At 42.7% G+C, this 223,036-nt stretch overlaps 1 protein-coding gene and 1 long non-coding RNA gene across 7 annotated transcripts; one reads left to right on the top strand and one right to left on the bottom strand.

Moving 5' to 3' along the window:
- Positions 1–4,590: 4,590 nt before the first annotated feature.
- On the bottom strand, positions 4,591–121,200 carry CAST (calpastatin). 5 transcript variants are annotated; one of them, XM_084627971.1, is made up of 32 exons: positions 120,989–121,200; positions 108,473–108,538; positions 96,204–96,275; positions 57,054–57,113; positions 54,106–54,171; positions 50,638–50,688; positions 49,279–49,335; positions 49,035–49,151; positions 45,588–45,686; positions 45,414–45,482; positions 43,883–43,981; positions 42,202–42,282; positions 42,058–42,108; positions 41,069–41,164; positions 40,872–40,967; positions 40,048–40,149; positions 38,942–39,025; positions 37,351–37,398; positions 35,986–36,081; positions 35,417–35,518; positions 33,831–33,932; positions 28,403–28,486; positions 27,592–27,639; positions 27,306–27,398; positions 26,698–26,799; positions 24,194–24,295; positions 15,444–15,536; positions 14,488–14,541; positions 13,662–13,751; positions 10,412–10,501; positions 9,035–9,106; positions 4,591–5,944 (listed from the first exon to the last, which is right to left on the bottom strand). In XM_084627971.1, the coding sequence occupies exons 1-31, from the start codon at positions 121,061–121,063 to the stop codon at positions 9,056–9,058; spliced, it is 2,496 nt and encodes an 831-aa protein (XP_084484097.1). In that variant the 5' UTR covers positions 121,064–121,200; the 3' UTR covers positions 4,591–5,944; positions 9,035–9,055. The 5 variants fall into 5 exon arrangements, with proteins under 5 accessions (XP_084484097.1, XP_084484098.1, XP_084484099.1 ...); XM_084627972.1 differs by lacking the exon at positions 120,989–121,200 and adding an exon at positions 120,360–120,499; XM_084627973.1 differs by lacking the exon at positions 54,106–54,171.
- A 333-nt stretch (positions 121,201–121,533) lies between these two features.
- LOC311520485 lies at positions 121,534–128,636 on the top strand. 2 transcript variants are annotated; one of them, XR_014711612.1, is made up of 4 exons: positions 121,534–122,571; positions 125,364–125,688; positions 126,869–126,995; positions 128,285–128,636. It is a non-coding gene; the product is annotated as an uncharacterized lncRNA (long non-coding RNA). The 2 variants fall into 2 exon arrangements; XR_014711613.1 differs by having other exon boundaries at positions 126,869–127,022.
- The last annotated feature ends 94,400 nt before the right edge of the window (positions 128,637–223,036 follow it).

The raw sequence follows: 223,036 nt of genomic DNA, 5'->3' as shown, positions 1-223,036 counted from the left end.
AGCCCCGACAACAGCACCAAGAACAACCTTGTGTTTAACTCTGCAGTATAAGTACCAGGGAGCAGCTACTCTAGGTCACCTGTTTCCCAGGAGACCAAGCAGATCTAATTCATGGAAGTATAGCATATAGAATCATAGAATATCAGGATTGGAAGGGACCTCAGGAGGTAATCTAATCCAACCCCCTGCTCAAAGCAGGACCAATCTCCCATATCCCTAAATGGCCCCCTCAAGGATTGAACTCACAACCCAGGGTTTAGCAGGCCAATGCTCACATTTAAGTCTACTCTGCTTCTGTACCCACTTCAGTCTGCCAGAGGAAGTGCGGGGCATTGTTACAGAAGTGATCCACTTCTGCTGTTTTGGAACTCCCATGCATTTAGAATCCATACACTGTTACTCCTCCCTACTAAGATAGTGGAGCATCAATGTGTGTGTGGGGTGCACAGCTCAGAGATCTGCAGTTCCTGCACAGGGTGACATTTCCCTCTTTGAGTAGTGTCCCTACGGATGCTCTACATCAGCAGTATCCTTCTAAGGAGCAGTATCCCTTAGTATTCCTTACTTCTGAGCACTGTCCCTCTAAGCAGATGGGGTCCAGCACTGGAGACAGTCCTGCAGAGCCAAGTGCCACGTTAGACCTGATGGCATGGAGCAGGGCATAATGCTTTGAAAACACATGGACAGAAATCCAAGCAGCTGCTCAACATATCTCAGATGCTGCAATATTCTTCAGAAATTTAGTATATGTTGCCTTGGATCTGGTTGAATGTACTCTCACCCCTGTGAGAGGGCTGAGAGCCTGCAGACTCATAAGAGGTAGATTACAAAACCTGATACCCATTTGAAAATCTGTGAGCAGAGATAGGAGCCCCTTTATGGCTTTGGCACACAAGCAGGAGGATCTTGTGCCTCCCTGTTTGTTGATGTGAAACATGCAGAACACGTGGTCTATCATAACCCTATTTACTTTGCCCCTAATGAGAAGCAGGAAATGGTGGCAAGCGTTTCTTACTGCCATGAGCTCCAACAGGTTGATGTGGAGACTGTTTTCATGGGCTGCCCATCTGCCCTGAACTGCGAGGGTGTTAAGAGGGCTTCCCATCCTAACAGAGATGCATCAGTTGTTAGAAGCAAAAAGAAAAGGAAGCTCACGAAAGCTCATGCTCAAATAAATTGGTTAGTCTCTAAGGTGCCACAAGTACTCCTTTTCTTTTTGCGAAGACAGACTAACACGGCTGTTACTCTGAAATCAGTTGTTAGAGTCACTGATGGGGTTGAGCAAAAGAAAGAGATGCCTGGACAGACATTCAGTTGCTTCCTCCACCAGTTTACAGAGTTCTTTACATGCAAGTGGACCATCACCTGCCTGTCCCTGGTTGGAGACAAGGTAGTTCTGATCCAACTCTGGAAGCAACAGCAGAAGTGTAGCCTTGCATAACTTGCCACAGAGATGCAAGCTGCCATACAGCCCAAGAGTTGAAGACCGTTCCTTATAGAGGTCTGAGGGCTTCTCTGAATTGTCCCTACTAGACCTGACAAAGTTGCAAATCTGTCCAAAGGGAGGTATGCTCTGGCTTTCAGTGAGTTCAGGTATGCCCCTATAAACTGTATCCTTTGTATGGGTACCAACATGGATTTCTTTACATTCAGCTGTAGGCCCAACTCTTGGTACAGAGCGAAGTCCTTCTGTGTGGATGATAACCTGCCTTGAAGGAGCGGCCCTTGAGTAGCCAGTCATCTAGGTACAGGAAGACCACGATTACTTCCTACCAAAGATAAGCTGCCACTGCTGCTAGAACCTTCAAACACACCCTTGGGGCTGAGAATAGGCCAAAGGGGAGCACTCAGTACTCAAAATGATCTTGGCCTATGGTGAATTGTAGGTATATCCTGTGTGCTGGATGTACAGTGATATGGAAGTAGGTATCTTGCAAGTCAAGGGATGAAAAACCCATCCCCTTCCTCAAGTGAAGGAATTACAGTTGCCAGAGTCACCATCCTTAACTTTTGAGGCTTCATGAACTTGTTTAACTGCCTTAGATTAAAGATCAGCCTCTGACCTCCATCCTTCCTTGGCACTAGGAAATATTTTGAATAGAACCCCCTACCCCTGTGAGAAGAAGGGACTGGTTCTATTGCCTCAGTAGAAGCTTGTGAGAGGGATCCCTGAAGACGGATGGGGAAAGAGGGTGAAAGGAAGGGAGTGTTAAAAACTGTAACCCGATGTTATGACCTCCAAGACCCATTGATCCATGATTCTCTGCTCCCAAGCCTGGTGGAAATGGACAAGGCAGTCACCAAAGTAAGGGAGGTGGACTAAGGGCTCAGCTGTAAATCCAGAAGAGTGGGAGGATTTGAGTCCTTTACCAATTCCTGTGCCAAGAACGGCCTCTCAAAGACCGAGGTCTTGGCACCAAGAGATACTCAGTGCCCACCCACCACAGAGACACTGGTTCATCCAACACAGGGAGATTCTTCAAGTATCAGAATTCCTGCAGTACCAGAAAAGAATCTGGTACAGACGCTGTAGCCGAGATTGCCGAAGCTGATGATGATAGGCATACTGCAGGTTTGGTAGGTATCAGGCACTGATGTTTGCTTGGTGCTGAAGGTACTGCTTGCACCAGTACCCCCAGCTGAGCTGCTTGCATCAGTACCAATGGCTGGGTTAAGGCATGATGGCACCAATGGCTGAGTGGGATGCTTTGGTGCCAATAGCTGAGTCAAACTCAATGGTACCCTGTGCTCAATGGTACCCTCCTTACTGGCAGAGCGTACAGGTGCCCTATTGGGGCTGTGCTTCCTTTCCTTGAAGCTTCCTGGGCCTGCCGGTACCAAAGGAAGCATCTTTGGCCTTAATGGTACTCTCTGGGACCGAGGACCTCGAGGGGGACCTGGTCTCTTTGTGGAGCTGGCTCCTTAGATATAGTCTGTGTTCCTCTTTCAGGGAGTCTTCCCAGCAGGCTCCCAAGACTTCCCTTTCCCTGAGGGGCAGCATGCCCTGAGGTTGAAGCCCGCTGCATCTGTCTGGGGACAGTTGTATGGGGGCTGGGGGGAAGGGGTCTCCTGACCTGGCTCAGAAGGTGTTTGCTGGGAGCAATCCATTGTTGGATCATATTAAAGAAGTTCTGTATTAAAATCACAAATGAGTTTGATTCCCCAGAGTTTAAATTCCAGGGTATTACTAATTAAGAGTTCTCTTGGTTTTTGGTACTCTTTCTCTCCCTCTATGTGTGAAACTTGCAAGTTGCTAACTGTGTTAGTACATTCTAAGACAGAGTCTGTTCTCAAAGCAGTTCACAGAGAGAGAGACTCAAAACAATACTCTAACAACAGAAACAACACCCAGAGACTCCCCGCCCTTTTGTTGTATTAACAATAGTGATTAAAATAGAGATAGAGGATGTATGTGGATGGATGCTTGGTGTGGATAATAACTGAATGATCAGGGAGGTGCCAGCCTAAGAATCCAGTGTCCATCGGCTGAAGAAGGCGTCAATTGGAAATAACCAGAGGACCCCCTCCGGAGGGCAGACTGGAATCCACCCAACAGCCTCAAGGATGGGAGAACCGAAGAACAAGATAACATCTTGGAGCCGTCAGGAATGTGCTATCTGCTGATTGATTCAGCAACAGCATGATGAAGCAATTCCCATAGACTGGCATAGGAAGAAATTCCTATAAAAATAGACTGTAAAAAGTGAGAACTTTGGGGTCTGATTCTGCAAACCAACTTCCAGGAGCATCAGATGAGCATCTGACAAGGCCCTGCTCCCTCCTCATGTCCAGGCCACCTGGCCAGTGGCTTGGCATGAGCAACTCTAAGGCTGGTAACTATGATAACAACCTTGCAGAACCTGTGTGTGTGTGTGTGTTTGTATGAATGAATGTGTGACTAAATATGAGATTGAATGGAATGTTATAACTATAACTAACTGCTTACTATGATTCTTTCTGTATTCACAATAAATGTGGTATTTTGCCTTTTTCCCTTTAATAAGATCCTGCTGGTTTTTATTTTATTGGTACAACACCATGGCCAACAGTCCGAGATTTATTTTCATTTTTCTTAGCCCTGGACTTATGGGCCAAACAGAAGGAACACTTCTGGTAGACATGGGACTCCCCCAGGCAACAGACACACTTGGAATCCCCTTGCTTATCAGTACAGCCTCCTGGCAAAAGAGGCCTGCCCTGTCAGGAGAAGACAAGTCTCCCATACGGAAGAGAGGGAAAACACACAATCCTTTCACCTAAAACTAACTATACTATACAACTACAAAGTAACTAACTACTTGCAGAAAAGAGAAGACTGAGTATGCTCTAGATGGACATGAAAAAGAAAAAGAATAGTAGCTATATCTCTGAATTGATTTTACGTTCATGGTGTTAATACATTTGGTTTTCATGAAGATCTGATGACAGACATTTAACTGATTTTGCACAAAGCACTGCATTCATTTTTAATACCCCAAAGCCTACTTTTTAAATGATTTCTACCGGACATACTTCTGTTGTCTTTAGTGAGTTGTTCAATAATACACAATTGGAAATAGGATGATAAAACCAATAGGACATACACAGTAATACATTCTAAAAACTTTATTAGTGTGACACAGGCTCTCAATACAGACTGTCAGGTTGTCATAATTCTGATTATCCTCCATATTAGGTCTTTGGAAAATGGTTGTCTGGAACACAAGATAGATAGGACCAGATTTTGAAATCCTGGCTAACATTTCATCCACCATTACCTCTCACTGAGTAGTTCCTTGAAGTCAATTAAACTGTTTATAGTGTTACTCATTGTGAGTAAGGACACCAGAATCTTGCACTTATAGCACTATGCTTCCCTCTGCTGTGAGGCACAAAGAAGAGAAAAACCCACAGAAACTGGGGAAAGTAGCACATCTGCAACAGCTCACAGAATATCCTCATCTTCAGCATTACAATGTGGTTGCCAGGGAACGGCTGCTCTTTGCCAGCTGTTTCCCTGGGGACCATGTAAATATAGTTCATGGAAGTTAATGCCATTCCTTATAGGATTAACTTCTGCTCTGCTCTTGCACCCCATTTTGGGAGTTTCAATAGAGGATGGAGAGGCAGAGACTTGGTATTATTGCAGAAATGCCACACTTTCTGTTGATTTGGAGCTCCCATTCATTTGACTCTTGCTAAGTTCCAGGGCCCCCCTTTCCCTCTCTTGCAGTATGATATGGCCAGGAGTGCAGGTGACTCGCATTAGCATCTGTAGTCAGGAAACTCCTGGCACAAAGAGGATAAGAGTACAGTTGTAGTGATGTAATTTGAGAGAATGGAGACTCTTCTTTACACTGCAACAAAGGCACTGTCCAGACTTTTGACATTTTATTATTAGGAGTCCATGAGATGATACATCTATTAATTTGCCATCCTGTAAATATCTGTGATTGACCTATGATTTCTCACCAATAATTCATCCAAAGAAATACCTTATACAGCCAGCCTAGAAAGGCCAAGGATAACCAAAACTCATTACATTCCTAGAATGCTTAATGCATTCATTGCAATGTTAAAAATGCTAGCACATACCTAGAGAACTCTACTGACATTTACAGGCACTATGTGGAGATTATGTGCAAAAATTTGCAGACTGTTTCTGGAATTGCTATTAAGTTCTTATGAAATAGACTTCTTACAAATATAAAGCATCCTTTCCCTCTCAGAACTGAAGAAATTACAAAAAAAGTTTCAAAATGTATCAATACAATAACATGAGTGATTAGAAAAAAAAACAAAAAACACCCTAATTCATTCCTGGAAATATGATATGAAAAACCTCCAGCAAATACCACTGTACAAAAACCACTCAGAATAACCTCACGCTCTTGCATTAGCTTTTGTTCTTTGGGAATAACTGCCACCAGCAGAATGAAGACTTTTTACACTATGTGCCGATCACCTGGAAGAAAAAAATGGTTCCAGAGAAGAAATTCAGTGAAACATACGACATGTAAAAAGAAATTCAACTTGAAAAAACATAAGCTACTTTATCTGAGGATAATAATACACAACACAGAGAAAGAATCCCAGGAAGAAGTAATACCAAAAGTGATTTAGGTATTATCATATGCAGTGTAATAATCCAAAAGGAGACAAAGATGATATTGGGCTGCATATACAGAGAACTGATAAGTCCTGTCTATGGGTGAAATCTTGGCTCCATTGAAGATAATGACCAAACTCTCTCACATTGGATTTCACCATGTCTCTACACGTAGAAAACTGTGTTTACTTCTGGGGACATCAATGACGCATAGATCAACACGTTAGAAGGGACTCAGAGAGCAACAAACATGATTAAAGGCTCTGGGGACAGTATTAGGAGGAAAGATTAAAAGGTCTAAATACATACCATATAACTAGGGCTCTAGCAAATTCACAGCCTTGAAAAAGACTTCAAGGACCATGAAATCAGACCTTCCCTATGATATCTAGCTACTGGAAGGGAGTGGCAAGACCAGGGCTGGGGGCACCCCACCCAGGGGTTCCTACCATGTACCAGGTTCCAACTGCTAATCCCGGCCAGTCTGTGGAGGGATGGGACTTCCTCTTCCCCGGCATGGCTGCTCTCAGGTGGAGATCAGACACACCTCCAGGTACCTCCCCTGGCTGCAGAAAGCTCTCACTTCTGCACTGCCTTCAGAGCCAGCTCTGAAGGCAGGGTGGTAATCCCGCAACCCCTTGCAACAGCTTTGCAACCCTTCCCCCATGACCTCCTTTTGGGTCAGGACCCCTCAGTTACACCACCATGAAATTTCAGATGTGAACATCTGAAAACATGAAATCAATTAATTAAAAAACCCTCTGGCCATGAAATTGACCAAAATGGATTGTGAATTTGGTAGGGCCTTACATATAACTAATCGGTGACTAACAGTTAATATAATTGCCTGTGCATATTTTAAGGGTGTAAATCTCAAGATAAAGTATCATCGTACTAGAGGGTATATCTAGGAATAAAGACATAAGAGAAAGTTACTTATCTTATAGTAACTGGAGGTTTTACAAGATGTGGTCCCTATCTGTATTCCATTGTGGGTAGGTATGAGCTCCACAGCCAGAGAATTTTGAAAGCATTGTCTGTTGGTCCGCACATGCACCCTTGCTCACCTCATGCCTCTCACCATGGAGATAAAGGGGGAGCAGAGAGATTTCCTCTCCACTTCCTTTTCCACTGTGAACAAAACAGTGATCTGAAGCAGACAGCAAGGAGGGCAGGTAGTGGAATAAAGCACCTTCAGTTACTATAAGGTAAGTATCTTTCTCTTCTTCTGCGAGTGCTGGTCCCTATGTGTATTCTGCTGTGGATGACTGACAAGCTATACTCAAGTAGAAGGGTGCAAAGATGCAGATGGCAGAGCCGAACGAAGGACTGCCATTCCAGAGGATGCATCAGCGGAGAAGTCAAAAGCATAATGCGTGGATGGATGAGAGAGAGTGACCCAATGGAGCAGGAGACACTGGACCTGGGAAAGTGAAGATGTCCTCAGGAGGAGCGTAGGTCTCAGCTCTTCCCAGAGCGTGAGGGGTCCTGTTTGCCTGAACTAGAGGAGTCACAGCAGAGACAGTCTGTGCCATAGCCATGGAATACAGTCAGTACCGCAGATAACTGATGCTCTTAGTGACCGCTCTTCATTGGTGCCAACAGACCCTGGGGTTTGTGTTTGGGTGGTACAAGAGGCACCACAGCTGCCTGGTCACGATCCAGTGCTGACGGAGCCCTAGACTTTTGATCTTTCTTGTCATACCCCTAGGACTTAGGACATACTAAGTTCTCTTGGGCTGAGCTTGGAGACTTGTTCAGTTTAGGCAGGGTTGAATCTGATTTCTTCAAAGTGCATTTGAAGGAGGATTTAGTTTCATGCTTGTGAGAATGCTCCCTGCTCTCTTGACAAGACCCCAGTGAGGCATACATGTGGACTCCCTTGCTCCTGAGTTGGATGTCGTGGTACAAGGCACACTCCTTGCTGAGTCAGGCAGATGTACAGGGTGGCGTGAGAGGGTTCCCTGGCCTGGGCCCGATTGCAGCCTCATGGCTTGTTCATTAGATGCTTCCTAAAGTGAAGTTTCTGCTGTTTCTGTGTATCACTGGGGAACTAATACCAGACAGCGGACCTTGGTGGCGTATTGTGGGTTTCCCTGAGGCAGTGCAAGCAGTGTTGGTGGTTGTCGCTGACCGAGAAGGAGCAGGAAGCACAAATTTTGAAGCCCTGTGTCCTGGGCATAGTCCAGTACCCCACATGAGGAACGGGGGTGGGGGCTTCTCATGATGGGGAGGCTAACTAGCTTTAGTGTCTTATGGTTATCAGATAAAACTATAAACACTAAACACTTCAAAAACTCTTTACCAATAAACAGACGTAGATATGTTCACAGAAAAAGGAGAAAGCTGAAGCTTTGGACACTGGAGGTTCCAACCTGGACCCATGTGGAGCTGAGAAGAAACTGAAGAGGCCGTCAGTCTGCAACTCCTTTTATCTCCTCAGTCTGAGGCATAAGGTGAGCAAGTGTGCATGTGTAGACCAACGGACACGCTTTCAAACTTCTCTGGCCACATGGAGCGCGTGCATGCCCACAGTGGAATACACCGAGGGACCAGCACTCGAAGAAAGACTCTTTAGATAGACTATTAGGAATAACTTTTTGACAGTGAAGGTTATTAGTTGGTGAAATGGTCTCACAAAGGAAGCAGTGGCATCACTTGAAATATTTAAAATTAAACTATCCAAAAGCTCTTGCAAATGAATTGCAGGAACCAATTCTATTCTGGTTTGGTGGAATTTGAGAGGAGCCTGTGCTAGAGGAGATAGCAGGGATTTCCTGTCTAGGATTCTCTACAGCGAAGTCCTGCGTATTTGGTCTAAAAGTGAACTACAACTTGGTTCCAGTTGGGCTTGTCAAATGGTCTCATCTCATTAATGTAATTATGGTTCATTAAAGCAGATCCTCTTAGTTACCATAAAGACAATGGGTTAAAGAGAAATCTTACCCAATACTGTAATATTAAAGTTTAACTTGTTTTTTGGCTCTCGGATTTTGCACTGGAGGACTGCTCCTTTGCCTAAAAAGGAAAAGTAAAACACAGCATGAATGAGCTGTAATTTACTGTTTCAGATTAAGAATCAAAATAACATAACAATTATAGATTAGAAGTGATAATGACAGCATCTAAATGATCTGCATCTGTGAGACATGCTCATCAGCAGTAACAGGGAGAAGAAAAAAAAAGGCCATCATTCTGCAAAATGTATTTGTAACTTCATGTGGGTCCATTTCTCCTTATTTTTCTGTATCCCATATTTTATTTTGGCATGTGTGGCTGATCTCCTCCCTCACTATTATCTTGACATCTACTGGGCCATAGCTATAGGCAATAGCTATCAGCAGCCAGACAACTTTTAACGTTAGAAAATGTCCTCCTAACTGCTAGTATAAAATGCTCCTGATGCAATGCTTTTAAATTACAATTTGCAAATCAGCTCAACTGTTGTTAAACAAAAGCCTTGGAAAGCAAATTTCCTGGTAAAGAAAAATGCCATTCATCACAATCACTGAAAAAATATGATATACATGATGTTATAAGTCTGGCTCATAGGAATAAATGGTAGATCAGTTAATTAACTGGGCTAGGTCTTTTCCATGTCTAATTCCAGTTTCTATGATCCTTTATGGGTTGCTGAAAATCCAAGCAACATTTGGGGTCCTTTCTGCGGTTTTGCTTATATTAAGTATATATCCATCTATAGACATGCACTACATAAAAAATTCACACACTTTCCCTATCCACCAAATTCATTCTGCATACATATTTATATACAGGCACAGATTTTTTTATTTAATGATTAGATAAAACATATGACAAAAGGGGAGAAGACGAGGGACTTGACATATGAGAATAAGGTTACTGGAAGCAGGAGAGGAGAAAGGTTGCTCCAGACAAAGGAGATGAAAGAAGGGGTGGAATCACAAGTGGGAGAAGTAGACAAAGGGAGTGGGGTGAGGAGGGCTGTGACAGACAAGCACAGGACTGTGGGCAGGAAGCTCTGAAGGTGAGAATGAGGAGTTTGAGTGTCTTGAGGAACATATGACTAGATAGAGCCCACATCTACCTGGTATGCTGCATGGGATTTACCCTCCTTTGAAGCAGACACCTTTTTAAGCCAAAGCAGGTCCACAGCATCTCCAGAAATAGTTAAGTGCCACTCCCTTTCATACATACAAAAGTGGGTCAAACAGAACCTATTATTTGAGAACACTTTCCCCAAACGCTAATGTCCAAATAAAATGGTTCCAGATTCAAGTTTCCCATCTCCACACTCATATTGTTCAACAATCCAGTCCTATTCATATTAGGACTTGGTTCTACCTTTTTAGGATCTTCAGGTTTTCCACCATCCTTTGTGGCTGGTTTTGTGGTGGCAGCTTCCTTTCCACTTTTGTCCTCTAATCCTGACACCTGTCATCAGAAACAAATTCACTTTCAAACAAAGAAAAAGAAGAGTTACCATCTTCCAGAATCAAATAGAATCTAGAATATTTGGGCTACATCCCTGTCTAAGTACTGAGAAGCCCTGTGGTCTGGCAGCAGAAAGGGCAGAGATAATGAAGCTGATCGTCTGGTGGCCTATTGTACTGGCTACGTGGCCAGATTCCATCTTCAGTACAAAGCAGGTGCACTGCACCTGAGAATCTGCCCTTCACTCCACAGACAGACAAACTATATTTTTATGGGACTTGAACCATTTATTTAGACATCATATCTTTAGATGCCTTACTGAAGATGTACGGTTCATGTTGTGTGTGCATGCTGAGGAAGAAAGGGTTTTGGAAAGATAAAGAAATAAGTTACTCTCATTTAGTTTTGTTGATTACTCAAGCAAAGAGTTTCTTTCTAGGATTAGGCTAACACTTGAATCAGATACAGTGTGAGAAAGGGTCAGGTTAAGGAAAAGGTTACATGGGTCAGGGTACAGAGTCATAAAAATCGGTGCCAACAACGGCTAAGAGATCTGAGACAAGTCCAGAGAACAGCCCCAAACAACCACTCTTCTTGTCCTAGTGGAAAAAAATAAGTTTATTTGGAGGAGATGAACAGGATGCATTGTCAAGCAGTGAATGAGAACTAATAAATTAGTATTTACAGTTCAGGAATATATTTTATTTAATGTACTTAGCAAAGGTTGAACTCATGTAACAAAGGGAATTTTGTTGTTTATTCTCCTATCAATGCTGGGGAGTCCTGAGAAAAGTTCTCCATCACTGGAAAGAGAGATGTAGTTAAACCTTGTCGCTGTCTCCACCCCGAAGCCAGGAGGCGACCAGGCAGCTTCCTATTGTTCTGCTTTAGTCAGAGGGCCTCTCTGGAAACAGAATCACCTCCCTTTTTGGGAACTGTATCCTGCAGTTTAATAGGGCATTTCTTACTGGCAGCATGGAACAAACAAGAAATCACATGACAGAATCACAGAAAATGTTTGAAATGGGACATTACTGGTATGTGTCTCTCAGTAATTGGGTGTTTTACGTCTTAACCTTGAGAAAACCAGATAACTCACAGGGGTCGCTTGTGAACTGGCTCAGTTTCCAAGGAGGCCAGTAGAAGTTGCTGTGCTGGGCAGGAAAATTCATTTTTGACTGCTGGGAGGCCAGGCTGAGTCCAGACTCTCAGGTGGTCAAAATCCCAACCATATTTGCCTCTTCCCAGTTGAGAGTCCCCATTCCTCTCCCACACTGTGCTCCTAAAGTGACACCCTCCACTGCTGCCAGTTCCCAATTTGACCCCGAGGCTGGAAACAAGCAGGGGAAGTGGATCACATGGTGGCCAGGAGTGAGGCAGGGAAGAACTGGCATGGAGACAGTGCTGTGACTGTGGGAAGCCGGTGGAGAACGAAGGCTCTTCACCCACTCAGGTGATGCGATTTCTTCTGTCTGTGGGTGAGGGAGCTAGGGGTGGTTATTTGCAAATCGGAGCAAAGAAATTGATATAGGGGTTGACTAAATGAAGCCTAATTTAGCCAGCAGTGAGCAGTTCTAGAAAATCTAACAACACAGTTTGTGAAACTTAGCACTTAATATCCCCCAATCACCCCAGTGTGTTCTGGTCACGTCAAATGAGCTATTTAGAATGGATCCATTTTTCCAATGATACAAAAGGCCATGAGAGTGCTGTTTTGCTGGCTCAGCCCAAGTGGATTGAGGGGGACAGCAAGCATGAAGGAAGTTTGACATTCACAGTGCTTTTCTCCAATTCCAGATTTAGTCGCATATCAGCTCCCTCATCTCCCTCTATATTCTCCAGAGCAGCAGCATCCATTCCCAAAGATTTATCTATGGCACCATCTCTATGCTGCTGACTCCCAAACGTACCTCCCTACCACCCGCCTTTCCCATTCTGTGCAGTCTCACATCTCCACCTGCATCTTTGACCTTTCCAAGTGAATGTCCTACCACAGTCTCATACTCAATATGATACAAATTGACCTGTTCATTTTTCATCCCAAATCCTCTTCTTGCTTCTTCATCCCTGCTGTCAACTCCCTTATCCTCCCCAACAAATGGGCTGGCAATGTTGACGTTGTATTTGAATTCTCTCTCTCCCCTGCTCCCTCACACATCCAAGCTCTCTTCAGACTCTGTCAAGTCTGCCCTTCTATTAATACTTCTACAACACCTTCACTTTCCTCTTTGTTCCAACCTACCCCTAAGCCTTGGTCATTCTTGCAGTAATAAAGTCAAGATTTCTTCTCTCTGCCTCCCCGTTTCCTCTTGCCCCGCCCCAGTCTATACAAATGCTGCTACTGAAATCCACCTTCCTCTCTTGTTGCTCTGAAAATTATTTCAATAGGATTTTTGTCTTCATAGAATAGAATCATAGAATATCAGGGCTGCAAGGAACCTCAGGAGGACATCTAGTCCAACCCCCTGCTCAAAGCAGGGCCAATCCCCAATTTTTGCCCCAGATCCCTAAATGGCCCCCTCAAGGATTGAACTCACAACCCTGGGTTTAGCAGGCCAATGCTCAAACCACTGAGCTATCCCTCCCTCCTATCCTTCACTGTCAAGGCCACACCCAACTCCAGCCCTACTTATATATCTACTCTTATTTCCTCCTGATCTTCATCCAAGGAAGAAAACTGAAAAAACTGGGATCCCCTGGATAAGAACATAAGAATGACCATACCCATGGTCTAGCCCAGTATCCTTTCATATGACAATGGCCAGTGCCAGATTCTTCAGAGGGAAGGAACAGCACAAGGCAATTATGAAGTGATTTATTCCCCGTCATCCAGTCCTAGCTTCTGGCAGTCAGAGGTTTAGGGATACCCAGAGCATGGGGTTGCATCCCTGACAATCTTGGCTAATAGCCAATGATTTTATGAATTTATTGAGTTATTTTTTGAACCCAGTTAATTCTCACCCTTCTTCTAAAAGTATGTCAGACCAACAATGAAGCCTTGATAGTGTCCCTTTAAGTTACCCTCTCAAATGCTCTTATACGGGAGAGTGTAAGTCTAAACACAAACAGAGCCAAAACAAAGAAACGTAATGCAAACCTATGCCTGTGGCAGTCCTGCAAATACACTATTTTGCAAATCCTTTGGGAGAAAATGTCCTACCTTTGAGTCTTGTGGTGTGGCAGGAGTTTTTGCACAATTATCAAAGTCCCCTGATAGAGCAGCAATAGCTGCAGAGTTATCTGTAGGCTTCTGCAATAGAAACTATCATCAGTCATAAAGCATAGAATGCAAAAGGAGTCACAGATTGGACTCTAAAATGATCAACTAAAGCAAAAGACCAACCAACCAAAAAAAAAAAAATCCTTAGCACTTACGCCCAATCCATAAAGCTGTTCAGACAGCATAGTTCTGTTCCCAGTGTAGATACAGCTCCTTGAAATCACACGGCTGAAATTTTTAAAAATTGACTCCCAAATCCATATTTAAGGACCTAACCCAGTTTCTTCATTTTCAAAAAATGCTACTATTTTGAAATCAATAAGAGCTATTAATGCTCAGCACTTTTTGAAAGTGAGGCTACTTATTTAGGTTCTTAAATACTCTTTTAAGAACTCATTTTTGAAAATCTTGGTCCCCATGTTCTTATTACAGGTGAAGCTGGTAGGTCTGCCTACTTTTGATTGCCAGACTGCACATGCAGCCTTAATACTGGCATTTCTGAACTTTTCAGTACTTGACTTTACAAACTTAACATTCTTTTAATGTAGTTTTGTATGTGTAATATCTACATTATAAGAGTTGCCCATTTGAAAGTATTTACTCTCACTTAAATAAGCACAATATTTCGACATCTATTCAACAGCATTTTTGAGAATTTGCAATATACAGTGCTATTGAATCAAAGACAACATTGCTTAGAACACCATTCGATTCAAAGCACAGTCAGGAAGGGATCAGTGCAGAATAAACCTGTAATGACTTTTACCTTTGGTTCTTTGGGTTTCACATCCTCCTTTGCTGTTGGCTTTACTGGTTTACCCTTAAAAAGCAGATAGGATGAAATGGTTGCATTTATTATATAACCCTTAGTTTGAGCTGATGAATCAAACTGAAAGTAAAATAGGCTCTTACATTCTTCACTTGACAGTATTAGTTACTAGTCACAGTAATTTTATTTATGATGCTTTACTGTCCTATCTACTTCATAATCCATTTATTATACCTACACGGCCTCCTTCAACAGATTCTTGTGATCTCATGTTTTTCCCCTGCTTTAATGTCCCCCTGAAGACACTGCATCTCCCCTGTATCCTTCCAGTTGAAGAGAATTGGTTGGGATACACTTTGTCTGGCTCCAATTTGTTGAGCAAGATCTTTCACTCCCTTGGCATGGCAGTGATTCAGTAAAATGAGTGACAGCTTCACAAGACTTTATTCTTACAGGTTCCACAAAAACAACAGTATTTATGTAATGTTTTTCGTCCACGGATCTTACAATACTTTACTAAGATGAGAAGGGAATAATAGTCACAATGATTTTAAGGCCTAAGTTTTCAAGAGTGTCCACTACTTTTGTGTGCCTTGTTTTTGGGTGCTCAACTTGAGACACCTTGGGCCTGATTTTCAGCCAGGTGGATCCCAGTACTTCCTGGCTGCATTGATCACTGATGGCTAGTTGAAGTGGCTTAACCATTCTGATTTTGATCAATGTAAAAGGAACAGTCCATTTTCTTTGTATCAGACACATAATGGTTTGGGGATTTATTCTCCCATCTTTGTTGTGGGGATTTATATAGGTAATGCCAATAGATATGAGTCACTCATGTAACTCCAATGGTTGCTCACACAACTCTACTGATGGGAAAACTGACTTGTTGCACTGTGTTAAGATGACTGAACTTAAATTCAGAATGCAGCCACTGAGGTACTTGGTCTGTTTACCTGCTCATCTGAATCCAGAATATGCCTGTAATCAGGAGGGATTGTATCATCTCTGTCCCCAAGTTTTTCGTGGTGTTCAGATTTAGCACGTTCCTAAGAATATGAAATAAACAACACTTACTGATCTCCTCCATTGGAATGATGGGGTCTAGTAAGAGTAATCTGTAATTTATTGCTTCTGTAATTGCATATCATACAATAGGTGACCCAAACTAACAGATATGCTAGGATGACTTTATTAAACAGAGAATTATTTGAGTGGGATGTCTTATAAAAGTACTTTTTTAGATAAACATTCTAGGAGAACAAACAACATTTTTATACACTAGAGTTGAGGCATCAGTGGAAATGTGTATACATTTGTTTAACCATGAACCCTGCATTGTGGGTATAAAGCTTGAAAAATTGTTGCCTCTCAACAGATATACCATTTTAATATGTTAAAAATCCCAAAATGACAACAGATACTATTTTCTTCAAATACATTTTCAGTTCTGCTTCTCAGCAAGATAACAACTCAACTGCTTACTAAGTGTTCAACACAGTATGCCACCACATTAGAACTCATCCACCTACTGCACTGGTTCAAACACAAGGTTAACATTCTTATAATGCCATTGCTTTGTGTTGCAGCTCCTCAGCCATGCTCAGAATGTAAAATGCAAGGTTCTTGTCAGCCAAATATCACAATTAAATGTCAGTGGTCTGTGTCTCTTATTAGTTAGGAAACAGTCAGTCAGAATTAGCTGCAGCCAGAGATGGTTTTAAACATAAATATGATTAAGATGAAGATGATTAAGATCACTATTTCTGAATGCAATATGAAAGAGGGAAGCATTCATTCTGCAATCAAATCTGTATGTTTTTGTTTAGGCTGCTTTATGTGGTATTTGATTAGATATATGTATATTCTTCAGCACATATTAAAAAATAACTAGCCATTTACAGTCAAAAAAAGGCAGTTACCTTTTTCCGTAACTGGTGTTCTTCGAGAGGTGTTGCTCACGTCCATTCAGCTTAGGTGTGTGTGTGTACTTGCCACATGCACCAGTGCTGGAAGTTTTTCCCCTCCACAGTATCCGTAAGGGACGGACTCTGGTGACCCCTGGAGTGGTGCGCACATTCCACAGTATAAGGGGAGCCAACGGCTCCACTTACCCTCTGTTCCTTCTTGCTGGAAATGCCAACAGCGGGGAAGGAGGGCAGGTTGTGGAATGGACATGAGCAACACGTCTCGAAGAACACCATTTATGGAAAAGGTAACTGTATTTTCTTCTTCGAGTGCTTGTTCATGTCCATTTCAACGTAGGTGACTCCCAACGTGACTCCCAAGCGGTACCCCAGGAGGTGGGTAGGAGTTCACAGATGTATAGATTGCAACATAGCTCCACTGAACCCAGCATCATCCTTGGCCTGCTGAGGGATGGCAAAGTGGGCTGTGAACGTGTGTACCAAGGACCACATCGTGGCTCGACAGATGTCCTGGGTTGGGAAATGTGCCAGGAAGGCCACCAAAGATGTCCGCGCTCTGGTCGAGTAGGTTCTGACGATCGGCGGCAGAGGGACTCCCACTAACTCATAGCAGGTCCGAATGCAAGAGGTGATCCAGTTAGAAATACAGATCCTATCAGCTGTAGAGATGAAAAGCTGAGTCGACTTACAGAAAGGCTTTGTCTGATCTAGGTAGAAAGCCAGGGCCCTTCTTACGTCCAAAGCGTGAACGCGCCTCTCTTCACTACTCTCCTGGGGCTTAGGGCAAAAGACTGGAAGGAAGATGTCCTGGCTCATGTGAAAAGTAGACACCACCTTGGGAAGGAAAGCTGGGTGGGGCCAGAGCTGGACCTTGTCCTTATAGAAGGCCATGTATAGACTTACAGAAAGGCTTTGAGCAGGGAGTTGGACTAGATGACCTTCTGGGGTCCCTTCCAACCCTGATATTCTATGATTCTATGTACTGTGATTCTGAGGTCAGGGCTCGCAGCTTGGAGACTCACCTTGCTGATGTCACCACCACCAGGAAAGCTACCTTCCATGATAGGTGAGACAGTGAGCACGAGGCCAAAGGCTCAAAAGGCAGACCCATGAGCCTGCACAGAACCAAGCTGAGACCCCACTGAGGGGCCGGGGATCGAACTTCAGGAAAAAGCCTTCGAGGCCTCTGAGGAACCTGCCAGTCATGTCATGGGAGAACACAGTCTGCCCCTTGATTGGTGATGAAAGGCAGAAATGGCTGCCAAATGCACCCTGATAGAGGAGTGCGCCAGTCCTTGGTTCCTCAAATGAAGCAGGTAGTCTAAGATCGACTGCACTGAAGAATGCGAAGGGGAGATGCCCTGTTTGACCGCCCAGCAAGAGAATCTCATCTACTTTGCCAGTCGAGGGCTTTCTACTCTTGAGGAGGATCTTCTGGACTCCTTCCGAACAGGCCCATTCCTCAGTGTTTAGCCACGCAACATCCACGCCATGAGATGGAGTGACGTGAGGTTGGGGTGCAAGAGTTGACCGTGATCCTGTGACAGCAGATCTGGTCGGTTTGGCAGGGACCAGGGAGGGATCATTGACAAGCTTGATAGCATCCTGAACCAGTGCTGGCGAGGCCATGCCAGGGCGATTATGATAACCTGTGCCTTGTCCCTCTTGATTTTGGCTACGACCTTACTGATGAGCGGAATCAGAGAGAACACGTACATCAAGCTTCCTGTCCAGAGCAGGAGGAAGGCGTTGGAGAGGGAGCCCTTGCCCAGACCCCATCTGGAGCAAAACCTGTGGCACCCCTTGTTCTTCCTGGTGGCAAACAAATCCACTTGGGGAGTTCCCCACCTCTGGAAGATCATGCCGGCTACGACTGAGTGGAGCATCCACTCATGGTGAGAGGAGAAGTCCCTGCTTAGGTGATTTGCTAGCGTGTTCTTGGCACCTGGTAGGTGACACACTTCTAGATGGATTCTGTGGTCGATGCAGAAGTCCCAGAGACGGAGTGCTTCTTGGCAAAGGGCCGAGGATTGTGCACCCACTTGTCTGTTGATGTAGAACATCGAGGCTGTCTTGTCCGTGAGAACTCTGACCACTCTGCCTGACAGGTGAGGGAGGAAGACTGCGCATGCTCTGCACGCCGCCCTGAGCTCTTTGACGTTTATGTTTAGCATCGACTCCTCTGGGGACGACATACCTTGGGTCTGGAGGGTGCCGAGGTGCGCCCCCCATCCGACGTTTCTGAAACCAACTCGACTTCGTGAGGGGTGCTGTCGATGGGGACTCCTACCAGGACTTTTCCGGGGTCGGTCCACGATTGCAGCGAGGTAAGTACAGTAAAGACCTTTTCCAGGTGGTCCCTGGACTGGGAGTAGACCGTAGCCAGCCATAGCTGCAGGGGTCGCATCCAGAGCCTGGTGTGGCACACCACATATGCACACACTGCCATGTGACCTAGTATGCAGAGGGAAACGTGGAGACTTCCGCAATGAGGTCCACCAGTGCCCTGAATCTCTCCAGCAGCAGGAACGCCCTGGTGCAGGTCAAGTTGAGCACTGCTCCAATGGACTCTATCCTCTGTGCCGGAACTAACGTGGATTTTTTGTTGTTTACAAACAGGCTGAGGCAAAGGCAGGTGGCTAACAGCATTGTAACATGCCCTTTGGACCTGGAGCTGCCCTTGACTAGCCAGTCATTGAGGTATGGGTAGATCTGGATACCCCCATGTCGCAGGTAAGCAGCCACCACCGACATGTACTTGGTAAATACCTTCAGTGCTGTTGCTAGGCCAAATGGGAGGACCACAAACTGACAGTGGTTGGGACCTACCATAAACCGGAGGAAGCATCTGTGTCCCTCGAAGATGGTGATGTGGAAGTACGCAACTTTCAGATCGAGGGTGGTGTACCAGTCTCCCAGATCCAAGGAGGGGATGATGGAGGCCGGGAGACCATGCAGAACTTCAGCTTCACTAGGAAGTGGTTCAAGTTCCGCAGGTCCAGTATAGGTCGCAGACTGCCCTTGGCCTTTGGGATTAAAAAGTAACAGGAATAGAACCCCTTGTTCCTGCACTCTGGAGGCACAGCATCCACCACACCTAGCTGCAGTAACCCCTGTACCTCCTGCACGAGGAGACTCTTGTGAGAAGGGTCCCTGAAGAGGGACGGGGAGGGAGCGTGGGATGGTGGGGTAGAAAGCAACTGAAGGGTGTAACCCCATGCCACCATATTGAGGACCCATAGGTCTGATGTTCTAGATGCCCACACAGGAAGGAAAGGAGAAAGACGGTGGGCAAAAAATAGGGGAGGGAGGATCCTGGGAACAGTCCAGTAGGTCGCCGTTGGGAGTACCCTCAAAATGAGCACTTGCCCGCCTGCTTATTGCGGGTCAAGCTCGACTGAGAAGCCTGCGAAGGCTGTTTGCTAGGACGCTGCTTATAGCCTCTGGATTTCTTATGGGGAGGCTCCTGGTGAGGGTGGCTCCCCTGGCCCTGAGCCTGCTGCAGCTTATACTGCTTGCGGGCAGGGCTAGGAACATACAGGCCCAGTGTTTTAAGGGTTGTGTGGGAGACCTTTAGGCTGTAGAGCTTATGGTCCATCTGTTCCACAAACAGGGCTTGCTCATCGAAGAGAAGGTCTTGCATCGACTGCTGAGCCTCTGTGGACAAGCTTTCAGCGCTTTATAGCTTGTCACTTTATTACAAGCACTACAAATAGCTGTTCAGCGCATGGTGACGGCCGAGGCTATGGTTCAGCCGGCAGTGTCCGCCGCATCTGACGATGCCTGGAGTGTCGCCCTGACCACAGTCATGCCCTCCTCCAAGGAGGTCCTTCTTAGAAGCCTTAGGAAGAGAGCCCTCGAACTTGGCCATGGCATGACACATGTTAAAATCATAGCGTCCCAGGAGGGCTTGATGGTTGACCACCCTTGACTGGAGACTAGAAGATGAATAAACCTTATGCCCAAATTAGTCTAGTCTCTTGGAGTCTTTGTTCCTAGGGGTAGCCCCAAGTTGACCTTGTTGCTCCCTGTGGTTAACAGCTTCTACCACTAGGGAGTTGGGAGCAGGGTGGATGTACAGGTACTCGTGGCCTTTGGATGGCACAAAGTACTTGCACTCAGTCCTCTTGGAGATGGGTGGCAGGGAGGAGGGATTAATGACCACAGAGCATTAATGAACTTAGAGACCCCAGCATGAAAGGGCAGCGCCACCCTGGTCAGTGCTGTGGAGCAGAGCACATCAAAGAGAGAGTCCAAAGGTGCCTCTAGCTCCTCTGCCTGAAGACCCAGGTTGGCAGCAACCCTCTTCAGTAGTTCTTGGTGCACTTTAGCGTCATCCGGAGAAACTGGGGGAGGGGGGTCTCGCTATACACTTGTCTGGTGATAACGAGGAAGATGCTGGTGCTGTAGGGTCCTCCACAACCATTGGTGGTCCAGTGGCTTGTTCCCTCTTTGACCTGCGGGGTCCTCGCACCCGAAGCTGGTCTCTCTGACACTCCAGAAACCGAGCGGGCAGCCTGGGAAGGCTGGGTGAACCCACATGGGTTCCAGGGGTACTATGGCACTAGCCACTGTGCCTGACGCCGTGGGGCCAGTTTCAGTGCTGACAGCATACCCGGTACTGGAGCTTGACCCACCGTCAGGGAACCTCGCTCTGAACCGAGGCTGGATCCTGAGCAGTCACTCCCAGGTGACCAGGACAGAGCAAACCGGTAGCTCTGTCCCAACCGGTGCCGGTCACTCCGCCTAGAGTCCGATCTGGAACGGGGTCTTAGGACGCTCAACGGATCCATGACGGCTTGGAGCCAGTGATCTATGTCTCACACTTGATGAGCGGTACCGGAATGAGGAGAGGGACCAGGAGTCGGAACGGGCCTGATGCTGGGAAGCGCCCACACGCAGCGATGCCCTCCCAGGGGATTGCTGACGGTCTGAGGAATGGTAACGTCGATCCCTCAACGGGTCCATGGAGAGGTACCGCAGTCTTGGAAATACTGGGTGCCGGGACCAGAACTCCTGCCGGGGGGTGCATGCCTCCAAAGGTCTGTGCCCAGTAGCCGGCGAGCTGCACCTAGAGCCTCTCTGCCAGTGCCCAAATGGGGCTGCGCTGCATCTGCCTATCTCGGACAGATGCGTGGTGGCTACGGGAGGGCAAGCGCTGGCAGGATGTCCCCTGCAACAGTGCCACTGAGGTGGAGACCAAAGCAGTCTGAACGCAGGTTTACCCCGTGACTGGGGAACTGCAGGAGCCGTGTAGGCGGCACTGGGAGGGACATGATCCCTTGTGCCATCTGCAGGGCCTCTTCACATTGGTGAAGAGTTGCCTGGCACGGGACCTTGCTCACACCCAGTTTTATCCTTTCCCTTGCAGGAGGTTGGAGACCAGCCTCGCCCCACCTTCTTCAGCTTCTTGGTCGGAACCACGAATGGGGACCAGTGCCGGCCAGCGGAGGGTCCCCATGGGGCCGGGGTGAGGGCCAACTCCACAAGGAGTGCTCTTAAATGAATATAGTGCTCCTTCTTAGTCCTTGGCTTGAAGGACTTGCAAATTTTGCACTTCTCACTAATGTGCCCTTCGTCCAAGCAACACAGACAACTGCTGTGTGAATCACTAACAGGCATGGGACTCTTGCAGTGACTGCAGGGCTTAAAGCCTGGGGACCAGGGCATGCCCCATCCGAGGCAAAGTCCCATTCGGGGCCTATGAAGTCTCGAACTATAGCTAAGCGATTTATAAACACTAACAGAAAATTATATGCACTACAATACAAGAAATAACTAGTTTGTACGAACGAGCAGCAACAGCACTAGCTGAAGCAGCAACAGTTCCAGCATTGTCACTAAGGGTGGGGGGCACCAGCGGTGCCCTATATACTGCAGCACATGTGCGCCACTCCAGGGGGCACCGGAGCTGATCCCCTATAGATACTGCTGAGGGAAAAAGCTTCTGGCACCAGTGCATGTGGTGAACACACACACCTAAGCTGAATGGACATGAGCAAGCACTCGAAGAAGAATTTAGAGAATTCTCTTTTTTACTGGAAAACAAAGCATCATAATTTGTTATAAACATTTTCTGTGTTAAAAAAAAAAAAAAAAGGTATAGCAGTTAACATGTGTGTACTGTACTGTGATGCAGAGATACCAAGTTTTGGGCTTGATGATTAACACATGCAATTTATCTCCAGCCCAGGGCTCATGCTGTCACTTGCCAACATTCAAAATATAATTAATCTATTACATCAATTCTTAGTTTGTTGGACACCCTTTGGGGCAATTTATTGCAGGATATTTAATATCACTGTATACAGTACTTTCTTTACAAAATTATTTAAAAATTAGAGACCAAATTCTGAACTTATTTTTAACCTGTACAATCTTACTGGTGTCAGTGGCATTCCAGTGAGTGTATAATTTGGTCTTGTCTAATGTGTCAAAAACACTAATTGTTTTGAGCTGCTAAGAGGGAAAGCTAAGACTTTAAGCCAGGGCTCCTTCAAAATGTTGACATTCTGAATTAAAGGCTACAGGAGGTAGAGAACAGAACTGAAGATACCAGAGAGGAACTGATTAACATACAACCTAATTGGCCAAGAATATCAGGAACTGCAACATCCTGAAAAATCTGGGAGTTTAGGCTGATAGCTGCAGAGCAGCAGTTTTCAAACTTTTTGAGCTGAGCCCCCGCTTTGAGTTGCATCACCCCAAACCAGACAAAAAGAGGTGAGTTAGGGGGTGGAAGGGGCACTCCCTCCCCAAGTCCCGCTGACCTGAAGCCCAAGCCATCTGGTGTCATCACTAACTCCCCTGAGTGTTCCTGTGCACCCCACTATGGGGGTGCGCCCCACTAAGGGGGCATGCCCCACAGTTTTAAAACCTCTGCTGTAGAGTGTGCAAACATATGGACAAAGTCAGTTTGGCAACTTCTTAGGCTGCTAAAGGTTATAAACTTTGCAGCAAAAAAATAAAATAAAAAAAAACTGTACCATGGGCCTACTTCTTCCCCAGTGAAATCAATGGCAAATCTTTCATTGACTTCAGTGTTTCAGGTTTGGGCCTTTAATCCCTGCAGTTGGGAGCAGAATTTTCCACTATTTTCTACTAATAACCTTTAGCCAACCAAAGAAATGGCAGGAAGAGCATTGTAGAATACAACACTCTATATCTAAAGAGTTGGTACAATGTAAAGTCTCAACAAGTGTATGTGCGGGTAGGCTTGAGCACACACATCTGAAAAGAAACCCCAGTAGAACATGAATTTCAAGAATATTATTAACACTCTATTAGTTTACTCTGTGATGTGTAATGTGATAAAACTCAATTTAACAACAGGTGATCTAAGTCATTTAAGAAATGAAGATTAGAGAAGAATCTGAAATTTAATCACAGAAATGATTGCACAGGTACTGGGATTAAAAACTTTTGATTTTTTTCTACAACATACTTCAGTTTCTAATTGTTTTCAATTGTCTGGGATGGCATCAAGTAATTATGTATTCATCACAGAACTTAAAAAGAATCTGAACATGACTACCCTGGTATTTAAATCTTTTAGATTGAAAATATGAAATGAACTGGTTAATTAAGCATGTAACTTCTTCAATAAAAACTGCATAAATTAAGCATAGCATACAGGCATGCTTTATCTTCACTAAAATTATTCTTGTGCTTGAAAATGATGTACCATGTTCTATTCTATGTAAAATAAATACATTAAAAATAGACAAGGCAGATGTTCCCTTTCTTTTTGGTGGTACAAGTTGAGAATATTTTACTACCTTTACTTTATCCACAACTGGTTTGTTTTCATCAGGATCAGGTTCTCTTTGTCCCAGTGAAGCAGACAGAAGGTCTAGGGCATTGTCTTGCTCTTTCCCACCCTAGCAAAATGTAAATATATTCAAGAAAACATATGTCACAAAAAAAATCTTCATTTAAACAAGGTATAATAAACACTAACTAACTTTATCCAACACAAAGTCTACTCTGCCTTTGAAATACCATAAATAAAACTAATTGCAATGTAGTGACAACAATTGGAAAATTATTGGCTGTTCAGAGTGAAGGGAAAAGATCACTTAGAATAGGCAAGCGGAGTAGAGATTTCTTTGGCATTCTTCTGCTACAAGCAAACCAATTCTAATTTAGGAAAATGTCTACACTAGAAACAGTTTTAAAATGGATCATCTTAACAAACATGCTACCTCATTCTGCCAATGGTACGACTACACACCAATAAAAAACCTGCAGCACCGAGGCTCAGGCTCAGGCTGCGGGGCTAAAGGTGTAGTGCAGTGTAGGTATTCAGGTCACAAGGAGTGGGGGAGGGAGGGTCTCAGACTCTGGCTGGAGCCCAACCCCAAACGTTTACACTGCATTTTTCAGCCCAAGACCTACGAGCCCAAGTCAGGGGACCCAGGCCATCCACATTTGTGCTCCAGGTCTTTCACTGCTGTGTAGTCGTACCATTGGCAGAATGAGGTAGTAAATGTTTGTTAAGATGATCCATTTTAAAACTGTTTCTAGTGTAGATGTTTTCCTACATTGGAATTGGTTTGCTTGTAGCAGAAGAATGCCAAAAGCAGGGCTGGCTCCAGGATTTTGGCCACCTCAAGCAAAAACATTTTTGGCCACCCACGCTTTTTTTTCGTGCCTCCTCACCCCGTCCCTTCCCAACCCTTTCCCCAAATCCCCAGCCCCGCCCCCTCCCCCTTGCTTCCTGCGGCTGTCCCCACCCCGCAACCCCTCGCCTTAGCTCAGCTCCGCTCCGCCTGCTCCCCTGAACACGCCGCCGCTCCGCTTCTCTCCCCTCCCTCTCAGGCGAGGGAGAGGCAGTGAGTTCAGGGGAGCAGGCAGAGCGGAGGTGAGCGAGGATGTGGGGGGGAGCGCAGGAAGTAACGGGGGGGGGGAGGAACCACTCCCCACCCCAGCTCACCTCCGCTCCACCACCACCGCTTCCCCTGAGTGCGCCGCCGCTCGGCTTCTCCTCCCTCCCTCCCAGGCTTGCCACGTGAAACCTGGGGCGGGGGGGGAGAAGCGGAGTGGCGGTGGCGCGCTCAGGGGAGCATGTGGAGGGGAGGCGAGCTGGGGCAGCGGGGGCACATTTCTAGGGGCGGCATTCCGGCGCTGGCCATGCCGCCCCTAGAAATGTGCCACCCCAAGCACCTGCTTGTTTTGCTGGTGCCTAGAGCCGGCCCTGGCCAAAAGGTAGCTGCTAAGCAAGTGCCAGTTGCCCAAGTTAAAATTCCCTGGCTGTATAATGTTTCCATTAACATTTGAAAGGTTTTTTCCTTCCAGAAAGTGCTGTCTTTTGCTTATACGCTTAGGTTTTACCTACTGAAAACTTTAGCTTCTCCAGTTAAATTTCTTTTCTTAACAAAATGTGAGCCACAGGAGTTTCTCCAATGAACAGAAGTGGGAGCTTTCACTACATCAGCCAAGGAAGGAGTTGGGGATATGTAAGAGCACTGCTTACCTTAGCCAAGGAAAGCCAAGCAGCACACTTCCCCCATTAACCCTTACTTTTCCTGCTGTTCCTGTAGAAGTGCTTGGTCACGATGACACTATACTATTCTACTTTTACTTGCATTTTTTGCCTCAACCCGGCCTGCAGAGGTCTCACAAAAATCACAGAACCACATGGCCCTGCAAAGGTACACCATGGGGATCTAGCCTGTATTTTTATTTAGCTGACCAAACACAGGGTTAAATTCTGGCAGACATAAGAGGGGAAAAAAGTGTAACAGGCGCCAAAATTGCACACATACACACTGCAAAAAACTAATATGAATGTATGCTTCTATTCTGGCCAAGACCAGTCCCCCTCACAGATCAATTATAAAAATTTATTCCAACTCAGAGCTGAAAGGGGGCTATTCATACAGACTGTTGCTGGGTCTTGCGTGAACATGTCCACATACAAAATCACAGCCCACAACTCCTAGGCCACATCTTGTTATGCCTTCCATGTTTCTGGAGGAACCAGAAAAGGGATGGACAACTTACAGCCTTCATTCCTGGTGCTAGCCAGGAGGTTTCTGGAATGGGCATATATGTAACATAAGCAAAAATCTGGGCCACAGTGCAAAACTGTATACAAAATGCAGAAGCCTAGAATTCTTTTCCAGAGAAAAATCTATCTTCTTAATAGCCAGTTTCAATAGTAAAGGATTCAACTTTACAACAAGCTCCACCATTAAGAACTACTCTAAAGAGATCTCCTGCTTCCTTCCTCTAACAGGTTTTAGTATGAACATCATCATCAACAATGCATGCTGCTTACTGGGGTAGCAGCTGGAGGAGCTGCTGAGTGCACTGCAGAAGCTGTAGTGGAGGCAACAACTTCTTCAGAGGCAGCTGGAGAAGATTTAACAGCTGTGGATTTCTAAAATAAAAAACATTGTTACCAGTGTATATAATACTATGAACATACATAGGAAATCCCCAGTTTATGGGACGCACAACTGTTTTATTTTCATCCTGTACCGTGCTCATCTGGGATTTGACTCTTCTAACATACTGTATCTATTTCAGACTAATTTAATCCCCAGCCCCCACCCACATTAGAGGGTATAACAGTTCTCGAGAAGTCATTTAAACTTGTTTCTTCTACATTCCATACCTCAGAGATTTCAATGGGTCTAGGAATTCACCCCATGTGTCTAAATCCCCTAGATTGCTTTGAAAAGTCTCAATGATTGCGTGTTACCTATGCAATCAACTGTTAAATTAGACACAACAATAAAACACACCCGATTTTTCATCATTTAAGACAGCCTGGGCCTGTTTTTTTCCTTCTACTTTACTATAAAAATAATGGAAAATCTAGTTGTTTAAATAACTTGAATATAAAACAGAATAATACAGATTAAGTAAATTCCGAGATCTTACGTTAGGTGTAGCTAGTGGTGCAGACTGTAATGTTGCTGGGGAACTGGCAAATCCCTCTGACAAAGCATCCAAGAGCTCACTTTCACTCATGGGCTACAATTAAAAAGAAGTGACACCAGGTTTTTTATCCTTTTTGTTTGAAATCTGTTGATTGCTCTGATTATACTGCATAATTTAGAGAGTCAGAATACGGCTAAAAGCTTAGAGAATAGGAAATCTTTTCCTTCTCTGTTTAATGAACAACAAACGGAAAACTGAAAGACTTTCTGAATATTTACTCACTGACCTGGGGTTTTTCTTTAGATTTTGGCAAGAGTGGTTTTCCATCTTTATCCTACAGAGAAAACACGATTTAACAAAGTAGTTCTCTATGACCACGAAACACAAGTCTTTTGGTAAAAGTGGTTAAAAATACACAAAATGTTATTACACTGCCTCTCTTCCCTTCCCTCCCCCCCATTTTTTTTTTTTTTTTAAATAAAAACAGCCATTGGTTAGGCTTTTGGCATAAATAGAGTTTCAGGAATTTAAAATATAGTTCTGCTCTGAAAGAGACTCCAAAAATGTCACTGTGAGCTTCCATGCTTGCTGTCTCTCCACTGCCATATCAAATATGCTCAGTTTGCAAATGAAAGCCTAACTTGTAGCCCTGCATAATCACTCCAGAATTTAGGGTCAAGAGGGGAATTTCCTTCTAACACATCAGTATCAGCAACAAAGGGTTCTGCAGGCCTCAGTTATGCCTGTACAACCCTACTACCATCCGATTATGCCCTTGGTGACATTTGCAAAAATCCCATCAGCTTCACTGGGTAACAGCGACTAACTGGAATTTAATAATTATTCTTTAGAAGCACAAATAGTAAATAATCCAATTCACCCCTCTCAGCCTGAATTATTCACATTTGGGTGCATAAAGCTAAACCACCTCTACCCGTATTTAGATATCTAAATAAAAGTTGCCTAGTATTCAGATATGTTGATGAACCACAAATTACAATGAAGTCAATCATTATGTATTACTGTAGTGCCTGAAGCAACATCCAAGCATGAGGAAAGGAGTGCAAAGAATACAGGAACATATTAAAAGGAATTACCTTTGCCTCTATTAATCTGTACTCAGGAGGGATTGTTTCTTCATCTTCACCCAGTTTTTCTCGTTCTTCTTGTTTGGCTTTATCCTAAGGGGAAAAACAAAGGTGGAACATCTCTCACCAGAAATGTCACGAGGCCTTAGGTACTGCATGTGAGCAAGTTTTTGACTCTCTTTCAGTACAGCACCATTGGAGGCAGATGTTCCCTTGCAAATGCAGTTTAATTATCAGGCAAAATCTCATGCTTTCTTCTGATGAGCCTTAAATCTGACTCGCCACTCACTACTTCAATATAAAATGAGGAGTAATTCCATTCATTTTAATAGCATTATATTTGGTATAAAACTGATAAAAGTAAATATGAGAGTAAGTAAGTATAAACCAACAACAATAAAAACACCCATGGGCCTGGATTCTGTTCTCTGTATGAAACACACTGACAGCTCCCCGATCCAGGGCTGCAAGGTAAGGCTGCACAGGGGCAGGATTAGGCCTAGGGAAGCAGGGATTGGGAAGGTAGCTGGGGCAGAAGGCAGCAGAGCCAACTTTCTGCTGCCCGAGGCTTCCCATGAGCCAGGGTAATTCTCCACCAGCTATCTTTGGCTGCTTTAAGTAACACCTGACCCAGAGGTCATAAGATTTTACAGGTTTTTAAGGTTGACAGAAAAATTGTGAAGATGTCCAACATTTCATAAAACAGAGTGAAAGATCCTTCTAATAATATATTGAACCCTGTTGTTTCAATCATAGCACACCTTTACAAACAAATGTAGCTATACATTTCATTTCTTCCTTTGTCTTTATGTTCAAAAGAAGGAGGAAAAATGTATTTAAATAATAAACCAGCACAATAACTAAAGTTTGGTTCCTTTTAAGGGACTAATTGATTTTTTTGTTGTTGCTATTTTTAATACACACTTTACTTCTACTTTAGCTTAGTTTTTAAGACACTAAACAATGCATTTTCCAGGAACTGCGTGAACGTAGAAAGGATACTGTGTTACCAAATACTTCATTCTTAAGGTATGTATGCATGCTAAAATGAATAAAAAAAAAATCACTTATAAATCACTCTGCACTAATTTATTATAATAATTTTGTGAAACTACCTCCAAGTAGCACCCTGGAACCAGCATATTCACCATTATGATATGTTTTGTACAAGTATGCCTTGTGAGGTATCATTTTAAAAGTCTTAATCTGTTAAACATTTATATCATGTTGAATTGTATGTACTATCATTGTATGTGAAGTTAGGAAGTATTGCTCTATGTGCTACTGAAATATGTTTCAGAGTAGCAGCCGTGTTGGTCTGTATTCACAAAAAGAAAAGGAGTACTTGTGGCACCTTAGAGACTAACCAATTTATTTGAGCATAAGCTTTTGTGAGCTACAGCTCACGGCATCCGATGAAGTGAGCTGTAGCTCACGAAAGCTTATGTGCAAATAAATTGGTTAGTCTCTAAGGTGCCACAAGTACTCCTTTTCTTTTTGAAATATGTTGTGAGGTTGGGAAATGCCCACAGCCAGCCTTTCAGTTGCAACAAAGGAGGTCAGACAGGTGTTGATGGCCCATCAAAAAGAATCCACTCTCCCGGGGACTCTTCAGAGAAGGCAAGTACACATGGCGGACTAACCCACATCACAGCAAGGATCTTTCTAGCAGCTGAAAGAAAGTATAAAAGAGGGGCAGTGACATCATCATAATGAAAGAAATACCAAACCATGATCTTGTCCTGGTTATGGGAGATTTTAATTCCCAGATCAGAAATGAAAGAAGAGGTTGGAAAACCATCATCGGCCCACATACAACTGGAACGACAACAGACAATGGCACAAGACTTCTTGAATTTTGTGCCGAAAACAATCTTAGCATCTGCAATTCTTTCTTCCAACATAAAAACATACCCAAAAAGACATGGATTTCACCAAATGGCCATACACAAAACGAGATTGACTGTATCTGTGTTAGTCAGAGGTGGAAAACTTCAGTGTTAGACACAAGTAGAAGAGCAGATATAGGGAGTGATCACTATTTGCTGAAAGCAAACATCAAATTGAAGTTTAAAGCGCTTAAAAAGAAAGAACACAGACCCAGATTATTTAATACACAGAAACTAAATGATTGCAGGATACGAAAAGAGTACCAGATAGAGGTCAAAAATAGGTTTGAGGCCCTTAAAGATCTTGAAGAAAACAAAGTGGAAAAATACTGGGGACTTTTCAAAACAGCTATACTAGAAGCAGCTGAAAAGATAATTGGTAGAAAGAGAGGAAGCAATAAAGAAAAGTGGATCTCAGAAGAAACATGGAAAATTATAGACAAAAGAAGAAAATAAAAGGCTCTAGTACTACAACAGGTGACTGAAGAAACAAAACAAAACCACAGGAATCTTGACAAAGCAGTAAAGAAACAATGCAAAAAAGATAAGCGAAATTGGATAGAAAATAAGGCTAGTGAAGCTGAAGAAGCAGGGGAAAGAAATGATACAAGAACAGACTACACGATCCTGAAACAGCGAACACAATATGGATCAAAATTCAGAAGTGTCCCAGTGAAAGGGAAACAAGGAGAAATTTTGAAACACAGGAGCAACAAGAAAATAGATGGATGGAACACTTCGAAGAAGTGCTAAACTAACCAGAACAAATTACAAAACTGGAATTTAACCATGATAAACCATTAGACCTAGATATAGATGTATCTGAGGTAAATATCCAAGTAGTAAAAAAAAAAAAAAAAAAAAAATTGCAGAAGCTGAAAAACAACAAAGCACCTGGGTTTAGACAGTATTCATCCTGAGATGCTTAAAAATGGAGGTGAAGACATGGAATCAGTCATCTGTTCACTGTGCAACAAAATATGGAGGGAGGAGAAGGTGCCGGACGAATGGACCGTCAGTATCATAATCAAGTTACCAAAGAAAGGTGATCTAAACAATTGCTTAGATTGGAGGGGAGTAACACTTCTATCTGTCAAAGGTAAAGTATTAGCAGCAGTCCTTCTGAACAGAATGAAAGGAAAGATGGATACCATCCTACGTGAACAACAATCTGGATTTAGACAAGGGAGATCGTGCACAGACACTATTTTCACCATGAGACGGATTATTGAGAACACAATTGCAGTCTTGTCATCAATTTTGTGGACTTTCAAGACATTTGATAGTGTAAACCAGGGATCGGCAACTTTTGGCGAGCGGCCTGCCAGGGAAAGCCCGAGGCGGGCCGGGCCGGTTTGTTTACCTGCTGTGTCCGCAGGTTCAGCCGATCGCAGCTCCCACTGGCCGTGGTTTACCGCTCCATGGCAATGGGGGCTGCGGGCAGCGGCACAGGCCGAGGGCTGTGCTGGCTGCCCTTCCTGCAGCCCCCTTTGGTCTGAGATGGCAAACCACGGCCAGTGAGAGCTGCGATCAGCTGAACCTGCGAACATGGTAGGTAAACAAACCACCCCAGCCCACCAGGAGCTTTCTCTGGCGTGCCAAAGGTTGCCGATGCCTGCTGTAAACAGAGAAACAACATGGAAAATTGTGGAACAATATGGAATTCTAACAAAATTAACTAACATTATGAAGGCATTCTATGCCAACTCAAAATGCTGCATTAAAATGGAAGATGGATTGAGCAAGCCATTCGGCATCAAGACAGCCAAAAGGCAGGGGCGAATCCTGTCTTTTTTTATGTTTATGCTAGTCATCAACTATGGATTAAAACTCTGCAATAGTGATACATATGGCCTAAAATGGAACAATTCAAGGCTATTTGATCTAGACTTTGCTGACGACATCGCTCTTATCAATGAGGATGCCAACAGTGAAATGACGTGAAACCTGACTTCATGTGTTCAATGCACAAACCAAGTAAACGAAGTAATGGAGAAGATAGGTTTGAGATACAATGCAAAGAAATGTAAAGGCATGTTAATGGGGAATATAGAGACTGAACTCAGAACTGAAGAAGAGAAACGGGAGAAAGCGGTATCTTGTAAGTACCATCAGCCAAGATGGTACTAGTTCCAAGGAAATAAGAAGAAGAATCGGGAAGGCAAACACTGCATTTGGAAGACTCAAAAACATCTGGCAACTCAAAAACATCTCTCTCAAGACAAAACTGAACAAGTACAAAGCAATTGTTATGGTCAGCAGTGAGACATGGCAACTTACCAAGAAAGAGAGACAAAAGCTGGATGCATTTCATCACCAATGTCTGAGAAGAATATTGGGAATAACATACAGAGATAGGAAGACGAATGAAGAAGTCAGAAAAACGACTGGACAAGGCACCCTCTCACAAATAATCTACAAAAGAAGACATCAGTGGTTGGGACATGTGCTGAGAATGGAAAAAGAATGCTTACCAAATACCGCCCTTGAATGGAAGCCAGAAAATGCAAGAAGAAAGAGAGGAAGACCACAAATAACATGGAAACGAACAGTTCTGAACGACATCAAGCACCTCAACATGAAATGGGAAGATTTGCAGAGAAGGGCAGTTGACAGGCAAGGATGGAAAATGTGTTAGCCCAATATGCAGCAAAGCACAGGATGGACTAAGGTAAGGACATCATCACTTGGCCTCTTTCACCCCACATCTCAACACCTGAAAGTTCATCTGGAAGACACTGACTTTGAACTAGGGAGACTGGACCCTCTTTCAGCCTGGGACCAGTCTGTGTACTGAGGAACTGTAAGCTGCTTGTGCTATCTAGGGTCGGAGATGGATTCAGACCTTGCTTAGTCTGTTTAAATTAGAATTAAGACTGAAAATTTAGTTTTATTTCTTAGGTAACCAACTTTGATCTCTATGCCTGCTACTTATAATCACTTAATATCTATCTTTCTGTAGTTAATATATCTGTTTTATATTTTACCTAAAACTGTGGTTTTGGTTCAAATACTTGGGGAATCTCAGCTCAGGTTACAAAGGCTGGTGCTTGTCCACTTTCCTATGAAGATGTGGTGAACTTAATGAGTTTGCACTGTCCAAGGGACCCTTGAGCAGTGCAAGACAGTATACTTTTGGGGTGTAAGGCTCCAAAACTGGAGGGAATTGGCTGAAGCCTCTCTATTGATGGTTCATTAGTGGCTGGGAGATCATTCATGTAACACAGTTGGGCATGTCTCTGCCTGTGGATGGCTGTGTAAGTGCAGTGGCTGTCAGAGACTTGTTGCTGAACATCAGCACCACAGTGTGACAGACAGCCCTTGATGGGTTTGGAAGTCTCAGCAGTCCCACAGTCCAGGTTGCACCCCAAGGATCTCTTCACAAGTTTCTAAACTGAATTCCCTCTATTGGTTTAAACGGGAAGTTCCGCTTAAAAATAGATGGCAAAATATGGCCCACTGTACATGGTTTAGTCTAAGCTAATACAACATAACTCAGGATAACTACTTTTACAAAGTGTTTTTTGAAGGCCTGGCTATTTTAATACCTTCACTTTATCCACCGCAGACTTGTTTTCTTCTGGGTCAGGCTCTCTCTTTCCTAGACTACCACACAAGGCATCCACTGCCTCATCTGATGCATGTCCAGCCTGCAAAAGCATTAGATGTTATTAGACACATCTGCAGTTTTATTGATGTCAAGCTGTTTTTGAAGAAACATATTCAGAATTTCTAACCGCAGATTATAAACATAATTTTATTTCGAAAGCAACATATATGCAAAACTCAAGAAGATACAACTATCCATACTAATAAACTCAGTAATTATAAATAGGGCCCTACCAAATTCATGGCCATGAAAAAACGCATCATGGACCGTGAAATCTGGTCTCCCTGTGAAATCTGGCTATTATAGGAGGGTCCCGGGATTGCCACTCTTACTTCTGTGCTGCCTTCAGAGCTGGGCAGGCAGAGAGCAGCAGCTTCTGGCCAGGTGCCAGCTCTGATGGCAGCACCACCACCAGCAGCAGCGCAAAAGCAAGGATGGCATGGTATGGGGGGAGGTCATCACTTCTGGGCTGGCCTTACGGGTGGGTGATCGTCCAGGGCACCATGGTCGAGGGGGGCGGGGGGGGCACTGTGCTTACAAATCCCACCACATACAGACAGCCCAAGGCCCCTTTAGCCCCCAAGCACTGGTTCCAGAGCCGGGGACGGGTTGAGGCACCCCAGTTGGGGAGACTGCTATTGTGTGCTGGGCTCTAGTTACTAGTCCCGACCCAGCTGGGACTTCCTCTTCCTCTGCACAGGCCGCTCCCAGGGCCGGGTCAGACCCACCTCTGGGAACCTCCCCCAGTTGCAGGAAGCTCCACGGCTGGCCAGAAGCAGCGCAGAAGTAAGGATGGCAATACTGCAACCCCCTACAGTAGTCTTGCAACCCCCATCCCCGATTTGGGTTGGGACCCCTATGGTTACAATACCGTGAAATTTCAAATTTAAATATCTGAAACCATGAAATTTAACAGTTTAAAAATCCTATGAACGTGAAATTTACCAAAATGGACCATGAATTTGGTATGGCTCTAATAATAAATTGCCTTTCCCCCTAAAGTGTGCCACTGCAGCACAGATCCTCTAGGACTTTGGCAGAGTGTTCTCCAGGTAGACATGATTAACAGCTAGACAATTCCACAAGTTTAGATTTATATACGCCATGACCGCAGAGGGAGGGAGGTCTGCCAGTAATACAGTCTTCCCAAATACATAGGAGGGCAGTTGGTTTGTTCATAAAATGTTTTATTAAAGTTTATGTTTACTGCCAATAAAAAGATCATAAACAGAATCATCTTAAAAAGAATTTAGGAAAGCATTTGAAGCACATACCCTCACGCATAGTAAAATTATTGTCTGTTTCAAGAAAAAATGCCAGAGGGCATCACAAGAGTTCAAATCATAGATGTCTCTTAGGAAATTCAATCTGTATCATACAGTTAAGCCATGAAGAGATTATTCTGAAGTGCTTGGCTGTAAAGTCTGCAATAGTATCCCACAAAGCCATACTTTTCTAACTTTTCACAAACCAGCTTCGAGCTTTTACTTTAGCACCAATTCCGACTCTCTACAGGTTACTCACTGAAGAAGTAGCTGATGAAGCCAACGATTGCACAGTAGATACTGCAGCAGAAGAGACAACTTCCTCTGCAGGAGCCTTTGCAGATGCAGTAACTGCAGGTTTCTGAAAGAAACAAATGCAGTGAACTTTATTAATCCACTGAAGCACAAAGCAATGAAAATCAGAAAAAGAACATGGAGATATAAACCTTTTAACAGAATGCAACAGAAAACAGCTCTTGCAAGGCTGTTTGAATAAAAGTGAGTGTAAAATACTAAAATAAATAAATGAATATTTTTTTAAAAGCATAAACTTACGCTAAAACCAGTCACAGCACTAACAGGAGTAGGCAGAATTATTTTACACAGGCAGTAGTTGAACAAGTGCTACCACGGACAACAGAAAAAATAATAGAGAAAAGAAAAATGAGGAGATATTTCTGAGAAGAGAATATTACGGGATATACAAACCAAGAACCATGGACTTATTTTAAGTGTTCCTCTAGCCTAAAATTGTCCAGTGACAGTGAAATTCAACACTGAATATTAAAAAGATTTTTTTTTACATAAGATCAAAGGAGACTTACTTACTTTAGATGTGTCAGTGGGTTTAGATTGGGCTGCAGGTGGTGCAGGACAGACAAAGTCTTTTGAAAATTCATCAATAAGATCAGATTCACTTACAGGCTGCAATACAAAACGGACACAAATGTGGTACAAAGTGACTGATACAATTATTTTTATTTTACAAAAATTCTAGATTAACTTGTTTGGTCAGCACCTTATAAGTTTTAAAATATACCTCATATCTATAGTTAATGAATATTTCTTGAGAAAATTCTCTCCAGAATTTGTCCAGTTTTGTAATTAAAAATGATTTTTACTGGAATAACATTCCATTTAAAAATTGTTTACAGTGTTACTGAAAAGCAAAGTATAACTTATTTCATGAGAGGACTTTAAGTTTTTAAGGGCAACAGCATAAATGACTTAGCCTATGTCTACTCTGGGGGGTCTACACTGATGTAGCTACGCTAGCATAACCCCGTAGCATAGGTGCAGTTTATGGTGAGGGAAGGCATTTTTCCATTGCTGTGGAAACAGCATCTCCCTGAGTGATTGTAGCTGGGTCAACAGAAGCATTCTTCCATTGCCCTAGCTGCGTTTACACTGGGAGTTAGGTCAACATAGCTATGGTGCTCAGGGCTGTGAATTTGTCACGCACGTGATGCCGTACCTACATTGACTTAAGTTTTAAATGTAGATTAGACATAACATTTAGTAGGACAGCATATTATTACAATGTTTCAAGTACAGATCATATATAGGTAATGGGAGGCATATGGTATCAGCATTTATTAGCATGCATGTAGGTTCTTTTATTTTTTGTAAGTTTTGTCTGCATTTCTTTTATCTTAAGAATAAATGTGCTTACTCAGAAAGAGCTGTGTGGTAACTTATACGTCTGGCAATTACATTGTGTACCATGATTTGCTTAAACTGTGGATATCACAGTATAGTCGGGGACTCTGCCGCCTGAAAATACCCCAGCCTGGTCAGGAGGGAGAGAGACGTATGTCTCAACCCGAGAGAGACATGACACCTGAGGCACCTCTGTGGAGCCTAGAATGGGTGTCGTTGGAGGACCACAATAAAGGGGGAATACAGATGTAGTTGCCCAGAACTGCGAAGCATTTCAGTATTATTCAAATATCCACATGATCCACCTACAGAATAATAATATTCAACTTCAGTATCAATTAGAGACAGATGGCTAGAAAGTAAAAATCGGCTACATTTATACAGTGTGTAAACAAGTGCATCTATAAATAGGGACCAAGATTGTGTAGTTATACTAGGAACATAGGAAAATAGAGGACAAAAGTGGAAAACAAAACCAAACAGGAAACCACCAGAATATCTAGTGACAATCCCATAATACTGTTACTTTTTAACCTTAGGCTTTTCTTCAGGTTTTGGCAATAATGGTTTTCCATCTTTATCCTGCAGGAAAAAACAAATATTATTGTTAGTTTTTGTCTATTGTTACAAAATATGGCTTCCATGCTAGCAAACAATTGCAAGGTTAGGTTATTTGCAATGGGAAAGGTATCTAAACATGTATACACCCAGGAATTAAAGAAAACAAATGAAAATACCCATTCAGCAAAATCTTTGCCATATCACATTTGATGACATGCACTAACAATACAGAATTCCACGGACACAGCATTTTATCTTCATGGTACAGGGTAGGAGCAGCGGGTCTCCTCAACCCCTTCCATGGGGCCTGCCAACAGAGGGAGGCCACAGAAACTGTGACTAGGCACAAAGTGAGCCACAATATATTTCAATACTACTCTGGCAGGCCGTTCCTACTACAGCATTTAAGTTTCATTTACAGAAAACATTTAGTCCCAGATTCTCTGCTGCACCAACTTTTCACTCAGTGCAGCAGAAAGGAGACCATCTGGGAGCCTGTTATGGCTTCCTGAGTCTCAGGGCTGGCCACGTTTGGTTAGGTTTGCTCTAACCTACAAACAGCTGGCAATGGCCTTCAAGTAACTGTATGCCAAGTGGGGAAAGTAGGAACACATCTCATTTTGGCCACACCACTTAGATATTACTCCGCCTTCAAACACAGATACCTAGGCCAGGGAAGGGGTGACATAGGAACCCGTGTACACTGGCTCCGGATCATCTGAGAGAACCCCCATATCAGGAGAATTCTCAGCTGGTCAGATACTGCTGCAATACCTGAGTGGCACAAAGGAGCCAGAGCACTACTGAGAATCGAGCACTGAGGCCAGTCACCACTGCATTACTCCAGTTTTATGTTGGATTAACTCATTTTAAAACAGGAGATAACTCAGTAGTAAAATAGGCCCTAACTTTGTAGTCTTTATGGTTCTGAAGAAAATCTTCTGAATGTCAACTTATTTAGGTCAGCTTCACAGGTCTGCAATCAGACACACTCAAAGTCTCAGAGGTAAAAACTGCCCCATTCAAAATGGGATGTGCCACTACTGAAACCTAATGAAGACAGCTGAAACGTCTACATTGTTAACTGCATCAGTATTGATAATTTTGAACAAGTCTCCTTCTCTGTGTGTGCCCATCGGTAAAATACGGATAATACTTCTCTACTGTGTTTGAAAGGACTTCATACTACACGAATGAACCCTACAGACATATTTATTTATTTATAGATATAAGTGACACGTCCAGTTATAAAATGGTGCTTCTGGCACTTTCCATGAGAAACTATTCCAAATAAATGCCAATTGTTTGCAAGTCTATATGTTCCTTTCCTCAACATCAACCACATTACGCTGAGGGACAGCGGAGAGTTCTAAGTGAACCCTCAGGGAAGGGAAAAGGGATGGGGGGATACAGGAGCCACCCAGGCAGGGTGCATTCATAGTTTGTCATTAATAGAGTTCCACCACTTTTTACTTTCCCCAGCTTCACTGCCTGCCTATGACACAACCACAGAGCTAGTCAGACACCTATAATTTATATGAGGAAAGTAGAGATGAAAAATTACCATTGCTGGTTTCAATCTGTATTCTGGAGGGATTGTATCATCATGTTCACCAGCTTTGTTTATTTTTTTCTCTTTAGCTTTTTCCTGAAAAAAAGGAGACAAATATAGATGAACAGAAATTCCAGGGAAAACCACCAACAGTCCCTCTTCACTAAAGAGGATCATTCCAATCTAAATTTTCTAAAGGCACTAAAATCAGATTAAGCCATTCTATGCTTTGAGGGCCTCTATGGTCTATTCATGCCAAATTTAGGTTAAAAAAACCCACTGTTTTGAAATTAACACTAGTGTAGAACATGGCCGTGATGTGTTACTCTTCAAACACAACCCAAAGACACAGAGCAGAGACATAAACTTCACTGGCCACTGCCTCGACAGGCCTTCAGGGGGCGCAATACAAAGATCCCAATTCTCCTGGCAGCCTCCACCACCCTGGCCACATCAGTAGCAGAAAGAGATAAAGGGTGAGTAGGATTGTATCCCTTCTCCACTGGGCAACCACCTGGGGACATGGAGTCCCAGCACTGCACCTCTTAATGCCTCCAGAGTCCTTCAGAACTAGGACCAGCACTCCAGGCCCCTTCAACAGCAACTAATTTTCCATTGCCATCCTGTCACTCCCCTTTGTGCGATTACTTAATGTGGATAAGGGATAAAATAATGTAATGCTAATAAGGCGAGTGGTGTTAGATGTAAAGATAGAACTCAAAACATGCAAGGATTAAATACCAAATGAGCACTAAAGTTTAAAAAAAAAAAGGGAGAGAGACATTGAAGAGATTCAGGCTAAATACAAAAACAACATTAAAAAAGGCAGACAAGAACCATTTACAAAAGAAAATGCTATTAATTGTAATTCCCCCATCCCACCCCAAACCCAACAACTAGAGTTAAAGGGAAAAACAGAGAGTGTAACCAACAAGAAGCACACCAGTCATTACTCTGTCCCCTTTTCTGGTAGGCTGTATCCCATTTCTACTCCCTTTGTCTGTTTTTTGTCACTTAAGTAAGTTCTCTGGGGTATGGATTGTTCACCTCTTATGCATTTGTACAACACCTAAAAAAATGGAGTTTTGGGAGCCGATACAATACACATTTAATTATACCTCTGAGACTTCTACAATGGAACCAAGGTCTTCTTTGGGTTCAGGTTCTGGTACACCAAGAGTATCAGCAAGGGCATCTAGTGCATCATCACTCATTGCTGTCTGGGTTTAAGAAAATGTGCAAATCATATTGTGATTATTCATAAAAAGGCATGGGTTTACCTTACATGTGTCTTCCTCTACACTCTGTATGGAGCGAAGCAATGTGTTTGTGTGTCTGTGCTCAAAAAGAGAGAAAACGGTATTTTTAATTTCTGTTCTGCTTCACATTTCCTTAACACAAGAGGGCAGCAGATGGCAAACTCTGATCACACCAGCAGCTTTTAATCAACTAAGAACTTCCTCAAAGAGAGGAACACAGAGACCCCATCACTACAGACAGTGACTACTTCACTGCATGGTCTTAGCTGAAGCCAGACATTACATGTTATCTTTCCAGATATGGGAAGGTAAGGTCAGTTTTACGAGTACAAGAAAATGAAATTATCCTGATATTAAAAGCATCCCACACAACTAAAAATACCAAGCTCATTTTTGTAACCAGCTCTCATACTACATTTTTCGGGCCTATGGGAGCCCTGCAGATGACTCCAAAACAGAATTATTTGACCCACGCAGGCCCAATCCCGTAACATGCAGAGAACACCTCCTGAGAGGCTCTCAGCACCTGCAATTCCTGTTGTACTTAATATGTTCAACAGAATTTCAACTGAAACCAAGAATGTTCAATGTCTTGCAGGATCAGGCCCACATTTTGGCATAAAGTATGTTAAATGCAGATGTATCATTATAGTTAAATTAGTCAAAAAAGGAAATATGTATACCTCTTCCAGTTTTGGTTTCTTCTCCTTAGGAGGAGCTGAACTCCTGACTGAACTTGTTGATTGTGCTTGTACAATTTCTCCTTCCTCTGTTGGCTTCTGTTATGTAAGGAGAAAATGAAATATTTGGTTATCGGCAAAATTTGCAAAAAGTGTAAAAAAGGTAAAGTTAAAAAATCCTCAGTTGGCAAAATTAATACCTCTTTAAAAATTGTCTTCTCCTCTCCAGGAGCAGAAGTACTGCAGGTAAAATCAGATGACAAAGCATCTGCAATATCATCATCCGTCATTGGTTTCTAAACAGAAATTGCATACATAATAGGTTATGGTTAACATTCAAAGGTCAATGGCTGTCAAAACCTAGTTTATAATTCATGTGTGCTGTGTGCTTGCTGAAGTAGCAATTTGTATTTAAGGGGTCATTATTATACTTTTGTCTCAGAGCAGTCACAGAAAGAAACACCCCTATACTTCTTCATACACTTTACATCAAAATGCAGCCTTTTGTTTTCTTTTAGTTGTAAACGTATAGTGAAATCAAACTCTAGTCTAAAGGAATGACAGTCAATCTGTGGAACTCTTTGCCAGCAGATTTTGTGAAGGCCAAGACTATAACAGGGTTTTAAAAAGAACTAGATAAATTAATGGGGGATAGGTCCATAAATGGCTCTTCGGTGGGATGGTGTCCCTACCCTCTGTTTTCCAGAAGCTGGGAATGGGCAACAGGGGATGGATCACTTGCTGATTACTTGTTCTGTTCACTGCTTCTGAACCACCTGGCATTGGCCACTGTCGAAAGACAGGATACTGGGCTAGATGGTCTGCGCCAGTATGGCTGTTTTTATGACCTTGCTAAGCACACAGATTTAAGCATTCTTTGTCACACAAAGTACTCAAAGATTCCTGCATCCATAACTGTCAATAGCTAGTCTAACATTATCAGGTTCAATTTCTCAGAAGTATTTGGTTTAGTTGTTTCAATTTCTTTCAGTTTTCCAAGACCGTCTATGTTAGTTACAAATTCTGTGCTAAAACTCCAGAGGCTTCCCACTGACTTCAACGGGAACTGCATGTGGTCAGCACCTCCTAGAATTTGGCATTTTCTAATGTCGCAAGAAGTTAATTAGAACTTTCCCAAGAACCTGATGAGGACTTATTTTTACCTTTTGAGATGTAAATCTAACTTTACCTGAGGTGGTTCTTTTTTTTCTGGGGGAACAGCTTGGTCATCTCCTTTACCCTGAAAGAAGAGTTATTTCTGTGGTGAATGGACGATAATCCCACTATACAAGCAGAACTCTATTGCACGTCTTGTTTTGCTCACTTTACTTACCTCCAATAATTTTCTGTACCCTGGAGGTATAGCACCCTCCCGTTTACCCAGTTCTTCAATATATGCAGAAGAACATGAATCCTACAACAAAACCAACAAATTAATATTGTTGTATTAATGTTTGTTGAAACCAAGTTACTAATTTACAAATATAACTATATAAAATGACATTCTACCCTCTAATAAACTGGCCTTCTTCCTAACTCACAAAGAACCCACTGCCACACCCAGAGTCTCTTTTCAGGCAGTTTTATTCTTCCAAAACAGACAAAATTAACAAAACCAGTTCCTCAGTCCAGCCCAGGCTTCAACTCCCAGTGCACAGTCCCCTTTGCCTCTTTGTCCTTCCTTCAGGAATCTTCTATGCTCTGGTCGCTAAGCACCACATCACCCAGAGCTTTTTCCCCAGTAGGTTCCCACTTCCTCCACTCCTTGCGGGATGGCTTGCTGCTCCTGCTTCTTAGAGCTTTCTGGCTATGACTCATCAAGTGTCTCCCCCTTGCCCAGGTACCTCTTTTAAATCTCACTGAGGTCACCTGACCAGTCACAGGTATAGTGGCCCTGCTCCCTCTTCAAGGGGCCAGCCACCCTGTGACATACTCACTAATGATGCTTCTGAGAAAAGAGAGAGGGGAGAATCAAGTACAATAAATGGCCAATCTCAATCTTTTAATGTAGATACCAATGTGAATTTGAGATATTTAGTGTCTACTCCACTCTCTTACTTCTCCGTTACTAGTAACAACTCCCTTATCCTCCCCATCAACTGGGATTGCCATCTCGCTTCTTTCCCCACATCCACATTTAGAAATGAACATCATTGTCTCAGATTCCTAATGCTCCACTATGTGACAAGTAAAAAAGTAAGTAGAAAGAATTCCCTTCACCTATCCAAGCTTTTTTCTCTCCCCTGTCAGCAACTTCGATAAAAACATGTTCTTTTGTAAATCTGTCAGACAAGCCCATATCTGGTGACTGTGACAGGGCAGGGGTAAAACCCCCTTTAAAGCCCTGCCAAAATGCTGGCTGCAGAGGGCTCTCTGGTCAAAAGGCCAGGTAGAGAGACATGGGTATGCAGCAGAGAGCCCAACTGTAAGCCCAAATGAGGGCTAGCTCAAAGCAACAAGCTGGGCCAAGTGGGAACAGCTGGGCTAAAGACTGGGAGGGCTATAAAAGCCCTGGGAAAACCTCAGTGAGGGGGCCGGCCTGGGAGGAGACAGGAGGGCTGTTTCTCTATCTCCTTACCTACTAGAAGGAGCCTCAAGGGCCAGAAGACCCTGGGAAGGGTCTGTGGTGGGACTGTTGTTGGGGGAATTGGGACTGCACAAGAACACTGTAAATCAAGACACAAAGGTGAAACCACTGAAGAAGGTGGTGGGACTCTTTCTTATACCAGCCTAAACCCAGGGTGCAGGCACAAAAGTGGGCGTGCCAGCCTAGACCCTGTGACAGTGACCAATTCAAATAGCAACTTTTTTCCAGTTTGCTGACACTTCGCCATTGTGTTCTACTGTAGATCTATAGTTGCAATATTTCTTAACAGCTAAAAACAACATGAGTATCATGTGGGAGGCATTCCTTATGTTTTACAGAGAAATTGTGAATCTATTTCAAATGTTATAAGATCACAGGGATAATTACTCAGCCTGTATGATAACAAGTAATGTAAGAAACTCAATACCGTAATTTCTGGGCCCGTGTAGACTGGACTAGGAAGGACATGTTCTTCAGGTCCTCCTAGTGTATCTATCAGGTCATCTAAGGCCTTATCTACATCAGACTAGAAAAATAAGCAGACAGTTATATAAGTTAATGCACTGCACAGCACGTAAAGATGTATCACAATGTGTAGCATTAATGTAAGACTGCAAAGAAACAGGAAAAAAAGACAAAAAGAATCTCTCTTTAAATCTAACAAAAAAAGGTCTACATTTAGGTTATTATGCAAATACAGGAATATACAAAACTTTACTGTTGTGCCTGTCAGCTCCATACATGCATACAAGGGAGTTCACTGAAATTTACAAGAATCTTCTCCCCTGTCTTCAGTCAGCTCTCAACAAAGGGAAGTACTCACATCACATGAGCCTGGGATCATAGAAGAAAATCTGTCCATTATATAAAGTCAAATCCAGTAGGCAATAGCTTAATCAAATAAATCGGTGATCTAGTTCCTCTTTATTTAAATCAACCATTAAAGGTGACACCATTGTGATTAGATTATAGTAGCTTTTACGGAAAGTTTTTTGTGTGTTATTAACCAGGATAGCGACCAGTTAAGATTGGCCTACAGTGGGGCAGAGCTGTGCAGCCTGGCCAGCTTCCAAACCACAGGGAAGCCAAGGCCAGGATTTGGCCCAGTAGGAAAAGCTAACATGCAATACAGAACTGAACTCGCTCTAGACTTTTCAAGTGCCCCCTCTCCGATAGATGCAGTATTAGCTAAGCTTCTTGTTCTACTGGTTTAAAAGTCTGTGTGTCGGGGGGGGGGGGGGGGAGCGAGGTGTGAAATTCTACTGAATTTCTCTTTTCTCTTAATCTTATAAAATAAATAAAGATCAGATAAGACATTGATATGGTGCAACAGAGTGTCAAAAAGACACAATCATAAACAGACTGATTATTTCTGCTAAAAAGGAGAGTATGTAAATCTATGGCGGACACCCGAAATTTAACAGAGCTGCTGCAAACATGATCTTAAAGACCCATCTTGCACTACCCATAAACAAAATAATACTGAGGGCAGCTACCACACGTGGAATGAACTTAATTTTGGTGTGGGTTTGTTTTTCCCCCTGAAGAAGGCATCTAGCCTCTCTGGTTCAATGCAGATCATTGCAATTTAGGACCTTGATGGAAGGGTGTATAAATGCGACTTTTTAGGGGGAGAGGGAGTAGGGGGAAGGAAACAAGATCCTTTGCAGAGAACTCCTGGAAACCAAAACTAGAAACCTGCTTTGAATCAGTACAAGTTCAACAGACATTAAAAACATTTTCAAAGATAATTGTTTACCAGTTACCTCTCAGTTTCAGTAACAAGATTTTTTGTAGTCAGATGATTGATTAAAAATAAATCTTTACAAAACATTACCTAAAGATGAAACATACTGAAGTATTATTGATAGCAATGTTAGATTTGGGAAAGGCTATTAAGAATTGGGAAAGTTGGGTTTTATACAAGAGAGCTTATATGTCAGTATATTGTTACCTACTTTTTCAGGTGGCTTAGTAGGTGCAGCCTCAGCAGCTGAAGATGGAGCCACTGATTTATTTTCTTTAGTCTGAAAAAAGAAAAGAAAAAAAAGGTGAAAATAGTGCTGAAAGCCAGTGTAAAGGAGGTAGGTTTATACATAGCAGCTGACTTGTGTTAGACTGTAGTTACCTACCTCAGCAGTTGGCTTATCCGCTGTCGCAACCAAACCAGCAGCAGTGACTGCACCAACCGTAGCGGCACCACTAGCTAGTGATTTATTTTCAGTTTTAGGCTAAGGAAAAAAATAGAGTGTATGCTTATATGACTTTGTGTTAACAATTTTAAAAAGAGAAACAGTCAAACTATAATGGAAATGTTCTATCCTCGTATATATCCTACATTACTCCAATTGTCAATACAACTTTTGTGCAAAGTTCAAGGATAGAACAAGAAAAAGATTATTAATGCTGCTAAGCAACAGTCTGTGCTGAAGGAAAGGTGCAGTTCTAGTGGGATTCTCTCTTTCGTTCCTCTGATAACACTGAGATAGTATAGCTTTAGGACAAACAACACACTGATTTCTGGTGCAGAAGGAGAAAGTTCATTAAAAAGCAAATGGTACTGAAGTTTAGTAAGTATTTTACTGGATTGTAAAGCCCCACATCTTTCATGTTTTACTTATAGGGGAATGAGTTAGAAAATTGTGGGTAAAAATCTCTCATGATTTGTGGTAGATTTTGAGATCTGAGATTTTATAAATTTATTTTACCTCCTGTATTTTTGTTTTACCTCCTTAAATTCCTAGCCTCTCATGCCGCCTTCATGGCTTCCCTTTCTCGACAGGTCTTACTTTAGGGAGATGAATCTGCATCTGGAGTGGGCTATGCCAGATTGTGCTGCTCCTTGTAGCTCCCAGGCAGTGGAAGGCTTTGAGGGGAGAGTTCCTAAACTCCTCCCTCTCGCCACCTCCAAAGAATCAAAAATGAAGGCTGGGGAATATACCATGTTTGTCTCAGTTACTAGGCTCTTCTTTACACCCAGGGTGTCTTCAGCTTTAGAATGTGTCTGGGCCGGGGGCAGGGGGTGTTTGTGGAGAGTCATGGAATCTGTACAAACTAGCAGCTGCCAGACTTACTGCTTATTAAAAAAAAATAGCATGACCAATTTTGGTTTAATCAATTTAATCTGAGTGTCAAATATTTTATTAGATAATAAACTGTTTGATTAGAGAGATAAGTTGTTTGGGATAATATCTTTTATTGGACCAACATCTATTGGTGAAAAAGACAAGCTTTCAAGTTTACACAGAGCTCTTCTTCAGGCTCTGTGTAAACTCAAAAGTTTGTCTCTCTCACCAACAGAAGCTGGTCCAATGAAAGATATTACCTCAGATACCTTCTCTGTAATATCCTGGGACCAACACATCTACAGCAACACTGCATACAAACTGTTTTATTGTATGTTATAGACTTGAGACTGCATAATGTAAAATACAATCTTTTTTTCCCCCATCACCGGCTACTATTATTGGAATTCAGGCATCTACCGAGTCTCAAGTCAGTTCAGTGAATTAGCATTTTTTTCAGAGGAAGCTGCAGTAAATGAGAATTTCAGAGATTCAGAACTCAGCTTCCCATCTTGGTGTTTTATACTTGTAGTGAACACTGCATATGAAGAAATATAAACTAGCAGAGTAAAATTACCTATTTCAGTGCATTGTGGGTAGAGTTTTATAATCTTTTGAAGTCTTCATGCTTCAGGTGTACAGGGAATTATTTTGGCCTCACAGTCCATGTTATCTAGTCTGAGTCACCAAGTCCCAGGATACCTCTATACTGCAATCAAAGGTGTGACTGCAGCTCAGGTAGGAATGCCCACACTAGCTTTAATCTAGCTAGCATGACTCCATATAGCAGTGTAGATGCATCAGCACAGACTAGCAACGCCAGTACATACCTCAAGTTCCAGACGTGCTTGTACAGCCCAGGCTGGGGTCCATGCCACTGCCTCTACACTTATTTTTAGCTATGGGAGCTACATTAAAGCTAGCATGCGTATGCCAGCAGGTGCTGCAATTATACTTCCCACTGCAGTGTAGACATACCCTAAGTCCTAGACAGACATCTGAGGGAGATTTACCTAATGACAGAGTAATCTGAATGTTTATTCTCCCACTTTGCTTTCTGCCCTCTTCTTCCCCTTGACCCCTCTGAATTTACCCCTTCTGTTCTTCTTTCCCCTCTCCTTAGGCTCCCATGAGTCCTGCAGGCTATGAGGGCGTGCTGCACATCTGCATACTGCCAGCTTACTCCTCTTCCACATTTGGGCCAGTCGTTGGCAATCAAAAATCTGCCTGAAACACTCAGCAGAGAAGGGAGCCAAACATCAAGTAGGGCAGCGCTCATGTGTTAAACAGAGCGAGGCACACACCCTTGATTGACCCTAGGCTCCCCTATCTGCTCACTTGTTTTACTAAGGAAGGAAAGAGAGGAACAAATTGACAAAGGGTATGTTTACACTGCAGTGTAACCCAAGGGTTCAGATTCAGACTCAAGCCTAATCCCTCTTCTGTCAGCATGATTTGTGTGCAAACCCAGGGTTCAGACCCAGGATCCCAATATCCCATGGAGGTGGAGGGTCAGAGCCTGAGTCAAGCCAGGACCCAGGGTTCAAGCCCTATTGCTTTACAGTGCAGATGCAGCCTCACTGGACTCGTGCTCAGAGTCTCCCAAAAGTATTCCACAATCAGACAGCAACTTTCCTTGTCCTCTGAACAGTCAAGTTTGGTGGTCAGTCAAGTTTTCCCACAAGAGCACCATGAACAAAGGGCTACAGCAGTCACATTTTGGGAGGATGCCAGGAAGTCTGAGACACGGGTGATTGGACTTGGGTCCACATAATGCACTGGAGACACTGGGTTTGTGACCCAGGTTTCAACAATTCCTAACCTGGGTTACAACTGAGTGTAGATGCTCAAGCCCTAGGTTAAACTCAGGGTCTGCTAACTTGAGTTCTACTAACCCTGAGCTTACATTGCAGTGCAGACATACCCAAAGAAGGGCCTGAGCCTGAGCAGTGCGGAGTTTGCAGGGGAATGTGACAACAGTCTCGAATGTGCAGTACTTCTGGCTTAGGCAGACCTGCAACTGCCAGTGATTTTATATGGTTCACCTTCAAAAACATCCACAAAACCTTACAAAGCTAAGAATGGTTTAAGAGAGGATATGAAGCTTGGCGGAACACCCTTATTGCAGAACACTTATTAAAAGAGGCTGTTTCTAATCAGATGTTCAGTCATGTATATTCTGTAGACAATGCTTGCACACTATTCTCATCAATACTTTTGAATCAGTACATTCAAGATATTATTAAAGTTAAATAAGCAAAATGCAAAGGCCTCATTAAATGCCAAACAGTAAAGTTTTATACATGCTTAATGTAGCTTAGACTGTAGTTTAATGCAGCACAAAAAGCTGTCACACATACCTTCAAAAAGACAGCCTGTCTTTGGGATTGGAACTGTCTTTTTGTTCAGTGTTTGCACATGCCTAGCAGCACAATGGGGTCCATGACTAGGGCTAGTAGGTGCTCCCTCAATACAAACAAACAAGTAATAAAGGGATCGCCACTTCCGCTTTACCTTTGGTTCTTCTATTGAAGATACTTGCGTTGATTTTTCAGTCTGACCGGTGGCCGCTTTTCCTGGACTAGCTTTTTTGGAACTTTTTGCTACAGAAGATTTGGATGGGCTTTTTGCCTGTACAACCATAAATATGCTATTAATGTATAGGACAGATTTTAGTATTCTTGTGTTTTTGTTTTGAGAAAACAAACAAACAAACAAACCAAACAAACAAAAGCAGAAGAAAATATAAATAACTCACCCCACCAGGTTCCTTTTGCTTCTCTTCAGATTGATGTTTAGTTTGAGAATCAGCTGGCTGTCAATAATATACAGATATATTAGAATATATTAGAAAATATTTAACTGTTAAAAGTATTCAACTCAATAGATTTTTAGTCTAATTTACTTAACATACATGTAACTTTCACCTATTCTGACAGACAATTTAGAGACACAGGAAATTATTATTTTCTGCTTGTCAGGCTGCACAAACAAAGGAAGATACAATTCCTGCTCCAATCACATTATACACATCCTAAGGGCACAATCACGTGAACACTTATCTGTATGGGACTTAATATACTAGAAAGGGGAAAGCCACATCTGGGAGTAGGTGTAGCCAGGCTTTAAACACAAAGGGATCTTTCAAAGGGTTGTAAAAATACTTCTCTCAAGTTATTTATAGCCCTTTTGTTAGCTATACATTCCCGTTTGTTTACTTCATAGTGACAGTTTTTCCTGTAGCCTCTCAAGTAATCTCAAGGGAAGGCACAGTTTATATTCAGCTAGCTCAGCTGGCGAGTACACACTCGCCCAGGTGTCATATGAGAAAAAGCATAGTCAAGGTTTGTGGAAATTAATTTTTCTTCACTCATTCACTGTTCAAAGTTTGAAGAAAAGATCTTGGAAGAACCTATAAGTATGGGTTATCTTTCCCTGTAAATGTGTCTTTTCATCTTGGGCAAAAATTAAAACGGGCTGGAACTCTGCATATGTCCTTGCAAAAAAAACAAAAACAAAAAACCATATTGGAATGATTCTGCTTTGTTTGCAGGTTCCTTCCCCTCCCTACTGAAGGGGCGGGGGAAGAGAGAGAGAGAGAAAAAAGAAATAACTTTAAAAAACCTGATATTTACTAGGCAGATAGGGCACCTATTCCTCTCCCTAGGAAAACTCTACAGAAGAGAAAGCAGTACACAGGAGAAGCCTAGAATATATCCTTGTGAATTCTGAGGCAGCCATGCAGCAATGCAGACTCTCCATCAAGTTCTATGAGCACCACCCTTCCCTGAGAATCAGAGATGTCAGCTTTCTCTGTTCTTTCCCGCCCACACATGCCTTAAAAGGGTAAAAGGTGCATGGTGGATTGAATGCCGGTTTCTGCTTAGAAATCTGTTGGTAGAGGGGAAGCACAACAGAGTGTCTACTCCCCAGAAATGTGCTATGTCAACTCCTAACAGGGCGGCGCTCCTGCTCCTACCTCATCTGCAGGCAGGTTTGTTTCCTTTCACCCATATGAGAAGATGGGAGCATCTGGTAGTGGCAGGATTTAGTTTATCATTACAAACTTCTCTGAAGAAAAACAACGCACAATGATTCAATAAAAGTAGTAGCTTACCTTTAGTGACTGTGCTACTTTTCCAGGTTCTGTTTTTGCGGTTTGTGTGCTCTAAAATATATAAGAAATTATACTCAGAACAAAAGATCAAAAAAGCAGGTTAGTTCTTTTTAACGATGATATTACTTCTTATGTTTGAAAACATATGGCATATTTTATACACACATGAACACTCAAATAGATGTGTTTATAAATAAATAATGCCCTCATCCTCCAATTTACAACATATGGTCCCGCACAGGACCCTGTTCATGCATTATAAGTTACTGGAGCATGGCCAAAACACAGCGCACGCACACACACACACCATTTACGTACTCATTTTACTTGGGCCATGAAAAAAGAGAACTGAGTAAAGGTAACCAATAATTCCAGTTTCCCAAACTGAAAAGTTGTTTCAGCCACATTCAGAATAATATTACTATGATTCATCTCAACTCAAAGTACAGAAAGTATAATCAATATCTTGTAGATACACGATTATGAATTACCACAACAAATAAAATAGTGTGGTTACTTCCAGAAAAGTTACTGAATATAGCAGCTTCTAAGTCAGGGTGGGCAAATTACGGCCTGGGGGCTGCATCCGGCCCTTCAGACCTTTTAATCCGGCCCTCAAGCTTCGGCAGAGGAGTGAGGTCGGTGGCTTGCCCCACTCCGTACGTGCCGTGGCTCCCAGAAGCAGTGGCATTACCCGTTCTGGTTCCTAAGTGGAGGGGCAGCCAGGGGACTCCGTACGCTGCCCCACCCCAAGTGCCGGCTCTGCATCTCCCATTGGCCAGGAACTGCAGCCTATGGAAGCTGCAGGGGCAGCACCTGCCGACGGGGCAGAGAGCAGAGCCACCTGGCGGCACCTCCGGGTAGGAGCCCGCACCCTGAATTCCTCATTTTGGCCCCACTCCAGAGCCCACACCCCCAGCTGAAGCCCTCACCCCCTCACACACCTCAATCCCCAATCTTGTGAGCATTCATAGCCTGCCATACAATTTCCATACCCAGATGTGGCCCTCAGGCCAAAAAGTTTGCCCACTCCTGTTCTAAGTCATATCTGCTTACTTTATTGAGACCATGTTAGTATAGTTATACTGGTATACTATCCTGGCAAAGCACTCCCAGTGTGGACATAGCTATACTAACATAGCTGTGCGTTTGCTGGCATAGCTTATTCTTCTCCCCAAGCAAAATAAGGCTATGTCTACACTTGAACCACTAAAACACAGAAACTTACTACAGTGATGGGAGAAAATCCAGCTCCCCGAGAGGCAGTAGCTACGTCAACGGATAAATTCTTCCATCAATCTACTATCATCTCCGCAGGGACTTAGGTCATCATACTATGTTGTGCAGTGGTGTGTATTTTTCACGCCCCAGAGCAACGAAGCTAGGTGGATCTAATTTTCTAGCATAGACCAGCCTGAGCTATATCGGTAAAAGTGCAGTTTTGCCAGTGTAACAGCATTTACCCTTGGGGCTTCTGCCAGCACAGCTATGTCCGTAACATATCATGCCCCTGAGCAATACAGCGATGTGGCAAAACATTGCAGTGTAGACATGGCCTGACTTTTTAATTATTATTAATTTTAGGTTTTTTACTGTACTCCATAGTTAACATAGCTATTGGAGAGTTAGCTGGAGATTTCAGTGGCTCATGTATCATCAACAGCATTCTTTGTAAGTTTTAGCTGCATGATCATTAAGTGAAAGCCAGGCTCCAGTTACCATACGGAAAGTTGACTTTTAGATCCTAAGTTGAACTTCAGGCCATCAGTTAGAAAACGCATTTTTACTTGGAAGGTAGGCACATTTAGAGTCAGAAACAAACTAATAAGGACCCATATTTTTATAGTCACCTGCAATAGAATCACATTTACAATAAAATAATGGATATAACCACTAGACTATTATTGAAGCATGCAATTTGTCTACTGTAATTTTGCAAGCATTTTTCTTTCATTTGAGAGGCAGTCTAAACTACTATTTAGATGTGTTTAGCTTTTACACGGATTAGTTGACCCCACCGTGAAGTTTACTGAACAGTTCATTACTCAATATGCAACAATTAAGAAAAAACATCTATACTAAACCCATGCACAGATCCACAATAAATTTACGTGTGAAATTCTGAGGTTGTGTGTGCATGTGCACATGCATGCACGGGTGCAAGCGACACAAAGATGTTGAAGCCGCAGATTAAGGTATATAGCGCCACACCATAATGTATTCCGTAAATAATAATACAAATCCCAGAAACAGGGAATACTCTGGAGGTAGGAGTGAAATTTCCTGTACTCCACACTGAAAATAAATCACTTCCCCTCATAGACCATATATTTTAAACATATTGATACTTTCTAGAACAGTGGTTCTCAAACTAGGACGCCACTTGTTCAGGGAAAGCCCCTGGTGGGCTGGGCCAGTTTGTTTACCTGCTGCATCTGCAGGTTCGGCTGATTGCGGCTCCCACTGGCTGCGGTTCGCCGCTCCAGGCCAATGGGGGCTGCAGGAAGGGCGGCCAGCACATCCCTCGGCCTATGCTGCTTCCCACAGCCCCCATTGGCCTGGAATGGCGAACCGCAGCCAGTGGGAGCCACAATTGGCTGAACCTGTGGATGTGGCAGATAAACAAACCAGCCCGGCCCGCCAAGGGCTTTCCCTGAACAAGTGGCGGCCCTAGTCTGAGAACCACTGTTCTAGACTTTCCATGTACTTTAAAACGGATCAAGAAGTTTTGTTTCTCAAATACATTCACAGTCTGTATGCATGCATTTACACACTACAGTATATCCTCGCTATAACGAACCCCCTGGGGATCCAAGCCATTTGTTTGTTATAGCCCGGGGTTCAAGAGCCCTGCCACTGGGCCAGGGCTGACACCTTGAACAGCTGCCATGGCCGGAGGAGCTGTCAGCCCCCATCATGGCCCTGGGCTGGGATCCAGGGACCAGGTTCATTATAGCCAAAGGTTCACTATTATGAAGGGCATTATGGAGAGGGTACACTGTATGTACCTACCATATGTATGTATGCATGCGTGCAAACACATATACATATTCTAATACACACACACACTTAACACCATCAGTCAAGTAAATCAGTTATCGAAGCAAGTATCCTAATCTTCCAGGTCTTCTGGTTCAAGAAAATTATGTGTGTTTGTGAAGAGATGAAGCTAGAAATTTTGTTCTAACATTATTACATTATCAATCAAACAGATTTTTGCCGTTAGCTGCCTTTAGTTGACAGTTGGAGCAATAAGGAAATGCAACAGATGTGAAGGTTTGAGGAACTAGAATTTGTTTTTGATGATTGATCTCCAAGGTGTGTTGGGCCCATAAATGGGAATAAGCATGACAAATGAAAGACTGAATTTTAAGATTATTAGCTCATGCCTCATGGTGCAAGTGATTAAGTGGTGAAAACATGCTGCTGCTGTGACTGCAGACAGAGACATAGTCATTTGTGCATCACCTGAACTTTGTGTCTCTTCCTGCTGTGAGACTGCTGTCCACTGGTCTGGCTATGGCTTGAAGTAGCCTAGTATTAAAGTACAAATTCAGGTTTTTTTAAAACGCATTTCCCAAGAAACGTAGAGAGATTTACAGGAAAAATGAGATAAAGTATTTCACTACCATTTATGTTTGTACATGAAAACAGCTGTACTGAAACTGCAAGACATATCTGTTACTGAGAGTTAAATTCAAACCTCTGTGCTGCTCACTTTACCAATATTGTTATTAGTAACCATAGGTGACAATTTTCTTATAGCGCAAGTAGTCCTTTATTGGAATTTGATTGTACACTTACTGGATGGTTTATGTTTTAAAATCTAGGGGGGAGGGTTAATATATTTTTTAAAATTAACATTAAACAGAATTGTTCACAGTACAAATGGCATCAGATGTATAATAGTTTGATTTAGGAAATAAAATCTACAGCCAGATGTATTTTTGTTTACAAATGCTACTTCAGCTCTTTCACCCTGTTTAGACCTTATGAGCAGGTAATAAAGAAACATATCAGGATCCTGCTTTCAGAGTTCATCAGAGAGGTGGACAGGCAAAGTGAAGGAACAGGGAGATGTACACAATCTGGGAGGAAGGGGGAGACGAATCATAATTGGAGACTAGCTTTGTTTGTCATTCAACACAGAAGTTACATTTCAAAACAGCTACACTTGAAGACGTAGAAAGGCTTTTCAGGATCTGGAGGACAGGTCTTCTTATCTGTTTGTGTTTATCTAACAGTTTATACCCCTTCATAGTGTCCCCTCTTCAGGCTTATACTATTGGCAGCTGGGTTTCTACTGATCAAAGGTATAAAGATTCATGTTGGGTCCCCAAATGTGAATTCCAAGTAGGACCCGAGATTAAAACGGTCCCCCTTCCTAAGCTCTGCCCATCCCCCTAGCAGCACATGCACCACCCACCATGCTCACCTCATCCCTCCACAATACCCACACTGCTCTCTTTCTCCCCACTCCATTTCAATGAACCAACCAGCCACCTCCACACAAGGCCTTGAACTTCACACATCATGGTAACCCCATGAAGCACAAATCCTTATCCCTGCCACAGCTACAGTGGCTCCCACTTGCACAGGGAAAAGCTGATTATACTTTTTGGGGAAGGGGGACTGACATTCATTCTTGACGGCAAAAAGGGAGCAGGAATGGGTCTTTACTGATTGGGGGCAAGGGAAGAGGTAGAACGGAATCGAAATGGGAAATAGGTCTCTGAGGAGCAGAGGCAAGGGCACAGGGAACGAATGAGAAGTGGGTCACTGGGAATGGGGTCCGCACAAGAAGAGGAAATGACATTTGACACTCAAGGCGCCCTACTCCCTAGCAACTCTGTTTCCTTCCAAGGAAGTTCCTCTGGGTGCCCCAATTCCCCTTCAAGGAGGAAATATGAATTATACATGAGCTATTAAAGGGCAAGGTAAGGTAGTTCCACTTCTCCCTTTGTAAAGATAGGCCAGTAAATTCCTGCAGGACTCTATGCTCAAGAGTCCCCAAATGTTGCAGGGCAGGGATTTACACCCTGCTACTGTAGCTGTTTTTTCCTGCAGGCATGCTTATTCTGAGTCTATTAATAGAGAAGCGACTACTTTGTCTATTAATAGATGGCCAGATGGTTGCCATCATGTAGATAATGCCACACGGAAAGAGCATGTTAGGCGTGAATTTGCTCTTTGATGCAGGTTCATAATTAATCTATCATCATCAGGAAACATCTTAAATTAGTGACTGACAAACAACGAATCTCTAAATTTATGAGCAGCAATGATCATGCAGGATTCGACAATGGTTTAATAACTGTCCGGTTTATTGTCAGGAGTTTAGTAGCTAGGTCTTGTGGACTGTGTGTGGAGATTAAGATTTATAAATTAGATATTTTGGCATCCATTGTAGCTACGACTGTTAAAAGAGCTGACTGACAAACACCCTTGAGGAATTACAGCATAGCACTGTTTGAATTGGCAGAAGTGGTACAAAGGAAAAGAAGGAGAAAGTTGCTTTTTTACCAAGAAATATTTTGACATTCAAGTGGTTGGTGATTGTAAAGGTGCTACAGCTTTGAAAATTTTAACTTTTACTGTTTTTTGTAGAAGTTTGGTAAATGAGCTTCACTTGCTAAATCAGACTGCAGACTAAATTAGACTGTTGAAATGCATTCTCCTATAATGCTAACAAACATAAACAGGCTGACAGTGGACTTCAACCTCAAAGTGACATGATCAAACTTAGACCTACCAGTCTGGCATTAGGTTCACCATATGTATAACATTAGAAAAATCCATATCTTGTACTACTGCATTGTTCCCTACCTGATCTGGTTCAGAAAGCTGACACGGTATTGAAATGAGCAAGATCCCTATTCTGGAGTGCAGGATTTTTGTCAGTTTCAATATTTTTATCCTGAGCAAGAATGTACAGATAGGCAGAGAGGAGGGAAAACATCATATAATATTTTTTATATTACGATAGTGACCAAAAACTCCGAATCAGGATCAGGAAGGAAGGTAGCAGAGAGGAACGAGGGTATCATTATTGAGAACATGTGATTTCACACTGACTAACTAAGGCCCAAATTCTTCTTTGGGACTATTCACATGGAACTAGTCACATAAATAAAGTTACACCTGTAATTAAGGGTTTGCAGGATCAGGGCCTATGTGCCTAACTCAGAGGTTATGAATAAGCTAAAATGTTGTATTAGTATCAATTTAATCCACAGTTCTCAAAGTGTTTTGCATAAGAGGACAAGTGTCTTTATCCCTATTTTGCAGATGTGGAAACTAAGGTACAGAAAAGTGACTTCGTCAAGATCATATAATGAGTCAGTGACAGAGTCTGAAGTAAAATCCAGGTCTTCTGACTCACAAATCGCAAAGATTCATTCCTTAGGACTTCATACCTTTGTTTCAGTGGGCTTCATATCCGATGCTTTTGTTGCAACAGTAGAAGGGGGCTGTGTCTGGAAAAAAAAAATCAAAACATTACTTCAAAACGATTTCACCTTCACTTAAAATGTTAAGACAATTATTAATACAGATGTTTGTATCATGCAAGTATATAGGTTTGTTAGAATTCAAGTTACAATTCAGGTTGAGGATTGGAGATTAGGCCGATCACTTTTATTCTGATTCTCTGCCACACTGGAAAACATACTCCTACTCTGCTTCTCTGTGAGTAGGTAGCGTTCCAAAGGTATACTGTAGAAACAGCCTCTTCTCTTAAGTATGCTGAAAGCAGATTTCTAATTGAATATTGGAATATATAAGATGCCTGCTCTCCAATACTGAAACATCTATGGATATTTAAATGTATATACTAAGAACAGGATTCTTACATATTTTAATGTGCTTGCTCAAAGACATTCATCCTCTTGGATTTATTAGGTTGCCAAAAATAACATTTAATATATACTCTAAGCTTCATACATTTTTAAGGCCAGAAGGGATCATTATGATTTTCTAGCCTAACCTCCAATGTAACACATGCCACAGAATTTCATGAACTGGTTCCTAAATCAAGCCCATATCTTGTAGTTGAGCTACAGCATATTTTGCATATTTTTTTCAGAAAGATATCCAGTCTTGATTTGAAGACTTCAAGTCATGTAGAAGGCACCAATCCCTTCATAAGTTGTTCCAATGGTTAAATCAACCTCATTGTTTAAAAACTGTGCCTTATTTTTAGCCTGAATTTATCTACCTTCAGCTTCTGTAAATGGAATTAGTATTTCAGTAATTGTCTCAAAAATGTTGCATATGGAGGTAATACCACCTCCCTATTCCTATTTAATATTCCTCTGTTTATACAAACAACAATTACATTCGCCATCTTAGCCACAGCATTGTCCTAGGAGCTCATGTTCAGTTGGTTATCCACCAAGACTCTAAACTTTATCGTGAACTGCTTTACAGAGTACAGTCCCCAACTGGGGAATGTGATCTAAACTCTTTGTTCCTAAATGTAGGACCTTGCACTTCACCATATAGTTCACATAAACACAGTGGCAATGTCACTTTCCTCATTTACCTCTTTTCTCCTAAGAGGCTTTCAAAAAAGGAAGAAAAAATTTAAGGTTAGTCAATGCGTCCCATTAAGCACTTCCAAAATCTCCCAGAGCCCAAATTTTCCATCACAGAAAAAGACAGGACAAAACTAAAGGAATTTGAAAGGACATACACAATTTTAAAAATTGCTTTTAAAAAAAGAGCGACCAAAAGTTTCAGTTCAGATCCCTCCTGCCAATTTGGGTGTGTCACTGGGTGATTGACCTCTTTAAGCCACACCCAAGCTGTGATTAATTCCCTGCTTCCTAGCTTGAGGTGGCAGGACTAAGGAGGGTCAGGTGATAGTTTAATGGACACCTGGACCTTATATAAAATGGCTGAGAGATATCAGTCTGGGAGCGGAACTGCAAGCAGGAGGCCAGGTACTCCAGGTGAACTAGCCTGGGAGCTCAGTGCTGTATACTAAAGCAGGGAAAGATACACGGAACAGAACCCCAGCAGCGGCAGAGAATGGTACTCCAGGGAAACCGGCTTGGGAGGCCGTGTACTCTATCCCAGAGCTAGAAAGACTAATCAAAGGTAGCCCAAAGGGTGGCCTGAAGAGAAATCCCTGAAAGGCTGAAGAACCTTCCTCTTTTGGGGGATTTTTACTTTGACTTTTGCTATCCTGAAAGGAGTTATGTTTGTGGGTCAGCTGGAGGGCTAAATCACATCTCCAGCACAAACTAGTGTATGAAGAGATAAGGAGACAGGAAAGGAAACTGAGGGCTGGTAGTGCCCCACTCAACCAGCAGAGTGCACTATGTGGCAGCCATGCCCTATCACACTGGATTTAGTCATATTTTTCTATTTTTAAAAGACATTTTTATCTCCCTGGTCTGCTGTATAAAAGACCCACACTGAAAGAGGAAAAACTGTACAAGATAAACAGTGAAACTGTTTAAAACACAAAGTGTCATCACAGTGCACAAAGTAAACAAACTGAATAAGTATAGGATTCTTAGATATTACGTGTAAACTTTGCAGGTAAATACATTTCCAGCAGAAATAAAACAAATGAATAGTGTCACTTTAATTAAGGCAATAATGTCACTTTAATTAAGGCAATACTTTCTCCAAAGGTACTTGGGATACAACATATAACTGACCCTCTAACTACAGAAGTGTTCTGCATACTGTATGTAAACAAGTCCATTTTTCTCTCCAGAGTGGATGCAATACAAAAATGAAAAAGTAAAAGCACATTCTGAAAACAAAATGCACCATAATCTATAAAGACGTCTACATGAAGGGTTGAAACAAATATTCTTTTTGACAACCTCTTTTATCTACCTCAGGTAACAGATAAACTCCAGTGGATGAGGTCTCTATATCTTGTTCTACAACACAATACCCTTAGGCAGAAACAGATTACACATATAAAGTCACCTAAATTCTTGCTACATGACTAACAAGTATCTGTGCCACCCCTTCTCAGAGTAGTCGCCCTCACTGTGATGTAGTAAAGACTCATGCTAACACAGATGAGCACACCACCCCCAAACACATAATGCTACATACATATCATCATCACACTTCTTCTGAGTCACCTTTTTCTCACTTACAATACACTGACAGAGTAGCTGAAATACAGTATATGCAATAAGCACTATGTGTGCACACAACATTGTAATTTGTGTTAACAGCAGACAATGTATTCATCAAGTGCTTTTACCGAAGGCAGTCTATTTAATGTGACTATGCCAAACAACAGTTATTGTCTCCATCTCTTGTCAAAACACCTCATAGAACAGTTTCACTTAGTGTTGTGAATGTCTGTTATTAAATAATGACAGATGAAGGGGTTAATTCTTCAAGGAGAAAAGTCTGAGAAAGGATTGGCTTTGGTCTTGGTGGGTCAACAATTATGTGGAACCACTAGCTATCCACTCCCTTGGTGGCCTTAAGAACAGGTTGTTCCCCTGGTGCAGCTGACTTGCTCTACGGGACAGCAGGGAGGGGGTAGGACAGTGCTATCACTGTCTTCCTACTCCTTCTGGGCCATAGTGTACCCTGAGATGCACTGAAGGAGAGTCCCACCTGTGGTCCCCAGAGTTCAAGGACTTCAGCTGCCTCAGGCACTTTCCTTGAATGGGTATTACAAGGCAGTGGAGGGAGATTTTTTGTCCTCCCAATCCTTGTATCACACAAGGACCTGGCACAATCTGGCCCCCTTATCAGTGAGCAAAAAAAAAGCATGTTAATAAATAAATATGTAGAAGTGTCATGCTTGTTTGGTATCTGCTAGACCACCTACAAAACAAGTTGGCTGTTTAATGTGAGGCAATTTTGGATGGTTTCATTTTACTGTTCTTGATGGTGGTGTGTATGTCCATGTCTACTACCCAACACCATGTTGCTATAAAAAAAACTGTATTCTCCATTTACCACAGTATAAACGTACAGAACAGATCAAGTTTTGTCCTCTGATGCGACACAGGAATGCATGTCAGGATTGGAGATAAACATTAAAATGTTGCCTAGTAACTAGTACAATAGCTGACTGATTCATGGCTTAAATAGAACTTGGAGAGGCTTTAACATGTTTGGAGGCACACCCAGTTATAGTATGAGAATAATGAGCTCTTGTTGTCCTGTATCAAACATTAAAAAATATTACATAGTCAAACATATATGGTCAACACAAAACTGAGATTGTATTTGCTTCAGAACAATATTGTTATTTCAGTATTACCACAACTAAAAGATAAATGTTCAGAAGCAGGCAAAACAAACTGTGCTCCAAGGGCTTATTATAGAGTGTAGTTTGCCTTCACGTACATCCAGGCAATCCCACTGATTTTAGGGATTTCAGTTATGGTTGTATTATGAGGGCAAAATTGGCCTGGTAGTACTTCTGGTAAAGATGTTGCTACTTCTTCCTACCTGGGGCTCTGTCATAGGCTCACTGTGTGGCCTCAGGCATGTTATTTAACCTCATCTGTCTGTAATATGGGGACAACAAACCCACTTCCAAGGCTATTGTGAAGGTTAATTGGTTGATCAGTTAGTTAATATCTGAATTATGTTTTGAAGGTACAAAATGCTATGAGCTAAATTTTTCATTCCACCTGAATGGATGGAGGAGATGAAAACCTGGGTGATCACCCCAGCCAGCTCCATCTCGCCTTCCCTGGACTCGAGGAAACCTTTCAGTGGGTGAGAAGGGCCAAGAATCGGACCCAGAGACAGCTGCCCCACACAGCATTATCCCCTCCATAATCCTATGGGGATTCCACAAAAAAGTTAATGCTTACTTAACACTATGCGCTTTTATACACACACACACACAATTCCAACTGACTTCAGTTATGTCAATGGGGAGCTGCACATACGTAACCACGACACAAATTTGGCCCCAAATTTGTTCAAAAGCTGTAAAAAATGTGGCACACTGGCAATGTAGATATGCAGGGGCTGAAATCTGAATGAAGTGCCATGAACCTGGAGCACTCGCTCATCGGGTTCTCTTAATTGCTAGTGTGGTTCCCTCCCCAAAATCAGCCACAAAGCAGATGTAGCCCTATGTAATCATATGGATTACAAATATAACAAATTTTGATTTATTAGTCTTGGAAACAATTCAGGATTAATCCAGTCTCACACTGTCACTGCGGTTCTTGTATATTAACAACTAACATGTCATTCCAATACATTTTAAAAACAGTGTAGGAAAATTATGCCTCTCTTAAAACTAAGACAAATTAGTTAATGAGTGAATACATACAAGTTCAGAGAACACTAGGCAAGTGATCTTGCCACTGTGTACACAGCATTGGTAAGACCACTACCAGAATACAGTGTCCAGCTCTGGTATGCACACTTCAAGAAGGATGTGGAAATAGCAGAGAGAGTTAAAAGGAGGACCACAATAATAATCCACAGGCTAGAAAAGAAGTCTTTTGATGTGAGGTTTTAAGGAGCTCAACTTATTCAGTTAAACATTGAGAAGTTGGAGGTGTTTTGATCACTGTGTATAGGTACTTACAGACGGATATCTGAATGTGTGTTTTGGTAGGGATGGTTGGGGAGAGGGGTAGGATGGGGCAGTGTCCAGCCTTGCTGACAAAGTTATAACAAGATCCAATAACTAAAAGCTGAACTTAGATAAATTCAACCTTCAAATAAGATGCAATTTCCTAGCAGTGAGGATAATTAAACATTGGGACAGCTTAAGTGGGGAGGTGGTGGACTAGCCATTGCTTGGAGTCTTTAAAATGAGATTAGATCTCTTTCTAAAAGATATGCTTCAATCCATCTTCAGGGAGAAAGTCTGTGGCTTGTGTGTGGTGGGGGTTGGGCTGGATAGTTGTGATGGTTCCTTCCGGCTTTAGAATCCATGAATCTGAATCCCCAGTTCATTCCCTTCCTTCATGAGCCATGGGGAGACCACGATAGACTGTACTGCCCTCAACATACTTCTAAAACCTGCAGCTCTTCATTAAAACAGTGACTATAAATCTTATTTCATGCTTCAGGTCTTCAGCCAATCACCCGCAGGGGTCAGGAAGAATTCTTCCCCCTGCAGTGCACAATGGGCGGGATATATTCTGTGGGGGTGAGTGGCTGTTTTCTTCTTCACCTTTCTCTGAAGCACCAGATGTTGGTCACAGCTGGAGACAGGACACTGGATAGGGTGGACCAGTGTTCTGAGTTGGTCCAGAGAATCCTCTTTCTAGATATATGGCTGGTGTGTCTCTCTTATATGTCCAGCGTCCTGCTCACCAAACTAGGGATCTGGAAGGAATTTTCCTCCAGGTTAGACTGACAGGGAACTTGGGTTTGTTTGGGGTTGTTTTTTTTAAAACATTTCTCTGGAGCATTGGGTGTAGCTTATAGGTTGGGATCATGTGAACATATCTTCCATCCCTGTAACAAACTCCTAAGAATTGAAATACTTTAGTCTAACTAAAATCATTTGGCTTAAGATAGGGGTATCTGGGTGAAATGTGATATACAGGAGGTCATACTAGATGCTCTAATAGTCCCTTCTGGCCTTAAACTGTACGAAACTAAGTTTTCTGAAGTACATGCCCATCTATTTCACAATTAAATTACTGAACTATGGGGAAGTCTGTACATGGTTAAATACTCAAAAACAGAAAGTGATAGCATAGAAGATTCAGAAATTTCAGACTAAGTACCTGAAGATTATGTAAATGAAAAAAAAAAAGTAACTATAATATACTTCTGGCTTAAAGACTGCTTACCATTGTGGGGGGTGGGGGCGGTTTCAGTCAGGTACTATGTCGGAATCATCAACATGATTTTTTTTCCTAACAGTTCCATTTGAATTAAAGTTACAGTCAAGCGTGTATCACTAAAAGAACCAACCAAACAAAACAAAAACAAAAAAGCCTGCAAGAGCATAAGGCCAGCATCTATTATCTCTGTTTGACTTTACAAACCTTGTATGTTAAAAACAAATCTTTTTATTTGTCCTGCTGATTACTGGGGAGATAATCCTAGAAAACTGTAAAAATCACTGGAGGCAAAAGTTAGTCTCTTTATTACTAACTGCTGGTTTTCTGCAGAAACCTTAGTGGACTTCTGCTAAAATCATACCATGAAACGAATTCTGGCCCCAATTTAGCAAAGCACTTAAGTATGTGCTTATGTCCCATTAAAATCAATGGGACTTAAGCATGTGTTTAAAGTTAAGCAAGTACTTAAATTGCTTTGTGGAACAGGCTAAGTTTGCTAAATCATGACCTTTCTGGGAAAATTCCTTAATAGAAATTAGATTTTGAATCTTCATATAAAAATGTATCCTAGACATATTTCCTGTGTTTATAATTCTACATAAACATTCATTATTAGCTCAACTAATAAACAGAAGACCTCCTTGTGAGAAAATCATCAATGTACCCATATAATTATTCATAAAGAATTCCTTAAACCTTCCACAACTTGGAAGAGTTCACAAGAAAAATATTTTTTAAATAAACTGAATCCCCTGCAGGCACTAAGAAAATCAGAAACTTGTTTGTTTTTTTGAGACCAGAGCTTACAATCAAGAATGTGAAGAATGAACTAAATATGGTGATGGTTTATTGCAGGAGTGGATGGGTGAGATTCTGTGGCCCGCATTGTGCAAGAGGTCAGACTAAATGATCATAATGGTCCCTTTTGACCTTAATATCTATGAATCTATGAATATGGTAGTTATAGTTCAATCTGCAGTGGGCTGTGGTTTATTATAGTAAACAACTCCAATATGTAATTCAACTAAGTCCAGAATTGAAGTTGCATTGAGACTACAGTATTCTCTTGTAACAAGAGAGGATGAAAAATCCAAAGGAGTAGTATGCACTAAGAACACCAGGTGGAGCCCAACAGGAGGATAAAACCGAAAGGACAAAAATGTCTAATCAGCAAATTCCACTCCTAGTTGTGAGCACTAGTTAGGAGTAGATATTCCATCTGGCTAACTAACCCATACTATACTACATGTATTACATGCATGATATTATAAACAAATGCAAATACGGTGTTGTGCACATATTAGGTTCATGCTCTTACTCTGTTCTGAGCATCAAAAATTCAAATATTGAGGTTATCTGTAGTGAATCATGCCAAGCAGATAAAGACCACTATGGTTACTAGTCCTGCATGATCAAGAATCTGTGCAGGACTGAGCTTGAAGAAGAATCTGTGGGCATTGCCACGACAAGGCCAAGATTAAAAACTTCCCTTTCCTGCAATATTCACATCACAAAGAACGGTTTTTGCAATAGGTATCCTTTCAATATGGTAATGTTTCGCTAAGTGAGATCTAGCATATTCTTTTTCTTATTCTAGCCTTTTTATTGGCGAATAAAAACAGATAAGGCCTAATTCTGACATGCTCTCTCATATACTGTACACACACACACACACATACACACAGAACTTCCACTGAGTCTAGATCTCTCATGTAATTCAAAGAGTTTTTGGCCAACACAGTAAATTAAGTCTGATTTTGTGGGTGCACAGATTTAGGTCTGAGCCCGAGAACAAACTTTAAGGCCCATCCTGCAAAGATTTACACTTGTGTTCATCTTTACACACTATGAATAACCCCACTGAAGTTAATGGAACTACGGTGCATAAAGTAAAGCACACACAGTAATCTTTCCAGCACTGGAGTCTAAGGTTGTACTTGTTAATAAATGTTACTATTTCCTGTCAATGCAAATCTAGGTTATTCTTTTAGAAAAGTGGTTAAACAAGAATTTAAAATGATCTGAATTACAGTATTTCACATGTAAATACTGCTAAATAAACAAATAATAATTTAGACATATAATAAGGTGAGATCTGTAAGAACAGCTGCATTATGAAAGCTTTTACTCTGAAATGACAACATTAAATTATTTGGTCTCTGTTCCACAAATGGGAACTCTGAATTGAAAAGTGTTTTGCATCAGGCACTGGAGTTTGAACAAATATGAACATTAAAACAGATGTTTGTAAAGAATTAGCTTTTTTTTAGGATATTACATCTTTACAATAGTTTGAACTCTTCTTTTTGTATGTTGTTCTTATTTTTTAGCATGTAAAGTATTTTGGATGAGTTGTATATTTATGCAGTAGGTTATAATAACCAGTATATTCCTTCTTTTATAAAAGCTTTTCTGTAAGACATACTGCTTTTTCCCCAAAAACACATTATTTTATTCAAAAACCACCTTAAAAATAACAGATGGAAAAACCTGCTTCTAAAAATATTCAATTCTAAGGAAAACTGAAATCAAAGTACATTTCATCAGGTATTTTAAATAAGTTTGTGTGTCTGTCAGAAATCACAAATGGATACCAGTAGCAAAAGTAAAAACAGGATATATTTGCATAATACTTTCTAAGTGGGTTTCAAAATACAAGAATGAATCTAGAACTATAGAGAAAGAGGAATGATCTTTGTGCAGTAACTGAGCAGACAGAGTGCATTTGGGGGGGGGAGGGATAGCTCAGTGGTTTGAGCATTGGCCTGCTAAACCCAGGGTTGTGAGTTCAATCCTTGAGGGGGCCATTTAGGGATCCGGGGCAAAAATTGGGGATTGGTCCTGCTTTGAGCAGGGGGTTGAGCTAGATGACCTCCTGAGGTCCCTTCCAACCCTGATATTCTATAATTCTATAATGAGTAAGAGCTATATTACGGAAAAACAGACCATGAAATACACTTCAGTAGAAGAGCCACAGGAATAAGCTGGCTATTCAAGAAGGTCCCAATTTTTCAATCATATGATATGGACCTATAAAAGCAACAGTGATTCAAGTCAGGCAGCTGTAGGGGATGACAAAAGAGACAGAGAAATACTAACTGATGTCTATGGGCAGTGTGAATGCGACAACTAACTGACATCAGTCTACATTCCAAGATACTAAAAATTATAAAGGAAGTAAACAAGGCAAGTAAACATTTCTACGTGAACAAGAGATTGATAAAGATATTTAAGGGTGTAAAATAGGTATGTCATTATCTGTTGATAAAGAGTACTAGGAATTTCTTGAGTAACTTGAGTACCTCACTTAGTATTATTTGATTTTAAATGATTTAACGATGTTAAGGCTGCTCGAGATAAAACATAATTTATTTGGAAGCAGTAGTTTGAGATTGATTTTTTTTCTCCTTTCTGACCTCTGTCCAGGATCAAGGCTTGGAAAAGATCACTGGTCCATAAAGCATTTTTAAGGTACTGCTAAAGTTCTTCCAACCCTGTTATGCGATAACATATCAGACCATAGCAATCAGAATTATATCATTTCTCTCTCTTGATTTCTTACATTTGGACTATAATTTTAATAAAATATTACATTTCATTATTTTAGCAGCCAATAGAAGTTCTGCAATAGTTAAAGATTAACACTGTATCACATGAAAGCAGAGACGCTCAGCATTAAGATGGTACAAAACAATAATTTTTATTCATCTGTGGTTTGTGAGGTATCACTTGATAAAACGTGACTGATTTCAAGTGGGGAAAAACAAGCAAGCTGATTAATAGAATGATGGGATTTTAAACATCTCTCTCATGTCCTACCAAGGCTAGGTTTTGTGCCACTGGTGAAGTAGTGTTCCTGACATTTCATTTGAAGATTTTAGATCTTAAAACGGTCACAAAGGTTGCATTTATTTTGTTTTATTTTAAAATCCTGATTTTGAACCAATTACATAAAGCCCCAGAGCTTAAATCAGTATAATTTACCTCCTTTAAAATTCTGACCATTTGGATTTTGAAACAAGGTTTTTTGGTATGTTTATAGTAAACAATATTCAGTCAAATATAGAGATAATATGGAATGAGGTACAATTTCAACATAAAATAGGTAGGTATAAGGTAGAGTAACCAGGCATAATTTAGAAACCAAGGCTTCAAATGCAGTTTTATATTAAAATAGAGGAAACCTATTTTAACATCTTTTTACTTACTCCTTTTTGTATTTTGGATTACTCCTTTATGCTCCCTTGGATTCAGGGGACAAAATTCAAAAGATAATGTATAAATGCACCGTGTGCCTAACCTGGTATACATTTGTATCCCCAGGATGTTGGAAGGAAGTTACACCAACTAACCTGTGAATTTAGCTTATTGCACTTAAATGACTTTCTAATCTTTTTGCTAAACAATCACAGGAGATACAAGGTACATAAATATGAAAAGCCTTACTGATCTGTATTAGTGTGATCTTCCTTAGAGCAACCACATTTCCACAGCTAGGGTTACCAGGCGTCCGGTTTGCGACTGGAATACCCAGTCGAAGAGGGACTCTGGACTCTCTGGTCAGCACCACTGACCAGGCTGTTAGAAGTCTGTCGGCAGTGCAGCGGGGCTAAGGCAGGCTCCCTGCCTGCCCTGGCTTCGCGCAGCTCCTGGAAGCGGCCGGCATGTCCTGCGGCCCCTGGGTGCAGGGGCGATCAGAGAAGCTCTGTGAGCTGCTCCCGCCCCGAGCACCGGCTCTGCAGCTCCCTTTGGCCAGAAACCACAGCCAATAGGAGCTGCGGGGGTGGCGCCTGTGGGTGTGGGCAACGCACATCACGCTGAGCCACCTGGCCACCCCTGCACTAGGAGTTGGACATGCCAGCCACTTCTGGGAGCTGCGCAGAGCTAGGGCAGACAGGGAACCTGCCTTAGCCCTGCTGCACCACCAACTGGGAGCCATCTGAGATAAGCACTGCCCAGCTGGAGCCTGCACCCTGAACCCCCTGGCCCAGGTCAGAGACTCCTCCTGCACCCTAACTCCCTCCTTGAGCCCGCACACCAATCCCCTGCCCCAGCCCTGAGTCTACACTCCAATCCCCTGCCTCAGTGCTGAGCCACTTCCCACACCGCAAACCCCTCATCCCCAGCCCCACCCCAGAGCCCACACCCAACCCCTCTGCCCGCACTCTGAACCTCTCATTTCTGGCTCTACCCTGGAGCCCACACCCCCAGCCGGAGCCCTCAACCCCTCCCGCACCCTAACCCCCTGACCTAGTCCAGTGAAAGTGAGGGAGGGTGGGGGAAAGCAAGCCACAGAGGGACGGGGGATGGAGTGAGTGAGGGGGCGGTATCTCGGGAAGGGGTGGGGCAGGGATGTTCAGTTTTGTGCAATCAGAAAGTTGGCACCCTATCCACAGTCCTGGTTTAAATTAAAAACAGAGGAAAGGGTTTTTTTGTTTGTTTGTTTCTTTGAAATATGTTCAACTCAGACCTAAACCAAAACATCAGTCGTATAGAAAGATTTAGTACCGCTCACCCTACACCTCTTCTGTATGAAGACAGCTCCTGCTTAAAACTGCATTGTGATTACTGAAAGTACTCTGGAAGTGGTCTGGAAAGCAAGCCAGCATGTGCCTGATGTGAACTTCATCCTCTACTCTCAGTTTATGAATACATGCCTGTAAACCACTTCATTTCCACTAAGTGCTTGAAGTAGAGTTAAAAATAAAATTGCATCATAGATCCAATTCTCCAAGAGACCATTTTTCAGTACCAAATTCCATTTGCATTGTTTAATTGCAAAAGGTTTCTTTTGTCCTGTTGAAAGTTTACAACATATTTCATTTTCAAATTTAATTCTTTGTGCATTTCATTCAAATTATTACTTAGATTTCCTTTTTTCTTGTCATTTTCATGAACAGTGATGTAAAAAAGTCTCAAGTTGTGTGTGGCCACAAAGCATGCTGATCAATGTGTTACTTCTTAGGCTCAATCCACAGGAAGTACTCAGAGTCAAAGCACATTTTAAAAGTGTTGAGTCATCCCTCTATAATTCCCTTGACTTCAATGGAGTTATCACATAGATCATTTCTTTTTATGCTCTCCCCTAAGAGCCTAAGTCTGAACATCTTCAGGATACAATGCAAGACATTTATTTGGACAAGCTATTGGGTAACAGTTCTGTTATGTCTTGCTTTGTGTTTTATTCTTTGTAATAATTGTAATAGCTACGCTAGCTGCCACAGCAAAAACAGCTGTAGAAATCTGTAACAATAATAATAGTTACGGAATACCTGCAAATAACCCTCAATATCAAAGCAACTCTAAACATACACAGTCATATTTTCAACTTTTTTTCAACTGAAGTCCAGCTTCAATTAACATCTTACACCTGCAAGTATTGGAAATATCTGGTTTATCTACAGTAAAGCAATTCTAATTCATGCAATAGCAAAAAAGTCAGAGATTACCCTGGAACATCACTGTGTGCTGCTTAAGAAGCAGGATGAATAAAAATCAATGATCTTCTTTAAAAAAATTAAAAAATCGGATTTTTTTAATTTAAATCGGATTTTTGAGGGAAAAAACTATCTAAAGATAGTTTTAATTAAGATACATTATAGCTCAAGATATCTTATCATGGAATAGGGATTATAAATTCTAATTCTATAATATGAGACAATATATTCATGTAATGTTTAAGAAAAGTTTTGTAAATGAGTTCCAATAGTTCTGGGATTAGGGACCCAATCTTATGAGGTTCCAGGGGCCTCTGTATAGATTATTTAGGTTAATCTTTCTATCTACCCAATGGGACTCAGTGCTCAGTCTAGAAGATACCATCAGAGATGCCTAGTTTTGCAGTTCTCAAACTGTGGATTTACGTCTCCAGAGGTAACACGCTTGTTAACAGCAAAAATGTTTTTAAATAATATATAGAGGTGAAAAATAAACAGACCTCAACCCTACTGTCCCTCCGCAAATTTGTGTACAGACTCAACCCCCTACCTCTCTCTAAAAGTGCAAAGTTTCAAAAAGTTCAACGAATAAAAAATTGTTGGGGGTGGAATAGATCTGGACAAGGAGAAGAAGTCTGGAGATAAATGTGAGAAGCACGAGACATATGCTTGTTTTGTTAAAATGTTATATGTTTGCTGTTGAAGAAAAAAATCCAGAATACTTAATGTTGTTTTTTCAGTTAAGTAAAAAATGTCGGTCTGGTGATGTTCTCCTCCTAATACAGCATGGCAAATATTAATGATTAACCTGTTGAATTGGAGATAGTTCACCTCCCAATGACTTCATAAATATCTGCTTCAATTAACTTTGGTAAATGAAATAACTAAACAATCATTCATTTTCTGATGTAGCTGTAAAACTAATCTGAAAAGTTTTCAAAACAAATCACTGTTTAAAAATGTATAGTGTGTACTTTCTAAAAATGAAACCTACATCTATCTCCGAGTTGCGAAGAATACGTATTAAGATTATAACAACCAACAAGAATGCACTTTTATGTAGAAAACCATGATTAAATCAAGTCTTCCTGACTGATGATTTAAATCAAATCCACCCTGATAAGAAGTAGCTAAATAGTTACTTTATTTATAAAAAATATTACAGAAATGATAGTTAACAACATCAAAATATTTCAAAGTGCTTTCTGCATCAATGAATTGCAAACGGGAAAAAGAATTTACTTTCAGGAAATAAGTGTGGGTGGCCATCATGCATCATCTTAAAATGCCACAATCAGTTGGGTTTGTGTCACTTAATCTGGAACACTGCTAAGGATTAGTACAAAAAGTCTGTAACATTTCTCAAGGAGACATGGAACAAAAATACTGTATTACAGAAAGATTTGGGCAGTCTGTAAAAGCCACAAGAAAGCCCAACAGAATAAAACTGCACACATAACTAGACACCTTAAGATTTAGGTTCTAAGAGAAGTAATTTCCAACATTTCTAGCAAATCTGGCAAAATTCAGAACGGTCAGTTGGTGTTCACAAGAATCAGCAGAGATACTCTGACTCAAAGTGGGGCAGGAGGATGTTACCACTGAGGTAACAGGAACTGCTCATGTGCTATGTGACAAAGACATCTGCTACCAAAGAAGAAAAATCAGCAAGGCTTCAGAAGCCATGGTTATCTGCACAGAATTTAAAGAGAAAAATAGCCAACAAAATAAAGCGAGAAAAGGAAGCTACTTTTGCCACTTCTACAGTAACTGTATTAGCAACAACTGTGATTAGACATGGTATCATTAGCACAGTCCTAACATCATTCATTATTATTAGAAGTGCTTCTTTGGAGTCGTGCTTTAAAACTTTACAAATGATGTCCTGGAACACAGGAATTGCCATACCTGATCAGACCAACTGTTTATCTAATTCAGTAACTAGTCTCAGCAGCGGCCAGCACTAGAAGCTTCTGAGGAATGGGTACAAAACCCAGCAGTAGACAAGAGTTCTGTTTTTTGATGCTTTTGTCAGTTCAAAATTAAGTCTTACATTTAATGTTTTATTTAAATTATGCTATAAAATATTTAATGTGTGCATTAACACTGTACATATGTACACAAGTACATTATTTGTCTCATGTAAACACATAAGTCAAATATAATCACTACTACTGACCGACTAAGAATTATGCACATTATATTGTTATCCTGTTTGTCTCAACCCAACCTACCCTGCTTGTTCTCTCATCCATCTATTACATCTTGTATTGTAGATTGTAAGCTCTTTGGGGCAGAGAAACTGTATTTTTTATGCTTGTACATCACCTAACACAATGGAATCGAACCTGGTTGTGGACTTTAATATTTATATTGCAAAAGTACCTAAAGAAGGAGAAGAAATAATGACTAGCACTTCCAAAAAAACTGACTATGAATTACTGTTAGCAAGAGACATTTTTAAAATCACAGAATAGCTCATATGTTTCTATGTATGTTTTTATAAGATGACGGGGTCAAGAATATCAGTTCAAAGCATTTCCAATAGAAAATTATTAAAAAATAATCACCTTCGTTCTAATGATACACAGCCAATTTATATAGCACTCCACATGCTCAACACACTTTAATATGATCCAACATGTTTATAAAGAAGTTCTGTATTAAAATCACAAATGAGTTTAATTCCCCATAGTTTAAATTCCAGGGTATTACTAATTAAGAGATCTCTTGGTTTTTGGTCTCTTAGTTTTACTGTTTCTCTCCCTCTCTGTGTGAAACTTACAAGCTGCTAATTGTGTTAGTACATCCTAAGGCAGAGTCTGTTCTCAAAGCAATACTCTGTAACAACAGAAACAGCACGCAGAGACTTCCCACCCTTTTGTTGTATTTATCTCGCTTTGTTAACAATTGTGGTTAAAATAGAGATAGAGGATGTATGTGGATGGATGCTTGGTGTGGACAATAACTGAATGATCAGGGAGATACCAGCCTAAGAATCCAGTGTCCATCGGCCGAAGAAGGCGTCAAGTAGAAACAACCAGAGGACCCCCAGAGGACCCTCAGAGGGCAGACTGGAATCCACCCAACAGCCTCAAGGATGGGAGAACCGAAGAACAACATAGAGCCGTCAGGAATGTGCCATCTACTGATTGATTCAGCAACAGCATGATGAAGCAATTCCCATAGACTGAGAACTTTGGGGTCTGATTCTGCAAACCAACTTCCAGGAGCATCAGATGAGCATCTGACAAGGCCCTGCTCCTTCCTCGTGACAGGCCACCTGGCCAGTGGCTTGGCACGAGCAACTCTAAGGCTGGTAACTATGATAACAACCTTGCAGAACCTGTGTGTGTGTGTATGAATGAATGTGTGAATAAATATGAAATTGAATGGAATGTTATAGCTATAACTAACTGCTTACTACGATTCTTTCTGTATTCACAATAAATGTGGCATTTTGCCTTTTCCCCTTTAATAAGATCCTGCTGGTTTTTATTTTATTGGTATAACAAACATTCATTACATTAATCCTCACAACACTCTGCAAAGTCTGTTATTATCCTCAAATAAAGTCACACAGCAAGTCAGTAGCAGAGCTCAGGATCTCCTGACTGCCAAACCCATGTTCATTCCTCCAGAGCACACAATCTACCAGTCTACACCACCTTTGGAATCCAATACAACACTGACATTTAAGATCTGTATATTCTTAGGACCCTATCATGCCTGATACAGCCTTCTTCCTACCAGGGATTTGAAATTGCAGGGTTTCCACTAGCCGTATTTTTAAGGCATTCATCCACCAGGGGAGGGAGGGAGAAACATGCAGTATCCCCTGCAGAAGCAGCAGGGAGTTGCCTCAAACTCAGATCTTCAGGGATTTGCAGAGGCACAGGATTATGTGTACATTTACATCACATTTACTCTTTGCTCCTCCTAGCAATACATGTCCCGCAAAAACATCACTGTCAGAGGCCCCCTTGTGGCCACTTTCCTCCAGCTCAGGAATAGTTTCTGAGCACAGGTAGGGTATCATGGACAGGGTCAGATTCAACACTAATTTACATGAAAAAAATCCCATGCTTTTTGAGAAAGGTGAAGTAAGGACACTGTGGATCATTTATTCCCCCAAACTCCATCCCTTTTTCTATCTTCCCAGCAACAAAGCCCACCTGAAAGAGGTGGTATACATTAAGATGATGCCATGGAATTAGCACTCTTGCTTTCTGTGTCCCCCTCTCCACTCTGGGACCTTGTCCCCGATATCATTTTTTCAAAAATAGCGAATTTGTTTATGAAGAAAATTTTCAAAGTAAAATTGGCCAAATACTTGGAGTTCATTTCAACTGACCTTTAGAGTTCTGCAATAGCTTCTCCACAATGAAGATCTAGTTATGGAGAAATCTCACGGCGAGATGGTTCATCCTTAAGGCCATCTGCACTGGGGCTAGAGATAAAGGATTTCTAACTCCAGGTCATATCTAACATGGAGAATGATGCTTCTTCACAGCTAAGTGTTTGTGACTAAATGGTGATTGTGACATTGCACTCTATATGATTTTATAAAAATATGCTAATGTGTGTGAATATAATGTAACTGGAATATGCTTCATGCAAAAGGTTTCTTGTAAGGAATCATTAAAAAGTTTATAATCTACTGAGTGTGGTCATCCTATTTGTATAAATGTATCACTCTTGTATCTGAAAGTAAAAATATGAAAAATAACTCTGAGGGCCTATTGTAATTATGCAAAGTGTGAGTCATTAATGGTGGTTGGGAATCTTGATGGCTCCCATCAGCCAGGACAATTGACTGTGGATGGCTCTGTTTGCAGGCAGGCCTTCCAGTGAGTCAGGCTGGGAGGAATGAAGGCTTGGAGTCTCACAGGAAATGTGACCATGTCACCTAGAGCTCACGAAAGCTTATGCTCTAATAAATTGGTTAGTCTCTAAGGTGCCACAAGTCCTCCTTTTCTTTTTGCGAATACAGACTAACACGGCTGTTACTCTGAAACCTATCTTAAACCTGGTGCTTTTCCATGGCGGTGGGGGAAATGGACACGAGACAAAGGATTCCCACCTTGTGCCAAAACCACATAAGGGGGTGGAACAGAACAAAGGGAGCGGCCATCATGAGAAATCCCCTAGCTACCACCTGAGCTGGAACAAGGGCTGTACCAGGGGAAGGACTGTGCCCAGGCTAGGAAGGCGTCCAGTCTGTGAAAGAAACTTACTGAAACATCTCTGAGGGTAAGATTTTATCTGTATTCAGTTTCATACTGTATTAGACATAGACTTGCATGTTCTATTTTATTTTACTTGGTAATTCACTTTGTTCTGTCTGCTGTTACTTGGATCCACTTAAGTCCTACTTTCTGTATGGAATAAAATCACTTTTTACTTATTAATTAACCCAGAGTATGTATTAATACCGGGGGGGGGGGGGGGCAGCTGAACATAGCTCTCTATCAGTGTTATAGAGAGTGAACAATTTATGAGTTTTGCTTGTATAAGCTTTATACAGGGTAAAACAGATTTATTTGGGGTGTGGACCCCATTGGGAGTTGGGCATCTGAGTGTTAAAGACAGGAACACTTCCTAAGTTGCTTTCAGTTAAGTCTGCAGCTTTGGAGCACATGGTTCAGACCCTGGGTCTCATAGAATCATAGAATATCAGGGTTGGAAGGGACCCCAGAAGGTCATCTAGTCCAACCCCCTGCTCGAAGCAGGACCAATTCCCAGTTAAATCATCCCAGCCAGGGCTTTGTCAAGCCTGACCTTAAAAACCTCTAAGGAAGGAGATTCTACCACCTCCTTAGGTAACGCATTCCAGTGTTTCACCACCTTCTTAGTCTGTGTTGGAGCAGACTGGCATGTCTGGCTCAACAAGACAGAGTGCTGGAGTCCCAAGCTGGCACGGAAAGCAGGGGCAGAAGTAGTCTTGGCACATCGGTTGGCATCTCCAAGGGGGTTTCTTTGATCCAACCCGTCACAGTGATGTTTTGTATCAACTGGCTACAGGACAACTGATACCACCTTAGATACACCTCAGTTTGCATATTACTGAAGAAAAGAGAAACCATCTACTTTAGGAATAAAGAAAACACTCTTCTGCCTGAAAATGTTTTAGCTGGGATATTTATGAGTAACCCCTAACACTGCTAGAGAAAAATATTTCTCTATATTTTTCAACTTATTTGTGCATTAGACAGCACCTTTGTGTAAAGTCATTTCACTCTTCTCCACATAGTCAGTTAAGCCCCAGTCCTGCAATTAACTTTGTGTGGGTGGACTGGTGAGCCCATGCTGAGCCCCACAGGATTGGGGAGGGGGTGCCCAGGCAGGAGTGAGGCATGTTACCCAGCTTCCTGTGTTATTTGTGTACGTCTTTAACACAGCAAGAGGAAAGAGAAAACCCATTTACACAAAGAGGAAAATGTGATCTCAAGACCATACAAATTGACATGGGGAGTAAGGGGCAGGTGTGGTACCTGAAGCTATTTTTACAACTTTGACTAGATTTCAAGTTGACAGTATCCTTTCATATGCAGAGCTACAGTACAAGCCAATATGATCTAATGGTGAAATTTAACCTGATACAGATGGCCAGCATATGCACTTAAGTCGCACAGCAGTGCAATAGGCCTTCAACTGGTCCTCTGCACAGGGATTAACTTCATCTTTAAAATATCAAATATCTATGTTATGGATAGATGGCATGAAATATTTCAGTTTAGAAAGCAAATCCTAATTTTATCTAGAAGAAAGGCTGAGAAGCCAGTAATTTTTATAACAAAGAAGTTTCCTCCCCTACCCACAAAAATATGATGAAAAAGTAGAGTTCTTAAGCAATAACACCGTAGAACAAAGCTGATTAAATTCACCCTCAAGCACCTCTGTGCTAGGTAAACTTGTTTTCACTCTTTCAAAGTAGATAAAGGAGAAGTGGGTATAACACAGCCACTGGAAAACCTCACATGGGGCAGGAGCCTGTTTTCTCAATTAATCCTTTTTATTTTGAGTTTTAAACCAAGTAAAAGAATTTATGGTAATGAATCAGTGGTTTTATTTACAATGAATATAATGAAAAATTCCTAAGAAATATTAGGTATAACCCATACAAATTCTACACAATAAATCTCATCTGTATTACTATGGAAACAATAATAAACAATTTAATGACTGTGCTTCTGTTTCTTCTGCATGTGTCAAGCATGGACTTATTCTGAATACTTGTGTGTTGTTATGGATATCAATACCTAAACATCCTTCAAACAAAAACATACTTTTGTACAGATCACCATGCCCTGACTATGCAATATTTGGTACATTTAACAACTACATTAAACTTTGCATTCATGCGTCAAAAAATATGGGCTTCTGACACAAAGGCACTTTAAGTTCCTAGCATGGGCGTAGTTTGGAGAGGGTAGGGAGAGGTGTGCCTCCCTAAACTGAAAGCCTCAGGCAGGCACAAAATTCCCCCTCTACCCCCCCGGCCCATTGGCCTGATTGGAGTTGCCTCCACCAAATAAAGAAGTCAAACTATGTCTGTGGTTACTAGGAACATAGAAGCTGAACCTAAAGCAACTTGGACGTTGATGAAATCCCCTGCCCTTCCCTGCCTCCTTTACGATTTAGCTTATGTCTCATAAACCGTATATTTTGCAACTCTGTCCCCAAAACAAATACTCAGAAACACATATAGAGTAAAAACAGCCTTGCTATCCGGAAAGTCTCTGTCCCCCTGTTAGCTCTGAGCACTGTGGACACAGTAGACAGTTTTAGAACTGAGTCACTGTGCACTCAGCCTGTTTGGGAATGCTCCAGCGCAGATAAAAGGAACATCTCATAAGCCTAAGAGGTCAGCAGCTCGTTCAGAGCACTGCTAGGAGAAAAGAAGAAACCAGATCATGTAATTAGCCTAAAGCAGAGAAAAGAAGATAGAAAAGCAAGTCAGAAAACAGTACTCACTTTGTACAGTTGGTTTATAGTCTAACTTCTAGTTAATTGTAGCACAAGATCCTTATGACAGAACTGTTTTTGTTTCAGCATACAGTCCTGCCCTTGGTTTCAGTTGTAATGAAGTCCTGGCCAACCCCCTTTTTCACTTGAGGATGACACAGCCAGTTCTAAACACGGCATAGGAGGCTCCTCCACCCACCAGACTCAGTTGCTCCACCTCTCTACTAGTTTGTTGTTGGGTGTGGGGTTTTTAGCGTGTAAAAGGCAGCTCTCTCTGTAAAGATTTCTCACAGCTAAAATAACTAATCCAAAGTGAAAAAAGAAAATACTGCCTGTAGAAATATGAATGTTTGTGTCTCATTGGTTTACCATAAACAATGACAGTAGGTAAAACTCATCCCTGATTTCTATGCAACTCTATTGAAGTCAGTCAAGTTGCATCAGGAATGATTTGAGCCCACTGTACTTTATACTTTAAAGGTACTTTAATACTAAGTACCCCTTTTTCTTTCTTAAATCAATGTCTGCATCTCTGCACAGCTCCTAGTCCTATCTACTGCTATGGTTTCTACAGCTCCTAGTCCTATCTACTGCTATGGTTTCCAGTGTTGACTGGAGGAATCCAATACAGTCCAATTCACCTTAATTAATAAATAGCAACTACTGTTATTGTGGACAGCTGAGGTGAGGAGGGAGGTACTTAGGAGGCAAGACTTTTAAATAATTCCAACTGAGAGACAGGAGGTGGTTAAATTAGAGCACAGGACAGGACTGAACTGAACTGAGTTGTCTTAATCAGGTAGAAGTGAAAGTAGGAAAAGAGAGAACTGGGGGCAGTAAGGGAGAGGAAAAGCTGAGAAGATGATGGGGCCATGTGTACTTTGGGCATATGGACTAGCAGTCAGCAGCAAATCAGAGACATAATGACTGTATAATAATTCTGAAACAAGCCATGCATCAGTTATGCAAAATTCCAAATCTGACTGGCTACTCCTGTTCCTCAGCCACACAGCAGTTATCTGAAATACTATTTGATTATAACCACACATTGTCACTGTATAATATCCCTGTGCTCTGATTTTGTTGTGACCATAAATGTAAGTATAATAAATCCATCTGCTGTATACCCATTTGGTAGTCTAAAAAGGTATTATCACAGAAAGATATCAGGATACAAGGATAAAAACAGTAACTTACTTTTTAATTTCGTATCAGTTTATAAAATCAAATTCTTGAAAGTTGTGTTTTTTGTTTATTTATTTGAAAGTAAAGAGTTTCAATGCTCCTTTCATATCAGCTTCTGGTTCATCACATGTCTGATAAACATGGAAACCACCACATCCACTCCACCCTCAAGGTGGAGATCAATCAGAGAGGAGAAACAAGGAGGCAGTAACTGGATGGCCTTCCCCTTTAGGCACGTCTAAACTGCAATTAGACACTCACAGCTGGCCTGGCACAGTTTTTTAATTGCAGTGTAGACATACCGTCAAAGGCCAGAGGCCTGGAGCTGGCCAGTCCCATACAATTAGGAATACATTGCATATGTGGCATGGGGTTTAATTAGTAGAACCAGCTGGGCACAGAGGAATTCATTCCCCTATAAGGGACAGCAGGAACCTAGAGAGAGTCAACCCACAGAGACTGCTAGGAGTGAGGAAACTCCAGCAGGAAACCTTAAGTTGTCAGGAAAAAGACTCCAGGTAGGAAAGGCCCAGAAGTACTGACTTGCTGGGGATTTAAGTACTTTCATTTTGAATATTGTATGCTAATAAATCTAGCTCCAGGGAAAAGAGTTGCTGAATTAGAAAAGAGTTTACTTTGGTAATTTAATCAAGAGAGCCCCAAAAAGTGGAGAAGCTGAGGCAGTGTGCCTTCAGACATAAAGAGGTACTGGGAAACGTTCAGCCCATTCACATGGGCAAAACTTCCAAAGATAAGCCAAAGACAGTGCTGTCCTTTGCAGTAAGGTACAGAGTTCATGTGTTAGCAACAATATTGTTTATGTAAACACTGCATAAAAATGCAGTGAGAACCTATTATTGTGCTCCACATAGTCCATAGCCCCTTCTTCCACAATGGAAGATGACCATCTCTGGTATTTGCAACCACATCTTATGTTTTTATGCAACAAGGATAGCTGCTACACGCAGGAAGGAGGTTTCCACTACTCTATTATTCCCACAGCTTTGATGTTTGTTAGTGTTGTGCTCCCTGAATAGTCTACTCTGCTGCTGGAAAGCTGTGTCCAGCTCTGATGTCCACAGTTCAACAAAGGGTGTTGGTACATTGGTGAAGATTCAAAGAAGAGCCACAAGAATGAGTAAAGGACTGGAAAACATGCCTTACAGGGATACGCTGAGGACACACAATCTATTTAGATTACCAAAGAGAAGGGAAAGGGGTTACTTGATTGAAGTATCTATCTAGGGAACTAACATTTGATAATGGGTTGTTCTATCTAGCAGAGAAAGGTATATCAAGATCCAGCGGTTGAAAGCTGAAATTAGACTAATTCAGAATAGAAATAAGGTGTAAATTTTTAACTGAGGGTCATTAACCATTGGATCAATTTACCAAGGATCATGGTGCATTCTCCATCATGGGCAATTTTTAAATCAAGGTTGAATTTTTTTTTTTTTTAAAGATATGGTCTAATTCAAACGGAATTATTTTGGAGAAGTTCTGTGCCCTGGGTCATACAGGAGGTAAAATTAGATGATCATAGTGGTCCCTTCTGGCCTTGGAATCTATAAAACAGTGCTCCAGGAGGCAATATGAAATTGACAGGTCCCTGTATTTCACAGCACCACTATCTGCTAAAGAATTTATCCCTTGCTACAGAACAGTGCTCTTTATTTGTATTTATATTTATTTATTGTATAAGCACTCTTTATTTGTAGTTATTTTAAACAGTACCAGATTTACCATGACGCTCCAGGGAGGAGGCGGAGAAGAGGCGGGAGCGGGGCTTTGGGGAAGGGGCTGGAATCTGGGCATACCACCTCCAGGCCCCTGCTGTGAGCATCACTGCACCCCTCTCTCGCACCTTCTGCCTGCCCTGACTCCTGAACCCACCCCTATCCTGAGCACAAAATAGGAGCTCCTGCCCCTTGCCCCCATTCCCACCTGCACCCCTAGCACCAAACAGAAGCTGCCCCAGGTAAGCACTCCACGACCCAGCACCCCAACGTGTTGTTTTTTTTATACACTATTTGGAAAGATCATTAAGTGGTCTGTCAAGCCCCTCCGTGATTTTAAAGTGGTCTGTAGAAAAATAAGTTTGACTACAAGAATAATCAAGGTACCTCACTTTTTCATTTATTTGCTATTACTTATAGGAGGAGGATGAAGGAAAAAAAGAACTTGTTCTTTTTCTTGGCTGAGTCCCAAGGAGGGGCCCCAAAAATGAAGCTGAGCACAGGGCCAAGGGGGCCCCACTAACTGTAAATCCACCACTGGCTGTCATGTCACCTGGGCTGGGGATACTGTGTCAGCTGATCCGCACAGTCTCCAACCTACCTGGGCAGTACAACAGACATGGCCCTGCCCACTAGCTCCTCTCCACTCCCCTGCCCACCCACCACTTGCTCTCTTCCCTCCCCCCCCCTTTAAGGCTTAGCTCTCTCACTTTTAAAAATGATTGCTTGCCCCTCCCCTTCCCCCAGGCTTTTCCGGCAGCCCTGTTGCCAGGTATTCAATTTTAGACTTGAAACTCCAGTAGAAAATGGGACTTGAGTGTCCGGTTAGCAGTGCTGACTGGAAACTAAAAGTCTGGTTATAGGAATAACCACATTTGCCTCCCTTCTTCCCACTCCCAACACCCACCCCAGAGGGCTGGAAGAGAACCTGTCTTCCTGCTGCTGTGGGAGGAGGGGCAGCTCACTGCAGAGAGAAACAAAGAGAATGGGCTAGACCAGGTAGGTACCCACTCTATGTGGGTGGGAGGGCGGCAGGATTCTGCTTACTCCCTCCCTTGCTCCAGGGACCAAGCCTAGCTCCTGTCCCACTGTGCTTTTTCCCCCAGCCCCCTTTACAATCATTCCCCAGAGGGGCCCACAAAAAGTTAATCAGGTCCTGATTTTAAATGTTTCTAGCCCTTATGGTTGCAAAGAAAGCCTTCAAATAAATTGGTTAGTCTCTAAGGTGCCACAAGTACTCCTTTTCTTTTTGTGAATACAGACTAACACGGCTGTTACTCTGAAACCTTCAAAATGAGAACTGAAGCAGTGATGTTCTCTTCAGTCTACAGACAGCTTGAATCAACAAGGTGAATATGAGAGGTGCTAATTGCCCCCATTCACATAATCTGGTGCATTAGGTCTGACATCTAAAGATAACAATTTACATTAGCATTGCTAACTTTTATTGCTAATAAAATTAGCAGTAACAGCTAAGTAATGTCAGGTTTCAGAGATCCAAGATCCATAAACCTGGAAATCCTGGGCGCCCCATCATCTCAGGCATTGGCACCCTGACAGCAGGATTGTCTGGCTATGTAGACTCCCTCCTCAGGCCCTACGCTACCAGCACTCCCAGCTACCTTCGAGACACCACTGACTTCCTGAGGAAACTACAATCCATCGGTGATCTTCCTGATAACACCATCCTGGCCACTATGGATGTAGAAGCCCTCTACACCAACATTCCACACAAAGATGGACTACAAGCCGTCAAGAACACTATCCCCGATAATGTCACGGCTAACCTGGTGGCTGAACTTTGTGACTTTGTCCTTACCCATAACTACTTCACATTTGGGGACAATGTATACCTTCAGATCAGCGGCACTGCTATGGGTACCCGCATGGCCCCACAGTATGCCAACATTTTTATGGCTGATTTAGAACAACGCTTCCTCAGCTCTCGTCCCCTAAAGCCCCTACTCTACTTGCGCTATATTGATGACATCTTCATCATCTGGACCCATGGAAAAGAAGCCCTTGAGGAATTCCACCATGATTTCAACAATTTCCATCCCACCACCAACCTCAGCCTGGTCCAGTCCACACAAGAGATCCACTTCCTGGACACTACAGTGCTAATAAACAATGGTCACATAAACACCACCCTATACCGGAAACCTACTGACCGCTATTCCTACCTGCATGCCTCCAGCTTTCACCCTGACCACACCACACGATCCATCGTCTACAGCCAAGCTCTGCGATACAACCGCATTTGCTCCAACCCCTCAGACAGAGACAAACACCTACAAGATCTCTGTCAAGCTTTCTTACAACTACAATACTCACCTGCAGAAGTAAAGAAACAGATTGATAGAGCCAGAAGAGTTCCCAGAAGTTACCTACTACAGGACAGGCCCAACAAAGAAAATAACAGAACGCCACTAGCCGTCACCTTCAGCCCCCAACTAAAACCCCTCCAACGCATTATTAAGGATCTACAACCTATCCTAAAGGATGACCCAACACTCTCACAAATCTTGGGAGACAGGCCAGTCCTTGCCTACAGACAGCCCCGCAACCTGAAGCAAATACTCACCAACAACCACATACCACACAACAGAACCACTAACCCAGGAACTTATCCTTGCAACAAAGCCCGTTGCCAATTGTGCCCACATATCTATTCAGGGGACACCATCACAGGGCCTAATAACATCAGCCACACTATCAGAGGCTCGTTCACCTGCACATCCACCAATGTGATATATGCCATCATGTGCCAGCAATGCCCCTCTGCCATGTACATTGGTCAAACTGGACAGTCTCTACGTAAAAGAATAAATGGACACAAATCAGATGTCAAGAATTATAACATTCATAAACCAGTCGGAGAACACTTCAATCTCTCTGGTCACGCGATCACAGACATGAAGGTCGCTATCTTAAAACAAAAAAACTTCAAATCCAGATTCCAGCGAGAAACTGCTGAATTGGAATTCATTTGCAAATTGGATACTATTAATTTAGGCTTAAATAGAGACTTGGAGTGGCTAAGTCATTATGCAAGGTAGCCTGTTTCCTCTTGTTTTTTCCTACCCCCCCCCCCCCCAGATGTTCTGGTTTAACTTGGATTTTAACTTGAAGAGTGGTCAGTTTGGATGAGCTATTACCAGCAGGAGAGTGAGTTTGTGTGTGTATGGGGGTGGGGGGGATGTGAGAACCTGGATTTGTGCAGGAAATGGCCCAACTTGATTATCATGCACATTGTGTAGAGAGTTGTCACTTTGGATGGGCTATCACCAGCAGGAGAGTGAATTTGTGTGGGGGGGTGGAGGGTGAGAAAACCTGGATTTGTCCTGGAAATCACTTTAGATAAGCTATTACCAGCAGGACAGTGGGGTGGGAATAGGTATTGTTTCATATTCTCTGTGTATATATAAAGCCTGCTGCAGTTTCCACGATATGCATCTGAGGAAGTGAGCTGTAGCTCACGAAAGCTTATGCTCTAATAAATTGGTTAGTCTCTAAGGTGCCACAAGTCCTCCTTTTCTTTTAGCTAAGTAATGTATTAACACTGCAATTCCAATCCACTTCACACAATTATTCAGAGTCCAAGAGCCCAAGTTATTTTCTATCCAGTTATTTCTTCTTTCCTGACAGCTTTTGCCTATACAAAAATGTATTGAAAATTATTACCTCAAAATGTAATAGCCAAGTGAAATAGTGAATTTAATATTAAAAAACAAACCAAGGGACACTATGCTGATTGTATGTATTATTTTTAGGAACCCCCCTTTTTTTTAAAAAATGTATTTGAACCTGCCACAGAACTTCCAGTCTGCTACACAAAAACTAAGGAGCCTGCCAAATTATTTTGGTTCAGCTGACCACAGCAACTGCTAACAAAATTCTAAATAACGCTGTCCAGAATCTTCTCAATTTCACAGGTAGATGCTCAGAAAGTTAGCAGCAGCAACATCGAAGCTTGCATTTGGACTCAAGAAAACGCTGGGCTTGCTCATTAGGAAGGTTACAGTACTGCCAACCCTAACTGCTCAAAAATCTTAAGTCAGACCCCCTGTCATAAATATAAAGGGAAGGGTAAACCCCTTTGAAATCCCTCCTGGCCAGGGGAAAGCTCCTCTCACCTGTAAAGGGTTAAGAAGCTAAAGCTAACCTCGCTGGCACCTGACCAAAATGACCAATGAGGAGACAAGATACTTTCAAAACCTGGGAGGAGGGAGAGAAACAAAGGGTCTGTGTGTCTGTCTATAGTCTGTCTATATGCTGGTTTCTGCCGGGGATAGACCAGGAATGGAGTCTTAAAACTTTTAGTAAGTAATCTAGCTAGGTATGTGTTAGATTATGATTTCTTTAAATGGCTGAGAAAAGAATTGTGCTGAATAGAATAACTATTTCTGTCTATCTTTTTTGTAACTTAAGGTTTTGCCTAGAGGGGTTCTCTGTTTTTGAATCTAATTACCCTGTAAGATATCTACCATCCTGATTTTACAGGGGGGATTTCTTCATTTCTATTTACTTCTATTTTTATTAAAAGTCGTCTTGTAAGAAACTGAATGCTTTTTCATTGTTCTCAGATCCAAGGGTTTGGGTCTGTGGTCACCTATGCAAATTGGTGAGGCTTTTTATCCAACATTTCCCAGGAAAGGGGGGGGTGCAAGTGTTGGGAGGATTGTTCATTGTTCTTAAGATCCAAGGGTCTGGGTCTGTAGTCACCTAGGCAAATTGGTGAGGCTTTTTACCAAACCTTGTCCAGGAAGTGGGGTGCAAGGTTTTGGGAAGTATTTTGGGGGGAAGGACGCGTCCAAACAGCTCTTCCCCAGTAACCAGTATTAGTTTGGTGGTAGCAGCCAGCCCAAGGACAACGGGTGGAATATTTTGTACCTTGGGGAAGTTTTGACCTAAGCTGGTAAAGATAAGCTTAGGAGGTTTTTCATGCAGGTCCCCACATCTGTACCCTAGAGTTCAGAGTGGGGGAGGAACCTTGACACCCCCATGACACAGGCTTTATTTAAAAAACAAACTAATAATTGAGGGAGTAGGGTTATTTGCCTTCTGGTTTTTATTAGTGTTTGGTATACAATTTGATTGTATTTTCAGCCTTTTCTCCTCAACCATGAGGGGTAGAAGATTCTCCTCTATTCACATGAATTCAGGAGCTGGGGTTTTAGGGAAAATTATGCTAACACTAATAATTGCAGAAGTTGGTAGCAATGAGGTTTTCTTCACAATCAAGAGTCTGTGTTTCTATGCAGTGATAGAAACTTAATTTTGGTAAAAGAAAGCTCAACTCATGCAGAAACTGGTGGTTTAGGCCTTACACCGTTCACCAAGGAGTATTTCTTACCCACCACTGACGAATACATTTTTTTCAAAGCTTGCTTAAGGGGGTTTAAAAGCACTTCTATAAAATACAGAATAGCTTACATAGCACAGAAATATATATGACCTCTTTGTTGTGTTGTAGTAATATAAAATATGCCCTGCTCTCCTGCCATTGTTTGTTTTTACTCAGTACAATTTTAAAAGGTGTGTGTATAGTTGGAAGACTATGGTGTTCTTTTCTTCCTTGCAAAACCCATATTTATAAATTTATTACATATCCCAGCAACCACTTGTTGTTAGTCTAATTATTGAAATACAAAATATAAATTATATGGATTAAGAGGAAAAGCTCTAAAATATTATGGAAAAATCATTTTAATACAATGTGTTTTATTAAGATTACTCAAATTAAAAGTTTGAGGTAAAAGTTCTTGAAATTTAGCTACACAGACACACACATTCAGAAGGGTAATGTAAAAAATCATCCCCATCTATTGTTTAAAATCCTCACCTACTTTTATTAACTGTATGCAGGTGAGAATTAATTTGTACTTGACATTTTCTTTACTATTAATCAAAACATTGACAATCATATGTTTTATTTTTAGCAAAAGGAAATTGTTTACTGGTGTAAGCTCCAGGTTTGAACTAGAAACCTTCATCTCTTCCTGTAGATAGTTTGGGTACTTTAAGGTTTTCATAGAAGGACCTATACATAGTAACATTTAATTGTTTGCTCTTCGTGAATATTGAGAAGGGTTTGTGATCCACATTCTTTCCTGCCACTTTTGTATGGCTGGCTACCAACTTGTAAACTGTAGGTGACTGCATTTTAGCAGTGTACAAATATATATATTTTGGAAGTGCTACAGGATGTGATTGTAATAGAGTGGCAGTTTCTAGGACCCTGCATAAAAATGCAAGGTTCCTCTGCTGAGCCACACTGAGTTTATGTACTAGAATTTTACATGATGATACTGATTCTTGTTGGCAGCTGGGTCTTTTTAGCTCCGGCCACTATATAAAAGGGGTTGGAGTGTCCCTCTGGGGCAGAGAGAAAACTAGGACCTGGGACAAAGGAGGTTCTTCCGGAGAGTTCTAGAAACCATCTAGGGGAGAAGCCGAAGGCTAAGGTTTAAAGCTTTCTTACTGTTATCCGAGGTACCACTAAGTAAAGTCCTAAAAAGGTAGTAAGATTTGCATACAGGGTGTGTGCATGCATATACTTTCTTGGGAACAGAGTGGGAGTGCAACTTACACTATATCCAAATGTTTCTAAAAGGCATAGAATTCTTTTCTAAACACATAATACAGTATAAAACCTATAGTGGATTTCTGCTTAAAGTTTATTTGGTATAAGAAAATAAGATTACTTAGAGCAGGTACCCTACGAAAATTCCTGCATTTCATCTGATTATTATGAACATTTGGTTTACTCTGGATCAAAATAATCCAAATTTGTTTAATTTTGCTACAAACTAATTACTTTCAAAACTGTTACCTAGTCTGCTGCCCTTGTACAAAATCAAGTAAAGTTCTACTAACTGAAAGAATTATAGAGGGGTAAGTAGCATCTCAGGGCAGCATTTGTCTCCTGAATAACTTTTTGTTGAAAAGTGTTACTCTGCCAAAATTGTGTTGTTGTAAATTGCATTCGTCACATCCTTTAAACTTGAATTAAATTAGGAAAAAAGTGAGGGGAAAAGAGTTTAGATTTCTCATTTTACTACTGGAAGCAGCTTTTAAGAACGAGGTGTAAACTTGGGTTCAAATTTTAATAATTTGGGTTCAAAAGCAGGAGCCTAAAGTTAGGGTCTTAAAATATATTTAAGCAGGTGCTTGTTTTTTTTTTTTTCAGAAGTCCTAAGTACCCCATAGTTCCAACTGACCTCAAAGGGAGCAAATGAGTACCCAGTACTTCTAGGTATCTGCCTGATTTTGCAAATTAAGATTTTTAATCTGTTTTTAGGCTCCTCTGTTTGAATAGCTTAGCCCCAATCAATCATTTTACTTTCCTACATCATCACTTTTACTTTGGGGGACTCTCTAAGCATCATCCTTCTCCCATCCCCTACATATCAAGAATGTCATGACCGCTGGAGAGTGTGGGGTGGAGGCAGTCACCAGGGGAAAAAAAAAATCTTGGAGTATCCCTCAAACTGTAAGTGGCTCTTCTGGGAAACAAGCTCCATTCAAGACATCAGTCCAAAAAGCAACAAAAGGGGGCAAAGATTAACTCAGGGATCGGCAACCTTTGGCACGCGGCCCATCAGGGAAATCCGCTGGCGGGCTGGGAGGGTTTGTTTACCTGCAGCGTCCGCAGGTTCGGCCAACAGCAGCTCCCACTGGCCGTGGTTTGCCGTTCCAGGCCAATGGGGGCTGGGGGAAGCGGTGGCCAGCACATCCCTCGGCCTGGAACAGTGAACTGCGGCCAGTGGGAGCTGCGATCATCCAAACCTGCGGATGCTGCAGGTAAACAAACCGTCCCGCCAGCAGATTTCCCTAACAGGCCATGTCCCAAAGGTTGCCAATTTCTGGATTAACTGTATCCTACATAAAATGACAATGGGGGGCTCAAAGGAGGGAGAGAGAGAGACACATACCCCTCATCCTTAACAGTGATGGGAGTCCCTCCTTGGTGAATAGAATAGGTGTAAAAGGACCCCTCTGTATTCTTTTAATCCAAGCTAGAAGTCTTCATTGTCCCTGATGTAGCTACTCCAATACCTACTCAAAGGGCTGGAGTGACTTCCACAGGCTGCTTGAAGTGAGATAGAGAAAACGGTCTTAAGAATGTGAAGTAGTAAAGCATAGCTAGAGAAAGTTAATTTGCATGAGCTTTCCTTCTCCTGAGTTCTTCCACCACTTGCTGTTATACAGCTTTTATGACATAACTAGGGCCCTACCAACTACACAGCTGTGAAAAACTCACAAGACAGTGAAATATGGTCTGTTGTAAGAGGTAAAAGCACACTATGCAGATTTCATGGAGATCAGAGTTTCTCAGATTGGGGGTCCTGACCCAAAAGGGAGTTGCAGGGGAAGCACAAAGGTTATTTTAGGGGAGGTTGCAGTATTGCCACCTTTACTTCTGTGCTGCCTTCAGAGCTGGGCTGCTGGAGAGCAGCAGCTATTACAGTGCCCCACCAGCAGTAGTACTGAAGTAAAGGTGGCAATACCATACCAGGCCATCCTTACTTCTGCGCTGCTGCGGGTGGCGGCTCTGCCTTCAGAGCTGGGCTCCTGGCCAGCAGCCACCGCCCTTAACAAAAAGGTTGTCCTTTTGTGGAGAGGTCAGTCAGGCAACAGCCTCCTTATCCATTAGGATGCAAATGGCCATTAAAAACAGTATGCTAGATAGTGTGCTGGATTGAATAGGGTTTCACATGACTGACATGCTAAAAATATCTGAGTTTCTGCCATTTTAAAAACGGGAAGAATATAATTGTAATAGTTAGTTTTACTACATCTAGCAGAATTGAAGATCTTGCTCTGCATAAATAAAGGCTAAGGATAGTTTGATTCTCCAGTACAGTTTCAGGTTTTAATAACTACTAATAAGCTTGTTCCATGAAAGAAGCATAGACAGATTCTTTAAACAATGTGCAGTAGCCATCAATGGAAGTTAACTCGTGTCCAGTGCAAATTAAGAGTACTAGTGCCAAATTAATCACATACAAAATTGGTGAAACTCTGTTCTACACAAACACAATTACTACATCTGACAAAATTTAACAATCCTAGAAAGTTCGTTGGATTGAACTGTCTCTCAACAAAACAGTTGTTACATTTTATTCTGAATAATCACTGAGCTTGAAATTCTGGTTTCTCACTGGATAGTGGACTGGCACATTTATACCTCTAAAGAGAACACAACATCCATGGTACTATGTAGCCCAACTTTTTACTTAACATATAGAAGAGGAAATTACTTTAGTTTTTCCTTATACTTTGTATAGTTTCTAATGGCGATAATGACCTCCTAATGCACGGCTGAGTTATAGGCCCAAGGCAAACTTGTTCAGCCACTCATTAGTTGTCAGGAAATGCTCTCCATAATGGTAACTGCAAATTGAATAGACTATTGAGAGATTTAAATGATCAAAATGGGTGCTGTAGAGAGCATTAGTTCTCTGGTTTCAGAGTAGAAGCCGTGTTAGTCTGTATCTGTAAAAAGAAAAGGAGGACTTGTAGCACCTTAGAGACTAACACATTTATTAGAGCATAAGCTTTCGTGAGCTACAGCTCATTTAGTCTCTAAGGTGCCACAAGTACTCCTTTTCTTTTTTCATTAGTTCTGTACCTGAAGCACCAATACCCTACAACCTTGTCCCAGAAACAACAAAAAGCATTTATATAAAAATGCAAGCAACATGTGCAACAAAGAAAATCTATTTGTAATGGAAATATTAAAATCTTTGTTTAGAGTGCAGTCTTCTGCAAATTGCACAACAAAGTGAATTTGCCCAAAACTCTGGGCACCTTTAACATACATTTAGAAAACATAGGAACAAAATAAAATTGGGCAAAGCAGCAACACTTTATAGCCAAATGCAACTTTCATAAGGACAGGAAAAAAGCAGAAGAGATGGATAAACACCATTTGCTATCCCAATAAGCTATAGTATGGCAATGAAGAACAGGGTGATGAATTTCTTTGAGTTAAGATACAAAGGATGAAAAACAAAAAAGGAAGCGAGAACATGTACTGGCTGCAGACTAATAAGACTGGAGAGCAAAATATTCCTGAACCAACGCTTGGGATGTTCTACGTCATAGGATACATAATCTTTGGGGATTTTTAACTACCCAGATATCAGTTGGACATAAAGCACAGGCAAACAGACATCTCAACCAGAAGAAAAGATATCTGAATCTACTGTTTATCAATAAGGCTACAGTTAGGTCATGGAATCCGTGACATTCATTGACCTCCATGACATTTTCTGCCTTGGCTGGGCAGCTGTGGGGAGTCCCCGTTGCCTGTGCAGGGGGTCGCCCTGTGGCCCACCATGGCTCAACAGCTGTAGGGAGTCACCAGTGCCTGCTGCGGCTGGGAGCTGGCGGACCCTGCAGTCCCCTGCCCGCAGCTGCCCGGTGAGGGTGGGGAACCCTGTAGCAGCCCAGCCTCTTGGGCAGGGGGACCCCAGAGCTCCCATGCACTGCAGCAGTGTGGGACCCGGGAGCCACAGCAGCAGGGTGCTGAACCCACCTACCCCTTTTGTCAGAGATATTTTTTGTGAAGGTCAGGGGCTTCTGTGAATTTTTGTTTAGTACCTGTGACTTTTACTAAAAATATCTAACAAAAACTTAGCCTTATTTATCAACCAAAGTGAATTGACTGCAAACACTGGAATAAAAGCATTAAATTACTTTATTTCACTCTGCTAAGGAATGAGTTCACAAATGTAGCAAAACTTGGGTAGAAAATTTTAGAAAAACACATTTGGCGGGTATTCAGAAATCTATTGGGGAAGGTGCATTGAAAGGAATTATTAACATTCACCATTGTAAAGTAAGCCTGTGGAATCAAAAGAGATTCATTAACTCAGGCACCACACAGTTCCTCTGACTGGAAGGAACAGAGAGGTGTCATATGGTTGAATTAAAAATAACTGGTAGAAGTTAATAAAACCTATATTGTAAATGGAAAAGATGAAAGGACACCAAACAAAATACATAAAGTCATTTAAGGACTCCAGGGAGAGGAAAAGGCAGGAAAATAGAATGAGTTATTGTTAGCCAAAGGAGTCAAAAAGAGGAGAGGGGAGGGGAAAGAAGGATATCTATACCTGTACTACAATATGAGAGAGAGAGAAAGAAAGAAGGCCCATTAATAACGTCCAAGTAATCTAGCTTTAACAGAGGAAGGCACTGAAGTTAATGGCTCAAAGTTTGCTGACTTAATGAACTGGAACAATAAATACAGAAGGGAAATCTGACCTATTAGGAAGTAATGAAAGTTTATTTTTAAAATAGTTATTGAGGAAAAGCAGGTAAGATGTGAAAATGTGAATATATAGAATTCAATCAGGTTAAGTTGCATGGAAACACAATCAGGCTAGCTAGCAGTAAGAAAGGTTACCCGTGAACACACAACAAATGTTGAAGATGTGCTGGGAGTATGGAAGAAGCATTTTGACAAAGCGCTGAACCCTGTAGTTCATCCAGATGCAAGCATTTTAGACAAGCTAGATCAGAGGTGAGCAAACTACGGCCCCCAGGACCATCCTGCCTGGCCCTTGAGCTCCCGGACGGGGAGGCTAGCCTCCTCCCCCGCTGCCTAACCGCCAGTGCTCTGGGAGGCAGGGTTGCGAGCTCTTGCCGGGCAGCACGGCAGCATGGCTGGCTCCAGCTGGGCAGCGCGGCTGCCAGTCCTGGTGCTCTGAGCAGCATGGTAAGGGGGTGGGGAGTAGTCAGGGGGCAGTAAGTGGGAGGGGGCAGATAGGGGGCAGGGGCCAGGCTGTTTGGGGAGGCACAGCCTTCCTTACCCGGCCCTCCATACAGTTTCAGAACCCCAATGTGGCCCTCAGGCCAAAAAGTTTGCCAACCCCTGTGCTGGATAAACAGGGCAACTTGCAAGGCAGAATGGATATCAGCACTGAGCTGCCATCAGAGGAAACAGAAAGAGCAGTGAAGCAGTTAAAAAACGGGACAGCTGCAGGAATAGACAATATAACAGGTGCGCTGCTAAAAGCCAGTGGGACGAGGGCTATCAAAGCATTAGGAAGAATACATTAAAAGGTGTGGGAGCAAAAGGAGTTACTAGACAACTCGCTAAAGGCAATGGTTGTACCAGTCCTGAAGAAAGGAGATTCTACAGATCAGAATAATTAGACAGAGATAAGCTTACTATCAGGGAAAAATCATGATGAAAATAATTGTAACACAATTAAGGCCAACTCTAGAGGAAGGCAATGAACAGTGATGCTTCTGACTAGGCCGAAGTTGCACGGGTCAGACATTCACATGGCAATTACCATCCTGTACACTTGATTTCTATCCTTAGTAAAAGGATTGAAAAATACTGAGACCCCTCTTCCCTCCCCAAAATCACTAACCATTAAGAGTTTAAGAGAAACAAAAGTAATAAGCAGCAAGATTGGCTTTATGGATAAAAATACAAAATTAGATAAAGTACCAAAAGTGGTAGGTACATTTGGATATCAGTAAAGCATGTGATATAGTAGCCCATGTAATTCGACTATAAAATTAGTTTCTCTACAAGCTGTTTGAGCACTAACCTATGAATTGAATACTGGCTGATAAACAAAGTTCCTAGGGCTAGTCTACACTAGAAGTGCTACATCGATGCAGCTGCACCGTGTAATGTGTCTGGAGAAGATGCTCTATGCTGACAGGAGACAGCTCTCCCATCAGCGTAATATATCCACCTCCGCGAGATGCAGTAGATATGTCAATGAGACAAGCTCTCCTGCCGACATAGCGATATCCACACTGGTGCTTAGGTTGGTGTAACTTATGTCACACAGGTGGGTGGCTTACTCACACCCCTGAGTGACGTAAGTTATACCGAAGTAAAGGGTAGCATAGACCTGGTAATAGATAATCAATATGGCCAGTTTGTGAGGAGGGGGAGAAATGTCTTGTGTGGTACCACAGGTATCACGTTAGATTCATGTTATATGGTGTCTAAAAAATAAATTAGTGTGAACAATGGAGCTTTCAGCTCATGCCCACAGCATCCACATGGGAGAGTTACAGCACAGCACTTTGATACTCACTGACATTTGCAAACTGCATAGCAGTGTCGACACGCCCTTAGAAATGAGTTTGCAACACGATACACAGCATGAGATAAATGCAATCTGAGGATCCATATGCAGAAGCATTATATTGTGTGTGTAACCACACATGGAATACTGCATTCAGTTTTAGCCTACATCAGAAAGATGTAGAAAAAGTGGAAGGAAGTTAGAGGAAGAACCCAAAAATGATTAGAGATTCATGAGGGAATACACTAATGAGAAAAACTGAAGGAGCTAAATATGTATATTCTAAGTTTGCCACAATTAGGAGGCGGACAAAGAAAGAGTTTACAAATACCCCGAATGGATGTAAAACACCCGGGAAGAAAAATAATTTAGGATAATAAAAATGTAACCTGAGAGCAGAAACACTTCCTGTCAGTCAGATCAATCAGGCACAGAAATCTCTCTGGGAAAGTGGGATAGAAGCCCAACATTTGAGACAGTTGAAACTAAACTGAACAAAGAACTAATACAACAGGAAATAATGCTGCCTGAGCAGGGAGAAGGTCTCGATGACCTAACAGAAGTCAGAAGTGAAAAGATCTCAGAGATTCTATGAAACTAGTGATCCATAAAAAATATATATATATATATATATATATATATATAAATAAATAATGCACATCCCATATGGTTTCGTTTCTATTCAAAACACAAATGATGAACTCAATGCGGGGAATTCTTGGGAATTAATGGTAGGTTTCAGAGTAGCAAAGTATGCATCCGATGAAGTGAGCTATAGCTCATGAGAGCTTATGCTCTAATAAATTTGTTAGTCTCTAAGGTGCCACAAGTCCTCCTTTTCGGGGGGAATTAATGGCTTTCAGTTGTATGTTGGGTTGCAGACTCTTCCCAGCCAATTATTAGGCCACAAAAAGTATCCTGGACCTGCCAAGCTTCCTGAAATCAGTAGTCCCTAATTCTGTTTATGAAGGTGCCATGAACAGAAATGAAAGGGGAGTTTAAAGGTGATTTTCCATGTATTGCTTTGCTTTTATTTCATGCTGTAAACCACTAATTCTTTTCTCTTGCACTCATTATTGCTTTTCTTAGCACTACACATCCTTATAGTTTACACTCCAATTTGTAAATCATTTGTTAACATTGACCTCTATTTTGGCACTTAGCCATCAGATCATTACAATTATCAGTGCTATGATCTTGTCAGATCTCACAGGATCAGACCACATACTTGGTGTGCAATCCTGGGCCCACTGAAGTTAATGTAAGTGTTGCCATTGACTTCAGTGGGGCCAGGATTTAACCCATAGATGGGAGACCTCCAAAGAACATAGGTGCTGAACAAAATGGTACTGGTGGCATTTCTCGACTCAGTACTGGACTAAAGTCCTGGCATACTATTAGTAGGCACTGGCATTCTGCCTCAATGCGCCTGCAATTCCAGCTCAATAAGAGTATTCTTCACTTCTTATCCTAAACTGAAATGTTATTGAGTACTGTTTAATAGCAGTTGCTTTCCACCCCAGAGTAGTGGGTGCAATTGCATTATACATCCTTTGTCTACCTAACAGTGGTGCAGTGAGGTCTAATTCAGTGCTTGCACAATGCTCTGAGGTCCTCAGAAACAAAAAAACTGAAGTGGTGTTGTAGTGAAAAACAAGTATAAGTTAGCTACCACATCTACTTGCTCTGGAATTGGAACTTTTATTTCACTTAATACAAAGTATAATTAACTCATACAGTGTTTTTTTTCTGAGATACTTGAACATTTATCACTTCATAGCTTTAAGAAATTTTGACTTATCTTCATCTTTATTTTTTTAAATAGATCACTCAGTTCACTTAGGGACTCCCTTTGACATCAATGGGCTTTGGTTCAAAGACCTCAATGTTTGAGTTGATTTTTGTTAATGAAGTTAAGAAAACTGTACCTAAATATACTTTGGAAATTATATTTATCTATTCAAGCAAATGATTGCATTTCAGTCGACAAAACAGACAGATCAGTTATGTCAGAGTTTGTTTCTGAAAATATGACTATTCTGCTTTGGATAACATATATTATATCTGCATTATGCTAAGATCCAGATTCTCAAAACGTCAAAAGGTATTTAAGCACCTATTTCACACTGAAATCATTGTGAGTTAGACACCTAAATGCCCTTGAGGATTTGGGCCTAAACCACAAAGAATACATTTTAAAAAACCCAGAAAACATTAGGATAAACAACTTAATTCTACAGATTCCAAAATTTGGATTAACTATTTTTAAAACTAAACCAAAAATGCATTTTTATAAAGGCATATTGTTAAATCTCCAGTCTACACTGAGGTTTATTATAACTCTCATTGATGCAATTATTGTTAATCCCTATCGCAAGTTTATCATCTCTGAAAAATGCAAGTTACCTTACTGGCAGAAGTTGCTCCACTTGTATGTGTTTTAGGAGGCTGACTGGCACTAGTGCTTGCAGGTTTCATCTGTGAAATAAAAGCATAAATACAAAAGAAGGGGGGGGGAACAATATGTCAGAATATACTGGTAAAGCGGAGCAAAATACTTCATTTATAAAAAGATTCTCTGAGGGTTCTGTTTCTTAGACTATTTTATTCAAAATACTAACAAGTTCATTTATATTCAGTGTCTGCTTTACAAGTCATCTGAAGCAGTTTTCAGAGTTATAATTCAGATCACCAGAGGATCATTTGAGATGGTTTTCTTGTGAGCAGAGCAGTTATTGCAGACTGAATTATTTTTCATACTTCATATATAATCATATATAAATCTATGCTATTTCCTAAAATTGAGGTGCTCGTTTTGGTTAACAGTGAAGCCATATGTAATCATCTGTATCTCATGATACTTCAAGAGTAACTGCTGTAAACTGAAGTCAGATAGCTTGATTTTTTTAAATTAAAAACAAAACACAATCAGTGCAAGCTTGAAAAAAAATATTTTTTTTTTAAACCTGCATTAGCAACATGCCCTGGTTCCTTCATGTCACATTTAGATTATTGAACAGAAATTATACAGGAGAAAATTATCTTCAAAACAGAAAAGCCTATAAAAGCATCTGTGTAAAAAGTACTGTGGATGCAGCAATAGTTTCCCTTCTTGATGACATGTGAACAACGTGGTGCAACGTGCAGAGAGGGAGAAATGAGGCAAAGAGGTGCTTACACATACAAATACTGATAGGTAGAATTGAGGGCTTTCAAATTAAACAAATGTGTGTGCAGATGGAACAAAAACACAGCAAATAATTAATTTCTGCATGACTGCAGTTTCATGTCAGTGTAACGCCAATGATACTAATGGACTTACATTGGTATACAACTGGAATGAAATTGTGATAAAAATCAGAAGTGGCTAGAAAAATCAACCTTGAGCAATGGATGCAAAGAACTATTGTCTTTCAGAAGAAACAGATAGAGAAAACCTACTTAGAGACAGAAGACCTCTCTCAGGTATATGAACTCCTGAGATTTTACAGCAGAGTATTTTGAACGATCCCCTAAACACAGAAAAGCCTGCAGGCTGCTGGTTCCTTACCAGGCTCCTGCAGCGGCCTGGTAAGGAAATTACTATACAAAATGAAGAAACACCAATATTCAGCCCATCAGACATAAGGGACTGTGATAGATTAGTAGCCTCAAACACAAACAAAAGATATCATTCATAAAGATAAACGCCACATCATGTTCTTTCCTTCTGACTTTAGCTCCAGAACACAATATGAACGGAGAGAATTTCTCCTGCACAAACAAAATTTTTAAATTACAAAGACTAAAGCGGCCCTTCTGAAGCTGAACTTCAGCTAGTGAACCAGTGCAAAGGGCAATACTCTGTTCACAGATATATACATACTACATCATTGAAGTGTGGCCCACAAGTACATTTTCCAAAATGTACGTGCAGGAGGAAATTGATGGTATTTTCTTCAAATATTTCAGGCTTGGATTTAGCATTATGAAAAAAATGAAAACCAAATGAGCACAGTATCATGTGCCAAAACCAATAATACTGTTAGTGTGATGATGCTTGTACATTTGGGACAACTCACATTCATAAAGCTAACTACATGCTTAAGTGTTTAGAGGATCGGTGCCTTGCTGGACACCTAAAAAATTGCATCCAGTCACAGTATGGCTGCACAGATTTGGTTGCTAGGACACACAGTAAATTTGATGTTCATTTTGGAAAAGAAATTTAGTGCTGTATTACTGTTAAATACCATCAAGGAAATCCTGAAGTTTAGATTTTCATCAAAACAACTTCAAAAGTAAATTACTTTTTAATCCCAATTAACCTTAGTGTCCTTTCAAAACAAAGACCATTTCCAGTTGCTCTCTTTAAACTAAATTAATTAGCTAATTAGAATTAGCAGCAGCTCTTCTTCTTCTTTTTTCCTTTATGCCACTTTTCCTGGTGAAGGTCACGGCAGCAGCACGGACAGCAGAAAGGACCAGACCTCCTTTTCCTCCACAACAGGCAAACTGGGAGATTTAATCCCTCCAGCATGTCCTGGATCGGCCTTGGGGCCTTCGCCCAGTGGGACATGCCCGGTAGAGTTCCAACGGAAGCCTCCCAGGGAGCTCCTCTTGATCCAGAGGACAGAGCTGAGGCCCTCCTGAATAGCCGAGCTCCTCCTTAGCAGCTCCTTATTAGCAGCAGGTATTTCATTTAAACTTCTTGAAAACCTAGCACTAGACTGTAGACTTTACAGGGCAGGAACTACCTCTTGCTATATGTGGTGTCTAGCACAACAGGACTGCCATATCCGTTGTGGCCTCTGTTTGCTGCTGTAATACAATCGTGCTCACTTTAATATGTTTGTTAGATGCTCAGATGCCATGGTGATGGTCAGATTCGATCTTTGGATTACAGCAGAAGTTTGCGTGATATTTTACTCTATATAATAAAATAGATTAGTCTTTTCCAAAAAAATTTGTAGTTAAATATACAAAACAAGGTAAATCAAATCATGTGAATCAACTCCATACACAGCCGGAGCACCTGAAAAAAAATTACCCAGATGTTAACCATGCAATAATACAGGAGATGATATAATCTGTTTGCATCAACATAATGAATTACACAATGTGATTATGTACTAAAATGTACGTCAGTCTGAAATGGTGCAGTGTCTGATTTACATATTTTTTATACATCCGGACACCAATTTTCTTATTACTGTCCTAGGATAAGAAATGTTGCTGAATGCTCTCAACATCCACTGACTTCAGTAGGTACTGAGCACTTCTACAGCATCAGGGACATTTTAAAGGGACACTGTCAGCTTCAATCTCTTAAAATTCACTATACAGTATAACAGTTTAACTAGTTTAAAAAGCATTAATCTTTTCATTCTTTTAAAAAGAAATGCATCAGGGATTTTCAATGGAGTTACTCGCAATTGGCAACTGGGTACGCAAGATCGGAATCAGCATTCTGATGATTGTGATTAGAGGCTGGAAAATCAACAGACACATCAGACGTATCACCTCTATTCTTGAGTTCCTACCACAATAGAAAGCCACTAATTTCCTTCCCCAGGTGCAACTTTCTAAGTATACTTCTAATCTTGACAGATTTTTTTTAAGAGAATTCCCTGATGAATTCAGTTGGAGGATCTCAAAAGACTTGCATGATATGACGCTCTATTACTGTATATTTGGAACTTACTTCTGAAATATTAGACTAGCTGCATTTTATCCTAAATTTGAAGTCAATGTATTGATTTAAAAACATTTTTTAAAACAAAAACATAACCTTTCAAAAACATCAACAGGGTAACCCATTTTGACAAAGGTACAACATTCTTGGAAATGCTTTGGTATTTTGAGCTACTGCAAAAGTTCACCTAACATGGGGTATCCAGAGGTAGAGGATATTTCTAACATTGTATATTCAGCCAAACGGCAACACTATATTTCTTGCACACAAAATTTTACATGAGCCGCTATAATATGACCCTAAGTATTTGATCGTGCAAGGTGATGGATGCCCACCTCCATTGTAAGTCAACAGGAGTTCGTTCATTTTACTCAGCACTAGAGTTGGTCAAATTTTTTTCAATTTTCAGTGAAAAATTGTTAACTTTTTTTGTGACTTTTTTGTCCCATTTTTTCCACCATCTGACTCTATTCAGCACCTTGCTGGATTACAATCTAAAAATTTAAAATGAATGGAGAACACTCTAAACCCTTTAAAAATCTAACATACAGCTAGACTAACCAGTAAAGTGCATATACCTGACTTGCATATTCACCTTTTGATGCACTCCATTTAGCACTAACAGAAGTTACACATACTGGCCAGCCATGTAAGGGCGCATATACAAAGAGGAATAGAGTGGCACACTCCCTCTGTGCCCCACAGAGCTCCTGGAGGCCCACTGGTTGCAGCAGGGACCAAGCAAAAGTTCCAGGCACTGCAGGTTTCCAACTCCCCTCCCCTTCAGAAAGAGCCGCAGGAGAGAGGAAACTACAGTGAGTGCAGGTTCTGCCCAGAGGGAAGGAAGTAAAGGAGCAAGATAGGCAGAAAGAGTGTAGATGCGAGTGGGGAAGGGGTTGGTGAGACAGAGAGAGAGAGAAGGTCTGGGCTGGTGGGGAGGCGAGAGAGAAATAAGGCTGCTCTGCACCATTTTCTTCAAGGACAAGAACACAGCAGAGCAGAATGGATATCCCTGGATCCTGATACTGGCCTCATCTGCTTGTTGTTCCTGCTTTAGTTGCCTGCGGTACTATACTTAGCTCAGTTGCCTCAACCTGGTAACATACATTGGAAGAAAAATGTTCGTTAATGAAGAAAAGTCACACACTTGAGCTGCTGTCTACACTACAGGCATAGCACAACACAGTAAAGAGTTCAGGGGTGAAATCCTGGCCTCACTGAAGTCAATGCCAAAACTCCAGTTGACTTCAATGGAGTCAGAATTTCATCCTTGAATTTTTAAGCTCCAAAGACACTGGGTTCTTCCACTTAAAGAACTGTTTGGATTTTTAAGTTATTCAATGTGGTCTTAAAACATTTATGATGCAATCACACAGATACATCCTACTGTTTTAAAAAACTTGTAAAATCTGGGACCCAAACAAACTCTGGCAGAGACCTGATAAAATTAGCAGCAAAGAGACCTACGCTCTCTTCCTCCTTATGCTATAGGCGTATATTTCAGCTGGTGTCTATATATATGCAGTCATGGACTAATTACAGAAGCACTACTATGATTATATATATATCTCATACCTGAAATATCATTAAAAGAATTATCCTCAAACTGCAGGCTCTTAACGCCCACCATTAACACCAAAAGATCATGGAATAAAATGCTAAAAATGGAAGTCTTACGGAGTCATCTAGTGTACCTCCTCACCTACGTGGGATTATGCCTTACCAATTGCTCTCTACAGTACATTTGCTATGTTTTTTCCAGTCTAATTTTCAGTGTCCCAAGAAAGGGCTTCCACTTATTTCCTTGGGAGATTATTTTATACCTTAATAGAGTTCATAGTTAGATCTTCCTGATATTCAGGCTAAACTGTCCCTTTCTTAATTTTATCTCATAATTACTAGTAAACCCTCTACTACTCTAAATAATTCCTCTCTCTCTCTCTTTGGCATTTACGTTTCCAGAAATTTTCAAGCAGTATCACATCCCCTTACAGCTACTGCTTAGCTAAATTACACATATGTGATTTTTTAAATTCTTCTTTCAACATAAACCAATTCCTCAGGACTCCCAATCATTTTCATTGTGCCTCTCTGTATTCTGCCAGTGTCTTTCTGATAACGAGGTAGCCAGAACCAAACACAATATTCTGCATGTGTTTAACTAACATTCTGCTCCATGATATGAAACCTCTGCATGTGCAACCCACAAACTGCACTGGCCTTTTTTACTGTAATATAACATTGAAAGCTAGTTTTCAGTCTATAATTGCCCACAAGAAACCTGGAAAGTAGGTCATATAATTTGGATTATTACTTAGTTCCAATTTTATTTTTTAATTTGCAGAAGTTCAGAGGTTATTGATTATTGGTTATTGATACTAGAACTAAAGTTGTTTAGCAGGTTAAATAAAATAGTATGCAGTCCTTGACATTTTAGGTATTTATCCACAGTGGAACAGTCACTGACGAGAAAGAGAGAGTAAATACGAATGATTCTGTATTCCAATGGTAAGGGCACCAATCCGGGAGGAGGGTCCAGTCCCCCTGCTCCAATCATTCTTTCATTATTCATCCAAAGTGCAACAGCTTCAACAGGAGAGACTGAAGGAGTCCCACACCACAATATCCCATAGCTTAGTGGATAGAGCACTCTCCTGAGATATGGAAGACTCTTGTTCAAATCCTCTCTCCTCCTCAGGCAGAAAGGAGGGAATTGAGCTTGGGTCTCCCACATCTCAGGTGAATGCTCTAACCATTGGGCTAAGAGCTATAAGGTAGGCAACAGTCCTACCACCACCAGGACTAAGTGAGACAGGCAGCCAACTCACTCCTTCAAAAAGCAGTTTAGGTGCCTATACTGCCCAATTCCAGGCAGCTGGTTCCATTCTGTGGATCTCTAGGCACCTCCCTGAAGCACAGACATAGATGCCCATCTCTGAGACAGGGGTGGGGCTTAGCATACACTCCCTTCTGGTCAGTATCTCCTATTGGCTACCTTAGGCTGCTTCCCCCAAGTGTCCTGGTTTTTATGGATCACATTCCAAAATGCCTATCTGTCCCCATTCATTGTATAAAGTGCCTAACTTCGCTTTGTGGATTCTGGTGCTGTTCATGTAATTTTCATGTAATTAAAGCCCCAAAGTTAGGTGCTGTGCCACTCACTGTTGCAACACATAATTCCACCCTGAAGTCTCAGAAGAAGATACACACCGACCAGGGTTACGGTCCAAAACCTGCACAATGTTTTCTCAGAATAAAAAGTTTAATAATAGCCTTCTACAGAGTCTTAGGGTATGTCTACACTACGGAATAAGGTCAAATTTACAGAAGTCGGTTTTTTAGAAATCGGTTTTATATATTCAAGTGTGTGTGCCCCACAGAAAATGCTCTAAGTGCATTAAGTGCATTAACTCGGCGGAGTGCTTCCACCGTACCGAGGCTAGAGTCGACTTCCGGAGCGTTGCACTGTGGGTAGCTATCCCACAGTTCCCGCAGTCTCCGCTGCCCATTGGAATTCTGGGTTGAGATCCCAATGCCTGATGGAGCTAAAACATTGTCGCAGGTGGTTCTGGGTACATATCGTCAGGCCCCGTTCCCTCCCTCCCTCCGTGAAAGCAAGGGCAAACAATCGTTTTGCGCCTTTTTTCCTGAGTTATCTGTGCAGACACCATACCACGGCAAGCATGGAGCGCACTCAGCTCACTGTCACCATATGTCTCCTGGGTGCCGGCAGACGTGGTACTGCATTGCTACACAGCAGCAGCAACCCATTGCCTTGTGGCAGCAGACGGTGCAATAGGACTGGTAGCCATCATCGTCATGTCCTGAGGTGTGAGGTCGATCAGGAGCGCCTGGGCAGACATGGGTGCAGGGACTAAATCTGGAGTGACTTGACCAGGTCATTCTCTTTAGTCCTGCAGTCAGTCCTATTGAACCATCTTATGGTGAGCAGGCAGGCAATACAGATTGCTAGCAGTCCTATTGCATCATCTTCTGCCGGGCAGGCAAGAGATGAGGATGGCTAGCAGTCGTACTGCACCGTCTGCTGCCAGCCAAAGATGTAAAAGATAGATGGAGTGGATCAAAACAAGAAATAGACCAGATTTGTTTGGTACTCATTTGCCTCCTCCCCCGTCTAGGGGACTCATTCCTCTAGGTCACACTGCAGTCACTCACAGAGAAGGTGCAGCGAGGTAAATCTAGCCATGTATCAATCAGAGGCCAGACTAACCTCCTTGTTCCAATAAGAACAATAACTTAGGTGCACCATTTCTTATTGGAACCCTCCGTGAAGTCCTGCCTGAAATACTCCTTGATGTAAAGCCACCCCCTTTGTTGATTTTAGCTCCCTGAAGCCAACCCTGTAAGCCATGTCGTCAGTCGCCCCTCCCTCCGTCAGAGCAACGGCAGACAATCGTTCCGCGCCTTTTTTCTGTGCGGACGCCATACCAAGGCAAGCATTGAGGCCGCTCAGCTCACGTTGGCAATTAGGAGCACATTAAACACCACATGCATTATCCAGCAGGATATGCAGCACCAGAACCTGGCAAAGTGATACTGGGCGAGGAGGCGACATCAGCGCGGTAACGTGAGTGATCAGGACATGGACACAGATTTCTCTGAAAGCATGGGCCCTGCCAATCATGCATCATGGTGCTAATGGGGCAGGTTCATGCTGTGGAACGCCAGTTCTGGGCTCAGGAAACAAGCACAGACTGGTGGGACTGCATAGTGTTGCAGGTCTGGGACGATTCCCAGTAGCTGCAAAACTTTTGCATGCGTAAGGACACTTTCATGAAACTTTGTGACTTGCTTTCCCCTGCCCTGAAGCGCATGAATACCAAGATGAGAGCAGCCCTCACAGTTGAGAAGCGAGTGGCGATAGATAGCCCTGTGGAAGCTTGCAATGCCAGACAGTTACCGGTCAGTTGGGAATCAATTTGGAGTGGGCAAATCTACTGTGGGGGTTGCTGTGATGCAAGTAGCCCACACAATCAAAGATCTGCTGATATCAAGGGTAGTGACCCTGGGAAATGTGCAGGTCATAGTGGATGGCTTTGCTGCAATGGGATTCCCTAACGGTGGTGGGGCTATAGACGGAACCCATATCCCTATCTTGGCACCGGAGCACCAAGCCGCCGAGTACATAAACCGCAAGGGGTACTTTTCGATAGTGCTGCAAGCTCTGGTGGATCACAAGGGACGTTTCACCAACATCAACGTGGGATGGCCGGGAAAGGTACATGACGCTTGCATCTTCAGGAACTCTGGTCTGTTTCAAAAGCTGCAGGAAGGGACTTTATTCCCAGACCAGAAAATAACTGTTGGGGATGTTGAAATGCCTATATGTATCCTTGGGGACCCAGCCTACCCCTTAATGGCATGGCTCATGAAGCCGTACACAGGCAGCCTGGACAGTGGTCAGGAGCTGTTCAACTACAGGCTGAGCAAGTGCAGAATGGTGGTAGAATGTGCATTTGGACGTTTAAAGGCGCGCTGGCGCAGTTTACTGACTCGCTTAGACCTCAGCGAAACCAATATTCCCACTGTTATTACTGCTTGCTGTGTGCTCCACAATATCTGTGAGAGTAAGGGGGAGACGTTTATGGCGGGGTGGGAGGTTGAGGCAAATCGCCTGGCTGGTTACGCGCAGCCAGACACCAGGGCGGTTAGAAGAGCACAGGAGGGCGCGGTACATATCAGAGAAGCTTTGAAAACCAGTTTCATGACTGGCCAGGCTACGGTGTGAAAGTTCTGTTTGTTTCTCCTTGATGAAATCCCCCGCCCCTTGGTTCACTCTATTTCCCTGTAAGCTAACCACCCTCCCCTCCTCCCTTCGATCACCGCTTGCAGAGGCAATAAAGTCATTGTTGCTTCACATTCATGCATTCTTTATTCATTCATCACACAAATAGGGGGATGACTACCAAGGTAGCCCAGGAGGGGTGGTGGAGGAGGGAAGGAAAATGCCACACAGCACTTTAAAAGTTTACAACTTTAACATTTATTGAATGCCAGCCTTCTGTTTTTTGGGCAATCCTCTGTGGCGGAGTGGCTGGTTAGCCGGTGGCACTCCCACCGCGTTCTTGGGCGTCTGGGTGTGGAGGCTATGGAACTTGGGGAGGAGGGCGGTTGGTTACACAGGGGCTGTAGCGGCAGTCTGTGCTCCAGCTGCCTTTGCTGCAGATCAACCATACACTGGAGCATACTGGTTTGGTCCTCCAGCAGCCTCAGCTTTGAATCCTGCCTCCTCTCATCATGCTGCCGCATGATTTAGAAAATCATTTTTTCTAAATTAAGAGTAACAGCTCAGTGGGGGAATTTGAAATCAAGCTGAAAAGATGGGCTCAGCTCACTGAGGAGGTGGAAGGATACTGTATAGGAAAAACCTAAACTATCCTGTAAAGCAGGGATCGGCAACCTTTGGCATGCGGCCCACCGGGGTAAGCCCCCACATCCCTCAGCCTGCGCCACTTCCCGCAGCCCCTATTGGCCTGGAATGGCGAACCGCAGCCAGTGAGAGCTACAATTGGCCAAACCCGCAGATGTACCGGGTAAACAAACAGGCTTACCCTGGCGTGCCATGTGCCAAAGGTTGCCGATCCCTGCTGTAAAGCCTAGAGGAAAGGGACAGCTGGGTTCCCAGGCTGCACAATTCCTTCCTGAAACCAAGCAAGAAAGGAAGAGGACTTGCCTAAGTCACCCATGGAGGCACAGTAGGGAAGGACTTTAGAGGATCCAAGAGTCCATCCAAATTATACTGTATATAATTCAGTTGTAAACAAGAGCTAACATATGTTTCACAATGAGTTATTTTTCAGTAGCTTTTTCAGTAGCTTTTCCTGTATAAAAAGTATTACATGTACCTGTTCCTTCTGTTGTTTCTTGTCTCTCTTGATGTTTTTTTTATTTAACAGTAGTTTTAAGTGTCAAACACTGTAATAAACTTATCTATGAATCTCTCTACTCTTGTGGCTGATACTTACTAGCTATAAAGGAATCAAGAACCAGAAAGAGGAATGATCCTAACACTAATTAGCATTGGACAACATGCTAGTCTGATACACTTAATGCAGAGGATCAGGGAGACAACACTTTGCCATAGGTAATTTTACCAAGTAGGCGTTTGATAACAGCATAAACAAGTTTAAATTAGCCTCCAAAGAAAACCCCATAAACTGATTTTGACCTGTTTTGCCTTGGATGTGATAAGCACATCCTCTTTTCCCCAGACCTGAGGTTCATTGCTCTAACTAAAATAAGCACCTTGATGCTGCTGAAGCAAGAACTTACAAATGGGAATGGAGAAGTAGCTGTACTATAGTCTGGAGAGTGGCAGTTATAAGTTTACGGTCAGGCATATCTGCTTGCTGACAATCAGCTGTTGTACATTCTTAAAGTAGATGAGTTCATGCAAGAGGTTAGCTAGAGATTCTGATGGAGACAATGCCCATGTACACTTCAGTTTCTTGGCCAAAGGACCTCTCTAACAATATGGCACTCATTCAAAATTAGCATGTCCTTTATACAGTTAATTTCATTATGCTGCATTTATTTCTTTAGTAAGTTATTATGGAATGTATATACCACCTCCCTTCTGTAGGGGGAGCACTGACACTAGAACAGAGCACCCTCTTCTTACAAATCAGACTGTTTTAATTTTATAATTAAAATTTTTCCTCTTTTAGGGTAACTCTTGTGTTGGAGAAACCTGGTGTCACTTTTGATCACTTCCTTGCATAGACAAATGTTCATGGTCAAACTGTTATGAGTTGTAAACTAAAGCACTCTTACAAGTTAAAAAAAGACAAAAGTAATTTGAGATAACCCACATCACACCAAACTGTCTAGGTTTGGCAACACAGCATTGGCTATAAACAATGATTCAGGCATTATAAGTTGCGAGCATAACAACCTTTACCTTTATTCAAGGTAGGCTGGAAAAACTTGGGCACAAAAAGGAGCGTGCAGACAGAATCAGAGAGGGCGTATTATAGTAACCATTGTTCCTTCAGGCAGCATCATATTTACTTAAACTGGTTTTAGCCAGATGATTAAGAGAGAAGACCTCATGTTACAGGCAAATTACCATTCATCTGGGAAGTGTCAAAGGCACTACTGAGATTTAACCAACACAATCACTAGTATGACTGAAATTTCATAGTTTTCAGATCTTTTGAATTAATAGAGAGGTACAGTACGTGTATTACAATATGTTTGGTATTACATGAATTTCATTAGAAGTATTTGATGTGACCCAGAAGGCTAGTTAGATATAAGTTTAAAAATCTGTCTTTTAAAAAGCACCCTACGAGCATTTCCCGATTTATCAGCATTCAGAATACTGTTAAAAACACACTTATTCAAATCCACAGGCAGTCTGCCCAGCATGCGTAGTGTCCTCCACACACAAGCCTGGCTTGGTTGCTGTGCTGCCCTTAGCTCCTCCACAGCCGCCTCTGGCATTAACAATAGCAGACACAAAGTGCCTAGTGATAGTTAATGCTGCTCCCAGCAGCATTAGCTTCCATGGATTTTTCTAAGTGAAATAGAACAAAATATGCCACACAGTGGCACAGCCAGGATTAGGCAACAGGAGTTCTTGGCTCCTGGCCCTAAACTCAATCTTAGAGCCCTGTCTGGACTGCTGAATTACAAATACCAATTCCAGATAAAGTAGCATTTATAGAGGTTGGGTGCCCTTCTGAAATAAATACTTGGACCCAGATTCTCCACTCCTGCCAACATGCAGATTTGAAGTGACAGGGGAATCAGAGCAGAGCTCTTTTCACACAAAATTGAACAGCACAAGATAGATTTATAATTTTTTTGGAAAATAAATGCTATTAGTAAACACCACCAGTCAGTTGTCTTCAAGCTACTACTTTGCTGTTCAAAAACAACCATAAAATTTACCACAGAATGAGTAGATATTCTTTGCTATATAATTGTACATGCTGAAGTTCATTTTAATATAATACAGTGCTTTGCATTTATTTACCTCTGTGGCTTCTGATCCTTTTTTATCTCCAGGTTTAGAAGATGCTCCACTTTTCTTGTCACCATGCTGTAAGAATAAAAAAAGTCATTAATCAGATTAATAACTAAATCTTATACCCCATCTTCTATATAAAGAGAATCTCAAATGCCTTACAGATAGTACATGTCGGGACCACATCATTCACTGTAATCAAGATTTCCACAGAGTGAAGCATGACAATTATTCTTCATCACCAGTAGACAACAGATAAAGTTTTTAGGAGACATGAAGCGTAACTCCAAATGAAATCATAGGCAGAATTCAGGCAGACAGAATAATTATTTTCAGTGGTTGAATCTGGCCATAACAGTAGGCTTAACACTAGGGCTCTTGTGAAAAGTGCTACAAGACATTCAGATACCTGTTTTATAGCTCCTCGTCCAGCAACTCAATGCTCCTTAACTCTATTTTGCTCTTTGATTCAGTATTGCTTTAAGTCCTCATCTAACTCCCACTGACTTCAGTAGACGTCGGACAGGGTGCTTAGAGAGAGCAGCACTACTCACTGAATCATGAACACTACTTCCAACACCTAAGTTTTCCTGGGGGCATTCCATACAAGTTTTCACCAGGCCCAGCAGTTATACTGCTGGTATATGACCAACAATCCCTGTCACAGTTTAAAGCTGTGTGTTTGTACAGTACTTTGTACAACAGGGCCATCTCTACACTGCAGGGCCTATATCTTCATAGCTATGGTGCCAGCGGTACACCAACATAACCTCACAGTTTAGACATAGCCTACGCCGACAGGAGTTTTGTTCCTGTCACTGTAGGAACACATCCTCCCCGGACAACGCTACCTAGGTCAATGGAAGCATTCTGCCATTGATCTAGCTGCATCTACACTGGAGGTTAGAGAGGCATACCTACATCGCTCAGGGGGGTGGATTTTTCACACCCTGGAGCAATATAACCATTTTGACCCAAACTTTAAGTTCAGACCAGGCCTAAGACTCTGATCTTGGTTGGGATCTCCAGAGGGTTCTGGGATACTAATAATGACTGGTTTCCAATTGAGCAGAAGTATGAGTGTTTTTTCTGTCCCAAAACACATGCTCGGTTTGTATTACATTGTTTCCAGAACCTGTTGTTCTTTATACTTTAATGAAAGACCTTCACTGCATCAAGCTAGTACTGCCACAAACTTGGTGCAATACTTACAGCTGTAATGTCCAACCCTCAGGTGCCTGACAGTACAACTAACAATTCCATGGAACTCACATTTCTAATTATGTGTAGAAAGACCATTCGTCAACTCTGAATAATGGATTTAAGTTTTGACTTAGAACAGTGACTGAAGTTGTATGATTAAATTATTTATGTTTCAGCAAACTTTCTACAGAGCAGATCTGATGTAAATCAGGATCAGCAATGTCATGGATTTCTCATATTCATGTATAAATTTAGCAATTTAATTGATTCAGAGAACTGAATTTTTGGTGAGACAAAGTCACCTTATATAAAGTATATTTTGATGTTGTAAACCGGTGGCATACAAATACTATAATCATAACCTATGTACTTTATCATTTTATGATTTCACTGTAACACATAAAGTCAAACTGCTTCCCTATATGACTAACACATTATGTGGAAAGACCAGACTTGCTAAAAAACATGCACATAAACGTTAGCTAAAACTAATCTTTGGTACCTCAAGTATAGCTAAACTGCCAAGTTCCATCAAAGAACCATGGTTTACTTAGGGAGGTTCAAACTGTTGGATCATATTAAAGAAGTTCTGTATTAAATCACAAATGAGTTTGATTCCCCATAGTTTCAATTCCAGGGTATTACTAATGAAGAGGTCTCTTGGTTTTTGATACTGTTTCTCTCCCTCTATGTGTGAAACTTGCAAGCTGCTAATTGCGTTAGTACATTCTAAGACAGAGTCTGTTCTCAAAGCAATTCACAGAGAGAGAGACTCAAAGCAATACTCTAACAACAGAAACAGCACCCAGAGACTCCCCGCCTTTTTGTTGTATTAACAATTGTTATTAAAATAGAGATAGCGGATGTATGTGGATGGATGCTTGGTGTGGATAATAAATGAATGATCAGGGAGGTGCCAGCCTGCTGGCCTCCGGGAAGGTAGCAGGGGACCTGCTGGCCTCCGGGAAGGTAGCAGGGGACCTGCTGGCCTCCGGGAAGGTAGCAGGGGACCTGCTGGCCTCCGGGAAGGTAGCAGGGGACCTGCTGGCCTCCGGGAAGGTAGCAGGGGACCTGCTGGCCTCCGGGAAGGTAGCAGGGGACCTGCTGGCCTCCGGGAAGGTAGCAGGGGACCTGCTGGCCTCCGGGAAGGTAGCAGGGGACCTGCTGGCCTCCGGGAAGGTAGCAGGGGACCTGCTGGCCTCCGGGAAGGTAGCAGGGGACCTGCTGGCCTCCGGGAAGGTAGCAGGGGACCTGCTGGCCTCCGGGAAGGTAGCAGGGGACCTGCTGGCCTCCGGGAAGGTAGCAGGGGACCTGCTGGCCTCCGGGAAGGTAGCAGGGGACCTGCTGGCCTCCGGGAAGGTAGCAGGGGACCTGCTGGCCTCCGGGAAGGTAGCAGGGGACCTGCTGGCCTCCGGGAAGGTAGCAGGGGACCTGCTGGCCTCCGGGAAGGTAGCAGGGGACCTGCTGGCCTCCGGGAAGGTAGCAGGGGACCTGCTGGCCTCCGGGAAGGTAGCAGGGGACCTGCTGGCCTCCGGGAAGGTAGCAGGGGACCTGCTGGCCTCCGGGAAGGTAGCAGGGGACCTGCTGGCCTCCGGGAAGGTAGCAGGGGACCTGCTGGCCTCCGGGAAGGTAGCAGGGGACCTGCTGGCCTCCGGGAAGGTAGCAGGGGACCTGCTGGCCTCCGGGAAGGTAGCAGGGGACCTGCTGGCCTCCGGGAAGGTAGCAGGGGACCTGCTGGCCTCCGGGAAGGTAGCAGGGGACCTGCTGGCCTCCGGGAAGGTAGCAGGGGACCTGCTGGCCTCCGGGAAGGTAGCAGGGGACCTGCTGGCCTCCGGGAAGGTAGCAGGGGACCTGCTGGCCTCCGGGAAGGTAGCAGGGGACCTGCTGGCCTCCGGGAAGGTAGCAGGGGACCTGCTGGCCTCCGGGAAGGTAGCAGGGGACCTGCTGGCCTCCGGGAAGGTAGCAGGGGACCTGCTGGCCTCCGGGAAGGTAGCAGGGGACCTGCTGGCCTCCGGGAAGGTAGCAGGGGACCTGCTGGCCTCCGGGAAGGTAGCAGGGGACCTGCTGGCCTCCGGGAAGGTAGCAGGGGACCTGCTGGCCTCCGGGAAGGTAGCAGGGGACCTGCTGGCCTCCGGGAAGGTAGCAGGGGACCTGCTGGCCTCCGGGAAGGTAGCAGGGGACCTGCTGGCCTCCGGGAAGGTAGCAGGGGACCTGCTGGCCTCCGGGAAGGTAGCAGGGGACCTGCTGGCCTCCGGGAAGGTAGCAGGGGACCTGCTGGCCTCCGGGAAGGTAGCAGGGGACCTGCTGGCCTCCGGGAAGGTAGCAGGGGACCTGCTGGCCTCCGGGAAGGTAGCAGGGGACCTGCTGGCCTCCGGGAAGGTAGCAGGGGACCTGCTGGCCTCCGGGAAGGTAGCAGGGGACCTGCTGGCCTCCGGGAAGGTAGCAGGGGACCTGCTGGCCTCCGGGAAGGTAGCAGGGGACCTGCTGGCCTCCGGGAAGGTAGCAGGGGACCTGCTGGCCTCCGGGAAGGTAGCAGGGGACCTGCTGGCCTCCGGGAAGGTAGCAGGGGACCTGCTGGCCTCCGGGAAGGTAGCAGGGGACCTGCTGGCCTCCGGGAAGGTAGCAGGGGACCTGCTGGCCTCCGGGAAGGTAGCAGGGGACCTGCTGGCCTCCGGGAAGGTAGCAGGGGACCTGCTGGCCTCCGGGAAGGTAGCAGGGGACCTGCTGGCCTCCGGGAAGGTAGCAGGGGACCTGCTGGCCTCCGGGAAGGTAGCAGGGGACCTGCTGGCCTCCGGGAAGGTAGCAGGGGACCTGCTGGCCTCCGGGAAGGTAGCAGGGGACCTGCTGGCCTCCGGGAAGGTAGCAGGGGACCTGCTGGCCTCCGGGAAGGTAGCAGGGGACCTGCTGGCCTCCGGGAAGGTAGCAGGGGACCTGCTGGCCTCCGGGAAGGTAGCAGGGGACCTGCTGGCCTCCGGGAAGGTAGCAGGGGACCTGCTGGCCTCCGGGAAGGTAGCAGGGGACCTGCTGGCCTCCGGGAAGGTAGCAGGGGACCTGCTGGCCTCCGGGAAGGTAGCAGGGGACCTGCTGGCCTCCGGGAAGGTAGCAGGGGACCTGCTGGCCTCCGGGAAGGTAGCAGGGGACCTGCTGGCCTCCGGGAAGGTAGCAGGGGACCTGCTGGCCTCCGGGAAGGTAGCAGGGGACCTGCTGGCCTCCGGGAAGGTAGCAGGGGACCTGCTGGCCTCCGGGAAGGTAGCAGGGGACCTGCTGGCCTCCGGGAAGGTAGCAGGGGACCTGCTGGCCTCCGGGAAGGTAGCAGGGGACCTGCTGGCCTCCGGGAAGGTAGCAGGGGACCTGCTGGCCTCCGGGAAGGTAGCAGGGGACCTGCTGGCCTCCGGGAAGGTAGCAGGGGACCTGCTGGCCTCCGGGAAGGTAGCAGGGGACCTGCTGGCCTCCGGGAAGGTAGCAGGGGACCTGCTGGCCTCCGGGAAGGTAGCAGGGGACCTGCTGGCCTCCGGGAAGGTAGCAGGGGACCTGCTGGCCTCCGGGAAGGTAGCAGGGGACCTGCTGGCCTCCGGGAAGGTAGCAGGGGACCTGCTGGCCTCCGGGAAGGTAGCAGGGGACCTGCTGGCCTCCGGGAAGGTAGCAGGGGACCTGCTGGCCTCCGGGAAGGTAGCAGGGGACCTGCTGGCCTCCGGGAAGGTAGCAGGGGAAAAACGCATAGATTAAGCTATGATTTCAGAATCTAGGCTGTGTCACTTGCTAAGTAATACCAGCAGTGAGAAAGAGATTGAAATATCCATGTTAAGATGTTTAAAAGAAAACAGGGTAAGCCAGTACCAGAGGGAGGAATGGAGTCAGAAGGAACTCCAACCTCACCTTTTGTTAAAGAAATTACACCTTTTAAACAAATCCTTCAAAAATTTGGGCACAGTCCTTGGACTAAACAAGCCCTAGCCGATGTCTGCACTATTTCGGACCTAGAGGATAGATTGGCTCAGTATATCCTCATATACAAACCTTCTAGTGCTGCCAAAAGAGATGCAGCAGCAATTTGGTTGTTGTGGGAGGCATGTAGGGAGTCTTCCCTCCGTTTGTCTTCATGTAAAGAAGAAAAGGCACAAACGGAAAAGGGAGCAGACAATTGGAAGGTGCTGGCTACAGATACCCAAAGCCAGCTGAAAATAGTGAAAGAGGCACTCCAGGAATACAAAAAGAGTGAAAAAGTTAACTCTGCAGAGGCTGGAGGGAGGCAGGTAAATGGGGAGAAGGTCCTATGTACGGCACCCCCAGGCATAATTACAAAGAGAAAAGAGAGTAAAAGAAAGTTAACTCTGCAGAGGCTGGAGGGAATTAAGCAGCTAAACTTTGTGAAAATGTTAAAAAGGAAAAGTGTTAGAGAAAGAGCATTCTTGGTTGCAGCCATTCTGAAAGAAAAATGGGCCCTTTTCCAAAGGAATGTCAGTTTATTTTTGCCTGGCTAATTTACAATCTGATTCAAATAATTTGACTGGACAATTTAGTCAAATTTGCTAAAAGAACATAAGGGGGTTCTATTGGAACTTAGCTGCCTCAAATGTATAAAGGAAATGTAAGATGTAAAAAAAAAAAAATAAACAAGCAGAGCAGTGTGGAAGGGATGTTAAGGAAAAGAAAATGTGTATGTATCTGTGTGTGTGTAAATATGTAAAGTTCTAAGGACCAGTTGGTTTTGTTTTTGTTTTAAATAATGGCACTAAAAATCCATTTGACTCTTTAATTCAAAGTTGCAAAACTCACAGACCTTTTTGCTAGACACAGGTAATTAGTGTTGTTTGGCTTTGGGATTTGGCATTTAACCCTTAAAAGGTAACTCAATGCTTTACAAAATTTAAAATGTTTTTAAGTTGTGGCTGCAGCAGGGCAGTCAAAATCAGGAGAATATAAAAAAATTCTGCATTCTTTTTGTTTGTTTTTGTAACAAAATAGCAGATGAGAGATGTAGTAAAAAAAAGACAGTTCCTCTCTGAAGCAACAGCAGGGGTGAGGTGCACAAAACAAAAAGAAGCAATGTTAGAAACACTGAGTCTTAAAATGGCTCTGAGTAATCAGACTGTCACTTTGATAAAGGTACATGAAACCTCTGTAAGCAAAAAAAAGAAATAGTGACACCTTATGTAAAAATGGATCTGGATAATGTTATAGAAGTTAAACTATGGAAGGAATGTGCATTTGCCCCAGAACATGTGCAGGGTATATTGTAGAAGGGGCAAAAGAAATGCAAACATACCATGCTACTTAATTAAAATGCTATTAGGGCTCCAAAGGGAGCCACAATAGGTCGGGTTTTCTTTTTCAGATTGCTGTGTGTTTTGGAAGCAGAAGTTAAAAGTAATCAAAACTCTGGTGAAAGTTGATTGTGTCCCTTTTAAGATAGAGTCTCTGAGCTGCTGATGGCTTTAAATCCAAAAGCAGGAAGCTTCTGTGAAAATGCAAATTACCTAAATGATAAAGGAAGGAAAGAACTAGCCGCACAAAGGAGCTGCAGATAAAGGACACACCTGGTCAGCAAACAAATTGTCTAAATAAAAGGCATGGGATAACAAGATAATTGTAATAAATGTAATGAAAATAAGTATCCCTGTAACAACGTATAGTGTGTATGATTTTTGGAAAACCCCTTTAAGGTCGTATGGTAATGATGCTTCTCAGTTATTACCTGTAATTAAAACTTAAAGCTTAACACAGCAGGAAAAACATTATAAACTTGGTCTGCTGTATAAGAAGGAAAACTCAGGGATTTAATGACTAGACAGTGGGATAATTTCCCCATAACCCTTAAAAGATAAAAGCCATTGAAACCTGGCCTGCCTATAGAACAAAAACAGGAAAATGTGGGGGCAATTCCTCTGTTTTGCCTGCAATCAGCAAGGGTATTTGTAAAAGAAATATTTTAAGCAATAATCTGCCACCCCAAAAGGGGTAGAAACATGTTCTTTTTGTCTTTCAGAAAAATCAGGAAAAGCTGATGCCAGCTGAAAAGCAACCCAATACCATGAATCTACTGTCACAATAGAAATTGTGTTTTGTGTTCTATGTTTTGTCTTGTGTTTTGTCTTGTTGCTAGCACTGTTGTGTGTTTAAAAAAAAAAATACTGAAGACCTGCAGGAACTTAAAAATAAATTAAGCTTTCTGTCCCAGCTACAGGACAGCCTGATACAAAAACAAGTACATGCCAATGTAGACTTGGTCCAAATTGGTCTGGGTAACCTAAAAGGCCGATGGAATCTTTAGTAATGGCTTAATACTACCACATGGCTTATCCATAAGAAAAAAAAATATTAGAAATAGGAAACTACACAGCCATAGCTATGGGATGCACTGAAATGCAGATACTTGCACTAGCTACTTTGGAACACAAAATGCTCTGGGTCATATTGGGAAATATTAAGGGTTTGATGCATTTGTTAAAAAAGAAAGAGATCATTGTTTTACACTTATCAATATGAATGGATGCAATATTTTCCAGTATTGTAAACCAGACTTCTTAATGGGAGAAATTGTTGTCAAAATTGCACACCAACAGTCCCTGGAGGCAAAGGTATTGAAGGTTAACCCACTCCCCATATTACACATGGGATCCTTCTGGCTACCCTGGACCTTGAGCCAGTGGGCTGGGGAGGGAGGGAAGCTATTGGACACTAGAGGTTATACCGAATGGACTCCTCAAAAGTGGGTGTGCCTCACCTTGCCTATTGCCCCAGAACTTTGTAGTAAAGATACATCACTAGGATCATGTATGTGGCATGAATTGGAATCACAAACTCAAATTGCCTAGCAGTACTTTCTCTTGAATAAGCTACATAGAAAGTGACACTGACGATTATAAATCTTAGTGTCAAAAGGGGGATTATGTTGGATCATATTAAAGAAGTTCTGTATTAAAATCACAAATGAGTTTGATTCCCCATAGTTTCAATTCCAGGGTATTACTAATTAAGAGGTCACTCGGTTTTTGGTACTGTTTCTCTCCCTCTATGTGTGAAACTTGCAAGCTGCTAATTGTGTTAGTACATTCTAAGACAGAGTCTGTTCTCAAAGCAATTCACAGAGAGAGAGAGACTCAAAGCAATACTCTAACAACAGAAACAGCACCCAGAGACTCCCCGCCCTTTTGTTGTATTAACAATTGTTATTAAAATAGAGATAGAGGATGTATGTGGATGGATGCTTGGTGTGGATAATAAATGAATGATCAGGGAGGTGCCAGCCTACGAATCCAGTGTCCATGGGATGAAGAAGGCATCAAGTAGAAATAACCAGAGGACTCCCCCGCAAAGGGCAGACTGGAATCCACCCAACAGCCTCAAGAATGGGAGAACCAAAGAACAAGACAACATCTAGCAGCAGGGAGCCCTTAGGAATGTGCTATCTGCTGATTGATTCAGCAACAGCATGATGAAGCAATTCCCATAGACTGGCATAGGAAGAAATTCCTATAAAAACAGACTCTAAAAAGTGAGAACTTTGGGGTCTGATTCTGCAAACCAACTTCCAGGAGCATCAGATGAGCATCTGACAAGGCCCTGCTCCCTCCTCATGTCCAGGCCACCTGGCCAGTGGCTTGGCATGAGCAACTCTAAGGCTGGTAACTATGATAACAACCTTGCAGAACCTGTGTGTGTGTGTGTTTGTATGAATGAATGTGTGAATAAATATGAGATTGAATGGAATGTTATAGCTATAACTAACTGCTTACTATGATTCTTTCTGTATTCACAACAAATGTGGTATTTTGCCTTTTTCCCTTTAATAAAAAAGGAGTACTTGTGGCACCTTAGAGACTAACCAATTTATTTGAGCATGAGCTTTCGTGAGCTACAGCTCCCTTCATCGGATGCATACTGTGGAAACTGCAGAAGACATTATATACACAGAGACTATGAAACAATACCTCCTCCCACCCCACTCTCCTGCTGGTAATAGCTTATCTAAAGTGATCATCAAGTTGGGCCATTTCCAGCACAAATCCAGGTTTTCTCACCCTCCGCCCTCCCTCCCTCCCAAACAACAGAACTACTAACCCAGGAACCTATCCTTGCAACAAAGCCCGTTGCCAACTGTGCCCACATATCTATTCAGGGGACACCATCAAAGGGCCTAATAACATCAGCCACACTATCAGAGGCTCGTTCACCTGCACCCCCACCAATGTGATATATGCCATCATGTGCCAGCAATGCCCCTCTGCCATGTACACTGGTCAAACTGGACAGTCTCTACGTAAAGGAATAAATGGATACAAATCAGATGTCAAGAATTATAACATTCATAAACCAGTCGGAGAACACTTCAATCTCTCTGGTCACGCAATCACAGACATGAAGGTCGCTATCTTAAAACAAAAAAACTTCAAATCCAGATTCCAGCGAGAAACTGCTGAATTGGAATTCATTTGCAAATTGGATACTATTAATTTAGGCTTAAATAGAGACTGGGAGTGGCTAAGTCATTATGCAAGGTAGCCTATTTCCCCTTGTTTTTTTCTACCCCCCGCACCCTCCCCCCCGACTTTCTGGTTAAACTTGGATTTATGCTGGAAGTGGCCCACCTTGATTATCATGCACACTGTAGGGAGAGTGGTCGCCTTCGATAAGCTATTACCAGCAGGAGAGTGAGTTTTTGTGTGTGTGTTTTTTTGAAAAAAAAGGGGGTGGGGGGGTGAGAAAACCTGTATTTGTGCTGGAAATGGCCCACCTTGATTTTCATACATATTGTGAGGAGAGTGGTCAATTTGGATAAGCTATTACCAGCAGGAGAGTGAGTTTGTGTGTGGGGTTTTTGGAGGGGGGTGGGGGGTGAGAAAACCTGGATTTGTGCTGGACATGACCCACCTTCATTACCATGCACATTGTAGGGAGAGTGGTCACTTTGGATGGGCTATTACCAGCAGGAGAGTGAGTTTGGGGGGGGCGGAGGGTGAGAAAACCTGGATTTGTGCTGGAAATGGCCCAACTTGATGATCACTTTAGATAAGCTATTACCAGCAGGAGAGTGGGGTGGGAGGAGGTATTGTTTCATGGTCTCTGTGTATATAATCGCAAAAAGAAAAGGAGGACTTGTGGCACCTTAGAGACTAACCAATTTATTAGAGCATAAGCTTTCGTGAGCTACAGCTCACTTCCTCAGATGCATATCGTGGAAACTGCAGCAGGTTTTATATATACACAGAGAATATGAAACAATACCTATTCCCACCCCACTGTCCTGCTGGTAATAGCTTATCTAAAGTGATTTCCAGCACAAATCCAGGTTTTCTCACCCTCCACCCCCCCACACAAATTCACTCTCCTGCTGGTGATAGCCCATCCAAAGTGACAACTCTTTACACAATGTGCATGGCAATCAAGCTGGGCTATTTCCTGCATAAATCCAGGTTCTCACATCCCCCCCACCCCCATACACACACAAACTCACTCTCCTGCTGGTTAGTCTCTAAGGTGCCACAAGTCCTCCTTTTCTTTTTGCGAATACAGACTAACACGGCTGCTACTCTGAAACCTGTGTATATAATGTCTTCTGCAGTTTCCACAGTATGCATCCGATGAAGTGAGCTGTAGCTCACGAAAGCTCATGCTCAAATAAATTGGTTAGTCTCTAAGGTGCCCCAAGTACTCCTTTTCTTTTTGCGAATACAGACTAACACGGCTGTTACTCTGAAACCTTTCCCTTTAATAAGTTCCTGCTGGTTTTTATTTTATTGGTATAACAAAACAAGTTAGTTCAAAAAAATACCTGCAGCTAAGAACAATTTTATGAAAACTTGTACCAACTAGGACTCTGTTCAGAGTGGGAAAGAAAGAGTCCAAAATAAACTTAGCCTTTAAAAAAAAATAATCAATCAATCCATCACTTATTAGATTTCCTTTCAGATCACATCCCTGTTTTGGTTAAAGGATAAATGAATTATCATATGTAAAAGGGCCTGTATTTTTTCCAGGAGGTTGTGAAAATAAGCAACAACATCCACAAAGCTAATTTTTAATGTATCATCTTCACTAAAGAGTTTATGGAAGTCCCTCTGAAACTGCAACACGTGTATCTTAATGGATTATTTAGAGAAAATATGACTGGACAATATTTCATAGTAAAATAACATCAACTTAAAAATTTCAAAGTATCAAATCGCATCTTTATACAAAAGTATTACTGTTTACTAATTTAAGTTGAACATAGTAAGCACTTTAGTTACTTGATCCATTCATTATTTACTAAATAGTCTCCTGAACAACATAACCAATTCCCCAGTGTCTATGAATTCACAGTAACACCATAGTTTTATCTTGATATAGCTGACAGTTGCTTCCTCATTCCTTCTCCTGCGGTCCCAAATACTTTAAATAAGTAGCTACCTTTTAAAACGTGGAATACAACATATCCAAGTTACAAAAGTGAGCTAGACTGTAGGGCACACATACCAGAGCAGGGTGAGTTTCCCCAAATGGAAGGTGGGGCAAATTCAGGCCCCTGTAATTTTACTGAATGCATCAGAGTTCCACAGGGGATGCATCTGGCTCTATCTTTAAGTGTCTACCCTTTAGCACTAATGCGCTCCCATTCTCTACTCCCTTATTGATATAGTCGCTGGCAAGAGCCACACCCCCAACCCAAGAGATTAAAATCCACTCTGTCAGTAGCGGAGCTGGCTATATTTACCGTCGCATACCACCAGCTTGCAAAAGCCATGGCCGGAACGTGTTCCTCCTTTAAAATAATCCTCCCCCTCCAAGCACCGCTGAGCGTTTCTAAGCGCCCAGGCTCAGGGCGGTAGAGCCAGGCTGGGGCTGACCCTGCCCCTGGGGCGGGCGGCGCTTTGGCAGCGAGGCGGAGCTGGCCCTCCAGGCTGGGTGTGGCACCGCTGCAGGGCAGGAGCGGGCGGAGGCGGGAAGGGCTGTTGGCGCGGCCTCGGCTGCGCCCCTCCCAGTCCCCAGGGCTTTAGGGACTGCGGGGCAGACCGCAACGCGACCCCCATTGCACCGGCTCTGCCCTGTATCAGGCCGCGGGAAAGGGCTGCGCTGGGCTGGGCTGTCACCGCCCGCCCCCCGATGGCCCGGAGCGGGGCTGCGCTGGGCCTTTCCCGCCGCCGCCGCCTCTGGGCCGCGGCGGGGCTGAGCCGGACAGTCCCGCTCCGCTAGCCCCGCGCTGGGGCCGCTCCCCTCTTGCGGGCGGCGCTGGCGCATTCCTCTGCCCTGACGCGGGCAGGAAGCCCAGCTGGCCGCCCGGAGCCCTGGCGCAGCGGAGCTTTGGGCGCCGCCCTAGCCCCGCGCCCTGGTTCCGACACGTACCGCTCTGCTGCCCCTGCCTGCAGCCCCCGCAGGCTTGGAGGAGGACGACTTCTTCCCTTTGTGTGGCTGAGACATGGCGCGGCGGTTCCTCGCTCGGCGCCTCTCCGCGCGGCGTTCACGGGGCGATGTAACGGGCAGGGAGTGGGGGGCAGGTTACATGTAACTGCGAAGCAGCTTTTCTGATGCAGCCAGAGCCAACTCTCGGCTGCAACCCCGCAAGTCCCTCCTCTTCCTGCAGCCTCGACTACTGGACCAGCTGCTCTAACGGCACCACTCCTCTGCCCTGCTCATCCCCGCTGGGCTCAGTGTTTGCTGAGACGGAGGGGAGGGCTGACTGGAAGATGTTTGGTGGTGGTTTTGCTGCTTGCCAGGACATACTTTGCAAGCTTACTTGCAGAATGAGGCCTGGGCGTGGCCCTCTTGTGTCCTTTAGGCTTCACAGCTGAGCTGAGATTTGTTTTCCTTTCTGTAATAAGAAACTACAGTGGGAAGAGCCATAAAATTCAAAGTCAGAGCAGAATACTTTGCAAGATTCAGTGGGGTTTGGATCAGATTCATAGTTTTGGTTTAGGCATATCTCCTGTAATCACTGTTTGGCTCCTTGTAACAAAACCAATTGCCTGAAAAAATTAGCCATCTAACATTTATTTCTCCTGTCAGTTTTAGGGAGCAAATTAACTGAAAATCTGAGCAAACCTGGATCTTTGCCCAAAACTCAAACCAAACTGGAACTTTTTTTTGAGGCTTTGAGAAAAACACAGGGGGAAAAGTTACCATTTAAGGTATCAAGTATCAGAAGGGTAGCCCTGTTAGTCTGGATCTGTAAAAGTGACAGAGTCCTGTGGCCAGTCCATGCAACAAACCTCGATGCCAACTCTGCCCGCATATCTACACCAGCCACACCATCACTGGTTCATTCACCTGCACGTCCACCAATATAATATACGCCAGCCAATGATCCTCTGCTATGTACATCGGTCAGACTGGACAGTCCCTATGTAAAAGGATAAATGGACACAAATCCGATATTAGGAATGGCAATATACAAAAACCTATAGGAGAACACTTCAACCTCCGTGGACACAAAATAGCAGATTTAAAGGTAGCCATCCTGCAGCAAAAAAACTTCAGCACCACAGTTCAAAGAGAAACTGCTGTAGCTTCAGTTCATTTGCAAATTTGACACCATCAGCTCAGGATTAAACAAAGACTGTGAATGGCTATCCAGCTAAAAAGCTGTTTCTCCTCCCTTGGTGTTCACACCTCAACTGCTAGAAGAGAGCCTCATCCTCCCTGATTGAACTAACCTCGTTATCCCTAGCATGATTCTTGCTTGCATATTTATACCTGCCTCTACAGTAGTGGAAGTGCCTTTCCACTACTTGCATTCAACGAAGTGGGTATTCACCCACAAAAGCATATGCTCCAATATGTCTGTTAATCTATAACGTGCCACAGGACTCTTTGCCATTTAAGGTATATGTCTCTTGTGCTCTTCCTGGATTAAGCTGCAAGTGGAAATATCAAAAGCAAACTTCTTCTTATGAGATTTCTAGCTGAAGTTTTTCATCATATCAGTTTCAGTAAGTATCCACACTTGAGGCCTGCTTCTGAAGAGGTGCTTGAGCCATTCACAACTTCCTTCTTGGGATCATGCCCTCTAATTGTTGTTCAAAAACTCCATGCCTTGTTGAATTTAGCCCACTACTTGTTCCAGATTTTACGTTCCTGTAACTCAAAATCATCAGTCATTTAACTTTTAAATTTCCACACCAGTGAATGCGAAAAGGTTCTATCCATCTAACTAACTAACTAACTAACTAAATGTTTTCTGGTCAGTATCAGTTTTAATGGGTCTGCCAACAACAAAACCTTCCTTTTTGATTATTAAAGAGTAACTATTAGGTTTCAAGTTTATATATTAATACATTTTGAACCTTTGCTGCCACAACTTATATTATTAGATCTGAAAGAATTTTCAAAATTTCATTTCAAGAAGGTAAATTCTAAATGCCCAACTTCTGCAAACACTGATGCAGAAGGCTGGGCAAGCTATAACACACCAGCAACTTCTCTTAGACACTGGAGGAACAATTTGTGGTCAATCAAAAATCCAGCATGACCATCTGACCCTGATCCCATGTCAGAACATTATTATTTGTGACTCTGAATGCATGAACGTAGCCCCAGAATAAGAATTTAACTTAGTCTGGATCATGTGGAGATACTGAGGTGTCACCTTGAACTGAAAATCCATCACTTTAATTATTGCCTTCCAAAATAAAGGGAGATTAAAGACTCAAGATTAATTGGCAAGCATATGTGTAAGCAGCTTGTACACAGCTTGCGTAAAACAGATGTGTGCTTCGGGAGCTCTAGGCCATGGAGCAGTACCAGAGTCTCTCTACTCCCCCTGTGATTAAACTTTGTGCTGTAGACCAGGCTCTCACTGAATGTTGGGGAACAGTCCACCAGGAGCCCAACTCTTTCTATTCTGAAGAAGCAATCAGAATAACTGACATATATTACAATATTCCTCAAAGGTTGTAGCAAGTCAGATGTAATTAGTAATGTAGAAGGAAGTAGGAGAACCCTATTCCAATTGTTTAAGTTAGCTTTGTTCTGTTATATTGCTATTCAGTTTTCAATTAGGAAGAAAAATATGTACATTAACATGAGATTGCACACTAAATTCTCATTAATATATATATAATATTAAATATAGTAAGTTTACTGCTAGGTTTATTTTGTTAGATATGTAGAAATTATTTTATAATACAATTCAAAATATTGAATATATTTAAAGTATTAATACTTAAGAGAAATATAAGTATATATTTTATATACTGAAATGATTGTGATTGTCTTATATAATTGCATTGATTTAATGTAAAACTTAATACATTTATCTTTGAAACTTTTTACATTTCTAAGAGAATTTTGACTGTACTTTAACCATGCTTTCAGAAAGACGGATACAAAGATAAAAGTACTGTGAGAAACAGTCTGAGGGCCTGATTCTGATCTCACTTATCCCAGTGTGAAACTAGTGAGAGGCAAGTCAAACCTTGTGTGTCTAAAACAATTGTACAAGGCTAAATGCAACAGAGAAATGAGCATATGGGTGACATGCAGAGGAGGATGGAAGGTTGAGGAACTGGTTTAATATGAGTTTAACAAGTGTCTTTTGTGTTTTAATTTAAAAAATAATAAAGTCTCACTAACAGGTCCAACAGATTGTACTGCATTCCTGAGTCTGAGTGCATAGGATACTTCTCCTGGCACTTCTACAGGAAAAGGAGGAAGCCTGTTTGAGCACCACTCCTTTAATTGCTCTGCTCCTGATGACAGTCATTTGAGCTCAGTGACAGAAATTAGGGAGCAAACAGTAGCATTCGTGATTAGACAAGAATATATAAGAAAACCACAATAATTTAGGTCTCAATTCTACCTGGTGCTCAGCTCTCTGGTCCTCATCCACAGGCTGTGCTAGCCCATTGTGGGGAATAAGCAGGAATATTTTTGACTCCCTCCAGTAACAAATATTAATAATAATAATAATTAGTAATAATAAAAAGCTGCTCAATGACCCTAAGCAAGTGCTTAGTCTGTTTACACCTAGCGCTGGCTCTGCCCTGATCCAGCAAATCACCTAAGTACAGAACATGCTTACATAAGAACAGCCGTACTGGGTCAGATCAAAGGTCCATCTAGCCCAGTATCCTGTCTTCCGACAGTGGCCAATGCCAGGTGCTTCAGAGGGAGTGAACAGAACAAGGCAATTATCGAGTGATCCATCCCTTATTGTCCAGTCCCAGTTTCTGGCAGTCAGAGGTTTAGGGACACCCAGAGCATGGGGTTGTGTCCTTGACCATCTTGGCTAGTACTCATTGGTGGACCTATCCTCATCTAATTCTTTTTTTAACCCAGTTATAATTTCGGCCTTCACAACATCCCCTGGCAATGGGTTCCACAGGTTGACTGTGCGTTCTGTGAAGTACTTCCTTTTGTTTGTTTTAAACCTGCTACCTATTAATTTCATTAGGTAACCCTGGTTCTTGGGTTACATGAAGGGGTAAATAACACTTCCTTATTCACTTTCTCCACACCATTCATGATTTTATAGACCTTTATCATATCCCTCCTTAGTCATCTCTTTTCTAAGCAGCATAGTTCCAGTCTTTTTAATCTCTCCTCACATGGATGCTGTTCCATATCCCTAATCATTTTTGTTGTCCTTTTCTGAACCTTTTCCCAATTCTAATGTATCCTTTTTTGATATGGGGTGACCAAAACTGCAAGCAGTATTCAAGATGTGGGCACACCATTGATTTAGATAGTGGCATTATGGTATCCTCTGTATCTTTTGGCCCAGAACAATCTCAAACCAAGATCTATTGACAGTGCAGCCAAGAGGATATGAGCACCATCGTTGCCAGGAGGCATTGGAGATGGATTGCCCAGGTGCTTCAGATGGAAACTGATTCTATCACCAGAGTAGCAATAAGATGGACACCTGAATGCAAGCGAAAACGAGGCTGCCCAAAAACAACATGGCGAAGAGCTGTGGGAGCCAAACTGAAAAACCTGGGGCACAGCTGGGGAACCATTGAAAGACTTGCCAGAAACAGACAGGAGTGGAGGAGTTTCGTCACTGCCCTAATTGCCAGAGGCATAATGAGAACATGATGATGATTAAGGTATTTACTGTCTTATTATCTATCCTTTTCCTAATGGTTCCTAACATTCTGTTAGCTTTTTTGACTGCTGCCGCACACTGAGCATAACTTTACAGGGTAACAAAAGATTCAAAAACACAGCAGAACTTCCTCTAGGCTTAGTTTCAAAGGTACAGAAAACAGGAATAAACCTCCCTCCAGCAAAGGAAAAATTCACAAGCAGAACAAAAGATAATCTAACACGCCTTGCCTGGCTTTTACTTACAATTTTTGTAACATGAGAGACTTTTAGGATGGTTTATAGGTTAAGGAGTTTTCTGACCTGATACTTCTCTGCTTCCCAAGAGAACACACAAAAACAAAGCCCCCCCAGATTTGAAAGTATCTTCTTTCCCCATTGGTCCTTTTGGTCAGGTGCCAACCAGGTTATTTGAGCTTCTTAACCCCTTACAGGTAAGGAGGAATTCTAGGCTACCCTTAGTTGTATGGTTATGATGGCCTGTAATTGCCAGGATCACCTCTGAAGCCTTTTTAAAAACATTGGTGTCACATTAGCTATCTTTCATCATCTGGTACAGAAGTTGATTTAAGTGATAGGTTACATACCACACTTGATCGTTCTGCAATTTCATATTTGAGTTCTTTCAGAACTCTTGGGTGAATCCCAACTGGTCCTGGTGATTTATTACAGTTTAGTTTATCAATTACTTAGCTTTAAGTATGTGAGAAGTCCCACTGAATGGTTAGTAGGGCATGTAAATACAGTTTGAAATATCTTTTAGAGCTCCCACATAGCTGTAAAGTTTATCAGATAAATACTGAGGGCCAGTTACCCTAAGAGGTCTCAAGTTAGTTCCAGATTATTATTTCTAAAGTTGTGCTCCTAAGTTGGGGGGGTGTGCTAACAGTTCTTATATGTCTAGCACAAACAATTGTTTTGTGAATAGCAAGTATCCACACCCATGTTTAAGTGTGCAAAAACCTGGACAACTGAAAAATTAGTATCTACAATGTTTGAGGCTGGGGAAGAGATATCACAGTGTTAAAAGCACTTCATCTCAACCCTCACATCTACTGCACGCTGCTTTGTTTGCAGGGTTCATGACTTAACTATGCTGTAATATGTTTGCAGAACTCATCTCATAGCTGACAGCAGAAGGTATTCTTTGATCATGTCTTAACCATTATTTCCTTCTCATAGGTCAAAAACCAGGAGTTGCCTTTCTCACATGATTCATGGTATATGACCCTACCCTTCAACAACTGTAACTAAGACAGACAAACTATTTAATCTGTTCTTTTATATGCTACTGGGCACAAAGCCTCCAGTAAGTAGGAACGCTCTGGTCTTGTTGGTAAGGACAAAGAATTTGATACTGTCTGTGAAACTTTTCAACCCTGTAGTTCTAGTATATATATTTTCTATTTGATTATATTAATTATATGTCTTTTAAATTTATAACACCAATGCCTGACTCAATCCCAGTGCCCACGGGAAACTTCCCTTCCATAGTTAGGCATTCCAATTTTTGACCAAAGCCAGGAGAAAATTAGGTTAGAAAGAATCTACTATTTTTTAAATCTTCAGCATGAGCATTAATTTTAAAAATGAATACAAAGGTGTGCTAGATACTGAATCAGAATTTGACAAGTCTCTATGCATGCAAAGTTTTGACTTCAGCACATTGACTTTGCCCTGAACTAAGGCTTCAGCACATAAAGTCTTTAAGCTTCTGCAGTATTCATCACATAAAGACTTAAGTGATTGTGACCGAAAGCACCCCTGTATTCACACCCTCCACACAGTTGTAATAATCTGTACAAAATATGTCTTGTGAGGTATCATTTGAAAACTAATGACTCACTAGTTAATAATTTCATGGTGGAATGTATGTAGCACCAGTATATGTAAAGTTATGAATTCCCCCAGTATGCTGTTATTAGCACATGTTCGAAACCAAACAGCCCTGCCTAGACAACAGTTGTTAAACAGGCCTATCCTAAACAAAGGAATGTGTGTTTACCTCAATTTACCTATAAGTAGTAAACAGGATCCTCAAGGCACCAGGGGGAAAAGATGGCAGGAAACAAAACAATTTGAATTTTAGCAAACACAAGTGGAGGAAGAAAGAGCATGGAGCCTTGTTCACAGCCAGACTCCATGTCACTTTCCTTAGTGCACGGATTAACTTTCCTTTAGAGGGTAACCTTCAGAACAATCCACTTCAGAGGTTCACTGGACTATAAAAGAAAGGGGCAGAAAACCCCAAGTTACTCTTATACCTAAGAAGACAAAGGCACCAGCACCTTCCTGCCTCTGGGAGAGATCCTTACTGAGGAAAGGGTCAGTCACCCTCTTGCTGGAAGATGGTAAGTGAGACAGGCCATCTTCAACAAGCACCTTGAACAAAAACTTGCTAGTATAGTTTTAGACTTTTAGATGTGTGTTTTTGCTTTTAACCATTTCTAACTTTATCTCCTATACACTTCAAATAATAGCTTCTTTTGTTAATAAATTTGTTTGATTTTTAATCTAAACCAATCCAGTGCTGTGTTTAAACTGAACTGCTTGGTAACGCCAGTCAAAGTAACAAACTTGAATATTACTTCCTTACAGGGGCAATGAACCTTAATATCTGAACTGTCCAGGAGAGGGCTAGACAGTGCAGAACACCCATTTCTGAGAAAATTCAGGACTGGGAGTGTGTTGAGGTCACCCTGCAAGTAATAACCAAGACTCGTGGAAGCCAGAGTGTGACTGGTGTGTAGCTGGAAAGCTGCTGGGGTCAGATCTGCTGCACTGAGGCTGCAGCTATACACAGACATTCAGGGTGTGACCTGCATGATGTGAGCAGCTCAGATTGGGAGCTACAACAACAAAGCATTGTGAGGTACCCAGGATTGCAGGGCAGGTAGAGACACAACCCCTCACTGATCTGGATCGCATCCCAGAATGTGACAGTGATGAAGTCATTATGTGCTGAAATATTCACTGCACAAGGACTTCTTTCCCCCATCCTGCCCCCTTCTCTTCAACCAGCTGTAGCCAAACAGCCAGCCCCCCCCCCCCCCGCCCTTCAGACCAGCATTGCTGGAAACACAGGAGGAAGCCGGAACAGGGCACTTAACATATATTCCAGCACAGCCTTTGAAGCTGTGAAAGCACAGGTGTGCTGCTACAATGTGCCTCTGGGAGCAGATACAACGATTAAGCTCACAGCAGGCAGAGGCCCTGTGACAGACATGGCTCTTAGCCCCTACTAAATAGCGTGATGCACACACACCAACATCCTAGGTGGGAAAATATTTACCCTGATAAAACAAATGTCCAGTAGTCGAAACTTATTGTTTCTCTCCCTTGCAAGTGTAAACTACTCTTGCGAAAGCTGGCATCACCCCGACAGACCAGCCTCAATTTGGCATAAGAAAGGAGAAAGAGAATAAAGGAGTACAGAGGTATAAGTAGGGGACCTACAGCACCATGATTTTTGAGTGCTTTTCACTATCTATCTGCTGGTCAGATAAGTGACAGCCTCCCAGGGCTTCTGCAGCTAAGAGGGTCCCTACGCCTTGTCCCTTATTGGTCTTTCCGCGGAATTGAGTGACCGATCCTGGCTTGGCACTGCTGGAATCGAGAGATGCAAGGAGGGTAAGAAGCACCCACACCTGATCTCCTACCTTTAGTGTACACATATTTTGAAATAGAGCTCTATACTTTTTCTTTCTTTGGGATTGTGGCTTCAGTTTTGTAACTTGTTTGTGTGTGTAACATCTCTACATTTAAATAAGTAGGCACTAGCAATTTTGTAACCACATGAATAGAATCTAGCTTAATAAATTTTGGTAACCATTTGTGCATAAGCCTGACTTGTTTTCTCTGGTTTACTGTAAAGCAGCCAACACAATTAAAGAACCTCAGCCGTTTTGGCTCTAAAGCCTGGTCATTAGGTGAGAGTACTAAGAGCCTAGCGTTGAGTTGTGCCGCCTCCACGGGGCAAACTCTTGGGGCACCTGTCAGTCAATCCTGGCTGCCCGCTGCGAAGGAGCTCTGAGATCTAGCAGTTAAAGTCACAGGTGTGAAGAGGCTCTTAGTGCTGCCATTGGGGCACCTGTCAGTCAGTATTGACTGCCCGCTGCGAAGGAGCTCTGAGCTCTAGCAGTTAAAGTCACGGGTGGTTAGGACCTTGGGGCATCCGTCAGCCTAGCCCGGGCTGCCCGCCGCGAAGGGACAGTGTGTCCTAGCAGTTAAAGTCACGGATGGTATAAACGGGCATAGCTGGCACCTCACCAAACATCCTTGGCCGTCGGCTAACACCAGCTCATACCGTAGAAGCCAGCCAGCGCAGAGAGAAGAGTGGGGTATCAGGTTTGAGGAGACAGGATAGAAAGGATTCAGGGGAACCAAGAGGACAATGCCAGAAGTAGCTGCAGCTATGGACTAGTAGCCATTTTTGGTGCCAAAGTTTCTTGATGTTTTTCTGTATCAATACAAATACACCTATTGGCAAAAATGCTGCATTTCTATGGATATCAAATAGATATAAATAACAAAGAGTTGAGACTGAAAACCAAAGTCTTAAAGGAAATTTCATTTGACAATCTAGGCGTCACCCAGATGAATTCCAAACATTGTAACCATGAGGGAGTGTCTGACCTGCTGTTAATTTGTTGTTTTTAAAAAAATAACTTTCCTGGGAGAAATACATTCTCAAGAGTCTTAAGTAAATATATTAAATTTAGGAAGGAAGGAAAGCAGGTCAGGTTATGATCCGTCTGTAAATCCAGAGGAACTCTACTGAACTCAAAATATACATAGGTGTAAATGAGAGCAAAATGTGTCTGTCTTTCCCTAAGTGTGCTTTTAAATTAGTTCACAAATGGATACTTCACAAATGAAACTCTGTAAGGGCAGGGTGTGAGGTAAACCAGAATACACTGCATGATGAGAAATTACCTTTTATATACTTATACACTTGGAATTCTCAAAATAAAAAAAAAAGGCACTGATAATAGAATAAATATCTAACTTATAAAATGCCATTTACATTTTAAACATATACTAAACTTTTGTGTTAATGGCATATATGTCAAAGTGAAATCCATGTAATAACTTGTATTTTTCATGCACTTTTGACCACTCTGCCTGCAGTCAGCCCATTTAATCAATTTCTTCTTGGATTTATAACAGTCCAAATCCCTGAGCATTTCCCCCCCCCTTCTTAATCTCAGTCTACCACATAAATATGCCTCCTTTTCCCTGCTAAATATAGAGTTCCCTCCACTTCCATATTACACTAGCCTGAGGTGCATGATAGGCAATATCTGTCCAGGACCACTGACAAGTTTGTGGTCTGATACCTCTTGGCCCTTCAAGGCTAGAACCAGAGGTTTATTCCATTTCAAATGGAATGTTCCCAACTTTCTAATACACAACACTTGCTTTTAGACCTGGATGATTCTGAGAGTTCAGATTTATAGCTGTGAAATTTTAGGTAATTTTTAGAGGTTTTAAAACTTCATTAGTAAATAATTTAGCTTTTCCTCAGAGGTCTGTAGATTTGGATTCCTGGTACTAAAGGAATCTGACTTTACAGGGGAGGGATAGGAAAATTAGCCAAATATTTAAAATAATACTTTTGTAAAATGGTTTTTGTAAAATATATCATATACGCAATATATTATGATGGGATGCGGTATAAACGATTTATTTACACTTGTTTGTAATGACCTTATAACTGACTCACGTTTGCCATTTGTGAGTAATGTGATCATCCAGAATATGGTACACTATATCAATATTGACAGGTTTCAGAGTAACAGCCGTGTTAGTCTGTATTCGCAAAAAGAAAAAGAGAACTTGTGGCACCTTAGAGACTAACCAGTTTATTTGAGCATGAGCTTTCGTGAGCTACAGCTCACTTCATCGGATGCATGCCGTGGAAACTGCAGCAGACTTTATTTATACACAGAGAATATGAAAAAATACCTCCTCCCACCCCACTGTCCTGCTGGTAATAGCTTATCTAAAGTGATCATCAGGTGGGCCATTTCCAGCACAAATCCAGGTTTTCTCACCCTCCACCCCCCCACACAAATTCACTCTCCTGCTGGTGATAGCCCATCCAAAGTGACAACTCTTTACACAATGTGCATGATAATAAAGTTGGGCCATTTCCTGCACAAATCCAGGTTCTCTCACCCCCTCACCCCCCTCCCAAAAACCACACACACAGACTCACTATCCTGCTGGTAATAGCTCATCCAAAGTGACCATTCTCCCTACAATGTGCATAATTAAGGTGGGCCATTTCCAGCACAAATCCAGGTTTTCTCACATCCCCCCCACCCCCATACACACACAAACTCACTCTCCTGCTGGTAATAGCTCATCCAAACTGACCACTCTCCAAGTTTAAATCCAAGTTAAACCAGAACGTCTGGGGGGGGGGAGGTAGGAAAAAACAAGAGGAAATAGGCTACCTTGCATAATGACTTAGCCACTCCCAGTCTCTATTTAAGCCTAAATTAATAGTATCCAATTTGCAAATGAATTCCAATTCAGCAGTTTCTCGCTGGAGTCTGGATTTGAAGTTTTTTTGTTTTAAGATAGCGACCTTCATGTCTGTGATTGCGTGACCAGAGAGATTGAAGTGTTCTCCGACTGGTTTATGAATGTTATAATTCTTGACATCTGATTTGTGTCCATTTATTCTTTTACGTAGAGACTGTCCAGTTTGACCAATGTACATGGCAGAGGGGCATTGCTGGCACATGATGGCATATATCACAATGGTGGATGTGCAGGTATACGAGCCTCTGATAGTGTGGCTGATGTTATTAGGCCCTGTGATGATGTCCCCTGAATAGATATGTGGGCACAATTGGCAACGGGCTTTGTTGCAAGGATAAGTTCCTGGGTTAGTGGTTCTGTTGTGTGGTATGTGGTTGTTGGTGAGTATTTGCTTCAGGTTGCGGGGCTGTCTGTAGGCAAGGACTGGCCTGTCTCCCAAGATTTATGAGAGTGTTGGGTCATCCTTTAGGATAGGTTGTAGATCCTTAATAATGCGTTGGAGGGGTTTTAGTTGGGGGCTGAAGGTGACGGCTAGTGGCGTTCTGTTATTTTCTTTGTTAGGCCTGTCCTGTAGTAGGTAACTTCTGGGAACTCTTCTGGCTCTATCAATCTGTTTCTTTACTTCTGCAGGTGGGTATTGTTGTTGTAAGAAAGCTTGACAGAGATCTTGTAGGTGTTTGTCTCTGTCTGAGGGGTTGGAGCAAATGCGGTTGTATCGCAGAGCTTGGCTGTAGACGATGGATCGTGTGGTGTGGTCAGGGTGAAAGCTGGAGGCATGCAGGTAGGAATAGCGGTCAGTAGGTTTCCGGTATAGGGTGGTGTTTATGTGACCATTGTTTATTAGCACTGTAGTGTCCAGGAAGTGGATTTCTTGTGTGGACTGGACCAGGCTGAGGTTGGTGGTGGGATGGAAATTGTTGAAATCATGGTGGAATTCCTCAAGGGCTTCTTTTCCATGGGTCCAGATGATGAAGATGTCATCAATATAGCGCAAGTAGAGTAGGGGCATTAGGGGACGAGAGCTGAGGAAGCGTTGTTCTAAATCAGCCATAAAAATGTTGGCATACTGTGGGGCCATGCGGGTACCGCTGATCTGAAGGTATACATTGCAGTGCCGCTGATCTGAAGGTATACATTGTCCCCAAATGTGAAATATACTGTGGGGCCATGCGGGTACCCATAGCAGTTCCGCTGATCTGAAGGTATACATTGTCCCCAAATGTGAAATAACATGTGGGAGGAGGTATTTTTTCATATTCTCTGTGTATAAATAAAGTCTGCTGCAGTTTCCACGGCATGCATCCGACGAAGTGAGCTGTAGCTCACGAAAGCTCATGCTCAAATAAATTGGTTAGTCTCTAAGGTGCCACAAGTTCTCCTTTTCTTATATCAATATTCAAACTGTTCCCAAAGATAATAAAGACCCATTCTACAGATTAAAGAATATGAGATAAATAAAATGAGAAACAAAGGCATAAACGCTATACATGAAATTTACACTACAAAAATAATGAGTTTTAGGATACAATCTCATTGTAGGGTTAGATTGTGGGTAGCCCTACAGTGGTGTTCAAGAGAAAGGAAAGAGTACAATAGTCCTCCTACTCACATCCACTCTATCTTCACAAAAGTCAGCCACAATCTCAGGACTTGTGTACGTGGGGACACTCAGGAAAGTTAAGGCAAATCAGCTACAGGTGTGAAATCAACATGCATAAGTTAAAGTACATTAAATCCTGTGTGGATGCTCTTATTCAGGGATAAAGTAGTCTCATTTAAGTTACAGTGAACTAAGGCCATTTTACTCCTGAATGAGAGCATCCACACAGGTTTAACCAGTGGACTAGAATCATTCTCACTCTCTCCCATTCTCTGGCCTAATGATTGTTCCACTGTGAACAAATATTTAAATAGTCATTGGGCCAGACTGAGAATGACTCTGTAGTCCATTGTGACCCAGGGACATCTTCATATCAACTGGCAGAGGACACGGGCACACAGGGCTTTACAGGGATCCTTTTGAGTGAATAATAGTTCACCCAGGGTAGCATGGACGGTCAATACTGAGAGCCAGTAGCCTGCTGGTCATCATAATCATGAAATGAATGTACGGATGATCATTAATAAGTTATGTATCTATGCTCAAAATTATGGTCTTAAGGCAGTGGTTCTCAACCTATTTACCATTGTGGGCTGCATCCATACAATATATGTACTACCTGTATGTCCTGAGGATGTCACATGGGCCGTAGCTGTGTGCTGATTGGGCCACAGGTTGAGGACCACTGTCTTAAGGTCTTGAAGATAAGGCAGGTCACCAGGAAGTGACTTGCTTCGGATAAGCTCCTTTCAGGCAGGAGGTAACAGATGCTTTTCTCCCTATCTGTTCATAGGAATACTGTCTGCTTCACAATAGAAGTCTAAATGCATACCAAGCCCAATGCTAATCAAGAGATTACAAAATACATAAGAGAAGAAAGTCACAGGAAAAAACAATCAGTAGGGATTGTCTTGTTTATGAATCAGGGCAAAGGATTGTTCTGATATATCTAGGGGTACCAAGAGATACACTGGATCCCTCATCAAGGAGGCAAGCTGACAATGTGGTCTGCTTCATGAAAACAGGATCACAGCCAGACTGCCTGTAAAGCCGTGGTGAGCAATACTTATTAGACATGAGATTCTCTTGTTAATTAAATCCAGACTCTAGGATGCATATCATAATTTTATTTTATATATAACCATTTGTTTCCAATACTTCTACTTGCTGTTACATTGAATCTCTATGCTTAGTTAAATAAACCTAATCTTGATTTCACTATAAACATATCTAAGTGCTGTGTGTTAAGTGGAGCAGTGATCTGAGGTGGAACTGGTAAGCTGGGGTTTACTGTTTTTCCCAAAGCAGCAGATCTGTGAATGCTGTGAGTTTCCAGTAGAACAAGAACTGGACGCTCCAGGAAGATGTTCAGAGGTTGGAGTGTGCTTTACACTAACCTGTAGAGAGTGGGGCCTGCGTAGGTCTACAGGGGAGTGCTTGTGTTGCTGTGGCTAGTGGAGTTGGGGAACTGACCCCCGCTAGGGACAGACAAGGCTTCCTTATGCTAAGGGAAGGTCGTAAAGAGGTGTCTCAACTCTGGGTACCCTCGGGGAAGCATCACTTTCAGTGGTTAGGGCACCCAAGTGGGAGGTGGGAGACCAAGGGTCCAGTCTTTCCGTAATCACTCTTTCATTATTTATCCACAATGGAACAGCTTCAACAGGAGAGACTGAGGGAGCCCAACAGCAGACTATCCCATAGCTCAGTGGTTAGAGCACTCTCCTGAGCTGTGGGAGACCCCTATTCAAGGCCTTCTTCCCCCTTCTGAAGATAAGGGGGAATTGAATCTGTCTCTTCCGCATTGCAGGTCATTGCTCCAACAACTGGGATAAAAGTTATAAGATGGGCACCACCACCACCACCTCCTCTGGTGGTGATGCTCGCAAGATTTTGAATGGGGCCTGATTCAGTAGGCGGCCTCTGATCATGCCTGCCGTATCAGGCCCCACATGTGATTTAGGCAGACAAACTTCCCCTGGTTTGTGAATTGCTCTGGGGCTTAGATGGGAAATAGGTGTCTGGATGCCTAGACTGAGGCAGCAGTGCCCATGCCCAGAGGCAGAAACTTAGGTGCTGAGGGGACTTTGACCCTGAAAACATAGGCACTGGGTAAGTTTAGGGTCAGGCAGGAGTTCTGTGGATCATAGTGGAGCCTAAAACTTGGATTTAGATGCCTAACTGGAAATTTAGGTGGCTAAATCTGGGGTTTAGACACCTAAGTACCTTTGTGGATTGGGGCCTAAGTAATGTGCCCAAGTTCACACAGGAAATCTGTGGCGGAGCAAGGAATTGGAACCTGAGTCTCATCTACACCAGGTCCTGTCCACCACTACTTATTTCTACACTGTTGCTAAAGCATAAAACAGTCAATTATCAACATTGAAAACAAAATGTAGAAATAATTTCCATCGGGGTCCTTTCCTCAATCCAGGGCTGAATCCAGTCTCAACACTGTTTTTATCCAAGATCACATTCATGCATAAATGAATAATCAGTGCATTTTAGAGCCAAACTAAACAAAACAAACTATTTTGTTAAACTTGTTCCTGTTAGCAGTGAAGTCTCTTGTTAATTGGAATAAAGTCAAAAGATATTTTTTGCTCATAATAGAGCATCACACACTCCTCCCCCAAATATTACTTCATCGGGAGCCAGTAGACATTGTCGTGCATTGAGCAGCCTTGGTATTAGTTGCCCTGCTCACATCATGCCCCACTTGGTTAACTAGAGCCATAGCTGATGCAACATCAAAAATACCAGATGCTAAAACCCATATGAATGTTAATATCTGTGACTCCAAACAATCGTCATTGTTCTACTGGTATCCTAACATTCCTGGAACCACCAAAAAACCTTCCGCCTCTTTGCCCCTATTCTCATGCTGTAGCATTCCCAGTTGTATAGCTGAGGCTCTTCTTCTAAAGCAGAGGTGGGTAAACTATGGCCCGAGGGCCACATCCAGCCCTCCAGACATTTTTATCCAGCCCTTGAGCTCCCAGCAGGAAGCGGGGTCTGGGGCTTGCTCCGCTCCAGCCAGGGAGTGGGATCAGGGTCTTGCCCCATTCCACACAGCTCTCGGAAGCAGTGGCATGTTCCCCCTCTAGCTCCTATCCGTAGGGGCAGCCAGGGGGCTCCACATGCTGCCCCCACCCCAAACACCACCCCTGCAGCTCCCATTGGCCGGGAACCGCAGCCAATGGGAGCTGCAGGGGCGGCGCCTTGCACACAGGGCAGCGTGCAGAGTCACCTGGCTGCCCCTACACATAGGAGCCAGAGGGGGAACATGCTGCTGTTTCTGGGAACTGCTTAAGGTAAGCACCGCCCAGAGCCTGCCCCCCTGACTCTCTCCCGTGCCCCAACCCCCTGCCCCAGCCCTGATCCCCCTCCTGCCCTCTGAAGCCCTCGGTCCCAGCTCGGAGCACCCTCCTGCACCCCCAACTCCTCATCCTCAGCCCCACTCCAGAGCCCGCACCCTCAGCTGGAGCCCTCACGCTCTCCTGCACCCCAACCCCCAATTTTGTGAGCAATCTTGGCCCACCATACAATTTCCATACCCAGATGTGGCCCTCGGGCCAAAAAGTTTGCCCACTCCTGTTCTAAAGGAAAATGTGCTGAGTAGAAAATTTAATCTCATCTGCAAATATCTTTTTCTTATTTATTACCTCATTTAATGCATTTTTAAAAGAACAAGTTCAGTGTAAAATAATTAACAAAAATGTCAAATTAAATGAAGAAAAAATTGCCAAAGGCTTTATGGACCATGGTAAATCTGCTTTTCAATTGCATTCTTGCCTCTGTTTCAGAAATGGAGAAAAAATGAGCTAGGATTATTCGGAAGGGAAAATGGAAAATGTGATTGATGTTTCACAGTCATGCACAGCTTGGGAAATGGAATATATGTTTTTGTTGAATCATCAAAAAATGGGAGAAAAATTAATTAAATTAATATTCAACAGAAATTGATTGTACGAGAGATAAAATCCATGAACATTCCTCTTTAAATTATAAACTGAAGGTATATCTAACTTCATATCATAGTGGGCTAACATTGTCCTTGTTATTGTTAGAGTTAATAATACATTTTATTTAGATAGCTCATATCTATCGGAGTATCCTGGGAGCTTTACAGTAAAACAGGCCAATCAATATAAATCAATGAAGCAAAAGTAAACATACATTTACAATACACAAGCAACACATTTTAAAGCAAAATATATTCCTTTCATTTCTGTAAACAGCTGTACAGAACTCTAATGTAGTGAAACCAGCATTACCTCCAATAATCATTCCTTGGTCTTAAGTGATCACTTTACAGTAGCTCCAAAGTTTTTCAGTATAGTTTTATTTGACCTTTAGTTAAAAGTATCTAAGCAACCAATTTATTGCTGGGATCTTATGACAAGTTTCACCGTGCTCTATATTAATTGCTTCTACTGAAATACATGATTGCACACATTACTATTCTGTAACTGCAGATACCGCAGTAATACTAACAGCTCTTCTCTCCATTAAGTTGAGCACAGCCCTGCTGCATCCGTTTCTGCTAGCTCCAGCAAAGGATGATTCAGCATGTAGCAATGCCTCTGACATACCAACTCTGCTGAAGGCCTGTGGGCTCTTGTTTTTCTCAGCTTCCACTGTTTAAGCCAGTAGCACTGTTGAAGGGTAAGAGCTTCTGCAACATGGTTCTCCGCTGTGTCTCAGGCTTTAGGGTCTCTCCCCTCTGGATAGACTTCGGTGTAAACTGATGCAGCAAAAATGGATTTTAATAATGGATTACGTTCCATTAATTTGTAGTGCTTTCTTTTGGAAGTAAGTGTCATTTCTATTTTAAGCTTGCAAGCTATGTATTGGTTTCACATGCCTCCTAAATATTGTATTATGTGACAGCACTGCACTGCGGGGAAAAGTGTTTCCACATCAGTGCAGGAATTGGTTAAGTACTTGACATCAGCACAGTAATGTTTGACAAGTTGAGGGAATTCAGTTTGCTTTGAAATCTCGTAACAGAACAATCACTCAGACTATTTACTTCCAGCACGTGTGCAGAATATTACTATTTATTACTTGTGATGCACCAACAATATGTTTAGTGCTATATGAACCCCAGATACACAGTTCCTGTCCCCAAAGAGCATGCAACTTAAACACTGTGCTACATTGTGCTCTCAGGGCCAGCCCTATGCAGCTATTTAAGGCCCCCAAATGCAGCAAAAATACAGTGTATTGGGGTTAGGGAGAAGGTAATGGAGAGTCTCTGCAGGAGAACTCTACACCCTGTGCAGGAAGGGGTAGGGCGTATAGATTTCATTGGTGTATCGCAGTGGTGCTACCAATGGATCAATACACAGTGTTGCTCCACAAAATCAAAACCTTTTCCCGTAGAAGCAGTGGCCTGGTAGTACACCAGCTGTATTTTGGGGCTGAGGATTCTACCCCGTGTATTTTCCTAAATAGACAACCTGGTTACTTGGAATTTGTGCTGATTTCCAGGATTTGACCCTCAACAAATAACACAGGAGCTATCTCACAGGGCAGTCGGATTTGTTTTTAGTTTGTATTAAGAAGGCAGCTGGTCCCACACCCTTACCCACAATGGGCTGCGACTTTAGAAGCATATTAATTACTTCATACCTCTACTCTGAATCATCAACAAATGTTGGATAAGAAATCTGCTCCGCTTGCTTTGCACTCTTCTTGAGAGGCCTCTGGCCAATTGCAAAACAATTTAGGGGGATGGGAAATAATCTAAATAAGTGGATGATTATTTGACATGGCAAAGTTTCATGACCTGACGTGAGAAAAATAACCACTGGCTGTCATCTATACTGAGGAAGCAAGACATCTTTTCATTCTAAAAAAATTAATCATTTTCAGATTAGTACAATTATATATAAATAAAATAATTATGCTTAGCTCTGTTTCAGAGTAACAGCCGTGTTAGTCTGTATTCGCAAAAAGAAAAGGAGTACTTGTGGCACCTTAGAGACTAACCAATTTATTTGAGCATGAGCTTTCGTGAGCTACAGCTCATGGTTTTATGTGCAGTTATTTCATATCAAAGGGTCTTATTTTGATTTCAGCACACACAAGATAACCCTCTTTTCACTGTGATCTTTTGGTGTAACAACATGGTTACTTGGGCTACTTGGTGCTTGGCAGGGGCCTGATCCAAAGCCAGTGACTTTTCACTGGCGTCAGTGAGCTTTGGATCAGGCACCAGAAGATTATCCATATGATGCAGCAACAACAGACCTTTGTTGAATGAGCCAATCTTTGGCCTTTGTTTATATAATGCAGATTTCAAATATGGGTCTAAGGGTTCCTTTGTCAGAAAAATATTAAGCAGGGGTGGGTAGAGCATAGTCTGGAGAATCCTGCAATATGGCCCAAGGCAGCTGTCGTCTTTACCAGTGACTAGCAGCTTGTTCTGCATTGAGTACAGATGCCAGCAGGCAGTGTATCATGATGATCCAATCAGCTCTGGAGGGAGTACTGTTTGCTGGCACTTGCAATCACCCTGTGTTACACCTCTATGGGGCAGCTGCAGCCTGCTCCATTTTGTATAAATTACGGGCGGGGGGGGGTCTCAGCATCCCAGCACATTTCCCCAGTGTGGCTCACAGTTTGTGGATTCCTGATATGAAGAAATAGCTCAAACCAAAACACTGGGGTTTTCTCCTCAAACATAACTCCCATTGATGTTATTGTTACAAACTTGCATGATTCCCCTTAATATACCTTATAAACCATCATCTTCCAAAAAAAGCTATCTTCAGCTTGTACCTGACATTCATGGGAGGAAATGGTTACGTGCCAGTATCCCCAGATCAACATTTGTGAATTGTTGAACGGCTGGTGGAAGAGACTAAATATTACCAGTTGCTGTATGGGTCTGGAGTTCTCAGAATGTGAAGGAATGAGGAACAAGATCCTGCATTGCAACAAATGTCTATCTTAGGGGTTTTTCAAACTGAGGGTTGCGACCTAGTACTGGATCGCGGAATGTAAGGCACTGGGTCGCGGCGGCAGCTCTGGTCAGCACTGCTAACTAGGCCATTAAAAGTCCATTCGGTGGTGCTGCCCGGCTAAGGCAGGCTAGTCCCTACCTGTTCCGACACCGCGCTGCACCCTAGAAGTGGCCAGCAGCAGGTCCGGCTCCTAGGCATGAGGACTACCCTGAGCACCGGCTCCACACTCCCATTGACTGGGAACCCGTGGTGAGAGTTGCGCGGAGAGCTTGCGCGCCTCTGCCTAGGAGCTGGACCTGCTACTGGCCGCTTCCAGGGCGCATCGCGGTCTACGGTGCCAGGACAGGAGGGAAGCTTGCCTCTGCACCCCAGCTGCGTCGCTGACTGGGAGCCGCCGGAGGTAAGCGCATGTCCCAACCCCTTGCCCCAATCCCCTACCCCAGTCCTGAGCACCCCCTCAAATCTGGAATCCCCTCCTGCACGCCAAATCCCTCATCCCTGGCTCCACTCCAGAGCCTGCACCCCCAGCCTAGAGCCCTGACCCCCTCCCGCATCACAACCCCCTGCCCCAGTCCTGGGCCCCCCAAACCCAAAGCCCCCTCCTGCACTCCAAGCCCCTCATCCTGAACCCCACCCCAGAGCCTGCACCCCCAGCCCACAGCCCTGATCCCGATCCCAACCCCAACCCCCTGCCCCAACCCAGAGCCTCCTCCCACACCCTGAACCCCTCATTCCCAAACCCACCCCGCAGCCCTCACCCCCCCACCCCAACCCTCTGCCTGAGCCCCTCCCACACTCCAAATCCCTCATCCCCAGCTCCGTTGGGTCACGGGCATCAACAATTTTCTTCAACTGGGTTGCCAGAAAAAAAGTTTTAAAACCACTGGTCTATCTGACAGTATATACAAACACTCAGGCCTGACTTGCGGAGTAGAGTCTCCCCTTTGCCATCTCCAGAATAATTGTTAAAGAAAATATGGGTGGAGAGGAACAGCTGATGTAGGATGCCGGGGTGCATCCTTTGTGCAACCCAAGCCTTTGTGCCCAGTATAGTCGCTTCCGGAGTCTGAGAGGCTTGGGTTTGTTGTGTGTAATCTTTCTCTTGGCAACGTTCCTAACATTTTCATACTTCCCTGCTTGTCCACCCCCCCACCCCCCCGATCTAGGCTTGGGTTTGCTTACTCACCATTCTGTTTCTGATGAGGTTCCCAAGATGTTCACCAAATTTTAGGAAGGTGAATACTGCTAAATTTAAACAAGAGGCTTGGTACTCCACTTTTCACTTAATGTAGGCCTAAATCTGACTCATTCTTTCAGACAGAGTTCTTTGTCTTTCTCTGCTATCATTCTCCTTCCAATGCCAGAAATCTTTGGGTTATCCTTGATTCCAAGCTGTCTTATGTCATTTTTACATCTCCCTTGTCTGTATATCAATCCCTCACCATCTTTGAAACACTGGAAGAATCCATCCTTACCTGGCCCTGCCTCTGGCAAGATCTTTATCACGCTTTAGTACCTGACTCTACAAAGAAGCAAGAATCTCCATGTGTGGCTTTATTTGCAGGATTGGGCCTTTAATCCCTCTTACGATCTGCTGACATTCCTAGTTGATACGTTTCAGGGGATCCTGAACTTATTTATTATTTGTATTGCAATAACACCTGGAGGTCTCAATCACAAACAATGGTCCCACTGTGCTAGCTGCTGTACAAACATGTAACAATAAAAACAGTGCCTGTCCCAAGGAGCTTTCAACCTAAGTAAGTTTCCAGGCCCCTCACCCCTCTTTCCATCACTTTAACTGGCTTTGTAGCTGCACTCCTAAATTACCTTCCTGCTTTTCCACATTTCTTTGACCTCACAACCATCTATATCTTTACCTGTCCATTCCACTCCTTCCCCCAACAGTTACTGCCTCATCTGTCTGGAACTCCCTTCCTCTCCTCTCAAGCCAGTGAGTCATTTCCTCTTTCAACCTCCTCTTATCCTGTATTCCTTGGATGCGAGCCTTTGCCGTTATTTGTATTAAATTCTCTAAGACATCTTAAAAAATCACTTCACCTTAAGTCTTGCCTTTTCCCTTGGCTTGCAAATGGCTTTCCCAATAAAGCATTTCTGTGATATTCTGTATGAAGGATGCTATATAGAGGTTGAAATAGGGGCCCAAAGGTTAAAATAATGTCCCCATAATATTGTACAATTTAATAGTACTGATGTGCAAATATAGAGAAAGGCAGCATCAATAATACCTGAAATAGAACAATCTAAAATGTCATTCATCTACAATTAATACAAAATGAAATCTTCCCCGTGCTAGATAGTAAAGACTAAAGTGAAAAAATGGCCATTAGTGCCACCTGCTGGAACTTCACAAAGGCAAATGATCAAAATTAAAATCAAGGCTCAAATTCTGCTTTCTCATTTGTGTAACTCTATTTACTTGTACAAGATTGGTAGAGCAGAAGGAGGTCCTACATATTTCACAAATATGGCTTTCTTTGCCCATAATACTTATCTCTTATCTAGTTAAAACAAATCTTTAATCATCTAATTTACTTCATCCTGTTGGGGACACTGGGGCATGGCCACTAGGTAACTCGAGGGGATGGAAGACCACGAGTGTTGATGAAGCCCCCTCGCACTAGGCCCAGGTGTCCTTGGCCACCCCTCCCGCCTGGAGGCACTCGCAGCAGCTCTGCGTACTAGGCTCAAGTGTCCTTGGCCCCCCCGCCTGGAGGCACACACAGCAGTTATGCTGAGGATCTGCAACAATATGCTGCAGAGTCAGACTGCCTGAAACTAAGCAAGGCCAAACAGGGCAGATATGGAAGAACAATGCTGAATAAAGCAGCTTTATGTATAGTTTAACAAATGATACAGAGAATCAGGGAACTAGCTGGGAACTGGATTGGCTGGCTATATGGATACTTGGGGCAGCTTGCTATTGGATAAGTATGCTGGGAAAAAGGATGTATAAAAGCCTGTGTAACTTCCTGCTCTGGGTACAGGATTTGAGATTCAAATCTCCCTGTACCTTTTTGAAGCTTCAAATAAACTTTTCTGCTTCTCCACCCCGTTGAGATTATTGGGTGTAGCACACCGGGTAACGAACCAACTTCAGCTGTTGTTTAGCCTCTCGGCACTGGGTGCCGGCAACAATCCTGTTTTTAAAATTACTTTTTGCATGCTACTCTCCATTTGTAAAGGCCTAAATATGGGCCGTGGGTTAAGAGGTAATAAAACATTAAGAGTTCAAGAAGCTTGAAATGACACTGAGTTAATTTATTTAGCATAAATAATATTTTTGAAACCTCTTGGTTTGGCATGCCAACACTGCAGAGGAATGTGTATATTTAAGTTTTCTTTATATAAAATGTGTTGCTGTGCACAAATGCCAGATCTGGCACATACAATAAATGAACCCATAAATGTTGTGGTTGGAAATTTAGAGGCCTACTGACAGTTTGGGCCTATGGCCCTAATAGAAACTAATAAAAGCAATAAACAATCAGAGTTCAGACTAACCTCAGCTTACATTCGAGTAGGTGCATTACAGAAGTAGTTAACCAGTTGATTTCTGTTGTTCTTATACCTCCAGAAATAACACACTTACTGTGCTGTTGAATGTACCAAGTGCATCCTAGTTTTCCACTGTATTCAACGGAGTGTTAATAGATGAAGCACAGTGGTCCAGCAGCTGTGGTTCGCAGGGCCGGCTCCAGGCACAAGCGAAGGAAACAGGTGCCTGGGGCAGCCAACAGAAAGGGGCGGTACTCCGTCAGTTATTGGGGCGACATGTCCGGGTCTTTGGTGGCAATTCGGCGTCAGGTCCTTCATTCCCTCCCTTCCACTTCAGCGGCAGCTCAATCGGGTTTTTTTTTCTTTTTTTTTTCGCTGCTTGGGGCTGCAAAAAAAGCTGGTATGAATCACTATTTGCATAGGTGCAGGCCAGCTACATTAGATATTTACGCTAGTGCACATGGCTACATTAAATCGCTACGCTGGTGCAAAAAACGCTGTAGACAAGGGCCCATCGAGCATGTATGTAAAACTGCTACAGATTTCAGTGGGAGTTCAATGATAGAGTTGTTTTGAAAGGTAGCTGGCCACTCTTGAGGGTGTCAGGCATCCAGCCTACTGCTGACAGCCAATCAGGACACATTTGTGAACAATTAATTACCAAGGTGGCTGGGTGGCAGTTAATTAGTTAAGGAGCACCTGGGACTAATAGATTTATGAGAGCTCAGTTAGAAAGCCTGAGAGAACATAAAGAGGAAAGGGTTTTCTTAGGGGAGCTGGTTAGTGAGAAAAGGTGCTCTTGGAGGGAGCAGGTCCCAAAAGGGCTTGGAGTGCCAAAGGGACTTTTTCAGACAGAGCAAGAGGTCCAGGTTGCTGGGGAATTATACAGTGCTTCAGAGAAGACCTGCAGTGGTTTGATGTCTGCAGGAGCCCTGATTCCCAAAAAGGAATCCGTCTCCAGGTGATGGCAGGAGGCCTGACTCCAGAAGGGGGTGTTGGGTTGAGAGGACCTTACGGGTGAGAATCTAGACAAAGGAGACTGATGGACTCAGGTGAGGTAGATAGATTAATATTAACTTATGCTCACCCCTTTCCCCTGCAGCTAGGAGACTGGGGGTATCTCTATACTTCACTTAAACACCTTGGCTGGCCTGTGGGAGGTCACATCCAGCACAATAGCAGTGCATTTCCACCACTGCAGGGGAATTTTTAGTGTTTTTAAAATGCACTGTTATTTAGAGTGAACAAATAAAATATTTTTCACAGTGATATTATTTCAGATTTGAGTTTGTAAAATTTTTTAAAACACAATGCATTTTGGTCCTAAGCTATATGACAGTGTTTCTTTAAAGCAGGCTTGGATGGAGTCTGTGTAAGCTTGTCCTATGGTCTGTTGCTGCAAGCCCTCTGCGTGCAGAGCTGCCCTTGAAGTTTAACTAAACCAGACTGTTTAGTGTTGATAGAATCTGTTCTGTTTCCCACTGTGACTCTTTTTTCTCCTCTTTGAATTGTCAAAGCAGCTCTGGTTTTACAATGAAGCAGAGTAAGAGAATGCAGTTTCATCCATCATTAACATCACATTTGTTTACATATCCCTGTTCTAACAGGTTTCAGAGTAACAGCCGTGTTAGTCTGTATTCGCAAAAAGAAAAGGAGTACTTGTGGCACCTTAGAGACTAACCAATTTATTTGAGCATGAGCTTTCGTGAGCTACAGCTCACTTCATCGGATGCATACCGTGGAAACTGCAGCAGACTTTATATACACACAGAGAATATGAAACAATACCTCCTCCCACCCCGCTGTCCTGCTGGTAATAGCTTATCTAAAGTGATCATCAAGTTGGGCCATTTCCAGCACAAATCTAGGTTTTCTCGCCCTCCACCCCCCCACACAAATTCACTCTCCTGCTGGTGATAGCCCATCCAAAGTGACAACTCTCCACACAATGTGCATGACAATCAAGTTGGGCCATTTCCTGCACAAATCCAGGTTCTCTCACCCCCCCCACCCCCCTCCCAAAAACCACACACACAAACTCACTATCCCGCTGGCAATAGCTCATCCAAAGTGACCACTCTCCCCACAATGCGCATGATAATCAAGGTGGGCCACCCCCAGCACAAATCCAGGCCTTCTCACCCACCCCCCCCCACCTCCATACACACACAAACTCACTTTCCTGCTGGCAATAGCTCATCCAAACTGACCACTCTCAAAGTTTAAATCCAAGTTAAACCAGAACATCTGGGGGGGGGTAGGAAAAAACAAGAGGAAATAGGCTACCTTGCATAATGACTTAGCCACTCCCAGTCTCTATTTAAGCCTAAATTAATAGTATCCAATTTGCAAATGAATTCCAATTCAGCAGTTTCTCGCTGGAATCTGGATTTGAAGTTTTTTTGTTTTAAGATAGCGACCTTCATGGATTTGTGCAGGAAATGGCCCAACTTGATTGTCATGCACATTGTGTGGAGAGTTGTCACTTTGGATGGGCTATCACCAGCAGGAGAGTGAATTTGTGTGGGGGGTGGAGGGCGAGACAACCTGGATTTGTGCTGGAAATGGCCCAACTTGATGATCACTTTAGATAAGCTATTACCAGCAGGACAGTGGGGTGGGAGGAGGTATTGTTTCATATTCTCTGTGTATATATAAAGTCTGCTGCAGTTTCCACGGTATGCATCCGATGAAGTGAGCTGTAGCTCACGAAAGCTCATGCTCAAATAAATTGGTTAGTCTCTAAGGTGCCACAAGTCCTCCTTTTCTTTCTGTTCTAACAGCCATTGTCTGCGTGATGTAATGGCTTCAGTCACTAAGCTGCCTCCACAACATGATGTGGGTACCGAGATACTGTTAAAATCCAGAGGCATTGAATTCTACAACCCATTGTTTTGGCAGAGGGGGGTGTTAAACTTTGTGATGAATTTAGTACTAATTAAAGTAGTAGCCCTGGTTAAAGATTGGCTTAAGGTATGTTGGCAGAGCCTGATTTGTAAACCGGTTGCTGTTTCATCCTTAGCCCTTGTGAGATACTGAGACTTTTGACATGTTGTGCGGTGGATTTTTTGTGAGGACAAATATTAACTAGGTCTTAAGTGATCGTTTCCTAAAGTTTACATCGTAATAGCCAAATGTATGAAAACACATAGTAATTCACTTCCTTGTTAAATCACTGAGGCATGAGTGAGAGTTGTAGGAAATAACTTTGTCCAAGTTCCAACTTAGAAATGAGATACTGAGATAGTAATTACTGCACTGCAATGAAGTCTTAAAGATCTACTGCCACTACACAGGCTGTGATGCAGGGCTGTTCGGAGGTCTGGAAGCATTGTGCCCAAGCCAGAGGATTCCCCTGGTGCTCTATCAGGACAGTTTTTGGCCCCATGAGGAAGTAGGGTCAGAGTGAGAAGGTGATGATCTAGCCCCCTCTATTATCACGTCAGACACTTCTTGGAGAATGGGTCCTTTTGAAGAGGGCCTAGGGCAACTATGGGACCAGTGTCCTTTGGATACAGTCTCCTTACTTGAATGCAAAAAATGTTCAGCTTCTGCTATAATAATTGGATAGACGTTTCATTAAAATGCATATTTTCTTGATAATAGCAGTTTCCCACAATGCATCAACATTCCTTTGCCTCCCACTGTTTTGTGGGTTGGGGAGTAGCTCAGTAACAAATGAACTAAGTCCAGGACTTAATTATGCATTTCCGTTTGGCATCTAGTTCCTCAGACATCAATATCACTAGTCCTTCCTCCCTCTTCCTTGATTGCTTTATTTATACTACTGTCTAAGACTCAGGAAGTCTTCATATTTTTGTGATGAAACTTGGATGCTGCTTGATCAACTTTGGGTAAATGGGGTTCTTAAAGATGTTGATCAGGGCCAATAACATTTGCCGTTTCTATCTGTGGCAAGATTTTTTTCCTAGTTCAGAAATGAACCAGGCATTTGAGTCATCACATTTGAGCAAGATAGTTTAGCTAACCTGATATGATAAATACAAATTAAAATGTTCAGTAATCACCATAAGACAACTCCGAGTGCTCAAAGGTCCTAGTGGTCAGCGTCACAAAAATAGGCGTTACCCCTGGTGTCTTGGCCAGATTCCATCTGGGTGGTTATATTCTCCCTAGCCTAACTCTTCCTGCAGTTGTAATTGGACATGGAATTCTTCAGTTCCTGACCTAAATTGCAGGATAATATTGCTGTGTATGATTGATCAGCTGCCCCATTCCATTGTGGGATTGAAGCCATTGCACAGTTAACAAAACTAAATGTGGATTTAAGAAAGGTACAGGCTGCAACTTAGGCAGATACGATACACACATCTAAATATATTTACAAAGGGATAGGGTCCCATAGCCCAGAAATAATGGAAAAGATACGTATACCAAGACAACTATGGAAACCTCACCTTTTCCTTTCCGAAAATGCTCTTTCATGAGCAATGAAGCAGGCTGTCATACAAGCAAGACTCTTGTCGTTGCCTGGCAAAAAGCTTTTTTTACTATTGGCCACCACTCACAGTTACCCATCCTTCCAGCCCAGCTGTGTCATCAGTGTTTTAATACTTGCCAATATATGAGGGAAGATGGCTTTTCAGGGTCTCTTGCTGTTTTTAAATCCTAACAGCCAAGGTGACAAAGTTGGCGTTCTTTATCAGTCCTGTGATACAGCACACTTTTTTCAGATGTTGGTGAGCAGATATGACTTTACAAAATGATACTGTTTTTTGTTTCATACTTGACACACATTACAGGGGTCAAAAGGTGTTGGTTTTAAATTTGAAAATGTGACCTGAATTATACAGCATAGCTTTTTTTTTTATTCCAATCTATTCCTTTCATTCACAATATGTATTAATCCCCTTTTGAGAGATACCACCCTGTAAAGTAAAATGCCACCATTGGAAATATTCTTCGCTGACAAAGCTGCGTTGGCTTGGCATTTCCCACTCAATATGTTGGCCACATGGCATTGTTTTCTTGGTAGCACTCTTGGTCATTTTTAGAGAAGTGATCATAGCTGCCAGTTCTTCTTGCAAGCAATGCTTGACTGGTAGATCTTTTGACTTCAATCTTCCCCCAGCAATCAAGGAAGAAAAGCACTTATAAAATACATCTGATTATTATTGAAGCTTGTGTCAAACTGATTCTCCTTTGAGATTGTAATCTTTTTATAGAGGCTGATATTTTTGTATTAAAAGCCAAACCTGAGACTGAAAAAGGGGGTTAAATTCACTTAAGATTCTTGGTATTATAGGCTCTTTTGCAAGAGAGACTGCTTGCTGCTAAATGCTTCCATTGGAACATCTGGTGCTGGCCGCTATTGAAGGCAGGATGTTGGTTTACATGGACCCAGTCTGGTAATTCCTGTGTTCCTCTGAAAAGACTTCCTGAAGTGTTACCTATTTTGCTTCTCACGGACATGGTTTTGAAATCCTTTCTCCATGCTCTTTGGAATCGCAGCTACTGTAGGTGACATGGCATTTAAATGATTAAGAAGCCAAAAATACTAAGGTTACTACAGTTACAGATATGCTGCTGAGTGACAGGATTCTCCTGTTACACCACTCTGACAGCATGTGTTAGAACCTGGCCTGAAGCTGTGGGCTAAGTGGTGCGAACTCACGAGGGCATATTAGATTCTACCCTCTAGCACAGGGGTTCTCAAACTGGGGGTCATGACCCCTGAGGGGGTCTCAAGGTTATTACGTGGGGGGTCGCGAGCTGTCGGCCTCCACCCCAAACGCCACTTCACCACCATCATTTATAATAGTGTTACATATTTTTAAAAAGTGTTTTTAATTTATAAGGGGGGGTCACAATCAGAGGCTTGCTGTGTGAAAGGGGTCACCAGTACAAAAGTTTGAGAACCCCTGCAAAGACCGCTAGAATTTGGGACAGACAGGTCCTGAGGGAGGAACTCTAGGAGGAACCAACCCTGAGGACAAACCTTAGGCTGCAATATTACTTTGGAGTTGCCGCCTTGTTAATAAACCAGCCCCCTACAAGGGGTGACTTGTAGAGTGTCTGTGTGTAGTTTTATTGGGAATGGGGTGGGGACTCTATCAGCAAAGCCATCCTCTTTTCCCCTACAGTATTTTGGGAACCGCTACTCTACATATAACTTCATCGCACCGTGACCCCCTTCAACAACAAAAATTACTACATGACCCCTGGCAGGGGAGAGCTACACTGGGGCGAAAGCCTGTGGGATTCAGCTTCAGCCCAGGGTGGCGGGGTTAAGGCTTCGGTTTCCACCCCAGGCCCCAGCAAGTCTAACACTAACCCTGGCAACCCCATTAAAATAGGATCCCGATCCACAGTCTGAGAACCGCTGATGCAAGTTCTGTACACTCTTCAACACTCTACAAGTTCTGCACTTAAAGAATTATTTACAGGAGATAGTTGTTTTCATTGCATTGAAATGCTTTGAAAACTAAACAAGCAACCCTCACACTGTGTACACTGCTGATGAATCACTACCACGCAGATCTGAAGTGGAAATAAAGATCAGTATCTCTATTAGCTTGTTGGGGAAAATTCAGGAGTTATTCTTAGCTACTTATGCTATAAGTTTGTCCCATGTGTGTGGGAAGGAAGTTCTGTTGTCTCTTTGCATGTTTACCCTCTCTTCTCTCAGTTAACTTGCTAAACAGTTCTCTCCATCTCAAAGGGCACTGAATGCACATAAAGGGACAATAGAATAAAAAAAAAATCTGATGTGAAGTAGAGGTTGCTGGAGCTATTTTTCCCTAAACTTAATTTTGTATATGGAAATTCAAATTTGCTGAGCAAGAGTTGGAAGCTGTCAAGTCTGAGCGTTTTTTTCTTTTTGTCAGTCCTCCAGAAGATATTATTGTGGCTTAAACTAAAATATAAGCATGTCACAGTGTCAGCCTAGTCAGAGTTCAGCTTTTCATTTTTCATAAGTGACTCACCTTGTAGCTATGGCAACTTCCTACTAGTATCAGGGCTATCATGTTAGCTGTTTCTCCCTTGCTGGCTTCCAGCTAGAATAGATTACAATACCACCTCATAAGCTACTGCAGTGATATTTATATCTGGGTCACATACTATTAAGTTAAATAAAATGTCTGTTGAAATGTAATCAGAGCAGAGGGTCATGTTCTTGAAACTAGAGAAATAATTATAGAAATCTTGATTTGGATACTATCCTAAACAACCTTGTTCCATAGCATGCATTCGCTATACCTCAGCAAGTCTCCCATTAACAGGCCCTTTGTGGAAAGAGAAAGGGGACTAGTCCTGTTTCAATTAAGAAACGTCAATAGATGCAGGGTTAAGAGCCTACTTTAATAACGACATCAGCCACTATTTTCCCTCCCATTCTAATGTACTTTCTCACTATGATAATAGCCTTTTTGTAACACAGTGATAAAGCTGTACTCAGTGCTCCAAATATGGCTCTGATATTAATAAAGATGGCCAAACCTGCTTTTGGTTGTACAGCCACTAATGCACCATCTCCATTGTTTCTTGGACTTAATATGAACTATTCCTATAAAGTGGCCCAAAGACTGTAATAAACAAGAGACTTAAATGTGCATACTGCTTCTACATTTGGACATTTTCACTGTCATGTGACTCACTTCCCAGTGACACTGGTGGTTTCGTTTTGTGGAAGGAGTTAACATTGTGTCTGTATGGGAGAAGGCTTAAAAAGAATTAAAAAACAAAATTCAAAGAGCTATCAGGTAGTCTTAGACCTGCACTATCCATTTTCTGTGACAATCTGATTTTTCTGTTTAAGGTGCTGAGACCAGGTTCTGTACCAAAACATGTTTCTTTGGAAATGCTGTCCCTGGAAAAGCACAAATATCCAGATCCACATGTCATCTATGTAAGTTAGGGAATATGACTAAAAGCAGATGGTATCTGCAAAGCAAACACACACAAATTCATTGGATTCTGTTATACTGAGCCTTCTAGTTTGTAAACAGAAAGGTCTTCAGGAAGATTATGTGGGTGTCTGTTACTGTGTACAGCAAAAGAGGTCCACATCTTCTATCATCTCACTGTTTAACTTTCATGAAGGTGAACAAATGAACTAGAGTCTGGTCACGACTGTAACAGCAGCCACTGGCATCAGAGGATATTGATTTCCATCACACAACAGGGATCAACGTTTTGTAATTATATGAGGGGGGCAGGAAATGAAGCCTAGTCTCTTACTAAAATTCTGATGTGTCGTAACTTTATTACAACAATCACCAACAAGCGTTGTCTTTGTCAAAGCAGTACTCATTAACCTTTATAATGTCAAGTTTCAAATGACATTCCTCTGTGTAATTTATTACAAGCTGTATCCCTCATTGCTAAGCATAAGTAAGGCCACTTGATTATTATATGTCACCATGTACCCCCTGTTAAGTGTGCACCCTGCAATCTGAAAAAGTCTCTAAACAACCCCCAACAACTACAACCCAGGTGACATTGAAAATTCACCAACAAAAAAACAAATGTGCAAGCTCTGAAAAAATCAATTAAAAGGAAATACAGTAATGAGATTGTGCAATGGCAATATTTTGTCCTAATTTCAAAGGCCAAAATCCAAAAATCAAATGGAAAAGTGTTTTCCATGAAGGAGTTTTGAGCTTCTCGTGATCACTACAAGTATAGCTTCAATACTCTTCCAACAGCAGAATGTGGTGTAGTGAGATAGCTTCACTGTGTCATCATCACCACTCACGAATACAAAAAACAAATCCCCACAAGATGGTTCTGCCTAAGTATCCAAAGATAATTCCCATGGTATCATTTTTCATATGTCCATCTTGTATGATGTACAAAGAGAAGAATGGCTTCTGTAATGGAAAGCCAGATACTCCAAATTGGAAACAGACTTTTGACCACTTTCAGTGTCCCTGAGAACCACCATGACATCGGCAATGCATTCAGAGGGGTTATTGTGAGCTCTCCACCGTAAGCCAGCAGCTAAATCCTCTAATCACATTAGAATGGGGTAATGCTATGTAAAGATGGGACTACCCCCTCTCCTAGTTATACTTTGGTTGCATTTGTAACACAGACAAGTAAATCTTATGTCATAATAACCAAGCTACAGATATGTGGTGCATGTTGGGCAGCCATCTTGGTGCACAGTTACATGCCAGCATTTTCAAGTTAAGAAATGCTTCTCCCAGAAGTGCAGTGGCCCAAAGTATTTAAGCAACACACATTACAGAATTTCATTTTAAATTCTATTGAATGGCTGGGAGGGTTGTGTATGTTGTGTAAGCTCTTTCCCAGAGTTTGTGTCTACGCTCCAGCCAGCTTCTTGATGACGAGAAGGAAGGAAGCATCTCATTAAAAAGCAAATACACAAAGAAGAAGAACAAAATAAAACCAGTATACATAAAGGATGATCAAACTCCAGCCTGACTACTCAACACTGAACCTGGCTTCCGTTAATAATTCTGTTTTTCCAGCTCTTTAGAAATACTGCCTACCAAAGCAACACATAGAATAAGGGTGACACTCTGTGGCGAGATGGGATAAGTACAGTTTCCTGTCCATTTGTTTTCTTTCCCCTCTTTGTTTGGCAGGGTGTTAAAAGCGGTGAAGTTTTGTTTAGCTGGTTGAATAACCTGCATAGTGAGGGAGTTTTGCAGGGTGGATCTGAGTTGAACAATATAGCAAACAGAACAACAGCGCAATGACTTCATCAGGAATGTCCCTTCATCAGGAATGTTTCATTTACTATCACTGTCAACTTGATGAGGAAACACATTCATCAAGCTGTATTGAGCATAATGAGATTACATTCTTAAAAGGACTGTCAGTTTAAAAACAAACTTTGATCAGAATTTCTTTTGAGGAGGTGGTGTATATTACACCCAACATTATTTTAATTGAAAGATTAGACAAACTTTTTCTCTCTCCAGGCATTGACAGAATTGCGTCTAATCAATTTTGTTTCTCTGGCTGGTCAGTTAGCCAGTTTCCCATGTTAGTGTGGGTCTTTCATGCAGCAGGAGAGAAAATCATTTTTAAAATACAGGGAAATCAGGAGCAGGGGTAGTACCTGAAATTCTAACTAATTTTTTGAAATGAAGTAGACTTCAAGTTAGCAGATCTCCAGTTTTAAGTTGATGGAATTGCTAACACAAAGTAAAAAAATACATGGGCTAGAATTGATTTACTAGTAGCTGCATTTGGAGAATAATAGCCAAAGAATTGCTCATGGACACCATTGTCAACTTGGGTAAGATCCTGCCAGGTCTCTGCCTTCCTTTAGAACGGAAACTGCACTTATTAGGGTAATGAAAATCTCAGACAGGTTTTCGAGTGAGATCAGGTGAGCATTTTGGTCATGCTGGAGCTCTTAGTAGCTGTTAATATGATTGTTTAATATGGATTATTGCTTCAGTGAATAAAGGATATTGCTATTCTTTCTAGAACTTCACTCCAATGGCTACCATCACACCAGGAGGATGGTGTCAGTAAGTAATGAAAAAGTCATCACACAAAGATTCTATTGTATTTCCTATGTTGCTTAAGGTGTATATGGAGCCTAACTGTGAGATCACTTCTAAACAAGAAATTATTGATGTATCATAATATGCAACTGTGCATCTCTTGAGTGGTAGACCAGACAAGTTTGATCTCTGTTCTGCAGCAATACTTGACTGATATTGCCTGCTGACTAGGAGTACATCCTCAAACCTCAAAAAGCAGAAGTCTTGCTGTTGGGTAGAGAACATAAATAAGAAGAAACTCACTCCTCCTTTGTGCCTCTGCTGGTTGAAGGAATTTGTTCAAAATCAGGTTAAGAATTTTGGTGTTCCTTCTCCTTGTGTCCTTTCCTTGGGAGCCAGGCATCAGACATGGTACATGTGGTGTTCATATGTGTAGAGCTGGGCTGGCACTAGGCACAAGCAGATTAGGCAATTGCTTAGGGCCCCGAGTGGCTCAAGAGACACCCCCATTAGCTTTTAACTGTGGTGTGTGTGTGAGGGCCCCCAAGGCCTCCAGTGGGCTAGCACCACCTCTGACAGCTTGTGTTGGCTGGGTCTTTATCTTATGGCGGCCTGAATGTAACAACACATTCAGTGTTGATCACTAAGCGTAATTACTGCAGTTGCCACTTCACAGGGATCTTGTTAGAGATGTTCCATCACTTGCCGCTTATGGAAGCAGCACAGACCCATGATCAAGTATGAAGTCGGCAGATGATCAGTTTTGCCTCACTGGGGACTATAGTCTAGAACTTACTCCACCTGAACTCCCTGTTTCATTCCTCCCTATGGAATGGTCAGAGTTTACCCTGTATTTATTCCTCTTTCTTCCCAACCCTTTTATACTGGACCTCCTTTTGTGTAATAGCAGTTTAAGAGGGGAATGTTGTACAAGTTTGTATTACGTACTTATTTTCATCCTGCTGTGCAGCATCCTGAACTCTTTGGATAGCAGGGGGAAATACATGCAGTTCTTATTTTATATTCAGCCTCAACAAAATGTTCTCTCAAAACTAAAGCAAGCCTCAGGAAAGAACATCTCTCTGTAAACTAGTTGAGAGCAAGAGTCAATTTATTCTTGTTCTTCCCCCACCAATTTTTCCCCAGTCAGTGAGTATATTTCAGGCATCAGTGTGAGTAGAGTTCAGGTTGCCATTCTGGAAGCTGCCAGTTCACCCCAGTGGCTTCTTTCCTAATCTTTTCCCACAAACCACTCTGAGTTTTTAATCAGATTGGTCCAAAGGTTATGTAATTGATTCCTCTATTTTAAGTAAGTCAAAGAACACAATTATTTGAACATCGTTGTGACATCCCTGAATTCAGACATGATAATCAAACAACTTTTCTGTTTAAAAAAAAAAAAAAAAAGGCAGCTGTGTTTGCAACGAGTTCTCTCTCATTATCTCCAGCCAAATGTCTGGAGGAGAAAAAAAATCAGACAGATAAAAAGCATTTCTCGGGTCAGTTCTGGGTAGCTTAATATAGCCACAGGCTTGCTTTAAACTCCTAAGGCCAAATTCAGCAGTAGTGTAAGCCAGCACACTTTCATTGAACTTCAGCGGGGCTCTGCTTACAGCAGGGGTAATGTCAGAGCCGTGGTAAAGCTTCTCCTGTTGGATGATCTCTCCAGGTTGCTGAGTTTGGGCCTCATACAATGGGGCTGTGTGCCCTTAAGCTTCCCTTGGTCTGAGTAGGCTGCAGCACTGTCTCTTTCCTTGGCCTCTCTGGCACACTTCCTGGTCACCAGCTTTGTCTATTAGCTCCCGTTTCTGTGAAGTGGTCATGGCCCAACTGCCTTAAATCCCTAGGCTCAGGGACGACCCCTCAGCAAGGTAAGTTGAACCATAACAGCCTGTTTCTTTGACCAGCAAATATGCAGATATTATACACGTCGCTGGTAGTACATTAGCAAGACCTAGGCAATTTCCCTATAACGTAACTGGCTGTTACTTTCAAGTTCAGTTAAAGAAGCAACGAGTTCATAAAGGGGCTGTAGCTATTGGTGGAGCAGATGGTTGTGCTGATTTCCTAGAGGAGACCTAGCCAGGCTCAAACTTTTACAAAACACATCCTAGGCTCTTTACCAGCCAGAAAGAGCAGATGGGAAGTTCTCCTTTGAAAAATCCACAGCATAAACAGCATGAATTCAATTGATCTACCTTGATGCTGAAGGGTTGAGCCAGCCTTGCCTGATTTGGGATCTCTATCTCCAGGAAGACGAATACTGCAAGCCTAAAGTGAAATCCTGCCCCTGTCAATGTCATTGAGAGTTTTTTGCTATTGAAGTCAGTGGGGCTGGGACTTTAGCACTAAATTTGATGTTATGAAGCCAACCCCTTTTCCTCCCCTCACCCCCAGCACTGCCTACAGTCTCCACTGTATACCTTTTTTGTCTCTCTTGAGATTTGCTTCTCTCTTGGCAGAAAATGCCTGTGCCAAATAACCCTTCTCCCGTCCATGCCCATGTTCCCTTTGACTCTATCATACTCCACCTGGGCTCTCCAGAAAGCAACTGAGCTAGGATCAGAAAGAGGTTGTCTCTCTAGATGTGCAGTGTTACTTTCTGCAAGCACCTCATGATAAATACCTCTGCACTGCTCTGTTTTCCAAGCATTGGACCCATAGCAATTTACTAATCACAATCCCACAGTGAAGCAAGTAAGAGTACTATCCCCACTTTACTGATGGAGGAACTCTTAGACACAGCTGAAGTGCCTACGGTGCACGGTGGTCAGGTTGAGCATGCATCCGATGAAGTGAGCTGTAGCTCACGAAAGCTCATGCTCAAATAAATTGGTTAGTCTCTAAGGTGCCACAAGTACTCCTTTTCTTTTTGCGAATACAGACTAATACGGCTGTTACTCTGAAACCTGTCATTATGGAAGATGAGACTCCCATTGCTTCCCCTTTGCAGTTGCTTGTAGGTTTGACAGACCAACTTATTTTGGGCTGAAACTTCCAAAGCTGGCTTTTATTTACCTGTCTTTGTGTTGAAAAGGTATGCCATAAAAGAAATGGGACATTCTGCACCAGTGAATTGATGCTGAGTTAGAAACTTTGGTGACATCCTGGATCTACTGTCTTCAATGACAAAACTCCCATTGCCTTCAGTGGGGCCAGGATTTCACTCCTGAACTTTCAGATTGTTCTGACATTTGGCTGATCTGCTGCAATAATTGCTTTCTGGGGGCTGGAGTTACATTTAATTTAAAATTTGGGCACATGTATGACTATATAATCTAGATAAAATTCTAGGATTGTCATTTGTGTGTCATTCTGAAGCACAGAGTCTGAATTAGCATGAAGTGATGAACTTATTTTTACCAGCTTAGTTTAAAACTTCCCCAAGGTACAAACTATTTTACCTTTTGCCCCTGGACTTTATTGCTGCCACCACCAAGCATCTAACAAATATATAACCAGGAAAGTGCCCGCTTGGAAACGTCTTTCCCCCCAAAATCCTCCCAAACCCTACACCCCCTTTCCTGGGGAAGGCTTGATAAAAATCCTCACCAATTTGCATAGGTGAACACAGACCCAAACCCTTGGATGTTAAGAAGAAGGAAAAAGCAATCAGGTTCTTAAAAGAAGAATTTTAATTGGAAGAAAAAGTAAAAGAATCATCTCTGTAAAATCAGGATGGTAAATACCTTACAGGGTAATCAGATTCAAAACATAGAGAATCCCTCTAGGCAAAACCTTAAGTTACAAAAAGACACAAAAACAGGAATATACATTCCATTCAGCACAACTATTTTACCAGCCATTTAAACAAAACAGCATCTAACGCATATCTAACTAGATTGCTTATTAGCCCTTTACAGGCGTTCTGACCTGCATTCCTGCTCTGGTCCCAGCAAAAGCAACACACAGACAGAGAGAACCCTTTGTGCCCCCCGCTCCAGCTTTGAAAGTATCTTGTCTCCTCATTGGTCCATTTGGTCAGGTGCCAGAGAGGTTGTCTTAGGTTCTTAACCCTTTACAGGTGAAAGGGTTTTTCCTCTGGCCAGGAGGGATTTAAAGGTGTTTACCCTTCCCTTTACATTTATGACAGATGGAAACAACTACGAGCATGGCTGAGAGTTTTTTCTGTTTAGAATATCACCAGGTTCAATCATTGCTTGGGATTTGTGGTCTGCTGTCATTCAATTTTTAAATTCTTAGCCATTTTTGGCTCTCCCCACCCCTCATGAATCTGAATTGCACCCTTGTGACAGCACGGGCTTTCAGCTACTAGTAAGAATTGATTTGTATTGCAATACGTCATAGTTATGAAAATAACTTAATGAAAAATGATATTTAGAAAGTGTCTTTATGTAGGATGAATTTATGCGATATCTTTTTGTTTGGAAAGATTTGACTGAAATCTCTTTTGAAAACTTAGAGGTGCCTGAATTGTGGATATGACTAATTTCCATGCTTTTCATGAGTCATTTGCCAATCTGAACTCCATAAGCTAACAAGACCTTAGTTACTCATTAAAAGTCTGAAAAATGCATTGTAAATCGAATACTAGTGGCCATTAGGTGGCGCAATGAGCTGCCATATTGAAAGGCCATTAGGAGTCGGAGTGACCTCAGAATCTGGTCTCAGGGCTTCTTTCTAGACTTATAGAACTTGTCAATAGTGCGCTCTAGGCACTCCAGGGGAAGAGTGCCATGTAAAAGATTATCTCAGCAGCACCTAACAGGGCCATACAGCTTTAAAGTGTTACAAAAGTCCTGATTCATTTAAAAAAAAATATTAAATACTCTTAAATTTAAGATGGTCTCAAGCCTGATCCCACTGAAGTCAATAGGAGTTTTGCCATTGACTTTACTGGTAATAAAATAAGGCCACACTTACTCAAGATTTAAAAAAAAAAAACCCACAAGAAAGGAAAAAGGTTCATGCTTCAATATCAATGTCCTCCAGAGCTTGCCCTGCCTGAAGGGATGGCTAGTACAACCATGGCTAGTAATGTGGTTCTTCATAGCAAGCCCCAAACCCCCTATGCCCAACCCCAGGACAATTTATGGAGATTTATAAATGATTTTAACTCTTTGATATGTACGTCTAAACAGGACCTCTTGAGCTGGACAGTGATTTTTGTGTGAATGAAATGAAACCAAGTGATGCAGCCCATGGGAAAATGATAGTATTTCTTTTTAATCGTGGTCGGACAATGTGCTCTTCCATCTCTGCTGACCAGAGAAAAGAAACCATGTGCCAATGCACAAGAAGGAACAGCCAGAGATAAAATGATGGCCAAGGAGGACGGGCCACCCAGGAGCTGTGTCACTCCTATGGTGACAGTATACATGCATTGACTACTTTGTACTGTTGTCTAATATTTTTTAATATGCACTGTTTTATGTGTGGATGGCAGCTGATCTGCCATCAGGTATTTACATGATTACTTGTCACTTGCTTGTTTTAAATACGCAAAGTATTAAATTTGCACAAGCTGGTCTCATTAACTTTATTAAAATGGAACATCACAGTAATTCATAAGCTGTGTCTTTTGAGGTACATCAAGTGTGTGTAAAATGCATAATAAAATTTCATAAACACAAAACTTCCAAAGCTGCCCCAGAAACAGAGGGATAAGTGTGGCCCAATTACAAATACTATTTCATGTCCCCCTCATCCATTGCACTGTGGAAATCCATTTTGTGGTTGCACGAAGCATCTCTGACTGCTGTTGCATGTGTGGATCTTCCCCTAGTAAGGAAGAGTTCACTTTCTGGTTGTGTGTAGCAATCAAGCAGTATCTTGAGTCCAGTCCTGCTGAAATGGCTTACCTCTGTCCTTGCAGACATCTGTGATGCAATAATGAAGATAGCATTAAAAACATTGGCATCCAAATAGTTTTGATGGCAGTGCTATTGAGATTTCAATCTGCCAGCTGCTCATTCCACCACCATTCTACAGCTACTGAGCATCTAGTCAAACCTTTTGCCAGGGCCTTTGTGGCCAGGGTATGGTTTCATAAAGAAAGGCAAAAGGGGATATGCAGGGTCCCTTTGAATACATGGGGACAGTGACTCTATTTGTAAAAATGTCATTCAGTTGGAAAACCAAAAAAACGTGGTATCCACCCTGTCACTATATCCCATGTTGCCGTCCGTGAACCTGCCTCCATGGTCAGTCAGGTCCTGTGTAACAATGGAGTAGTACCCTTTGCAGCTATGTAGTCATGTGCTCCTTGTAGAGGGCAAACTATGTGCACGTGAGTCCCGTTGATTGCCCAGTGCACTTTGGAAGGCCCATTCTCTCAAAGCTGGCTATCATTTCAGGAACACTGATTTGTCCAAAGATGGTGGGCATAAGCACAGTCCTGATCACCTCACAAACCTTCACCCCAAGCCCCACAATTGACTTGCTAACACCAAACTAGTTAGCAACAGACCTGTAGCCAACTTCCTCCAGATGACTATAATAACCCACTTCTGGACTGGCACAGCCTCTTTCTCATGCATGTGTCCTGAGACTGAAAGGTCAGGGCAGGCTGATTACACAGATGCAGGAATATCTGCTTCTTCATGCAAAAGTTCTGGACCCACTGCTGGTCATCCCAGGTCTGCATGACTGTGACCCCACCAGTCTGTGCTTGTGGCCCTGCTCCAGAAATGCTGGTCTACATATGGGGAATCTGCAGTTAGGGCAAGAGACACAAGCAGCATCAGCTGGGTTACGGCTGCTGTTTTTATATCTCCCTCCAAGAGGATCGTCAAGAGGATAAACACTGCTGCCAACATGTCCATCAGCATCTCACAGATGCTGTGCCAGATTGCTGAAATGGGAGCAAAAGCATAAGCAGGAGATGTTCTTCCACCGGTGATGGATCCATGTTGCTGACTTCAGTTGCAGGGAGCATGCAGATTCTGAAATGGCTTGGCTGAATGTGTTGGCTGGCTAACATCACTTCCAGTCAAATTCTGTGGGCTGGATGGATAAGTTGTCCCACAATAATATATTTTGAACTAAAGCCTAGAGCAGCTATAGCTAACAAGGGTACTAAGAGCCTGGGGATACACTCCCAGAACCAACAAGGTCTTGACTTGAGTCTGGATAGTGCAGCATGGGCATGTTGACATTGACATGGGTATGAGGCTTGTGTAGAAATGCATTGTGGATGCTCAAGTGCAAGCTTGGCAAGAACGGGTCTGAAGTTTTGGGTCTGGTAGACTTGGCTTTACAATGTAGTGTAGACATACTCCTACAATAAATTCCATTGGGAGCTTGAGGTGGGTGCCAAACTGCTAGCTAAATTCATGCAAGTATTTCAAAAGCCTGTCCAAACATATCACTTGAGAGAGGCATATTTTCTTTACAAGACACTAGCTGCTCGGTGAGAATTAACAGTTGTTACAGGACATGCCTTATGATACTATGTTATATGAATCTGAACAGCTAACAGTGTACAAATTAGAGCTGGAATTAGATATGGTTTAACTGTTAGCTTTACTCCGATCTAGTTATCACAATAAATGGGCGTGATGCTGCATAAAACAGTGGATATTTGTAGGGCTAGTGAAAATGGTTTCCCAAATGAAAGTGTTAACAAGCTGTGCAAGAACCACAGTGCCCGATTCCCAGCTGCAGTGCAGGCCCTTTTTCATATGTTTAGCATGAGGGTCTCCCCATGGGGTGTACAGCCAACAGAGGTGCTGTGTCTCTGGTATAGGGGAAAGGTGTGGCTGGCAGATGGCATATTCCAAAGAGGATGCTCACTTCATAAGGACTGATGAATCAAAAGCAAGAGCATCTCAGCTAACCTGAACTGCCACAATGGGGTATAACTTGACGGAGTAGGCTTTCTAGTTGTCCGATGGTAAGCCAAGATGTGAAAAATGTTAGGTTAATTATTCCTTTCTCTCTAGCCCATGGTGACTGCATGGAGCCATTCCAAGAAGAACCTAGGTATGATTTTTTTAAAATGAATTTGCCCTAAGCCAAGGGACTAACAGCACTGACTAGCGCCAAGCATAAATCAGACAAGTTTTCTGAAAACTATCCCAGGGAGTTCTGTCATTTCACCTCTCCATCTGACTTGCAGCTATTTCTTTCCTGACCTCTTGAGCAGAGACTATCTATTGTACCAACTGTGTGGTGACTTTTATGTGGTGGTCACAGGTGTCCACTGGTGAAGAAGAGACCATTAAGTTTGTATAGGGTAGGCTTTTTCCCCCCTAATTCAGTTAATTTAGTGCTTGGTAAAAGATTCCAGCCTCTCAGAGCTGGAAAATGGCAACACCTCACCATGCTTAATCACAGAATAGATACCCCACAGACAAGCACAAGTGAAGCTACAGCTCCCCATTCTGCCATTATGCCTCAGCCTTGACTTGGAGCAGGGGTGGCCAACCTGAGCCTGAGAAGGAGCCCGAATTTACTAATGTACATTGCCAAAGAGCCACAGTAATATGTCAGCAGCCCTGCATCAGCTCCACGCCCCCACTCCCAACGCCTCCCGCCCACTGGCAGCCCCGCCGATCAGCGCCTCCTCCTCCCTCCCCACACCTTCTGATCAGCTGTTTCGTGGTGTGCAGGAGGCTCTGGGGAGTGGGGGGTGGGGAGCGAGTGGAGTGGGGAAGAGCCAGGGGTTGAGCAGTGAGCACCCCCCTGGCACATTGGAAAGTTGGCACCTGTAGCTCCAGACCCAGAGTCGGTGCCTATACAAGGAGCCTCATATTAACTTCTGAAGAGCCGCATGTGGCTCCGGAGTCACAGGTTGGCCACCCCTGACTTGGAGGAACAATCTCTGCTGATGAGGATTGCTCAGCTTTCAGTCCATCCAATCTCTGCCCTATCTGTTAAAATTACCTCCAATGTGCTACCAATTGTGGTGATGGCTTACGTGATGAGGACACCTGCTTAATAGGAACTGAACAGAGGTAGGAAACTTATTTCACAAGACTCATCATATTAAAGTCTCCATACATGATGTAAAAGTGCATTAGTCACTTTAACCCTTGTACTAGTGAAGTGCATGCAATACATTAGACACAAGAAGCTTTCCATCAGGTTAAGGGACATGGTATTGTCAATCTGTGGTATAATAAATTTCCTTGTTTACAGAGCCAAATGTCAATGATTAGAATGATCATTACTCTGACCCAACTGGAAAAGTAAACTCTGCTTTCGTGGTTAGTCATATTTACTGAACAGCACCTGCAACATACTGGAAGATGAGCTCACACTCATGAAACATTTGTCCCTATTTCTATAGCCCTTACGACGGAAGCTCCCACAATTTCTCATTTGTTTTTATTCCAAATCCTTTGTAAAAAAAAAAGAGATCATCAGCAGTTCTGACTCAGACCATTAAGAGCATATTGAGAAATAACCGTAGGTTTTTCAGAAAGCTAACTTACGTCAGCAAGCAAAAAGATAATACAGTAACAGTCATAAATTTTAACCCATGTCCACAACTGCTGATTGCTTAAAAAAAAAATTAGGACAATAACATTTCCCTACTGTAACCAAATGAAGTAGTTTGGCTTTCCCCCCGCCAAGTCTGCAGATTGGTGTGTGGTTTTATAGCAGTCTACTTCCCAAGATGTTAGAATTATGCATATTCTGTAAATTATGTTTAACTGTTTCAAATTCATGCAGCCCATCATATTTTATTGATCAGGTCTCTCCAGTAATTGACAACAACCAACACAGAACTGAGTGTTCCCCATAAGGCAATGCGGATAAACAGAGAAAACAATTAGTTCCCATAGCAAAATAAAAATCTTACTGTCCTTTAAATTTTTATGAGAGCAGTAGCAGCGCTCCTTTACCTCTATTTTACGTGGGCTCCTCAGGGAGGCTAGAAAGGTATTCCTATTTAATATTTACATAGAATCAGAGAGGTCTATCCATCTCAGGGTGTCTGTGTAGCTTCTATTAATACAAATGCAATATATGCAAGAACTAGGGTCAGAGTAAACCTCAGAATAGTGTCTGCAAGTTCCAGATGTTTCCCTGATTGACAATCTTGATTAAAAATCACCAGTGCTGTCAATCCAGCACTCATATGGGAAAGGAAGCATAGGTTAGTGCAGCGGTGGGCCAACTACAGCCCACGGGTCACGTCCGGCCCATCAGATGTTTTAATCTGGCCCATGAACTCCTGCCAGGGAGCGGGGTTGGGGGCTTGCCCTGCTCCATGCGTGCCATGGCTCTGCACAGCTCCCGGAAGCAGTGGCATGTCCCCCCTCCAGTTCCTACCTGTAGGGCAGCCAGGGGGCTCCACACATTGCCCCCTCCCCAGGCGCTGCCCCCATAGTTCTCATTGGTTGTTGGCTCTCCCCAAGTAGGGCCATGAAACAATCAATCCCCCTTGCCCCTGTGATTACTTACCATTTTGGGGCTCCTGTGGGTTATGTGCGCTCGCTTTGGGACGAGCAATTTCTGCTGTGTACACTGTACTTGTGTTTAAGTATGGCCAAATCATTGCTCTGTCTAGTGTGAACAATGCTGCCTCTGTTAAGTGTTGCATTTTGGCTTTACAGATGCAACCTTGAGATCCCAGCCGTCCTTGTTATCAGCGGCCAAAAGACTCCAAAGAATCAGGAAGGGTCCATGAAGAAGCAAAGAGGACCTGCTACATGACTTCATGCAGCAGTCCCTTAATGAAAATAAAAAAGTGTAGGAGTGGCGGGAGCCTGAAAAGAGGCTCCGCCAGCAGAATGTGGATCGCCGGCACCAAAGCACAGAGCGGCTGCTAAGCATCATGAAGCACCAAGCAGACTCGATACAGGCACTCGTAGCAATGCAGGCGGAGTACATCCGCCTCCGCCCCCCCCGCAGCCCTTGTCCCAAAACTCTTTCCCTTGTGTCTCCATGTCATGGCCAAACCACTTCCCCCAACATCCGGTTTCTTATTGCCACCAGCTGCCTCCAACACCTGTAGCTTCACCACCCAGCCCTGGAAACTACGACCCTTACCCACTGCACTCAACCCCCATCACCATGCAGTATAGTCAGCCTGAAGTGCAGCACTCATTGCATGGCACTCCAGACAGGAAGGCTGAGAATGATAACAGGACATATGCAAATCTGTGATTGTCCTGTTCCCCACCCCGCCCCCTTCCCTCCTCCCACACAGCACAGATGTGTCATGCCCTTTCTGTTTCCCCGGCAGTTGTGTTTCTTTTCAATAAATGAATGTTTTGCTTTGAAAACATTCTTTATTGCATTAAGTAAAAGATACCGTAGCCCAGGAGAGCAACAGGCACTGCAAGTCAGTGCATCATACACAGCAAACACAGATGCCTACTGGCATTGGAACCACTGCACTTCACTCCAGTGCAGGGCACCAAACTTTACTGCTGGCTTTCAGCATCAAATTGCTCCCTCAAGGCATCCCTAATCCTTACCGCCCCGTGCTGGGCCCCTCTAATAGCCCTGGTCTCTGGCTGTTCAAATTCAGCCTCTAGGTGTTGAACCTCTATGGTCCATGCCCAGGTGAAGCTTTCACCCTTCCCTTCACAAATGTTATGGAGGGTACAGCGTGCGGATATAACCGTGGAGATTTTGTCATTGGCCAGGTCCAGCTTCCCATACAGACAGCACCAGCACCCCTTTAAATGGCCAAAAGCACATCAACAGTCATTCTGCACTGACTCAGCCTGTTGTTGAACCGCTTCTTGCTGCTGTCAAGGCTCCCTGTGTATGGTTTCATGAGCCATGGCATTAAAGGGTAAGCGGGGTCTCCAAGGATCACAATGGGCATTTCAACTTTTCCTACAGTGATCTTCTGGTCTGGGAAGAAAGTCCTGGCTTGCAGCTTCCTGAACAGGCCTGTATTCTGAAAGATGTGTGCGTCATGCACCTTTCCGGACCAGCCTCCATTAATGTCCATGAAACGCCCATGGTGATCCACAAGCACCTGGAGAACCATAGAGAAATACCCCTTCCGATTTATGTACTCGGAGGCTAGGTGGTCTGGTGCCAGAATTGGAATATATGTCCCATCTATCGCCCTTCCGCAGTTAGCGAAACCCATTTGTGCAAAACCAGCCACAATGTCACACACGTTGCCCAGAGTCACGGTTCTTCTGAGCAGGATGCGATTAATGACCCTGCAAACTTGCATCAACATGATTCCAACGGTCGACTTTCCCACTTCAAACTGGTTAGCAACCTATTGGTAGCTGTCTGGAGTTGCCAGGTTCCAGATTGCAATAGCCACCTACTTCTCCACCAGCAGGGCAGCTCTCAATCTCATGTCCTTGCACCGCAGGGTGGGGGCGAGCTCAGCACACAATCCCATGAAAGTGGCTTTCCTCATCCAAAAGTTCTTCAGCCACTGCTCGTCATCCCAGACTTGCATGACGATGTGATCCCACCACTCAGTGCTTGTTTCCCGAGCCCAAAAGCGGCGTTCCACGGTGGTGAGCATGTCTGTGAATGCCACAAGCAATCTCATGTCATATGCATTACGCGAGTCGACATCATCGTCGGACTCCTCACTGTCACTCTGTAGTTTAAGGAGTAACTCAACTGCAATTCGTGACGTGCTGGCGAGACCCATCATCATATTCCTCACTAGTTCGGGATCCATTCCCACAGACTGAAAGGGAAGACAGAGCGTGCAGTACAAAAAACATTGAAAGATGGCGCCAAATGTGGATGGAAGCATAGGGATTGCTGGGATGCAAAGCGATGCATCACGGGACATTGGGAGAGGACCCAGAATGCCCCTCACCCCCCACGCTCTTCCCACAAGCCACAGCCCCAGAATGGAAAGAGGTGCTCTGTGGGATAGCTGCCCATAATGCACTGCTCCCAATACTGCTGCAAGTGCCGCAAATGTGGCCACGCCACTGAGCTTGCAGCTGACAGTGTGAACACACGGCAGCGCTTTCCCTGCTGCGGTCTCCAAGGGCTGGTTTAACTCACAGCGCTCTACATCTGCAGCTGTAGCCATGCCCTCTGTGATGTAACCTTGCTTACACCTTGGAAATGGATTTTTGTTTTGGCCTGGCTTGTACCCTGAAAGGCCAGAAGCTTGTTTTTTAGTTTACTGCTGGGGTGAGGAATCTGCTACCTTGCTAAAAAGCACCTTTCTAAAGTACTAAAATGTGCATTAAAGAAGTTAATTTTTGAGCAGACGGAAGACAGTGACTTTGAAGGAGCTGTCACAGCATCTGGTATGTGTTATAGAGAAGATCCTGGACAGAAGAGGCAGTGGTGCTGGAACTAGGGATGCTGGGGGTGCTGCCACGCCCCCTGGCTTGAAGTAGTAATAACAAACACCAAACACATGGTTTCCGTCAGCAGCACCCCCACTTAAAAAATAGTTCCAAGCACCCTATTTGGCGGTTCTACCGGATACAAAAATCTGCCCAGTTTCACTTAAGAATGAGTAACCTGGACCCCCTGTACTTAAGTTATACACTTGTGGGAACTTGTCTGGGAGGGAGGAGGAGGGAAGAAGTGTTACCAGCTGGTGAGCTGCTATACCTGTTCTATTCACGGTCAGTTTCTGTGGGTCTTAAATGCACACACACAAGGGTTTTGTAATGGGAACACTGAGAGGCTCTTAATTACTATGCGACTGCTAAACAAACATGGAGCAAACATCCCATCCCATTTCTCATTCTTGTTATGCACCTTTCAGTGTGTAGCTGAAGACTACAGAGAACAGAAGGCTGCAGATCCCTGTACTCTGTTCACTCTGGGCCTGATGCTGGTCTCACACACATTGCTGTGACTCCACTGAGTAGTGGAGTTACTCCTGATTCACTCTGGTTTTAATGGTGTCAGAATCTGACACTTCTGAATGCTAAATCTCTCTTTCACAATAACAATAAGTTCATTTAAATATTTTTAAATTACAACCTAAATGTTTTAAAATTATTCTAGCAGGCATGTGCTGCAGTAGTTAAGGAATCCAGTAGCTTACATGCTAGGAGTTCAGACTAAATTCTGACTCCCCAATTGTGGCACCTGAATTCCTACTCAATGGATCCGATTTGTCAAGCCCTACTAGCCGATTATATAAACATTTTTACTGTTTGTCAGGAAAGCAGTTGGTGCCTGGTCTTTTACAATGGTCAGCACTCCTGCAAAAAAGGGTAAAGCCTGAATGCCTTTTCTGAGCATGGAGAGCTCTGCCTGGGGAAAAAATGGGGTGGTTCTGTTTTGGGGGATTTGTGATGCAGAGTCAGGGAGAACAAGATGCCTGCACTGGTGGGACACCCAAACATTGGTGCTAGGAGGAAGCAGGGGTGGGAATGGTCTAACTCAGGGGTGGGCAAACTACGGCCCGCGGGCCATGTCTAGTCCATCAGACGTTTTAATCTGGCCATCGAGCTCCTGCTGGGGAGCGGGGTGGGGGGCTTGCCCAACTCCATGCATGCCATGGCTCCATGTGGCTCCCAGAAGCAGCGGTATGTCTTCCCTCTGGCTCCTATGTGTAGGGGCAGCTGGGGGGCTCTGCATGCTGCCCCCGCCCCAAGTGCAACCCTCGCGACCTGTGAACAGGGCAGCGCGCAGAGCCACCTGGCCGGCTCTTCACCTCTGAGTAGGAGCTGGAGTGGGGACATGCCACCGCTTCCAGGAGATGCTTGAGGTAAGCGCCACCTGGAGCCTGCACCCCTGACCTCCTCTTGCACCCCAACCCCCTTCTCCAGCCTTGATCCCCCTCCTGCCCTCTGAACCCCTCGGTCCCAGCCTGGAGTACCTTCCTGTACCCCAAGCCTCTCATCCCCAGCTCCACCCCAGAGCCCACACCCACAGCTGGAGCCCTCACACCACTGCACTCCAACCCCCAATTTCGTGAGCATTCATGGCCCGCCATACAATTTCCATACCCAGATGTGACCCTCGAGGCAAAAAGTTTGCCCATCCCAGTCTAACTGGAACTCAGGGGCTCCACCAGCCACCTTCCCACACCCAGTAGAGAAACAGTAGCCACTCAGCCTATCACAAATGTAAGGCTGCAATCACAGCTAGAGTGGCTCTGCTGCCCCTCTGCAGCTGCAGCAGGGAAGGATTACTTCCACGCGAGGCAAAGAACCGGTATAAGGCAAGCTGACGAGTAAGGGTCTGCCCCAGGAGCTGGATGTCCCCTGTAGTCAGTTAAAAAAGCACAAAGCCTAGTCTATGCCAGGCTAAATAAGCCTTTATAATAAATAGCTGGGCAAGGGCTACAGCTATATCACATACATATTTACCTGTGATTCATCTCCAAAGTAAGGGAAGAGAGAAGTCCATGCAGGTGTACTTACCTCTCCCTTAACAAAAATAGCCCCATTACTTGATACTAGTTTGGCCTGATGCTCAGACACCTGTTATTTTTATTACTGGCATAAGGAGTCAAGTCTCCTGAGAATTTCTGCCCTAAGACTGTATGGAACATGTTTGCAATTTTCTTTTTATTGATTCAATATATTGCAGAAAGAGAAAGAAGAGAAAATTCAAAAGACTTGAAGGAAAGGACTCCTAAATATCAGATCACACCCCAATCTAAATCAACATTAATGACCAGTCCCCATAATATTGCTGAAGACAAATAAATTGCAAGGTATCATGTTCTCTTAGGAGGACAGTTCTTAACTCTCATTGTGAAGGCTGGATGATCAAATGAAAGGGTCAAAAAAGAATGCAGGCCAAAAGTCATTAAACTCTGATGATAGACACTCAGGCAAGATATTATTATTGTTAGTAAACACGTTAACTGTGGTACTTTGGTTTATTATCAGATTATACCTCCAAGAATAGAAGTTATCAAGTAATGAGCATGGCTGGCTATGATAGAATTTGTAATCTGAAACAACTAGTTTTGGAACCAAAGACTCATAGGAGGGGGGCAATTCAAATAACTTAATTCACTAGGATGACCTTCCAGACTATGTAGACACACAGCAGTGGTTTTGTTACACTTCGTGTTGGGGAAACATTTCATTCTATTGAGAAATTTTTTGCAAATTATTGGTGCAACAGAGGTGATTTTATGTTACTTATTGGATGTGCATTATGGGGTCAATTATTAATTACATTTCCTATGGAGGGGTTCATCAAGCAGTTTTAAGTTTGCACAATGCTGTTGTATAATTTGAAAGGTTCAAAGTGAAGGGATCTCGATTTATTTAACACTTTTACACAAAGGCGAATTTAGACTACAAAGAGCATAAAGTGAATGAATAGAATGTTGGATTTGAAGGTGATCCTTAATTAATCTGCTCTGCCAGTGTACTTTAGAAAAGCAGATGATATTTACATTATTTATAATTATAATGTGTCAATACGTGGTATCCATTTTAAATTTGCATATAGTGAAAATACCCATTGCTCAAGCACATCTACCCTCCACCATATGGACTTCTTGGTTTTTTGTTAGGCTGGATTGTGAAAGAAATAGATTAATTTAGGTTCTTTCTGTAGTTGTCATGGAGATATTTTTAACTGTGCTCCATATATCTTTATCAGTTGAACTGAAATCAGAAGGCCTGTGTTTCCTAGAGGGCAGACTGTTATTGAGGGGACACCAGGAAAACAGGGAATGCAGAGAGTTAGGCTGGAAGCAATTAAGCCACATTGATAGAGCAGTCTATGATATTTAATAAAGTTCCATTTGTTCAACTTAAGCTGTGCTCAGACTCACTCTTTGCTAATGAAACATGGTGGCAGCATCTGAGCTGCGAGTTCTCTGCAGTACATCAGCCATGCAGTGTGTGAGCCATGGGACTCGGTCTGAAGCTCCCCAGAGTCCTGGAGTTTGCAGCCACAAGCTTAACCCAGCAATCGACGCAGTGGAAGGAGGAGTTCCAGCTATACACAGGCCTGGCCATGCAGAAGGACAACAGAGAAAAGTAAAATTATGTGATCTTAAGAGGATTGGGGAGCAAGGCAGAGAGATCTGCAATGCTCTGATGTGCACCACTGCCTCAAGCCTCACAGCAGTCCTAGGAGGCCTGGGGACCTACTGCTCCTCAAAGCAGAAGGAAACTGCAGAACAAAACAGAGTTTTCACTAGAGACTAACCCAAAGGGGGGTGGATAGATCCTTATGTTACTGCCTTTGGCAAACTGACTGCTACATTCAATTTTGGGGACTTGACAAACTCCTTAATTTGAGACAGGATAGTCTGCAGGATTTATGAGCAGCTGCTCTGTGAAAATGAACTAACATTAGACAGATGCTTACTCATGGGGCATGCAGTGGAAGCCTCAAGAGAAAGGATAAAAGCCCTAGGAGGCACAATGTCCCCATAAGTATCTGGAGTGAAACAACGGCAAAGGAGAGCAAGTAGCCATGGTTCCATACCCACAGTGAGATGCATTTACTATGGGAGACAGCCTGAGTCAGTAAAGGAGAAGTGCCCTGCACTAGGACAACATTACAAGGAATGTGGCAATTTGAAACATTTTAACACTGTGTACAAGATCTCTCAGAAAATTCAGGCAGACTTGTACAAGAAGGGGATGGCACATCAGAGAGCAGTGATGACATCATGACTCTCTCTTTGCCCTGGTCTACACTAGGAGTTTAAGTCGAATTTAGCAGCGTTAAATCGATGTAAACCTGCACCCGTCCACACGATGAAGCTCTTTTTTTCGACTTAAAGGGCTCTTAAAATCGATTTCCTTAATCCACCTCTGACAAGTGGATTAGCGCTTAAATCGGCTTTGCCGGGTCGAATTTGGGGTACTTTTTATGCAATTAGACGGTATTGGCCTCCGGGAGCTATCCCAGAGTGCTCTATTGTGACCGCTCTGGACAGCACTCTCAACTTAGATGCACTGGCCAGGTAGACAGGAAAAGGCCTGTGAACTTTTGAATTTCAATTTCCTGTTTGCATGGTCACCTGCAGCTTGCCACGCTGGCCAGAGCTCATCAGCAGAGGTGACCACGATGGAGTCCCAGAATCTCAAAAGAGCTCCAGCATGGACCGAACGGGAGGTATGGGATCTGATCGCTGTATGGGGAGAGGAATCTGTGCTATCAGAACTCTGTTCCAGTTTTCGAAATGCCAAAACATTTGTCAAAATCTCCCAGGGCATGAAGGACAGAGGCCATAACAGGGACCCGAAGCAATGCCACGTGAAACTTAAGGAGCTGAGACAAGCCTACCAGAAAACCAGAGAGGCAAACAGCCGCTCCGGGTCAGAGCCCCAAACATGCCACTTCTATGATAAGCTGCATGCCATTTTAGGGGGTTCAGCCACCACTACCCCAGCCATGTTGTTTGACTCCTTCAATGGAGATGGAGGCAACACAGACGCAGGTTTTGGGGATGAAGAAGAAGATGATGATGAAGTTGTAGATAGCTCACAGCAAGCAAGCGGAGAAACCGGTTTTCCTGACAGCCAGGAACCGTTTCTCACCCTGGACCTGGAGCCAGTCCCCCCCAGACCCACCCAAGGCTGCCTCTTGGACCCGCCAGGCGGAGAAGGGACCTCTGGTGAGTGTACCTTTCAAAATACTATACATGGTTTAAAAGCAAGCATGTTTAATGATTAATTTGCCCTGGCATTTGCAGCTTCCTGGATGTACTCCCAAAGCCTTTGCAAAAGGTTTCTGGGGAGGGCAGCCTTATTCCACCCACCATGGTAGGACACTTTACCACACCAGGCCAGTAGGCACGTACTCGGGAATCATTGTAGAACAAAGCATTGCAGTGTATGTTTGCTGGCATTCAAACAACATATGTTCTTTATCTCTCTGTGTTATCCTCAGGAGAGTGATATCATTCATGGTCACCTGGTTGAAATAGGGTGCTTTTCTTAAGGGGACATGCAGAGGTGCCCGTTCCTGCTGGGCTGTTTGCCTGTGGCTGAACAGAAATGTTCCCCGCTGTTAGCTGTGGGGGGCGTGAGGGGCTAGCCACGTGGTGGGGGGAGGCAAAATGCGACCCTGGAATGAAAGCACATGTGCTGTGTATGTAATGTTAACAGCAAGGTTTACCGTGAAAGAGTGTAGCCATTGTTCTAGAAAATGTGTCTTTTTAAATACCACTGCCTCTTTTTTTTTTCTCCACCAGCTGCATGTGTTTCAGTGATCACAGGATTTTCTCCTTCCCAGAGGCTAGTGAAGATTAGAAGGCGAAAAAAATGCACTCATGATGAAATGGTCTCTGAGCTCATGGAGTCCTCCCACACTGACATAGCACAGATGACTGTGTGGAGGCAGACAATGTCAGAGTGCAGGAAAGCACAATATGACCGGGAGGAGAGGTGGCGGGCTGAAGAGAGTAAGTGGTGGGCTGAAGAGAGGGCTGAAGCTCAAATGTGGCAGCAGCGTGATGAGAGGAGGCAGGATTCAATGCTGAGGCTGCTGGAGGATCAAACCAATATGCTCCAGCGTATGATTGAGCTGCAGGAAAGGCAGCAGGAGCACAGACCGCTGCTACAGCCCCTGTGTAACCAACCGCTCTCCTCCCCAAGTTCCATAGCCCCCTCACCCAGACGCCCAAGAACATGGTGCGGGGGCCTCCGGCCACCCGGCCACTCCACCCCAAAGGATTGCCCAAGCAACAGAAGGCTGGCATTCAATAAGTTTTAAAGTTTTAAACTTTTAAAGTGCTGTGTGGCCTTGTCCTTCCCTCCTCCACCACCTCTCCCAGTGCTTCTCTCCTCCACCACCCCTCCTGGGCTACCTTGGTAGTTATCCCCGTATTTGTGTGATGAATGAATAAAGAATGCATGAATGTGAAGCAACAATGACTTAATTGCCTCTGACAGCACTGATCGAAGGGAGGAGGGGAGGGTGTTAGCTTACAGGGAAGTAGAGTGAACCAAGGGGCGGTGGGTTTCATCATGGAGAAACAAACAGAACTTTCACACCGTAGCCTGTCCAGTCATGAAACTGGTTTTCAAAGCTTCTCTGATGCGTACCACGCCCTCCTGCGCTCTTCTAACCGCCCTGGTGTCTGGCTGCGCGTAACCAGCAGCCAGGCGATTTGCCTCAACCTCCCACCTCGCCATAAACGTCTCCCCCTTACTCTCACAGATGTTATGGAGCGCACAGCAAGCCGCAATAACAGTGGGAATATTGGTTTCGCTGAGGTCTAACTGAGTCAGTAAACTGCGCCAGCGCACTTTTAAACGACCAAATGCACATTCTACCACCATTCTGCACTTGCTCAACCTGTAGTTGAACAGTTCCTGACTACTGTCCAGGCTGCCTGTGTATGGCTTCATGAGCCATGGCATTAAGGGGTAGGCTGGGTCCCCAAGGATACATATAGGCATTTCAACGTCCCCAACGGTTATTTTCTGGTCTGGGAATAAAGTCCCTTCTTGCAGCTTTTGAAACAGACTAGAGTTTCTGAAGATGCGAGCGTCATGTACCTTTCCCAGCCATCCCACGTTGATGTTGGTGAAACGTCCCTTGTGATCCACCAGGGCTTGCAGCACTATTGAAAAGTACCCCTTGCGGTTTATGTACTCGCCAGCTTGGTGCTCTGGTGCCAAGATAGGGATATGGGTTCCGTCTATGGCCCCACCACAGTTAGGGAATCCCATTGCAGCAAAGCCATCCACTATGACCTGCACATTTCCCAGGGTCACTACCCTTGATATCAGCAGATCTTTGATTACATTGGTTACTTGCATCACAGCAGCCCCCACAGTAGATTTGCCCACTCCAAATTGATTTCCGACTTACCGGTAGCTGTCTGGTGTTGGAAGCTTCCACAGGGCTGTTGCCACTCGCTTCTCAACTGTGAGGGCTGCTCTCATCTTGGTATTCTTGCACCTCAGGGCAGGGGAAAGCAAGTCACAAAGTTCCATAAAAGTGCCCTTACGCATGCGAAAATTTCGCAGCCACTGGGAATTGTCCCAGACCTGCAACACTATGCGGTCCCACCAGTCTGTGCTTGTTTCCAGACCCCAGAATCGGCGTTCCACCGCATGAACCTGGCCCATTAGCACCATGATGCCCACATTGCCAGGGCCCCTGCTTTGAGAGAAGTCTGTGTCCATGTCCTCATCACTCATGTTACCGCGCTGACGTCGCCTACTCGCCCGGTATCGCATTGCCAGGTTCCGGTGCTGCATATACTGCTGGATAATGCATGTGGTGTTTAATGTGCTCCTAATTGCCAAAGTGATCTGAGCGGGCTCCATGCTTGCCGTGGTATGGCGTCTGCACAGAAAAAAGGTGCGGAACGATTGTCTGCCGTTGCCCTGACGGAGGGAGGGGCAACTGACAACATGGCTTACAGGGAATTAAAATCAACAAAGGGGGTGGCTTTGCAAGAAACTGAATGGCCCCCTCAAGTATAGAACTCAAAACCTCAAGGATAGAACTCAAAACTGGGTTTGGCAGCCTGTTGATTTTACAGAGGGAAGGAGGAGAAAATGAATACAAAACAAATCTGGTCTATTTCTTGTTTTGAGTCACTTCATCTATCTTTATACATCTTGCTGGCAGCAGACTGTGCAGTACAACCGCTAGCCATCATCATCTCCTGGGTGCTCAGCAGAAGACGGTGCAGTATGACGACTAGCCATCATCTTCTGCTGGCTGGAGGTTAAAAGACAGTGCACTGCCGGTAGGACTGAATCGCCACGAGACGAAACTTAAAAGGGAAATGACCTGGCTGAGTCACTCCCATGTTTGCCCAAGTGCCCGATTAAAAGAGTACCCAGGACTACGTTGATGACGGCTACCAGTCATACTGCACTGTCGGCTGCCAAAAGGCAATTAACTGCTGCTGTGTAGCAATGCAGTACCACGTCTGCCAGCACCCAGGAGACATATGGTGACGGTTTGCTGAGCAGGCTCCATACTTGCCGTGGTATGGCGTCTGCACAGGCAACGCAAGAAAAAAGGCGCAAAACGATTGTCTGCCCTTGCTTTCACGGAGGGAGAGAGGGAATGGGGGCCTAACAATATGTACCCAGAACCACCCGCGACAATGTTTTAGCCCCATCAGGCACTGGGATTTCTACCCAGAATTCAGATGGGCGGCGGAGACTGCGGGAACTGTGGGATAGCTACCCACAGTGCAACGCTCTGGAAGTCGACGGTTGCCTCGGTACTGTGGACACACTCCGCCGACTACATGCACTTAGAGCACTTGTGTGGGGACACACACAATCAACTGTATAAAACCGCTTTCTACAAAACCGACTTCTATAAATTCGACCTAATTTTGTAGTGTAGACATACCCATAGAGTCCAAGAGCATATCTGGTTCAGGCTGTTGGGACAGGAAAGCAACATGGGATAATACCAGCCTCCTTGCCTGCAACAATGTTAATAGGGAAATGCTCAGTGTAACTTCAGCTGGATAGTGGGGCCTCCTGCAGTGTGACTGCTTGGGGTGAATTGGGCTTGAACACACCCATTACAAGGAGCAGACATAGTCTAATAATGTGCAATGAGAGCATAATGCAGCCTGTAGGAAAATGTGACCTCAAAGTAACTAATCTGAAAAATAACAGACAGAACCAACTGAGGTTCGTGGTGCTGGATGGAAAGTACCACAGACCCCTGTTGGGGAATACAGCCATACAAACCATGGGTTCAGGATGCAGCATCACAACTTCATAGCTGCAGTGCAAGAAGAAAAAGGGCGAGTCCTATGGACATTGGAGACAACTTTAAAACCATACGTGGGGATATTTTCAAGGGAAATGGGTGCCTTGAAGGAACGCTGGAACTGGAAGTAGACTACACAGTGGAACCTGTGTGTTACCAAGAAGGAGAATTCCAGTGGCATTACACAATCCAGTATGCAAGGAGCTCAAAACTCTGCAGAGCAGGGGTATTGTAGCACCTATAGAGGCTAGTACAGTCTGGGTAAGCAGCATTGTGGTGGTAAAGAATCAATCAGGCAAATTACACATATGCATAGACCCAAAGCCACTGAACAAGGCATTGAAAAGATGCCACTGTCCACTGCCCACAACTGATGACCTCTTGCCAGAACTCTCCAAAGTCAGAATCATTATGGTGTGTGATGTGAGGGACAGGTTTTGGCACACAAGCCTAGATAGAGAGTCCAGCATGCTGAAAACTTTCGGAACACCATTTGGTCACTACAGATGGGTATGCATGCCGATGGGCATAAGCCCAGTTCCAGATAAGACTCACCCCAGGGTTGCAAGGACTGCCTGGGGTGAAAATAATTGCAAGTGATATCCTCATTGTAGGCAAATGGACCAATGATACAGAAGCTGAACAAGACCCTGGCAGAAAACTACAGCCTTTCCACAGTGATGTGGTGACAAGAACCCTACCAAAATGTGCCTCAAACAGCATGAAGTGACATACCTTGGCTATCTGCTCACAGCAGAGGGACTGAAAGCAGGTGCAAACAAGATCAAGGCAGACAGAAGAATGCCAGCTCCAGTGGATGTGACAGTGGTACAGTGCTTCACTGGGATGATAAATTTGCTGTCCAAATTCTGTCTGCACTTGACTGTAGTAGCAGAATCCAAATGTCAGCTCACCAGGAAGTATTTTGCATGGGACTGGGTAGGTCCCCAACAGCAAGCATTTAGCATGCCAAAACAAGTGATAGTGGATGCCCCTGTCCTGAAGTCCTACCAACCAGGAGAGCCACTGTTGCTCCAGTGTGATGCATCAGAGAAAGGATTGGGTGTTGCTCTTTTGCAGGAAAGCCATTTGCTTATATCAGCAGAGACCTGTCACAGGCTGAACTGGGTGTGCCCAAATAGAAGAAGCACTTCTGGCTGTAGTATTTGGAGTAGAGCAATTCCATCAGTACATGTATGCACTATTATTGGGTGACCAATCAGACCACAAGACCCAGAGACAATCATGGCAAGCCCCTTCTTAGTGCTCCATAGGGGTGTGTTAATTAGCCTCCAGCTCTACTAGACAGAGGTCAGATAATGTCCAGGAAAATTACTGTTGTTAGCTGATACCCTGAGCAGGATGCATTTACCCAGCATCGGTGAGATGGGGGAAGAGGATCAGGACATAGTGCAGCATGCAAATGAATTCAGTTTTCCAGTTTCAACAACAAAGCTGATAGAAATCAAAGAGGATATGGAAAAGGACATCCAACTATAGGCAATGAAAAGAGTAATATTAGCAGTGTGGCCTGAAGACAAAAGCCAAGTACTAGTAAGAGCAGAATCATGTTTTCAAATTAAAGATGAACTGAGTGCAGCATGTGAATGGATTCAGTTTCCCAGTTTCAACAGCACAGCTGATAGAAATCAAAGAGGATATGGAAAAGGACATCCAATTATAGGCAACAAAAAGAGTGATATTAGCAGGGTGGCCTGAAGACAAAAGCCAAGTACTAATAAGAGCAGAATCATGTTTTCAAATTAAAGATGAGCTGAGTGTGCAGGATGGAATCATACTTTGAGGACAGAGAACTATTGTCCAAGCTTCATTATGTAAGGATGTCATGCAAAAAATACATGCCTGACAGCTGTCTTAGATGGGATCAAGAGTGTTTACTGTCTGGGAATAAATGCTGGTCATGTTATAACTGGTAGCAAAAAGAGATTGGTACCATGTGAGCTACCAACCTGACCATGGGAAAAGATGGGAGTGGAGTTATTTACCTTCACTGTAAAGTAGTACTTGATTACAGTGGACTACTATCAAATTTCTGGGAGGTTAATATCCTGCTTGACACAAGAAGCAAGTCAGTGATTGGCAAACTGAAGGGCCACTTTGCAAGATATGGCATTCCAGACACTGTATTCACTGAGCACAGATAGTCTGCCGCACTTGTGAGCAGCTGGAAGAATTCAAGAATTCAAGGAATTTGCATACAAAGAGGAGGTAACCATCACAGCACCAACCCGCAATACCTGCAGAGTTATTGTAAGGTGGAATCAGCTGAAAGACTGTTACACAAGACTCTTTATTCTGGTTCAGAACCCACAGGGATGGAGAAGATGAGACAGGGAGAAAGCTTGCTAGATTTGGAGGCAGGTGACAGGGAGATAGACAAAACTCACTCCCAGTGTGGTCACATGTTGAGGAGACCAAACTATTTCAAAGACTATGTAACCAGCTGAGTCTGTGGTAAAGATGAGATTTCAACTCAGCTACGTGCTAGCAACCTCTGGTCAAAGGGAGATGGGGTTGGGATCTTGCTGTAATTATTGGTTTTTAAAGTTTATACAAAAATGTTTGTAAAATAGGGAAGATGTATCATGATTAGTGGAACTGGAGTCACAGGGGCCATGTTCCCTGGAGGAGCTGTTATTGAAGAGACACCCGTGGAAACTGGGAACTCCAGGGAGTTAGGCTGGAAGGAACTTGGCCTTGTGGACAGAGTAGCCAAAGGGTTTAATAAAATTTAATTGCTCAACTTAATAAGCATTCAGCTTCACTCTTTTTGTGAATGAAACAATCAGAAGAGGAACATTTGTCCAAATGCTTCAAATGCCTCTTCATTTACACTCCTGGAAATCCATAACTTGGTGGGGTATCTTTAACCATAGCAATAGAGTCAGATGGTAAGGTATGGTAGAACAGTGTGTACCTTAACAGGAACCAGGAAACTGCACTGTGATGTTTCTGCTAATAAGGTGTGTGAGAATGTGACTGCTCACTTGCTCATCCAGAATAAACAGAATCAAGGAGGGCTGAACAGAGAATGAAGAAGAAAAATCTGTTCAATTCTGAAGACATCTAGAGTGAGTGTGACTCAGTTATTAACGGTATTTTTGCCTGGCAATCCATGACCAAGGTATGAATGTGCATGATCCCAACTACAAAAATGGCCTGAACTTAGTCAGCCTTGACATGTGGACTTACTTATATTCTACATGTGAAAGCACTGTCCCCAGACATTGCTGCATCAGTTTATGGTGTCTTGTAGGAGCCAATTCAAATATGAGTTACAAGAGAAAATGATGCTCCTTTGCACATTTGTGGCAGTAGGAGAGAAAGAGATTTGCAGTATGCCTCCTGAAACCCTCTTTTTGGGCTTTTAGCAACTCTGATAATTGAACAACAAAAAGTTGGCCTTTTGGTGTTATATCAATAAAGAGAGACAACTTGAGTTTATGTTGTGGGGCATGTGGGGGCATTAGATATTTATGGTGGGAAGAGCAGGTTTTTTTACCTATTATATGTTTTGATATGAAATGGTACAGCTGATTATTGTAAAGACAGCCAGAGTATGGGATGAATCATAGAATATCAGGGTTGGAAGGGACCACAGGAGATCATCTAGTCCAACCCCCTGCTCAAAGCAGGGCCAATCCCCAATTTTTGCCCCGATCCCTAAATGGCCCTCTCAAGGATTGAACTCACAACCCTGGGTTTAGCAGGCCAAGGCTCAAACCACTGAACTATTCCTCCCCCCAGTGAGTCATTGACCAGTCTATTGACCAGTGGTCATCTTCTTTATAGACATTTAATTTAATAATTATTTTTTAAAGAATTTCTCTCTCAGCATCAAGAATACCTGACCTGATAGAACTGCAAGATTTGGATGTCTGAAAGGACTTCTGTACATTTTCTAATTTATTTTTATAATATTTAGTGTTATCCAAAGCTATTCCTTAAAGTAATTCAAGTTGTCCTGCAACAAAGTCCACAAAAAGACCATGGAGAAGCAGTCAGATTTAAGAATGAGTAACTCTTCTAACTAGAATTTTTGACCTGAGAGCAATATAAATTGTGATTCTTGGAGTATAAAGGGATAGCATCACAGACTAATAAAACACAGAGAAAGAGAGAATACTAGAATACATAGGCTATATCCTCAGTTTGTTTAAATCAGTAATCAGTGGTTTACACCAGCTGAGGTTCTGGCCCCATGTTATTAAAATTCTGGAAACAGAAGTTTTCAGAATTTCAGAATCTGAGTTCTGAATCTTTGCCTTCAAAGCTGACTTTGCGCTTTAAAAATCATTTAGTCATGACAACAAGAAAGACTTCTCATTGACATAAAGAAAGATGACATTTGATCCTTTATTAGTCTGTCATCCTCTACATTTTATATTGGAACAATCAATGTAGATTAGAGGACCATGTATTGTGTTAGCTTTTGTAATTGGAGTGTAGGATAAATATAAAATTAGAGAATTAAGTTAGCGTAAGTTTGGTTAAAGAAATGTGTTGTGCAAAGAGGCCCTAACTAGCAAGTAAAAAAAAGGTCTGAAAAGAAATGAGTTTTATAAGGCCAGACGAAATGATGTAGGGAGGATGTTCAAAGAATAACTAATAAAATAAGGGAAAGTATTTGAAAAGAAGGCCTCTGACCAATAGGGGTGACTGCAGATGGCTTTAAATAAGACAAAGAGACTCTGTTTTACAACGGGTCAACATGGCCCTTTCCACCCCACATTTCCATGTTATCTCAAAAGTTAGGGCTGATATGAACCCAGTGCAAATTAGGGTTTATGTGACGCCAGGTGTGGTCAGCAAGAAGGAGGGGAAGAGATGCGGAGGAAAGGCATTGGGGAGAAAGGAAATTGTAAATCTCATCTGGATTAAAACTGGAAATAAGGGTGAACTGTCTCAAATTGGTTTTTTAGCTGAAGTCAGTAATTGGCACTGACATCACTTATTTGATAAAGGGTATAAAAATAAACTCTCAAAGGGTTCATTGCTAAAACCTGTCTGACCACATTGGAACTGACAACCATGGCTCTAAGCCCCCCTGGGTTTAGCTTGTTTTTAAGTATCTTGATGAAATGCTTATAAATGTTTTGTTACTCTTTGAATGTAGTAAATTGCTTATTATTTAGGTTTTGGGGGCATGTTTAGAGCCATTTTATAAATACTGTTTGGCCTTTGGATTTAATAAAGGAATTTATGATTAAATTAGTGTCGTGGTAATCCCCAGTTCCAACATGGAGTATGAAACTCTTAAGCATTTTGTGGCAGCTGGCAGCACAGTATAGCAGAGGATTGTATCTGAAAGAGTTCTTTCAGCACATTGCGTAATGACAGGTTTCAGAGTAACAGCCGTGTTAGTCTGTATTCGCAAAAAGAAAAGGAGTACTTTTGGCACCTTAGAGACTAACCAATTTATTTGAGCATAAGCTTTCGTGAGCTACAGCTCACTTCATCGGATGAAGCTCACGAAAGCTTATGTTCAAATAAATTGGTTAGTCTCTAAGGTGCCACAAGTACTCCTTTTCTTTCAGCACATTGTTCATTTCCTGTCGAAGTGGGAACTCATCTAGAGCTCTAAAAAACAGTCATGACGCAAGCCATTTTGCTGTTCAGGATATTCTTTTAAATGACTCTTCCTATGTAATGTCTCTTCAAAATATTCTTGTCTGTTTTTTTGTATGGCTTCTATCTATTCATTATTAGTAAGGGTATGTTTTAGTCACGGGTATCTTTAGAAAAAGTCATGGACAGGTCACTGGCAATAAACAAAAATTCACAGCCTGTGACTTGTCCATGACTTGTACTATATATCCCTGACTAAATCTTGCAAGGGGGGGACGGACTGGGGGTGCCGTGGGTGCTGGGGGGGTTGGCAGGGCTGGCAGGCTCCCTACCTATCTCCATACCACCTCAGAAGCAGCGACATTCCCCTCCCTCTGCTCCTAGGCAGAGGCGTGGCTAAGCAGCTCTATGCGCTACCTCCGCCCTGAGCACAGGCTCCGCAGCTCCGACTGGCTGGGAACTGTGGCCAATGGGAGATGTGGGGGCGTTGCCTGTGGGCAGAGGAAGCACATGGCCTCCACCTGGGAGCCCTGAGCCCCCTCTGACATCCAAACTCCTCCTGCTGCTCTGGGGGATGGCACGGTGGCCTGAGATTGCCCCAGCAGTGGCTGGTGCGGTTGGCCCAGGGGCTGCTCGGGCGGCCCTGGGGTCAGCTGCACTGGTCGCTGCAGAAGTCATGGAGGTCACGGAAAGTCACAGAATCCATGACTTCCATGACCCCTGTGACAAACTCGCAGCCTTAATTATTAGTTATGTACTCTCCACAGTTAGTTAAGGCAGCCCCTAACCAGCACATTTTTATGTTGGTTGCTTATAGGTTAACTATAAGAGGAGCTAAATTCATCCTTGGTCTGTTTTTGTTGACTTCAGTGGGTTTACCCCAGAGGCGAATTTGGCTCCAACTTTCAGCGGTGTAGTTATTGGCTTAGAAAAGCCTGGAAAAGTAAAAACTTGTGCTAGTCTTCTTTAACTATTTAAACATCTGTCTCTGGCTTGTGAAAAAGCTAAAGACTACAGGAGAGTGAGCTGTCTTGAGCAGGGGTTCTGAAACTTTTTTTTTCGGGCCCCTTTTGAAATATTTCAGGCTGTGATGCTCCCCAACCCAAAAATTGATAGTAAATTACTGTTCATACTCATAGGAGCACTAAATGGCAATATCTTATCATGCCCTTATTGCAACCCTTACTTCTGAGCCCCTGCTAGAGACGCTGCTGCCTTCAGAGCTGGGCACCTGGCCAGCAGATGCCACTCTTTGACCGCCCAACTCTAAAGGCAGCACAGAAATAAGGGTGGCAATACCAAATCACAGACATTTTTTCATATGTCAAAAATCTGCCTGGACGGAGATCAGAGGACCAGAACCAGAGGCCATGGCCGGGAAAACCCACAAATATGGTAACCCTAATGTTGCGACCCCCCTACAATAGCCTTGCAACCCCCTTTTGGGCCAGGACCCCAAGTTTGAGAAACACTGGTCTAGAGGCTGGCTAGATTGCTGTATTGACTTTACTCTGAAATAATGAACATTCAGCAGTTTGTAAAGGAAAACCAAGACGGTATCTTGTGATTCCCCAGCACACTTGTCAAACAACCTTGTCCTTTGATCTTATCGCTTCTCGGAAGCTAACCAGCTTTTCACCCATTCCAGTTACTGATAATCCTCCATGGAAATGGATTCAGTTTTGCTTGATCATGAAAGAGCCCTTGTCCTGTTGAGTCAGTATGGTATTAATAATAATACCCAGCATGCAGTTGTAGAGCTTTAGATGTATCAGTTGTACTAATCAATGTTCTTCTGTATACTTTTTGAAAGATTAGAAATGTGACCACCACTATTTTGGCTAAATATCAGCATGGAAAATCCCCTTATTTCAATTAGATGAGTTCAGGCCCGCTCAGAAGTCCAGAGAGGCCTGGGCCACTTCCAGTTTTTGAGGGCCCTAGCCATAATAAAAATAAAAAATGACGACACATGAAAACAAAATAAGGCACCAAAAAAAAGAGTGAGACATAATTTGAATTTTTTTTATTTAACAAATGTTTTTCTAGCCCTTTTTTGTGCCAAAAAATGTCTTTTACGCACACAAACAAGTTGCAAAACTTATCAAATGCCAAAAAATTAACAAGTGTCTACATTTGAGGCTCTCTTTGAGCTTGAGGTCCAGGCCAAATGGCCCTCCTGTCCCCCGTTCTCCTGATTAGCCCTGGATGAGCTAAATCTTCAGTTTGCTATCCTTCTCCTACTGCTGAGTACAGTGCTGGTACAAATGACTGCCCCATTTCCACCCTCTCCCATGAAGTTGTTGCTATTGGGGAGTTTTGAAGTAATGCTGCTGTGTGATATTTATGAAATGCTTTGCTAGGGAAATGCAAAATATAATGTAATGTAATATAATGTCATGTAGGAATGTTAGCAAATAAACCACAGAAAAGCTGTCTCTGGTCCCCCAATAAATGATATAAAGGTATTTATTTTTCTACCAAGAAGTAAGGTTACAACAATCAATGAGCCATATTCATAATAAATTCATGTGCTAGAATTGTAAACCACCTAGATAAACATGAGGGACGACTAGCATAGCTAACTGTAAAGGAAAATCATGTCTTTATAATGTACTAGAAATCTTGTGTGCTTCAATAAAAGTGGAAAAAGTAAAGCCAGAAAATGTAACTTATTCAGACTTTCAAGAAGCCTTTGACATGAGGTTATTCATGAAACTAACTAGCTCTCACCACTATGGCATATTCTGATGTGGGTGTCCCTCAATCAATCCTGTTGAAATTGTTCCACATTAATTATTACTTGGGCCAGAGAGTGAGAATGACTCTATAGCCCGCTGCAAAGGGCACTCACCTGAGAGGTGCAGATCTCTCTTCAAATCCCTTCTCCTCATCAGCAAGAGGAGGGAATGGAATTAGAGTCCCCATATCCCAGGTGAGTATCCTAGCCACTGAAGTAAAGGTTATAAATGAGGTCCTATACCTCCCAGCCCCTGCCTGTTTTGTGTGGAATTAAGCAGTCTTTGAACATGCCTATTGGATCAGGCCCTGCATGGGTGGCAGATATAATAGGCCAGGGGAGGCTCCGCCTCCCCTGGTGCAGCTGCTGCCACCAGACCCCAGTTGCAGATTTAGCAGGGGGAGTTTTTGCTTTTTTATTATGCCTCGTGCTCCATGGGCACCAGGGAGATTACTGATGAGCCCAGGAAGCTGAGTAACACATACTGCCTCCTTAGCCACCCTGGATCCTGCATGGGGCATATCAAAAGCTCGGGTTCTTCTTCCAGAAGAAAGAAGAAGAGAAGAGCTTTTGAATTTTCCTGTAGGTCAGCTTAGGGTCTGTGGAGGGGAGGCGCAGCTGCAGCAGCTCCAGCTGGCCTGGGGCTCCTCTGAGCAGGTTAGGGGGCTCAGGGCTCCAGCCGGCCTGGGGCTCCAGCCACGGAGCGGGTCTCAGGGCTTCAGCTGTGAAGGATGGTGGGGCAGGGGGTCTCGGGGCTCTGGCCGCGGGGGTGTGGAAGGGGCGGAGCCAGGGGCTAGCCTCCCCAAAGTGGGGCTCCAATTGCCGCCTATCAGGCCCTGCATACTACTTAGGTGGAAAAGTACCTATTTTACCCTGATTCATGGATTGCAAACAGGGATAGGGACCTCCCTGCAGCCTGAACTTAGGTGCCTATCTCTGTGAGGTGGTGGGGCTTAGGAGATATCCCTCATCAGTATCTCCTATTGGTTATCTTAGGCAGCTCCCTGCCTAACATGCTGGATTTTGTGGATCACATGCTTAGCTATCCATATCTCCCCTTTCATTGTACAGGGAGACTAGATGTCTAACACAGGGTTTGTGAATTGCAGGATTGTTCCTGTGATTTCCTAGGTGCCTAAAAGTAAAGTGGCATGATGCTGAGTGTCTCAATGCTTAAGTCCCTTTGTGAATCTGGGCCTGAGCACCTTCCAGTAGGAGATTAAACACTGTGACTACTTATCTGACACATGTATCTCTCATCTACTCCCCAGTGAAAGAAGTGTGTGTAGTTGAGTGTTTTGATTTGGAGTTTGTTTATATACATATTGTTGTGTGTTTATGTTAGAGAAGACTAGGTCAGAGAAATGTGGCTTTCACATTTGGTGGTGAGGTTTGTTATGGTCCTTAGTTCTTGTGGGAGTTCATTCCACAGTTTTGGGCCAGTGCCTGAGAAATCTCGGTCTCCTGTACAGGTAGAATTGTCCTTTTATTTACCTGTTGAGCCAATGGAGCAAAATTGTTGACCATATTCTTTATCCTGGACTTTAGGAGGTCTTTTAGAAGCCCTGAACCTAGGCCACTGAGCATAAGGACTGAGACCTGGATCTTAACTTGTTATTATGGAAAGGCATCAGAGGGAGCAGAACACAAGTTTGATATGCTTGCAGTGCGCTGGTGTTGCTGAGAAGACATGCTGCAGAGTTTTGTACTAGATGTTTTTTTCCTAAGCGTTAAAGGCTTTGTGCCGGGATCTATCATGTTGTCATAGTCCAGCTGGGAGGTGATGAAGGCATGAATAGCTGAGTCCAGGTCATTGTCCGCCAAGATGGGATGGAGTCTCCCAGCTGAATGAAGATGATAGAAAGCATTACTCACCTTTGTTTGTATGTGAGAACTTTGCATCAGCAAAGAATCCAGGAACATTCCTAAACTACAGACTAAATTGACCAGCTGTGGGTGGGTGCCTTTAATCAAAGGAGACTGCACCATGGCTGCAAATTCTTCAAGATGCTTAAGGCTCACTGTTCCCGAATAAGAATACAGTTACTTTCATTGTATTGATTATACTGTGTTTCAGTAGAATGTTGAACATCCCAGAGAGTAATTTATTAGAAAGCTACAATTTGTTTTTGATCCAAACTCAAATTGTAATCTTCCAATACATTTAAAATAAACAGCTCCAATTAGTTTAGTACTTATCTTGTAAACCTTTCATTATGATCAGGTCAGGCATTAAACTATCTTTATTTTCACAGGTGATAAAAAATTGTCAGTAATCCAATTGTTTAGTTATTTTGAGCTATCCCCTCCACTACAGATTTTGAGGAATTTTTATTGTGCTACACTACAGTAATTAATCATTGCGATGTCAATATTCTTGGCTGGTCCTCCTCATTAAATGGCATCTATTTTTCCTCCTCTTCTTCAGCATCAGGGAGTTTTCTCTACTTTGCTATTTGGTGCTAATTTGTAGTACTTGCCTAATCACTGACTGTAGGATGGAAATGTCCATGGAAAGAAATGAGGATATGATAATCTGAAAGTCATGGCACAAAACTGAAATTTGGACAAACAACAGATATTTCTCCTTTGGGTGAGCTGAAGCAGCTAAACTTTCTGTATAGCTTTGGGATACTCACAGAAGAATCCTGTGACAAGCCATTCCCTCTATACAAGTTATAGATTTCCTTTTTCCTGTTGGGGCAGAGGAAATGTAGAAATTTGGAAAGGAAGAGCCCTCTAACATATCCAGGTGTGACTAACTATAGGAATATAATGGGTATTGGAAGATTCCTGAAAAATGTATATGGAGAAGGGATTCTTTCCCCTTCTATATGTGGCTGTATAGCTTCATGTTCTAGAGGATCATCTGAAACTAGCTGTGGAAAATAAGACATTTTACCTGTTCCTCTCCTTTCCATTTCCCGCAGGGTTGTCTGGACTTCAGTGCAAGTGGCTGCCTGGGGAGAACAATTGTTGAAAATGAATAGAACCCTGCGCAATTCATGTAAGACATAAGTGCGGAAACCACTGATATGTATAGGGGGCTAATGTATTGCAGTCACCCCAGAGGATTGAAGTTGGATGTAGTTTGCTTGCTTTGATATATATATCTGAGTTGGGTTGAGAAACCAGCAAAACAGAGCTCACTCACTGGAAGGCAATTTTGACTATTTGTGATTATCAAAATTCCCATGGTACTTTTTGCAACAGTAGGGTTGTTACATGCAGTGTCTTAGTCAGATTCCAGGTTGGGTAACTATATCCTGCTTACCTGAAATCTTGCCGCAGTTTTAACTTCATATATTCTTCGCTTCCTGTCCTAAATTGTGTAGTGCTGCCATGTGCGGGATAAACAGCAACTGCATTCCACTCCAGAAGCTGCTTCATTTCTGTAGTGGGTGAATTAATTTATTTATTTAAAGCTTGCAAAAATGCTTTTGGGAATCTTTCAGGATTGTAAGATGCCATGAATTCAACAGGACAAAGTGATCTAATTAAAAACTATTTTAAGTTCTAAAACACCTTGATCACTAGGAACACACAAAATTAGTTTCTGCATGACCCTATTGATACAACCTTGCCATCCCAATCCTATTACCGTCTTGTTTGTGCCCACCCTTGCTTGTCCTGTCAACATTCTAGACTGAAGTTTTTGGGCCACGTACCCCAGCTATCCCTCCTGTGAGGTGCTTAGAATACCTTTTAGATATGGTGCAGAAAACAATCAATAGTAATATCATTTTGAATGGATGGAAGCTTTGTTCAGTAATTCTTAAAACCAACATAGAAACCACTCCAGGCTGCAGGGTGCTGGCTGCCGCTTCCTGCAACTCCCATGGGCTGGGAACGGTGAGCCGTGGCCACTGGGAGCTGCGGGCGGCCGTGCCTGTGGACGGTCAATGTAAACAAACTGTCTCCCGGCCCGCCAGCGGATTACCATGATGGGCTGTGCCCACCACTGCTCTAATTTATGGCAGTCTCCCCAGCCTACAGGCTAGAAGGTACCCCAGAATTTCACTCAGTGCTATGGGCACACTCTTCTCATCCCCAATACATCCTTACATCAGGCCTTTTGAACAGCATAAGGCTATTTACACAGGGTCTACACTGTTCCTGTGCTAGGTGAATTCTCCCATGGCTTCTTGCAGCTTCTGCACCATCCGTATGTGCCCAAGAGTGACTTCTATTAGCCAGAATGGGAGCCAGGCAAATTACAATATAACATTGTCCTTAACAGTTGTTTCATGCAGCCTCATGTTATTACCATAATCCAAGCAACCAGTAAAGAGAAGTGAACAATCCTCAATACAGATTAATGCTTCACTTGTTTTACAGATACTGGAGCTTGCAAAGCTACCAGGCAGCTGACATCTCCAGACTGCCACCCAGTAGCAGCTGTAACCAACCTGCACTCTGCTGCCTGAGACCTGCTGCAGACACTGACCATTCGAACGTTTTGCCTTAAGGGTTTGAGAGGCAACAGCCTGATGGCTCCTGATTGGCTCCCTGCCCTATATGAGCCCAAGGGGCGTTCCAGGAAGCATCCAGACAACAGCATGGCTCTTCTGTAGCTGCCCTTGTTGGGAGCCTGACAGTTTGACACTTTAAATTTACCCACATTTATGCTATGCTATTACATAATATTTCTGAAATACCCACAAAAATAAAGGAAATATTTCCAATTTTTGATGTATTAAAAACACAGAACCATTTTCTTTTCATGACCTTTCCAGGGTGAAAAGGAGACTGTGGGCCTGACAAGAGCAGGTTCTGGAATTGTTTCATTGACCAGAATGATGGCAACTCTTTGGGACAGTGGAAAGTTTAATCCAGCCTGCTGATGATGTCATTACTAATGTTTATATTGTGGTAGCACCCAGATGCCCTGGATAAGGCTGACACATTATGACACAATTCTTATGTGAGAGAAGCACCTGTCTGGCCTAAAATATTTTGCTGTTGGTGATGTTTGGAAGGTGATGGGGACTAGTCTAATCATCATGGCCAACAAGCTCCTTACATGGCAATGGATTATTAATTATTTAAATTCCTCAGCTACATTTATTTAAATATACACAAAGTAATTAAGCACAACAGTTGCACCAAAGGGCTAAAAATCCTACTAAGTTTTAGAATGGGAGCATGGTTTTATATAATACAGCACCAGGAGACAAGAGATCTGGGCTCTATTCCTGGCTCTGACAGCGACTTCTTCGGTGACAAGTTGGGCAAGTCACTTCAGACCAAATTTCAAAAGTGGCTTTTAATTCAGGTGGCTCAGGTTTTTAGGTATCATCATCCACACTTGGTAGAGGTTCTGATGTGCTGAGGTGCCTACGACTCCAAATGCAGTCAGAGGTTCAGCACGTTTGAAAATCAAACCTGAGATGTCTCCAGTGAGGATGCTATGTTCTGTAGCTTCTTTGTCTATAAAATCGTGATAAAAATACTTAGCTTTTTCACAGACATGTTATGAGGTTGAGTTCATTAATGTTTTCCAAACACCCTAAGATCGTTGGGTTGAAGGTGCTATAGAAATGCAAAATATTATCATTTGGGGGGCTGCAAGCCATGGTAAATGGAAACAGTTATTTGCATTACAATTACTACAGTCAGAAGTGAAAACTCTCAGCAGTGTGCAAAGCTATTTTATAATGCTGATGAAAAATTGGTGTGAGTCAATCCTATAATTTAAATGGGCATGTCAAGGACTTTTGACATTTAATATTTTCCTCTGACACTCCACAAATTCTGTAATAATAACTTAGAAGCTTGAACACATTTTCTTTCCCTACCATTTAGTCTTGTTACATATGGCATTTTGCCATGTTTCCAGTGTGCATAATTCATCTAACTATCTAGGTATTTCTATGGCCCTTATCACCACAGTATTTGACCACCTCACAATCACTGGTAGATTTTATCCTTGTAAAACCATGTCAGGTAAAGAAATGTTCTCCCCATTTTACACATAAGGAACAGTGTCCCTTAAGTGACTAGCCCAAGCCCCCAGAGAGAGTGTATGTTAGAGCCAAGAACTGAATCCAGGTCTCTCAAGTTCCAGGTTGGGTGACCTAACCACTACATCATGCTTCCTCCCAATAAGCCAATCAACATCTGTTTCACTTACACTTTCAATACTGTAAGTTCTTTGAGACAGATATGCTGTCCTTCTTTGTGTTTGTAAAGTATTGAACACTCTGAGTGTTATTGCACTCTAAATAAGCAGCCCTGGGTCTCGTTGATTTCAATGGGGATTAGTGCCAGGATATGCTTGTGCAGATCCAGTTGTAGGTTTGGGACCATGGGCCAGATTGGCACTTACACTAGGGCAACTTTACACTGCTAAGGAGTTGTAATGGGGCCTTAACATACATTAATACCCACTTTAATGTGCTTTTACATTGCCAGAGATATGTAAAGGGGCTTTAGCGTAAAAGAGAATAAGACCAGCCTTAAGACTGCAAGCTCTTTGGGGCAGGGACTGTCATTTCGGTTATGTCTGTACAGTACCTAGCACAATGGGGCCCTGACTGAGTTATGGCTTCTAAGTGCTACTGTCATTCAAAAATAAATAATTTAAAATTCTGTGAACAAGAGAGTAGATTTTTCCTTGTTCATGGCAAAGTATATTCCACTTGTCATCATTAAACACTAAGCAACCTAACATGAAAATACAACAGCTTTTGAGATAGCAACTGACCATCAGTAAGCCATCTATATTTAGCATTTGCCCAGACTGTAAATAGCTTTAACATAACTATTTGGCTTTTACCTAAAATGTTAAAATGACTTGAGAAAGGGCAGATAGCGTTATAACTAAGAGATGCACATCCTGTGTATCGTCTAACAAAACTTCCATTATTTCCAAGTTCTGTTTCAAGCTGTGTTCTTTCTAATATTAGAAATGTACTGAAAAGATGGACACAAATTGGCCAGACTTTTCTCCAGGATTATGCATGTTGGTTGTTCTTTGATCCACAGGGGCAGTAAGCAACAATAGCCTTCGGAAGAAGCCTGGAAGTGCTTTTTAAAATGTTTTTCCCATGAGGGCTAGGTTAATAGGAAGGACTTCTCCAGGAGGCTTGCCAGTCAGCCTGGAGAGTGTTTTGCTCAGAATAGTTAGCCTGCTGTGCCCACTCTAAAAAGAATTTGAGCATATGGTACAACATGCACTTACGTTTACAAAGACGCAGCATAGATTCACATCCTAGTTTGAGTTGAAAACGCTCTGTACGTGATACTCCAACAATGTGATAAGAACATACTTGCACTAGAGATTGGCCTGAGATGTGATATTCTGTTTCAGATACAAACTTCTTCAAATTACCAAATCTGAAGATGATCACAGTTACCATCCCTGTGAAAATGGTAGAGTTGCAGGATGTACGGTTTCAGCAGGTGCAAGGAGACCTACATATGAAGGAAAGAGCTTGGAACAATGTAAGAGGTTAGGGAAGGTGAGAGGAGACCTAGAAAAGAGCCAGGATCAGAGGCAGAAGCAGAGCAGTCTTTCAGGTTAGTGGGTGAGAAAGAAATCCTGGTAAATGAGCTTCAATCATAGAGCTTAATAAAAGAGGAGAGATACTGACATCCCGCTCATCCTCCCCTGCCCCCATAATACTATAAATAAAAAGTCCTTAAGTTTCAGTGAATCCTAAAATCTTCTTGTTTTTATGGCCTTAAATCAAATCAACCCTAAGGTAACCATTCAAATATAATTAAACCTACGGAGTGTAATTCTTATGTTGTTGTGAAATTGTGTGAGGCAAAAAGGTCATTCCTGGAACTCTGTGCCAGGTAAAAGAACAAGAATTTCTAGACTGGCATTATCAAAGATGTATGAGCCCTAAGTGTGCAAATCCTTGCTTGCATGCATGCAAGCAGCTCTGATTTGCATTTGCTCAGGTGAGAGTTGTGTGCCTAAACCGGGTACACACATTTAGGCATGGATGGCTTTCAAAATTTGCAACCAACTGTCCATATATTTATATAAGATGAGGTAGCTGAAACCTTTGTGGGCCAGGCAAGAATGAAAATTGAGGATAAATGAAGGGGTCCATACTGCAGTAGGGATGAGGGGATCAAGCACTGGCCTGAGACTCAGGATATTGAGGTTCTATTCCCAGGTCTACCACTGGCTTCTTGGGTGACCTTGGGCAAACCGCATCATTGCTCTGTGCCTCAGTTTCCCTATCTGTAAAATGGGGGATAGTGATACTTCAGATTTACTGGTGGAAAATGATATATAAGAGCTAGGTATTATTTATTATTGTTGAAGAGCCTTTTTCTTACCAGACACTTGCACTAATATTGCCCATTTCAAGTAAAAGTTAGTAATACAGTTTGCAATCTGTTTAAAATACTTTTTTCTCAAATGCTTCTCTCCTCTCCACAGTGTATCAGCGTGCTGTGTGCATCAAAGATCATATTGACATATCCAGATGGATATTTTTAGCATGATGGAAAATAAAATCTTGAGAAAGGTCAGTCCTTTCACTGTGCTAATTAAATTGCTGTGGAAAGAGATTATATCACGATGGTGACCAAGAAAATAACCGAAATAGCATATACAAATCTTCAGTAGGTAGCTGTTATTAAAATGCAGGCATAAGAATGGCTGGCAAGAAAGACAAAGAAATATGCAAATATTTTGCCCGTGAGTCATTCAAACCACCATCATTATTATTTTCTTTGATTTTCTTTCAATTCCTCAGCATCTCAGCCCCTTGAATGAGACCCTCAGCAACTTGTAAGATCAAAGCTATAATAAAAATATACATAAATCTACATACGAACTCTTAATTTAAATTACTTTAAAGATACCATAACAATTAAAAAGATGGAATACTTTTAGGTGACATCTTTAACCAGAATTCCAAAATTGAATGCGATGAATCCAGGGTCAGATGACTCAGCAGCACTGTTCCCTCTAAGCTGTGCGCATGTGCGCGTACACACAGACCCTAAACCCCACGCACACGGCGAAACACCGCACGCACTCCGGCTTCGGCTTTTTTTGTTTGGTTGGTTTTTTGTTTCGGCTGTGGCACGTGTCATAAATATAAAGGGAAGGGTAAACCCCTTTGAAATCCCTCCTGGCCAGGGGAAAGCTCCTCTCACCTGTAAAGGGTTAAGAAGCTAAAGGTAACCTCGCTGGCACCTGACCAAAATGACCAATGAGGAGACAAGATACTTTCAAAAGCTGGGAGGAGGGAGAGAAACAAAGGGTCTGTGTCTGTCTGTATGCTGCTTTTGCCAGGGACAGAACAGGAATGGAGTCTTAGAACTTTTAGTAAGTAATCTAGCTAGGTATGTGTTAGATTATGATTTCTTTAAAGGGCTGAGAAAAGAATTGTGCTGAATAGAATAACTATTTCTGTCTGTGTATCTTTTTTGTAACTTAAGGTTTTGCCTAGAGGGGTTCTCTATGTTTTTGAATCTAATTACCCTGTAAGATATCTACCATCCTGATTTTACAGGGGGGATTTCTTTATTTCTATTTACTTCTATTTTTTATTAAAAGTCTTCTTGTAAAACACTGAATGCTTTTTCATTGTTCTCAGATCCAAGGGTTTGGGTCTGTGGTCACCTATGCAAATTGGTGAGGCTTTTTATCCAACATTTCCCAGGAAAGGGGGGGTGCAAGTGTTGGGAGGATTGTTCATTGTTCTTAAGATCCAAGGGTCTGGGTCTGTAGTCACCTAGGCAAATTGGTGAGGCTTTTTACCAAACCTTGTCCAAGAAGTGGGGTGCAGGGTTTTGGGAAGTATTTTGGGGGGAAAGATGCGTCCAAACACTGGTTACTGGGGAAGAGCTATTAGTTTGGTGGTGGTAGCGGCCAGTCCAAGGACAACGGGGGGAATATTTTGTACCTTGGGGAAGTTTTGACCTAAGCTGGTAAAGATAAGCTTAGGAGGTTTTTTTCATGCAGGTCCCCACATCTGTACCCTAGAGTTCAGAGTGGGGGAGGAACCTTGACATGGTGGCATAGTGGTGGGATTAACCTGAAATCATTTTGAGATCCAGTTGAGATTTTTTGAACTAGAAATACAGATTTTAAAAAGGAATTTTTTTTTTCCTGTGGAAAGGAAGTCCAGAAAGCAGCTTTGAAACTGAAAGCAGCTTTGTTTTCTCTGCTTTGTGGCCAAGCAGAGACAAAAGGGGATTATCTTGTGAATTGCAGGTTTTCTTTGCCTGGAGGCAGGGTACTTAACTCCTGCAGGGAAATTCACAGTCTTCCAACCCAGAGGTTTTTTTTTCTTTTCTTCCTAAAAGTAAATAGGGGGTGTGTGTTCTACCCATTTGCTTTTTCTTTGGGCTGGGTAAGCAGGTTTCCAAGTAGTTGGAGGTTTTTTGCTTTAATTTGGGCCCAGAGCAGAGACAAGGGAATTGTCTTTTTCTGTAGGCTGACAATCACTATCAGAGAATAGGTATTCTATTCCAGCACAGCAAAATTTTACAGCCAAGTTTTGTTTGTTTATTTCTAAACCTCGGGTGTAAAGTTAGTTAAAAACAGAGAGGTTAGAATGACCAAATCCTCAGCTCGACTACAGCTGGAATTAGCCAAATTTCAGGCTGAGGAAAGACAAAGGGAACATGAAAGACAGATAGAACTCATGCGGCTGAAGAAGGAACAAGAAAGGGAGACAGCGAGAGAAGCAGAACAACACCAAGCGGCTGCTCACAGGAGAGCTATGGAAGCAAGGGACAAAGAACTGGAGGAGAAGGAAAAAGAGAGGAAGTATGTGGAGGAGATGGAGAAGATAAAGGCTCAGCAGAATATCCCAACAAACCCTAGTAATCCTTCTCCAGGTACCACTTCCCATCCCAGAAAGTTCCCCACCTACAAGGCAGGTGATGATACTGAGGCCTTCTTAGAAAACTTCGAAAGGGCCTGCCTTGGGTACAACATCTCTACTGACCAATACATGGTAGAGCTGAGGCCGCAGCTCAGTGGACCCTTAGCTGAGGTGGCAGCTGAAATGCCTAAAGAACACATGAACAAGTATGAACTGTTTAAATCCAAGGCGAGAGTCAGAATGGGGATAACACCCGAGCAGTCTCATCAGAGGTTCAGGGCCCTAAGGTGGAAACCAGACATGTCATTTACCCGACATGCCTACCACATTGTGAAACATTGGGATGCCTGGATATCAGGAGCAAGTGTTGAATCTCCAGTAAATTTGCCCTTCCTAATGCAAATGGAACAATTCTTAGAGGGTGTTCCTGAGGAAATAGAAAGATACATCCTAGACGGGAAGCCCAAAACTGTAATCAAGGCAGGAGAGATTGGAGCCAGATGGGTGGAGGTGGCAGAGAAGAAGAAAACTGGTCGCAGTTGGAGCGGAGACCAGAAGGAACCACCCCAGACCACACCCTATTACCGGGGGCTGCCCAAAGCCCCACCTACCTCCCAAAGAACCCTCCAGACCCCTTATCGTCCCACCACCCCGTTCTCCAGCAACCCACCTCGCCCCAGTGACCCGTCAGCTGGACGATGTTTTAAATGTAACGAGCTGGGGCATGTAAAGGCCAACTGCCCCAAGAACCCCAACAGATTACAGTTCATTGCACCGGAATCACACCAGAGGTCCACAGGCCCAGATACCTCTCAGATACCCTTGGAGCGGAGGGAAACTGAGTGTGGGCGGGAAGAAGGTCACCGCGTGGAGGGACACCGGAGCACAAGTGTCAGCTATCCATGCTTCCTTAGTGGACCCCAATTTAATCAACCCAGAGATCCAAGTGACGATTCAACCCTTCAAGTCCAACTCTTTCAATTTGCCTACAGCCAAGTTGCCTGTCCAGTATAAGGGCTGGTCAGGAATGTGGACTTTTGCAGTCTATGATGATTATCCCATCCCCATGCTGTTGGGGGAAGACTTGGCCAATCATGTGAAGCAGGCCAAGAGGGTGGGAACGGTCACCCGCAGCCAGGCTAAACAAGCCGTGAGGCCTAGCTCTGTTCCGGAAACTTCTATCAGGACCTGGTCAGAGGTGATGGACCCGGACCCCAGGCCAATGTCTGCAACAGCAGTAGTGGATCCAGTCCCAGAGACCCAGACGGAACCAGTCCCAGAACCGGAACCAGCCGAACAACCAACACCAGACCCCGTATCAGCACTGAATCCAGTACTTGCAACCTCAACACCAGAGGGCCCCACCGAACCTGAACTGGCAGCAGCCGATAACCCTATACAAGAGGCTCAGCCAGAGCCTGAATCCCAACATAGTGCACCAGCGGAGAGCGGTTCACAGTCAACAGAAACAGCTCCATCCCCTATATCGCTTCCAGAGGGACCAAGCCTAGGTCCACAATCCCATGAGGAACTGATGTCTCCAGCATCAAGGGAACAGTTCCAGACCGAACAGGAAGCAGATGAAAGCCTCCAGAGAGCTTGGACGGCGGCACGGAGCAACCCACCGCCTCTCAGATCTTCTAATCGATCCAGGTTTGTTATAGAAAGAGGACTTTTATACAAGGAAACTCTTTCTGGTGGACACCAGGAAGACTGGCATCCTCAGAGACAGTTGGTAGTTCCAACTAAATACCGGGCCAAGCTCTTAAGCTTAACCCATGATCACCCTAGTGGCCATGCTGGGGTGAACAGGACCAAAGACCGTTTGGGGGGGTCATTCCACTGGGAGGGAATGGGCAAGGATGTTTCTACCTATGTCCAGTCTTGTGAGGTGTGCCAAAGAGTGGGAAAACCCCAAGACCAGGTCAAAGCCCCTCTACAGCCACTCCCCATCATTGAAGTTCCATTTCAGCGAGTAGCTGTGGATATTCTGGGTCCTTTTCCGAAAAAGACACCCAGAGGAAAGCAGTACATACTGACTTTCATGGATTTTGCCACCCGATGGCCGGAAGCAGTAGCTCTAAGCAATACCAGGGCTAAAAGTGTGTGCCAGGCACTAGCAGACATTTTTGCCAGGGTAGGTTGGCCCTCCGACATCCTCACAGATGCAGGGACTAATTTCCTGGCAGGAACTATGAAAAACCTTTGGGAAGCTCATGGGGTAAATCACTTGGTTGCCACTCCTTACCACCATCAAACAAATGGCATGGTGGAGAAGTTTAATGGAACTTTGGGGGCCATGATACGTAAATTCGTAAATGAGCACTCCAATGATTGGGACCTAGTATTGCAGCAGTTGCTCTTTGCCTACAGAGCTGTACCCCATCCCAGTTTAGGGTTTTCCCCATTTGAACTTGTATATGGCCGTGAGGTTAAGGGGCCATTGCAGTTGGTGAAGCAGCAATGGGAGGGATTTACACCTTCTCCAGGAACTAATATTCTGGACTTTGTAACCAACCTACAAAACACCCTCCGAACCTCTTTAGCCCTTGCTAAAGAAAACTTACAGGATGCTCAAAAAGAGCAAAAAGCCTGGTATGATAAACATGCCAGAGAGCGTTCCTTCAAAGTAGGGGACCAGGTCATGGTCTTAAAGGCGCTCCAGGCCCATAAAATGGAAGCATCGTGGGAAGGGCCATTCATGGTCCAGGAGCGCCTGGGAGCTGTTAATTATCTCATAGCATTCCCCACCTCCAACCGAAAGCCTAAGGTGTACCATATTAATTCTCTAAAGCCCTTTTATTCCAGAGAATTAAAGGTTTGCCAGTTTACAGCCCAGGGAGGAGATGACGCTGAGTGGCCCAAAGGTGTCTACTACGAAGGGAAATGTGGTGGTGGTGTGGAAGAGGTGAACCTCTCCATGACCCTTGGACGTATGCAGCGACAGCAGATCCAGGAGCTGTGCACTAGGATACCAGGATCCAGCGGGTCAGAGGTAGGAGACAAACTGGAGATTAAAACCACAAATCAGAGGTCAAGAGCCAAGCCAGGTCAGGATACCAGGAAGTCAAGCTTGGGGAGCAGGAGGCATACACTCCAGAGCAGGATGGATCCCAGATGTTCAGACAGCTTCCTGTTCCTACTGCTGGCTTAAGTAGTGCCAGTGGGCCAATCGGCTTCTCTGGGACTCCACCAATGGGACATCGGGGGTGGAGCCTCAAACTGGGGCTAGATCCTGGATCAGCAGTTGTCAACAGGCTGCAAAGTGGAGGGTGAAGCGTGGCTGCTCCTATGGAGCTGGATTTGAGGCCTGTGAGTCATGACACTGACATGCAAATGTAAGGTCTTCGTCCTAAATCACTCTACCTGAATTTTCCCCTCTGCAAAATAGGGATAATCATTCTTACTGCCTTAAAGTTTGTAAAGCATTCTAAAAATTGTGACTCAGAGTTTCAAACTAGAGGGGTACACAATTTGTGTAAGCCATTTCTGTGATTGCGCACAGTAGCAGTAATTAAATGTGCAGCTTGTTGCTGTGTATTTCAACCACTTAACTGGTAAGGATTAATTTAACTGCATTTTAGTCTGCCCTCTCTGCAGGGTGGAAAATTCTAAGAGACACCTTTACCAAAATCACATCCCCATAAAAAGTCCAATCTGAGTTCAAAACCGACTGCAGACAGGAATTTAACCATGCTTCTAACTAAATCAATTTCAAACCTGATCTGGCTGGCTGTTGTGGGTTGGATAAAATTGTTTGCCAAAACTAGTTTAAAATCGTGCTCCAGTCTATCTACATTTAGCTGGAACTGTGTTTAAATTGCAGTTGATTATTTGTAATATCATTGAAATCTAGAAGCCCCAAATGAGTCTGGGGCTCCATTGTGTTTGGCACTCTACAGACCACATGGTAAGAGGCAGCCTCTGTGCTGAAGGGCTTATAATCGAAATAGACAAGACAGACAAAGGGTAGGAGAAAGGAATTATTACTATCTCCATTTGATAGATGGGGGACTGAGGCACAGAAAGATGAAGTGCATTGCTAAAGGTCACATAGGAAGTATGTGGCAGAACCAGGAATCAAACAAAGTTCCTGAATCCAGTCTGGTGTCTGAACCGCAAGATCATCCTTCCTCTCTGAGAACAAACTCTGTTTTCAAACAGCTTCTAAAGCCCGCTACAGATAGGACATTTGTATTCTAGAAATATCCTGAAGATGTCTTGGTAGTTTCCATGGTTGTTTGTCTGAGTGACTCTCATAGTCAGGCAATGCGCAAATCCTTTGGCACATACAATTTATTCAGTGTATTCCGATGCTATATTCTGAATACTAACAGGTTTCAGAGTAACAGCTGTGTTAGTCTGTATTCGCAAAAAAAGAAAAGGAGTACTTGTGGCACCTTAGAGACTAACCAATTTATTTGAGCATAAGCTTTCGTGAGCTACAGCTCCTTGGTTAGTCTCTAAGGTGCCACAAGTACTCCTTTTTTTTTTCTGAATACTAAGTGTCAGTCTCTCTTCAGTGAAAGTGATTTATTTTGAATATGTTGCTTAACAATTAGGGTTATTTGTAAATCTTGCACTTTCATGTACATTTCAAGTAAACTGTTCTGTTTTTTAATAATCCTGTACAAGACAATGAGCCATGAGCTTGACTAGTGTACCCAAAGACAGACAATGAGGGAGAAAAATGCACCTGTGTTCTGAAGTGGATATTTAATTTCTTGCCCAAGTGCATGGGGATGTGCCGCATACTCCCTGCCCCTCCAGCTGCCTCTCAAATCTTCAATATTCATTTGAGTAAGAGCAGTTAAAATATTTTCTCCAAGTGAAAGTCAACTGCAAATCTCCACATACTAGATCAAAATCTTTCAGCCATCACCAATAGAACTACCATTAAAACAAACATTGCCTGATTCTCCTCTCACTTACACTGGCTTAAATCAAAAGTGAAGCCATTAAAATCAGCAGAGTTTCGGAAAAATTCCTGGTGTAAAAACCATAGGAATCAGGCCAATAATTTTTAGTAAGTGCCTTGGCCTCTATTGCCTTGATCTTTATTTTATTTTACTCTACTCTTAATGAATCCTAGGATCATTCACTTCAGCTTGATCTAATATCATTATAGATCCTCCACATCCATTCAGACGTTCTCCAAGGCTCTGATCCTGCCATCCTTACTCAGACAAGGCGCCTACTGATTTCATTGGGAGTTCTACTTAAGTGAAGACAGTGGGTGAAATCTTGGCCCCACTGAAGACCAAACTCCCATTGACTTCAGTAGGGCTAGGATTCCACCGTCGATCTGGCCACAACTCCTCTCCCCCATTCTTGATGAAGATCCAGAAATATGTTACCATTGGTGCTAACAAATAGTAAGTATTTAATATGCAAACTCTCTTCTTTTTTTTTTTAATCAGAAAACCAGAGGTAACTGCAGCAGTCAGAATCTGTTATGCTAGGAACGGTCGGCTATCATGTTAGCATAAAGGATTCTGTCTTTATGGACAGAGCTGTCTTTAGTTCACTGATAGGAATCTTGCAAAATGACCATCCTCTGTGCACAGAATAATCAGACTATCCAAGTCAGCCTGCTGGATTAAGAGAAGGGATACAAATACCAAACCTTGATTGCAAGGTTCCCATCTCTTGCAGGGAGGGAGCAGGCCAGGGAATCAACCCCAGGGCTGATTTTTAATAGAGAAGACAATGAGCCAGCTGCAATTAGTAGGAGAGAGGTTTAAAAGATTAAAAGAAATACTTAATCAAAATGAGTTGGTGCCTCTCTCCCAGGAACCATGTAGGAAAAAACATGTTAAGTGGAATAGCAGAGAGATATAAATTAGATAGAAAATTAAATATTTAGGGTGAAATCCTAGTCCCATTGAAGTCAGTGGCTGTTTTTCCATTGATTTCAAGTGGGGCCAGGATTTCACCCAGAGGGTAAAATATTTTTTTAATATATGCCTTTTAATAGTAAAGATAAAATAGCTACTAGTCTCTTAAAATGGGGTTCATCTTGGGTGGGAACTTTATTAGAACAAAATATGAGATTATTTTTGTACATAGGAGATACAAGTAGGGAACTGAGAGCTACTGCAGAGTATGAAAGGGGAAAAATAACATTAAAATCAGAATACTCAACACATCCTTTTCTATGGCTAATCCATGACATGAAATGCCATGGAGACACTGAGACACAAAATGTAAATCTGGAGTGATTAAAATTCTTCTAGTTTACCTATTCTCAAGTAGATTGACCGACTCTGACTATAGCTACTGTTTGGAGGGACCTGGCTGTGATCTGATACAAAACAGCATAGTGAAAACGAACAAAGTACAGGAGCTCATGTCAGGAAACAGTGTTCTTGTTCTGCATGTCAGTGAATCAGTACAGAGTTTTAAAGAGTCATGGGTTTGACCCAACGATATTGATCTCTCACTGACATACATCTAGCTGTGTTCCTGGCAGCCAGAGAGAAGACAGGAGTAAGCAGTGAGCTGAAGACTCACCCCTGAAATGTGGTGATGAAGGGCAAGAACTCCTTTACTAAGGAGTTTGCTAATGAGGATGGGGGAGCCTCCCCAATAACTCTCCCATGATTGGCACAGGATGAGGGCCTCCACACCTATTGCCCCATGACCGGTGATAAGGGATGCCCCACTCTGACATGCATATCTTCTTTAAGGTAGAAAAAGAAAAGAGTTCGTAGACCTACAGGCTTGGAAGAATCCATCTTCTTTCACCCTTGGGGCTTCACAGGAGAGTTACTCTAGCAGGTGTGTTATACCAAAGAAGGTGGGTGAGTGAGTAAGTGGTGGTGGGGGAGTTTGGCCCAGATACTGTGGTGAAAGGTGTGTGTGTGAGAGAGAGAGATTGGCTTAGCTATACTGTGGTGACAGGTGCAGTATAAAAAGCTAGCTTGATAGAAGCTGGAGTTATGGCCCACCAGAACTCGCTCTTCCCCCATTATGGATTTCAGTGGCAATTGTACTTTCTTATGTCTAGGACAGTCTGCGATGGAACTGACATCTGTGGTTTAGTCCATAAGGCCACAGGGATATGACCAATTCCTCCTGTGACAAATAATGTTATCCCATGCAGTATCTTTGGGATCCATTGTTTTAAAGGAACGGTTTATGTATGATTTTGTTCTATCGGATGGGGGAGGGCTACCACAGCTCCTCCAAAAACTAAAAATAGTGGATGGTGGCTAAAGCAAATCAGCCAGTTCTAACCCAACCAGAGAGGTACCACCTCCTGGAGAGGTTTGCATGTATGAGTTCAGACTAGATCCTCCAGAGACCACCAGAGAAAGAAAGGACTTTTGGATAAAGGATGTTAAACTGACTCAGGGCCTTCTTTCTTATCCAGCAGACAGGCAGGACCTTCTGCCTAAGTGGGAGCCCCAATCCTTACAGAAGTGTTGGAAGGACACTTAGACCCCCTTAAGACTGATGCATGACTTCTGGTAAGCTCCTAGCATGTGTATAGGAACTAGTATTGTTTTTAATATGTTTTCTAAGTAATACTTTTACCTTAAGGCTAAATGTTTGTTTATAAAGAGCTGTGTGGTGACTTGTAACTGTTTGTTTGCAGCCTTCAAAGAGAAAGCAAAGCACAGATGCTGAGCTTTATGCACTCTGGCTTGCTGAGGATATCACAATGTATGCAGGGAACCGTCCAGCTTGGAAAAACTTTGGTCGGGAGTGAGTAAGTTGCGGGTCTGCGACCAAGAGAGTTGACAGCTGGGAGCCAGAAACCTTTAAGTGGGTGCCTTTGGTGGACTAAAGAGGGGATATACAGATGCTGTTACCATGAAAATGTGACACCTCCCAACACATGGGTGATCTGAGGTGAAATGTTAAGTATTTGACAAATACTGGATAAGATACGCTGAACACACAGCAGCTGACATTTCTCTAAAAGTTATTATCACACAGCACTAACTGCTATATTTTTTTTTTTAAACTTTACACATGTCATTGCTATTTACAAAAGTCAGTAGACAGTGGAGCGGAAGACTTCGTTGAAAATGCCAAGGAGAGCTCAGAGCTCTGTATGTTCTCTCTTAAGGTCATAGGAGAAAGGAGAATGTAAGTTGAATTTTTCATGACAATCTGGTGTCACAGTAAAAATGAGGGGGAAAAAAATGAAAACAGAGTTTTTCTTCTCTACAAGGAAACTCCAATAGCAAAGTGTCACCAGAAAGTCCTGACTAGCATACTGCAGCAGCAAATACAACATTGCCCTTTGCTTTCCCCAAAAGTGCAGGCTAAACAAAAGTAATGTTTTCAGTAGAACTTAGACACTACACCTAACAACTTGTTTAAATGAAAGGTATGAAAATAAACAGCCACATAAATGTTTTGACATAAGGAACTGGTCTATAGGGGTTTTTTGTTTATTAATTTCATGTTTCTCCATGGGCTGTTCTTATCCTCTTTCTCCCCGACAAATTAACTGAAGTGCAAACCCACCCAGCTACATCAGTGTTGTGTTCTTTCATAAAGTGTAAGGATTTAATATTGATTATCATTTTGATCAAAGGAAACAAAGAAGGAACAAATAAGTCTTGGGCTGTGCACAAGCATCAGAATTTGGCCCTGAGAATAACACAGTAAAGAAAACTGTCATTAAAGAGGCTTGCCTTATCTAGAAATGTACAAGCCTTGGTATTCACACACAGCTCTTATCTAATTAAATTAGCATGCTACATATTTAAACATAATGGGCCAATTCCCTTGTCAATTGCACAGGTGCAATTCCTAGAATTTGTCCCTCTTTTTCCGGATCACATTTTCCCTTATATTTATTAAACAGGTAGATACGTTTTAAGTGATAGATTTAATCCATTTTCATTTTCTCACTGGAATGATGTGCATGTGCTTTGCTCAAAGCGAATGATGGGCCTGAATACCCCTCCTCTCTCACATGCATTAGACAACAGCTCTTGGATTTTTTGCAACCCTAAAGTAGTTTTCAGGGAATCACAGCAATTAGTGATGGAAAAGTCTATAACCTAAATCAAAAGAAACATGGAACTTGCATTCAATAAAATTAATATTAATATTTGCAAAGTGCTCTGGAGCAAAAGGGAGCTAAAAGAATGCTAAATATTGATAATTACTATTAAATCATCTCATCCATGTCAACCTTCCCAATTTGCATTGCCTTATAATGCATTTTAAAAAAAGAAAGATGAACATTTTAAATAAGTTATTTTGGTGCTTAGGAATTGATTTAAAACTAAGTCTCAGGGATACAAAGCACTCTTCAAAAACAACTTACAGCAACATCTGAAGAGAGCATGGGACTGGGACTCAGGAGTCCTGGCTTGTATTCCCAGCTCTGCCACTGGGTAACCTGGGGGCACCCATCCATGTGCCTCAGTTTCCCCATGTTGTAAAATGGGGATAATGATAATGACCCCCCTTTGTAAAGTGCTATAAAAGAGCAAGGTATTATAATTATTATTTATTACTATCTCAGAAGAACATATTTAAGCATTAGAATGTACTTCAAAATATTACATTTTTCGTTTCATTATTTTATTTACTCCAGTAAATCAAAATAATTTTCCTTACTCTCTTTATCCAAAACTTAGGCCCTGTTTTCACAAAACACTTAAGAACATTCACTTAAGTGCTTTACTGAATTGAGGTCTAAGTGCCACCATTTTCTCACTGTGGAATATTCACGTGTGGATATTATTTCTAAGGAAAATGAAGACATAGAGCCAGCTTCTGTATTCTTCAGATACCCAAAACTCTCATTCAAAAGAGAAGGAATGCAGAGAAGGACCTGCAATTGGAAATAGTTATAGATCGTTACTCTTATAAAAAAGAAGTTTTAGATCAACTTTGCCTCCTTTAATTCTTGTTGCTCTCTGAGAGTATAATAAGTGAGAGGCCCCATCCTACATTCCTTATTCAGGCAAAACTCCCAGTGACTTTTGTGGGAATTGCGCTTTAGTAAAGGCTGCAAGACTAGGCCTAGGTATTAGATTTTACAGAAATATAGAATATAGTTTTTAGATGCATTGCTCTAGAGATCTGAAGATGTAAGTTGCTCAGAGAAGAAGGGAAATTTTCCATTGAATAAGAGCAGAGTCTGTCTCTAAGTGCGATAAGATTAACAAAATTCCCGTTGAAAAAATGAATTAGGACTATTTGTACCCATCTATGTTCTTCACAGCTTTCAAGTGTTCTGCCATATTCTTCTACTGCTGGCAGGTTGAGGGGGTTTCCATGTTTTTGGTAATACCGTAGGTATTGTTTGTTTGCACAAGTCAAAAGATAGAGGGAAGCCCAGTGCCAGGGCTGGACATTGACAAACTGCTGTATGCAAAGCCAGTCTAACACTAATCTCTAAGTCAGCTTGGAAAATAATCATTTTAATGATAAAGCTTTTCTCTTCACATCTTCACCAAAGCGCTCTGGAAGCCACAGAGCATCACAACAAAATTAAAATTCAGTGAAAACACAATTAAAGTCCCCCCTCCCGCCAGCCTCATTAAAATTTCAAATGGATGAAACCAATTGAAGAGATTCACTATAAAAAGAAGGGGGTGATAAAAATATGGAAGAAAGGAGGGTAATAAATACATGGCTGATAGTGAAAAATACCTTGAAAAAAAAAGTCTGAAGGTGTTCTGTGTAACTGGAGAGGGATTGACTGAGATGAATATCAAAGGGGAATGTAGTTCACTCTTTAAGCCTTATCACAGCAATGGAGTAATCGCCTGTTGACCTGAGATGTAACAGTCAGATTCCTAAAATGGGGTGGGCTCTGAGCCTAGATACTTAGCAGGGCAAAGTGTATGGTGGAGGTCTCAAATAGACCATAAGCCTACATTAAAAAACAACAGTGCTAACCCTCTTTCAGGCACTTGGAAGCCAATGCAAAGAATACAGAGAATGACATATGATCATTCCAACCAGTGAACAAATATTTTACTGCATTGAAAACATGCTGTTAGGAGCATATCACAGATAAAGAAGAGCCCCGCTGCACAACAAAAACCCCTACATATTAAGCATGGCTTTCTCTTGGAAGGCAACAGTCTGATGTGATAACAAGATCCTTAACCTGACTCACTGCCTCTTAATAAATCTCTTCATTTAATGGGGAGATGAAGGAAAAGACTACCTTCATGACAAGACAACAGCCTCTACTCCAGAGGAAGTTGCACATCTCCAAAATGTGTAGTGTAAGGATTTTTGGCTGATTAGATATCACGGTGACCAGATATACTGCATACAATGGCTACATAGACTTTATGATAGCCTCCTTCTGTTCCAAACTCTTGAGCTAAAGGAGTAGCTGTAGTAATAAGCTGTAGTAATAAGCTTTATATCTAGAGCTTCATCACCCTTGTAGGTTCCAGTTCATGAGATTACAAGTATTAAACTCTGTAGGATCTGTTAATTGGTGTTATGGAACCTAAACATGCCAGAAAGGCTCCATTTTTCACCTGTGCAACAATGTGGATTTTGAGGAGCAGTGTCTAGACTAGTGGTTCTCAAACTTTTTTTTCATGGACCCCTTTAAAATTTCTGAGTGTCTCAGCGGACCACTTAATGATCTTTCCAAATGTTGTTTATACTGTTAGATAATTATTGTAAATAGCTATATTGTAAATAGCTATATAAAAAAACCTTAATAATAATTAATGTTTTTGTTCTGCAAATAAAAGCATACAACTCATATTTTAATATCAATAGTCTTACCTTTCTAATGCGATAGATGTGCCCTCTGTCCCGTGGCACAGCAGCCTCCACGCTGGGGCTGGGAAGGAGGGGGGTCTCTCCCTCTCTCCTCCACTGCGGCAGCCCTGCGCTGGAGCTGGGAAGGAGGGGAGTCTTTCCCCCATCACAGCAGCCACAGAGCTGAGGCTGGGAAGGAGGGGGTCTCTCCCCAGCAGCCGCAGCCCTGGAGCTGGGGAAAGTCACCTCTTTCTCTGGATGTTGCAATCCTGCATGTCCCAAATTCCCCCCATTCCCTCTTCTCACCCCACTGGCCCCTGCCACCTACCCCCTATTCCCCCCAAGGTCACCACCTCATCTTACATGTGCATCTTCTCGTAGGTCCAGGCACCTAATTAGTGGAGCCGCGCAGGCATGGCTCCACTAATTAGGTGGGTGGCCCTTCATTCTCTCGTGTGCTGCCACCCAGGCATGCACCTTTAAAGGGAACTATCCACAGACCACCTGAATGGAGCTTGCGGACCGCTGGTGGTCCACGGACCAGAGTTTGAGAACCTCTAGTCCAGACCTCTTGGTCTGCAGAGAAATGAAGCTAGAGAAGGCGCACCCAGTGCCCCCAGAAATCTCCAAGGGGGTGGAACTGGGTCTGCTAGAAAGCAGAGGAGGGAAGGCCACTGCCTGAATGGACAACAACAGTAAGGCTGGGGGGTTACAACAATCATATGGTGAGACTATCACCAAGATACTCAATCAGCTGCACAGAGAATCCCACACAGCGCTCACTCGCTCTGTGTGTGCACGCATGTGCATGTGTATATATACATATATATGTAAAGGGGGGTAGGGCAAGCAATAGAGACTAGGGAGCTGAATCCTTGCATGTTCATGTGAATATCTCTGGCACTTTGCCCTGTTCCTGATGCATTTAAGGGCCTCCTCCTCCCTTCTGTTTCAAGAGAAAAAGCTCATACAAATTTGCTATTTCTTTACTCACAGAGCTGTTTTCACAGACTTCCTATTTCTCTGTTCTTAGATCTCTCCTTTGATGTGAAACGTTCCCTAGGAACTGTTTATTCCGATAACAAAAATAATGACTTGGTTGTTCTGGGCTCAGCTGCTTATTTTTACCCACCTGCTCCAGTCTCCAAAGCCTTGGTTAAGTACGTATCATATGCACTGTGACAGTGCAAACAAATATGTGCTCCTGTGGGTGTGCACTTACTCACTCTGCTATGCACTGGTATCTGTTTGGGAATTTCCAGTCACTCGGTGCTCAGGCTGCCGCTAAAATAACTTTTAGGCATAAAGCTTATGAATTAATCATTGTTTTAATCCAATGAAAGCTGAGCTGTGCTAGATCCGCTCTGTCACCTGCTACCTATTTCTGTCTTGGGTATTAAGACCGCTGTATATAACAAGGTTATATTTTTTTCCACAAGTACTGGGAAGGAATTTTCAGTTTTAAGAAATAAACCTGCCTTCTGCAAGGAGTGGCTGGTATGGTAGTAGCAAATGTATCGATTAGATGTGGGTTCTTTTTTTTTGTTTTCTGTGTGTGTGTGATGTTCTTACAGCGGTGTACACGAAAACCAAATAGCCCATTACAAAGAGGGCGAATATTATGCAATTCAGATTCTGTAGCTACATGTCAGATATTCAAAAGCATTCCTAATGTCCCTTTCCTTCTTCATCTGACAAAGAGGGCGAATATTATGCAATTCAGATTCTGTAGCTACATGTCAGATATTCAAAAGCATTCCTAATGTCCCTTTTCTTCTTCATCTGACCAGGAGGAAGAATGATCTAGAGATTAGGATGGTAGCCAGAGACCTGGGTTCAACACTCACCTGTACCACAGATTTCCCTGTATGATCTGAGCCCTGTGAGTGGATCTTCAAAGGTGTGTATGTAGTGTGGAGGATGGAGGTGCCTGGGGAATTGGAAGGGACCCAAGGAAATATTGGAGGGTCCGTGGAAGGAAGGGCATCGATAACTATGGGAGGGAAGAGGGAGCTGGACACCAAGAGAGGATTAGAACGCCACGCCCCAATTTAAATCCAAACCATTTGGCCTCATCCAGATCCCACTTTTATACCAAAGTTTCCACTTTGACTGAGAAGTGGGGAGATTAAATTACTACTCAGAAGTTAAAATCTGCTCAGCTCAAAATCCCACAAAGAATCTTCCTGATTCCTGACTTTTTCTGTAACCATGATAACAGCCTTTTCTCCAAGCAAAGGAGAGCCTGTGGAATTATATGATGCCGAATATTATCTAGAGACATTATTAGTCTTCAGAGGTGAGTTTGGCATCTCTAAAGGGAAAGGTGCCATTCAACCTCTAGGAAGGACTAGCATTTTCATACCCCTACCGTTTACATATCCTGCTTTCTGACCCCAATATATGAAATGCCACTTCTGGAAGAGAGTACCACCAGAATAACATTACAGTGCAAAAAGCAGTAATTTGTTGGCTCTGTGATGTTATTCTCAAAAGTAATGCAGTCTGAGGCAACTCAGAGGTGTTTCTAAAAATTATGCCACAATTTGGCAAGGATTTTGAGTGTAGATATAAGTGCAGCTATTTCAGTATCTACATATCTAATCAGATCTCTTCTATTGCCCATACTGTACAATGAGATTCTGTAGAGTTGCTTTACATATGGATGGCAATATAAAACAATGGAATCTGTTCTAAAGGGGCATGGACAACCTGAATGTTCTGAAACCGTCCAATTGCCAAAATCTGAGATTTTAAAACTCAAGAGTTTAAATTTCTTTCCTAATGATAGGTTTCAGAGAAGCAGCTGTGTTAGTCTGTATTCGCAGAAGAAAAGGAGTACTTGTGGCACCTTAGAGACTAACAAATTTATTTGTATCATTGATCAACCTCAGCCTGGACCAGTCCACACAAGAGATCCACTTCCTGGACACTATGGTGCTAATAAGCGATGGTCACATAAACACCACCCTATACCGGAAACCTACTGACCGCTATTCCTACCTACATGCCTCCAGCTTTCATCCAGACCACACCACACAATCCATTGTCTACAGCCAAGCTCTACGATACAACCACATTTGCTCCAACCCCTCAGACAGAGACAAACACCTGCAAGATCTCTATCAAGCATTCTTACAACTACAATACCCACCTGCTGAAGTGAAGAAACAGATTGACAGAACCAGAAGAGTACCCAGAAGTCACCTACTACAGGACAGGCCCAACAAAGAAAATAACAGAACGCTACTAGCCATCACCTTCAGCCCCCAACTAAAACCTCTCCAACGCATCGTCAAGGATCTACAACCTATCCTGAAGGACGACCCATCACTTTCACAGATCTTGGGAGACAGGCCAGTCCTTGCTTACAGACAGCCCCCTAACTTGAAGCAAATACTCACCAGCAACCACACACCACACAACAGAACCACTAACCCGGGAACCTATCCTTGCAACAAAGCCCGTTGCCAACTGTGTCCACATATCTGTTCACGGGACACCATCATAGGACCTAATCACATCAGCCACACTATCAGAGGCTCGTTCACCTGCACATTTACCAATGTGATATATGCCGTCATGTGCCAGCAATGCCCCTCTGCCATGTACATTGGTCAAACTGGACAGTCTCTACGTAAAAGGATAAATGGACACAGATCAGACGTCAAGAATTATAACATTCAAAAACCAGTTGGAGAACACTTCAATCTCTTTGGTCACTCGATTACAGACGTAAAAGTGGCAATTCTTCAACAAAAAGACTTCAAAAACAGACTCCAACGAGAGACTGCTGAATTGGAATTAATTTGCAAACTGGATACAATTAACTTAGGCTTGAATAGAGACTGGGAGTGGATGGGTCATTACACAAAGTAAAACTATTTCCCCTTGTTTATTTCCCCCCACCCACCCCCCTCTGTTCCTCAGACCTTCTTGTCAACTGCTGGAAATGATCCACCTTGATTATCACTACAAAAGGTTTCCCCCCGCCCCCGCTCTCCTGCTGGTAATATCTCACCTTAAGTGATCACTCTCGTTACAGTGTGTAGGTAACACCCATTGTTTCATGTTCTCTATGTATATACATCTCCCCACTGTATTTTCCACTGAATGCATCCGTTGAAGTGAGCTGTAGCCCACGAAAGCTTATGCTCAAATAAATTTGTTAGTATCTAAGGTGCCACAAGTCCTCCTTTTCTTTTCCTAATGATGTTTACAAAGCTTTTTGGGTGAGTGCCAAGCCCTATTAATACCACCAAACATAATCCCCCTTTCCTCTCTGTGCACATCTACCTGCTGCCTCTTCAGCTTCAGTTTTGCTGCTGCTGCTACTGCTAAATGCTTTCATGCAGGGCCTAGAGAAGAAAGTGCATAGGAGCTTCCTAAGACCTGTACAAGAGAATGATGTCATCCTGTTTTAGGGCATGAGACCTGACATGTGACTTCCCATCAACAGGAAAATTTCCTGTTCACAAAGTGCTGTCAAATGCACTTGGTAAACAAAATGAAAACCAGAGAAAAATATTTGCTATAATCTCTTTTGCTTATATTTTATCTGGTTCTTGCAACAGTAACTGGTACATATTTTAAAATGGCAATGTGATTTTCAAGATATTGGTTTCCCTTTAGGTGACCACTAAAGAGCTCTACAAAAGTTGATTGCTTAGTGGAAGGAGCTTTCTACTAAAGGTTCAGAAGAATTGTATGCAATATGACTGGAGATACTTTCAGATGCTCAGTTAAGACTGGAGGTTGCCTGTATTGTTTTCACCCAAATAACACTACTATTCATGAGAGAGACAGTCTTTCAGGCTTACACAGAGCTCTTCTTCAGCTCTGCGTAAGCTCAAAAGTTTGTCTCTCTCTCTCTCTCCCCAACAAAAGTTGCTCCAGTAAAAGATATTAACTCACCAGCCTTGTCTCTTTAATATCCTAGGACCAACATAGCTACAACAACTCTGCATGCTCCTATTCATGTAATATATGCAGAAAATAAATGTATGGTAATAGAAAAATGAATGTGGAATGCAATATATTGTAAGTAATGTAAATGGCATTGAGCTAGATTTGCTATACTCACATTTTAGTAGGGAAGAGTCTTCTAAAAAAAAAAGAGGAGAGGAGAAACCAAAATGTCCACAGTGATTCAGAGATGAGCTCATATGGCTTGACTTCTATATTGATTTTTGTTTCTGCCTAGCAACATGACTTCATAGTGATTATATAAAAATACAAAGGAAACTGAAAGCTGCTGTGTTGCTCTTGTAAAAAACCAGCAAAAATTATTGAATTATATCATGGAAATGTCATTAAATTAGTCTTTGGAGATTCCGACATTAAAATGCAAAACTAGACTATTTGATCAGTGAGAAGTTAAATGTAAGAGCCTTCTTGTATCTGAATTAGGCGTTGTCCTTTAATTTAACTAAATAAACCTGTATATGGAGTCCTGTTCAAACATATCACAGACAGCAAACATTCTCTTTTTGTTGAACAAAATGCAAAAGAGATAGTGGGTGGAAATCAGCCTAGAAAAACACACTGTCCATCATAGCCTATTTCAGATAGGAGAGAGTTTATTAAACAGCTGTATATATTTTCAAGGAAAGGGGAAAATTTTCATTGGTATATTTCCAGATACTGCAGCAACATTATCAGAAGCACATCTTCTGGAAGAGGTTCTAGGGATAGTTAATAAATGTGGTGGTGGCTATTGAGGGAAGAATACTGAAAAGATTGTTCACAAACATTTGTTTGGAGTTTTACATCAATGTGCTTTGACATTGTTTATCCTTTGTGTTTGCTTTCCATGCATATTGTAGTTGAATGAGTTCCCTGGCAGGTATGCTTTTGCCAGGAGCTGAGCACCAGCATCCAGGAAGGGGTTGAGTGCCTTCAACTTCCATTGGAATAAAGAGATTGATCCTGTAGGGAACGGTGTTCCACTTTGTTTGCCTCTAAGGATCAGACCCTCAGAGAACTCTGCTCTGCTTTTGATGGTTTAACTCAAGAAAGATGCTATATAGCTAAGATTGTTCTTCTCTGGATCTTTTCAGTGAAGATAGCTAGAGGCATTGCAGCATTTCATATGGTGGGAGAGAATAAAATCTAGGATTATTTAGCATGAAAAAGATGAGTTATAAGGGTGTTAACTGAGATACTGTATTTAATCTGAAAAGGAGACTGATCATTCCCTTTCTTTTATGCTACCTCATAATGCAGTATCAGAATGAGTCATGCAGTGACATTTAAAGCAGGTAGATTTTAAAGTAATAAAAGGATATACTTTTTCACACATCCTGCAATCCCCTTGTGGGATTTAGTAGCAAAGATGGTCATGGAGATAAATGCTGACATCCACACTGTGGCTTGTAAAGCTTTCTCCTTTCAGTCCACCCTCCACCATTTGATCCTCTCACCAAAGTCTCTTTTTTAAAGACTCCAAAAGTGGGTAAGAGGTGAAATAGCCCATTCCCTCATAATTGTGTCCAGTTAGGCCTAACTTTGAACATACCAATTTTGGTCCACTAATTTCCTATTCCATTCTCCTTTGTTTACAAGTCATGATCTTATAACAGTCTTTGGATGGTATCAACAGACATTCCTGTTTGGACTAATTCAGTCTTTTTGTCTTTAACTGTTGCTGACTTTTATAAATTATTTTATGTAACAGGTTGAGTTGGACTTTTGTCATATTGGACAATTTAGAGTATAGGTCTCCGCACAACAACACTGCCTCGTGCAGTGGGGCCCGGGTCCCTGACTGGGGGTTCTGGACACTGCTTCAATACAAATATTAAGTAATAATTAAATAGTGAAGACACAAACTACTCACCACAGGAATCAGGAAGAAATTTCTCCCTTCCCTCATGTTACAGTATTGCACAATTGACTGGGGGCATTATGGGTTTTTTCTTTTCCCCTGAAGTATCAGTTATAAGCCAGGCTTGGGGGCCGGATGCCAGCCTACATGGACAGCTATAGAAAAATTCTGTAGTGTTAGTACTGTATATTGAGAACAAAAAAAGTCTAGTTTGCAAAAATGTTATTACATTGATTATCACACAACAAAAAAGCCACAGTAAAAATACTTCCTATTTATATGCATCACCCATAGCGCTCACTGAAATGTCATCTATTGTGTGTATCTGGCATATATCTAATCAGCAAATCTGGTTGTCATGAATAGCTTTCTTAGAACTATAATTGGTTACCAATGCTGAAACCTTATCTCAAGAAGTGTTTAAAACCTGTGCTCCAATAGTCAGTTATGCTTCAGTAGTTCAAACGACTGTAATTTTCAAGATGGATTTTAATCATTTGATATAAGTCAGCATTTGACATTTTAGATTAAAGTACACATATAGTCATTGAAGGCTATATGTTGCTAAGTGTTACTTAACAGTACAATTTGGATAATACATGGAGATGGAAATACCATCCTGCGGAGGAGTGAAGTTCACATGCAAGCTTTGCCTATATACAAACTTGCACAGGTTTAGCTATACCAGTGCAAACTCCTGTGTGGACACTCTTATTTCAGTTTTCTGTGGCTTATTTTGGTTTAGTATATACCTGTTTCTGATCAACATAAACTACACCAAAGTAAGTTCAGATTAAACCAAAATTAGAATGTCCACACAGGAGTTTGCTCCGGTTCAAATAAATTGGTTTAAATTCACACCTTCAGATCATCCACATACAGTTAAACTGGTGCAACCCTACATATGACCAAGTCCCCAGACTTATTTAAATGGAGCTACCATATTGGTGGTCAGATACAATGGTCATAGGCATGATATAAGAACTTAGCTAGATGGAAAACACAGCAACATCATAGAAAAAAAAAGTGAAAGGCATTCAAGCTTCACTCCATCCACTGAATGAGAAACTAACATGTCCAGCCACCCTTAGAGTAATGACAAATAAAGGAGGTTGTTGTAGGTAACTGAGAGCTACCATGTAGTGATTGGAGTACAGCAGAACTACCATGTGGTGATTGCATTACTGTTCTAAAAACTATCTTCATAAGATAACTCATTCACGTTCCCCTGTATCTGTACAGATCTAACAGATTTGTATTGGACCTGGTGGAAATGCCCTTTTTCACAACTGAAAACTTTTGCAAAAAAATGAAAATTTTCATTTTTCATTGATACTTTTATTTATTTAAATTGAAGACATCTTTGAAATGGTTAATAACATTTTTGTTTACTTAAAGCTGGGGTTTTTGGGTAACTTTTTTTTTCATTTCCTTTCACTTTTCTCTCAAAGTGTAGTTGTTTTCCATTTGTTTCTTCTCCCTACCTCTTTCCTCTACCATTACATATTGCTTATCCTTTATGTGGGGGTTAAGAAGCTCTTACTACTAAATATATGAGTGGAAAGCAATATATAAGAAGTATTATTTATTTATTTGGCTTCTCAAAATATTTTGTGCAAAAATTGCCTTTTTGTAAAAATGAAACTTTTCATTAAAAATGGCAGGGAACATCATTTTGAATCCGACATGAAGTTTTCTGCTAGATTTTTAATCAGTATTTAATCAGTTATTTATCAAAATATTTTTTAAAACCATAATTGAATGTATTGAATTTTTAAAATGTTCAAAAATGATGTTGATACATACAATATGACATTTCAATTAAAATATTAATAGCTATTGCAAAAAAATTTAAATAAAAAATGGGTTCATTTCAAATCCTGTGAAATGGGATGAACTTCAAAATTACAATATTTTTCACATTTCCCCATTTTTTTAACCATCTCTGTTATCAATCATGAGAAGAGCAAGTGAACCTTCTGCATGGCCTAGCGTCTAGAAATCAAACTGTACCTTCTTTTGGCTTTGTTCCTTCCTCACGATAAAGTCACTGCTGTTTGTCAGTTCTCTTTGTGTTTTACACAGTCCTGCCTGTGCATTTTCCATGCCTTTTGGTTGAATTAACTTGAGACTTTAAATAAACAAAAGTCTACAGGTTGCTAAGAATGAAAAGATTAAGGTTGTTTCCCAACTGCTTCCTGCTTGTATACACTGTATGCAGTGGGTAATGCGTCGTGTCATTAGGCCCATATTCAATTGCATGTGTGGCTGGGAGGGCATGTTTGTGTTTCATTTATTCAGATACTGTTAGACATCCTCAGTGTTCATCTGCAGGAGAACTGAAAATGTGTCATGCGCTATTACACAAGCAAATTTAATGCCCCAAAATAAACATGCACTATTAGCTTGCAGGCAGTAATTGAAGTAAAAACAGGTGTTTCCTATATTCTGTGTGATTGCCTACACATATGGCTTCTTTTATATTAGCCTTCAATTACTTTGTAGTGTTAACTCCAGCACAAAAAGAAATAGTACTGATTATAAAGAGTGGGATTTAAGAGTGTGCTTTGGTATAGAGCCAAATTAAATCTAAGCAGGATAGCCCTTCTAATATTTAACTAATTAAACTAAATGAGCACACAACTTTTGAGCCACCAAATTATGGTTTTTGCCACTGTAGTAATTTAATTTCTTGATTTGACTTAGCAAATTAAGACTAAATGTAATATCTGGTACAAAAAAATCCTGCTTATCTGTTAATTGGTATTAACATTCTATATTTGCACTCTAGAATCAATAAAAATACTATGGACACCAAAGGCCATTTTAAAACTTTCCAGTAGAAAGCCTTGTTTTCCTTTTGAAACCATTTAGCTCTCCTATGATATCATACTTGCTTTGTAGAATCAGTGACAAGAACCACAGAGTTTATCATGAGATGCTGGTGGTATTAGTAACATTCACTTTTTATAACACTTTTTTACAATGAATCTGTCATCTGGTTTAAGATATTCAGACAGGACAATGTTGAAAAGACCAGAAAAGTTTCAGGATCTAACCTAGAGATCTAGCTCATTAGAGAACTACCTAAATGCTCAGGGTGAAAATCGAGGTATTGTACAACACTGGCATAAAGCTCCAACTTGCACTACCCTGGTCGTGTTCCGTGCATGCCACTAGGTGCTGAGTTATGAGCACTTGTAATGGTTACAACTGTCCAAGATTGGTGTAACATTTGTCATCTGACAAAAAAAATGTTTATTAACCATGGCCCCCTTCTCTACTGCAGTAAGAGCAAGGAAGGCGTGTGGTGTCCAAGCCTCTGTGTTGGCTGTATGTGTCTGCAGGAGCACCCTTGCACTGATCCGTGCACCCAACTTTTGCTGTCAAATTACACAGTGGTACAGTGCAAAGGATCAGTAAAGCCCCCCAAGGATGTGGTCCATTGTCTCTTTAAGAATAAATCTTCCTGTGCTTACCATCAAGGTTGTTAACAGTTTATCCATGAGGAAAGAACAATATTTTAGCTTTGTGGATTCTAATTATTGAAATAAGGCCCCTGTGAGCAAATAAAAATGCAGAGTTCCATTCTATATATGCAATTGACTCAAATGTATGAAGTTACACCAGAACTGTATTTGCCTTATGTGTTTCACTTTATGACTTTTTTACAAAGAAATATTGATATGTGCATGATTGTTCCTTACAAACAGTATTTCTCCCGCCCCAAAACATAAAATGCAGGCGTTCACCCTGAAGATGTTTGATCCTTTCAACACATCTGGGTCAGATTTCAAGTTCTTATCAAAATCAGAAACAAGGTAAGTTTTACCTGGCTTTGGTTTTCATGATTAAACTTGCATAAGTATGATTAGTCCATATTGTGGTGGTATTCTCCAAATTATACAAAGACGAGGGAATTTTATTGATCTATTTGGACTTTCCTCCAAGGTGTTTTGATTATTGATGACTGGTTTCTCATTTTGACAAGTCTCACTGTTTTGCTGCTGTGTCTTAAGTGTCTTTATTATCTGGTATCAGTATCTTTGGTAGATGATATGCTGCCATTGATAGGTGTTTGCAGGCTTTTGGATCTCCCAGACCTATCATTTGTGGCAGATTTTGACAGGTGTCTTTGAGTGATATCTTGAATGGGAAAGCTTATGCATCAAATTTGCTGCTAGTGTAAACAGGTACAACTTCATTGATGTCAATGGAGATGAACCCCATGACACTAGCAATGAATATGACCCGCTGTCTATAGTGTGCGTCACCAGTTGTAGTGAGCACATTAAGGAGAAGAGCATAAAGTGCATCCATATATAGAATACATTACCATTCTCAGATTAAATTTGTTCCAGTGTTGAGATCCCACAGAAGGCCCTATAGCGTATATAAGCCATATATTAAGGTGATTGAAATGGTTCACAGGGGGCCTTGTTCAGGCTTCACCTGCAAAGGGCTGAATTTCAGCCATAATATACAGAGATGCACATACTTTTTTGAGATTTTGTACTTGGAGTTAAACTCAAGCCAATAGTGTCTATTAATGAGTTTATTTTATTTTCCATACTTTTACGGATCATCTGGTTAAACGATGGCTTCTTGTAATTTGGCAACATCCATTTCTTCTTTTCAATTAGCGATCTACAACCAATGACATTATTTCTCATTCACTGATTATTTATTTTCTGCCTCTTCAGAAAATAAAAACAGGAATATGTATATGTGACGTCAAGCCACAGATGTATGCACCAGTTCTGTGGGCAAAATTTGAAAATCTGGCCATTTGAATCACTGGAAATCTAGTTTGTTGGGGCGGGGAATGTAGCTCTTTCAGAGTTAGGAAGGGAGTACTATTATCATCTGTAAGATATATAGAAGATGTATTTTCTGATTGTAACTATTAAGATTTTGTAAGAAAAATTCAATATAGAAAAAAGATAGTTGGTTGCTCTGTGTTCATATGATCTGGAATTAGTATTTCACCTTGGCAGCTTCAAATATTTCTGTTTTTTCAAGTAGTCATGGTGATGACATGCTCCCCATTATAACATTCTTCAAGTGCAAAACATAAATCGCTTCTTCTACGTGAGACCATTCAGAATTAACAAATAAACAGGGCCTGATTCTGAGTGGTGCTAAGCACCTATATATCCCAGTGAAGTCAATGGAGGCTGTAGGTATTTAGCGCCTGTCATAATCATACCTACTGTATAGTTATTGACACTAGCCAGTTCAGTATATTCAGTCCTTGGTGTTATCAGCACTCACTGCTTCTGTTAGAATATAATGTCTTCATTTTCCTGGACTGCTACCTTAGGGGCTTTTTGTTGCTCTCTTAGCTTTGCACTGTGCAGACCTTTCTTAATTGTAGTAATCTCCCAAAGCAGTTCCTCAGACTACTTGGATATATATTTGTTCTTTCCTTTGTATCAATACTACAACCTCTCACACAAATTTGCTTTTTGGCTCCTACTCCCCCTCCTCCTTGAATGCAATTTAGGATGTGTTTGTCACTGAACATTTAAACAGTTCAACAGAGGCAGTTTCTGTGTGTGAGTGGTTAAGTTAAAGCTGCATAAGGGTGCTTCTGATTCACATTACAGCATCTCTGTTGCAGGCTGGTTTCAAAACATAGAAGCATGAGTGGAGATTGGAAGATAAGTCTGCATTGTTTACTTAATTCTGTTCTATCTTTAGCATGTACAATGCATGCGGAAGTTTTGTTGCCCTTTTTGACCCGAGCAGCTAGTCAAATGTTCTAGGCAGCAGCAGAAACTGAGCGAGTCTGGTATTCTCTTTGATGAAATCTTGTTCGTTTATCAGGAATGAACAATGTCCTGCTTCTCCAAACGCAGGATGAAGCAAGAACAAAAGGAGCAGTTTCTTAGCTTAAAGCTCAAGCCTCTTAACCAACAGACCCAAAGCTCTCTCTAGCTTTTTGCAGGATCACATTGTGCTCACAGACTACAGCTTGGCTTTCTTGCTTTTTGCCTTGGTCCTTCTCTCTGTTTCTGTCTGTTCTCAGTTTTTGTGTGTTCTCTTACACACCCACTCACATACACCTGGTCACAATACCCAGTGGAAACCCCTGCCCACATGGTGCTAGTTTCTGGACAACTCTTTAGGCCTTGTTTTAGGGTAGTCTCTTCACTGTCTTCTATAACTATTTTAAATGAATGATGCATTCACACATCAGTTTGAACAAGGTTTTAACTCATGCCATAAAAGTATGATAGTATGTGCAGACACCTAGATTTTCCCAGGTGGTCTCTGTTCTTGTGTACATGTTTTCTGTAGATGCAGAAATGTACATTCAAATATGTAGTCAGTGCTGAAAATCTGGCCTAGAATCTTTAAAAGTTTATTTGCAGGGACACAGGGAAAAAAAGTACTGGATGAATTTCTGGTCCCATTAAAGTCAGTGATAGTTTTGCCATTGAGTTGAATAGGGAAAGGATTTCACACACTGGATGAAATGACTATTTTAGTGTAATATTTACCTGAGAGTCTTGGAGCAATTTACCAAATGTTAATGAAATATTCCTCAAAACATCCCTGTGAGATAGGCATTTACATGTAGGAAAACTAAAGCACAAAGAAATGAAATTATTTACTTTGGCAGTTAGAATCAGAAAGGAGACAAGAGCCTACGGTCTCCTGCCCAGGAGCCTGATTTTGTCTGTTTACTCTGATGTTACACTGCTATACTTCTTTTGACTTCAGTAGCATTATTCCTGATTTATGCCAACTTGAAGATAAAATCAGGGCCAGAGGGTTGAAATCCTGACCGCACTGAAGGCAACAGAAGAATTCTCATGGACTTCAGTGGGGTCAGGGTTTTGCCCAAAATATTTAGATACTACAGTGATGATGAACATACTAAAAATGTACAGATAAACAAATTCCTAATTTTGCACTTTAACCCTAAGACCATCCTTTGCCTCAAGAATTTTAATGATTCTTCTTAATTTATGGACTGAAAAATGAGCCTTTTCATTAATCTTTCTCTGTCCAAAGGTCAATTTTATCTTTGTCCACCTCCTATGCCATTCAAGAAACAAGTCTGCTGAAAAATGAAAAGTAATATGGGTTTAGAAAATCACTTTGTCTTTATGTTAAATTGAAGTTGTGCAGTTAGAAATTTCTTTTTTTTTAAATTGGTCTGATTGTATATTAGCATATATTTAGCCACAGTACCCCTGGGTGCATCATGGAATAAACACATCTGTCACTCATAAACAGTGCAAAGTCATGGAGCATGAAACAATTATTCTTGGCTTCACCTGATTCTGCTGTACAGGCTATTGCTTTTACATTGCATTATTATTAGACAGGAATATAATGAGCTAAAACCTTCATTTTTATGACATAAGTACATAAGAACGGCCATACTGGATCACACTGAAGGTCCATCTAGCCCAGTATCCTGTCTTCTGACAGTGGCCAATGCCAGGTGCTCCAAAGGGAGTGAACAGAACAGGTAATTGCCAAGTGATCCATCCCCTGTCGCCCATTCCCAGCTTCTGGCAAACAGGCTAGGGACACCATCACTGTTCATCCTGACTAATAGCCATTAATGGACCTATCCTCCATAAAAACCAGGGTCAAGATTTTCAAAACAATCTAAGAGATTTAGACATGCAATCCCATTCATTTTAACTGAGATTCTGTAATATGAATTAGAATCACCCTTTTACATCTTTGACATAATTTCTTACACATAGATACTGCTTTTATCGATTTGTTTAAATATTGAGTGAAAAATTTATCACACAAAGCAATATGAACTTGCAATGTTATAATATTAATAAAAATGAAATAAATATCTAGGTAGCCCAAGAAACTGAACTGAGCGATTACCACAATTAAGAAGAGACCTATAATGTAATTGTCCAGGAAACTGAAGAAATCATATTCTTGGCACTGAACACGGATAAAATCAAGGAATGATTAAAATGAATTAAAATTAATGGAAGATTTGTCCTAATCCCGTAATTGGCTTTGAAAATCTCAACCTAGGTTACCATACTTCAGTAAATATGAGTATTCAAAATTAGCCGCACTAAATTCCAA

The sequence above is a fragment of the Lepidochelys olivacea genome (genome assembly GCF_965140295.1).
Source record: "Lepidochelys olivacea isolate rLepOli2 genome assembly, chromosome: 5".
NCBI lineage: Eukaryota > Metazoa > Chordata > Testudines > Cheloniidae > Lepidochelys > Lepidochelys olivacea.
The sequence above is the reverse complement of the archived record's forward strand: the minus strand, read 5'-3'. Positions and strand labels throughout refer to the sequence as shown.

What these genes read in the sequence shown, in the direction of transcription:
- CAST (XM_084627971.1), bottom strand. Translation starts at nt 121,063, where the DNA reads ATGTCTCAGCCACACAAAGGGAAGAAGTCGTCCTCCTCCAAGCCTGCG. An exon ending in AAGTAGCACAGTCACTAAAG is followed by an intron (nt 49,336 to 50,637) that starts GTAAGCTACTAC and finishes TATTATTGACAG; the next exon opens with CCAGCTGATTCTCAAACTAA. An exon ending in CTTCAATAGAAGAACCAAAG is followed by an intron (nt 45,687 to 49,034) that starts GTAAAGCGGAAG and finishes TTTTTTCCTTAG; the next exon opens with CCTAAAACTGAAAATAAATC.